This window comes from Megalobrama amblycephala, linkage group LG11 (genome assembly GCF_018812025.1).
Source record: "Megalobrama amblycephala isolate DHTTF-2021 linkage group LG11, ASM1881202v1, whole genome shotgun sequence".
In the NCBI taxonomy this organism is placed as follows: Eukaryota; Metazoa; Chordata; class Actinopteri; order Cypriniformes; family Xenocyprididae; genus Megalobrama; species Megalobrama amblycephala.
In genome coordinates this window covers 23,149,490-23,398,141 of record NC_063054.1, presented here as the reverse complement: position 1 = coordinate 23,398,141, position 248,652 = coordinate 23,149,490, and the positions used below count along the sequence as shown (strand labels likewise).

Below are 248,652 nucleotides of genomic sequence, written 5' to 3'. Positions count from 1 at the left end.
ATCATATTTCTACTCCAATTCGTTTTTCGAAATATAAACATTTAAATTATGGCTGTCATAAATGATTTATTCAAACATGCATTAAATACATAAATTAATTATAAATTAAATAAATATTTAAAATAAAATTATAATGAATATGTAACGTGGTGCATATATTTATCAGAATGCTCCTCTCTATAGCTGACTAAAGAGTTTGTGCTGAATTTGATTTTTCTGAAGTAAATGTGACATTACGTGACATTGTTTACAAGCTGTTTTATTGACGTCTTTCCACAGTTGAAACACTGATCTGAGCGATTAAATGTGACATGTTATGGATCAGTTGTACTGTATCTTGTAACATACCTTCAGATGTTCATTCATATTTATTTCACACTGTAACTGGTATTAAAGTGGAGGAGATGATCGTTACACAGTACACATCTTGACTTCAATCACTATCAGCAACTCTTTGCCTTTAGGAATACCAAATGTGTCTAGGAGGGTGGTGGAAAAGGACATCAAATGTCTTTGTTCATTTTTGATTATTTTCAAACCTACAAAGGTGTATATAAACTTTGGAGTGCAACTATATATCTATATCTATTGCTTTCATTCAATTGAGCCAATTATAATAATGGACTGACTCTGTTTACAAACAATTGTTTTCCTTCAAGGTATTTTTATTTTATTTTTTTTACTTTCCTGCCTCTTTGGAACATGTCCATTTACGCATACTGTGTAGAGATGGTGCGCAGCTTCATGGACATTTGAGGTTTTCTGCCGATGGAGAGCTTCTGGGACATTGACATAAACAGCGCTTTTTCCTACAACTTCAAAAAAGTTGGTGATAGACAATTTTGGTTTCTTGTTTTTGTGCCTTTGGAATTCGTCAAGTTTTTTTTTTTTTTTTTTTTCCAAAAGTACATTCACTATAATGCTGGAGAAAGATTTGAGAAGAAACCTTTTGGTCCTGTTTAATGTTTGTGCTAGTAAAGGTTTCAGAGCTTATAAGTAACTAGGTTCGATAACACTTTACAATAAGGTCTCATTTGTTAACATCAATTAATATATTAGACAGCATGATCTAACTATGTGCATTAACTTTTTTACAGTATTTATTCATCTTTTGTTAACATTAGGTAATAAAAAATATAGTTTCTTCAAGTTAGTTAATAAAATGTATAGTCATTGTTCATGTTAGTTTACAGTGCATTATCTATTAACATATGTAACTTTTGATTTTAATCATGCATAAGTAAATGTTAAAATGAATATTAACCAGGATTAATAAATGCTTTAAAGTATTTTTCATTCATAGTTCATGTTAACTAAAATAGTTAATAAAAAGTTATTGTAAAGTGTTACCCAAAGTTTTTAATCTTTTCTTTTCTTTACATTTTGTTTGTATACATTTTTGTTTGTATCTTATTTATCATCTTATAGATCATACCGAATGATTTTTTTCTGAAAATGTAAAAATGCAGAAATTGATGGGTAGGTTAAGCTTTAGGTACTTTGTATGTGAGGGAGAAAATGATAGTGCATATAAGCCTCTCTGTCCTCCAGACTCTTTCTAAATGAGAGTTAAAGTGTTGTAATTGTTTGTGTTTGTATAGTGTTTCTTGGGTTTTTCTTGTGCATCAACAAAAAGGTTTTTGTGTATTTGTTTTAGAGATTGTTTTGTCAATAAATATAGAGGGTTTCAATTTGCATTTGTGTTGATTGTAATATTTTGAAATATACTAAATTGTAACTTCATTATTATATGTAACTACAAATAATGTAATAACAAATGTATTAAATTAAATAAAAATGTATGTAAATAATGTAATTACAAATTTATTAAATGATATAACAGTGTACATGTAAATTACATTAAAGTATATTTTAGTTCACATTAATTGCTTGTCAGTACATTCGGAAGTACACTTTTACCATATTTCAAAGTACATAAAATTTTTTTATTAAAGTCGCATTTAAGTAGTTTAAAAAAATCACTCAGAAATTCAACTAATTGCATATAATATGAACTTAATCTGTGATATATTTAAAATTAATTACAAATAGAATGCACTTAAGCAGCTGAAAACATTACATTTAATTCACACTTAAGTGTATTAATAACTGATATTAAAATATATTTTATTTCACATTAATTGCTTGTCAGTACATTAAGCAGTGCACTTCAACTATATTTTAAAGATACTAGATGCAATTATGAAGGTTATCATAAAGTTGTATTAAAGTACCACTTAAGTCGTTCAAAAAAAATCACTCAAAAGTTCAACTTATTGCATTTAATATGAACTTAATCTGTGATACATTTGAAATTAATTGCAAATAGAATGCACTTAAGCGCTGAAAACATTACATTTAATTCACACTTAAGTGTATTTATAACTGATATTAAAATATATTTTAGTTCACATTAATTGCTTGTCAGTACATTGAACAGTGCACTTCAACTATATTTTAAACATACTAGACGTAATTATGAAGGTTATCATAAAGTTGTATTAAAGTACCACTTAAGTTGTTCAAAAACATCACTCAAAAGTTCAATTTATTGCATTTAATATGAACTTAATCTGTGATACATTTGAAATTAATTACAAATAGAATGCACTTAAACGATGAAAACATTACATTTAATTCACACTTAAGTGTGTTCTTTTTAAGTATATTATTTGTGCAATAAGTACACTTTATAAAAGTATACTAAAGTGCACTTTTTTTCACAAGGGTGGTCAAGCGGTCAAAAACCTGCTTACACAATGCAGGCTGCTTATATACACGTACACACATATACAATTCCTAATAATCACAGCGCCACTCAGTGGTCATAATGAGAATAACACATTTGGCTCCTACACTATGTGTTATTTTGATGTTTATATAAATCAAAACTAACCATTTCTCATTTGGAAAACCATTTGTCAAAAATATATCTGCTACAGACAGACAGACAGACGTTGTTCTGTTCCTAATAAATATTAAGCAGACTGTGCATGTATGCGACTAGTTTCAAGTTAATAATTGTTCTGATTCCCGTTTGAACTCTGTAGTGAACATGTGATGTTGCCCATGTTTTTGTATTATCACGTTCATATCTTTACATTTTTAACGTTTACTCTTGATAAATTTGTGTTCATAGGGTCTCATTTCCTGTTCTCCCATACGGAAATGTAATATATGTACATGTATGAAATTTACATATATATATATATATATATATATATATATATATAAAAACATATTGCTTACAATGCACATGGCCTTAAATGTTAAACGATGCAGTTAGGAAAAATAGAATACAGTAAAACAATTAAAACATTAAATCTTTATTAAAACATTAAATTATTAAAAAAAAAATAATAATAAATTGTGCAAAATTAGAAAACTAATGAACACACAACAAAACAAGCCCAGAACAGGAAAATCCACTAACAGGGGCCTGTACCATGAAGCTGGATTAGCTGGCTAAGTTTCAGATTAGTTTGCCCCAATTCTGAACTTCTGAACTTGCCCCAACTTTAAATATGATGTGACCTTACATGTTTGAGTTTCTGTCACTATTATCAACTATACAAACTAACTTCACAAGTTACTAATCCTATAACACTGAGTTTGTTAAACTTCCTTCATGATACAGGCCTCAGGTATATGATACATACTGTTCATTTTTTAAGTTTTAGAGTCTTTTTGGATGTCCGCAGCTCAGTGACCTTTTGATTAATAGCGACCCTTAGTTGGCCCCTGGTGGTTCCAGGAGATCTCTGGATCACTGCATCTGTAAAAAAGACAAAGAAATGTCTTTTAGTTTTACAACATTTATCTAAGGACATCCAAATTATAATCCCCTAAAACACATTAAATGAACACGGGCATACTTTGTTAGGTAGATAAACTAAATGTTGCTGAAATTTAGGCATTTTTCAGAACCAGGTGTATTCCCAATTCTATTTTATACCCCTTCACCCTTCCCCCTTGAAACAGAGTGGCAAGCTGTAGGGGTGAATATATTCCCCTAAGAAATGGGAAACCACTACTACATGTCATCATAGTTTCTTTTATTAGTGTCTTGTAACGTTTAACCAGTATGAACAGCAATGAAGTGCGCATATCAACAGAAATCAAGTTCAGAATCAGTTAGAAAACGTATGAGCCTTCGAGTTTCCCAAGACTGGTAAAGCTGCTTTTTCCATCGGGCTTTTCCATTAGTTATTGCCTTGGTAACGCAAGAGTTTACAGATGATACGAGATGTGTTCACATCATTCAAAGAGCACGTATAGCAAGCTACGGAGAAACTGGCAGCCAGGTTACACATAAGTGATCGATCCTGAGTGGAAATATCACTACATGCATTCTAGCAGCACAGTAGTCGGTGTATGCAGGGAAATTTCTCATATCCCTTCGTTTGAAGTGTGGTCCTCAAAAATCTTTGTTTGCAGGGCTATCTGGCCCTTTCCCTTACCTCTACCACTCCAGCCAAAAGAGAATCGAGACACCCCTACCCCTTCATGTGAACACACAAAATGAAGGGGTAGGGGTAGAAATGGGATTGGGCCTAAGTGTCATCACACTGATACACCAAGATGACACTGATAAATTCTCATGGTTTTACTGTCACATTTGGTTCAACAGTTTTAAAAAATGAGCCTAATTAAAAAAGTAATATACATACTCATTATTGCATCAATTTTTGTTTTGTCCAAGGCCTCTTTTGTTTCCCCAGGGCTTGCTTTTTTTAGACTTGCCACTTAAGAAAGAGCAACATAACAGTTTAGAACAAAATCAGAACTCACTCCACTCCTATCTAACTACTCAACCATAAAATAAATTTTTCAACTTAATTCTTGGACAGCCTGCTTAAGTGAAATGGTGACAATGTAAATAGTACAACTCAAATTATTTATAAATCATCATATTTTAGTGTACATATATCTGTAAATATGCCAGAATTACTATAATAGAACAGTTTTTTTTATTTTGACCCCTTACTCAAAGACTTCAGATATTAAGTTCAATCTAGATAATTACCAAAAAATAATAATAATTATACAGACACATGCACACACTATGACCAATTACATACCTCTAAGATTGCTCTTTAGCAAAAGTGTCAATTTCAAATACTCCAAGGAGAAGCATCCATGCCATAGCAGTGGGGCTGTTTGCATGACCACAACACAAACTCCTGAGCCCGGGTAAATTTCAAGCTGTGAGGAAAGGCAAACATGAATTAATATTAAAGATATATTAATAAATAGAACATTGCTTTAACAAAAAGTGTTTAGGGGGCCTGATACAATTTAGCTTTGCATCACATATTTTCTATACTATTACTACTCTTATTAATAAATAATAGTAATAATTATACTTAACAAGATATGAAGTTAAACATCCGCCTCCGCCAGAACAACTTCCATATTCTTAAAAAGCTTGGCCTGCATTTTCTTTTGCTCAGAAAGTTTTGGCCTGGACTGATGTTGTGTCCTTGTTGGTTTTTCTAGGGTGGACTGTCTCTGTGGCTACGTTTACATGCACAAATTTTCGTCAATCCGAATGAATCGAATTCGATTGCAGATCTGTTTACATGTACTGTAAACATTGTAATCTGATTCAAATATCCGTTTATATGCGTTTTATATACATTCCGATTAAAACTTTTGCGCACGCGCTCTGCGTGTGTGACGTCTTAACATTTGCGACAACCATGGACGTGACACCAACAGAGCTAATCATTATTTTTGCCCTGTTGGCATACATATTCATAAATCAGCAACGTTTTTTTGTGAACTTTTACTGTCTTTTCTCGGCCAACGAAGAAGAATACAAGCAGCTTTACAACATCCTGTGTGGCTTCATCACATTACTCTGATGCCCATTCCTCCCCCATTAACCCGCAGTCTCTGGATGAAGATACGGAGTCAAGATTGGTGGGAAAGAGTTGTTCTGAAGGAGTTTTCAGATTCGGAATGGAAACAAAATTTTCGAATGACACGGTGTTCATTTTTGGCTTTATGTTCTGTCATGAAAGAACACATGAGCCCCGCGGAGTGTACAGTGCGTGCCCCCATTCCTTTAATAATGCGTGTTGCCGTTGCCTTGTACAAACTAGGATCTTGCGCCGAGTATCGAGTGATTGCCAATCAGTTTGGAATCCATAAAAGCACAGTGAAAAAGTGTCTATCTTTTCTGCAAGGGAATGCTCAAATCTCCAATAAAAACTCTAATTAAAGTACCTAATGAAGATGAGGCATCAAAGTACGCCCAACGTTTTGAGAGGTACCACATTCCACAAATAATGGGGCTGATCGATGGAACTCATATTCCGATTCTACCTCCCTCTGATGGATATAAAGACTTCGTGAATAGGAAAGGGTGGCCCTCCTACGTGCTTCAAGCCGTTGTAGATGACCAAGGCCGGTGAGAATTTTTTTATATGTACATTACACGCATACACACACACACACCTCTGTCCTTGAGTGTTTTATGTATGTATATATATATATATATATATATATATATATATATATATATATATATATATATATATATATATATATATATTTTTTTTTTTTTTTTTTTAATTCTGTACAAACTATATATTCCTCAATAAAATGCAGAATACTTTCTGCATTATTACATTCTCAAATCATGTGCAATAACTGTTGTAACATTTCAAATTTCGCAATTATTCGTTGAAGTTATTGAATTTTTTTTAAAGGCAAGTGGTTGCAGTGCATTTATTGTAGCTACTTTTAAAGAAACGAGTTTAGTTGGCTAACTTTCAACATTTATTTTTTAATTATTTAAAAAGAAATGTGCCACATACCTTAAATTGAAATTTTTTTTCAGCGTTTAATTTAAAAATAAATAAATAATAATAATAATATATATTTATTAATAAAAGCTAAAATGGAAAAAAAAAAAAAAAAAAAAAAAAAGCAGCATTAACTAATGATGAATAAAAAAAAACAGTGCCTAACTTTCCACATTTTTTCCCCCAGCTTCTGGCACATAAGCTGCAAAATGCCAGGCAGCGCCCACGATGCAAGTGTGCTTAGACAATCAGAACTCTTCCAGAAAGCCCACCTGCTGCCCAAGGTAAACTAATCCATTTAGATTATTACATTTTCTCAAATTGTGATTTCGTATGGCAAACAACTATAATGATGACTTATTTTCTAGGCTGTGAAAAACGTAGAAGGACAAGACCTCAGGCTAATGGTTGTTGGAGATCCTGCTTATCCCTTACTTGACTGGTTGATCAAGGGGTACACAAATTCTCCCAATCTTACACCAGAGCAGGAATCATTCAGTGTCTACCTGAGTTCACTCAGGGTAGGTGTAGAGATGGCGTCCGGCAAGCTGAAATCAAGGTGGCGAGTGCTCCTTAAAAGAAGTGACTTTCACTTCTCCTTTGCACCGACGATGATCGCTACATGCTGTGCACTGCACAACTTTTGTGAGAAGCGAAATGATGGGGTGAATTTAAACTGGTTAAACGACATTTGTGAGACTGACCAACTCTACCCTCAGCCTACCCAACCTGTTCATGCTTCGGTCAGCACAAGCGGAAAGAATGCAAGAGAAGCACTGACCCAGTATTTGGCCCGTCATTTTCCCCTCCGTCAAGGTCACCTACACTGAAAACAGACACTTCCAAAAAGAGTACATTACTACATATTTACTATTTTTTACTTTTTAAAAAAAAAAAAAAAAAAAAAACATTCTCTGGTCATGAGTACTTATCAAAGCAATTAACAAAAACACCTTAAGAGTGAATAAACCATTTATTGTAAATTTTGTACAGTACTGCCCTGTATTTTCTTTTCACACACTTTAAAATAATCTTTTAGTAAATATAAACTGCAGTATGACATCACAAAAACAGAAACCACTGCGAACAGTACTGTTAACTTTTTCTTAACTACAGTCTATAATCTGCAGCATTTCAATAAAGCAAGCTTAAAGTGCTTATCAAAAAGATCTGTGTGACCTGTGTAAACATGTTTCAAATGTAAACTAAATGTGTTGAACAATAACTGTTGTGAAATAAACATTTTACAAAAGGAATGTCTGTTTCCTTAGGCTACAATTGAACACAGATTATCACAGATTCATAAATGTGTACATGCTAGTAGTGTCAGCGTTGTGTGGAGTATTTTTTGAAGAATGACCCCTTGTTTCTGCATATGAGTGCTGCGTTTGGGGATGGGGGCGGAACATCAGGATACGATTCGTCTGCATGTGTAGTGCTGATGTTTGGTGTAAGATGCCACTAAGACCTGAAAGCAGTTGTCCTACAAGCCGTTCATTTGATCTGGAATGTTCCTCAACTAGTGTCATGAGGAGCCTCTCTTCATGTTCCTGGTTTCTTTGCAGTTGCTGTTCCATCCACACATTTTGAGTCTCCTGCATCTTTTCCAGAAAGGTCTGCTGCTCAAATGACCACATCTTTATAGCTTTTTCATAGCGAGAAGTTATTCTTGATGTAGGTCCTACAAAGGAATTGCAGATTCGTATTATATTTCAGAAAATATTGCATTAGACTGCATACTTTTGAGTCAAATTGAAAGTCTGCAACTACAAATAATCAAATCTACTCCAATGTAAAAGGTAATTTGGTCATGCTTAAAAAGCTTTAAATTACAATAGACATGAAGGTGTTGATTTTGTCGGATCGTGCGGAATCTGTGCAAGTAAAAATATAATATATTCCTTAACGCAAACAATATATGAGATATAGATACACTTTTTTTTTTTACACTGCAAATACATACTTGATGTTAAATATCAGGTGATTATTAAGCCAGAATTTTATCAACAATTCTTAATAACCTTTCCTTTTCCCAATTTTACTTGTACTCTAGGTTACCTTGTATTGCCTAACATTTGGCAATACATACTGTTAAGTGTGTAAACTGTAATGACAAATTGTATGTCTGTCATTTTTAAGTCAATTTAGACAAAAGCATCTTCTAAATTAATAAATGAGGAGTTCAGATGAAAAGGCCTAAGTGTGAAATGTTCTTTAAAATTATTATTTTTTTAATCAGGGTCTTATGTTTATGTTCGGTTATTTCACTTTAATGGCAATGTAAAAATCCTATTCAATGCAATTAAGGTGAAATTACTAAACCTAAACACAGGAGCCTAATAAAAATAATAATTTTAGAAGAAAATTTCAGATGGCACTTAGAGGCTTCTGTAAATGTTGAATCATGCAAGTAAAAGTCTAATTAATATTATAATAATAAAAATATATACATACCTTTTCTCTTTCGTGGCCCCTGTGAAGAGGTCTCTTCATGTAAACCTGGGGTGATTTCACTACTGGAAGACGCCATAGAAGCTTCATCAAAAGGGCTGTCTATATTGTCCTCGGAGTATGAATCTTCTGAATGAAGAATACACAGTCAAATTTAATGTTTGTCTGATGTTTCTTATAGTACATTAGCTTGATACCACCAACATAGAAAAGCCCACTAGGTTAATTACATGGATTTACATGGTTTAAAATACAGGACACAACTGTCAAGGTAATCTCATAGGCCTACCTACATTGCGGACATTTGCATATCTCCACGAAATTACATTTCTGTCACTAATCACGAAGAAGTGTTCGCTAGATCACCTGAAGTAACTAATTTAAACAAGTTACATATAAAAGCAGTGTTAGTTAGTCTACCTTACCTGGACTGTTGGTCGTGTCTTCCGAGGGCAAGTCCTCGGAGAAGCGGACATCCACGCCGTTATCCTCAGGGTTTGCAATAGGACGCTCTCCCATAAATGAATCAATAATTTCGTAAAACGGAAAATCGGACGGGTCACTACCACTTTTACCATTCTGTGATTTAGCTTTGAAGAACGCCGTTTTTAGTAACTTCCATCTGTTTTTGATTTGCTCGATTGTTCGACTGAAACCTGCAATCTGCATTTCTTCAAACACCTCCTTAAACAGCTCGTTATTGCGGACCTTTCTTCTGTCCAGTCTCTCCACTATTTTTTCTCTTTTAATACGATTAGTAAATAGTTTGTTTCCTCCGTCGTCGAGTTTTTTCCACCCGCCGCCATCTTCCCAACTAAAGACGTGAACGTGAACGTGAGTTTGCGCGCTGCGTAATAAGTGTTACTGCGCATGTGCCCCAGACACTTCTGAATACGATTGAGAAAGTAGTCGGATTCAAGCGTTTACATGGTCATTTTTTGCTGTTGGATCGGATTAGAAAAGGAATAAAGCACCCCTTCCAATCCGATTGAAATTTCATTCGGATCGAGCTCAATCGGATCGATTAAGGTGTTTACATGAACGTTTTTCAATCCGATTGAGCCTTCAATCCGATTACAAGTTGGGTGCATGTAAACGTAGCCTATGGGGAAAAAAGGGGAATACAAAGTGTAGAATCTAAAGCAAAAGTTACAACTAGGGCTATATTTTTTAAACACCTCAAGGCTTAAGCTAGCCCTAGACTAAAATGCATGTTTGAGCTGTTTTAACTGAAAGAAACTTGTACTGATATATCTTAAATCATGTCTAAGCCATTGTTCCGTCACAAGATGCACACAAGTAATGGTTTTTTTCCCCCTCTCTCTAGTGTACGTTCATAAAAACTACTTAAATATTCATATTGAACTAAGGCCTAATCCTGGCTTAGGCCTGTCTGTGAAACACAGTGTAGTTAACAGTCATGCATTTTTATTTCTCCACTACATGTGTCTGGCCGCTAAAATATTACTTTTTAAAGATATTATTCTCACATAAACATTTAAAGATCATAGAATTATGCACTTCAGTCTAATAATCTACTCGTAGTTAACGTTAGCTGTTAAATATGAACATACAACGCACACAATTATGCAGTAATAGAGAAATTTAAAAAACGTAACACGGTTAATTTCTGCTCAACTAACCGATCTGTTCTTCTTACCGAGCTAGTAAGCTGGGCTAACGTTACCCTGACCAGTAGTTTGGTAAATCAATGGCTCATGCAGTTTGGCGATCATTTCAAATGTATTCTCCGTGCAATATCAATGTGTGAATTATACTTAAAAAAAATCAAAAATTACCTGCAACTTTATGCACCATTTTCTCGTACAAATGCCATCCGCTTTGAGGTTTTTTCTTCAGTCCACCTCTCCACTCAGTTAAATCAGATCTGTCATCCAGTCCATCCAAGAAATCATCATTGTCTAAGTTTTTTTTATGTGTGATGTTGGAACAATGCTCCAATTTTCATTCCATTCTTGTTTCCAGTCGACAAGTGCGAACAGCCGTGGACCGTTGGTCTCTATCCTGAATGCGCGTAATTTGGCGAAATTGGCGGTCTTTTGATTACGTTTGAATTTGGGCGCGCGCAATGACGTAACTGTGTAGCATCCTAAACGCAAGGCCTGAAATGCATACTGAAAGTGTTTCTAGCATTTTTGTTTGTTTGTTTGTCTCTTAGGTCAAATCTAAACGCTTTATTCAATAATCAGTAAGCATTAAGCATACTATTTTCATTATGTAACTCTTGGTTTAGATCACAGTAATGTCAAATAACAACAACAACAAAATTAATTTAAACCATACAAAATGATTAAATAAGTCATTTAATTAAAATAGTTTGAAGTTGGGTTAGATCTTTATTTTCATTTCATTTGTTTTTTTACAACAGTTTGTGTGAGCTATAAGATAAGGTAAAATAAATATGTAAAATAAATCAAGTTTTTAAAAAATTGTGCTAATTCTAAAATGGGATAGAAATTGAAATGAAATGTGGATTGTGTTGACTTGTTAAAAGTTCAGTCTGTACAAATAATGAAAACATAAGGAATTAATACGGCAAACAAGCATGTAAAATGTTTGTATGTATGTTGTTTAAATAAATTGGAATATATAAATTGAACATATTTGTGACATATATGGTCATAACATATAATATTATATAAACAAAATTCATATACATGGTATTAATATATGTCAATATATTTATTTAATATGGACATTTTATATATGTCATAAACATATATTGGCATATATAAATTAAACATATCTGTGACATATATGGTCATAACATAAAATTATATAAACAAATATCATATACTTGGTATTAATATATGTCAATATATTTATTTAATATGGACATTTTATATATGTTATAAACATATATCAACATATATCTGGAGATATGTATATATGTGATAGCAATATATTGTCATATATTTTGCATATATGACAGCGTCTCTTGCGATATAGGGCCATATATGTCAAATATTACATTAACGTATGGGCTTCCTGGAATCTGGAGTGCCTTGTGTAATATCCCTCTACTCCTCCCCTCCAGTCTTTACATTTTCCAGTCCTGTACAAAAGTACTTGTACCATAAGCATTTACAAACCACAGCGATCAGACAAGACAAAGGGAACCTGCCATTTCCCCTACCACCATGAACCTGCACTTCATATTTGACAGCTTTGATTTTAAAAGCTGGATCATTTTATTTTTTGTATTTCTGCTCATTGCTGATATGATCAAAAATAGGAATCCGCCCAATTTCCCCCCAGGACCCTGGCCTCTGCCATTCCTGGGAACTGTTTTCACTAAGATGGATTTTAGGACCATGCATAAGGTAGGAGCTTAAGTTTTTTAGTTTTTAACTTGTCTGACAATTTACATTCATTTTAGCATTCATTTATTGCCTTGTTACTGGACTTATAATAAAAGGTTTAACTATATAAATGTTTCTGATTGATATAAATAAAATAAAATAAATATTTTGAATTTCAGTTGGCTGAAGTCTACGGGAAGGTGTTCAGCCTAAGAGTGGGGAGTAAGAAACTGGTAATCATATCTGGATATAAAAATGTAAAGGAAGCCCTCATTACTCAGAACGACAGTTTCATTGAACGTCCAAATCTCCCACTGTTTCATAAAGTTTTTAAGGGAATTGGTAAGTAAACTGACCATAATGCTTAAAAAAAAAAAAACAATTTTTATTCTCAAATGGAGTTGATTTCTTAATGATAATCAATCTTTTATCTTTATGTGTCATTATGTAGGTTTAACAATGAGTAATGGATACGTGTGGCGGATGCATAGGAGGTTTGCTGCCTTCCATTTGCGGACCTTTGGAGAGGGGAAGAAAGTCCTTGAGCACAGCATCCAGCAAGAGTGTGTCTACCTTTGTGAAGCTTTTAGGGAAGAAAAGGGTATGGTCTCTAAATGTCTCATCAACTGGAGAATTTTAGTTCATTGGGGCAAAGAGGGATGAAATCAATTTGCCAGTTTGATTAATATCCATGCTTTCCCTCAAACAGGACCTTTCAACCCTATGGCCATCTTACATGGTGCCGTCTCAAATACCGTTGCATGTTTGACATTTGGACAACGCTTTGACTATCACGATGAATGTTACCAAAGAATTCTGCATCTTGACAATGAATGTGTTCAGTTACAAGGTTCTCCAAGAGCACAGGTTCATGATAGCATGTAGTTAATTCACTGTGAGTTAGAATATTAAAGTAGTGTAAAAATCTGTATTCATCATCTACTATATCATCTTTTACAGCTGTATAATGTGTGCCCTCGGCTCTTGGAATATTTACCTGGCCCCCACCAGACCATGTTTTCCAACTATATTAAGATAAAAGACTTCCTGAGAGGAGAAATCATTAAACACAGAGAGGACTGGGACCCTTCAAACCCTCGTGACCTTATAGACAGCTACCTGACTGAGATGGATAAGGTAACTAAAGTGTTGTTTTTTTTTGTTTTTGTTTTTTTTTTATTAAAATTTTGAATAATTCAATACTTTTTCCCCACAGAAAAAGAGTGACCCTGAGGCTGGTTTTAACATAGAAGGGTTAGTGATATCTTGCCTAGACATGATTGAGGCGGGGACAGAGACCAGTGCTACTACATTACGCTGGGGTCTGCTTTTTATGATCAAATTTCCAGAAATACAGGGTTAGTGTGGTTTTAGTTTTTATTTACTGGTTAAAGAATATTGCACATATAAATGTCCCCACTTTAAGACTAACTTGTATTTCCCTTTCAGAAAAGGTCCAGGCAGAGATAGACAAGGTGATTGGACAGTCGCGTCAACCCTGCTTGGCTGACAGAGTTAATATGCCCTACACTGATGCTGTTATCCATGAGATTCAAAGATTTGGGGATGTTGTTCCACTGGGAATCCCTAGACAAGCTGCTAAAGACACAACACTAGCAGGGTACTTCATTCCTAAGGTATGAATTCTGTTCTATTCTATTCTATTCTATTCTATTCTATTCTATTCTATTCGACACTAGCTCAAGTATAGTCTTGGTTGAAATATAGAGGTATTTTAATATATATAGAAAATGATCTGATGTTGGCAATTAGTTTTCATTCTCTCTTCATTAGGGCACCTTTATTACAACAACCTTATCTTCAGTCCTGCATGATCCAAATGAATGGAAAACCCCAGACACCTTTAACCCAGGACACTTCCTGGATGAAAATGGACAGTTTCGGAAGAGAGATGCCTTCATGCCATTTTCAGCAGGTAATGTTTTGTAATTGGTGTTAAATACACAAGTGCAAGACAAGCACACACTAATTAAACTTGAACACTGAAGTGAATTGAGAGGGCAATGTGCTTTTATAAATGAATAAATAAACTAACCCATGTTACGATGTATAATTTACTAAGTATTTTTTTCTGGCACAGTGAATTATTATTGATTATCGTGCACGATTATCGCCTATGTTTAATGCCTCATGATTAAACAATGGGCGCCAATGTGAGTGTACACACCGACGTGCAAAACGGCAGGTGTAAAAGCATAATTAAAAAAAAAAAAAAAGCCTTGTGTTCGTTTTTTTTTTTGGTTTGACGCGCTGTGTTTATAACTGGCCGACCAATGAGATTGGCACTTTTGTTCACATGCCTGAAGCTGCTGAAATTACAGTAAAACACAACATGGTGGTGCTGAAACCCAAAGGGTTTTGCCAAGCACACACTGATAAGAAGATGACAGCGACGAAGATGACCTCTACAAACTATGGGGGTTGTGTCTAAAAGGGATACAGCAACGGCCGGAAGTGAGGCAAAATTTCACAATAAAATAACAGTAAATTAATTTGCTACTTATCAGATTGTGTTTTATTAACAACTACACCTACCCCAACCCTAAACCTACCATTACAATAATGCAAATACAGTATTAAATGAACCAATATTGCTTTTGTCCATGCCCAGTGTCCGTAGCTGTATCCCTGCTCTGCCAGTTCTCGGCCACACCAGATGTGTATTATATACTATTTTATTTCTGTATTTTTATTGTTTTTTTTTTGTTTTTTTTACATTAAAGAAATATAGTTGAGAATGTTTATTTCATAAATATGTTTATTTGCACTACCATTCACTTGCACTACTGTCATTGTGACTTATTATCTCCTCATGTCTATGCAATTTTATATCTGTATTTTTATTGTTTTATTTACATTTAAGAAATATTATTTAGAATGTCTAATTCATAAATATATTTATTTGCACTACCCGTTCACTTGCACTAAGCACAAGCACCAGTGAAAATCGTTGGGTATGAACACAAAGATCTCGAAACATCTCGAAAAACGCTGGCGATAAGTGTGTGCAATAATCGTCCCGGTGTGTACAAGGGTTAAGGAATCGAACTGGTCAATTGTTTTTGTTGGATGTTACAACGCTACATGTGACAAGCTACAGTACTTTGAGAACAGCTGAACTGTCACACTGTTAGTGATCCTAGTGTTAATTTTTCCAAGTAGCATTGCAGTACTTCCAGTTTGTTTTTTTCTTGTAAATGCTACAATATTGAGTGTAACTTTGCCTTATGGCATTTGTTTACAGGCAAGAGAGCGTGTGTGGGAGAGCAACTGGCTCGTAATGTGCTCTTCCTGTTCTTCACCTCCATGCTGCAGCAATTCACCATCTCCAAATGTCCAGGAGAGGAACCCAGTTTGGAGGGCGAGATATGGTTCACATATGCTCCTGCTCCCTTCCGCATTTGTGTGTCCTTACGTTAGAACAAAACAATGTCATTAAAATCAGACATAAAGTATGTGTTTCTGGCTGAACATCAACCGTAATTATACAACTTAGTTATACTTTATGCTATAATCTCCAGATTTTATTTTTAGCGTAAACAGTAGAGAATTGTACTAGCAATGTCAAGGTCATGGGTTCCATTCCCAGGAAATGCATGAACTGATAACGTGTATACCTTAGTCTCTTTAGATGAAAGCATTTGCCAAATACATAAATGTCAAATGTTGTATAGTAGACTTGTTTTTGATGTATAAATGTTCATGTATCAATACATGTATTAATGCACTGTGTAAATGATTTACAGAAGTGTCATGTGAATAAACTGCACCTGAGTTGAACATGTCACAAAAAATATCTCTGTTTCATACAAAAAGACATATACGAATAGAATTGTTTCAGACAAAAAAAATATATTATTTGAGTTATACAGAGTGAAGGAATGTGTCACAGACTCATTACTAAACAACAGCTGAGGTATTATGTAACATTGGGGCCACAGACCCATGAGAGGCCTCTTCCTGTTGAACCCTAAAACACTTTGAGTGTACAGACTACACACAGCAGACAAAAACTCCCTTTCAGATTCAGTGTGTGTACTTGTTTTTTTCTTGGGATAAATGCCCCTCTCTGACTAGTGTGAGGAGGGTTCACATTCTTTTGTCCCATTTTTAATGGGTTTGTTTGTTCAATCAACTGTAAATTCTAAATTTAATGGATTGTATTAATTTTATGCAATGTTAAAAGTTAAAAACCGTCTCAGGTTACGCATGTAACCATGGTTCCCTGAGAACAGGGAACGAGACTCTGCGCTGATCGCGCTATGGGGAACGTCACTCGTGACTCGTGTTCGAAATGCCAAGAATAACAACACTCCAATCCTATTGGCCGGCGACAGCCTATCACGTCAAACGGCGTGAACCGTGACGTATAAAGGGAGCGCCTGGGGAAGCAGCCAACATCTTTTCGTCTTTGAGGGACTGTTCAGCAGGCATCCCGAAGCATGGCAGGAAAGTGCAGAGTCTCGTTCCCTGTTCTCAGGGAACCATGGTTACATGCGTAACCTGAGACGTTCCCTTTCGAAAGGGAACTTCAACTCTGCGCTGATCGCGCTATGGGGAACGATATACCCACGCCGCCATGCTAGAGGAGAATGCATGCCCAAAATGTCTGGACAAATGTTCTGCAGTTTCAGGGAAAAACCGGGAGCAATTCTCCAAGGCTGTCAGTGACAGCATTCCCTACAGCCAACAGCTCAAGTTGAGCCTAAAAAGAGACCCTCCAAAAAAGGAGGCTGTGCGCTAGAAAAAACCCTGGTACAGGGGAGCACAAACCAGCCTGGGGCCAGTCTGAACGGGAGACTTCACAGAAGTCTACAACCAATGACCAGCTTAGGGAGCTAAGCACAATTACACAGTCAACCCAAAAGGGAAGTACGAAGCTCAGCCTAACAGACAGACCGTACTGTGGGCACATAGCCATGGAGGCCGGAACAAAGGGCCTACAACATAACTAGAGTTCTTAATAATGAACTAAGCATTCCACAGAAACTCAACACATGAGGCGATATTCCAGGATGGCCCGTAAGGCCAAGCACCTGAAACATAGCATGCTGGAAGCATGACCACCAAGTAATTAAGTAGCTGTGAGTGCCCACGAAAACAGCCCATCCAACACAATCCAACGAGCAGTGTACTCGGAAAAAGCACCTTTCTACTCTTTAGCAAGAGGAGTACAGTGTACGCCATCACGCTGTCCAGTTTTTTAATAAGCTATCTGGTATAGCTCACTAAACTCCCCACTGGAAGGGTTTCAGGACAAGCACGGCGGATACAACTCGAGCTTTTATTGTGTACAAATGCACAATAATCATCCACAAGCTAGTTATGTGTGACGTTTTAGCTTGTCACTCAACTAATCAGTTAGTTCGACTGCTAGGTCGTAAACCTACAATGAAACACAAAAAACAAACATCAGAATTAAATAATGAAATTATACAATCATAAAATATTAATTCTTAATCTGAATTACTAGCAATGCCAGTTTACAGACACTCACCGGCAAGCGTACCAGTCCTGATCCAACAACAGAATGAAAATGAACATAGGCGGCGCCTGCGCACTGACTAACTACGCATATACATATACATAATCTGGTGACTAGGAAAGATAATAAAACATATCTGTAACCTAATAAGATTAACATATATGAAATATAACATAAATGTGCTCACATTTAGAATGAGATGGTAAATATACATACTTATTTCTTCAAATACCCCAGAACATAATAATAACATCTATCACTAATGATATGCATATGTAAAATAATAGCGACACCTGCTGGAAAGTTCTACACACGCACTAAAGAAGGCCCCATGGGCCTATAACCTCAGCAGACACGTGGCATCAGCTCGTGGCAGTGTTATCCTAAAGGAAGCAAAAGCACTCGAAATGTACTCAGTAAAAGCACCTTTTACTCTCTAAGTGAGAGGAGTACAAAGCCAAACTCCAGCATGATAGCAAAGGAGGCCTGTGAAAGCCTACGACTCATGAAACACGCGCCGTCAGCTAGTGCAATCACGATTCACCCATGGTGAAGAGACATACAAAAAACCCACACAAAGCTGTGCCAACACGCAGAACGAAAGGAGGCCCTGATGAGGGCCTACAACCTCCATGAACACATGGCAACAACCAGTGGTAACTTATGACAAACGGCAGCCAACAGGCCAGTACTCGAAAGACCCATAGGTAGGAGAAGTACACACTACGCCACAGAACTCAACGAAAAGCCTGAACTAAGGCTTATTCGTATGGAGGGGGCGTGGCCAATGGCGGCATGTGTCATAAGACATGACTCAACCATGGAAAGAATCTAGATATAACCAACCCAGCTGGGCCAACAGAGAGGCTACAAAGGAGGCCTGGTAAGGCCTACTACTTTTAAGCACCATGTGGTGCCAGCCCATGGACATAACAGGGCCAATGCTCAAAGGGGACCAGTTCTAGACCCTACACGATAACTGTGGGGAACTAGCTACACATCCTGAGCTTAAGCCTACACATTCCAACAGGCATTGTACATATAAATATGCTATCACGGTCTAAGGAAGGCCTATAAGGCCTAACACCTCAAATAACGTGAGCATAAGCCTGAGGCAGTGTTAAAAAGTGTGAGCAAACTAGCGATCGTAAACCAACAGCGCCCCAAAAACAAGCTGTAATAAAGAGAGGCTATAATAAAGAGCCAACAATCTAACAGCAAGTGTAAAACAGCTGCTGTGGTCATGATCGACTGGGCGGAAGTCGAGAATATACTATTCTAACCAGAATAGGACACTCTACACTCACCCCGAGTGGGCAATCCAACAGGTGATGCACTCAGTGAAACACAAACCCTAACCGGGGAGTACAATAAAATACCATGTTCATAGACAGAGGCTAGTCACAGCCTGCTATCACAGAAACAGGTGTTAACCTGTGGCAGCACTAGAGTAAGCTCACAAAAATATGAAGGGGAATATGGGCAAAAAACAGCCACCAACTCCCTCAGGAGGAGGCCAGAACTAGGAACTATACGACCACAAGGGGATAGTAAATAACAGGGGAATGTAAACAAACAAACAAACACCTAGCCTAGCTCTAGCCTAGCCGCTGGCTAAGGCCTACTGGGCCAAGCAAAGCTTGGGCTTCATCTTGAAACCTTCAAGTATGAGGAGAAAATGAAGCACTGCAAGCAAACAGTGCCAGGCGGCTGACAAGCTGTCCTGTACACAAATAACTGAAGCGACAAGTGCTAACTCAAACCAAACTAAAGTATTAGCTGAGAAGCTACTCTAACATAGGAGGCTACAAAATAGCGGCCATAAAGCGGCCTGCATGTTTTGAAAACTAGCCAACCTAATGCTACAGTTATTTTGCCCAAAAAAGCCCCTTCTAACTTTACTGACTACATGCTCAGGAAAGCTATACAGGAGAAACAAAGTCCACACTTTTTATAAACATAAAAAGGGAGGTGAAAGAAGAAGGAGAGGGTAGATATAAACAGGGACGGACTGGGACTAAAAAACGGCCCTGGACTTTGACTAGGCCCGGCCCAAAGCAATCGGCGTGCGGAAACTCGACAACAACAACAATAACGCCTGGCATGAGTGTCACAAGACTTTAATTGTGGCTCATGATACTATACCATCCAAATTATAGCAATAGCACTGATGTTGACTAGATGTTGTGTTAAAAGCATATTAGATTAACTTGAATACTCATATAGCAGGGGTCTCAAACTCAAATTGTCGGGGGGCCGTTTCTGTGATTGACACCTCATAGGAGGGCCATATTATCCTTCAAGCGCAAGAAAGCGCAACATTTCAGAAAATGTACTTTCCTTTGCATTATTTCTCATTTAGCCTACTTCAAATTTCATTAGGCCTACTAAAATATTTTTTATACCTATACTATAAATATCTTATTTACCATACTAAATGTAAACAGCAGTGTCTCTCTCATTGTTACAGAGTGTAATATAATTATATAATACTATTACTAATATAATACTATTAATTGAAATAGTCTGGTGCGACTTCTCACATCCAACAAGATATATGGAATAAAAAATCAGTAATTTAGGAACAAAACCAGCAACACTTGTGGCGTGGAGGGGGTCAGAAATAAACAAAAAAACTGGAGCTATATATCAACTTTATTTTGCCCAAAAAATAAAAATCTCTCATTGTTACATACATTATTAGCTTTTAACATCTAGTGGAAGTATTTTCCCTTACTTTATGTTAGCTTAAATAACATTAAAATCTTGCACTGAACAACAGTGTACTGAACAAATACAATCCCTGAATACATTTGTACCAGGGGCGGACTGGCCATCTGTGTGATCTGGAGAATCACAGAACGGCCGGCCCACCACCCGCCACGCACGCAGTCATCATCTGTTTTTTCCCCCCACTAATCTGTTTCACACTCCAGTACTGTAGGTGGCAGCAATGCACCTTTAAGTTGGATGCCAGCTGCACTGGCCATGGCCGCCAAGTAAGCAGCAAAGACGTTAGATCAGTGGTCTCAAACTGCCGACCCGCGGGCAATTTACGGCACGCCTACCACCTCTACCCGGCCCGCAACTGATCTCAAAAATAAAACATAATCCGGCCCGCTAAATTATTATTATTATTATTATTATTATTCTCTAGTTGCTACCTGTCTGATATGCAAAGAAAAAGTCGCCGTTCTAAGGGGTATTCACATATCGCGTCACATCAGCGGCCGCGCCGCATTCTCCTTTCCAATGCGCTTTCGCACCAGTGGCGTCTGTCGTTGCTATGCAACCATGAGCCGCGCTCTCAATCGCTTCTATTATGAGCACGCTTGCCTAAATTACAGTAAAAGCACTCGACTTTAAGTCATGAGCGCCGATTTAAACCACAGAAACGCGTCCGATGCAGCCATTAAACGTTACCGATGCTCAAACGGCATCTTGGACAAATGTGGCCCAGCTGTGTGAGCACAAGCGCTGCAGGTGTCTGTCAAGAAACAAAGTGTACAAATGTATTCAGGGATTGTATTTGTTCAGTACAGTGTTGTTCAGTGCAAGATTTTAATGTTATTTAAGCTAACATAAAGTAAGGGAAAATACTTCCACTAGATGTTAAAAGCTAATAATGTATGTAACAATGAGAGATTTTTATTTTTTGGGCAAAATAAAGTTGATATATAGCTCCAGTTTTTTTGTTTATTTCTGACCCCTCCACGCCACAAGTGTTGCTGGTTTTGTTCCTAAATTACTGATTTTTTATTCCATATATCTTGTTGGATGTGAGAAGTCGCACCAGACTATTTCAATTAATAGTATTATATTAGTAATAGTATTATATAATTATATTACACTCTGTAACAATGAGTATGGTAAATAAGATATTTATAGTATAGGTATAAAACATATTTTAGTAGGCCTAATGAAATTTGAAGTAGGCTAAATGAGAAATAATGCAAAGGAAAGTAAATTTTCTGAAATGTTGCGCTTTCTTGCGCTTGAAGGATAATATGGCCCTCCTATGAGGTGTCAATCACAGAAACGGCCCCCCGACAATTTGAGTTTGAGACCCCTGCTATATGAGTATTCAAGTTAATCTAATATGCTTTTAACACAACATCTAGTCAACATCAGTGCTATTGCTATAATTTGGATGGTATAGTATCATGAGCCACAATTAAAGTCTTGTGACACTCATGCCAGGCGTAATTGTTGGGCTGGGCCTAGTCAAAGTCTAGGGCCATTTTTTAGTCCCAGTCCGTCCCTGGTACATAGTGCATAAGTGCATAGTGTCTAGTAAGCTACTCTTTACACTGGGTGAGCCAAAGAGCAAATATAGATGAATGTGTGGGTGTGTGGAGGATTCAATCATTAGAACTATGGCAAAAGTCAACCTAGATTAAAAATGAACCTGCAAGGCATAAACTCCAATAGTCCTCCAATAGTCCATAAACCTCCAACCTCATTGCTCTTCTCACTCATGCTGCAGAAAATAATTCAATCTGAGACTTAATTCTCATTAACATGTATGAATTACAACAGGTGCGAATCTAATCCATCAAGATCTTGTATAACTTTGAGTGCGTTCTGTGTGCAAAACTTGTGAATGTGAATTACACTGAATTACATGTTTTAAGTTGCTGTAATCATTCGGTAAGTTCTATACAGGCACGTGTGGGGGGTGGGCTTTGGGGGCTCGAATGTGAGGGGAGTGGCAGGCTGAACAAATGGACAAAGACTGCCTGTTCAACATATTCTGCTAACCTCACATGTTCCTTCCTTGCTTGTCATGGCGGTAACTGCAATTCTCGAGATTCTTGATTTTAAGGCACTATTGCTCTTCGTAGTGGCTTTTCTTTTAGTGGCAGACTACCTGAAGAACAGAAACCCACCGAATTACCCACCAAGCCCTTTCTCTCTTCCACTTCTAGGAAACATCTTCAACATTGACTCCAAAGAGCCACATATATATCTGACACAGGTGAGTAGACAATATTTCCACTTCTGGGTTGATAACACAGGACAAAGTATTTATTCATTTTGAGAAACATAAAAAAACGTTTACTGCTGACACTTTGCATAATGGACTATGACCTGTTTGAAGATATGTTTTGATAGTGGATATCACTTAGCAAGAATTAATATTTGATAAGAAAATATAAAAATTAACTCATGCAAACAAGCCTCAGCAACAAACAACAACAACAAAAATACTCAAATTAGATGCAAATGAAATAAATGGTTTTATTAAAAAAGAGGTATAATTCTATAACACTGACATGTATCATGTCTTCTAGCTCATGCTTGCAGTTTGCTGACAAAAAACATTTATGGGCCAAATGATTTGCATTAGTTCCAGTCACATGTCTCAAGCCTCTGAAACGTTGTCTTACAGCTAGGCCATGCCTACAACAATATCTTCAGTCTGCGATTAGGAAGAGACAAAATGGTCTTTATTACTGGTTATAAAATGGTGAAGGAGGCCCTGATGACTCAAGCTGAAAACTTCGTGGACCGGCCCTACAGTCCATTGCTAGCACAAGTCTATTCAGGCAATGGTAGGTTAAATGGTTGTGACTTGTTGATTGAAAATGATTGTGAAACTGATTGGAGAGCGCGCGATTTAAAGGGGCTGCAGCATGAATCGGCGCATTTCTAATTATGCCTCAAAATAGGCAGTTAAAAAAATTAATTAAGTTTTAAATAAAATTATGGGGTATTTTGAGCTGAAACTTCACAGACACATTCAGGGGACACCTTAGACTTATATTACATCTTATAAAAAAAAACGTTCGATGGCACCTTTAAAACATTTTTTCTTGAATCTATAGGAAATAAAAGCTTTTCAGTAACTAAAACCAACATATGGTCCCAAAGCTAGATCCTAAATTTGCAACCATATAAGCCATTCTAGTGTAATTATTTAGTTTATTCATTTTTTTTTTATTACATAATTTTGTCTATTTAATTTTGATGTTATGTAATGTTTATTTCTATTATTCAAATAAGTATTTTAAGCAGCATTTACACATGTCCCAAAGCTTGGTAACAGGGTTTGAAAAAACTACTCACATAAAGTCAGAGAAAATGAATAGAAATCAACACAGCCTACATAAATAAATATTTTCTGGAGTTTATATACCTACTTTCACTGGTCATTTGTTGAGGAAAATAAAATTAGACCATAGTTTGTACCCTCACAATAATATGTAGATTATTTGCACCCCTGCAGCTGGACTCTTCCTCAGTAATGGTCAGATGTGGAAGAAGCAACGGCATTTTGCTCTGTCAACGCTGAGGAACTTTGGTTTGGGAAAGAAAACAATGGAGCTGGCCATCTGCGAAGAGAGTCGCTTCCTGCTGGATGAGATGGACAGACAGAAAGGTACACAATACCTAATATCATACATGTGTGTACATGGGTGATATTTGACTCTTGTGGTAGGGGGGCAAGAATTATTTTTTTTTTTTGCAGGTACAAAACGTTTTTTTTTTGTACCTGCATCAGCAAATTATTCGCAGAAATTTTAAGCAAACAAGTTTAAGTTTGCTTGTTGTTTATTTACTCACTTATTTAATAATTCACTAAATTTTATTATCACAGGAAATGACAATCAGTGTCCATCATTTTGCAAGCAACTGGTGATAAAGAAAAATGCCACGTCGCAATATTGAAAATATTTCCATGATAAACCATGAAGGCGAGCCAGTTGATATCACACAAAAAATGTGCAAACTTTGCATGAGAGTTATGCAGGTGAAGAAGTCTCAAACTCCAGTCAATTAGGCCTATTCACTACAAAAACTGAAAGTTAAAACTGACTGAGCATATAACAGCGCATATTCTCTTAGAGACAATGAGAGATGAATCTAATTTATTTTCTTAATATTTGTCTTGTGGCCCATAGTGAGGATTTTTTTTTATTTTTCGTGAAATGATATCGCGGGGCAAATGAATTGCAATATTAATTTAATAATAAAAGTAGCATGATAAGAAAATGTCTTTCCGCGCTCATGGGCAAAGGAGTAAGTTTGAAAGACTTGCGCGCTCAACTGTGCACAAGACGGAGGGGAACGTGGGAAATGAAGTATACCCGGGCCTTAAATACTCCAAATTAGTGGGCTGGAGCTCACCCCCACCCCCCCTAATGTCACCCATGCATACATATGTAAACAGTCTTGAATAAAGTAAGGTATGGTGAGTAAACGTTTGCAGCATTAGTTCAAGGTAAATAATGAGAACTCATTTCATATTCGTTATTCTCAGGAGCTGCCTTTGACCCAACAATCCTGTTCAACAATGCTGTTTCCAATATCATCTGTCAAATGGTTTTCGGTCAGAGATTTGATTATGCTGACCATCAATTCAGGACAATGCTAAAATATATTTCTAAAAACATTCAAATAGAGGGCTCCATTTGGGGGCAGGTAAATGAATTCTTTTTCTTTTCTGATAACTGTCCTTTATTCTTGGAAGCTGGTATCTCTCAATTTTGACCTTTTTCACAATTCACAATTCCGAGTTTAGATATAAACTCTACAGAGCCCGTAAAGGGACATGGTGATGGAAAAAATAGAGACGGGATGAAAATATTTTTCAATGCTTTTGCATTTTCTTGCAAACCCCTGCATTTAGTTTGCAGGGGAATGCAAAAATTTTGAGAGGGAGTGCCCTAGAAGGCCCTAAAACCCAACAAGATTGCCTTTGATAAATCTATCTATTCACCCATCATTAATTGTGGTCATGCAGCACTAGAATAGACCCTTGATAAAAAAAAAAAAAAAATTCTTTCAGCTCTATGAAGCATTTCCAGGCATTATGAAGCACCTTCCAGGTCCACACAATGAAATGTTCAGTAACTACAAGATATTACATGCCTTCATAAGAGAGTTTATCATCAAACACAAGGCTGAACTGGACCCCTCAGAGCCTCGGGACTACATCGACAGCTTCCTTATTGAAATGATGGAGGTAATACAACTATTAAAATGACAAGATGACTACAAACTAGCCTCTCTAACTCACATTTATTTGTATGAATACAGCAACTTATTTGACTTTTTCTATCCCTGACCAGAAGCCACATGAAACAGCAGACGGTTTTGACGAACAGAACCTTGTTCCATGTGTTCTAGACCTGTTTCTGGCCGGGACTGAAACTACATCCACCACATTATGTTGGGGTCTCATATACCTCATCACTTACCCAGAAGTACAAGGTAAAACAACAATTTATGCATATAAGTAGTAATATATATGGAACTGACATTTGAATATATGGTGTTATTTGTAGAAAATGTCCATGAGGAGATAGACAGAGTGATTGGACGCTCACGGGAGCCGAGTATAGCCGATAAGGCCAACATGCCCTTCACTGAGGCGGTCATCCATGAGATTCTGAGATTTGGAGATATTGTACCAATGAATGGCTTACGAGTGGCTGACAAAGACACAACCCTTGGAGAGTGCTTCATCCCAAAGGTGAGTGATCACCATAAAGTTATGCATATCTTCATATTGTAAATATTATATCACTTCCAAAAGAGATGAATGTGGCTGATTGATGTTTCACTTTGAAAGATCAATGATGTAATTTGTCACAATATGAAGTCTAACTCTTTCTGATTCATTGTTTAATCCAGGGTACAGCAATTATGACCATACTGCACTCTGTTCTCTTTGATGAGAATGAATGGGAGACACCCTATAAGTTTAATCCAGGGCACTTTTTAGACAAGGAAGGCAAGTTTGTGAGGCGGGATGCATTCATGCCATTTTCTGCAGGTAAAGTGAGAGAAGAAACAAGAAAAGGAAGTTTGGGGTCAGTAAGATTTCTTTTTTTTTTTTTTTTATTATTTTAAGTAATCGAGTGATAGTAAAGACTTTTATATTGTTACAAAAAGTATCTTTTCCAAATAAATGCTGTTTTTTTAAACTTTGTATTGTTCAAACAATCCTGATAAATAGCACTGAAGGATCATGTGACACTGAAGACTGGAGTAATGACTGCTGAAAATTCAGCTTGTCCGTCACAAGAATAAATTACATTTTTAAATATATTAAAATAGAAAATGGGTATTCTAATATTTCACAATATTACTGTTTTACTGTATTTTGAGCAAATAAATGCAGCCTTGGTGAGCATTAGAGACTTCTTTAAAAAAAATATTTACAAATCTTACAGACCCCAAACTTCTGAATGGTAGTGTAAATGAACTTATTAAAATGTTTATTTACATTAACGTCTTCACACTCTGTCTCTCTCTCAGGAAAGAGGGTCTGGGGTGAGTTTCCCGAAAGCATCGTTGGTGAACCATGGTCGCAAGTCCCATTGAACTCTATTGGTAACGACGGAACTTGCGACCATAGTTCGCTTTGGGAAACGCACCCCTGTTTGGGGGAGCAGCTTGCTAGAATTGAGCTCTTCTTATTCTTTGTCAGTTTGTTCCAAAAATTTCGATTTTCAGCCGCAGAGGGTGAAAAGCTCAACCTCGATGGAGTGATAGGAGTAACACGCACCCCGCACCCCTTCAAGATCCATGCAACGGCACGCTGAACAAATCATATTCACTTTGGAAATCAACAATATTATAATCAATTATATTTTACATGTTTTACTTAATATGACATTTGATCTGTTTAAATCTTTGAGAAAACAAATCACTGGAGGTTATGACCGTTTTTTCTGACTCACTTAAATACAAAAGTTCAGCAATTCATGTTTGATTAAAGGGTGCGTGAGAAAACAGCTTTAGTTCTCATATATCAAACATGCATAAATATGCTTAGTAATGCCTAGTATACAAAAACCAGTGTTGGATGAACATTGTCCTAGTTCCAGGTGAATAATAAAAAAAAAAAATAGAGAAAAGTTCAAGTTACACATCACAGAATCATCTACCATTTGGCACAGATTTCAGATTGTGGGGTCAGGTGATGAAGTTCATGTTTTAAAACTGATCATGCATAGAGAGAGGTATTAGACAGCAAATATAAGCAAGGTTTTGTCATTAGATTAAATAATTTGAAATCAATATTCTCATGTCACTATGTTTATGTGCTGAACTGTTTGTGTGCCCTCTCAAGGCTGAGGAAACATTTCCTCATCCACTTGTATTGGCTCTATTTTAGATCATTAAATACATAATATAATATAATACTTTTTAATTTTTGTCATTTCTATTCAAATTAGTTAAATCTGATATCTTTAAGAATTATGTGTAATTTCAGCACTACTAGTGTCACAAAGTGGGACTGCAAAAATAATTAGGAAATATTTCATTTGGGCGCCATCTAGAGGTGAGTAAAGACTTCAACATTAAAAATCATAAAATAGGCAAGAAAGTATTGCAAAAGAAACTTCAGTGTTTATTCATCACATGTAAATGAAGGCTGCAGTGCTTTTAACTCCAAATATTACTCTAATACCATATGAGTCAAATCTTATTCATAATCTCTCACAAACAATGACAGTGTTCATAAAATTGAGTTCACAAATTTAAGATTCTTCCTTGGAACACATCATACATAAATATTAGCATTTCAAAAAAAACATAATGCATTTACCCATCACAGGCCAAAAAAGCCTAGCTGAATAAAACACCGGAAAATACAAATCAGAATCGCAATGATTAACCTTACCATTTAAAACCAAATTAATAGTATGTACCAACATAAACAGAATGTGTCTTATTCAAATTGCAACAGCTATTTTATTAGCAGATAGCTCAGTCAAATCAACCTAAGCAGGGGCAGATTTTCACAATACAGCAAAAGCCATTTCACAATGCAGCTATGTTTCACAAGTCACGCATGTATTCTTAAAGAGTGGCGTACAACACATTCAAAGCCTTCACAGCAGTTTGCTATGGCCTGTTATAATTCTGTGCTGGTGTTCAAATCCTGATATTTGAGGTCTTCACACAGACAGGAAACATTAAGTGGATAAAAAAGGCCCTTATGCTTGTTAAAAGAGCATGCAAGAGTCCTATCACAGTCAACTGAATATAAAATACTAAAACCCACTGAATGAAGCACCTGGATTCAGATTTCATCAATTAGAGTGATTATATGCATGTCTTTTTTAATGTATATATTTATTGTAGTTTTAATGCTTGTTGTTGTTGTTTGAGAAGGTCATTGTAATAGGAAGAAACTGACTAAGGAATCTGGTGTCCAGCACCAAATACATCTTCCTCCTGATCTATGGATTTTGATTGGTTAGGGCAAAATGTGAAGTCTGCATATACTTTCAATGTTTTATATGTTGTACTTGCGCGATTACAAATATATTCCACGGCTGCATAGTGTATTATTGGAAGTCATTTCTAGCAAAAGCATGCATGCTACCATTACAGGACCTGTTGAATGCATTTCTTCCCACACAATCTAAGTGAGCCTGACAAAATATTGACCTGTGACCTTTAGTATTGATACTGGTTCAGAAGTGACCCTGCTGCAGACTGTTACAGGTGCTTATGTAGTACTGAACGTGAAAAAGGCTGCTACTATATATCATAGTGTGCTGATTGAGTAACCTTCATCAGAGTTCAACCCCTTATGTACATTATTATACATACATGTGTAACCGTAGAGAGTGAGGGGACATGCTATTGTTCATCATGGCATGCCTGTCCCCTTGTTCAGAAGTGTACTTAAGGTCACTTGAGTGTGCACGTGAGAGAAAGGAGGAGAAGAGCAGGAAGCTGGGAGGAACTGAGGACAAGGTTACTTGGAAGAAGTGGCAGGCACGTTCATGGGCATGGGGCGCCGGGCGTTGGTCACCTGACGTTGCTGAGCCAGGAAGGACTGGCCGGGCGGTACTAGAGAGTTGGATCGCCCGCTGAGCCGTGACTCGATTGCCATCTTCTGGAAGTTCAAACTCTGTATGTTTTTCCACAAGACAACAACAAAACAAGAAAAACAGTAAACACAAAGCTGTTGATTTTTCAACAAGATGACAATGTAAAAAACAAAATGCTTAAAAAGGTGTTCTGTACGATTTATAACCGTCCTTTAGGGTTGTTGCTTGTCAGACTTTAAGAACATGATCACAGCTGAAAGCCATGTCACACTGGGATATCAACTGTCGTTAATGTCAGACTATAACAGACTCATTAAAAATGGATGCACGCAAGAAGTTTCACATCATCAATCCGTTACACGTTCTGTGACGGTGAGCTGCATTTACATGTGGGATTGAAATGGTGGGTAGCAAACAAAGCGTTGATTTTAATCATGGCTTCTCTTGAAAAGAAAAATGGAAAAAACGAAGACGTGTGTAGAGCAACGTGTGGTTTGTTGTTGTCACACTAATTGCGTCATCAGGTTCTGCGCTCCTATTGGATTTTGATTTGATGGGGTCTTTGTAGGATTGTGCCTCAAAATTTCTGACTCTGGCAAAATTTCAGTGGAGGTAAAATTTAATCACAAGTTTACAGAAACTACAGCTGTCACAGAAATAGATATTTTAAGACACCTATTTCAGTTTTAAATATCAGGTAATTTTTCAGTCATATTTCTATTTATCTCACAGGAATGATGAATAAATAAATACCTTACAGCATTTAAAGCATTTAAAGCCCAAAAAAGTAGTAATCCATATGGCTTTAGGGGGTTAAAGGATTAGTTCACTGTCAAATTAAAATTTCCTGATAATTTACTCACCCCCATGTCATCCAAGATGTTCATGTCTTTCTTTAAGGTTTTTGATGAAAACATTCCAGGATTATTCTCCATATAGTGGACTTCAATGGCCTCCAAACGGCTGAAGGTCAAAATTACAGTTTCATTGCAGCTTCAAAGCCTTCTACGTGCTCCCAGACGAGAAATAAGGGTCTTATCTAGAGAAACTATCACTCATTTTCTAAAAAGAAATTAAAATTATATACATTTTAACCATAAACGCTTGTCTTGAACTAGCTCTCTTCTTCTTCTTCTCTATTAGAATTCCGGCAGTGTAGACACTGCTAAGTGTATTACTGCTCTGCTCAGGTCAAAGTTTGAACTAAATTGACCCTTCGCAAAGACCCGCCCCCCTTAGTTACTATTGCTTTGTCCGACAAGCCGTGGCGCTGTCACACCACACGCAGTGAAAAATACATCGCGGAGCAAAGAGGATACTGAAAACAAAGCAGGTTACTTATAATATTAAACAAATTCCCAGCTTTCAAACTGTGTAGTTATTAAAGAAATTCAAACAATAAAAACCGTTTTGTGGCTCTTTAATGTGTCGTGACCAGAGTCATGACAGATTGCTGTAGCGCCTCAGCTCAAGAGGCTTGTAAACCGATCATCTCTTCCTACTAGTCCATTTATAACATCAAATAAACATGAATAAACATGAGAATGAATGTTGTTTCAAACGCGTAGAGACGTCAATATACACAATTTTTCAAGTTTAACTCCACTGAGGTTAATCTTCTAACTACTGGCTGCTTTGTCGGACAAAATGGCGGATGCGGCGTTCTGATTGGTTAGATCGCTTGTCAATCAAACTCCCGGCGAAGGGTCAATTGTCATATACAATATGCTAGTGCAAGTATATAACAATTAGTTCAAACTTTCGAGTTCCGGTGGAAAAGTGAACTTTTCTTTAAAGAGAAATGTCGGAGGAGCTTGAGTTTGTTTCCCAGCCTTATTTGTTTGAATCGTGAGAGCTGTCTAAGCTTACGTTACTCCTACATCCTATGCCATATGCCTTAACTCGACTCTCTCGTGAACGCACGGACAGACGTTACCGGAGGCTAGTGATTACAGCTATGGATATTTTTCTTACAAAAATGCATCACTTCACTTTAGAAGGCCTTTAATAACCCCCTGGAGTCATATGAATTACTTTTATTTTATAATGGATGGATGTGGTTTTTTGGGCCTCAAAATCTCAGTTACAATTCACTCCCATTATAAAGCTGGGAAGAGCCAACTCTGATTGTGTTTGGTTGAAAGAAGAAAGTCATAAACACCTAGGATGGCTTTATGGGATAATTCTCAGTTTTGGGTGAACTAACCCTTTTTAATTGACAAATAAATAAATAGCTTACAGTGTTTTTAATTGACACTGTACATTATAAACATACCTTATTATACCAAGCTGTCACAATTAACTTCTCCTCATATTCCCTCAGTTTGGCTTGCTCACACTCCCGCTGAGGAAAAATTGCACAAGAACAGACATAAGTGAAGGAACAATAAACTGGAAAGAATGATAGTGTGAGTGAGAAACTAAATCTGAAATTGCTGGACATGAATAACATAATAAAGCAGTTTGTGAGAAGAGATGGCTGCTCTACCTCCAGAGCATTGATCCTCTTGTCTTTCTCAGAGAGCTGCACTTTCAGTGACTGGATCTCAGCTGAGGCTGGGTTTAGCTTGGGATCCAGAGCTCGAATCACCTTAAAAAATGCACAATATGTATAACTATTGGAAGATGGGGGTAATACCAGTCTCTTTTTTCAAAAAAGAAGAAAAAAAATTAACAGAGCTTAAAATTATGCAAGAAAGCATATATTGACAGATTAAAATTGTAGTTAATTGATATGCAGAAAATGAATTCAGTTTTATTCCTCCTAATTATACATAATTCAATAACATTAAAAAAATATTGAGGACTACAAAATGTCTGCAAATTTGTAACACACGCAAGAGCATAAATCATTCAGTAGCAAAATAGGCAGTGTATATAAGAGTTGAATTTAATGTAATTACATCACGCGCTTTCTCCAGGTACATCTTGTATCGTTCCTCCATCGCCTTCATGTCCTCATCTTTCTTCTTCAGCGCTGCAGTAAGCTCGTCCATCTTCACACCTGAAAGTGACATTTATCTCTAAAACTGAAAGGAATTTTCAAGTTGATAAGATTTTATATTTGACTCAAAGAGGATCATTTTTCGGTTTGCCACAAAGTTGATGGTTTGAGCGAGTGAGTGCAACTCATTCTTGTCTATGAAGTAGTGAAGGACAATTTAGGGTCAGATCAAAATTTGGAAGCTAACTGGTTTGAGTAGCATCTGGCTGAAGGTCCTCCAACAGCTCTTTCTTCTTCATGATTTCATCTTGTGCCTCATTCAGTTGCACCCTGGGGAAAAAAAACAACAACATTAGGACCATAAGCTTCAGAAGGTGCATTAGATGCTCAAATAAAGCTAAAACATCAAAGAAAAATCTACACTTACATATGAGCATCCAGCTTCCTCTTCAGATGAGACTGTATGAAAGGAATCAAGGAATGTGACTTTTAAATGAAAAGCCACTACTATCAGAAATGTAAAATCATGCTGTGCATAAATCAAATTAAAGACCAGGACTGCATTTCTCAAAAGCATTGTAAGCCTAAGAGGAATGAAAAACCAATGGTTTCTACAATCAACTTAGCTCACAATGCTTTTGAGAAATGCAGCCCAGATCATTTAGTAAAGGGCATGTTTATACATGTTTATGCCCAAAAATGTACCTAAACAGCACCACCAGGAGGCCTGAACACACACTTACATCGTCAGGTTTGGCTCCCTGTGTCTGCAAGGCCTTCTGCAGATCCTCTACCTGCTGCTGGAGCTCGCTGACTCTTTCTCTGTTTAACCTCAATACACATAAAACAACGCAAAAGGCTTTTACAGGTCTCCCAAGGGTTTTTACAAATGGACTGAAACTGACTAAAATGAAAATATACTCATTAAAATCAATACTATAAAATCATTTAAAGGGATAGTTCACCTAAAAATGAAAATTCTGTCATCATTTACTCCCCATGAAGTTGTTCCAAACCTGTATAGATTTCTTTGTTCTGCTGAACATAAAGGAAGATATTTTTTTTCCTACTATGGTAGTCAATGGGGGGTGAGATCTGCTTGGTTACAAACATTCTTCCAAATATCTTCCTTTCTGTATAGCAAAACAAAGAAATGTATACAGGTTTGGAACAACTTGATGTGGAGTAAATGATGACAGAGTTTTCATTTTTAGGTGAACTATCCCTTTAGGCATGTGATTTAAAACTATGGCACTCATTTTTAACACAAAATGTCAAGTTAAAAATAGTACAGCTTTTAAAAATGCATTCTAAATGTACCTGTTCTCAGTGTCCAAATGGCTACGTCCACGACGGGCCTCCTCCAGCTGTACTTGCAGCTCAGTTATGCGCTCGTTCTCCGACTCCTCCTGCTGCAGCCGTAACATCTTATTCTCATGCTGCAGACGGATGAATTTCTCCCTGGAGAAGCAGATACAGTATACACATCAACATATACAAAATATTTAGGTGTCCTAAATTTTTCATGCATAAAACATGCTTGTGAATGACAAAGACATTTGATAAGTTCAGAATGGCATACTACCATAATAGTTTTGATAATGACCTTCTGTTATAATTTTATATATATATACAGTACAGTCCAAAAGTTTGGAACCACTAAGATTTTTAATGTTTTTAAAAGAAGTTTCGTCTGCTCACCAAGGCTACATTTATTTAATTAAAAATACAGTAAAAAACAGTAATATTGTGAAATATTATTACAATTTAAAATAACTGTGTACTATTTAAATATATTTGACAAAGTAATTTATTCCTGTGATGCAAAGCTGAATTTTCAGCATCGTTACTCCAGTCTTCAGTGTCACATGATCCTTCAGAAATCATTCTAATATGCTGATTTGCTGCTCAATAAACATTTATGATTATTTTCAATGTTGAAAACAGTTGTGTACTTTTTTTTTTTTCAGGATTCCTTGACGAATAGAAAGTTTAAAAGAACAGCATTTATCTGAAATACAAAGCTTCTGCAGCATTATACACTACCGTTCAAAAGTTTGGGGTCAGTAAGAATTTTAATTTTTATTTTTTTGAAAAGAAATTAAAGAAATGAATACTTTTATTGAGCAAGGATGCATTAAATCAATCAAAAGTAAAGTAAAGTAAAGACATTTATAATGTTACAAAAGATTAGATTTCAGATAAACACTGTTCTTTTGAACTTTCTATTCATCAAATAATCCTGAAAAAAAATATTGTACACAAATATTTTGTACAATTGTACACATTAAATGTTTCTTGAGCAGCAGATCAGCATATTAGAATGATTTCTGAAGGATCATGTGACACTGAAGACTGGAGTAATGATGCTGAAAATTCAGCTTTGCCATCACAGGAATAAATTACTTTGTGAAATATATTCAAATAGAAAACAGTTATTTTAAATTGTAATAATATTTCACAATATTACTGTTTTCACTGTATTTTTAATTAAATAAATGTAGCCTTGGTGAGCAAACGAAACTTCTTTTAAAAACATTAAAAATCTTAGTGGTTCTTAGTGGTATATATATATATATACACACACACACACACACACACACACACACACACACACACACACACACACACACACACACACACACACACATTTTTTAAATTGTTTGTATGTATCTTTACATTTAAAGATTTATATTTCAAATAATTTATGCTTTTTTGCGCTTTCTAGTCATCAAAAACCCCCGAAAAACAATTCATAACGGTTTCCACAAAAATAGCGGTGCAACTGTTTTCAACACTTATAATAATAACAAATGTTTCTTAAAAGCACCAAATCAGCATATTAGAATGATTTCTGAAGGATCATGTGACACTGAAAACTGGAGTAATGATGCTGAAAATTCAGCTTTGCAATCACAGGAAAAAAATAAATTTTAATATATATTAAAATAGAAAACAGTTATGTGCGATGATTTAGCTCAAAAATACATCATACCTGTACTCAATGGGCAACAACTCAGCTGCCAGGTTATCATGGCTTGGACTTCCTGTTTGATACTTTTCTGTGAAGTGTGAAATAAGAACAAGTTCAAATTTTATACCATCTATCTTCTAAACTGAATTTTCAGTTTGTGTTTACTGAGCTGTGACCCAGACAGATCACAGTTCACGGCTGCAATGTGGTCAGAATATAAATGTAACAGGCTGTACTGCCTCTGAACTAACGGATTTTCTTGAATTTAAAATTGCCTATGCCAAACAAATCACTCCTTGAAGGAGTGGAGGAACCGTTATTGCACTTGGCAGAGCCTGTCTGTATTAATTCACGTCTGTGAGTGACCATCTTCATACAAATGCAATCTTTTCCTAGCAGGACACTGCAACATCTCCAGGTGTGGTATCTCCAGTCATACTGTACCTGCTAGTAATAGCTGGTCCTGTTGGGCCTGTGTGCATCGCAGTTCTTCATTGGTCTCTCTGAGAGAGTCCCGCTCAATGCTGATCCTCTGATAAAACAGTTATCACAGAGTTTGTATATCTGGTGCAACTAATTTCACAGAAATTACACACGTTAGCATTAAGTCATGTAATGTGTTAGTTGTCTGAGTATTTGCATGTGAATGTGTCTGTCTACCTCTTTCTCCTTCAGTACAGCATCATATTTCTCCTGAAATTTCTTCATTTCGAAGGCCAGGTTATCAGCCCTACGGGACTCATCAGATAGTTTCTTGTGGAGCTCCTGACCCTGAAGTTACAGAAACAATGTAATGTTGATATTTTACTTTCAAGTCTGAAGTTGTGTGTGAACCTTTATGTATATTCTCTAAAATACTCCAATATGAGGTCACCATTTAATATAAAAATATTAAATAGAACATATTTTGAAATGTAATTTATTCCTGTGATGGCAAAGCTAAATTTTCAGCATCATTACTACAGTCTTCAGTGTCACATGATCCTTCAGAAATCATTCTAATGCTGATTTGGTGCTCAGGAAACATTTCTTATTATCATCAGTGTTGAAAACTGTTGTGCTGCTTGATATTTTGTGGAAACTGTGACACTTTTTTCAGTATTCTTTTAATTCTGTCACTTTTGGTCAGTTAAATGCATCCTTGCTGATTAAAAGTTTTAATTTCTTTAAAAAAACAAAATAAAAACAACTTCTTGAACAGTAGCATACAGTATATCCAGACAACTATTTAATGTCTGAGTGGAAAAAACAAACACACAAACAACAACAACAAAAACAGTCAAATAAAACCAGTAACACGTTTATACAGTACCTGTCTCTTGTAAGTCTCTAACTGAGCTCTTGCAGCATTGGCCTTGCGCAACTCCTCTTCAAGGCTGACCGTGTTGTGCATGTAGGTCATATTCTTCTCTTCCAGAACTTTCACTTGCCGTCTGAGGTCACTTAGATCTTCTAACTTCTTCCTGTATGTCTCAACTGAGGCCTCTAGCTTCACTGCCCGGTCGGAGCAGCTCCTAAACAAACACAAATGAATCATAAAGACTTCCCAAAACACCCAGAGAGAATACTGCAAAAGACTACGTATTAAAACACGTATGACCCAGCACATACCTTAATATGTCTAATTCATCTTTAAGAGATCGTGACTCCTCAGCCAGGCTGGTCAGTTCATCATTACGATGCTGAAGCTCCACTAGTTGTTTCTCCAGCTCCTCACAGTGGATGCGGTAGTCATCTTTAGCTGCCTCCAGTCTGGATATTACACACATCCACACACATTCATTATTTACACTGAATGCTATTTCAAACTGAGACATTCTACCCACACTTGGTTCATTATTTCAATGTTTTACTACTTACGTGACAACGACTATATTCAGAACAACAGCGGGTTAATATCAAGTATGTTTCAGACAATATTTGGCCAGTTAGTGTGAGACTTGTAGTCAGATGAAGCTGTACCTGAAGTTCTCCTCCTGAAGCTGCTCGAACTGTATTTGTAGCTGGCTGTGCTTCTTCCCTGATGGAGTGCTGGGGTCATCAAAAGTATCAAGCTGATTGGCTCGATCAGTCAAGAGATCATTTTCAGCCAGGAGGCTGTTCCTTTCCTCCTGCAGCATTGTCACCTGATCAAGGGGGAAAAAGGTCAAACACCAGGGCTTTCTTGGAAACCTGATGTTTATTATGTCAAGGCATGTACGACCAACATACATGGCATATTTGAATTTAGGATTGTATTTAGAGTTGTACAGTATGATGTACACTACTGTTCAAAAGTTTGGGGTTGGTAAGATTTTTTAATGTTTTTGAAAGAAGTCTCTTATGCTCACCAAGGCTGCATTTATTTGATCAATACATAAAATACAGCGATACCAAAAAATATGATTACAATTTAAATAACTTTTCTATTCCTTCAATGGCAAAGCTGAATTTTCAGCATCATTACTCCACTCTTCAGTGTCACATGATCCTTCAGAAATCATTATAATATGCTGATTTGGTGCAAAATGTATTATTATTATCTTTTTTTTTTTTTTGTTGAAAACATTACACATTTTTACATTATAATGTATTTACTATCATTTTTGATCAATTTAATGCATCCTTGCTGAATAAAAGTATTACTTTGTTAAAAAACCCAAACTTTTAAATGGAAGTGTGTGTAATATATATATTTATTATATATATATATAAAAAATAAATATATATATATAAAAGGAATATATATATTATATTTATATAATATAGGATTATATATATTATTATTATAGTGTGAATTATCACAGATCAATTTTTCCTTTTACATAAACTCCACATTAATGTAGTTTCTAAATGAATTAGCAAAATAAATAATTCAGAGAGTAAAACAAACCCACCGTTAATGTTAGGTAATGTTAAATGGCTTTTATTCTTGTTTTAGAGTTCTCCAAATATAAAAACCACAGCAACCTGATAACCCAATACCTTCAGCACTGAACCCATGAGCTCTTTTTGCCACGTACGCACGCACGCACGCACGCACGCACGCACGCACGCACGCACGCGCACACACACGCACACACGCACACACACACACACACACACACACACACACACACACACACACACACACACACACACACACCATTATGCCAGTGGTTAGATTGGTTAGTGGCAACGTAGAGTTTTAGTTTTAGTTAGGCTAGGTTGCCATGCATTTGTTTAGTCTTACCTCTCATTGGTCATGGATACTTTTACTCAATCTGTCAAGAATCAGCAACACATGAATTTCTAACCCATTTATGGGTGTGGGAAAGTTAACATGGCAGTACAAATCCTGCAACAATACATACCTTTAAAAGTATATATATTTATATTTACTATTACATTACTTTTCCAAAAAGGAAATATATAGCTAAACATTTAATGAAAATTTTACAAAGAGGTAAAATAGTTTGTTTCATCTCTTTGCAAAAGCTAAAAACAGACTCTGCAGAGACAAACAAAAAATACTTGCACTCAAAGGCAAAATCTGTTCATCCATGAAGGTGAACAAACAGAACAGCAGATATCAGAAATGCTGTTCAGTGAGCTGACACTTACAGTCTGCAAACACAGACGCAAAAACACATGCTGTCAATGCCTTTTTGTATGCATTAGGCTTGCAAATATTTCTGTACCTGTGTACATTCATATAGATATGTATATGTAGATACAGTTTTAGTAATAATAATAAAACAATAATAATAAAAATAAAATAATCATTTTAGAATAATAATATTTACATACTGTTTGGATTCTGTGCAAGAACCATTTTTGTCACAATCTTAACATTTGTAGAGATGCTTTATAGCCGAATTAAGTTTGTTTCATTAAATCAACTATATTGAGCAGAATATTAGGGATGATTCTGCTTCAGATTCTGTTATGCAGTCTGTTTTGTTTAAAGCACAATACAAATAAATGTGACTTGACATTTAACATTCGTAATATTATTGTTTCTTTGTAGATGCAAATGCTTTGACAATAGTTTTACTGAAATCGGTATCTCACCTGCATGTCGAGCTCCTGACAGCGCTGTGCCAACTCTTCTTTCTCTGCTATGACCTCAGTCAGATCCTCCAAGGCTTTCTTTAACTACCAAGAAAACATCATTGAACAATATTTCAAGATACTACATTTAATAACAATATCAAAACAGTTCTCTGATGGCATGATGTTGTTATATGTCTGTATTTCTTACCTGATGTTCAACGTCTCCAAGAGGTTCTGTTCCTAACTGAGACATATTCTCCTTGCTCATAAGCTGTAATCAATAAAATTCCTTTTCATTCTTTATTAAAGAGAATATATGACCACATAAAAATATCTGAATAAAATGAATGGTCTCTGACCTCTTGAATCGCAGTCATCACCACATGCTGTACAGATTCCTCCAAGGTCATGATTATCTGGATATACTCTGGACAAACAACAATCTCACAGGGTTAAAAACCATGAAATATAGATGCATCACAAGAAAAATAGCAGCATATGGCATGAGGTAGAGTAAATAGTGACAAAATTTTAAATTGACCATGAAATCAAAATTGATAGTTCTTGTTTGTTTTTTGATTTTATGGAACATTGCAGTGCTTATTACAAACGATTTATCTGTGCACATCATTATTTTTATTTAAATTCATGTGCCCTTGTGATTTTTAATCAAAATAACTTCCTCTCCCTTTGCAACTACATCTCTTCTGTATTTTTCCGCATGGAAACAGGACAATCTGTCACTCAAATGAGATCACAGCAATAGCAAACAACAACGATCCAATGATCCAATCAATTCCCAATGGACAAAATCAAGTCACACCCTAAATTTTTTCTTGTTTGAGAAGCCATTTCACTCGGATATACATCACAATAGGGAAAAAAAGTTTATCACAACTTCCGTTTCATGCCGATCATGGCTGCGTATAAGTCCACTTTTCTAGGCCCTTCCAAGCCTTATAATGGCAGTGAATGGGGGGCTCCAATTTTGAAGCAAAAAAAAAAGTGCATCCATCCATTGTAAAAGTACTCCACTCGGCTCCGGGGGGTTAATAAAGGCCTTCTGAAGCGAAGCAATTGTTTTTTTAAGAAAAATATCTATATTTAAAACATTAATAACTACAATAAATAGCTTCTAACAGACGGCCGCACACATCGATTTGCGGCGGAAGAGTAACCTCTTACCTGATGTATGAGGTAACAATGAACGTGGAAGCACAGAGGATAGAGCAAAGCAATACACCGGTCACGAATTAGAAGTCTATAACTTTCGTCTAAAATTTTAGTCTAAATTCAAAAATTTTAAAGAATTCTAAAATTTTAAAGAGGAATGTCAAGGGATTTTGATATAAGAAAAGAGGAGCTTGGTTTGTTACACAGCCCTATTTGTTTAAATCACGAGAGGTGTCTTAAAGGTCCCGTTCTTCGTGATCCCATGTTTCAAACTTTAGTTAGTGTGTAATGTTGTTGTTAGAGTATAAATAAAATCTGTAAAATTTTAAAGCTCAAAGTTCAATGCCAAGCGAGATATTTTATTTAACAGAAGTCGCCTATATCGAACGGCCAGTTTGGACTACATCCCTCTACTTCCTTCTTTAATGACGTCACTAAAACAGTTTTTTGACTAACCTCCGCCCACAGGAATACACAAGAGTTGCGTTTGTAGAGTGTGTTTGTCGCCATGTCGTCGAAACGCTGTTATTTACACCGGGTCTGATTCCGGCTCAAATTGGTAAAATTAAAGACATGTTTACAATAACACTGAGCGCGTGCATCTCCACGTTATGGTAAGAGGCGTGACCTTTCCGGGCACGGTGCGCTCAGAGCTGTCGAATCACAACACAGGAACCACTGGCACAATCAGAACTCGTTACGTATTTCTGAAGGAGGGACTTCATAGAACAAGGAAGTCATCAGCCCGTTTTTATGACAGTGGAAACAGCGGTATACAGATAAGTAAATTATGTGAAAAATACTGTTTTTTTACACGCGAAACATGAACACATGTTATATTGCACTCTATAAACACAATCAAAGCTTCAAAAAACCACGAAAAACGGGACCTTTAAGCCTGGAACACACCAAGCTGACACAGACGAATTAGAGGCGATAAAAGCAGACTGCAGGGTTGGCTCACGTCAGCAGCGTCTGGGTCCAAAGTTGCCCTGACACACCAAACCGACGCTCGACACCCGACGGCCAAGTAGCACGTCCGTTCTGCGCAAGACAAAATGCCTTTCCGTACCAGCAGGTGGCATTAGCTGAACAATCGATCAGAATGATCAGAAGGCGCGACTGACAGACGACGAGCTCCGACGACGCTCCGAAAAAAGCAGATGAGGACCAACTTCAGCCGACGGTGCAGAACACAATGAGAAAACTTTGTCGTAGTGATGGCGAGATGAAGCCTCATGAAGCATTGAAGCTTTTCAGCCAAGTGGTTCACAAAAGGGTTCATTTCTCGAGACTTCATTTGCTCACAATACCACCTGGTGGTCAAAGAGTGTAAAACAAGTAGACACATTACAGATGACCTGATGTGATCTAATACACTTTATTTTGCGGCAGTTATGGCTTAGAAATTACAGTGAAGAAAAAAAAAAAACAAATTTCCACAAAGACTTAAATATTTATTTGAATGTAATGTGTATTTTCTGGTTGTATATAGTGACGATTGTATAACATAACTGTGTAATAAACGTATTGGCTTTAAATGAATGGGGCTATTAAATGTGTGTAATAAATTCTTTGGTCATTATATGCAGGAGGGGAGATATTATTCTAAAACCACACAATCTGTGGTGATCTCATGGGTTTATATATCTGTCAAAATATTGTGCCAAGATTTGAACCGCATCCAGTCGAACCAGTCAGGCAAAAGCGATGCTTCGAATGTCATCAATGACGTCACTGATCTAAAACGATACAAGCTTCGATACGCGCTTCACTGAAAGCTTTCGGGATTTCCCGACACACGCTCCGAAGCCTCGGCACAGACTGTAACATCACTACTTAGTCGTCCGACGAACAAAAACTGCCAGACGGCCGACTGTCGGCTCGATGTGTTCCGGGCTTAAGCTCATGCTACTCCTACATCCAGTGTCATACATCGCGTGACAGGTTACTCGTGACATGATTTGACTCGCGCAGTATGCGTATGGTTGTCTGCTGGAAGCTAGTTATTTTAGATTAGAACGTTTTAAATATGAATATTTTTCTTACAAAAACCCATCGCTTCTCTTTAGAAGGCCTTTATTAACCTCTGGGAGCTGTATGGATTACTTTTATGATGAATGGATGCACTTTTTTTAGCTTCAAAATCAGGCCCCCTTTCACTGCCATTATATAGCTTGGAAGACCCCAGGATGTTTACAATCTCCGATTGTATTCATCTCAAAGAAGAAAGTCATATTCACCTTGAATGGCTTGAGGGTGAGTAAATCATGAGATCATTTTCATTTTTGGGTGAACAATCCCGTTAAATGCGAGCACTGCGAGTTGCTGTTGTGATGTCACAATAGTGTTGCATTGCGGTCTAAAGAACTGCCTGAAGTGAACATATGAGTAGACTCACTCCCTCTGTCAAAATCAAGAGGTTGAGGGTCTGTCCAAATAAACTCCTCTCATCAACTTGATGAAGTTGAGCACAATTCAAAAAAGGTGGCGGGGAAATGGAAGTGCTTAGGGAAGTTTGCGAGTGTATGTCAAAAAGTGGAGTTAAATGAAGCCCTTAAGGTTTTTGGGTGAACTATCCCATTTACTACCTTGTTTCCTGTCACATTTGACTGCACACCCCAGGATGAGCTGTAGGAGGCGTCCCAGCTCTACTTGATCAGACTGCTCTATCACACGCACCAGGTCCGGCAGAGGAAAACCTGTGATCTGCTGAGCTAAAACCTGAACACAAAGTGATCATAACACATAAAGAATTACACATACAAGCATAGATTTTTATTAGAATGAATCCAATTGTATCGTGATTGTGCCTTTGTTAATATTGAAAAAATTGCAGGCATTAAAATATCTGTAGCTCATACAGACAGTGCTATAATTAAACCACCCAACAATTACACACTTATATGTGACTGTCAGCATGTGTAAATTGTTAGATGAAAGGTTAATTCCTTGTTGTCATTTCAGAGAATTAATGGCATGAAACAGCAGAAACGGTTCAAATGATGCAAGCATTTTAATGAACCAAAACTTGGTGTCATTTACCTCATTATAATAATCAACAATCATCTGCAGGATCTTTTTGAGGTTGTTCAGCTGTAAAAACGGAGTGAAACAAAGGCTTTAACTTTCACTAATACGTTATACTTGACTAGTATTAGAATTAGAATTAGATATAGCACAAAGGTCTGGAAGGAAAATAAATGTACCTTGAGTCTTACATTATCTCCAACATCCTCTTTAATGCGGGACAGCCAGCTCTCACTGAACCATGAAGGATCTCTGTAATTGAAACATATTGATCAGTGCAGTTCAGTTTTATCTAATTCAGATACTTTCAGATGCTTTCATTCAGATCAGTCGGTAAAATCAAATCAAATATGTCTTGTTCTCATCCCATTCTGCTTTAATGTAATCAGAATTTCATCACACTCTCAGACTCTCTAAGAACAATATATGCTAAATTTGACAACACTTAAATGTTTATTCAACAAAAAAACAAAAAATATATACATTAAAACTAAGGTAATATGACTCTGAGGACTACCAACAACTCAATACAAGTCATAAAATATTCAGACACTGACAAGCTGAGATATAAATCAGTAATGCTGACCTGGAAAGAACAAATTTGATTTAGTAGAGCAAGAAGGGAAAAGGAAGTGGGAGGCAACTGAAAAGTGTAAAACACAGTCAAGTATGAATAAATGAATGAGTCAAAAACACTGCAGCTCAACTGGTAGTACATGGCGCTAGCAACATCAAAGTCTTGGGTTCAATTACCAAGGAACACTCATGCCAATCAAATACACAGAATGAAAGCAATACAAGTTGCTTTGGATAAAAGCATCTGCCAATGAATAAATGTCAAATAAATGTAAACACACTCACATCTGATTCAGAGCCTGTGACATGGCTGCCCCAGAGGTCAGATCCTCCACCGTCTTACAGGGGGCTGCGGTTTTGAAGGTCTGCAGCTGAGGCCACACATACAAAGAAATGACACATATGGGTGTAACGATACCCTCATGTCATGATTCGATACATATCACGATACTGAACTCACAATATGATATTATTGTGATACTCCAAGACATTTGGTAAAAGGTTAACAAAAAAAATTCTGCTGATTAAAATGCTACATTTTGGTTTTACATTGGGGGTTGAAATGAATAGGCTTGGACTTGGTTCTGGTGACCCAATGCACAGGACAATGGTGAAACCAGAATAAAAATATTCATGATTCTGTAGCTGAACATACAGAATTATTTTAGATCAATATGCTTGCACTCTGTCACTGACTAGATATATTTAAAATAATGTAGACCACTTTTTACTGGTAACATAAGACATTTGGCATTATCAGGACCCACAAATATTCCCCCATTGCATTATTATATATTATATTCAACATTAAGTATATTAGTTTATAGTAGTTTAATGTAGTACTGACACTAAAACTCTGTAAACTTGAATTTTTTCCTCACACAGTAATTTTCATTTTGGGAGAACTATACACAATACAGATTGTCACTAGTCTATCCACGATACATATGTGACCCTGGACCCCAAAACCAGCCATAAGTCGCACCGGTATATTTGAAGCAATAGCCAACAATACATTGTATGGGTCAAAATTATTGATTTTTCTTTTATGCCAAAATTCATTAGGATTTAATATATAAGTAAAGATCATGTCCCATGAAGATATTTTGTAAATTTCCTACCGTAAATATATCAAAAATGTATTTTTGTGAGTGGATATGCATTGCTAAGTACTTCATTTGGACAACTTTAAAGGCGAATTTCTCAATATTTAGATTTTTTTGCACCCTCAGATTTCAGATTTTCAAATAGTTTTATGTATCTTGGCCAAATATCCTAACAAACCATACATCGATGGAAAGCTTAATTATTCAGCTTTCAGATCTCAAATCTCAATTTAAAAAAATTGACCTTTATGAGTGGTTTTGTGGTCCAGGGTCACATATTGTTGCATTTTTATGTTGCAACATATTGTGACACAATATATTATTACACCCCTAGTATATACTGTAGTACTAAAATAAACAATGATAAACTACAAGTACATATTACTACAGGGGTTTCCAAACTATTTTGACAGCAAAACCCCTTATATGTAAAATATTTACTTGTTGTACCCCCTGAGATTTTATGTTAATATTTCAATAATTTAATGACACATTAATAATAATGTATATTTTATTGTAATTATTATTATTATAACTCTATAAAAAGGATTTCAGTTTTATTTCAATTAATTGAGCAGCCCCATTTATTTATTTTCATGGTAACACTTTACAATAAGGTTTTGTTTGTTAACATTAGTTAACTACATTAGTTAAACAATACTTCTACAGCATTTATTAATATTAATGTTAATTTTTACATTTACTTATACATGTATAATGTACTATAATACATTCAAAATTGTATCTGTTAACATTAGTTAGCTAAAGCACTTGTGATCTAACATGAACAGTGAACAATTGTATTTTTATTAATTAATTACTATTAACAAAGGTTAATAAATGCCGCATATACTCTCATGCAGTGGTGTAAACGTTAACAAAATGCTCCATCATGTTGTTAATGTTTATATTTACTAAAGATCTAAATTTTTTTTATAATCTCCAGACTAGTGAATTTGATAGCCTATAATAACACATAAATTGTGCAAATTTGGGTGTTCAGTTCTGACTACACCATTAGAGATCACTATATAAATATCATTCTGGGATACTAGCAAACAAATATTGCGTTTAAAATGAGCCATACATTCAGATAATAACCATCATAAGCATGGGCATGCCATTCATTGCAGCAGAATGAAAGAATGCAAATATATGCAGACACCACATAGATTATTATCCAGGAAAGATAGTGGTCTTTTAAACCTTACAAGTCTTTTTGAGAACTATTCAGAAGGGCCCTGGTGCAAACGCAATGTAAACACAGCCATGGATCAGAGCCAAATACAGAGAATCGCAAGCACGCGCCGTACGCGATCACAAGCCGCAGTCAAAAATCAAAACGACATATCAAACTGAGACTGGGAATATCTGATTGCATAAGAGACATTCCACAAATACTCTAGCTAACCAGATTAGACACCTAAATCGGATGAGGAAGGGGCTGGCTGTGACTGTTTGTGTTGTTTACATGTCTAACCGCATTTTTGAGTCTAGTTTGTCGTTATTTTACATATTGGTGTCGCGTGCTGGACGGGTGCCGCGTGGAGAAATGAGCGCATTTGTTAATGTTGTAATGGTGCGCCGCAGACCCCGTTTGGTTTACATGAGCAAGTGCACATTTAAATGTCTTATTTCCGGTATTTTTGACCATGGCTCCAGAAGGAAACGACTACCTGCGACAGGTAACGCTATCGTCCCGGATCTGATCGCAGATAAATAAACGATTCCTGGTTCTGGTTATCTTTAGAGCTAAACTAAAAGACAAGATCTTACCCAAATAATCAGGCTCTCGCACAGCGTTTTATTTAAATCCATCTCTCCTCTGTGCTATCGGGCAAATATTTCCGTCCACCTGTCAACAATGCGCTTCCCTTTCCCACCTGCGAGTGTATTTGCCTAGCGCTACGTTCACGTCTATTGCGTCTACGCACAAATTGATACGTAAAGGCTTCGTGAATGCACGCCTCTGATACAGCGCGTGATGCGTTGATAAGGATTGGGGGATTGATGGGATCAAGAGCGCAACAGCAAGAAATGAAACACCAATGGTGTTTTGAGTTCAGGACAGCGAGCAGCCAATCAAAATAGAGATATGAGAAGACTGACAGACGGCTTATTTGGTGTAATAGGTTTGGTTTCCACACTATAGGAAAAGAATATGGGTAGGCTACCTAAGGGTAAATGTGAATAGTCAAATTTATCAACAAAAACTTAAAATGCCCCAGATTCACCTAAATAAGCATTTTTTTTTTTAACATAGGCTATTTAAATTTTAATATTTAGCTTATAATTAGGACGTTTCCCTCACATGACAGAAATATAGGGTAATAAACCATCTTGGTCAGTATTAGAGCTAGTAGATTGTCATCATCAGCTAATGACCATATTTCACTGTCATCTTTTTACCAATCTGTATCACGTTCTGACACAAATCCATCAGATTAACCTGGATTTATGGATTTAAATATTTATTAAACAATGCATGTAAAATATCAGATTCACTGATCAATGCTTCATGAGCCCAAGCTCACACAGTTTACAAAGACTGAGGACGTAGTCATAATTTTATTTTAGAGGCACTTATACAAATATGACAGGGCAGATAAGCTTCTAAACTAATGGTACATCATAAAGATAACTAGTCTAAACCTTTAAATGAACCTCACTCGCTCTGAATTTAGTAAAAGGAATCATATACAAAAAAATGAGTTGAAATAAGGAAGAATGATGTATCCTGATTTACATGGATTTGCGTTTTCTGTTGCTAAACATTAAACATTAATGTTTCTCAAATGTTACCTTTTTGTGATAAGATTGTGATGTAAAGTCACATGGGATGAGCTTACGTTTAGAAACAAATTAGTGCCTTTATTGCAAATTGCATATAAATTGCATTCTATTAAGTTTTTTAAATAACGCTTTCCTTTATCCTATTATTATTTTCACTTCAAAGCTGCATAATTTGGTCACATTATACTTGAGCTCAAGAAATAAGCCAAAAATACATTTTCTGTTTGAACTTAAACCTGCTAAACTTGATACGGACTTTAAACCATGACAGCCTTCGGATTCTTATTTGGGCCAGGGGCCTTTAACCCGCCCCTGCTATTTTCAGCCACTCTGACCTTGCAGTTTAGGCAAAAATGAGAAAGATAAATATTAGCTTGAGAAATTTTTAGCAAAAAGGTCCTGGGCAAATGAACTGATATGGTATGGAGCCAATGTGGAAGTGGGGTAACTAAGTCAATAAAGAATATCGAGTTAATTATTTAATACATTTATTAAATAGGGCCTATTTATATTTATAATATTTAAATATAAAATATTATAATATAAAAATGAAATTATATAATATATTATAATATTTAAATATTATAAATATATTATAATATAAATATGAAATAAATATTATAATATTTCAATAATTATTAAAAACTATACCCCATGCTTCAGCTACACGTACTGTACGTAGGCTAATATTATAAGCCAATGGGGTATAGTATTAAAGTAGGTTTAGCTTTATTTTAACCTGCTGGATTGCCCCGGTTATGAAAGTTCCAGGCATCCCATCCCAATGAAATGCCTTTCTTTGGTCATCCATATGGGACAGTGTTATTGTGTAAAACATTGACAGGTTAACCAGACACCTAACCTACTTAAAGTAGGAGGAGACAATCCATGTCTTTGAACCTGTGATAGTGGTCACATGACAAAAATAAAACACTGAAGACAGAGGAATGGCTTTGATCAGCACAAATAAGCTATTGCCAATAAATATTTTTTCACATTGATGAACATATTGCAGAGATCAGGAAGATTGCAAGAAACTTTCCTGAATTTCAGAAACCCAACAGGATATCAGTGTAGTTACCTAATCTCCAAAAAAGGCACTGAAGTGGGACTGAAAGCCCTGATTAATGATTAACCTGTCTGTCAAATTTACCGACAGTGAAGCTGCTGAGAGCATTCCAGTCTCTGCCTTCCATGAGAGAAAGCAACTGAATTACGAACAAGAAACATGCCCACCAGCCGTAGCTTCCACAACAGGTGAGAGAGTTGAACTGATATGGTAATCCTAAATTGAGTGTTTAAATGATGACTTTCATCTTGTATTAATTGTGTATATGAACAAAACAAATTATGGTTACACTTTATTTTAAGGTGTCCTTGTTACAGTGTAATTATACAGTAAAGTATAGGTTTAGGATTAGGGTTTGGTTAAGGGTTAGTGGCATGCAATTATGCATAATTTACTGTTATTACTATAATGTTATTAGTACACTGTAAAAAATGATTTTCATGACTTATCACAACATTTTTTCTTTTGTCAAATCAACTTGGATAATTAATGTGGTTCAGATAACATCATATTTTGAGTTTCTGTTGATTAAATCAATCGCCTTCATTGTATTAACTCAAATTTTTCATTTCAATGAACTCAAAATTTGAAGGCAACCAGGTAACTTAATACTTTTGAAGCTATACATGTATTATGATGAAGTGTTGTGTCCTGAGACTGCAGGTTAATTGTGTTATGGTATGTTGGGGCAATAAAAGGCTCCACACAGACACATTAAGCACTATGACATCAGATTTCAACATGTCAGTCAAACTTTTTTAAGTTCTAATTTGAACTCACAGTCCTACATTTCTCTTCCTATGGGATCATGTGCACATTGCTGTTGTTTTACAGACAATTTTGCTATATCTAGATACTATAACTGCAGGATATCAAGATATAATAACTACAAATAAAGTTATTTTCATATCAAAGGCAAATGTTTGTTCAGTACCGGCATATTTCAAAGCCTGATGTACCGTAAGGCTGCCTGATCTTGCGTTATCTGGTATGAGTAAACGCAGGTGTGTCAGACAGCTAAGTTTAGATTTTGTACGTGCTCCTCCGGACTTAGTCAGCCTATCCAGACTACTTATTGATAAAACGTTCAGTAAATTTTGTAAGACAAATCAGGTTTTATCTTGAGATTAATAAAGTTTTATTCTAATAAAGACTTCTGAATTTCAAAAGTAAATCAGCTGTAATGAACTGTAATTCAACTCATGATGCACATTTAATGATGATGATCTTTTAAACTCTATAGTCCTGCATTGTTATTTGAAGTCTTGAAAGAATGGGTGAACATAAACTCCACAGTATTGCACTTCAATAACTGCATCTCTTACTTTTGAAGGTTTTCTCTACTCTCAAAGATAAGGAGTCAAGGTCAGCCACACAATCCTCACGTGAACAACAGAGAGGTGAATACACACATGCACTAGGCGCCACAATCTGAGACCACTTGTAAAATTCCTATATTGTGTATTTTTCTAATTAAATGCAACATTTTCCATTAGAATTGTGTATTTCACCACAATACTACAAAATTAAACATAATAAATGACGTATTACTGCAATGCTTTTTTGAGTATTAATCTCTTAATTTCATACTTGCAGGATTTGCCTAAAATGTGGTTACCAGCAGGCAACAGGGACATCCACTGCCCTGTGTGTTTACAGATTGCCAGCTATCCTGTAGAGACAAACTGTGGGCATCTTTTCTGTGGTGCGTGTCAAAATACGTCATTGCACAAAAATATATGTGTGTGTGTATGTATGTGAATATATATTTGTATCTCAGATCTTAGTGATTTATGTTAATCATGCTGGTTCACTTAAGATAGACTAGAATAACTGGTCAACAGCGAGAGAGCAGATGGTGGTAGGCATTTACACTCCAAGTACTGAATACTTACCCAGTCATGTGACTCTGCAGTGTTGTGTATGGAGTTTAATATTATACTGTTACCATAGTTACGAAAGCCGTGCCCCTCTCCTGATCCAGATCACGTGAATACACACTCAGAGATGGAAAATTCGTAGATATACTTTAATAGCAAACTACAAGGTTTAATACAAAATTCAAAATGTAATACCATCACATTGTAATTCTTGCATCATTGGCACTTTAAATATAATCTCAATAAAGAGACTGAAATAAAGAGCAGCAAAGATAATACAAGCAATAAAAATTAGTAATAAAAATAAACAGATATATGGTGATTGCTCCAGTATCTATTGGTATTATTATTATTATTATTCTTTCTTCTATTTTATTAAATATATAAATAGTAGTGAACCTGACCACCTAATTTATGTTAAATTATTGCTTTGAGAGAGAGAAAAAATAACTTGGAAATGCCAGATTTATCTGAATCAAAAAAGCGATTGAATATAGCAACAAACCATATTTTTGTGTGATTTTATCATGTGAATAATGGAATCCCAATAACATTTCTGAATCACCAAAGTCAATGTATTTCAATGAAAAAGGAAATTTAAGGCATCTATTCGATAAAAAAAAGTTGTTGCAAATATTTCTGTCTGCCAAGAACACTTGGCACATGGTGCTATAGGCACATGGTAAAGGAAAGGCCAACGCTTATCTGTCATCTGTCTCTTTCCCTCTCTAGCATCATGTCTGATATCTTACTGGAAACATTGCTCCTGGTTAGATGCCATTAACTGTCCTTTGTGCAGACAGACGGTAAGAGATTTCTTAGCTCATGAAGTCTAATTAATATATATACAGTCAAACCAAAATGTATTCAAACACCCTGAACATTTCATTCATATACAGTTAATACTATATTCACTATAGTTAAAAAAAGAATAATAAAATATGATAAGATTTCAGAGTTAAACTGTATCAGAAAAAAATGACCTTAATTATGTCATATAACACTTAAGCAAATCATGGTCAATTCAAAGTGTCTAAATAATTTTTGGTTCCAAATTTTTTATCAATCTTACTGGTAGTCCACTGTATGAAGAATTTTTGGGTATAATATGTCACAGTTTACTTTATTTTGCTATCCTCACTTACATAAATGAACTATAGTGTCCTGCACTCACTAGTAAAAAAATATAAAAAATGTCTGAATAATTTTTGGCTTGACTGTATATCTATATCTTTGTGTATATATATATATATATATATATAGAAGGCAACAACTAAAATGAAAGGGTTGTCTTTTTGTGTACATATATACACATACAGACAAATCTCTCATTTTTTTTGGTCTTTTATTGTTTATACTCAGGTGAATAAGATGTGCCGTCTCTTCAGCGAGGACAGAGCTGACTGTAAAGAGAGAGAAGTGCTGAGGCATGTCAGAGACTATAACAAGCGCTACTCTGGAGCACCAAGACAGGTAAATAATACTTAGTCAGAGGAAGTTCCAGTTTACTCAGACTAAAACATTAATATAAATGTCATATAAGCGCTTTTCCAATCATACGCAATCTGATTTTTGCTAAGTCAGACTGAGACAATACGATTGTAGTAGCTCGGCATCATTCATCATGTAGTCAGCCTACAGTCAGCCTCGGCGTTGTGCCTAAAGCGCATGCTCCGAAAGACAGGTGACGGTTGACTTAAAGAACTTGATATATAACCTTTCTTTTTTTGTTGTCAAGCTCATGCCGCTCCCAGTAAATCAATGCAGTTACCATTATTACTTCTCAGCAAAGAGTTTATCATTTTATTTGCTCTGGACTATACCACATCACCACACCTATGTTGATTCCTGATGCCACAAAGGTTGTGAAACCACAGGCCAGGAATGGCATTGTTGCCTACAATTGGAAGACACCCACGAATATGTTTTTATTATTTAGACACGTCACACACTGATATCCCACGTGCTAGGCCATATGATGCAATTTTATTGTCGTCTTTTTCTCTCTAGGTAAAGGACTACCTGTGTGACACACCTCTCTTCCTGCTCTTGCTGGTGAGATGGCTGGGGAACATGAGCGGCCTGGTGTGGCTCTTTGTCTTGAGGGTGGCTGTTTGTGGATTAGGTGCTGCCATGTCCTTGGCCTCCCCATTGGAGACTCTTCCTGGGCCGTTGAGCAGTGTGCTGGGCATGCTGGATGATTTTGTAGTGGTCTTCCTTCTTCTCATCTGCATTATTAACATCAACCAACAGATGGGGCAACAGAGAACAGGAACACACACAGTCACACAAGGTGTGCTGACTGATACATTGTAGAAGAGTGATAATGTGCTTACTAGCATGTTGAAATTACACTAATCAACCTTGTTGGCAAAGGTTAACTGTGTTATGACCTGCTGCACTTTGGTCTTAGTGAACATGGAGTTCAGATGTTATAAAAACAGGCAATTTAAAGCGGTGTATTAAAGACAGATTGTACATAATAGATGTAAAGTTCTTTTGTAAATATTCAAGTTTCTAATAAATACTTATTTATATATCTATATTTTTGTTTAATCGCTTATCTTTCCCACAAAGGAAACCCAGACATGACACAGAAACATTTTATAATCAAGAATTTATTTAATGCTTTGAAAGGATTTTGTAGCGTTTCATCAGTATAACTTTTTTTTCAGTGGAATGTTAATCATTTCTGGAATGTATATTTTGTATTTTTAAAATAAAAAAAATGGTGACAATCAGCCATTACATTTTTATTATATCTCAATACAATTCAAATAGCCCATTATGTATTTAGACATGCATATGTTGAGGCATCAGTTTTCAGCAGGAATCTACATGTTAATTCTACCCGAGTACACACATACAACAAACCAGATCTAAATTATAAATATGTATGAATGTAAGATTTCCAAAGGTTAGTCCAAGAAAATTCAAAATGATCTAACAGCTCTCCAAGTCAAGAGAGAATAATAAGTTGGCTAGTCTGCCTATTTGTTTATCATCTATCACAAATGTACCGTAGCATATCTCTAGGAGTTCTGACACCATACTGCTGCATTACGGAACATGCTAAGCCACGGTGAGGGTTCCAGTGATCTGCTGAGGTGGCGAGGGGCCCAAGCCCACTGCCAGCCCAGCACGGCCCGCTCCGGATGAGGCATCATGGCCAGGTGGCGGCCATCTGCAGAGCAGATGCCTGCCACACCTTGTGCGGAACCGTTGGGGTTCATGGGATAGATTTCAGTAGGGGTGCCTGAGTCATCCACATAACGCAGAGGAGCTAAAGAGGCGCTAATCAGCTTCTGCTGAGCCTCAGGAGAACGAAACTGCATCAGACCTGTGGAACAAAAGAGAGGTGTTTTTAAACGTCACACAACAGGAACAACAAGTACTGCAGAATTTTTGCCATTGTTAATACTATTCAACATAGAGATCTAACTATATTATAAGAAGAAATGATGCCTCCCAAAAAGTAAACTAACACAAACAATAAGTTTTGGCATTAAAAAAGAAACTGTGAAATACAGACTGAACGTCAAAACATCCCAGGCTGTATGGCCTGATGATACGCAAACTACGTTTCTTGGCAGGATAAAGCAAACCAGCTTCTTGCTAGTAAAATGGATGCAAATTCTAATCAAGGTAAAGATTATTGCAGTGACATACAGGAGTCATACAATAAGCACGCTTGAGTCTGTTATATTGATGAGTAAACCATATATGTGCGCTCTCGATGCCCTGATCACGCATTATATTTATGCACAGACACATTTCAGTACATTCACGTTGTTTCCACACACATTCAGGAAGGATAATGTTTTTGTCATGTATACTGTATGTTGCTGTGTTTAGTAATTCTGAATGGATCAATGTACTGTAGTAGGTATATTCAGTCAGGTCAAGGCGGTTGGTTTAGTTTTTTTTTTTGGCATCTCCATGTGGTTTTTCTCAGTAGTGCAACTTGACATGTCTAAAATATAAACAAGTTCTAGAAAGCTCTAAACAAGTTTTTTTTGTTGTTGCACTGTATACATACTGTACACTAAAAAAGTTTGCTCTGTAATGTTTTTTTTTCATGTGTGCTTTGGTGTGCATAAATGTATGTATTATATGGAATTGGTTATTTGGTGTCCGTTTGGAGTCTTCATGTGTCCTTTTTTGGAAAGACACCTAAATTTACCTTGAAAAAAGCTTGCAGAATATACAATTTTGTGAGAATCACCCTTCAGTCTGATTTACCTTTTTTTCTAATTATACCTTGCTGAATATCGCAAATGATGACAAAATAAACGCGTTAAAGTTGCCATCGAATGTTTTTTTTACAAGAGGCAATATAAGTCTAAGGTGTCCCCTGAATGTGTCTGAAGTTTCAGCTCAAAATACCCCATAGATTTTTTTTAATTAATTTTTTTTAACTGCCAATTTTGGGGCATCATTAACCATGCACCGATTCAGGCTGCGGCCCCTTTAATTGCTCGCGCTCTCCGCCCCCTCCCGAGCTCTCGATTCTATCATTGCATAAACAAAGTTCATACAGCTAATATAACCCTCAAAATGGATCTTTACAAAGTGTTCGTCATGCAGCATGTCTAATCGCGTAAGTATGATATTTATTTGGATGTTTACATTTGATTCTGAATGAGTTTGATGGTGCTCCGTGGCTAAAGCTAACATTACACACTGTTGGAGAGATTTATAAAGAATGAAGCTGTGTTTATGAATTATACAGACTGCAAGTGTTTCAAAAATGAAAATAACGACAGTCTTGTCTCCGTGAATACAGTAAGAAACGATGGTAACTTTAACCACATTTAACAGTACATTAGCAACATGCTAACAAAACATTTAAAAAGGCTTCACAAATATCACTAAAAATATCATGATATCATGGATCATGTCAGTTACTTTTAAACAAATTAAATTCACTGTATGTCATTTCCATGTACTGAACTCTTGTTATTTCACTATGCCAAGGTAAATTCAATTTTTAATTCTAGGGCACCTTTAAGATAAAGTATGCTTAATTTCACAAAAAATATTTGAGATTAAATCGCGATTAATTGCACCCTTTTAGAGATTTTTTTTTTTTTATGTTGACAGCCCTAATTAATACTAATACAATTTAGAATTTTTTAAAATTAAAAATGCAAGTTTTCTCTTAAGTACAGTGTTATAGTGGATAGATTTCTAACCTTCTCCATGAGCGACCCAAACACCCAGAGCAGAGCCCTCCATTCCCTTAAGCATGATGGCCGGAGAGGGCAGGATGCCCACACTCACAAACCTCGATTCAAACCGACCAGACTTGTTATGGGTCAGAGTAACATCAGAACCTGCAATTGAAATGAATAAAAATAAATAAAACACAAAAATAAAATGAAACAATTTAATATAAAACAAACTAAAAATAATAATAAATAAAAAAAGATATATATATTATATATATATAATTTTGGAGCCTTGAGCCTTGGGGTTAAAGGTCACTGTTGCAGCCCATATATATATATATATATATATATATATATATATATATATACACAGTGAAAGTAGTTAGAGAAAAGGAAGTGAGGAAATTCTTGAGGCTGTGATTGCCATTTACACATAATACTGTATGGATGAGACTAAAAGTTTTATCTCTCACCTCCATCCTCTCTTTCACCCACCCAACCCAGCAAAGCCAGAAGCTGACATCCGTTACACACTCCTAGACTCAGCGTGTCTTTACGGTTGCGGAAGCGCTCAAACTCCTCACGAGCCTTGGGGTTAAAGGTCACTGTTGCAGCCCATCCTGATTAATAAGAAAAAGTCAAACCATCTGATCCTCAGCTGGAGAACAAATTCTAAGAAACACTCAATTTCAGTATGCAGAGTGGCAAGGCCAGTATGAAATAACCTATGAGTCATGTCACAAATCTAAGGTCATCAAAACATTCAATGTTGGGGATGATTGTTATTATATAACAGAACTATCATACAGTTCAGCAGTGATTTGTAAGAGTGCTGCAACATGCAATAGTGTGATTTTCACCTTTAGCTGACCCCAGCACATCTGCATAGCTGAAACCTCCCACAAACACCACGGCTCGGAAAGGGTCAAGGGTCGTGGAGCCTGAACACAGGTCCTGCATTGTGACATCCCACACCTACAGATCATACAGAAATAAGTCAAAATAAATCAAACTCAGTCTTGTTAACAGTTAAAATTAAACACTGTGCAAGCAAACATGCAGCATATGTGGTAATAATGAGCAAACATCCTAAAATCTTAATTTTATTGTAAAATCCAAGAAACAAGTGTTGTTTTTTAAGCATAGACTGTAACTTGTATAGGACTATGTTAATGTACTTACATACTTGAATGCTTACATTACGTTATTTTGTATTATTTTTATTTTTATAAATATTTTTACACACAAAAAAAATATATAAAAAAATAAAGTAAAAACAGTAATATTGTGTTTCATTGTATATTTTAAAATGTAATTCATTCCTGTGATTCAAAGCTGAATTTTCAGCATTATTACTCTAGACTTTAGTGTCACATGATCCTTCAGAAATCATTCTAATATGTTGATTTGGTGCTCAAGAAACATTTTTTTTATTATGATCAGTGTTCAAGTTATTCAACTACATGTATAATTTTTTGGTGTTTACCTCAAATCCAGCCATGAACAGAGAAGCGGACATCTCTCTGTCTCCATTACTGCCTTCCTCTCTCACAACAGCTACGCAAGGTTTCCCAGAACCTGAAGCACAATCAAAATATCTTAATATACAGGTCAAGTATGAATAAAGGAAAGATACATGATTGTGTAATGGGTCCATGGCCTCACCGAGCTCTTTAATGATGGGTGTTTGGGAGGGGTCAAAGGTGAGTTTGAGGTATGGCTGTGTGCGAGAAGCAAGTCCTTCTTCTTCCTCTTGGACACAGAGTGGATTAGCCTGCAGTCTCTCCAGCTGAAAACTAGTGCTTTCCCATATCGCCCTAAGTGTAGGTAGACACTCATTCAACACTTCCTGTCCACGCAGACTCACTCTGACCTACAACACAGTGTGGAAAAGTAATCAGCAGTTATTGAACACTTTTCCCTGCACATCACTTAATGATTGAGGTATAATAATATCCCACTGAACTCCATGAAAGTGTTAGTTGACCCAAAAATGAAACTTCTGTCATTAATTACTCACCCTCATGTCATTCCAAACCTGTAAGACCTTTGATCATCTTCGGAACACAATTTAAGATATTTTTGATGAAATCCAGGAGCTTTCTGATCCACCATAGACAGCAACTTCATAATCAATTTCAAGGCCCAGAAAGGGAGTAAAAACATTGTTAAAATGGTCCATATGACTACAGAGGTTCAACCTTAATGTTATGAAGCGACAAGAATACTTTTTATGCGCAAAAACAAAACAAAAATAACAACTTTATTCAACAATATCTTCTCTTCCCTGTCATTAGCTGTTGGCGTTGTAAACACAGTTCAGTGTTTCCGGGTTCTATATCAGAACGCCGACTTATTATTGGCCGGCTCCTGCTCACGTGAACAGCATTGGCCAATACTGAGCCGGCGTTTGGATGTAAACACAGAAGCGCTGAACTGTGTTTACTACGTCAATAGCGTTGAAGAATGGCAGGGAAGAGGAGAAATAGTTGAATAAAGTCGTTATTTTTATTTTGTTTTTGTGCACAAAAAGTATTCTTGTCCCATTAAGGTTGAACAACTGTAGTCACATGGACTTTACTACCTTTCTGGGCCTTGAAATTGGTCATGACATTGCTGTCTATAGTGAGGTCAGAAAGCTCTCGGATTTCATCAAAAATATATTCATTTGTGTTGTTGATACTGAGATCAACAAAAGGTTTTACATATTTGGAAGGCATGAGAGTGTGTAATTAATGACAGAAATTTCATTTTTGGGTGAACTAACTACAGTGGCCCAGTAGTGCACAACACAACGAAATTAAAAAAGCAAACATAAGTTCACAACACAACAAAATCGAGCCACAACACAATGAAATAAAGCCACAACACAACAAAATGGAGCCACAACACAACGAAATAGAGCCACAACACAACGAAATAAAGCCACAACACAACGGAAATGCTCCCTACCACTAGGGGGCTCTCAGAGCTCATTAATATTAGTATTCCTTGCCAATGTTCTATAAAGTCGACAGTCTTACAAAGATATCAATACCATGATTAGTTTTAAGTATGTAAACGTTGTATATCGACATGAAATATTAATTCAGAATCACTTGAGTGCACAATAGCTTCATATTTATACCTGTGAAGCACCGCACTATACCGCGCTACCACGGCAAATGATGAAGGGAACGTCTGACAATTCCACCAAGTGGTTAAAACGTATAATTTGTATTCATTAAAATTACTTTTAACATTTAAAAAGAGACATGTTCAAATTCCAAAGCTTGTTACTTCCTGTTGGTAAGACTGACAAGCTTTGTAATTTGAAAATGTCTGTTTTTAAATGTTAAAAGTAATTTTATTGAATACAAATTATACGTTTTAACCACTAGGTGGAATTGTCAGACGTTACCTTCATCATTCGCCGTGGTAGCGCGTCAAATCATTCACAGGTATAAATATGAAGCTATTGTGCACTCAAGTGATTTTGAATTAATATTTCATGTTGATATACAGTGGTTATATACTGTTGAAACTAATCGTGGTATTCATATCACTGCCGACTATATAAAACATTGGCAAGGAATACTAACAATACAGAGCTCTGAGAGCCCCCTAGTGGTCGGGAACATTTCCGTTGTGTTGTGGCTTTATTCCGTTGTGTTGTGGCTTTATTCCGTTGTGTTGTGGCTCGATTTCGTTGTGTTGTGGCTTTATTTCGTTGTGTTGTGGCTCGATTTCGTTGTGTTGTGGCTTTATTTTGTTGTGTTGTGGCTCGATTCCGTTGTGTTGTGGCTCGATTTCGTTGTGTTGTGAACTTATGTTTGCTTTTTTAATTTCATTGTGTTGTGCACTACTGGGCCACCGTAACTAACCCTTTGATCCATGCAAATAATTTTAGGTGAAAAGAGCTCAGCTCACCTTGGCATCAGGTCCAAAACCAGAAGATTTGCCAATTCTGTGACACAAGAGACCAGCATCTGTGTATCTCTGACAGACACTCAATGCATTGCTCTCACACACCTCCAAAACCAGACCAAGCTCCTCTGAAAAAAGAGCCTCCATCACTGAAAGAGAGGGATGGGGAGAGACATGAGAAAATGTCAATAGTCATGTTTCCATCCCAGCAGCAAATTTAATCTCGTGAAAAATCTGAATAATGCAAAAACAAATTGTGAATAAAGCAGCACTTCTCTGTGTGCTCAAGAGAAAAAAAAAAAAATCACTTTTGTTATTTACTAAAACTCTTAATAAAAATATTTTTTGCTAATTATAAAGCTGCAATAGAATAAAAAATAGATAAAACAAAAATGAGAAAATAAAAAGTATTTAATTGAAGTAATAAAGTGACTAAAACTGCAAGATATAAATTAAAGCTAAATAGAAATATTTAAAAAAGAAAAGTACAAATGACAAAAGTACATAAAATGACTAAAACAAACTAAAATAACAATAAAAATATTGATATAATTTATTTTTTATTTTTAATGCAATGCCTTACCTATGATTAGAATCATACAAATATGGATGTACATGTTTAAATGACTATCTCACTAGAAAAACACTGAATTATATAAAGGTATTTTTATCTCTAAAAATAAAAGCTTATTCAAAATGTTAAAGTCCGCGTGAACCGGAAGTTGCAAACAACTTTTCTCCGGTGTTGTTTTCCAGAGATTTACTTTAGCGCTCCTCCTCTCCATCTTTCGCTCATAGCAGACGAACGGTTGCAGAGGAGTGGTTTACGCATTTTCAACCCAAGCCGTTAAACTGACGCTATCAGAGAAGGAACGCCATTCCAGACCGGAAGTAACTTTTCAGATTTTGATTAAAGATTACCGCGACAAACAATTTTTTTCTGTGTTTTAACTTGCATGGATTAATTGTTCACCACAAGACTAGAAATATGCACTAACAAAGTAAATAGAGTCGATTTTGATTTCATGTGTACTTTAATGAATATTATAACAGTATATAAATAATACTAAAATAACAAGCGCAACAAATAAAAAACATCCACCTCAAATAAGTGTATTCATCTTACATTCCAATCTTGAAAGTTTTATTCACATTTTGGTATGTCCATGCAGACTGTAATGAAAACGTGGATGTAAACCAGCTCATGATGGATGGCACTAGTAGCTTTACTGAAAAAATTTTAGCCTTTTTTTTCAAAACATAAAATTATTACCAACCGTCAACTCCTTCTAAAGGCAAGTCCACTTCCATCCCATAATTCCCTGCAAAGGCCATCTCCAACAGACAGGAAATAAGCCCTCCATCACTGACATCATGTCCTGCAGTCAGCAGCTGATCTGCAATTTAAAGTTTAGAGATAATATGCTGCTGCACTTCAAGGGAATCAACAAATACAGGCAGCAGAGTTTGGGAGGAGTAAACACTGTTTCTAGATCAGGTTATGGATTTTTTTTAATAGCATAGCTGCTTCTATAGAAGAAAAATTGGTGCTATTAATGTATAAATATATAGGATGAAGTAAAATATCATCTTAAAAAGCACAAACTGACCCTGAATCAATGTCTGTGTGGTGTTGAAGCAAGCAGAGAGCTTGTCTGGCTGATCCAGATCAGGACTGCAGTCTCCGAGTTGCCCATAACACTGAGCTAAAGCAGAGCCGGCCAGTCTGTATTTACCTGAGCTCACAGGCACATACAGAAGCACACCTGAGAAAGGAAGAGAGAGCATGTGAGAAATGTACACAATCGTAATCTACTTTTGATATGAAAGGCAAAAAGTGCTAAAAAGTGGTAAAGATTCACAAAGTCCTGACCTTTGTCATCAGGGTTTTCCAGGTCAGGGGTCACAGTAGCTGTGATATCAGGACACACAGCATACACTGAGATAACCAAAGAGCCTAAAACACAAGGAGAGTAGTTTGTTGTGACATATAACACATACAGGCAATTAAAAACATTCAGATAGTGATCTGCACATGTAAATGTCTGGTTGAGTATTTAATATACACCAACGAGTGAACTCAGCTAGTAAAAACTACAGTAGCTATAAATTATGTAAATGTATTTGTAAATGTAAGCAATAATGAAATATGCTTTTCTCATTGAATCCCTCACCTAAATCATGCAGTTACAACTGAATGCAATAGGTGGCGCTGTGGATGTGTGACATCGATGTGATGAGAGATGACAGCATGTGCTCTCAGATGCATCCAAGTAAAACATATTAATTAAATATTTTTATTTCTTACTGGTATATTTGGTTATTTGAGTCAAACAAAATACAAAATATACTACATTATATTTATTATATAGACATATTACATTAATATATTACATATTTAATATATAGACAATACTTTTTAGAAGTTTGGGGTTGGTAAGAGTTTTTTTGTTGATGTTTTTAAAAGAAAACTCTAATGCTCACCAAGGAGGCAGCATTTGTAATTTATTTCCTGTGATGGCAAAGTTGAATTTGGTGTATAAAACTTTTGAATGGTGCATAAAAAATACATATGTGTCATACATGATCTATTTGCATTTTAATTTATGACTAATCACTTCCTCTTTTTTTATGTGTTAGAGGATTCGACTACAAAATAACTTGAAATGTCTCTTGCTCTGACATGTACAAGACAGATACCTGGAGCCTTAACCGTTTCTCCACTGACACGTGCAGCCATGCTAAGAGAATCTTTTCCCCCATCCACGGCCACTCCCAGCTGACCCATGACCTCACACATGGCCTGGCAGGCCTCCCACAGACACGCTCCCTCTCCTGGCAGCTTAGCAGCCCACATCCAGTTACCACTGCACTTTACATCCTGTGAAGATATGCACAAATATCTTTGGGTGACAAGTGTGTGTTCTCCCCCCCCCAAATTACATTCAGTCACTTAACATGTTTAAAATGCACAGGCAGAGTTTTTTCACCTTGAGAGCAGTCACTCTTGCAAACACCAAGTTAGTGAGAGCTTCTCCCACAGCCATTCGAGCCCCAGCTGCTGATGACACCAGCCCTTTGATTGGCTGCTCGCCTATCGCTGTGGCTGCACCCTGGAGGCTGAACGGAGACAGTGCAACAACAGCTACATCAGCGAGTGGAGTGTGAAGAGGACCAACACACTGCTGCTGAGCAACCAGACCAGTCACAGATCGATCAACCTGGAAGAGGAGATTTATTTCATTTTAATTCATGTTTGTCAATGAAAAAAATTCTGATATTAAATATTGACTAATAATTGATTAAATATCTCAATGGAATTATTTGAAAATATTTAAAGGTGCCGAAGAACATTTTCAAAAGATGTAATATAAGTCTTAAGTGTCCCCTGAATGTGTCTGTGAAGTTTCAGCTCAAAATACCCCATAGTTTTTTTTTAATAAATTTTTTAAACTGCCTATCATTATAAATGCGCCGATTCAGGGTACGCGGCCCCTTTAAATCTCATGCTCCACGCCCCAAGAGCTCGCGCTTGCCTTAAACACCATAAACAAAGTTCACACAGCTAATATAACCCTCAAAATGGACCTTTACAAAGTGTTCATCATGCAGCATGTCTAATCGCGTAAGTTTGGTATTTATTTGGATGTTTACATTTGATTCTGAATGAGTTTGATAGTGCTCCGTGGCTAAAGCTAACATTACACACTGTTGGAGAGATTTATAAAGAATGAAGTTGTGTTTATGAATTATACAGACTGCAAGTGTTTAATAATGAAAATAGCGACGGCTCTTGTCTTCGTGAATACAGTAAGAAATGATGGTAACTTTAACCACATTTAACAGTACATTAGCAACATACTAACGAAACATTTAGAAAGACAATTTACAAATATCACTAAAAATATCATGATATCATGGATCATGTCAGTTATTATTGCTCCATCTGCCATTTTTCGCTATTGTCCTTGCTTGCTTACCTAGTCTGTTGATTCAGCTGTGCACAGATCCAGACGTTAATACTGGTTGCCCTTGTGTAATGCATTGAACATGGGCTGGCATATGCAAATATTGGGGGCGTACACCCCGACTGTTACGTAACAGTCGGTGTTATGTTGAGATTCGCCTGTTCCTCAGAGGTCTTTTAAACAAATGAGATTTATATAAGGAGGAAACAACGGAGTTTGAGACTCACTGTATGTCATTTCCATGTACTGAACTCTTGTTATTCAACTATGCCAAGGTAAATTCAATTTTTGAATCTAGGGCACCTTTAAATGTAATTAATAAAAAATTAAATAAAATTAAAGATGGCAAGATAACAATAAATTCAAATGTCTGGATATACCAGGAAGTATATAAATACATGCCACTACAACAGACAACCTGGAAAAAGTCATGTATTATTGTGCATGTGCTAAAGAGGGAGTATTATACCTTGTTGGTGAGGTAGCGCTTGCTGGCCACTGCAGGCAGCCTCAAAACTCTCTCTAGAGCAGGAAGAACAGAGAGACCCACAGGAAGAGAGAGAGGCTGCAGAGTCACAGCCATGTGCTCCAATACAAACTCCTGAAAAGATCAAGTTGAAACTCTCATTGTCACATGTAGTACTGACTGAGCAGTGAGTGACGTTATGCATTTGCATACTTATGAGTAAAGGGATTAAACACGCTTAATGTGATAAACAAGGGAATCCCCAGATCTTTTTTTTTTACTAGGCCACGAGCCACAGTGAAATACTTCTGTGCCCTAGTTTAATTACTCAATTAATTACTTTAATTGTCTGTCGATGGAGATTACTGTATAACGACCTGAGAATCATTTTCCCTGACATTATTTCAGCAATCATGTCACGTGTTTTCAATGTGCTGTTAAGAATCGGATGATACCAGATTCCTGAATGAATCACTTTTGATGTAATCGGACAAACAGCTTTGCAAAAGGTCTGAATTTGTTTAGAATTCAGTTTGATTCAATCAGACAGTTCACTCCTTCAGTGAATAATTTCCAGCGGTTTCTGACATTGAATAAAAAAGGAAAACAAAAAGTGCCGGATGAGGTGAATATTTACCTACAATCTTGTATCATTTGTCAGCAATGAAGCATATCTTTATTGAGCATGCAGCTTGTGAATAGGTAAAGACAAGTTATAATCTATATCCAGAATCAAACTGTATCAAAATATAGGGGCATTTTATTGATAGGGGGCATCTGCCCCAGTATTGATGAAATGCTAGAAACAGTCCTGGTGATAAATAATGATTTAAATTTGGGTGTCTGGACACTGCATTTCAAAAATCAGCCAAGAGAGGGTGCACTCTACCACAATTTCTAATTTCTTCTTCAGCATAGTCGTTAATTAAAGGGGACCTACTGTGTCTTTTTCAAAGTCTCGATTTTGTTTTTTGGGTCTACTAGAACAGGTTTTCATGCTTGAATGTTATAAAACATATTTCACATATTTCACATTATTGCAGTCTTTCTGTAATGCTCTGTTTAGCACTGGTCTCTATGAAGCCCCTCCTTCCGAAAAAGGCAATGTGCTCTGATTGGTCAGCTGGACAAATGTGTCATTATTGGTCAAATGCTTCGAGAAATGTCATGCCCCCTACTACAAACTCAACTCAACCAGGCCTTCTTTTTATGAATATGCCTTGAGTGGGAATTATTTAAATGAGAAATATTGTGACATGTACGTTCAAGAAAGAAACTACAATTGATTACAATTGAGGCATTTCAGGGAGTTCAAAAACAGTGCTTACTGATATACTGTATATAGAGAATAACTTCCAATGGAGTGGACTTTGTGCTTTGTAACTTTGTGGACCATTTTCATGCTCAAACAGCAACATTACACACACACAAAAAAAAAGAATAATAGGACCTCTTGAACAGATTTAGAGTTTAATCAAATTTTAAAAAAAAAAATAAAAAATTAATTTAATCACCTTCTGTGGCATCTTTCCAAGGACCCAATCCAACTCCAAATCCACAGGACTCCGCTCACTATCAAGCCCATTGGTCTGTTTACACAGGTCGTCCACCAGCACAATCTATAGAGCAATATATGCGAAGAATCAGAAAGTGTCAAGAAGTCTCCCAAAATACACTTACAAAAAGGCACATACAGTGTTACTTACCTTGCCATCACCAGTTATCTTGCCTACAAAGTCAACAGGACATTTCTCCCTCTGACACACCTTCTCGAGGAAGCTCCGGTCAGAGGGACGGAGCAATAGAGCATTACTCTCCTGATACTCCGCCCCCCAAAGCTCCAAAACACTGAGGGTGGGGTCACCTCTCTGAGCATCAGGGTAAAATATGTATGACTGATATGAAACACCTTGACATTAAAATCAAGATACAGATGTTTTGATAAAATCTCACCCTAAACTTGCTAGTATAGATAACAGCACCGGCAGGCTCACTCAGCTCCTTTAACACGTTACCTGCACAAATAACATGGTGTTTTTTAACTCTAGGCTTCAGAACGAGAACACATTAGCACATCTTATTTTTGTGTTTCTGTTAATATGAAGGGAAATACCACATTTAAAAACACCCCTACCATTGCCTCCAGCACCCTGGTCATGAATGCTGCAGATGGGGTTTCCTTCCATTCGCTCCAGGCAGGCCCTGAGAGCCCGGTTCATTTTTTGTTCCATTTCAGCGTCTCCTCTCTGAACTGCTCCAAGATCCCTGGCACTGGAGTTATCACCTTGAACCTACAATAATACACATGCACACATTAAGTTGCATCACCGCACTCAATATAAATATTGATGCAATACACAAACATGCCCTGTAATCACAAAGAAAACACCTGCACTTTAGAGCAGCTTGTAAATTCATTTCATTTCAAAATTTTGGTGTACCTGTACAGAAGAGGCAGCGCCTCCACCAACACCGATCCTGTACACAGGACCTCCAATTTTCACCACCTCCATACCTGCCGAGGACAAGAGAAAAAAAGGCTATTTGTATTTTCTATTCAAAAGTTTGGGGTCAGTAAGACTTTTTGAAAGAAATTAATACTTCTATTCAGCTAGGATGCACTAAATTGACCAAAAGTAGCAATAAAAACATTCAACAAGTTTCAAAAGAATTCTATTTTAAATAAACAGTTATTTTGAATTTTCTTTTCATCAAACAATTAAAAAAAACTGTACGCACAACCGTTTTCAACATTGATAAAATTACAATGTTTCTTAAGCAGCAAATCAGCATATTATAATGATTTCTGAAGGATCATGTGACACTGAAGACTGGAGTAATGATGCTGAAAATTCAGCTTAGCCAACACAGGAATACATTTTAAAATATATTTATAAGTAAAACAGCTATTTTTCACAATATTACTGTTTTAATGAATAGTTCAGCCATGAAACTCTATTCGTGTTTGGATTGGTTCATTCAAATGTAATGCTCCCAGCCATTCGATTTCACATATTCATTACTATTTCAATATATAACCTAGAAGAGACTTCTTAAAAAAAGAAACTTATTAAAAAAAAACATTAAAAACACATACAGACCCCAACGTTTTAAACAGTAGTATATGTATCTAATTGTGTAATTTTTTTATAGAATAATTTTCTTTTAATCTTTAATACCATTATTATTTCTTTTTTATCACTTAAGTTTTTATTGATAAAAACATACATGTACAACACCTCAAATCCAATTACAATTGTTTATATTTTAATGGTTATATTTCTTTCCCATTTTGACACTACTTTTGTTGTGTGCATTGTTGCTTTGACAATAATTTAAGTTTAACAACCAATCCAATGAAATATGGGGAAAAAAAGAAAGATGCCAATGTAGGAGCATTTAAAACTATAATGGTGCATCAGGTGTATCTTTTTCCTCATGTACCTGGTGCAGCTTGTTCTTTCTCCACGTGCTGTTCCTCAATAGAGCCCAGCCCACCACTGAACATGATTGGCTTGATCCACTCCCGTCGTTCACCGTTAGCCAAACGCATTCCAAAGGAACGAGCAAAGCCTTAATGGGGAAGAAAATAACAAAAAAATAGCTATAGATCCAAGCTAATATCCACAAATTAACAGACATGGCTACTGTCCTGCTGGATTTCACCTGCTAGAACGGGTTCCCCAAACTTATTCCCATAGTCAGAGGCTCCATCACTGGCCTCTATGGCCACCTGCAGAGGAGGAGCAAAGCTGGATGGGTACTCCCACCCTTCCTCCTCCCATGGGAGCACAAAACCTGTCAAGATAGAAGATCCTGGTATGGGGAAGTGTGCTCAAAAAAACAAAATATGGCAAAGAATGGACTGTGAGTTTTAAAGGCACTATTCAACTAAGTGTTTGAGGTTCATCCTTGAAACAGAACAAATGGATTAATAGCTTACCTGGGATGTGCAGGTTACCAAAGCAGTACCCAGCAGTGCCTGCGATAACATGACCACCCTTTCCAGCACTCTGCACATCTCTGATTCGCCCACCAGTACCTGTTGTGGCTCCGCTGAATGGAGCAACACCTGGATGTAATAAAGATCATATTATACCTCAAATATGAAGCACACAGTATTGTTATTGCTAAACCACTGAAAATAATTTTCATAATAATGCTAAAATAAAATATAAATATGTGATAAAAAAACTTAAATTAAAGCTGCAAGTGCGATGAAAGGGCCCTTGCACCCATGCCACCACCATCCGGTGGCTTTAGGAAAACAGAGCACAGTGGGCAATAGGCATTTAAGTATATAAATATAGGAGGACTCAGCTAAGTGTTGCTAGCATGTTTTAGAATGTTTGTAGCATGTTTAGCACTCAATTGCATATTTTAGTATGTTGCTAGTAGTGCATCACAGTGTTAAACATCGCCAGTGGGTTGCCAGTGGGTGGCGCTATTACTATAACTGAATATTGTCATGTAGATGTATTCAGGGCAGGACTCTTATCAAATGTGTGAAGTTTCGGGCAGATTGGACATTGTATGCCAAAGTTACAACAACTTCCTGTTTCGTGGCGTTAATCGCATACATTAGCACTTAGCCAAGTGTTGCATGATTTAATGTGTTTCTAGTATGTTTGGTACTATATGGCATATTAAAATGTGTTTCTGGGAGTGAATTACAGTGTAAAGCATGCCATTTTCTGTTACCAACAGGTGGCGCAATGACTAACTGAATATTGGCATATAGATGTCTTTATGACAGCACTCTTATCACACATGTAAAGTTTGGGGGAGGTTGGACATTGTATGCTTGATTTACAACAGCTTCCTTTTTCATGGCGAAACATCAGATTTGTCAGGCCGCCACAGACACGCCCTTCAACAAAAACTCAAGATCTCTGCAATTTAACATCACAAAGGCCTTAAGATTATACTGCGTTCCAAATTAATATGCAAGAGACAAATCAGTAATATTTCTGTACAATAAACATTCAGATTTTAGTTTTTCTAAGAAAATGTTTGTTCGTTTATTTATCCATGTCTTTTTAGATAACTGGTATCAATCTCAGACAAAATAATTTGCCAGATCTATGGAAACCCTACTTAGAGGTTGTTCCACATTATTAAGCAAGTCACAGTTCTCATGCAATATGGGGAGGAAGAAAGATCTTTCTGAAGATGAAAGGCATGAAATGGTCCAATGTTGTGCAAAAGGCATGAAAACAACTAATATTGTGTGAAACTGAATGGAGATTATCAAATTATCATAAGATTTGTGAGTGATTTAGAGCACAGCAGAACTCGGTCAGATAAAGGCTTATTAATTAAAGTTCCTATCAAAAAAATTAATTGTATTAAAAGGGCAGCTATAAAAAAAGCCAGTGTTGAGCAGCAAACAGGTATTTGAAGCTGCTGGTGTCTCTGGAGTCTTGAGAGCCTCACCATGCAGGCTGGCAGTTGTGCGTAAAGATGCATTTCAGCCATCACTAACCAATCTGAATGTTTATTGTACTGAAATCTTACTGATATGTCAATTGCATAATAATTTGGAACGCAGTGTAGACCAAATATGATGTTGATCGGATTAAAGCTCTAGGAGGAGTTTGTTAAAGTACTACATCTGGAAATGGCAAAAACGGCAAAAATTTAGCAGAAAATTCAAAATATCTCACTTCCTGTCGGGTTTTCAGAGTTTGCACCCCGGGGCTTTTTTGTAGGTATTTGGCTGTTGCATGTGTCTACTGAATTTCATACTTGTACGTGAAACGTAGCGCTAATGGCGCTCAATTGAAATTTTGTAGGTGGCGCAAATCGAACCATTGTGCCACACCTAATTCTGAAACCCTTATCAGATGTACATTTTCACCACTTCTGACGCATGTGCAAAGTTTCATTCATTTTCCAGCATGTTTAGGCCCTCAAAAATGTGATTCATTTTGGAGAAGAAGAATCATTGACCGAGCAATTACAATAGGGTCCTCACACCATCGGTGCTCGGGCCCTAAAAATGTTGCCCTGTAGGGGTATGAATGACCAGAGGGCCCACGATACCATATTACAGCAATTCTTAAACCATGATACGATATTATTGTGATTTTAAACATTTTGTGATATGCTGAGTATTGCAATAACATATATTGTGATATATTACTTTTTCAACTGCAAATGTCCCCAAAGGAAAACATTTGTTGTGCTCCTTTTCAGCTCTGAAATGTAATTATGTGCAGACTCATATTATTTATATTGTTGTTTTACATAAATTTGCAATTATCAGATACTTAAATGAGTATAATTGGGATGCTAGATGGTGCTATGAGGTTATTTTCTTTGTGAAATAAGATACACAATAACACAAAAGAGTTTGATTTCAAAAGAGTATACTCAGCTATCAGGTAATAATGATGCAGGCTGTTTTAAGTATCCTTGTTCACTCTCTCATAGCATTAGACACATTTTACTGCTGCTGCGGTCTACTGTCTGTCAATCGTGTTGTATTATGAATGAGTGTACTGGCAGTGTAGATATGGCATAATGTAGATAGCTTCTTTGATTCCAATTGAGAACAAACGTTTTGTTGCATTGCAGCATGCAGCTGGCTTGTAATTCACACGTGAATTAACACCTCTGAGTCCAGACCTTAAATTCATTAACAGTCTTTGGGACATGTAGGAGTAGACTTTAGAGTGCTTGACTCTTGCATTGCCAATACAATATCTTGACCAAAAATTGATGGAAATAACATCACAACATTTGTTTACATCAAGAGGTGCATGCATTTTTGGTCAAGATCTTGGATTGGGAATGCAAGTGTTAAGGTCTGGACTCAGACGTGCCAATTTATGTATAACAATTTTTCTTCAAGCTCCCTCCCAACCATTCTTTCACAATTTGAGCCAGATGAATCTTGACACTGTCATCCTGGAATATGATGTGTCTTCCTACATCACACTCAATCAATTAGGGTTAAAAGAACTGTTGCCAAACATTGAACATGCTAGAAGCATAATAATCACTACAATAATGATCCAGTCATAAATTCTCATTCAAATTAATTTGGTTGGCCGCTACACGTGTGTGAAAAAGCGAGCAGATTCAGTGTATTTAGGATCAGACCGGTGGGGAAGTTGTGTGTCTCTGCAGTGAAGATGACGTGTCTAGTAGCATGTCGGGTTTCATATGGACTGGCCTGCGCAGGGTTTGTGGGATACATGCATTCCAGCTCCATGCCTTTAATACCACTACAAACACACAAGAACCACATATTGAGACTTCCTGCCAAAGTGCCATTCAAAAGGGTTGACAGTCATGTTGAAGCATCCAACCTGCTGTTGTCACAGAATTTGATGACATTGTTCTGGTTGCTATGGTGTTGAGTGCCCATAATGAGGCTGAAGAGCGTCTCCTTCTGCTCTGCTCCATCGATGATCATTCGCCCTCGGAAGAACCAATGGCGGCTGTGCTCACTGCAGGACAAACAGAGCATGAGGGTGTCATCGTTCATGTTATTGCAGATAAAAGATACTCTTTTCTTTGGGGTTTATTCTCTGGAGACCACACACCTGTTGGACTGAGCCAGATCAAAGCATTCTACACTGGTGGGATTCCTTTTCACTCTCTGGAAGAGTGCAGTGTAGTAGTCCAGATCCCAAGAGTCAAACGCCAAGCCTGTTCATACACGCAGAGAGACAAATGAACAGACAGCAACCAGATAAACATGAAATTAAGAAAAAGATGATCAGAAAGGCTGTGTTTATTTGATCAAAAATACAGTAAAAACAACTATTTTTATATATTTTAAAATGTAGTTTTTTATTCCTGTGATGGCAAAGCTGAATTGATCCACATGATTCTTCGGAAATCATTCTAATATGCTGATTTGGTGCTCAATAAATTCTTATTAATGTATACATTTCTTAATAATTTTGAAAACAGTTGTGCTGCTTCATATTTTTGTGGAAAGTGTCATACATTGTTAATAAAGATACATAAAGACTCAAATGACCGTGTAACCGTTAAGAATAATAATCAATTTCACCTGATTAATTTATTTCTAACCCCGTAGGCCTTCAATAATCTCTGATACAGACAGTGAGCTTTGTTGTAATCCACCGGCTCATTTTGTCTCTCATACAGTCATTCATTCTCTCCCTTCACACACCTCGTGACCTAATCAAATAGGCTCCCCTTATCTTGTGACATGTACTCTTCCTCTAATCATGTTAAGTGTCATGTGATCTTAAATATGTGCAGAAGAAAGAGTTGCTGATCTCATCACTGAGTACTGACAACACACACACTTTTTAGGCATTTGATTGAATCCCTGTTCAATTCAGTATCTTTACTCTTTTTGCATTATTTTCATTTTCATGTAATGATACCACAGTTAGTTTTATAAGTCTTGCATTCGTACTGTAATGATAAAATGGTAAGTAGGTGGCATTGGATGGTTATAGTAGCAGTTAACTGATATGTTAATTTTTTCTCTTATATTTTTCTCTTCTGTTATCTGGCCAATTTGATGATGCTGATAAAATGTCATATAGGCCAAATATAGACTGATTAATCTGCCTCTCACTATGTAATACCATGGGTACTCTAAGCTACTTCAAAGAATATAATGGTACATGCCAAAAAAACGGATATTATCATTATCAAGTTACTTTTTTGTTAGTGGAAACTCCAAACACGTCTCTTACCAAGTTCATCATTGGCATTCTCCAAGGCAGCACGACCTTTTCCCAGAATGTCCACCTCAAACACTTCCTGTGGGCAAATATCAACGGCGAATGATGCGATTGGCTGGGAGTAAACGCATTCGGTCATACTGTCATACAAGCAGCAAATCAGTCTCTCCATCTCTCCGTCCTTCATTACTCCAGTATGTCCTTCCTGGGGCTAGATGGGGACGAAAAAAGGGAGCTTTTAATCGAAATGGGTGGAAAACAACTCACTGAAACGCTATTTAAAGCTATTCTCCTGACCTTGATGAGATGCCTGCGGGAGAGCTCCACTCTCGTCACCTGGATCAGACCCGCGCTTCGGCAGATGGACACGGCATTGGTGGACCAAGCGGTGGAAAAGTTCAACCTACAATGGTCAAGATATAATTGAAAGATGTGAAGGAAGTTGTATTAAAGATTATAATACCATACCATCATGATAAGACAGTGGCAGAGGTTACCTGGGTCCAATCTCCACTAGTCTTGCCCCATCCGCTGGCTTTAGAGTGGACTCCTCTGACAGACTGACAGAATAAGGGGGACTAAACAACCAGCACAAAATAGCTTTCTGCTCCACGTTTAAAGAGTCAGAGCCTGAAAGAGACAGAGATGAAGATGAAGAGAGGACAAATATGAAGAGACACAGTTGGGATTCAGTTGGGGTTTAAAAGACACTTAATATTCAGTAATATTATCTAACAAAACTGAAAAATTGAGCTCGATAATGACTCTTCTGTAGAGCTGCTTTATAAGAATTTTTAATTGTTAGTTGATGTTAACTAATATAGTTAACTGATGTTAAAAAATGGAACCTTATTGTAAAGTGTTACCACTAATGAACTTTGCAACAGTGACACTGTAATTGAACTAAATTAAATCAACATTAAACTAAATTGAGCTGAAAAATGACACTTGTATTTTTAGAGCTGCTTTACAGCTGAAATTGTATGTTTCTTCATAACTGATGAAAAATAAAAAGCTACAAACTCATCAATATTTTATACTCTATTCTCTCACCATCCAGCTCTACATTGTAGCAAAGCTCTGTTGTTATAGTAACATCTGGATACAGTTGTGCAATCCTTCTTAGGACCCGGCCCTCACCGGTCTCTTCTCTCCTATAGAAGCGCACGACTGGCATGATCCTGAGAGAAAGAGAGAGAGCATCCATAATAATGTGCTGCAAACTTCTTTTTCTTCTTTTTTTTTATTCAAAGAACAATAACATACAGTATGTCATGAAACAATATCAAAAAAAAGAAGAGAGAGAGAGAGAGAGAAAAAAGAACAAATTACAAGAAATAAAACAGAGTGTCAGGGGGAAGTAAATATAAAAGTTCAAAACATAGATAGAAAATATACATACATACATACATATATTTTCTATATACACACATATACAGTACAGTCCAAAAGTTTGGAACCACTACGATTTTTAATGTTTTTAAAAGAAGTTTCGTCTGCTCACCAAGGATACATTTATTTAATTAAAAATACAGTAAAAAACAGTAATATTGTGAAATATTATTACAATTTAAAATAACTGTGTACTATTTAAATATATTTGACAAAGTAATTTATTCCTGTGATGCAAAGCTGAATTTTCAGCATCGTTACTCCAGTCTTCAGTGTCACATGATCCTTCAGAAATCATTCTAATATGCTGATTTGCTGCTCAATAAACATTTATGATTATTTTCAATGTTGAAAACAGTTGTGTACTTTTTTTTTCAGGATTCCTTGATGAATAGAAAGTTCAAAAGAACAGCATTTATCTGAAATACAAAGCTTCTGTAGCATTATACACTACTGTTCAAAAGTTTGGGGTCAGTAAGAATTTTTATTTTTATTTTTTTGAAAAGAAATTAAAGAAATGAATACTTTTATTCAGCAAGGATGCATTAAATCAATCAAAAGTGGCAGTAAAGACATTTATAATGTTACAAAAGATTAGATTTAAGATAAACACTGTTCTTTTGAACTTTCTATTCATCAAATAATCCTGAAAAAAAATATTGTACACAAATATTTTGTACAATTGTACACATTAAATGTTTCTTGAGCAGCAGATCAGCATATTAGAATGATTTCTGAAGGATCATGTGACACTGAAGACTGGAGTAATAATGCTGAAAATTCAGCTTTGCATCACAGGAATAAATTACTTTGTGAAAAATATTCAAATAGAAAACAGTTATTTTAAATTGTAATAATATTAAACAATATTACTGTTTTTTACTGTATTTTTAATTAAATAAATGTAGCCTTGGTGAGCAGACGAAACTTCTTTTAAAAACATTAAAAATCTTAGTGGTTCCAAACTTTTGGACTGTACTGTACATACATATATAAATCATATAAATTTATTATAAAGTTCACAAGCTTTCAAAGTTCTTAAAGCTTTCTTGTTCTCTGTCAACATATATAGATATTTCAGTCAACAAAATTATAAAGTTTGGTTTCTTATTGGTAAATTTTCACTTATGAATGTGAAATTTGGTTAACAATATAATTAAATTTATTAGGTAAAAGCACTGTTCTTCTTGATCAGAATAGTCAGTAAAGCCAAAGAGTACGTTTTCCCAGTGCTGCAAACTTCTTTCACTCTGCATACTGGGGCACAGTATGCACATTTCCTGACCTACCTTTACCTTTAATTGATCAGCAATTCAAAAAAATCTCTTTAGCTCGGTCAGAAATCAAAATCAGAAGATCAGAAAGAGCTTTATTGCCAAGAGTGCTTGCACAAAAGGATTTTTTCTTGGTAATGAAGCTTACAGTGCACACATATAAATACAACAAGACAACTAATAATAAAATTGAAGAATAAAAATTTGAAAAAGTATAAAGATGCAGGTTAAAGGTGCTAAAGAGGATGTTTTGTTTTATACATTTTTGCAATATTACTTGAAACTGTCTTTACTAACTGATAAAAGACTATTTATTAGGTGTACTGAAAGGAATAATATTAATATACATCATCTGTGCACGAGGTAGGGCCTTAAAAACATCAGCCAATCGTTTACGTGATGATTGGCCCTCTGGCTTGTCAATCACTGCCGTGACGTTCCTTGTGAGAGACGTGCGCGGATTGGCTCTCTGGCTTGTCAATCACTGCCATGACGTTCCTTGTGAGAGACGTGCGCGGCTGCACACTCCAGTAACTTTCCACACTCCACAGGCGCCGCATGCAATGTTTTTGTCAGGAGACAGGAGTAACAACTGCAGATTATGAGTTACATGCGATGAGTCCGACATAATGAATCCACTAACACGACACAGCGAATGCCGGTGGTAAACACTCGTGTTCCAATACTCGTGCACGAGTTTTGGGAGGCGTTCCCTCGAAATTCTTACGCATGCGCTCATTTCAAAAGACTGGTTTCTCAGTCAACGAAAAGATCCTCTTTAGCACCTTTAAGTTAGAATAGGTATTTATAGTATTATGGATAATATGAACAAATAGGACTGAATTGACAAAATATTACACATTTACTTATGAAAACATTTTTAAACTGCAAGTAATGTAGTAATGATCAGCTTTTATGGGGAAAGAGTATCAAGGGATGAAGTCAGGGGTCAAACTGATAATTTGGAGCTGCATCAACAAGGGAGACAATAACAACTTTGATAGGAGTCACCTATTTAGTTAAGAGAAAAGTGCTTTACATTTTAATGGGTTACATTTAAAAAGGCACCTTAATTTAAATTACAGGAATAACTGAATAATACTAAGACAAACACTCTTACTATGCATTGTTAACAATAAGCTGTCAAATTATTATTATTATTATTATTGTTTCATAAGTACTGACTCAACAGTGAGACAGTTGTTGCGATGTACTAACAGACTTGCGAATTATTTACAAACTTTTCGGTGCATATCATATCACAAACAGTTAAAATAAGTAACGTTATTGTAATTGTAACTTAGCAAAACAATGTGTTATTGTTATTACTTTTCTGTTTAAAAATGGTGAACAAGCATCTTACTAATCAGTTGCTCGAGTAGTCCGCTGGTAGACTCGTCAACGTTAGCCCACTCTGTGATGATGTTGACCACAGGAGAAGCACACAGATCCACGTGCGTCAGTGGGTTAAACACGAACCTTCCGCCACAAGGAGCAACCTCTATGCGCATGCGCAGTTCTATGAGTTTGATCAGGTTATGTACATAAAAATAGTACTGACAGTATGTCATCTGAATGAAAACAATAAATGAGCATATTGATATATGAACACTAAAATCTATGAGAGATTAACTTGCAGATGAAACCGCTGCAGATGAAAATACGGGGATCATAATTTGTCATATATGAGGGTGGGAAGTATGCACTTATGTTTAAACAAAGATTTAGCCAAACAAAGATGAACCATAGATTTAACAAAATAATTCATACTGTATATATTTCTTTTTAGTTTTCATATCATCAGCCAGTCAGAGTCATCGTTGTTGATGTTAGACAGCCAATCGGAATGCTTCTTGTAAACACTCCTCTCTCTGTCAGAGGTCAGACATGGCGGCGTGCACAAGGAGGGCGAGAGAAATGATGGGCTTGCTACGAATTTTAAGAAATATAGCTCATAACGAACGTATGTTACTATGTTTTATATTCCCCATTACCAAGTCAATGTTAGATGGTAATAATAGAAGAGAGTACTAATGAGACGATCTTTAAAAACATCTCCTGCTCAACTAAATAGTTTACAGTATTATTTAATGAATCAGATAGATAACTATTACTGACACCTAAAATTATTAGTACATATACACAATACATTTTTTATTCCTAGGGCTTCTGTCGACGTCTGTGATGAGGCATGCTGCGGCGTCTGATGGACCTCCAAAATTCACCCCTCCGACCAAACCTGTTATCATAGACAAAACACAGAAAGAAGCATCTCTGCGACGGTATGTACATTGTTGTTGAATAAGTGCATATGTTTATGTTTTGGTATTGCAGGTTAATTGGAAAAGGTTTATTGGAACCTGTCACTCAGTCAAGTCAAGTCACCTTTATTTATATAGCGCTTTATACAATAGAGATTGTTTCATAGCAGCTTTACAAAATGATGCATTTCAGCTGAAGTCAGTTAGCATGGTAACATGTACAAATGAGATCTAGTTGGCAACAATTGTAGATGTATACGAATTATTGTTCGTGTTTTTTTAACGGCTTTCTGTAAATGAACTATAATAATCTGACTGATTGTAATCAAATCGATTAATTGGCAGAAGTTATTAATCCAGCACCTGTTTGTGATGTCATTAACGACAGTCCATTAACCACGACCGACGGAGGTTTCCACCACGTCACTCTGCTTTTGGGAAACGGTTGTGAATAGTTAAAGGGTTAGTTCACCCAAAAATGAAAATTATGTCATGTATTACTCACCCTCATGTCGTTCTACACTCGTAAGATCTTCGTTCACCTTCAGAACACAAATTAAGATATTTTTGATAAAATCCGATGGCTCAGTGAAGGCCTGCATAGACAGCAATATCATTCAAACTCTCAAGGTCCATTAATGTACTAAAAACATATTTGAAACAGTTTATGTGAGTACAGTGGTTCAATCTTAATATTATAAAGCGACACAAATAATTTTTGTGCGCCAAAAAAACAAAATAACGACTTCTCAACAATATCTATATGGGCCGATTTCAAAACACTGCTTCATGAAGCTTCTGAGCTTTATGAATCTTTTGTTTCGAATTAGTGATTCGGATCTTCTATCAAACGGCTAAACTGCTGAAATCACATGACTTTGGTGCTCTGATTCACTGATTTGATTCATAAAGCTCTGAAGCAGTTTTTGAAATTGGCCCATATAGATATTGTTGAAAAGTCGTTATTTTGTTTTTTTGGTGCACAAAAATCATTCTTGTCGTTTTATAATATTAAGATAGAACCACTGTACTCACATGAACATTTTCAAATATGTTTTTAGTACCTTTATGGACCTTGAGAGTAGGGCTGCAACGATTAATCACGATTAATCGTTTGCAAAATAAAAGTCTGTGTTTATGTAATATATATGTGTGTGTTCTGTGTATAATAATTATGTATATATAAATACACACACATTCATGTATATATTTAAGAAAAATGTTATATTTATATATAAAATATTTGTTTATATGTAATATAAAATATATATAAATATATATATATTTATAATACATGCATATATTTCTAAACTTTATACCTGTATGTGTGTGTATTTATATATACATAATTATTATACACAGAACACACACATATATATTACGTAAACACAGACTTTTATTTTGCAAACGATTAATCGCGATTAATCGCGATTAATCGTTGCAGCCCTACTTGAGAGTTTGAATGGCATTGCTGTCTATGGAGGCCTCACTGAGCCATCGGATTTCATCAAAAATATCTTGACTGAGGGTGAGTAATAAATGACATTATTTTCATTTTTGGGTGAGCTAACCCTTTAATTTCTCCAATGATGCACCACAGTGCACTGGTTAAGCAGCAGTTCAATTGCTTTACATAATAAATGTCTCTGTAGGTTTTTGAGTCCAGAATTCATCCCTCCTCGTCAGCGTACAAACCCTGTGAAGTTTTCCGTGGAACGGAAAGACATGATACAGAGACGGAAAGTTCTCAACATTCCAGAGTTTTATGTTGGTAAGAAATGTTATGGTGATGTGTGCTTGATATCATCTACAGATGAAAAACATCCCTCTCTCTTCCTCCTATAAATATTCTCTTTACCCTTTCATGTAGGCAGCATTTTAGGAGTGACCATGTCTGATCCTCACGCGAGCGGGAACCTGAATCGCTTCGTTGGAATCTGCACTCAGCGCTCTGGAAAAGGATTGGGTGCTACTTTTGTACTTAGGAATGTGGTCGATGGCCAGGGTAAAAACAACCTGTAACAATTAATTTTACCACCCAACCACAATCAATGGTGTTCATATAGGGTTGTAGGGCTGCAAGAACTAATCAGTATAAGCAATAATGATAGTTTGATTAATTCGTCGGAAAATACACACCGGTCGCTTCGTTTTACATTATTAAATAATGCATTTCTATGGACAAAACACATCTGAAAAATATCGGAGAATACATAGTGAGCTCCTACGGGACCCAAGCTGTCCTAAACTTGAGAATGCTTTATATTAAGCTCTTTAAACACACTCATGAATATAGCCTGTGTATAACATGGCTTGGGATAGCATGTGCTGTTTAAAGCATTTAATACATTTTTTCTCCAGCACGTAACTTATTTCATTTATTTTTTTTACCGTTGTAACCTAAATTTTGCGGTTATATCCTTATCTGTAAATGTTTGAAAGTCACTGAAGCATTTACATTTTGCATAAAGGCTGATCCTGACAGAAAGCGAGACTCCTTTTTATACTTCAAAGATTTCACTGAACGAACTGCAGTAGAATTGGAGCGTGATAATTCTGACTTTGCAATGTTAAATATGCAGTTTGTTGGATATTAAATTTTAAAATTAAATAAATATTAAATATATGTTTTAAATGCTACATTTTAAATGCTACATGTTATACAAGTAGTTGTATTTTTATGAGAGCAGTAAATGTAAAACAATTGTTGTAAGGGTGTATAAATGTAGCATATATATATATATATATATATATATATATATATATATATATATATATATATATATATATATATCCAGAATGTGTGTTTAGTCTGTGCATTTGTTTTGCTTTATTAAGTTTAAGAAAGTAATGTTTATATTTTAACCCCTTATTTTTGCACATAATGTGGTTGAGCATATAGCCTGCATACTTCAGTTTGCACACTGTTTGGAGGACAACATGGACTGGATGCAATGTTTTAAAAAAAAAATAAAATACTGAAAATAAAATGTAGCTTTCAATTCAGATAAATCAATTAATCAAAGACATAATCAACAGATTAAGCGATTATCAAAACAATTGTTAGTAGAAGCCCTATCATTCTGATTTGTTCTGGTTTTAATCATGGTATCCACTATACATGAAATCAAATTCTTTTTGACTTTCATTGCCATTTTGTCATGAATTTAGTAGTAATAGGTTTTCATTCATTGTAGGAGTGGAGATATGCTACGAGTTGTACAGTCCACGTATACGTAAGATTGAAGTGTTGAAGCTGGAGAAGAGACTGGATGACAATCTCATGTACTTGAGAGACGCTCTATCTGAGTATAGCACCTTTGACTTCAACATGCAACCTGTACATTATGAACTTACTGGAGATGTCCCAGTCAATCCGGTGAGACATTCCAGTAAAACATTTTTTACCTGTAACGTTCTGTAATGTTAAATTGTACACCTGCTGAGATTTTCCATCTGTTTCTGTCTTTCTCTTTTAGTTAAAAGTAAAAATGAAGCCAAAGCCATGGTCTAAACGCTGGGAGCGTCCCAAGTTTAACATTCAGGGAATCCGCTTTGACCTATGTTTGACCCCAGAGATGATGGAGCATGCTCAGAAGTGGGGAGAACCGTGGAGAGAGTACGATATGCTAAAGGAGTATGACACATCCAGCCTAAAGGAGCAGATCTTCCAGGAGGTAGAGGAAAATCTCAGCAAATAAGCAGTGCATAGAGACCGCCTGCAGACTGGACAGAGACAATCCCTGTGAAGGGAGATAAGGCTGGGGATGCTGAACTTTTAAGATGCTGAAAGGATCTGACATTAGTGAGAAATTCAGATGTGGTTCTGGGGTGTCCCTCAAAATAGTTTCTGGAGATACATTTAGATGACTTGGGGAGGAAAAAAAGTCATTGGAACTTTTCATCTGTGTGTCTATTTTAACGGCGATCATTTCTTTGCTGTTGTTTGTCATCTTATCTGTGCCACCAGTCAGTGTCTGCTAATGCAGTTTTGTATACAGTGATCCTGCTGCCTCTGACCAATAGAGGGCAGCAGAGAACACTCGAAGAAATGTAAATTGATATCTGAATAGTAAATAAAAAAAAAAAATCATGAAAGATTATCCTTATTCCATACTTAAGTAATAAGATTGTGCAGAGTTGTTTCATGTAGTCTAATTTTGCATTTGCTCACAGTCGGAAAATAAGTTCCACTACCATTTAAATGTTTGGGGTCAGTAAGATTATAAAAAAAAAAAAAAAAAATGAACACTTTTATTCAACAAGGATTACATTGATCAGTTAATTTGAAAGTAAAATCATTTACACACAGATGTGTGTGTGTGTGTATGATGGATAGATATAGATAGATAGATAGATAGATAGATAGATAGATAGATAGATAGATAGATAGATAGAAGATAGATGCATACACATACTGTATGTATATTCACACATGCATAAATACACATATATACACACATACTGTATGTATATTCACACATATACATGCATAAATACACAAATATATGTATATGTGTTTGTTTGTTTATTTATTTATTTATGTGTATTGAATATGTACTGAATCGTGATGGCAAAGCTAAATTTTCAGCAGTCACATGATAACATACACCTTCAAAAATCATTCTTATATGTTGATTTGGTACTCAAGCAACATTTCCTCTTATTGTCAATGTTAAAAACAGTTGTTTAAATAATACTTAATATTTTGTGGATTTTTTTTTCAGTATTTGCTGAATAGAAAGGCCAAAAGAACAGAATTTGTTTTAAAGTGTTGGGGAAAGTTACTTTTAAAAGTAATGCATTACAATATTGCGTTACTTCCAAAAAAAGTAACGGTAACAGACCAATATAGGCTGGCTGGGTTAGTATGTTTTCCAGTTGGGCGTTTTAATACAAAATTCTCAGTCTTTTGAAACATGCTCAACGAACATCCCATTTCAACAAAGGAGTGCACAGATTTTCATATCAGTGACTTCTAATGTCCAGGCCTAGTATTTAAACTCTCTGCTAGATATGCATAATCCACAGCGTGAATTTGCCACATAATTTTAGTGACATGGTATTTTGTCCGAGCTCATCTGGAGCAGCTCGCGCTAATCCTCACGCACATCTGTGCAAGATGTAGTGCTACAGAGAGCGCGCGCCCGAAGCTCCGCCCATCCTGCTGTTGTCAGTGACGTCAGCCCTATCACTTGTGGATAGTGAAACGACGCCGCAGTCAGTCAGCGCTCTGCAGTGAGCAGGTACAGCCGATCCTTCACCTGGATACCAAAACCACACATCGCCCGTTATCCACGGATATTTCCGGTTACCCTGGCGCTGTTTTTATGAAATCAGAATAACACTGTGTCTTTCTCTTTCGCGATATTCACGGTAAGCATTTATACTTGGCAGTTCCCTGTAGGTTTACTCTATTGTGATGCTTGCAATAGGGTTGTCGTCTATTGTTAATGTTTAAAAATAGCTTTTCAATATATTCTATGTTTAATGAGCAAATTTTAAAAGCTTAACCATTTTATCTGTGAGAAAAAAAGCTCAGTTTCGGAACAAAAGCCCGGAACGTGCTGGAGAAAGAGCGGAATCGAAGCCATTGATTTCAATCACATAACGGACAAACTTGTTGTGCAGGTTGTGAACTTGTACAGCAACTCAATCCGTTTTAAGCTCCATAATAAGATGAAACATAAGAACTGGTTCATTGTAAGTGTTTCCCAGCGGGCCGCTGAAAGTGTCGTCAGAGAGGCAACATACCTGTCCCACTAGTGCACCTGCCTCCAGGATACCTGTGTACTTCTACAATGACCCTCATCATCCAGCCTCAGTGCATATAGGATAGGGAATGCACTTGTTTTAATAACAGCTGGCTCATTTGTGTAGTCAATTAGCACAAAGTTCTTGTTACATATATGCATGTATACATATGAAGTATGGATGACACATTAAGCCATTTTTATTCAGGATTAAAGTTACATTGTTCACTTATGCTTGGCACATGTTGTGGGGTTGGCTTGGAACAGTGTTAAAATATTGTAGCAGTGAAGCGCAACAAACAGAAAAGATTGATGATTTATTTTTTTGATGTTTAAATTAAATTGTATATGATAAAATAAGCCATTTCCACAATTGTTTTAACATTATTTATTGATTTATGCATGCTTTCAACTATTTTTATTGCCTTACCCATACAATCAGGACTAGCTTGGCCCTAAAATTTCAGAATCAGCCAGTGCCCCTTAAAGGGATAGTTCACCCAAAAATGAAAATTTGATGTTTATCTGCTTACCCCCAGCACATCCAAGATGTAGGTGACTTAGTTTCTTCAGTAGAACACAAATGATGATTTTTAACTCCAACCATTACAGTCTGTTAGTCGTATAATGCATGTCAATGGTAACAAAATCTATGAGAGTAAAAAAAAAACATGCACAGACAAATCCAAATTAAACCCTGCAGCTCGTGACGACACATTGATGTCCTAAGACACGAAACGATCAGTTTGTGCGAGAAACCAAATAGTATTTATATCATTTTTTACCTCTAATACACCACTATGTCCAACTGCCTGTTGGACAGAGCGAGCACGGCATCAGGTATGTGTGTGTTTCTGCTATTTAGAGTTCATTGTTTGAATCAGCTATTAATTATTCTTATTGTATACTACTGTACATACCCCAGCCAACCCTGAAACCAATGTGCCAACCACCCTCACTCTCACTTTACTTCAGGCATCATAATCCAAACTATAACTCCATGGTTTCATTCATGTACTTTAAAATGTATTTTGCTAAAACATTATTAGCTCGCGGTTATTTTTTGTTTTGACAGAAAAAAATAACACTAAAACATTAAAATGACCTTTTAATGTTCTTTTTTTGTGGGGAAACATTTTACAATAAGGTCCTATTACTTATTTGGTAATGCATTAACTAGCAATGAGTTATACATTCATTAATCTTTGTTAATGTTATCTTATGTCCATTAAATAATATTAACAGATATACTTTTGATTTTATGAGGTATTAGTAAATGTTGAAATTAAGCTAAATACATACTAGAAGTATTTTTCTCTGTTAGTTCATGTTAACTAATGTAAATAATTTTGGATTAAGAAGGCTAACACAACTTTGTGACACCTAATTATGACCCACAAAACAAGTGTGTAACAACCAACACTGGTTTCATCATGTTGTTCATTAATATTACTCCGAATTTACTCATAAAATTACACTGTAATGTGACGTGTGAGCCAGGCTATTTCCTTTGAAGTTTTTTAGATTCACAGACCGTTGTAGAAGTAGGTTATGTAGTGTGTGCCAACTGCCATATATTCTCATAACTCTCTCCCTCCAAGGCTAACGCTGTTAATCAAAGCACAGAGGCTACAATCTGTTTCGGTTCTTGCATCTTCTTCAGTATGTGGGGCACGGGCCAGTCGCAGTAGTAAATAACCTGAGTGATGAATGGATGAGTCTGATCAGGAGAAATATGCTGACCATCATTTCTTTTCTCTTATCGGCACAGTGATAAACACACTTCTGTTGTTAATTTGCTGAAATACACCACTGTAATGAACTTAGGCGGGATATTTTGTTTTTAAAGCATCAATGTTCTGGAATAATGTTGAGTTGTTTTAATGTTCGGTTAGATTCTCTATGTGGTCTTGAGTAGCCTAATCTTTGTGTAAATGTCAGTGGAATTTATACTTCATTGCAATTGTCTTTGGAAGATGTAAATCAAGTCATAAATTGTGCTAACATCACACTCATATGCAGGCAGGGTCTTTATCTAAAGAATATATGCAGATTACATAATTTCCAGGGAGGTTAGTAGGGGTAATATTCATGTATACAAGATGGAAAGTGTTGCTGTACACTACCATTTTGGGTCAGCAAGATTTTTTTTTTTTTTTAAATAAATGAATACTTCTATTCAGCAAGGATGCTGTTCTTTTGAACTTTCTAATCAAAAAATCCTGATAAAAATGTATGCTTGTTTCCACAAACAGCTCAATCTTATATTCATAATCACAAAATCAGTTTGAATGGCCGCTGAGGAAAGCAATATCTTTTTCTTTGTCCTTTTAACATTTAAGAGGATTTCCCATGACAGCGCTAGTCAATACATTTGTCAGTTGCATCTCGTAAGATGCTGTTTAAAGTAAAAACAACGTCCTTGTTTCAGTCCATTTCAATATGAAAGTCTTTGCGACTGACTGACTCACTCATAAAGACAGTCTTTGCCTCCATCTAATGGCATATTAACGGACTCTTTCTCAATACCAAAAATGACGACATGTTATTTATATAAACAGTTCAGTCAAGTGTACAAAAGCAGCGCTCTAGTTAGTAACGTTAGCGTTACAGTATGTCATTTCAATGTAAATATAAAGATATGAAACTTAATGTAGCTCTTAAGCCAAAGCTATTAGCTCTGTAACAAGAAATAGATTAATAAGACCAAAGATTGCCCATTTGATATACCGAATTATACCCCAAGTTTAAATGCTATCTACATAAGAGCCAGCGGTAAATTCCCAAAGGACTGGCCGAGATGAAGCTGTTCTCTGTGGGTACATGAGTGCTGACGGCCTGGAGCTCACATCTCAGAAAGCGTCTAAACAAGTTTTCAAATAAGCACTATGTTTTGCATATCTGAAGTCTAAACAACTAAATTCTCGATTACATTCCATTGCAAAATAACAGTAGTATCTATAAAAAATATGATGGGTTTGCTCATCCGCCATGACACTCGCTGTAAGAATGCTGAAAGCGGAGTGAAACGGTTCCTGTGGCGATACTGGTAGAATATTGCATGGCTGGAAAGGCCTCTCAGCCAATAAGATTAGAGAACCAGAACGAACTGTTGTATAAAATATAATATCCCAAAATGTACTAATGAATATGACTTTAAACAATGTGAATTGCTTGACTTGATAATGATTTGACATCAACTCTTGAGAGATGTCATTTGTGGACAGAGTGAAGTAAAAGTGCCTATATAAAGTGTGTGTGGTTGGCGTGACATGCTTTCTATTTGAGTTTCTTATCTCGTTCGCTAAATTTTCACTCCTGAATGCCAACCACCCATGTTCTGTGCGAGCACTGGTGTGTGTGTGTGTGAATCTCCCAGTGGGAACAGGGTGGAGTGCCCCAGAAATATGCCTTATATGTCACACACAGTGAGAGAGAGGATTGCTTCCTACTAGAGGATGTTGGCTGCCCTAAATATCAATAGTAGTGTGTGTGTTTGAGAGAGAGAGAGAGAGAGAGTTTACCAGTGAGAGAAGAGAAAGGCTGAAAATGAAATGGTGTTTGTGTCCTCAAAACACTCTTTAATAATATAATCAAATCTGCGAGTTCAATTCTCTTGCTGTATGTCATTCAGTACACAACAATATTGCACTGTGAATATCAATGGAGTTACTCTTACAAAACTTCACTGCTGTTCCTGTTCACCTTCAAATGTAAAAAGACAGAGAAAAGTTTCTCTAAGCTTCTCTGTTGAGGAGAAAAAGAGATTCCTCATGGAATTAGAATGATAGACGTGCCTCTCTGAACTTAAAAAAAAAAGACATTTCCAAGTTGGATGGTGGACCTGGCTGAAACTAAGTGCAGTAGAGAAGACAAGCGGTTCCTTGAACGTGCACTTTCAAGAGAACGTGGCCCCCGCCTTCAGTGCTACTGTTTATACATGCAAAAATGCTCTGAACTATGAGAAAAAAGCATGCTAAAGGGAACTGAAGCTTGAGCACCACTTGTGTAACTCTACTTTAGATAAGTACTTGCGTGTGGTGAAAAAAGGTGAGACTTAAAAGATCTGTTGCTGCAGTTCCTCCCTGTACTACAATTAATAAATTATGTACAGAAATGCAGGAGTACTTGCATCTCTCATTTTTAGCCAAAGTTCTTTAATTTCACCTGGCGTCCATCTTGGAAATGCTATTTGGCAGCTATTTTCTATGTAGATAATGGAGATTTGGAATTAGAGAATTAGCTTTTTGTGTGTGTGTACAAGAAAAATGTGCCTCTACCTACATTTTTGCAAAACTCCAAAAACATTCCTATATATACAATTCACTGCAGATTTCAACAGAAAAGACCACTAGAGGCAGTAAAATGTCAACAACTTTTTCATACCTTTTCATGTGAATTATTACAAGGCATAACTATATGTTATGACCTCAAAACATTCTTATAGTTTATGATTTGTAAACTAGTACATTTCGACATTTGCATCACATTAATGTATGCATCGTGCGTTTTTACCTCACGTCTGCTTTTGTTAACACTATCGGTTAGGCTTAGGGTAGGTTTTAGAGAGCAATGAGAGCAATGGTTAATGTTTCCAGTCTATGCCAGATTCACGTTCGTACGTTTCAGATAAAACTAAATTAGCTTTTAGTGCCACTGACTGGACATTTCGCTATTTCGATATACTGTAAGTGTCACGAAATTTGCAAGTCGTAACATAATATCATTTTGTTTTTTATTTATTTGAGTAAAATAAGGTCTGTGCCTTACTTAAAGAGACTTCAAGTAAATTTTGAAGCTGCTGTGTTGTTTACAAATGTAAGTTGCTAACAGTTTGCTAAATAGGGACAACTGCCACGACAATTTGAGCTTGATTGAATAATCACACTGTTGTCGCCCTTATGTAGCAACTTCTTAGCAACTTACACTTTTAAAGTACAGTATTTTCAAATTTCATGGGTATGAGTTGTATAACAAAATGTGAAAGTGTCTTGAAGAAGTATTAAAGGTGCCCTCGAATGAAAAATTGAATTTATCTTGGCATAGTTGAAGAACAAGAGTTCAGTACATGGAAAAGACATACATTGAGTTTCAAAAACCCATTGCTTCCTCTTTCTTATGTAAATCTAATTTGTTTAAAAGACTTCCGGAAAACACACGGATCTCAACATAACACCGACTGTTACGTAACAGTCGGGGTGTACGCCCCCAATATTTGCATATATGCCAGCCCATGTTCAAGCATTAGACAAGGAAAGGCAGTATTAACGTCTGGATCTGTGCACAGACAAGGTAAGCAAGCAAGAACAACAGCGAAAAATGGCAGATGGAGCAATAATAACTGACATGATCCATGATAACATGATATTTTTAGTGATATTTGTAAACTGTCTTTCTAAATGTTTCGTTAGCATGTTGCTAATGTACGTTACTGTTAAATGTGGTTAAAGTTACCATCGTTTATTACTGTATTCACGGAGACAAGAGAGCCGTCGCTATTTTCATTTTTAAACACTTGCAGTCTGTATAATTCATGAATACAATTTCATTCTTTATAAATCTCTCCAACAGTGTGTAATGTTAGCTTTAGCCACAGAGCATAGCCTCAAACTCATAGAGAATCAAATGTGAACATCAAAATAAATACTTTACTCACATAATTCGAAGCATGCATACAGCATGCATGACGAACATCTTGTAAAGATCCATTTGAGGGTTATATTAGCTGTGTGAACTAAATGCGCTGTAATATAGTCGAGAGCTCGTGAGGCAGGGGGCACGCGATTTAAAGGGGCGGCGACTGAAAAAATCAGTGTATAGTTAATGATGCCCCAAAATAGGCAGTTAAAAAAAAATAATTTAAAAAAATCTATGGGGTATTTTGAGCTTAAACTTCACAGACACGTTCAGGAGACACCTTAGACTTATATTACATCTTGTGAAAAAGCATTCTTGGGCACCTTTAAACACAGAGCTTATTTATTCTGTCCAAAACCGCAAGCTTGGCAAATTAGCCTCCCATTAACGAATTAGCTCCAAATCGACATTATGACTTAATAGTGAAGTACAAGTATGCAGCTCCTTTTATTAAATTTTGTTTTAATAATGGCAAATAAATCCAGCCAGAAAATCTGAAAAAAGTGGTAAAGTAAATGTTTGTAGAAAATAATGCTAAAAGCTTTAGCTTCTGTAGGTATGATAAAAGTCTAAATGATTTTCTGTGGTAATCGACAACACTTCATTTGTTTTTAACTCTCAATATTGCATTACGTTATGATCATTTAGCTGACTCACTTTTCATCTGTGGATATGCTGCTGTTTACTACCAGCATCTGGAGATTTGTATTCTATGAGTCTGCTAATCATACAGATACGATATAGAGAGTTGCCGCTCTCTTTAAATTTGTAGAGGTGTTTTATTGTTCACTTTCACCTCTGTACAACTCTCTGAATGGCTAGTGTGGTCTCTGCTGGCATGTTTCATATGCTTGTTTCCTGTGTGGACAGAGGAGCCCTTATTCCCCTTCCCTGCACAAAGCATGCTGGGTAGTGCACTCAGAACAGACATGTGCTGTGTGAGGAGAGTGACATGCTGATGAATGCTGATTTGCCAGTGCTGCAGGTGTCCATCACTAACAGTTCAAGGGGCATTTGTATGTGACTGTGTGAGATAAAGTAAAAGATTGATAGGGACGGGACAAACAAAGGCAAGCAGAATGAAAGGGAGAGCAAGGAACAAGAACCCATACTGGTAGAATTTAGCCTTACCTGTTGTTTTTCATGCGAGTTTTCTTGTATGTGAGGTTCTGACGGAAGGATTTTAGATAGGATAGCATGTTACTGTGTTTGTGTGTGTTTAAAGGAGAGCTTGTATATCGTGTTCCATGGCTTGAAGGCTCAGACTCTGTTTGCAGATCTAACACCAACTCTTGGCTTGCACATACACAAACACACATTCACACTACATGCATAATGGCGATATTGTCTGTATTGACACAAATGAGGAAGCACTCTAGATAACAAATGGCAATTAAAGGTTTTCTTGTACCCCACAGTCCCATCAGTAAGGTTCAATATTCAATACTCCTTTGGAGAACAAAGAAATTATAATTTTAACTCATTTTATACTGTATCTCATTTAGCATTTTTAAAGACATTATTACACTTCAAACAATTAATGCTGTGGGTGAAAAACAGACTCAGAAACCTAGCTTAATTTCTGAATTTGCCAAGCTATTAAAAAAAGGAAATATACTGGTGCATATCAAATATGAAATATTTATATATTACACTTGTAAACATTTATATGTTAGACCATAAATGACACTTGTACATATATATATGTATATATGAACTGTAAATATATTAGGCCACCATTAGATGTTTTTTAGCTATGGTATAATGACCACATATAATTATTGTCTCTTTATTAGAATATAACCAGAAAATATAGGAAATTTGTATGCAGTATTAAAAAACGACTTCTGTAGGCTAAAGTGGCAAGTATTTAGTTACCTCCCCTTACATTTGAGCAATAGCAGAACCTGGCTTTCTTAAACCTAAATGGAACAGTAAAGGACTGATGCCAAGAAACTTTCAAAATATGATGAGAAGTTTCACAGATTTTCTTCTTTGAGAAAATGGAAGAAGTCTAGGAGGTTACACTAAATACTGATTTTTGCTTAAAGAAGCCATTTTGTTCAGATTTTTTTTTTTTTTTTTTTTTTACATTTTGTGTACAGCAGGGAGAGAAAACTAAACAAAAATGCTTTTTTTGAAAAAGTAGTATTTTACTGAACAAATTGCGTCTCCGTCTTTAAATGAGTTCAGTAATAATTAAAAGTTTCTTAAGGATAAAAAAAAGATCTCTGCTAATGCTGTAAACTATATAGTGAGCCCTTACTTGCACATTTCTATAATATTAAAGGTGCCCTAGAATTAAAAATTGAATTTATATTGGCATAGTTAAATAAAAAGAGTTCAGTACATGGAAATGACATACAGTGAGTCTCAAACTCCATTGTTTCCTCCTTCTTATATAAATCTCATTTGTTTAACAGACCTCCGAAGAACAGGCGAATCTCAACATAACACCGACTGTTACGTAACAGTCGGGATCATTAATATGTATGCCCCCAATATTTGCATATGCCAGACCATGATCGAGGCATTACACAAGGGCAGGACATCTGGATGTGCACAGCTGAATCATCAGACTAGGTCAGCAAGCAAGAACAATTGCGGAAAATGGCAGATGGAGCAATAATAACTGACATGATCCATGATAACATGATATTTTTAGTGATATTTGTAAACTGTCTTTCTAAATGTTTCGTTAGCATGTTGCTAATGTACTGTTAAATGTGGTTAAAGTTACCATTGTTTCTTATTGTATTCACGGAGACAAGAGCCGTCGTTATTTTCATTATTAAACACTTGCAGTCTGTATAATTCATAAACACAACTTCATTCTTTATAAATCTCTCCAACAGTGTAGCATTAGCCGTTAGCCACGGAGCATATAGCCTCAAACTCATTCAGAATCAAATGTAAACATCCAAATAAATACAATACTCACATAATCCGACGCATACATGCAGTATGCATGACGAACACTTTGTAAAGATCCATTTTGAGGGTTATATTAGCTGTGTAAACTTTGTTTATGCACTGTTTAAGGCAAGCGCGAGCTCCATGGGCGGGAGCGCGCGATTTAAATGGGCCGCAGCATGAATCGGCGCATTTCTAATTATGCCCCAAAATAGGCAGTTAAAAAATGAATTAAAAAAATCTATGGGGTATTTTGAGCTGAAACTTCTCAGACACATTCAGGGGACACCTTAGACTTATATTACATCTTGTAAAAAAACGTTCGATGGCATCTTTAAAGGTAGAGCCCAAACTATTAGCCTAAATTCAGTTGCTATTTATTTTTTTAGATACAATCAACACTCTAATAACAAATTGTATGCAAACTTGTAAACTGCACATAAGGCAGTTTTTGCTTTAACTTCTAAATCTAATTATAAAATTATGTTTTTACTCCAATTTGTTGTTGAAATATAATCATTTACACAGTGGCTGTCATTTTCATGACAGATTTATTTAAACATAGCCTAAAATTATTAAATAATCAAGACATCACTAACAAATTAAATAAAATATAATGAATGTATAGGCTAATAGTACTGTATTTAGCGAAAGAGTTGACACAATGTTTACAAGCTGTTTTATTGATGTCTTTCCACCGTTGAAACACTGAGCAATTACACTAGATTATACGTTTCAGTAAGTTGTACTGTATCTTTCAACATACCTTCAGATGTTCATTCATGTTTATTCTGTAACTAGAATTAAAGAGGAAAAGATGATCGCATTCACTCGCGCTCAACGCTGCCGCCTGAACTGAGGTGCCTGTACAGTGATCTGTTACGCCACATTAAAGAGCATCAAATGGCATTTTTTTGTTTGAATTTCTTGATAAAATGGACAGAATTTGAAAGATTACACTTTGTTTATTATCGAAAGTAACAAAACACGTAACTTATTGCGATTATTTGTGGTTAGGCTACAACGCTTTATTTGTCGTGTAGATGCAATGGGCCAGGGACGGGCGCGTTCGGTACGCCATGAGAGTGTCGCGGTAAGTACCGTGGGCGGTGTGTTGCGTTTTTTTCAGTTCGGTTTGAATATCGTGCCTGTTTAATGAAAACCCATGGCTGATATAAAGTGCACTGAGACGTAATTCAGAGAAAGAGCGACTTTACTTACTTTACTGTATGTATCTCTGTCTGTCTTATAGTGTCTTAGTGAATATTTGTGTATCTATGCAGCTTGAATGTTTTTTGCCCATTTTTCCAAATTATCCTTCTGTGTGTACGGAATTCAAGAGTAACTCCCAATATTGTAATGACTGCAATATATATATATTTTTTTTACCAGTTTTAAACAATAGTAGTGACCAGAGCCTGGCCCATTTTTAGTATAGCTGCTGTCAAGAAAGGCATAAAACATGTATTACTTGTGGTAACATTTGATTGAACCTCACTGTTTAGGAGTGAATGCAGATATAGATTGTGGTTGTCAGTCACAGAATTAAGCATTTAGAAGAAGAGTGACAGTGTATTTAGCTGCAGTGTGTACGTGATAGCAAGAAAGGTGTTAGAGTTACTCTAATAAACATGGAACTGCAAGTCGTGCTGTAAGATCACTGATGTACGAAGTCCTCTCTTCTCTCTCGCATCATCTCTGCTGCATTAGACAGAGAGAGACGCAATTTAATATTCAATCTAGTTCAGTCTACATGAAAAAAGTGAAATTGAGAATGGAATTTAGAGAGCAGTGTTTAATAAGCAATTCATCCTGGGTCCATTACACCTCTGAACCTCTCATCCACATCCCGAGCCTCTCTAGAGCGCAAGTTGTTCTAGAAATCCTCCATGTGTAGCAGCAGAATTTCTAAATTAAAAAATAGAAATGACTCCTTTCCTGGTTCCCATAAACACTGAACAATGTGAATAAATGGACTGTGGATCACATTTAGTTGTCTCTGCGGCTTTATGCAAATTATGTGGTGGATTATATTAAGCTGTTTTAGAAATGAATCAGAATTTTCCCCCTGTTCAACTAGTAATGACATGCAAATGTCAGGTGTTTACTATGTGCATACAAATGAACTAAGAATTCTATTGTGTGAGAATAAAATGTGTTTTGTTTCTTTGACATTTAGTTTATTGCTTTGGGTCTGTGGATAGTTTTTGTACATATTTGATAGAAAAAGTTGAATGTTCACTTTAGGTTTAAACGTCATGTTCATATTTGAATGTGTCTTATACTCTCTCTAATACAGGAAGTTTTTCTGCAAATATTATCCAGAGGTTGGCATTATAAATTTAATTAAATTCTTTTTAATTCTTTTGTTACATAAAGATGTTTAACTTGAATGAAAAATGGAAATTGGAAATAGTTATATAGTTCATTTTAATTCTCTTATATTGTTCACTGGAAGAAAATCTCTGTTATATTTTGAGCCTGAATGAAATAATTGGGTTAAATTGAATAGGAAAAATGTTTGTTTGAGTATGGAAAGATGCTGATATGGTCTGTATAGATGTGTATGTGTATGTGTTTGTTTTCAAGGATTGAGATCAACTTCATCTAATCTTCACTCCACTAGCTTGATGCCTGTTAAACTGTGTGTGTGTGTGTGTGTGTGTGTGTGTGTGTGTGTATATATATATGTATACATTTAAAACATATATTTAGTGAGGTTTTTGGACAAAAGGTAAAATATGAAAGGCAAGTTAGGCAAAGTAAAATATTGAAGTGCATTCTTTTGTATTAAAACCAATCAAAGCAGCCTAAAGAGGTTTTGAGTTTCAGTGTGTGTGAATGTGTGAGAACCAACCCAGTCCAAACAACCACAGATCCTGTCTGTCTCAGCTTTCAGCTCTTTAATCTATACATCAGTCTATTAACCCTCCATTTATTGATCTGTAATGGACTCTTTATTTGCACATAGTAGATTAGTAGAGGACGAGAACCCTGGATCACATCTTCACTCTCATTATCTCCATCTCTCCTCTCTTCTGCCTCAAATGGCAATCTCAAGAGTGTCAGAACATATTAAGTTGAACACTATACAAAGAAGCTTTATAACTTAATGGGGTTTTAAGCATTTCCACAGTTTGAAGGAATCTTTACCCAACAAAATGAAATACTTTTATTACTTCTATTATTGCTAATTTTAAAAGTACTTTAAGTTTGGTATGTCATGAAACATTCATTTTACTATGAAAATTTTTCATAATGAGTGATAAGATTCTAGCAATCATAGCAAATATGATGAATAGATTTAAGGTTAAACATAAGCCTTTGGTTTGACTGCATGACATGAAACTGAGATGAAGGGAGGCCTTTATATCCAATCCTCTCAGTGTAGCAGTTACACTGTAATGATACTGTTAACCTCTGTAGTCTGCAGAAATGAATGATACTGTGCTGTTCATGAATCATATACGTGAGCGAGATATCTCTCTAAGCACATAAGCCTCAGTATTCCTTAATGCAAAACCGATGATGCCTCACTGCTTTAGCGTTATAAATTAGATAGGACAGTGAAATTTACACACAAGCTAATGGAAGAGAAGAAAAGGAAACGGGATTCGGAAAGGACTTGAACTCGGATCACTTGTTATTAAGGCAGTAGATCAGACATGTTTTGCACTGTAATGTTTTGCCTTGTTTGTCCTTTTTATACAGTTTGTTGACACTTCTGACTCAAGTAACTTGCTGTTATTGCATTGCAGCATGCTGGTGAAGAGGTAATAATACCATAAGATACTATTGTAACAGTGCAAAATCATGCGCTGTCTAAATGTAATTTACGCATAAAAGCATATAATCTAGCAGTCAGTGCTATTATAGAGCTCTGACTCTCCTGGGAGCCATAAAAGCAGCACAACATATTACAATGCAATAATGCAGTGCTATTTTGTAAGTGTGGCCTGGCTAAGCTGTTTGTGGCATTGTAACTGGACAAAACAAATCATAAAAAGCATTATGAAATGCGAAAGTCTTTGTTTTTGTCAATGATTAATGTTAAATGTGACTGAAATTCCTGTTGTGAAAGCAAGGAGCTTGTTGCAGAGTAAACTTTGTTTTGAAAAAAAGTTTTGACAACCTTTCTAACCAACAGGGTTATTAAAAGATTAGTTCACTTTCAAATTAAAATTTCCAGATAATTTACTCACCCCCATGTCACCCAAGATGTTCATGTCTTTCTTTCTTCAGTCGAAAAGAAATTAAGGTTTTTGATGAAAACATTCCAGGATTATTCTCCTTATAGTGGACTTCAATGGAGCCCAAACGGTTGAAGAACTTCAAAACATTCTACACGATCCCAGACGAGGGATAAGGGTCTTATCTAGAGAAAACATTGATCATTTTCTAAATATATATATATATAGTTTTATCAATAAAATCTTGAACTAGCTCTCTTCTTCTCTATTAGAATTCCAGCAGTGTAGACGCTACTAAGTGTATTACTGCCCTCCACAGGTTAAAGTTTGAACTAATTGTTATATACATGCACTAGCATATTGTATATGACAATTTAGTTCAAACTTTGACCTGCGGAGGGCAGTAATACACTTATCAGTGTCTACACTACTGGAATTCAAATAGAGAAGAAGAAGAAGAGAGCTAGTTCAAGATGAGCATTTATGGTTAAAATGGGCTCCATTGAAGTCCACTTCAGTGGAAAATAATCCTGGAATGTTTTCATCAAAAACCTTCATTTCTTTTCGACTGAAGAAAGAAAGACATGAACATCTTGGATGACATGGGGGTGAGTAAATTATCAGGAAATTTTAATTTGAAAGTGAACTAATCCTTTAATCTTAGAGTAAATATAAAGTTTACACTGCAAGGTAGGAATGAGAATTGATTGCGCAATTTGGGCCTGTAAACCTTTTCACATATTAGATGCATGGATGTTTTAAAAGGGACCGTTTAGGCAAAATTCACTTTTACACAGTGTTTAAACATAAATGTGTGTTGGCAGTGTGTGTAAACAACCAACATCAGAGCCACTGAGGACGCAGTGCATTTGTTTTATTTTTGAAGGGAATGCGCCCCCATATACCTAAATTCATTTATGTCTTCGCAAATCATTTTACACCAGATTGCTTTGTGAACGAGGGTCAATACAAAGGGACAATACAAAACAGGTTTTGCTAAAAGTTGTTACTCAAGGATGGATCAGTACCAACTAGGGCTGCACGATATATCGCATGAGATTGTCACGCGCATTTCGTCAGTAAAGCCGGTTCCCTGATTACCGCTAAATCGCCATCACCTGCTTTCAATTGAAACGGCATTTAATAGACAGAACCGTAGATCACTGAAGAGCCACGCAATATCGCGTTCATATTGCAGATGAATCGCCTTCGATAATGAACGCGATATTGCGTGGCTTTTCAGTGATCTACGGCTCTGTCTATTAAATGGCGCTCCATTTGAAAGCAGGTGATGGCGATTTAGCGGTAATCAGGGAACCGGCTTTACTGACGAAATGCGCGTGACAACCTCATGCGATATATCGTGCAGCCCTAGTACCAACTGTTTGTGATCCAGCTTATAGTCTCCGGAGCAATACTGGTTACGGTAATAATGAAGGGGAGAGCACTTTATTACAGTTCATCGGAGTTGTTTTACAGATATAAATTTACCAGTGTATTAAGCACCCCCTGAAAAGGCATAAGGTCTGTATATATTTGTTTACTGTTAGTTGTAATGAGCGATTTTGTTTAATTGGCTGTGTATTTTGATGAAAATGCAAGGGAAAGAGAGAGTTTATGGATAAAACTTTAATGCGCACTTCTTGTACTGTGTTTTGTTCAGTTCTTATGGTGATTTTCTGGAGTTAAAACAGACACTTCATCTTTTATGTAATGTACAGTAAACTTCATAAAACTCATCAGTAGTCTGCTACAACAGGGTTGTACTTATAGTGGATAAAAGCAAGATGACAACATAAGTTATAACCTTCATTAAACTAAACTATACCTGTATCTCCATACAGCATATATTCTCTATCTCAGGCATCATTGTCTGACTCCAGTTTGAACATATCAGGCTAAATACCACTACTGACAGTTTCTGACATTTTCAGTGCATGAGATTGTCCTGTTTTGTTGTTGCATGAGCTCTTGAAGCTCCGCCCTCTTCTTGAAAGGGGGCGGGAGCAGCAGCTCATTTGCATTTAAATGGACACACAAAAACGGCGTGGTTTTGCTCACCCCCAAAAAGTGGCAATTTTAACATGCTATAAAAATTATCTGTGGGGTGTTTTGAGCTAAAACTTCACACTCTGGGGACATCAGAGACTTATTTTACATATTGTAAAAAGGAGCATGATAGCTCCCCTTTAAGTTGACAAATTTTTATTAGAATGTCTGTAACAGTTAGTTACGGTCCTCAAATTTGTTTGGCTCAATGCCTTAGTAATCTGAGCTTTAGCAATAATACTTTACTAAATGCAGAGCTCTGTACACCAGAAGTGAGTATTTGTAGTGCATAGCATGTTCTCAATCAAATGATAATCTGATTTTTACTGTCTTAGATGCTAAAAGTATTAAAGAAAATGAGCAGTGGGAGGTTTGTGCACTACTGAGTCACTGGCAGTCTAATTAGTAGATTCAAATACTCCCAAAACTGCTGGAATATCTGCTGACAGCTAATTTGCAGAAAGGTGCTGATTTGTATACTAATGCACTCTAGCATAACGGAGCAGATATTGAAAGATGTAATGTTTTGTCTCTCACTTCTGAGAATAATATCCAAACTGCACCACTACTGCCTCCCCCATACCAGCAGTTCAGTTGAAACACTGCCAGATCATTTGAAAACATTTCATTTCCATTTAATAATGAAAGATAAGTTATGGAATTTAGACTTATATGTGAAAATTGATCTAATGTAATGACGTTGAACTGCTTAAATGTGTTTCTTTTCTTTGGGAATACCGTAAAAAAAAGTTATCATTAATAATTACTGTAACTGATGGATCATCTTTTCATAATAGATTTTTTTCATAATTCTTTATCTACATAAATATAAAAAGGTAAACTTGTTGAAAGTACTGAAATGCATTGCCCTAATCAGTGTTTAAAGCAATAATCAATTTGTTTCCATATCGAACGTGAAACTGCTATGTGACATGACACAATCACAGCCAATCAGAAGATTTAAGCTAGGACCTATAAGGCGTGTTTGTACACATGAAACTTTCTCACACTGGTTACAGTTCAACTAGGAAGAATCTGTGTCTATTCAGTTTCAGCAGGTTTACAGTTAAGCTTTGGCAAAATGAAGAAAATTGAATGTAGTACATACAATATAGGTCAGGAAATTATATAGGCTACATTCACTCAGTCAATGTTTGGGATTTACTGTTACTGGCTGTTTTGGGTCAGTATGATTTTTTTGAAAGACAATTCTTTTATTTAGCATGGATGCATTAAATTGATCAAAGTGACAGTAAAGCCATTTATCATGTTAGAAAAGTTTTCTATTTCAAATAAATGCTGTTCTTTTGAACTTTATTACTCATTAACTTTATTACTCATATTTAAGACTCATTAAATTGATCAAAGTGACAGTAAAGCCATTTATCATGTTAGAAAAGTTTTCTATTTCAGATAAATGCTGTTCTTTTGAACTTTCTGTTCATCAAAGCATCCTGAAAAGAATGTAACATGTGACACTGAAGACTGGAGTAATGGCACCTGAAAATTCAGCTTTGACATTACAAGAAAAAATTTATTATATGTTAAAATATAGGCTATTAAAAAATTTGAAATGGATAGTTCACCCAAAAACGAAAATTCTGTCATCATTTACTCACCCTCAAGTTGTTTCAAACCTGTATGAATTTCCTTCTTCTGTTGAACACAAAAGAAGATATTTTGAAGAAAGCTGGTAACCAAACAGTTGATGGACCCCATTGACTTCCATTAGTATGAAAAAAAAAATACTATGGAAGTTGATGGGTTCCATCAACTGTTCAAGGCATTCTTTAAAGGTGCCATCGAACATTTTTTTACAAGATGTAATATAAGTCTAAGGTGTCCCCTGAATGTGTCTGTGAAGTTGCAGCTCAAAATACCCCATAGATTTTTTTTTAATAAATTTTTTTAACTGCCTATTTTGAGGCAAAATTAGAAATGCGCCGATTCATGCTGCGGCCCCTTTAAATCGCACGCTCTATCACTGCATAAGCAAAGTTCACACAGCTAATATAACCCTCAAAATGGACCTTTACAAAGTGTTCGTCATGCAGCATGTCTAATCGCATAAGTATTGTATTTATTTGGATGTTTACATTTGATTCTGAACGCGTTTGATAGTGCTCTGTGGCTAACGGCTAATGCTACACTGTTGGAGAGATTTATAAAGAATGAAGTTGTGTTTATGAATTATACAGACTGCAAGTGTTTAATAATGAAAATAGCGACGGCTCTTGTCTCCGTGAATACAGTAAGAAACGATGGTAACTTTAACCACATTTAACAGTACATTAGCAACATGCTAACGAAACATTTAGAAAGACAATTTACAAATATCACTAAAAATATCATGTTATCATGGATCATGTCAGTTATTATCGCTCCATCTGCCATTTTTCGCTCTTGTTCTTGCTTGTTTACCTAGTCTGTTGATTCAGCTGTGCACAGCCCCAGACGTTAATACTGTCTGCCCTTGTGTAATGCCTCGATCATGGTCTGGCATATGCAAATATTGGGGGTGTACATATTAATAATCCCAACTGTTACGTAACAGTCAGTGTTATGTTGAGATTCGCCTGTTCTTTGGAGGTCTTTTAAACAAATGAGATTTATATAAGAAGGAGGAAACAATGGAGTTTGAGACTGTATGTCATTTCCATGTACTGAACTCTTGTTATTCAACTATGCAATTTTCAATTCGATGGCACCTTTAAAATATCTTCTTTTGTGTTCAACAGAAGAAAGAAATTCATACAGGTTTGAAGGTGAAAAAGAATCTTACACACCCCAAACTTTTTAAATTTATTAAAATTATTGTTAATGTCAAGTCATTGCATTGTATCAGATTGATTACTAAATTGTTTGTCATTTTCAAACACTCCTGCAGCTTTTATACTTTTAGATCTGTCAAAATGCTGTTTTGCCTCTTTTTACAATCCAGGAACTTTGAAAGCCCTTACATTGGTGATTAATTTTTTTCTTCAACAAAACACTTACAGATTGCTGTTCTGTGCACATGTTTGTCGTTCTGTAACCAGATTGTTTAGAAACAGCACCATATTTAAAACTCTGAACAGGACTGAAAATCTGCTGCTGTATGATTGTAGCCATAGGCCCTGTAACTCTCACCCTTACTGGACTTCTAGATTTTTCCTGCAAGTGTTTAAATGGGCTCAGAGATCCTCAGTTGTATAGGGAGTTTGTGTTTGTCTTGTGTGTTTGTTCAATCTGCCCATGGAGCACCAACTCGGATTCAGTTGTGAGATGCAGGGCTACTTTCCCAGAAAGAGCTTTAGAGAGAAGACAGAGACGAACAATCGCTTTGCATTAGGCGAAAATGCTCTGGCACAGTCAATATCCTGTTAGTGTGTGAGTGCGTGATGGTGCACAGGGATGTAGCTTGTGTTATGGCAAACAACATGATTAAGTGTAAGAAGAAAATGGATAGAAGCAAAGGACAAAATATTCAATAGCAGCTGAGAAGAGGTGCATCTGCCTCTATCCATTCTTTAAAAGCCCTCTTTTACATTCTCATTACTCTCTACTTGTTCTCTTCTTCCCATTTAATCCTTTTCACTTGTTCACAGTCTCTCTCTCTTGCTTCACCTCTTTCTCTTCCATCATAGTGTGTCCTCTGTTGCTCTTCTACATGTAAAATCCTCCTCACTCACTCACTCTCTCTCTTTCTGTTTCTCCAGATGAGTATTAGCCAGCCAGTCGAGTAGAGGATCCCTCACATCCCACCTGCAGTCATGAATGGTAAGAACACAGCTCTTTTGTATGTCAAGGGCATGAAATGTCTTTAAATCTATTAGCCCTTGTGTATTTTAAAACCCATTTGACTTTCTTCTGTGGAACACAAAAGGAGATGTTTAGCAGAATGCCCAAGCTGCTCTTTTCCATATAATTAAAGTGAATGGTGACCATGACTGACTTTCTATAACTTAAATTTCTTGTTTGTTCCTCATACAAAGCTATCATATTGCCTCATCTTGGAATATAATCATATGAGCCACTTTCATAATCCGTTTATTGTGCATTTTGTCTTTTTATTGGAGCTTGACTGCTGGCCCACATCCACTTTTATTATATAGAAGCAAGCAGTTCAGACACTCTACTAAATATCTTCTTTTGTGTTCTGCAAAAGAATGTTATACGGGTTTGGAATAACACAAGGGTGAGTAAATGGTGACAGCGTTTTCAATTTTGGCTGAACAATCCCTTTAAAAGGATGAAGAGGCTATGGAGAATAATTCAGACGCAGCTCATTTGGCTTGTGTGCTGAATCACTACAGCATACAACATTAGCTGCACTATGAGAAAAATATCAAAGGTTTTGGTGTTGTAGAATATTCTAAGAGTGAAGAGTCTTAGTGATGAAATCGTTACCAAAATGTTTTTCTCATAACAGAACATTTTTTAGATTCAGCACAGTGTTTGTATAGAACACACCCAGTTGCTAATGACTTCTTCCCTATTTATATAGGGATATGCTAATATTTGCTAAACTCCATGTAGGATTTTGACAGGTTTTTGAATATTTGCTACACTTTTGCTCATAAAAACACTTTAAAAAACACACTGTTTTACCCCTGAGGAGCTATTTCTGCCTATTCTCACCCTTAAAAGTTATTTTAATAGGCGTAACTTAACGTATATACATTTTAATTTAACGTATTAAAATGTAGTACAATTTTAAACAATTTTAAAATGTACTCTGGTGGCACCATGACACAGTGTTTTATACACATGGCACATTGATTTATACCATTGCCATGGTGCCTTGATTTATACCATCATATTAAATGATTCATATTCAGTGGTGTTTACATAGTACTTCATAGAATACCATAGTTTTACAAAGGTATATGCTTTTACCAGATAAAATTAGTTTGAAGGCACTATAAGACACTTTGAATTAAAGCATCAATCAAATTATGTACAGTAAATGTAAATGGTTATATGCCCCAAAACATGGTAGTACCATGTATATGGTAGAACATGTACCTTCCAGATATACTGATTGAAACACCAGTCTGCTATGGTTCAAGCCAGCTCTCGCTGATGCTTTAATGAAATATTTATCTTACAGTATAAGATAAGCTAGAGAAAGAGAGCAAGCAAAGTGAGTAAAGTATGTTTAATGTCTTGGGTGTGTTTTGTAATGTGACTTAAAGTAAGGCTTCACACAATTTAAGCATTTACATTTTAGCTACAATTTCAGTCCCCAGGAGGGATTTTCAGGTCTATTTGTTGAATGCCGCATCAGGGTGGTGGTAACAGTGGGGAAGCTGAGGCTGCAGGTTTGAACACTAGTTGGTTTCTGAGATCAGTTGTATTTGTGTACTGGCTGGTGTATATTTAATGCTAAATAGCTAAATCTTCTCAAATAAATACTAATGTCAGCACAGTGAGGAACATTTTAGCAATATGTTCTGTGTGTGTATGTGCCTGGGAGCTTATTTTGTACTCATTCATTTATTTATGTGTGTAGTGGCTAATCCTTTATAGCGCTTTTTGGAAAGAGTCACCTCTTAGAAGTGCACATATAAGAGAAACATGTATTGTTTGTTTATAATGTCTGGTATTTTTGGATGCAAGGACATTTTTTATGCTTCTGTAAATTAAATATGCGTCATTTGGTATCTCAAATTTGCATAGCTGTTTCTGTATTAGCGCTAATGCTAAATCAGCACAAAAGCAAACCTGCTACCTCTTCAAAACAGAGAAACACTTACCACTAATAGCTAGATGGGCCTGAATTAGTAATAAAGCTTGAGTACATGTTTCTCTGTGTGGCCTGGAGAGATTAAAATTTCCCAAAGGAGCAGCTGAATACACCATCTCACAGACTCCCTGATTCCCACACTGACACACTCCGTTGCCATGTTTCAATGTTAGGAGACCTGATTGTCTTTGAATATACTGTAAAAAGTAAAAATAAGTAGTAACAAGTTTTCAAAAATTCTTTTTGTTGATGTAAACTTATGTAGCCAGGTTATTTCAGCCATATTACATAGTTGTTGTTTTTTTACTCAGGACAGTCCCTGCTTCTTGAGCTGTGTCCCAACAATTTGATGTAAAAAAAAAATGTACATATGTCCCTGGTTCTGCTTTTAGACTCACTGACTTAAAATTAAGTATCCTCAGTGTCCTTGTAGTGACTGCCCATGCTTCACAATAGGATGACATTGCAGAGAAGGAAAGCTGTTGCTTTGCTATTGCAAATTGTTTTAGAAAATCAGCCTACAATAAGTCAGCCTGTTTTACAATGTAAAACCATTTTTGAATAGCTTTTCTGAAAACTTTCATTTCAGAAAACCATCAACACTGTCACCTGGTGACCCGCTTCATGTAAAATGAAATAAAACAGCTTTTATTAAACTACTGATATGACTGGAGTCATTCTAGTGAACATGATTTCAAACTTACGAAACTACTATTCATTTCTTTAGAAATGTATTTTTTTTTAAATTTACTTTGTTTAAGGTTGGACTAATTGTTTCTTTTTTGCCATAAAAAGCAGCTCTATTTTCCTGAAGAAAAGGCTGCTTATCTCAAATGTTCAAATCTTTTTTATCTTTTGGTGAATGGGATAAATTTCCATAAAGAAAGACATCACATGATTTCACAGACCTGCACTTAATTAATCATGATGGCCTTTTTCTGAATCTCAGCGCTGCTGACAATGCAGGAAACATGAGCTGAAAGTAGTGTTTGTCCTCCCCAGAGAGAAAGAAGGAAGAATGAATAAGATGGTGTGTTCACATTTGTCCCAGTACTTCATTAACTATAGGAAGACCTTAATTAGCATATAATTGTGACACAGTTACTATATGTACTTTCTTTGATTATATAAATGTGTATAAGTGCATAGGTATGAAAACAATGTTCTTTTTGAAGTCTGCTTGAAGCAAACAATGTCAGAGCTGCTATATAGCTGTATTTTTCAAACCAAGTACTGTCTGCACCTATTAAGAGCAGTGCCAAAAACACCAGCAGGTGATAAAAGGCTTGTCTTCAGTACTCTGTGTGAAAGCTGTGTTGAGATTGACCCACTTTGAGCATGTTAAGCGGCAGGCAGGTTGTTATTGGACACTGACATTTTTGATGGATCTTCGCCAGCTTCCTCTGAAAGACATCATGGTTTACATTAATAATACTAAATAATTAATAATGGGTGTATCAGTCTGTTAAAAACCTGTAAAATATGCCACCTCCCTCCAGCCAGACAGACTTCTCTAATGCCTGGATCACACAAACCAACAGCCCTTGTCAAAGCAACAGAGAACTGTTCTCGCAGAGAACTGGCAGGAACTTCAACACCCAGAAAGTAGAAAAACAACAGCTGATCTAGGAAGAGATTTGTGAGGACAGAACATAATAATAAAAAATGATCTTTCACTTTCTCTGTCCATCTCATTGTCACAGGTGGTTTTACTATTTGGGCTATAACTCCAGAAGAAAGGGGGAAACATGACAAACAGTTTGACTCTCTGGCTCCCACTCTGGGCTATTTGTCAGGTAAGACCACACACATACATACACTACTCAAAAGTTTTGTAAGTAAGATTTTTTTTTTTTAAAGAAATGTGTACTTTTATTCAACATGGATACATTAAATTGATCAAAAGTGACAGTAAAGCCATTTATAATGTTACAAAATATATATATATTTCAAATATGTACTGTTCTATTCATCACAGATTCATAAAAAAAAAAAAAGTTTGCATAAAAATATTAAACAACACAACTGTTTTCAACACTGATACTAATAAGAAATGCTTGAGCACCAAATCAGCATATTAGAATGAATTCTGACAGATCATGTGACAGTGAAGACTGGAGTAATGGCTGTTGAAAATTCAGATTTACATCATAGGATCACATTTAAAATATATTAAAATAGAAAACAGTTCTTTTAAATGGTAATATTTCACAATATTGCTGTTTTTACTGTAGTTTTTGTCAAATAAATGTAGCTTTTCTGAGCATATGAGACTTTCAAAAGAAAAAATTCTAGTGTATTCACATTTATATTCTGCTCTAATAGGGCCATATTTACTAAACGGGGTGAATTAGCGTGAGAGCACAATTCCACAAATGCACCAATGGGAGTGGCAAGTTTTGCGCATGATCTACTGCTGACACGCAAACAAAGTCCCTTTAAGACAAGTCATTTCACTCGGTGGCCATATTTGAAATGCCTCTCGGGCATGCAAGTGCAGCTCCTATCTCTTTGAATGGGGAAACATCAAATTCTCCAAAGCTTTGGATTAAATTTCATATTTAAAATCACCAATGAAATCTGACAACAACTGTCTCATAAATTTTGTTTCTAAACGCTCGAATCATGACAAAAAAATGATTTTTTTCATTCTGGATCAAGCTAATGTGCATGAGCAGTCCTAAGTGCGTGTTTCTATAGGAAGCGGGCTTTTGATTGTTTCTTTAGGAACCAGAGCTTCTAACTGCCGCTGCAGTGACATGATGACTTTACCAATCGGTGATTCGCTCTTATTTAGAAGGCGGGACTTATTCCGCCATATTGCATGTCGCACTTTCTCCCATTCAAAATAATACGAGTGACGTGTCTTGTGTTATTCTATTGTCTTTGACGCGAATTAAAGAAAACAGACGCAGTCAAATCATTTACATAATGACCAACGCAATCTTCCAAGAGCAGTGCAAATTAGTGTTGGGTCACAAATAAGCAGAGCTGATGCTCATCAGGTGCGGGTCGACACAGGCGCAACTTGTTACATGTAATCTGACAAACACGTACACATATACAGTGGCATGAAAAAGTATGTGAACCCCTTGCAGAATCTGTGAAAATGAGAATTATTTTAATAAAATAAGAGGGATAATAAAAAATGCATGTTATTTTTTGTTTAGTACTGTCCTGAGTAAGATATTTTACATAAAAGATGTTTGCATTTAGTTCACAAGACAAAACAATAGCTGAATTTATTAAAATAACCCCATTCATAAGTATGTGAACCATTGATTCTCAATACTGTGTGTGGTTACCTGATGATCCACGACTATTTTTATGTTTTGTGATGGTTGTTCATGAGTCTCTTGTTTGTCCTGAGCAGTTAAACTGAGCTCTGTTCTTCAGAAAAATCCTCCAGCTCCTGCAGATTCATCAGTTTTCAAGCATTTTTGCATATTTGAACCCTTTCCAGCAGTGGCTGTATGATTTTGAGATCCATCTTTTCACACTGAGGACAACTGAGGGACTCAAACACAACTATTAAAAAAGGTTCAAACATTCACTGATGCTTCAGAAGGAAACACGATGCATTAAGAGCCGAGGGGTGAAAACTTTTGAATTCAAATATCAAGGTAAATTGTACTTAATTTTTCTGCCGGGAAACATGCAAGTATCTTCTGTTGGTTCCGAAGGGCAGTACTAAATGAAAAACAATGATATTTAAACAAAATAAGAACAATTGTGACATCTTCATCCTGTTCAAAAGTTTTCACACCCCGACTCTTAATGCATCATGTTTCCTTCTGGAGCATCAGTGAATGTTTGAACCTTTTTTAATAGTTGTGTTTGAGTCCCTCAGTTGTCCTCAGTGTGAAAAGATGGATCTCAAAATCATACAGCCACTGCTGGAAAGGGTTCAAATATGCAAAAATGCTTGAAAACTGATGAATCTGCAGGACCTGGAGGATTTTTCTGAAGAACAGAGCTCAGTTTAACTGCTCAGAACAAACAAGAGACTCATGAACAACCATCACAAAACAAAAAAACAGTCGTAGATCATCAGGTAACCACACACAGTATTGAGAATCAATGGTTCCCATACTTATGAATGGGGTTATTTTAATAAATTCAGCTATTGTTTTGTCTTGTGAACTAAATGCAAACATCTTTTATGTAAAATATCTTACTCAGGACAGTACTAAACAAAATATAACATGCATTTTTTATTATCCCTCTTATTTTATTAAAATAATTCTCATTTTCACAGATTCTGCAAGGGGTTCACATACTTTTTCATGCCACTGTATAGGCCAACATGGCTTGGCAAACGATATGTTCGGATAACGTCTTACTCTGGCATTCTAAAGAAATTAATACGAGTGGAAAATATTTTCTACCACACGCTCTCTGTTACCTGTGGTGTCTCCTCCTAGCAGCAACTAATTGCAGCCATATTGCAAAATGGGTCAAGACATGCTTTTTTTGGCGTTAAATAATGTAAGTAAATATACTAGCTGAAACATTAGTAAATCACATTGCGTGATTCATTTAAATACTCTCCTCCCATGAATTTTGCGTCTGAAAGGGAAACTCCTACAAATGCATATGCAATAAGGTCAGCCGCAAAAACAACTCGGTCTGCAACTTTTCATGGCTAATTTTACACTGTGTGTCTTTAGTAAATCCTGACAGTAGTTTTTTAACTCCAAAAGAGGGTTTGTGCCGGCACAAGCTGTTAGTAAATCTGGTCCATACAGTGCACAGAATTTTATGTTTTATTTCTTTTTAGGAGATCAAGCACGAAAGTTCTTTCTGCAGTCTGGTCTTCCCACAGCAGTCCTGGCAGACATTTGGTAAGTGTACACACATGTACACACACCCTTAATGTACATACATTCTTAATCCGGTTCTTCTGTCTTGCCCTTTCCACTTCTCTCCCAAAAAATTTGTATTAAATATGAAGAGTGTGTATTACTTTTGACTCCACCATATATCTATGCACATACAAATAAATTGCACATGTATATGTGTCTGTATGGTTGTGTTTTCTTTGGCAGAGCTGGTTTTATCATAATGGTGTTGTGAAATGAATGTGTGTGGGACAATGTGATTTGTAGTCACATACCTCTCTGGAGGGTGGAGGTTCCCAAAAGTAACCTCTTCCTGTCTGTGGTTAGTCTACTGGTGTAAACACTGTCGCCCATCCACAAACAGGATGTAGATTTACTGATGCAGGACACAGAAACTTTGATTTGAGTTTATAGCAAGCATTTGCTTGTTCTAAAATGCTCTTGTACATAAATAAATATGGTAGCATAACAAAAATCTGAGCCAACAATAATGCTGCTCTGTCATCACACACCAACTGAGTTTCTCTTTTGGGATTGTAATAGCAATTAGTGCTCTGTAAGCCACTTTTGATGAGAATGGCTGCTTCCTTTCTTTCAGGGCACTGGCGGATATAGGAAAGGACGGAAAGATGGACAGATTGGAGTTCTCCATTGCAATGAAACTAATTAAACTGCAGCTGCAGGGTCAGCCCCTCCCATCCAGCCTGCCAATCATCATGAAGCAAACGCCTACCCCTGTTATGACATCATCATCACGGTTTGGTATGAGTTGATAGCTGGTTATGTAACGTTGGGATTGTTTGCTTTGTTGTCAAATCTCATACTACAGGTTATGACTAAGATTATGCTGAAATTAAGATATACAGTCAAACCAAAATGTATTAAGACACCTTGAACATTTCATTCATTAAAACAGTTTATTCACTGTAGTTTAAAAAAATGGTAATAAAATATGACAAGATCTCAGAGTTAAACTGTGTCAGAAAAAATGAATCTTAATTATGTCAGATAACACTTAAAGGATTAGTCCACTTTTAAATAAACTTTTCCTGATAATTTACTCACCCCCATATCATCCAAGATGTCCATGTCTTTCTTTCTTCAGTCGAAAAGAAATTAAGGTTTTTGAGGAAAACATTACAGGATTTTTCTCCTTATAGTAGACTTCAATGGGCACCAAACAGTTGAAGGTCAAAATTAGTTTCACTGCAGCTTCAAATTGTTCAACACGATCCCAGATGAGAAATAAGGGTCTCATCTAGTGAAACCATCGCTCATTTTCTGAAAAAAATTGAAAATTATATTTTATTATATAATTTTATTAACCAGAAATGCTCATCTTGAACTAGCTCTCTTCTTCTTCTCCTGTATTTCCAGCAGTGTAGACGCTGCTAAGCGTATTACTGCCCTCCACAGGTCAACTGAGGAACTAATTTTTATATGCAATATGCTAGTTCAATAGTATATAACAATTAGTTCAAACTTTGGCCTGTAGAGGGCAGTATTACGCTTAGCAGTGTCTACACTGCTGGAATTCTAATAGAGGAGAAGAAGAAGAGAGCTAGTTCAAGATGAGCATTTAAGGTTAAAACTTATATAATTTTTGATTTTTTTTTCAGAAAATGAGCGATGGTTTCACTAGATAAGACCCTTATTTCTCATCTGGGGTCGTGTTGAACAATTTGAAGCTGCACTGAAACTAATTTTGACCTTCAACTGTTTGGTGCCCATTGAAGTCTACTATAAGGAGAAAAATCCTGCAATGTTTTCATCAAAAACTTTAATTTCTTTTCGACTGAAGAAAGAAAGACATGGACATCTTGGATGACATGGGGGTGAGTAAATTATCAGGAAAAGTTTATTTAAAAGTGGACTACTCCTTTAAGCAAAACATGGTCAGGTCAAAGTGTCTGAATCATTTTTGGTTCCAATTTATCAATTTTACTGGTAGCCCACTGTATGAAGAATTTTGTCAGTTTACTTTATTTTGCTATCCTCACTTACATAAATGAACTATAGTGTACTGCACCCACTAGTAAAAATATATCAAAAATCTCTGAATAATTTTTGGTTTGACTGTATATGAATATTTTTCATATAAAATCTCTCTAAATGTGTAAATGGTACTTATTACATTTTACATTTAATAGTGTTATTAATCATTAGTGTTTTTAAAGATTAACTTGAGAGTGAGCATTAGATGACGGCAAATGTAAAAGAAATAAGCATGAACCGTTATGCAGTATAGTCCGATATTTACTCTATATGCAATATCTGTAATGTATATGGTACTGTACCAATAAATCTTGTAGAAATGATCTCAGACAATCTGTCTATGTTTTATTTCAGGTATGGGTTCCATGCCAAATCTCTCTGCCATGTCAGTGATGCCCATCCTGACATCCATCCCCCCAGTCCCTACCATGACCCCTTTGGTCCCTGTGCCCACTCTGATGTCAGGACAACTGCCTCAGATGCCCAACTCAATCAGTGTGCCAGCTTTACCTAACGGCAATGCAACTCTCTTCACACCAGCACCAGGTATTCTGAATTCATTCACATGCAGCATTTTACACAGTATTATGCAGTTACTATTAAATCTATATGCAGCGAGACTCAAGCATTGATTTATTGCATTATCTAAAACTCAGTTACAAAGTTTGTATGTGCTTTAAGTAATTGTTTTTTTTTTTCTTTTACTTTTCAAGCATTCCCAATCACCAGTGGTTTGAGTAAATCTCACTCGCTCTTGGACCTTGGCTCTAGCAGGTGTGAACCATAAGTGCAACGCCTATGTTTGTATTGGAATTGGGCGTAATATCTGTTGCATGCAAGCGTGTGTTTCAGTGAGAGCTAAAAAAGATGTGATTTTCTTAGAACTGGGCTTGTTTTGCCAGTACTAAAAGTTTATAGTAAATAAGAGTGTGTTTGCTGACAGAGTGCTTGAATAGCACAGCTGTCTCCTTGTATCTTAATAGGATCTTGTTAGAGTTCCTCCGAGAGCCATCCAATCTCCATGTGGTGGTACAGAAGCCTGTAATAAATGTACTAATACCTGCTTAGTGCCTGTTTAAAAATTAATTTAGGTCTACACAATGTATTTGGGATGATTATCCTGGTGATATAAAATTAAGGAACATCATATATATTGCAGTCATTGAATGCACTTTTTTAGGCATAAGGTTTCCTAAAGTTTCCATTTCCATTTCACTGGTGTCATTACATTCGTAGTATTTTAGTGAAAATATATTTTGATAAATATCGCTGTTTATTTTCATGCAGTGTTATAATGATGCATATAAATGACAATGATTAAATATTATTCTCTTTTTGTTTATGTAGTGAAAAACTTTAAACTAGATTTTTAACATTTTCAATGTACTAGGCTACAATGTTTTTTTTTGTAATTATGCTTCCTATGGAAAAGTTTTAAGCCATTTCAGGGCTAGTGTTGTCAAAAGTACCGAACGTGAGTTGGTATTGAAATTTTAAGAATGTGACGCTTTGAGCGCTGCTCAGGACACCTCTGATTGGCCTTTGTGTTCACGTGGTCATCAGATACAGTCAAACCAAAAATTATTCAGAAATTTTTGATATATTTTTTACTAGTGGGTGCAGGACACTATAGTTAATTTATGTAAGTGAGGATAGCAAAATAAAGTAAACTGTGACATATTATACCCAAAAATTCTTCATACAGTAGATTACCAGTAAAATTTATAAAAATTTGGAACCAAAAATTATTCAGACACTTTGACCTGACCATGTTTTGCTTAAGTGTTATCTGACATAATTAAGATTCATTTTTTCTGACACAGTTTAACTCTGAAATCTTGTCATATTTAATTACCATTTTTTAAACTATTATGAATAAACTGTATTAATGAATGAAATGTTCAAGGTGTCTGAATAAATTTTGGTTTGACTGTATGTCTGTGATTGGCTACAATGATCAATACACGGGAGCATTTGAAAGCACTCAGAAGTGTTTGAATTTGACAAAATACTGTGTGTTTCAGCAATATCATTCAGCCTTATTTTGCCTGTGTGCATCCTCCCAATGTGTTTGGGTTTGTTTATAGGTGTATTGGCCAGTTGTTAGGATCGTAATTTCACTCAGGTCACATAGCCTGAGTCTACATGTCATTTAAGTCAATCTCACACTCTGTCAACGTTATATCTATCATTCCAGCCCATGCCGAGCTGCAGAAGGCTGCAGAATTCTGTTAGTGTTATCTCAGAATATTTAAAAATATGTAAACTGACAGCAGTGAGTTGGAATACTGCGGAATTGCTCATAGTTATGAGTTTTAATTATGATTTTAATGGTCCCGGTAGTGGTAATTACTGCTCTAACAAGGATTCAGCAAACCTTCCTCAGACATATCAATTATTAAAAGTATGATGTCACAGCAGAATCTCACAGCACTGGAGGAAAAGCTGATCTTGCAGCTAGCTGGAGACCAGTTGTCTACTTTATCATGGTCTGGGATATTGGTTCATGAAAGGATTAGATTAGTGTTAATGAGCAGCTGCTAAATAGAGCTTATTTGAAAATAATTCGGCATGCAAATGCAATTTCTGAATTTAAGAGTGCTATACAAATAAAAACTGTCAGGAATTATCTGAACACATGCATGATTTGATGAATGAATATGATCTATATTTAGCATTAGTTAGCACATTCAAGGGTATCATACATTTATTAATTAGGTGCAATATACAGTAATATATTTAGAGTATTAATAAGTAATTTTATTTACTAGAGAAATAAAATACATGAAAGACATACTAACTTCTTTTCTAAATTCCCACAGTTCTAACTCTTCCTCCACCACCTCCCTTGCGAGTAACTCCCCTAAAATGAGTGCATCTGATTGGGCGGTGCCTCAGTCATCCCGTCTGAAATACCGGCAGCAGTTCAACAGCCTGGACAAGCTGATGAGCGGATACCTGTCAGGTGAGTGTGTGTTTGTAGATGTCAGGAAGCAGAGGGAATGGCAGTGTTTGCATATGATAGGGTGTAAGCATCTCCGCATGTGTGTTATGTGTTAACTCTTTGTATGTTTGAAGGTCCCCAGGTCAGAAATGCCCTCACAGCATCAAACCTCACGCAAACACAGCTTGCCACCATATGGTGAGTTCACAAAGCACTGCACTCACAATAAAAATCTCAAGAACATGCCTTGGTGATGTTATTTGCATGCACTCACTTCCTCCATATGCATTATTTATACATTAGTATTATTTTTACAACACAATTATTTTCATTTATGCTGATTTTAATAAAAAAAGAATAATAATAATATATATATAAAATAATAAATAAATAAAGACATAGCATGTTTGATTAGGATGCTTTGCATGAATTTATTACAATAATGATAATATATATATAAAAAATATAATATAATATAACATACTATATCCAAGTGCAAAAAAATCTAAGCCTAAAAATTGTCTTTATTTTATATTAACATTAGTGATATACAGAGTTGTCATAACACTTTGATTTTACTTAATACATGTTAATGTGAGTGGGAAAATTAAACATTTTATTTTTAACTTTAGTTTTGGTAAAAGATAACTTGTTATTGTATTTTTTGTTTTTCAAAAAATTCAATAAATAAATGCCAGAAACTTGTTGAAGACCCCTGCATTAATCACTTGGACACGTTAAACTCTGGCTCACACTGTGTTGCTCTAAGCAGTGTGTTAAACACCTACTTCCACAGTGTTGCGTCTGCTGTTTAGGTGCCAGTTGGATGATTAGCAATTATAATTCTTCTATTTAACATCTGAAATGCTTCCAGGTTAATCACAAAAGTGTGTGCTTGCGCATGGCTATATGTATGTATATATATCTATCTGCAGGAGTCTTGCTGATGTAGATCGTGATGGGCAGTTGAGAGCAGAAGAGTTTATTCTAGCAATGCACCTGGTTGATATGGCCAAGACTGGGCGGCCTTTACCTCTGACTCTACCTCCTGACCTTGTGCCACCTTCGCTGAGGTAAAACACACACAGACCCGCCCACACTGAAATGAGCAGGTTATGGAGGAGACCGTGTTTAATTCTGTGAGTGTGTGTTTGTTTTTCAGAACAGCGAAGTCATGTGATCTGCTGAACGGACCTGTTCCTCTGATTAACACAGAGCTGATTGAGCCAGAAAATACACAGAAAAGCAAGAGCAACGGTATTATGGGTGATTATGATTATTATTAACCCATATTGCCTCTCTATGTATATCTACAGTATATATATGAGCAATATCACACAAGTAGCCGTGCGATATGGCTGTATATCAGCACGGCTGTGATTCGTCCGTAGTGTGGTAAATAAAGATTTGATGTTTGAAAAAGAAAAAAAAAATTTGTCAAAACTTTAACTTTAAAATTTACTCAAAACAACACTATGTCTATAAAGGGTAATGTTTTATGTATTTGAAGAGCGCAGAACAGCCTTGCTATATAACGTTAATGGATGTAAGTTAATTATAATCATATTTAACATAGCACAATTCGACTTGCTCTGGAAAAAATAATAAATTAATAAGACCAAAGATTGCCTGTTTTATGTACTAAAATTGAATTATGTCTCATGTTTAACCACTATAAGATCCAGCGGTAAATCTCCGAAGCACTGGCCGAGATGAAGCTGTTCTTGGCGCGTGCACGACCAGCGAACGGCCGTTGACGACCTGTAGCTCGCATCCGAAAATGTCAAAATAAATTGTAAAATAGGCACTATGATTAAATACGAGTCACATATTTCAGGTCTAAACAACTACATTCTCGCCTAAAAAACTCTTAAAACTACAGTTCGTGGTACAACAAATGTAGTATTAGCGAAAATTATGTTGGATTTGCTCGTCCGTCATTTCTAGCGGAGTGATACAAACGGTGAAAAGGTAGGAGTGCTGTTATCACTGAAATATCGCACGGCTATCAGCCAATCAGATTCGAGAATCAGACAGAACTGTTGTGTGTGTGTGTGTGTATGTATGTATATATATATATATACTTATTTATATATTTATATATACAATTTATATATTTATATATACAATTTAATATAAGATATATACACAGAATTGCTGAAATGAAAGATTTAAAATTACAAAATTGTGTGTTGCATTTTAAACTTGGTCTATGATAACATGCATTTAGTATCATATTAATGTATTTATTGAATTCATGATGCTCACATTCAAAGTTAATAATAAGTTATAAGCTTTTAATTTATAATTTTAATACAGGTGGGACAGTACAATATTAGCTGATTTCTCCCTTTTAAACATTTGCTTTTGTCAAAATTATTTCTGTTTTATGCATATATATATATATATATATATATATACATAAAATACAGATAATACAAATACAGTAAAAACACTAACATTGTGAAATATTACATGATTAAATACAATTTAAAAGAATGGTTTTCTATATTAATATATTTAAAAATGTTTTGTATACCTGTGATGGCAAAGCTGAATTTTCAGCAGCCATTACTCCAGTCTTCAGTGTCACATGATCCTTCAGAAATCATTCTAATATGCTGATTTTCTTGAGAACTAAATCAGCATATTAGAATGATTTCAGACAGATCATGTAATATTTCACGATATTACTGTTTTTACTGTATTTTTGATCAAATAAAAGCAGCCTTTGTGAGCATAAGTATTTATTTCTTAAAAAAAAAAAAAATCTTACTGACCTCAAACCTTTGAATGGTAGTATATGCTAATATATACAAGCACACTTATGCAAATACATACTCACATTATAAACACACACTGTCCTTATTTATACACAGTATTGTAAATGATCCTTCTAAATATAGCTGATTCAGCTGAACAAACAGCTTAAACAGCTTTATATTTCCCTCATGATATAGTCTTTTTATTGAATATACAGTTTTCTGTGATGTATATTTCTATATTTTATTGTGTTGACTTAGATGCTTCTTAACTCACTTTCTGTCTCCCTCTCTCAGTGTCATTTGAGGATAAACTGAGAGAGAATTTCCAGAGAGGAAATGCAGAGCTGGAAAAAAGACGTTTGGCTCTGCTGGAGGAACAAAAGAAAGAGGAGGAGAGGAGGAGAGAAGAGGAGAGGCGAGAGGAGGAGAAGAGACAGCAGAAGGAGAGGGAAGAGAGAGAACGGAAGGAGAGAGAGACCCGGGAGATGGAGCTGAGGAGACAGAGGGAAGAGGAGAGGAGGATAGAGAGACAGAGAGAGCTAGAACGACAGAGAGAAGAAGAAAGACTGAAAGAATTAGAGCGACGTGAGGCAAGTAGAGCACACAAGGGCAGACAGAGGTTGAACGACCACTAGGATATTACAGAAAAGCCGTACATTTTTTCCACATGTGTACGTTTTTATGAATAAATTATATATACACACTCGGGCTGTCAAAAAAAAAGAAACATCATAGTTATCTATCTATCTATCTATCTATCTATCTATTGATATAAATTGTTGTCTACATATAGATAGATAGATAGATAGATAGATAGATAGATAGATAGATAGATAGATTATCTATCTATCTATATGTAGACAACAATTTATATCAAATATATATTATACAAATATAGTATAGAAATTAAATGTTTGTACAGCTGTCTAAACACCATAAATCAGCTTTTACATCAACTATGGATGTATTGCATTTGCATAAAAAATGTAGTGACATTATTGTTACACTAGTAATATAGTGGTTAAATAATACATAAATTAAATAATTTAAAAAAAAATGAAAATATGAAATTATTATTACAAATCTTAAAGCTTGCAATTATTAATTATCAATTACTCTACTGTATGTACTATTTTATGACAGTTTAATGCTTCTTTAATGCTGTTTCATTAATTAATTAATTAATTAATTGACTAATTTCATTACACAGCAAAATAGAGTAATTGTGTTAAATAATTGCGATGTTTATGTATATGTTTAATTAAGTCATTATACACTGTTCCAGTCGAGTGGTTCCCAATTCTCGTCCTAGGAAAGCGATGGGAGCATAATTGCGTAGTATATTCATAGTAGTATAGTCTCCTCTTTTTGTCTCTTTCAGGAAGCAGAGCGACAGAGGCGAATGGAATGGGAGAAGAGCAAACGAGTGGAACTTCAGACACAGAGAGAAAAAGAGCAGAGCGACATACAGAGACTTAAGGACAGGAAGAGGAGTCTCGAGATGGAGCTGGAGGCGGTGGTCAGATTGCTGTTTCTTCTTTCTATTTTTTTTATATACTTATTCTCCACGCAATCTCATAAACCCTGCGGCATTGATGGTTATATTATATTACAATTTAAAAACATTTTAGTCTTTTCTTCTCCTAGGGTAACAAGCATAAGCAGATCTCCGATCGCCTCCGGGACGCCAAGAGTAAGAGGCAGGTCCAGAGGGCCGAGCTAGACCTGATCAATCAGAAGAGAGATAGTCGTATTACGGATATCAACTCCCTGCAGCTGCAGTTTGAGGTATGTTTTGTTTTTGTTGCATGAATAGCATTGTATTAGGTCATACTGTACATGCATTGCAAGGATGTCCATCTGGGAAAAACTCTTTTCTTGTTGTTCTGTACTGTTCAAAAGATTTTTTATTTTTGACATTAATAATTTTCTTCAGCAAGGATGCATTAAATTGATCAAAAGTGACAGTAAAGACATTTAGAATGTTACAAAAGATTTCTATTTCAAATAAATGCTGTTATTTTGAATCTGGAAAAGAAAAGTATCACGATTTCCACAAAAATATTAAGTAGCACAATATTTTTTAACATTGATAATAATAATAAATGTTTTGTAAGCATCAAATCAGCATATTAGAATGATTTCTGAATGATCACGTGACACTGAAGACTGAAGTAATAGCTGCTGAAAATGTTTCTTTTTGTTACCACAAGAATAAATTACATTTTAAAGGTGCCCAAGAATGCTTTTTCACAAGATGTAATATAAGTCTGAGGTTTCCCCTGAATGTGTCTGTGAAGTTTCAGCTCAAAATACCCCATAGATTTTTTTTAAATTAATTTTTTTAACTGCCTATTTTGGGGCATCATTAACTATGCACTGATTTTTTTCAGCGCGCCGCCCCTTTAATTCGCGTGCTCCCTGCCACACGAGCTCTCGATTATATTACAGCACATTTACAAAGTTCACACAGCTAATATAAGCCTCAAATGGATCGTTACAAGATGTTTGTCATGCATGCTGTATGCATGCTTCGAATTATGTGAGTAAAGTATTTATTTTGATGTTTATATTTGATTCTCTTTGAGTTTGAGGCTGTGCTCCGTGGTTAACGGCTAATGCTACACTGTTGGAGAGATTTATAAAGAATGAAGTTGTGTTTATGAATTATACAGACTGCAAGTGTTTAAAAATGAAAATAGCGACGGCTCTTGTCTCCGTGAATTCAGTAAGAAACGATGGTAACTTTAACCTCATTTAACAGTACATTAGCAACATGCTAACGAAACATTTAGATAGACAATTTACAAAATATCACTAAAAATATCATGCTATCATGGATTATGTCAGTTATTATTGCTCCATCTGCCATTTTCGCTGTTGTTCTTGCTTACCTAGTCTGTTGATTCACCTGTGCAGATCCAGACGTTACTGGCTGCCCTTGTCTAATGCCTTTCATAATGTTGGGAACATGGGCTGGCATATGCAAATATTGGGGCGTACACCCCGACTGTTACGTAACAGTCGGTGTTATGTTGAGATCCGCGTGTTTTCCGGAAGTCTTTTAAACAAATGAGATTTACATAAGAAAGAGAAAGCAATGGAGTTTGAAACTCAGTGTATGTCTTTTCCATGTACTGAACTCTTGTTATTCAACTATGGCAAGGTAAATTCAAATTTTGAATCTAGGGCACCTTTAAAATTGATTCAAATAGGAAATAATTTCACAATATTACTGTGTTTACTGTATTTTTTGATCAAATAAATGCAGAGTGAACATAAGAGACTTCTTTCTAAACATTAAAAAATCTTACTGACCTCACCCTGACAGCAACATAGTGTCGGGCCAGATCTGGCCCACATCTGGTCCGTGTGTAATCCACATGTACCTGATGTGGGCCAGATCTGGGCCACACTATGTTGCTGTCTGGGCACAATTTTGAGTAGTAGTCTATATGAATGTGTTTTTACAGGAAATTCAAAGGCAGCTGATTCGTTTTGGTCCTGAGAAGCAGCGACTGACAGACAGACTTCAACATCTAACCCAAAACAACTCAAGTGAGCACTCACATAGACCCGAAGCAATCAATGAATAGACGCGCGGATGGCTAATTTCATTTGTGTCCATTTCATCCCTCTTGAACTCATTGATGTTTTTAATGTCCTTCTTTCTCTCTTTCTTTTCCCCCTATCAGGTCCTTTGATAAATGACGTGATACAGAGTGTGTGCGAGAAAGATCTGAGCTGTCGGAAGCTGAAGGAGCAGCTGGATGTTTTGGAGAGAGAGACCACTGCTAAACTCTCACAAATGGAGCAGTACAACAGAGAAATCAAGGTCAGCGGCTTCTCTTACATTCCCAGTGTAAACCTCAACAACATTTAAAGTGCCGTGTTTTGATTAAAGCTAATTTGGGCTTTGGTTTGGGACTTACTGTTTTCAAATTTATTTTAAACCTTAATGTCCCTGTGAGGGACTCAATAGTTCACTGTTCTCCATGTTCCTGTGATTAAAACCTACAGCTCGACTCCCAGCCCTGAAGGCAAAGGATTGAGCCGTTCATTACACACTAACATTCACACAGCTCATACTACTAAAGAAAACTCAACACACAAACACTATCACTAACACACTTCCTGCACCGGTTGTTCAGATCGGAAACCTGAGCATTATACATGTGGCACTCAGCTATTGTTCAGTATACGTCTAATGTTTTCTGCTCCAAGCCTTTCTTTTTTTCTTTCTTTGTGCCCATTTTTATCATTTTCTTCCTCCCCGCTGTATCTCTTCTCTTTCTTCTCTTCCTCTTTACTCCGGCTGTCTACATAGTTTGTAGAAATGGATGACTGTGTGCTTCAAGGACTTCTCTCTTTGCTGGGCTGCTTAACCAATCTCTTCCTTCTAATAAAGGTTGACCTCTCTTTATCGTTTCTTTACTCACTCATCTCATGGCTGCCTTTCTTTCATTGATTTCACCTTTTGCTCTAGTTATTCCCCATCAAAGAAGTCTCACTTTACCCATTTTGTACTGAAATGAGCTCTAATGTCTGACCTCGTGACTTCATAACATCTTTGTGTCTGTCTGTGCCATTTTCATCACTTCATAAAAGTGTCATAAATAATATTTTCTACTCACTGCCTAAAAACTAACAAACAACAGTAAAAGTAATTGGGATTTTTATTTTTAATGTTTGAAACCTTTATTTTTCTATACGCAGCAGTTTGTGCTACAGTACGTAGAACAGTTGTCCAAAATGTCACTCGACCAAAAAAATTGGGCATTAAACACCATTAAAAATACTCATTGCTATTTGTTGCTAATAACCAGGGCTTAAAAATGTGGAGAATCAGTATTTTAACCTTTCTGTTCACGCTTTCCTTCTAACATTACCGTTCCGAAAATAACGGTTAATGTTATTTTTAATTAATATCTTTTTGCCTATACTTTATACAAGAGCTTGTGACTGAACCTCGTAACTCCAGTGGATCCTCAAACTGTCAGCAAAACCTCATACAGTAGCTCTACCTGCCTCAATTGTGAATGAAGTGAAATTTTCGAGTCTTTCTCTGCTTGTTTGCAGTGCAATGGTAAAAATAAAGAACTGGTTCTTTGAATAAGATTTTTATTTTCTTAACTCAAAAAGACACAAACGCTGCATCCGAAATTGAATACTTCTCTACTATATAGTACGCGAAAAACAGTATGCGAACAGAGTAGTATGTCCCAATTCATAGTATTCGAAAAACAGTAGGTGAAAAGTACCCGGATGACTTAATACTTCCAGTGAGATTCTGAAGTGCGCATATGATGGACACTTTACTATCCCATGAGGCCACGGGAGAGGATTTGTGAATGGAGTTGAAGGGACGTAACTGATGCTGGTAGGTCATGTGACAGCAACAACATGGCGGATGTAGTACGTCTGGATTTCATTCATACTACACGCATCTGTACTATATAGAACATACTTTTTCAACGTTTGTGAAGTAAATTTAAATTCAAATGGGGTACCTACTCGGTACGTGATTTCGGATGCAGCTTGTAAAGGCTAATGATTTATGTATTTGAGGAGCGGAGAAAAGTGTCTTAGTCTGATATTTGGCATCTAGTCATAGCCAATGCAGCATGTGCATAGCATTTCATGTTTTATAACACAAAATTCTGGCCAAATGTATTAAATGAAAAGAAAAACTAAGCGGATCTGAAACTATTGGTTTAGCCACTTATAATAGCGCCGTACCACTCAATAGTGGCAATTTCATTATGTTAGTTTGGGCAGTCAGTAAAGCTGAGCACAATTCAATACCATATACTGTATATTTGAAACCATACCATATTATTTTAAGTTTTGTTATAAGCATGATCCAAATGTTGAAGGTTTGTGTGGGTAACGTTGCAGGAGTTGAGACAGAGGCAGAGCCAGCAGCAGGACGTCCTAGAGCAGCTCAGGAGGGTAAGATCTGAGAAACTCAAAGAGCTACAAAAACACAGGAAAGAGGAGGAGGAGAGGAAGAGGAGGAAAGAGGAGGAAGCTGCCAGGTAAAATCGTGCTTTCAGACAAACATACATTTATTTATCTTTAGTGTATACCATCCACATAAAAGAAAAACCTGCAAATATGAAGGCGTTTTATAATTTATAGGCTTGAAAAAAGTCATAGAAATGTATATATGTGTGTGTGTGTGTGTGTGTGTGTGTGTGTATATATATATATATATATATATATATATATATATTATCTAAAATATCTAAAATAAATGTATATGTAAAATTTTGCATTTCTCTTGTGACATTTTTCAGGAAATATGCCGCGCAAAATGGCTAGGTTAAACACAGATTCTCTTACCCACACATGAATGCTGACACTTGTTCATGTGCCTATAGACAGGCAAAGCTGGAGCAGGAACGTCTGGAGCACGAGGAAGCAGAGCGTCAGAAGAAGCTTGCCCAGGAGCGAGAGGCTAAACTCAGGGAAGAACAGCAGCGGCAGGCCCAAGCCCGACTCAAGGAGGCCCAGGAGCAGGCACGAGAGAAAGAGGAGAAGAGAAGGGCAGAGGAGAGAGAGAGGGAGGAGAGAGAAAGGAATGAACTGGCGCTACACACTCAGCCCTCCATGTCATACAATAGCACGGAGAACAAAAGTGAGTGTGTTCAAGTGTGTGTTTGTGTATGTGTGTGGGTGAGTACTGCATTCATCCACTTGGCCATGAATATGATGTTTTCATTCTATTCATTGTAATGGGTGTCATTACTCTCACGGTTTCATGATTCACTTTAATTACCTCCCATTAATTATCTGAGTTACTATAACAGACTCCACTAGAATGTGAGTGTTTTGAGAGAATAAAGGTAATAGACTACTTACAGGTTTGGAATGACATGAGGGTGAGTAATTAATGACAGAATTTAAATTTTTGTGTGAACTAACCCCTAACCCTTAATGATTCATTCATTTTCGGAGCACAAATTAAGAATTTTTGATGAAATCCGAGAGGTTTTTGAACCACCCATAGGCAGCAATGTCATTGCAACTTTCAAGGCCTAGAAAAGGACCTTGTGATGTAGAACCCAGAAACACTGCACTGTGACACTGTGACTGTGAGACTGGCACAGAAGAAAAGAAATTGTTGAATAGTCATTGTATTTTTTAAAAATAAAGTCATTTTTTATTTTTTACAAAACAGTATTTTTGTCGTTTCATAACATTAAGGTTGAACCACTGTCATCACATGATCTATTTTAACGATTTCTTTACAACCTTTCTGCGCCTTGAAAGTTGCAATGACGTTGCTGCCTATGTGTGCTTCAGAAACCTCACGGATTTCATCAAAAATATCTTAATTTGTGTTCCGAAAATGAACGAAGATCTTACGGGTTTGTAATGACATGAGGGTGAGTAATAAATGACAGAATTGTTATTTTTGGCTGAACTAACCCTTTAAATTAAAGATGTTAACCAGAGGTGTAAAGTATTTGAGTAGAAGTAATTAGTTACTGTACTTGAGTATCGTTTTGGCTACTCTATAGTTTTGAAGATATTAGCAACTTTTACTCTTTACTTGACTACATTTTTGAATAATTGTATGTAGGGCTGGGCGATATATCGCATGCGATTGTCACGCGCATTTCGTCAGTAAAGCCGGTTCCCTGATTACCGCTAAATCGCCATCACCTGCTTTCAAATGTAGCGGCATTTAATAGACAGAACCGTAGTTCACTGACAAGCCACGCAATATCGCGTTCATATCGCAGATGAATCGCCTTCGATAATGAACGCGATATTGTGTGGCTTGTCAGTGAACTACGGCTCTGTCTATTAAATGCCGCTCCATTTGACAATCACATGCGCTATATCGCCCAGCCCTAATTGTATGTACTCTTTACTCCACAACATTTGTAATGAGCAATGCAATTGCATGGCACCTAACTTTTTCTGCAGCAGTTTATTTCTGCTACAAAAGAAGAAATATTGCCATCTACAGGGCACTGCAAGTACTACATCTTGAGTGTTTTGCCTTTACTCACCGACATTTTTCAACAAGGCTACTTTATACGTGAATGCGAGTGCATTAGCAAGTAGTTTCGCTTTGGAAGTGGTGACTTTTAACTGTTAACTCTGATGTTAACAGCTGCAACTATATTGAATCAATGAGTTGAACTTGAGAACCGAATCAGTCCAATATGGGAATGAATCATTCAGACCAGTTTGTGAACTGGTTCAATCTACTGTAACTCACAAGAATGATTCGCTCATGAATCGGACATTGTACATATGTCTGGACCACTTTTATAATACTTTTATGATGCTTTTGCATCCTTTTTGAAAACCACTTGAAAACCTGAAAATTAGGGGTGAGCATGCATTTATAGATTTGCTGCCTTTGCTGAATAGTTGTGAGATGTGTGTTATATATATATTTTGCAGGTTTGCAGCCAGTGGTGACCACTGAAGACACATGTACTCCCCTCACCACCTACAGAGCTCTCTACCCCTTCACAGCACGCAACTCTGACGAGCTCACACTAGAGGCAGACTGTCTGATCCAGGTACTTATGTCAACACACATTCCCTCATGCAGTTTTAAATGTACTTATTCAAGTACACATATAATTTGGCTTCCTGTGGATCCACAGGTAGATGAATCAACAGTTAGGGAGACCGGCTGGCTGTATGGGAGTTACCGTGGTAACAGCGGCTGGTTTCCAGAGAGTTATGCTGAGAGATGCAGTAAAGACAGTCAGACTGAACTGACTGCACCTATTACGCACTCCACAGCGCCCTCTACCAACTACCCTGGGTTTGGCACTAAAACTACTCTATTGCTAACTAGGCTTTGCAATTTAGCTTAAAAACTACACTTTTCAACCTTTTAATTATATTATTAGTATGTCAATATAAATGTTTTTTTTTTTTTTTTTTTTATTCAGCCGTTGTAACAGCCATTGTAACTTTTAATAAATATTAATATTAATAAAATAATGTTACACACAGTCAGAATAAAGTTAAAAATAATCAAGGCATGTTTTTCATAATAAATGAAGGAAAGGAAGAATAATATTTATTAATTTTCAGTGATATACACAAATAAACAGCAATATATTTTTATTAAAATGTTTTCACTAATACATTAAAAAAGTCACAGAGACTTATGTGAATATTTTTGAGTAATAATAAAAATTAATCATACAATATGAGATTTGATTCACTGAAACAGTTTGAACTGAAATACACATACTCACAAGGGTTGCTATACAAAATAAGGATATAGCTAAAAAGTGTGATATTACTTGCAAAATCACTATATTCACAGTTTTGATTAATTTTATATAATGACAAAAATCCACACAAATATACTGTGAATTTTTTATTTATCAGGCAGCGCTATGACTAACACATGTACTGTTTTGTTGAGCTTCACATATATAAGCTGCCAAAATGTGGCGTTCCGGTATGTGTCAAACATTCAGGAAGAAAAGTCAGATGCAGTCGTTTAGTCTGTCACCCTCTTCTATTCTTAATCAGTGAGTGTGATTGAGCTGGCAGGACATGACTGTTTTTAAATTTTGACATTTAAATTTGTTGTCTTATTAGTTTATAAAAAAAATATTTAATCCTTTTTTTAGATAAATAAATGAATGCAAAATTATTTGAAATCCTTTTTTCTCATTAACTTTCCTAGAATTCCTCGGGTTGACATAGAAGGACCAACACCAACACACACACCAGTGTCTACTAACACACAGCACTCACAGGTTGGCATGTGTGAATATACACACACCATCTATCTTACATAGAACATTGGTTTTTGACCATTGAGGGAAATATTATTCTGATCATTGCAATTAAACATTTTTAGAATATATATGTGTGTGTGTGTTTTGTGCTATAGGCTGTAGCTCTTTGTGAGTGGAGCGCTAAGACTGACAGTCACCTGGGCTTCACTAAAGATGACATCATCACGATTCTAGAGAAGCAGGAGAACTGGTGGTACGGAGAGCTCAACGAGAGCCGGGGCTGGTTCCCTTGCTCATATGTCTCCATGGTTATCACCAATAACACACAGACTGAGTAAGGGATGAGATACCTCTCACTTTACCTCATATACATGGTTAATTAAATAATAGTTGAAGTGTCTATTTTAAAACAAATGATTATTTATTATTTTATTTTTATATTTTATTTAAAGTTTGTGATCTTAAACTTATATCTAAGTGAAACAAGAACAAGAAAAAATGTAGGGCTGGACTTCTCTTTTTGTCCATCGGGAATTGATTGGATCGTTTTCTATTGCTGTGATCTCATGTGATTGACAGGTTTTCCTTACACCAGTAAACACCATCTGAGAAGAGAAGAAATGTATTTGCATGTGGGAGGGGAAGTTATTTTGATTAAAGATTACGAGGGCACATGGATTTAAAAGAAATTATAATGTGCACAGATAAATCATTTATAATAATTATTGCAATATTCCATAACAAATAAGAATTTTCAGTTTTGAGTTTGTTTCCTTTTAATATTTTGTTAAACAGCATTTTACCCATTTTAGATATTTATAATGTAGTAGGTCAGACTTTACTGGTTCCTGACAGCTAAATATAAATTTTCCCTTTCTTCATTTTTTTTAATGTTATCAGTCATTTTGGAATAAATTTACTGCATTTATTTAGTAGCCAATAAATATACAGTAGTCGCAATTTAGCAATTTGATGTCAAGCTAAATGTTTTGTGTTTTTTTTTTTTTTTTTTTTGTACGTGTGTCTCTTCTAGGCCATTATATTCTACTGTGGATGAGATTGAAGTCTCAGATTCTGGTCTGCTTGAGGGTGAGGAGTCTGTTTATGTTTTCATAGAACCATCTCTGGTCATTCAGGTGAGATATTATGACATTAAATTGAATTGTCATTACAGAAGTTTTTTTGTGGTTTGTGTTTGGTTTCACCTTATTAGAGTATGTGGCTCTGTACACATATGAGAGTCCGGAGTCAGGTGACCTGACGTTCTGTGCGGAGGATGTTGTTCTGGTAACAGAGAGGGAAGGAGAATGGTGGAGAGGGTGCATCGGTGACCAGTCTGGCCTCTTCCCTTCCAACTATGTTAAACCCAAAGAGTCTGATGTATGCATATTCAGATATTTGTATATATTATGTATTCATATTTACCATTATGAATATTAATGATTTATTCATTTACTGACACCAAATGCGGATGATTTATTTAATACAAAAAATTATAATGTTATGTATTTGATACTTTTAATGATCATCTTAATAATTTTAATACTATGTTCTTTTGAAGAGAACATTTTTAAATGAAGTTGCTGTTTTAAATGAAGCATTCATAGACATTCAAGTTGTATGTATTGTGATAATGTGCTCACTGTATTATTTTTTTAGACTGCCAATTCTGGAGTTTCCAGTAAAAAGCCAGGTGAGATTTGAGAGCACAGTACCATTACAAAGAAGCAAAAATTAAGGCTGTATGTTTCACATTTTAAACATTATTAAATTGTATTCTTTATTGGTCTTCAGAGATTGCTCAGGTGACTACAGCCAATGTTGCCACAACACCAGAGCAATTGAGTCTGACACCTGGTCAGCTGATCGTGGTGCTGCATAAGAACTCAAACAGCTGGTGGTTGGGAGAACTACAGGTTAATATATCACAAAACAACACTTCACCGAACCAAAGGACAGCATTTGCTTATAGTGCAATATAGTGTTCCTGTTCATATAGTATGACTACTGCTGTAAGGCTAAAAAATTATATACATTTAGACATATAAATGTTTATATATGTATATATATATATAAATGTATGTATATATATATATACTGTGTATATATATATATATATATATATATATATATATATATATATATATATATAATCACTTTAAATTTAACATTGGGTCAGTTTTACATTGTGGGGTCTAAGTCCAAGTCCTAATTTTCAACTAAAACCTAGTTTTCTTTAACAAAAGGGCGTAATAAACTTAATATCTTAATGAAAACACGGATTTATGTGAGGGCTAGGTTTACAGGGATGTTTAGGTGACAGAAAATATCAATACCATTTAGTATAAAAACAATAGAAGTCAATGGAAAGTCACCAGCTTTTATTATAACAAAACAACAAATATGTTTCTGTTTGTAGGCACGGGGTAAGAAGCGTAAAAAGGGCTGGTTCCACTCTTCTAATGTCAGATTGCTGGAGGCCAACAGCGGCAAAATAACTCCTGCACCTCAACCATGTGAGACACACGCACACTTTTTCATCATACGCTTTCATTCATGTGCTTTTGTATGTGGTGCTGTCTGTGTGTTGTTTTCCCTCCTCTGTCCCATTCTGCTCCATCCATCCATTCTCTCTGTCTTTCTCCCCTTCCCCCTGTAGTGTGTCAGGTTATTGCAATGTATGACTACAAAGCAGCCAGTAAGGATGAGATGAGCTTCCAAAAAGGTCAGCTGATCACCGTACTCAACAAGGACAACCCTGACTGGTGGAAAGGAGAGGTCGCTGGGGTCATGGGGCTGTTTCCAACTAATTATGTGAAGATGACCACAGAATGTGATCCCAGCCAGCAATGTGAGTACTATGAGTGTTACTTTATCAGTTCCTCTTTCCACATCAGAGCTCAGAGATGTTTATTTTTAGGGCAAGGGTGGAGAAAATATAAATTGAAATAGATAACTGATTGGATTTGAAATAACCTTTTAAAAAGCGTGTTAGTGAGATGTTCACGCACACAAACACATTTACCCAACTATGTTCTTTACTTTTTAAGTACAGAAAAGGGCAGTAAGAACGATTTTTTGGCCATAGCCTTTCTTTCTTTCTTTCTTTCTTTCTTTCTTTCTTTCTTTCTTTCTTTCTTTCTTTCTTTCTTTCTTTCTTTTATCAACATGTTCTAATATATACTTTCTATTCATCTCTTCATTATTCATTCTCTCATCTACCCTTATCTCCTCTCTTCCACTCTTTTCCACATCATTTGCCTCATATGTGTTTTATTGTAGGACGATAGCTCTGGCCCCTCCTTCCTCTTCCTCCTCTCTTTTCTGGGCCAATCAGAACTGCTCTGGTCCAGGAAGCAGCCTCAAGCAAGCCTCCAGGATTTAACAGTTCCCATTCAACTATTTCTGTTTAAACTTTGCTTAAATCGCAAATGAACACATCAGTTTATCCCCACTGTCTTTAGGACATTTTTCTTTCTGTTTAATTGGGAAATGTTAGATATCACTCGCTTCTTTTCTCTTTTCTTTTAAGAAGTGTTAATGGGGCCGTATCTTGAGTCATTGAATTTTCCTTTATCTTTTTGAAATAAAATGTAAAAAAAAAACATTTTGTAAATCTCACAACTCTAAACTTTCCAGTCATCATTCACAGGGTCCTTTAAAGGAACTAAGCTGCAAAAATGGCTCATTATGAAATCATTGGACTTCTGACATAATTAAAACCTGAAAACATTAACCTAGTACCCACATTTCCCTATTCAGTAACTTGATCAGCCCAGTCCTGGTGAGGTAATAAAGAGGATGTAGGATAGATATTACTATTCTTAACACCAGAAAAACCAACAGTCAGAATAAATTGTGAAAAAAATAGAACATAGATAAAATAACAGATGTTTAAATGGAGAAATTGTACACTTTTATCCACTAAATAAGCTCATTTCAAATTTGATGCCTGCTACAGTCTCAACAAAGTTAGCATGGGGGCAACAAATGGCTGAAAAAGCAAGAAATTTTGACATTTTTGAACATCTAGCAACTAATTAAGTTAATCGATATCAGGTCTGTAACATAATTAGCTATATAAAGGATGTCTTAGAGAGGCAGAGTCTCTCAGAAGTAAAGATGGGCAGAGCTGTGAAAGACTGTAAAAAGATTGTGAAATACTTTAAAAACAATGTTCATCAACGTCAAATTGCAAAGGCTTTGCAAATTTCATCATCTACAATGCATAACATCAAAAGATTCAGAGAAACTGGAGAAATCTCTGTACGTTAGGGACAAGGCAGACACTGGCCCCTTATCGGCATGATTGTGTCAATGACATTACTAAATGGGCCCTGGGATACTTCCAGAAACCACTGTCGGTAAACACAATCCGCCGCGCCATCTGCAGATGCCAACTAAAACTCTATCATGCAAAAAGGAAGCCATATGTGAACATGGTCCAGAAGCACGGCCGTTTTCTGTGAGGCTCATTTAAAATGGACTGTTTCAAAGTGGAAAAGTGTTCTATCGTAAGACGAGTCCAAATTTGTCATTCTTGTTGGAAATCACGGACGCTGTGTCCTCCGGGCTAAAGAGGAGGGAGATCTTCCAGCGTGTTATCAGCGTTCAGTTCAAAAGCCAGCATCTCTGATGGTATGGGGGTGCATAAGTGCATACGGTATGGGCAGCTTGCATGTTTTGGAAGGCACTATGAATGCTGAAAGGTATGTAAAGGTTTTAGAGCAACATTAAAAGAAAATTACATCAGAGACAACCATGAACTCTTCAGCAGCTGTAAACCTATATCGGGCAAGAATGTGACCAAATTCCAACACCAAAACTCCAGAAACTCATAACCTCGATGCCCAGATGTCTTCAAACTGTTTTGAAAAGAAGAAATGCTACACCATGGTAAACATATCCCCGTCCCAACTATTTTGAGACCTGTAGCAGGCATCAAATTTGAAATGAGCTCATTTTGTGCATAAAATTGTAGAATTTCTCTGTTTAAACATTTTTTATGTTATCTATGTTCTATTGTGAATAAAATATTGGCTCATGTGACTTGAAAGTCTTTTAGTTTTCATTATATTCAAATTTAAAAAACATCCCAACTTTTCCGGAATTCGGGTTGTGTGTGTGTATATATATATATTAGTATATATATGCATTTTTACTCAGGTCCTTTTTCATTTAATTATCAAGTTTTTTTTTTTTTCATTATTAGTATTATTTTTTTTAATTTTACTGAGCCCAACATCAAATGTGTTTCCAGTGTGCCAGAGAACTATTTCTTGTATCAACATTTGAAGACACTAAAACAGCATGTTTATTTTTAAAATGAGGAACATGGCTATGAAAAAAGGGTACAATTACCTTGACTAACATTATAAATGGACCACAGGGTAAAAATTTAAACATTAAAAAAAATGTATGACATGGCCCCTTTAAAGTGAACTAACCTTTAAGTCAAAAGTGAACTACCCTTTCTCACAAGCAAGTACTGTTCATCAGCACAATCATATATTTGTAGATCACAGGTTTGTTAGTCTGCCTCTGCGTGCTTAATTGTAGTTAAAGGAACTGATGACCAGCAACATGCGTTGCCCTCATACTTGACCAGCTATGCAGCCAGCTAACAGTTGTGGACTTAGAGACCATTAGACTTCACTCTGAATGTCACTGTAACCTTTGCTCTTGATGCATTTTTGTATGGAAAGTATTCACAATTATATGAAGCTGAATTTCACAAATAAAGTTTTCAATTGTGACATGCTGTTGTGATGTGGTCACTGATGCATGCATGTGCGTGCATGTCTGTGTGTAGGGTGTGCTGATCTGCTCAGTTTAGACTCTATGTGCACTGAGGAGAGAAAGAGGCAAGGCTACATCCATGAGCTTATTCAGACGGAGGAGTCCTACCTGGAGGACCTGGAACTGGCAGTGGAGGTGAACCAACAGCCATTTCAGTAGTCAATATTTATAACGTATCTATGCAATTATGCTCTTTGTTTGGAGTTATATAAATATGTTTATTTCTTTCCTGTGTGTATTCAGGTGTTCTATAAGCCAATGGCAGAATCAGGGCGGCTGACGGAGGCTGAGATGAGCCTGATCTTTGTTAACTGGCGGGAACTGATCATGTGCAGCACCAAACTCCTAAAGTGAGTCAACAGTGACTGCTAGAGACAGTTTGGGAAATTGCAAGTGTGTGTGGTGGATGCTCAATGCATGGTTTGTTTTTGTTTAGTCCAATATCAGTTCATTTTCCATTTCTTTATGATGTTTACAGAACATGGTTAGTGGGTCAAAGGCTTTGTAGAAAACCTTACTCTATTTTCTTTTCTTTTATTTATTTATTTATTTATTTTTTACTATTTTTACCTTACTCTTGGGACTATCAAATAGCAACTAGTGGATGCAAATGTAAAATAATTAAATAAATAAAATAGAGAAATTATATATTTAATATAATTTAACATAAAATAACTGAATGTTTTAAGTCTTCAATATTTTTATGAATGGTTTATACATTTTATTTTATATCATTTATTTTATTCCATGTTTTCTGAAATCTAGTCAGTACTATAATTATGTATTCATTTATATAATTTTAAATATTATTTCATTAAAATCTTTTAATAAAAATAAAAAAACGTATCACAGTTTATATATTTTTTAAAAAGTTTTAAAACTTTTTATATAAATTTATATTTACAGTTTTATATTAAAAATAACTACAACAGAGTAAAAATATGTTAAAAATAACTACAATAGAGTAAATTATTACATAAAACTAACAACAATAGAGTAAACATTAAAAAACTACAATAAACATATTACATTAAAAATAACTGATAAAGTAAAATACATTACAAATAACTACAATAGAGTAAAAATATACATTAAAAATAACAACAAAGTAAAAATATATTAAAAATAATTACAAAAGAGTAAATTATTACATAAAACTAACAACAATAGAGGAAACATTAAAAAACTACAATAAACATATTACATTAAAAACAACTGATAAAGTAAAATACATTACAAATAACTACAATAGAGTAAAAATATACATTTAAAATAACTACAACAAAGTAAAAATATATTAAAAATAACTACAATAGAGTAAATTATTACATAAAACTAACAACAATAGAGTAAACATTAAAAAACTACAATAAACATATTACATTAAAAATAACCGATAAAGTAAAATACATTACAAATAACTACAATAGAGTAAAAATACATTAAAAATAACTACAATAGAGTAAACTTATTAAATTAAAAATAACTACAATCGAGTAAACATATTACATTAAAAATAACCGATAAAGTAAAATACATTAAAAATAATTACAATAAAGTAAAAGATAATTACATTAAAAATAACTACAACAATACAGTAGAAAGTATATTTAGTGTATCATTTTTATTTGTTGCTACACCTTTAAACAAGCAGAGCGGTCACTAAAAATGGCTCAAGTACAGTTTGATTCATAGACAAACAAAAGAAAATGGATTTAATGTATAATATACTGTGTGTGTGTGTGTGTGTGTGTGTGTGTGTGTGTGTGTGTGTGTGTGTGTGTGTGTGTGTGTGTGTATTTCAGAGCATTGCGTGTCCGTAAGAAGATGGCTGGAGAGAGGATGCCAGTGCAGGTGGTGGGTGATATCCTGTCCTCAGAGCTGTCTCACATGCAGGCCTACATTCGCTTCTGCAGCTGCCAGCTCAATGCTGCAGCCCTGCTGCAACAGAAAACAGACAAATCACCTGACTTCAAACTCTTCCTGAAGGTAAATGGAGTACTTTCTAATACAGAAAAAACAGTTGTGTTGTCCATTTTCCACAGTAGTACACAAGATGGCGCTGTAAATACTACTCTCTCGTGGCCTACTCTGGATGACTTCACTGTAGCAATGATAAGATGTTAATTAGGCTCTTATCCTTCTTTTCCTTAATCTTCTTTGTAGAAAATTGCCAGCAATTACCGCTGTAAAGGAATGCCACTTTCCAGCTTCCTCCTGAAACCCATGCAGAGAATCACACGCTACCCACTGCTGATCAAGAACGTACGTCAATCAACATTAACATGCAGTAATATTAAAGCTGCAGTCCGTAACTTTTTTTGGTTAAAAATGATCCAAAATCAATTTTTGAGCAGGTACATAACCAGCCAGTGTTCAAAACTAACTCCTTACCTTAGCCCAATTCACAACGGAAAGTTTGTAATAAAGTTTTCTAATAAGAGCGGTACTGGTGGGTTTCCACGGGAAATTCGAGCATGTCAGCGTTCAACTTTGCGTCATTACGTCAAGTCTGTTTACATAAAGAAGGAGTCCCAACTAGTAGGCTATATGGCAGTGGTTCTCAAACTTTTTAGCATGGAGTACCCCCTGAAGGGATTCCCATCCTTCTGCATACCCCCTCTCTACCACTTCGACTGCAGTCACACCTTTTCCATTAAGGGACAATATTTGCCCCCTAAATTGATTTTCCAGTGCATATTTTTACGTTTATGAATAACTTTATAAAATAAATAATGTTTTAAATAAAAATGTTTAAAAGAGAAATATGCAATGATGGTAAAACGAAGTGATACTTTTAAATATTAAACTATAACTGCCAGTAGGTGGCAGCAAGTCACTGTTTTTATGAGTGAGTCATCGAGTCATTCATTCAGTAACAAAGCAAGTGGCTGTGAATGAATCATTGAATCATTGACTCTCACAATTCGTTCAAAGCCGCATTCGTGTGTTGTAGTTCTGCTCTGGTTTTCGTTAGAAATATTTTTTCGTTGCAAAATAGAGTAAATACTGACAGTATTGCGTTTAGAATGTACGTTTTGTTTTTTGACCTGTTGTATAATAATGCACGTTTGCAGTCATGTGGATATTTGGGTACAATTGCATTCTTCCTTGTTATCAACATTAAATACAAGAACTCATGCAAGGTATGTTTTTGTATCGAAGAAAGTTTGAGTCTTAAACTCATATAAATCCACTATCTGTGTCTATATTTGTTCTTCATGCAAGTGCTAAATCCCCACTTTTACAAAGGTGCATTGTCGAGAACGGCAGTAATTTAGCGCAATTTAAGGCAGCAGACTGCACGCAATCTATCATATGCATGCTGCTTGTGTGGATGCAGTCATTTTAGACTGCAAAACATGAGGTAATTTGATTAAACGTAATGGATTTACGGCATTTTGCCAGTTGGAAATACATGCTCGGTTTTAATATTATTTTAAGGTATGGTAGAGTTAAATGAACTACTCCGCATTTTGTTCGCGTACCCCCTTTTATCACCTCACGTACCCCCAGGGGTACGCATACCCCAGTTTGAGAAACACTGCTATATGGCATGTGAGAATGCTGCTGGTAGTGAATATTTATAGCCTTTTCTCACAGCAGCTGAATTAATTAAACATATCATTTTGATGGCGGATTGTAATCCTGAAAGGTCCAAATAACAATCATCAGTGACAACTGGAGATCCACCCGTAGTCAAAAGCAAAAGACTTCGTACTGCGGAGTGGCTACAGAAATTGGAATCTACAGGTAATGCTATTACACGCTAAATATGCAGTCAAGCAATGCTGAAGTTGTAAATATTAACAATTTGAGAACAATGTATAACAGTAATAATAATTTGCATGGTTTGATGTGATATGAGCTAAGCGATCGTTAGATTTAATCACCATTGGCAGCACGATTTATTGTAATGCTTTTTTTCTCAGTTGGTCAGAACAAAAGTGGCGGATTTGTTACTTACTTGTTCAGATGACTTTTTCTGGTGAAAATTCTTAGTTTGGTCATAGTCCCAAAATGTAGAATCTGTGTTTCCGAAGTACAGTATCCACACCGGTGTGGTGACTGACAGCAAAACATTAGATTCATTCGTGCCGAGAAGCCGTGCCGGTGCACAATCCACGTAAAGATGATAATTCCACAGCATTTGCAGGTTTCTACGGAGCCCCTAAAGGGACATGGTGGTAGAAAAAAAATGGGAAGGAAGGAAATTTTACGTGGTGGTGGAAAAAAATTTGGGATGGGAGGAATTTTTTTTTTTCAAATCTTTTGCGTTCCCTCGCAAAGATGTTTTGCGTTCCCTCGCAAAGATTGCATTCCCTCGCAAAGATGTTTTGCGTTCCCACGCAAAACTTTTGCGTTCCCACACAAAGATGTTTGCGTTCCCTCGCAAAGTTATAATCGTTCCCTTGCTGTGAGCTCGGACAAACACTTCCTCTTTAATGTCCCGATGGCTGGCAGTAGTGTTTCAGTTAGTAACATACGTTAATAATGCACACAAATAATGCGCGGCTCATAGAGTTTGAACTTGTTGGACTCAAAAATGAAACGCAAAACATCTTTGCGAGGGAACGCAAAACATCTTTGCGAGGGAACGCAATCTTTGCGAGGGAACGCAAAACATCTTTGCGAGGGAACGCAAAACATCTTTGCGAGGGAACGCAAAACATCTTTGCGAGGGAACGCAAAACATCTTTGCGAGGGAACTCAAAACATCTTTGCGTGGGAACGCAAAACATCTTTGCGAGGGAACGCAAAACATCTTTGCGAGGGAACGCAAAACATCTTTGCGAGGGAACGCAAAACATCTTTGCGAGGGAACGCAAAACATCTTTGCGTGGGAACGCAAAACATCTTTGCGAGGGAACGCAAAACATCTTTGCGAGGGAACGCAAAACATCTTTGCGTGGGAACGCAAAACATCTTTGCGAGGGAACGCAAAACATCTTTGCGAGGGAACGCAATCTTTGCGAGGGAACGCAAAACATCTTTGCGAGGGAACGCAAAACATCTTTGCGAGGGAACTCAATCTTTGCGAGGGAACGCAAAACATCTTTGCGAGGGAACGCAAAACATCTTTGCGAGGGAACGCAATCTTTGCGAGGGAACGCAAAACATCTTTGCGAGGGAACGCAATCTTTGCAAGGGAACGCAAAAGATTTGAAAAAAAAAATTCCTCCCATCCCAAATTTTTTTTCCACCACCAAGTAAAATTTCCTTCCTTCCCATTTTTTTTTTCTACCACCATGTCCCTTTAGGGGCTCCGTAAGTTTCAAACAGAGATGGCGACAAAGAAGCAAAACTTTCAGACTGCAGCTTTAAAATAATATTATTATTAATATGACTAACATAAGAAATTAAAATAAAAAACATTTTCAATTTAGTCAATTTATTCAATTCTGCAGCATTTTTATGACTTTTAAGCCAGTCATTGTTTGTTGTGTCTGAAATATGGTTGAGTAGATTCTGGAGAACACCCCTCCAGCTCACGCAGATCACGCACAACTGCAGGCGGCTCTTGAGCAGGCCGAGGAGTTGTGCTCACAGGTCAACGAGGGCGTGAGAGAAAAGGAAAACTCTGATCGGCTGGAATGGATCCAGAACCATGTACTGTGTGATGGAGTCATTGAGGTGAGACCACTGAAGGAGAGCTGCTTTTGACCTTTTTGTGCAACATGATGACCTCAAAGTGTAAAACAGCATCTTTTATTATGTGTTATGGTATTTATGAAAATGTTTTTTTGTTACATTCTTGTTTTAGCACCTCGTTTTTAACTCTCTGACGAACTGCCTGGGCCCTCGAAAACTGCTGCATAGCGGCAAACTACACAAGACCAAGAGCAGCAAGGAGCTCTGGGCCTTCCTGTTTAATGACTTCCTGCTCCTCACTTACACCTCCAAACAGTTCTCATCTGGGACAGAAAAACTCTTCAATCCCAACTCAAGTGCACAATACAAGATGTATAAAACGGTAAATCAACATGATTGGTTAGATTTCCCTTAGAGCTTGTACTTGTTTTGTGTTAAACACTATTGTGATATTTGTAAAATGTCCTTCTCTAAGATAATCTCTCTTATTCTAGCCAGTGTTTCTGAATGAGGTATTGGTCAAAATGCCTTCTGACCCTTCTAGTGATGATCCGGTTTTTCACATCTCGCACATTGACCGTGTGTACACACTCAAGACTGACACCATTAATGAGAGGTACGCATACTAACTGTTAAACTTAAATGCTCAGATAAATCCCAGTTCACATCAAGAACGAAACGATAACGATTACTATATCAGCGTCCACACCAACGGACAATAATGTTGTTTTATTATAAGCGCGCTGCAGTTATGTCATCTGCTGCTTTAAATGCTCAATCTCTTTAAATCCTGATTCTGAAAGTTATTCCAGCGATATTGTTCCTCTGTGTCATTATTGTTATATTCATGGATATTCTCATAGAATAAGAATGATTATTAAAATATTTATCAGCCTAGATGTGAATAGGTCTTAAAACTGCAATCATACACACACTTAAAGTGATACACTGAACTAAAGTCCATAAAGCATTCAGTATTATTTACTTCTGTAGTAAAGCAAAAATACTTATTATAGTAAGTGTTGTGCAGTATATCAATACAGATCCTAATGTTATTGATCACTTTTATTTTAAAATCAGAACAACATGGGTGCAGAAGATCAAAGCAGCTTCTGACCACTTCATTGAGACTGAGAAGCTCAAAAGAGAGAAGGCATACCAAGGTTGGGATTCAGTGATGTATATTATTAAGAGTCAAAGTCAGTGTGATTGAATGCAGCATTACTGATAAAAGTCTGTGTATGTTGTTCAGCTCGCTCTCAAAAGAACAGTGGAATCGGGAGACTGTTAGTAACGGTCCTGGAGGCAATAGAGCTGAAGCCCTGCAAACCCAATGGTTCGAATGAACACACACACACATATATATACTGTAACAACATATGCATGGATCAAAATTAAAATAGTAATATTGCACTAATATTATTATTCATATATATGAATGGCACAATAGAAGATTAAATTAAAAAGCATTAAAAATACTTTTAAAATGTAAAAATGTAGTTAAACGAATGTATCTTCAGTTTGTTTCACTGGAATGAGATGTACAGTACAGTCCAAAAGTTTGGAACCACTAAGATTTTTAATGTTTTTAAAAGAAGTTTCGTCTGCTCACCAAGGCTACATTTATTTGATTAAAAATACAGTAAAAAACAGTAATATTGTGAAATATTATTACAATTTAAAATAACTGTGTACTATTTAAATATATGACAAAGTAATTTATTCCTGTGATGCAAAGCTGAATTTTCAGCATCAAATCATTTCATGCATTAAATCAATCAAAAGTGGCAGTAAAGACATTTATAATGTTACAAAAGATTAGATTTCAGATAAACACTGTTCTTTTGAACTTTCTATTCATCAAATAATCCTGAAAAATTTTGTTGTACACAATAACACAATTTTGTTGTGTACAAATATTGTACACAAATATTTTGTACAATTGTACACATTAAATGTTTCTTGAGCAGCAGATCAGCATATTAGAATGATTTCTGAAGGATCATGTGACACTGAAGACTGGAGTAATGATGCTGAAAATTCAGCTTTGCCATCACAGGAATAAATTACTTTGTGAAATATATTCAAATAGAAAACAGTTATTTTAAATTGTAATAATATTTCACAATATTACTGTTTTTTACTGTACTTTTAATTAAATAAATGTAGCCTTGGTGAGCAGACGAAACTTCTTTTAAAAACATTAAAAATCTTAGTGGTCCCAAACTTTTGGACTGTATTGTATATCGAAATGAATATTTTCATTATTTTAAGTATAACATTTACTATGTCTTTTCTGAAAACAAAATGTAATATCTTACATTTCTAAATTTTGGCATATACATCTCTTACAAAATTTCTTACATTGCATTTAAGGTATATATTTGATAATTTCCTCCATTCCTTTGGAATCGAACCCATGAATTTGGGATTATCTTGACTGGTTGCTTTTTGTACAATGACTTTGTTTTGCTCCTCTACTAAATTAAAGGCACAATATGTAAGATTTTTTGCAGTAAAATATCCAAAACCCGCTAGACCAGTGTTAAATATTTTGTTCAGTTGAGTACTTACAATATCCCAAATGTTTCCAACTATTTGTAAATCGTGAGAAAAATCACAATTTTAACAAAGGATAAGGAATGTGTCTGGGAGTCGCCTGTCAATGGCGTCATATCTGCGTTACCCTCGGTTTCCGGTTTTATTTTGTAGAAACCATGAAAACACTAAAGACGCTTTAATATATTACATGTTTTGTTACACAAGGGAACAACTGTTTGGTTACATTTATAGACAGAAAATGAATTATTGTTATATAGCTCAACAACTTTAGTCTTATTGTTTAAATCTAGTTTTTTTGATTTTCCGAGAGTACCATGCTTTTACCACAACTTAGAGAAAAACACTATTTTGTCAAGCAGCTAATACAGCATTTTCTCCATCATACAATACGTTTTAAACTATATTGCATGCCAGTTATCATTTATCGTCTCTCATTAGCACTCGGTCCTGCTTTATACTACAGTAACGTTAATAATCTCATCCATGAACGTGATTTCTGCCCATCCCGATTCTTTTCCACCGGCTGTGAGGTGAAGACGACATCTCCCAAGATTCCGTGCTCAAACTCGGCGTCATCAAGCTACGCCTTTTTTTTGAATAGGCGACCTCTAGCGGTGAAAAATCTACATATTGTAGCTTTAATCTAGTTTAAAGAATGATTAAATATTAAGGGATTAGATCACTTCAGAATTTAAATTTCCTGATAATTAACTAACTAAATTCTGAGGTGAACTATTCCTTTAAGACAAAAATACTGAATAGGAAATGATTTTTGCAGTGTGTGATGTGTATTTATAGGGAAGAGTAACCCATACTGTGAGCTAACAATGGGCGCTCAGTGCTACACATCCCGCCATCAGCCCGACACGCTCAACCCCAAATGGAACTTCAATTGCCACTTCTTCATCAAAGACCTGTATCAGGACGTCCTCTGTCTCACTGTCTTTGAGAGGGACCAGTTTTCTCCTGACGGTGGGATTCTACACAGCAGCACACACACAAACAAAATATACATACAAAAAAACATATTCATTTTTAACTGATTGTGATTTCAAAACAGATTTTCTAGGTCGTACTGAAATTCCTGTAGCAACAATAAAGAAGGATCAAGATGGTAAAGGTCCGTTGGAACGGCGTCTGCTGCTTCATGAAGTTCCAACTGGAGAGGTCAAAGTGCGGCTTGACTTGCAGCTGTATGAGCAAACACCTCACCTGTGAACGCCACATCTGCTTCATTAGCGACATTAAATAAAGATTCAAAGTTTGTTAATTGGTGTTCATTTTTAAAATTGAACATTATTGATATGGAAAAGGTGAACCACTTAGATGTTTACATGCTGTAAAATAAAGGCTGGTAGTGTCATATTTACTCTCACACTTGCTAGTGATGTACTGTATGATGGGCAATATTAGGTAATAATGTGATGATTTGGTTGGGATAGGAACTGGTTTGTATTTTGAAGTTTTTAAATTGGCTTGTTATAGTGCCTTTTTTTCTCTTTTATTCTTTAAAAGCCAAAGATTTCTATCTCAGCTAACAAAAATAACTAAAGCATTTCAGAACAAAATGTTGTGCTATGCTAGCATGTTTGTGCTAATGTTTTGGGAACACAATTAAAGACCAGATAGCTTTCTTTTAAGATTACTGGAAGAATGTTTGTTAATTACTTTGAGAGAACCTTTTCCAGAACGTTAACCAAAGTTCTGAGAATGTTCCCTGCATGTTAGCTGGGATAAAAGAGTGAAAAACACTGCTCTGCATTACCAGCCACTGGCAGCCTTTAACTGATTTTATTTTATCACCATGTAGTGCAGCTTCTAATGTATAAAGAGCTGAAAAGGATGTCACTGTTTGTTCAGCTGAAATTGCTTGTACTCAGGAAATGCCAATCATTAAGTAATTTGTAGAATCCATGAAGGCAAGCACACATATGCTACCCCAGTGCATGTTTAATCACTTCATTATTAAAAAGTGTATTTAATTATATAAAAATGCTTAAATGCTTATGCTGATAATAAAAATATTATCTGAATATGTGTGACGGAACACAAATTATACTTTAAATCCCTAATTGTATAAATTTAGGAGATTTATTTATAAATGCTTCAAGAATGTATAATATGATTCTTATGATTTTCCAGTGATTATGCCTAAGCCTAATTGTAAAACAGCATTAGGTTTTATGAACAGACTGGATCTGGATGTTTTACATTTGGGTTGATGCTGGATGTCAGAAGTTTGTGTGTGTGTTTTCTTTTCATTGAATGCATAATTGTATAAACATCTATAGGAATAGATTATAGATTTGGGTACAATTATTCATATACGCCAAAGACAAAAATAAAAACCTAAAATGTTAACAGTGCTTATCATGTTTTACTATTTTCTCTCTAAATGTATTTATTATTTAAAATATTAAATGGAAAAATAAATTCACAGGCAAAAAAAAAAAAAAAAAAAAGTGGAATGGTGGTTCAGTATATATTTTAATACATGTTCTTCAGTTTCTTCTGTTAAAGCTACACCATGTAAATTTGTCCCTCTAGGTTAAAAAACAAAACCGTGTATTTTGCGGAAGAACATAGTATTGGTTGTGCTTCGGCTCTGCGTGATTGTGTGAATGAATATTGTTATCTCACTGCTCATAAATCAATACTTTTATTAACAAAAAAATTTAACCAGTTTAGATAGAAAAGGACTTTACTCTAGCTATACTTATTAAAGGGTTAGTTCACCCAAAAATGAAAATTCTGCCATTAATTACTCACCCCTTAATGTCGTTTCAAACCTCAAGTCCTTCGTTCATCTTCAGAACACAAATTAAGATATTTTTGATGAAATCTGAGAGCTGACTCCTCCAATTTAATTACTACTTTCAAGGCCCAGAAGGGTAGTAAAGACAAGTCAAGCAGTGTTGTGAAGTCCACGGTTTTCTTGCAGAATTGGGCCTCCTACGCTGTTTATGTTGTAGAAACGGTGCTTCCATGGTTCTAACGTCAGAATTATTGCACACAGATTTCATGACCTTGTATTAATTTGAAGTCTACATGGAATACTTGTTCTTTTAAAAATTAATCTGTCACATCAGTGGAATAAATATTAACTGATTACTATACCAAAAAACATTTCACTTTACACATTCATTCAAATTTTATCAAATATAACATTTTATTTATCTTAAAAGAATATAATAAAAGGAATATAATAAAATAAATTTCTATAATCCTTTCAAAACAATCATAATGGATGGTATCTTATTTGATAAGAATCTTACTGATTCCAAAAGACTTACAATAATAATAATATTTATTTGTATGTATAGATAGACACAGACAGACAGATCTGAAACGTCATTCTATTAATCACCACCAGATGGCAGCATTTCATCAGTTGTTAGCAAGTCTGAATATATACTTAAAATCTTTAAAACTTTCATTAGTAGAAAGATCAGACTAATTTGTTTGAACTAAAGTCATTTGACTTGCGATATTGTCTCTACTAATTTACCAGTAGTCAGAAATAAAAAAGTGAATGAAAAGTTACTTTAATAAGTTAAACAGATAAAAAAAAAAAAAAACAATCCATGCATTTCTTATATATATATTTTTTAAAATAATTTTTTATTAAACTCAGATTTCTTAAAAACTCGTTTATAGGCTTTTTAACTAATTTGTAGGCCTATGTTGGATTTGACATAGAATCTAGTTATCAACAATTAATTTTAATTTAACTTTGAAAAAAAATTTAATTTGTCACAAGTATGCTCAACTGGTATAGCAGTTAAATCATTTAAAGTATCATCAACACCACCATTTTTATTCTTTATAATAGTTGTTATTCTTCTCTTATTATTATTATTGTTGTTGTTGCCATTTTATTATTTTTATTGTTATTTTTTGTTAATAATTTTGTATTTTTGCATTGTTTTTTGTTATCATTATTGCTGTAATTACTTTTAAGTTGTTTTTGTTGTTATTACCTTTTATTTTTTATTTTTGCAGGATCCAAACTTTATCGATTCACTCCTAACCTACCCCCCCACAGCACCAAACTTTATTGATTCACTCCTGCCTACCCCCCCCCCACACTGCACCAAACTTTATCGATTCACTCCTAACCTACCCCCACCTACCCCCCACACTGCACCAAACTTTATTGATTCACTCCTGCCTACCCCCCCCACACTGCACCAAACTTTATTGATTCACTCCTGCCTACCCCCCCCACACTGCACCAAACTTTATTGATTCACTCCTAGCCTACCCCCCCCCACACTGCACCAAACTTTATTGATTCACTCCTGCCTACCCCCCCCCCACACTGCACCAAACTTTATCGATTAACTCCTAACCTACCCCCCCCCACACTGCACCAAACTTTATTGATTCACTCCTGCCTACCCCCCCCACACTGCACCAAACTTTATTGATTCACTCCTGCCTACCCCCCCCACACTGCACCAAACTTTATTGATTCACTCCTAGCCTACCCCCCCACACTGCACCAAACTTTATTGATTCACTCCTGACTACCCCCCCCCCACACTGCACCAAACTTTATCGATTCACTCCTAACCTACCCCCCCCACACTGCACCAAACTTTATTGATTCACTCCTGCCTACCCCCCCACACTGCACCAAACTTTATTGATTCACTCCTAACCTACCCCCCCACACTGCACCAAACTTTATTGATTCACTCCTGCCTACCCCCCCCCCCACAGCACCAAACTTTATTGATTCACTCCTGCCTACCCCCCCCCCCCACACTGCACCAAACTTTATCTTTATTGATTCACTCCTAACCTACCCCCCCACACTGCACCAAACTTTATTGATTCACTCCTAACCTACCCCCCCACACTAGCACCAAACTTTATTGATTCACTCCTGCCTACCCCCCCCCCCCCACACTGCACCAAACTTTACTTTATTGATTCATTCACTGCACCCTAACTCCTGCCTACCCCCCCACCCCCTTTATTGATTCACTCCTTGCACACTGCACCAAACTTTATTGATTCACTCCTGCCTACCCCCCCCCCCCCCCACACTGCACCAAACTTTATCAAACTTTATTGATTCACTCCTGATTCCTACCCTGCCTACCACCCCCACACTGCACCAAACTTTATTGATTCACTCCTGCCTACCCCCCCCCACCCCCACAGCACCAAACTTTATTGATTCACTTTATTGATTCACTCCTGCCTACCCCCACCCCCACACTGCACCAAACTTTATTGATTCACTCCTGCCTACCCCCCCCACCCCACAGCACCAAACTTTATTGATTCACTCCTAACCTACCCCCCCACCCCCACAGCACCAAACTTTATTGATTCACTTTATTGATTCACTCCTGCCTACCCCCCCACCCCCCCCACACTGCACCAAACTTTATTGATTCACTCCTGCCTACCCCCCCACACTGCACCAAACTTTATTGATTCACTCCTGCCTACCCCCCCACTGCACCAAACTTTATTGATTCACTCCTGCCTACCCCTCCCCACACTGCACCAAACTTTATTGATTCACTCCTGCCTACCCCCCCCACACTGCACCAAACTTTATTGATTCACTCCTGCCTACCCCCCCACCCCCACAGCACCAAACTTTATTGATTCACTTTATTGATTCACTCCTGCCTACCCCCCCACCCCCACACTGCACCAAACTTTATTGATTCACTCCTGCCTACCCCCCACCCCCACAGCACCAAACTTTATTGATTCACTCCTAACCTACCCCCCACCCCCACAGCACCAAACTTTATTGATTCACTTTATTGATTCACTCCTGCCTACCCCCCCCCACACTGCACCAAACTTTATTGCCTACCCTCCCACCCCCACACTGCACCAAACTTTATTGATTCACTCCTGCCTACCCCCCCACTGCACCAAACTTTATTGATTCACTCCTGCCTACCCCCCCCCACACTGCACCAAACTTTATTGATTCACTCCTGCCTACCCCCCCCACACTGCACCAAACTTTATTGATTCACTCCTGCCTACCCTCCCACCCCCACACTGCACCAAACTTTATTGATTCACTCCTGCCTACCCACACCCCCACAGCAAACTTTATTGATTCACTTTATTGATTCACTCCTGCCTACCCCCCCCACACTGCACCAAACTTTATTGATTCACTGCTGCCTACCCCCCCACTGCACCAAACTTTATTGATTCACTCCTGCCTACCCCCCCCCCACACTGCACCATACTTTATTGATTCACTCCTGCCTACCCCCCCACCCCCACAGCACCAAACTTTATTGATTCACTTTATTGATTCACTCCTGCCTACCCCCCCCCACACTGCACCAAACTTTATTGATTCACTCCTGCCTACCCCCCCCACACTGCACCAAACTTTATTGATTTACTCCTGCCTACCCCCCCACACAGCACCAAACTTTATTGATTCACTCCTACCCACCCCCCCCCCACCCCCACAGCACCAAACTTTATTGATTCACTCCTGCCTACCCCCCCCTCACCCCCACACTGCACCAAATTTTATTGATTCACTCCTGCCTACCCCCCCACACTGCACCAAATTTTATTGATTCACTCCTGCCTACCCCCCCCCCACACTGCACCAAACTTTATTGATTCACTCCTGCCTACCCCCCCACCCCCACAGCACCAAACTTTATTGATTCACTCCTGCCTACCCCCTACCCCCCCACACTGCACCAAACTTTATTGATTCACTCCTGCCTACTCCCCCCACCCCCACAGCACCAAACTTTATTGATTCACTCCTGCCTACCCCCTACCCCCCCACACTGCACCAAACTTTATTGATTCACTCCTGCCTACCCCCTACCCCCACACAGCACCAAACTTTATTGATTCACTCCTACCTACCCCCCCACCCCCACAGCACCAAACTTTGATTCACTTTATTGATTCACTCCTGCCTACCCCCCCCCACCCCCACACTGCACCAAACTTTATTGATTCACTCCTGCCTACCCCCCCCACTGCACCAAACTTTATTGATTCACTCCTGCCTACCCCCCACCCCCACACTGCACCAAACTTTATTGATTCACTCCTGCCTACCTCCCCACCCCCACAGCACCAAACTTTATTGATTCACTCCTAACCTACCCCCCCCACCCCCACAGCACCAAACTTTATTGATTCACTTTATTGATTCACTCCTGCCTACCCCCCCACCCCACACTGCACCAAATTTTATTGATTCACTCCTGCCTACCCCTCCCCACACTGCACCAAACTTTATTGATTCACTCCTGCCTACCCCCCCCACACTGCACCAAACTTTATTGATTCACTCCTAACCCCCCACCCCCCCACACTGCACCAAACTTTATTGATTCACTCCTGCTACCCCCCTACACTGCACCAATCTTTATTGATTCACTCCTGCCTACCCCCCCCACCCCCCCACACTGCACCAATCTTTATTGATTCACTCCTGCCTACCCCCCCACCCCCACACAGCACCAAACTTTATTGATTCACTCCTACCTACCCCCCCACCCCACAGCACCAAACTTTATTGATTCACTCCTACCTACCCCCCCCACAGCACCAAACTTTATTGATTCACTCCTGCTACCCCCCCACACTGCACCAATCTTTATTGATTCACTCCTGCCTACCCCCCCACACTGCACCAAACTTTATTGATTCACTCCTGCTACCCCCCCACACTGCACCAATCTTTATTGATTCACTCCTGCCTACCCCCCCACCCCCCCACACTGCACCAATCTTTATTGATTCACTCCTGCCTACCCCCCCCACCCCCCACACTGCACCAAACTTTATTGATTCACTCCTAACCCCCCACCCCCCCACACTGCACCAAACTTTATTGATTCACTCCTGCCTACCCCCCCCACTGCACCAAACTTTATTGATTCACTCCTGCCTACCTCCCCCCCTCCACACTGCACCAATCTTTATTGATTCACTCCTGCCTACCCCCCCCCACACTGCACCAATCTTTATTGATTCACTCCTGCCTACCACCCCCCCCCACACTGCACCAAACTTTATTGATTCACTCCTGCCTACCCCCCCCCACCCCCACAGCACCAAACTTTACTCATTCACTCCTGCCTCACATTTGGCTCCAACTCACCACAGCCAGGGAGGATCTTGGCCTGGACTCGCGTCTCTACAACTCACGAGAAGCAGCAGTGGACCCCATCTGACACCCTCCTAGCGAAGCTGATCTTCTTCACTGCTGTGAGAGATATAAAGCAGGGTTTGCAAGAGTGCTTCACCTGATCAAAGTTGCTGAGGGAGTGAAAGTGCCGCACAACTTTATAGCATCACACCTGACGCTGTGGGTCATTCCCATAGATATGGCGTGGAAGGACAGCTCCTACCAACACCCAGCACCGTCCAAAACAGCTATCCCGTGAGAAAGCATAACACAGAGACCTCTGAGCAGGAGAGGGAGTTTCTGACACTTTTATACAGAACTTCTGCTTATGACGCTATGACGTGGAATTTAGAACGTTCGTGACACAAAGATGATCTAGCTCGCGATGTGATTGGTTGTTGGCGAAGCCATTTGCGTGAATGATAACCGGCAACGCATAGCCATCTCTATGGCTCTGCGGTAACGTTAACTTTTATTAAATTATATGGACGGAAAACACACACACACACACACACACACACACGCAAGCACACACCCACACACACAGATTGGCGCCTGCAGCCGTACGCATGAGAGGGCGCTAATTAATGCCGTTTTTATTTTTTACATAATTTTTTAAAATTGATTATTAAAATTTTAGCTGCATACACTCATGACATGGCAGGAGAAAGCAAGAGAAAACGAGAATAAATAAAGGTGTGCATTTGTGTGTTGTAAAGTCAAATGTGTGTATGTGTGCGTGCAAGGGTGATAGGGGATATGGGTTAACAGAAATCTGATTGGCTAGTTTAGTTTCGTCTCTTTTGTCCCACACATGAAAAATGACATTACAAATAGCTCATGTTTAAAAACAGGATCAAAATGAGTAGATGCTCTCTAAAACAGCTAAATTCGATTGAAACATTTGCAAAAACGTCTAAAACTATTGAGTAGGGATGAAGAAATGAAGCCTCTTAAATCTTTGAAGCTTTTCTCTAAATGCGGGAAGTTTCAAAGCATCAAGAGTGTCGAAAACAGTAATTAAATTGCTGTTACTAGTGCCATCTTGTGGCAGGTAAAATTTACAGCAGCCATAAACCTGATGGGGCAGCTCCGCTGTTTCATTCACAAATAAAAGCCTGACAATGCTAAATGTGTTTAGTTTTCTGATAATATAATTCACATAAAGTGTGGCAATAAATTAAATGTAACAACAAAAACAATCGTTTTAATAACACCTACTGAATTGTTCGTGACAAGTAAATGATGCTGTTATTTTATTGTTTTTATACTGTTTATATGACAGTATGACAGAATCATAACACACACACACACACACACACACACACCACTCTGTTTTTCTGTCAAACCGGAACCTTCATTCTGCACATACATTTATGGAGAACAAGTCATATACACATGAGATGATTAGTATGAGGGCACACATTACAAAAGCTAACAGCGAGCAAGCAGCAGAGAGCTAGATTTGTTCTAATTCTCCAGGGAAGTTTTATGAGTTGTAAGGTTGTAATTACTGTGTCAACTGCATACCTGTTGGTGTACCCTAAAATGTTAGGGTGATACAAAATGGCATTTCATCTGTTCAATAAAATACTCAGCTGATGAGTAATTAAACATTTGGATGAAAGAATGAACAAAAAAAGTCATAATGCATTTTGTTTAGTTGTGTAACTATTAACAAAAAAGAAGATGATACGACTCACTTTGCGATAACGTGTGTTGAAATGGTGCAGGAAAGGGTTGTACTCTAGCGGATCGTAACTCTCTAGAAACACAAAACCCTAAAACACAGTACACATTTTAGTTTTTAGGGTGATTTTGGAAATCATTATTGCGTTTTTTCCCTCATAATTTTCATGTTTTTTTTGTTGTAATTTTAAAAACTAATTTTAAAAGACAACAAAGAGAAAGTGTCATCATTTAGGTTTTAAATCTTTTTTTTTAAGTATTAAATTACCTTTTTTTAAAGTTTTTTTTTATTAGCATAACATATCTGGCCTTCAACGATAAAATAGAGAGAAAAAAACAGTATTTATTTTCTTTTTCTACTAAAACAGTAGCATCATTGACATCATTGATTCATTTTGTTAACTGCATTTCTGTTTTACCTTTAAAAGGTAAAATTTTAAATTCCCCTGATTAAGGATTACTATGAAAGGGTACTGTAATGTGACTGCTGAAATGGCTATTATAACTTACAGAGTGCATCTTAAAGTGCATTGTTATGCTAATTTATGTAAGAGCATATACTGTTATTCTGTAACTGTTTAATGGCTCATTTCTACTGAGCGGTACAGTTCAGTTCAGTACAGTACAGTATGATTCGGGATGGTAAACCCTGATCCGGTTCAAGTTTCCACTACCAACAGTACCCTTTTTTGATAGGCGTGGTGTATGGCAGAAAGTAGCAATCGAAGTCATTCTCGCATAAAGAAGAAAGTGACAGTAAACAACAATTGAAGATATACAGCAGTCCCACATTAAAATCACGTTCCGGGGGTAAAATCCACGTTTATGGTGGGGCTCCCATGATAAAATTTGTATTCCCGGGGCTATATATCATGTTATTTGGGGCTGCGAACATGAAAAACAACACACGGCAACGGTTTAAAAGTAGCCCGATTCCACATGAAAACTGCAGATTTGGCAACACCGCTCCCCTAAGCATGTGCAAGTGACAATTGTCTGTCAACCAATCAACATTCTGCAGTAAGTGTAGCTCTACCCTTTTGGTACCGGAACTATTAGTATGATTGTGCAAGGTATCCCAACAAAAGGGTCCCAAAAAAGTGGTACTATATGGTATTTTGGTACCATTCACAACTTCTGACAATGAAAACAGAATTAACTGCATACCGAACTGTATCGTGGAAACAAGCCATAAGCGTATACCTTAGCATTACAGTAGTTGATGTAGTGTGCATGCATGCTCCTCATCTTCTGTGTCTCACTGTAGCCATGCTGTGTAAAGTGTTGCTCCATACTCCTCTGTATCGGCAGCCACACACTCTGTGTCCAGCGCTTATAGAGCAATTTACTTTTCCTCAATTCCAGTGTGTCTCTTTGAGTGAGGTAGTGATCCAGATTCTGTACCAACACACACAAACACAAATGATTCTGAAGTAAATGGAAAAAAATCAAGGTTGAAAGGTCACTTAAAATATTACCTTTATGAATACAGCCTCAGTCTCCAGCAGTGGCTGCGTAATGGCATTAACTTCTTGCTGTTCAGAGTTTAATTGTTCCTGCAGGTGAACAGACAGTGTAGGTGGATGACTGTGCACCATTTTATAAAACAGTATGGAGTGTGTTTGTATGCAAATGTGGGTGTACCAGTAGTTGTTTTCTGGAGCTGAGAGAGAGGGTGTGTTGCATGTCATCTGCAGTCTTTGTATGTGTCATTGTGCTGGTTGGTCAGAACTTCATTTGCTTTGTAAATTAATTTCTTGTCTGACAAGATCACTGATGATGTGTGAAGACACTACGGGCACAAGAACAACATCACAGACAGATATGCACAAGTCTATGGCATTTTTCACTGTATCATATGAGCCATAAAAGCCTGATGTATAAAATACTCAACAAAAAATTGATTTTTGCTTTTTTTAATTTTAAATACATTGTCTAAAGGTTCGATAAACTGTATTGTCAGCATTGTCTTTTTATACTATGAAATATAATATGGCTGTGACATCACAGGACGAGTCTTACTGCAGTCCAGTCTGTAACCTGAAGTGCAGCATCTAATTCCCCAGGGTTTTCAACACAGAACACTCTGACACCACTCTGTACATGCAGGGAAGAAAGAAAAGGTATCCATGCATGAAGTCCTGAACTGTACAGTGCTGAAAGACTTTACCTGGCAGCTGAAAAATAAACAACATTCCAGTGTAATTTCATTAAAAAATGCCTGTATATATCCCTAAGACAGTGGCAAAGTAAGGAATGATCAACACCATAAAAAGGAACTTGTAATAACTTTGGCAGTAGTAGAGCTGAAGAATGATAAATAATTACTAAGCAGCAGTTTCATGACTTCAAAGCTCTGGAGTGCATTCAGTAAGAACTAAACACACCAATGCTGGTAGATGCATTATGTGAATGTAATAATCTAATCTACTAACATTCTATCAATCGGTTGAGATAAAAATGAGATTCAAAAAGAGTTAAAAATTGTGAACATATGTGAAAACAATAAAATAATTAGCTTCAAGAAGGTTTAATATGGCTTCCAAGTTCCAACTGTATTGAAACGTTTTTATTTACATATGTTTTCTCTCAAAATATACAGTATATGCAGTAAATATAAGAAAATTGACATAAAAATGAAAACTATGCAAGCAAGCTAATTTGTGAACCTCACCCTATTAGTCCATCGAGTAATTGAACTGAAACATGAATCGGAACATATGTAAAGTTTACACTCACGGCGTTGTCGAAATTATGCAAGAAACAGCAGCCAACAAGCAGCGACTCTGTCTGCTTTTCTGCGCGGCGTGCGCGTCCCCTTGTGTTGCTATAGTGACGTCTCTCATACCCAAAAGAATCGTGAGCGCGCTCCTTCAGACATGTGCAGACATAGGGGTGTTCGATTCCAGGTTTTTTGGAGTTGACTCCGACTCCCACTGTTGGAGTCGTTGGAATCGACTCCTCGACTCCATTTACTGTACATCAAAACGGTCATAAATAAGCAGAGATGGCAGTCCTTACACACTTAATTTATTTTTCCCCGACGCGAAGCCTTAAAATCCCCTCATTAAAACAACACACGTTTAGCGAGACTGTCTAAATTAGTCCAATTTAGAGATGACTTGATGAGTAGCATATCAACATTGCTAATTGCCGATACCTAATTTTACCGAGAGAAAAGTCACGAAAAACATCTGTGGTCGAATATTATGTCAGAATTAAATAAACGAGAAAGCAGGGATTCTTTAATGAATTAATCTCATTATGGTCGGGGGATGGCGCTAAACGCACATGATCATTGTCTTAAAAGTGCTTGGACATTAGAGTTAAAGATGCTAAAATTAATACTATACATAAAAAAATGCATACAATAATGTACACTTATTAAAGTGTTTATTATTGATGTGATTTTTTTAAATTATTTTTATGTAGGCTATGGTTAGGCTAGTTTAATGAACACGGTTAACTATGGAAAATCAAATCTATATTTATTGCAATAATATAAGCTACCATCAATAAGCCTACTAAAGCTGACACGGAGGTATGTATAATTACAAACTCACTATGACTGTTATCTATTTCTAAAGTAAGCTACATAAATGTATGTGACAAAGTTTCTGCGACAGCTTTCTGACGCGATTCGTCAGTGTCCGAATTCCTCGCTTCATTTCGTTCACTCCTTGCTTAGTGCACTTAACAATAGACATTATACATTTCACTGCCATGCATTATGTAGGCTATGGATTCGAGAATCAGTAAACAAGTGAGCGATTCCGGACACAGCAACAGAGTCGACGACACCGAGAGTCGATTCCTGTGCTGGAGTCGACCCCGACTCTGGGGCTATTCAGAGTCGAGGAATCGACTCTTTTAGAGTCGACTCCCCATCACTACAGACATGTTTAAAGCGTGTCTTTCAAACCATTTAAGGTTTATCCTCAGTCAGTTTTCGAATCAAAATTTTCCCCAGAGCCTTTGTTATTCATTTCATTAGGCTACAAAAAAATAAAGAAAAAATCCAAATAATACGAATTCATAGGTTAGCTACTCTTCATTTGATTGTTGATGGATTAGCCTACAATATGTAAATGGCCTTTTTTGTTGTTGCATATTTTATATGTGCATTTGTCTCATAGTCTACTACACACCCATAGTTTTCATATTAATTTGGACAATTTATTTGATAATTCTGCTTTCTGTTTCTAAGAATAAGAATCAATTTGTTTAACATTGTTGTACTGATAACTGCAGAACTCTACTTCATACAGGCAAAAATGATTTAAAGGGGTTATCCATCATGGCACAGAAAACTGAGGCACAGTGAAATATGTATAGAAGTGGTATTTATACATCTAGGCCTATATTTGACCACTGTATATTGTATATTTCAACTTAGGCGAACTATAAAAGTATGTACACTGATCAGGCATAACATTATGACCACTGACAGGTGAAGTGAATAACACTGATTATGGGGTGTTCCCGGTCTGCAGTGGTCAGTATCTATCAAAAGTGGTCCAAGGAAGGAACAGTGCTGAACTGGTGACAGGGTTATGGGCGGCCAAGTCTCATTGATGCACATGGGGAGTGAAGGCTGGTTCTAAAGGCGTCAGAATACACAGTGCATCGCAGTTTGTTGCGTATGGAGCTGCATAGCCACAGACCAGTCAGGGTGCCCATGCTGATCCCCGTCCACCACCAAAAGCACCAACAGTTCTTTTACATCACGTGGATGGCCGGGTGTGTGTGCGTCGCTTACCTGGGGAACACATGGCACCAGGATGCACTATGGGAAGAAGGCAAGCCGGCGGAGGCAGTGTGATTCTTTGGGCAATGTTCTGCTGGGAAAACTTGGGTCCTGCCATCCATGTGGATGTTACTTTGACACGTACCACCTACCTAAGCATTGTTGCAGACCATGTACACCCTTTCATGGAAACGGTATTCCATGGTGGCTGTGGCCTTTTTCAGCAGGATAATGCTCCCTGCCACAAAGCAAAAATGGTTCAGGAATGGTTTGAGGTGTTGACTTGGCCTCCAAATTTCCCAGATCTCAGTCCAGTCGAACATCTGTGGGATGTGCTGAACAAACAAGTCTGATCCGTGGAGGCCCCATCCGCAACTTAAAGGACATAAAAGATCTGCTGCTAACATCTTGGTGCCAGATACCACAGCACACCTTCAGGGGTCTAGTGGAGTCCATGCCTTGACGAGTCAGGGCTGTTTTAACAGCAAAAGGGATACCAACACAGTATTAGGAAGGCGGTCATAATGTTATGCCTAATGAGTGTATATATTTACACAATCCAGATAGTGGGTGAGGCACACCAGATCTAAAAATGTCATTCTCATTGTTTGTATTCACCTTAGACATGTGAAGCTTTTAGGCACTGATTGCATAATATTGGCTACCCTCATTATGGTGGATGTTAAAAAACAGATAAAAGAGGTTCCTCAATTCAAAATGCAAAATTAATTATATTATTCAGGTGCTTATAATATATTGTAAAATGCAAAACATAATGAAAAACAAATAAACAAATCAGTGACTTTATTGGTGAATTATGTCAAGAGTGTATAATTATCTCTAAGAGTGGTTAGCTGAGGCCCCCTATGAACTTGTAATGCTCAAAGGAAATGTCTATATCTGTAGCTTCCTGCAATCTGCATAGCTTCAATACGGAAACAAAAACAACCGAGCGACCTAACAGGACAATGAACAGCTGAGCACACACAATATGAAAATATACAAAATAGATTATGAACGTAAAACTTGTGTTGGCTATTGTGATGTTACTGGTATGCGTCATACCAAGCGTCATATCTGCCACGTCATTAAAGGGAATCCTCAAGAGCAACTTCCTTGTCTGTGGTTTGCCATTTTACAAACCTCTGCAAAGCGATGGGAACCCAGCTACTGAGGTAAATGAACATTACATTTCTGAAAAGTCAAAGTAACAATAGATCCTTATAATATATCCTATATCATTATGCTAGAGCTGTATTGTTAGAAAGTTTACACATTTGCTTAGAGCCTACTAAACAATGTGTGTTCAGCATGCTTATCGTTCAGAGAGCATCGATTCCTGATCAAACAGGGGAAAGTTTGTGTGTAAAACAAATGTAATTTCTACCTAAACAAGTTAGCTCAGTGATTCATCTTGAAGACTTTCAAAATGTGCCTCTAAGCATTGTCCCTCCTTTTTTAAAGCTTTGATTTGTATTTGTGGCTACCAAAAGAATACAACAAACTCTTGAGAAGAGGTATGAAATGACACCAGTCACATCAAATAAGTATTTGAACTAGTCAATAAACACTACATTAAATATTAACTTATGCTTTATTTCTAACACAGCTGAAGAACTGACAAGGAACATACTGTCAAGGTTAGAGTTATAAGTTAATTATAAAGAGTTATCCTTCTGTTAGTAAAAATTCTTACCTCATTATGCTAAAATACCTTCTTTTTTTTTTTTCTTCTAGGCCTAACGATTGGCCCATGGACTCTATCTACACCCTCAGTTTAAAAGCTAGTGGTCAATTTGGCCCAATCAAGTTTATTAACACGTGTGTCCCTGACTCATATTTGGTTGCCTTATATAATTGCTATATTAAATATGACTATATTGCATCTCTTTTCAACTTTTTTGAAAAGCTGAGGGCACCTATGGTCTTTTTACGAGCTGAAATGTATAATGAGGCCAAAGCGTCTTGGTTATTTTGGTCTCAATTCAACATCACTAAAGATGCATCTGAAAAAGACAAGTATGTAACAGATGCTTGGAGCGAGCCAGAAGACCATTTACACATGTTTAATGACCTTCTAGTGAGCAACGACAAACTGAGGTAAATGCATTTCCTACTTTGTCCGTTCTAAACTAGAAATGAAATCAGCGTCTGGATGTAAATGTACATATGATTTGTATTTCGGTGGCTTTTCATTTTCATATTTTACTGTTAATTTCATTTTCACAAATTAACAGTAAAATATCCAAAAACCACAAGGCCAGTGTTATATATTTTGTTCACTTGAGTATTTACAATATCCCAAATGTTTCCAACTATTTGTAAAGCGTGAGAAAATTGCAATTTTAACCAAGCCTCCGGGACGTGTGAGGAGTCGCCTGTCAATTGCGTCATACCCGCGTTGACAGGCCCAGACATGTTCAGACTCACATCGTTTAACATTATTATTTTCTCTACCCCAGCAAATTTCAACATCTTGGCAATGTGCATGCCCTGGGACTTGAGAATCTGCATCCTTTGCTCATTCTAGTGGACATACATCAGGGAATGGATACAGCACCACTCCTACATATTGAAGATGATTATTACAGGTAAAAACTTTTTTGGACATAGTACCATTGCCACCTCAAGTATTACAATTATCAGTCATTTGGTCAAGTTTCAAGGTCAAGCTGTTTTGCTATTTTCTTTGGGCCCAATTGCTTTAGCTGCTAATGAGCAGGCTAGCAATTTTAGGGTGCTTTCACATCTGACTCATTTAGATCGGTTGAATCGTACTAGAGTTCGTTTCCCCCTTTGGTGCGGTTCGTTTGGGCAGGTGTGAAAGCGGGAACTGCACTTTTTATTGTGGCCTTGCTTGCTCTGAAAAATATCAATTGGCTTGTATTTAAAGGGTTAGTTCAGCCAAAAATGAAAATTATGTCATTAATTACTCACCCTCAGTGAGGCCTCTATTGCAATTTCAAAACACCGCTTTGAAGCTTTACGAATCTTTACAAATCTTTACGAATATTTTGTTTCGAATCAGTGGTTCGGAGTGCCAAAGTCTTGTGATTTCAGTAAACGAACCACTGGTTCGAAACAAAAAAAGAGCTTCAAAGCAGTGTTTTGAAATCAGCCGTAACTAGATATTGTTGATCGTTTTATATATATATATATATATATATATATATATATATATATATAGGGAAAGTGAGGTGAGTTGTGCCAGTTTTTACTCAAAGTGACTTTAAAGTGAGGCCATGGCAGTAATGCAAAAACTTAAGAATGTACATATATTTCAGGATGTGGTGCATGCCTGAGCACAATAACTTTGGATCTGAAATAAATTGTTTCAGAAATATAGCTTTTGGAAAAAAAGTGGTCTTGTGGCACAACTTGCCCCTTGTGCGGGGTAAGTTGTGCCTTTGGGGAGAATACGTAGGTGTAATTTGTGCCAGTCATTTCTGAAGTAAAACAGAACATTTTAATGTTATGAACAGTAATGCTATATGAAAGCAAGACAAATTCAATACAAAATTACTCATTTAAGGTTTATTTAGATATTGTCACCCTATTAAACTGTTGGAATAGGCTAAGTCATATTTTGTAGTTTTTGGGAAAACACAGAAAACTTAAATACACAATATATGATATTTGTGAATCATTTCAGGCAAAAAGGCTTCGGCAATAGATGCCTGTTGACATACATAGAACGCTGTCTCTCAATTATAAGAATAACATATAAGAATACGCCATGTTCCAAATTATTATGCAAGTGACATATCAGTAAGATTTCAGTAGAATAAACATTCAGATTTTAGTTTTTCTAAGAAAATGTTTGTTTGTTTATTTATCCATGTCTTATAACTGGTATCAGTCTCAGACAAAATAATTTGCCAGGTCTACCCTACTTAGAAAACCTACTACCTAGAAACCCTACTTAGAGGTTGTTCCACATTATTAAGCAAGTCACAGTTTTCAAAATGGGGAGGAAGAAAGATCTTTCTGAAGATGAAAATACCTGTTTGCTGCTAAACACTGGCTTTTTTTTTATAGCTGCCCTTTTAATACAATTAATTTTTTTTGACAGGAACTTTCATTAATAAGCCTTTATCTGACCAAGTTCTGCTGTGCTCTAAATCACTCACAAATCTTATGATAATTTGATAATATCCATTCAGTTTTCACACAATATTAGTTGTTTTCATACCTTTTGCACAACATTGGACCATTTCATGCTTTTCATCTTCAGAAAGTGCGTTTTATAAGTGTGTGGCATGATGGGTTTTGGTCTAAAATCAAGAATGTCACATAGTTTAACTGCTAAATTGTAAGAGTACAATGTACAGTTACAAATTAATAATATGTTGAAAATAATCATATGTGGGGGTGAGTTGTGCCACTGGCACAACTTAACCCAGGCCCTCTGGCACAAATCACCCCGGACCCACAAGTTTGAAAAACTACCATGATCCAGCAGTTAAGAGCTAACATCATGCTAACTGTATAGACTCATTGTGTAGCCTGCTAAAGCACTTAAACATGTGTGAAATGTTTACAAACTTGTCTATAATTGTTAATAATTGACACTACCATCAAAAAACCTTGATCATAGAAATTTTACTTTGAAAGGGAAAAAACAGTTCTTTTAGCTAAAATGTGCTTTCCTCTCATGCCATGTATCTCTCTTCTTTGGAGGATGAGTAAAATTGATGGCTTTTCAAAATTATGTGGTCACATGACCAATTTCTTCTATGGTTTTCCAGAAACAATGGGTGGAACTACTTCCCCCCTGGCACAAATCACCCCACTCTCCCCTATATATATATATATATATATATATATATATATATATATATATATATATATATATATATATTTTTTTTTTATGTTATTAATATTATTATTATTATTATTATTATTATTTATTTTTTTTGGCGCACAAAAAGTATTCTTGTCATTTTATATTAAGGTAGAACCACTACTCACATGAACTGTTTTAAATATGTCTTTAGTACTTTTCTGGATCTTGAGAGGTTCATTTGACATTGCTGGCAATAGAAGCCTCTCTGAGCCATTGGATTTCATCAAAAATATCTTAATTTGTGTTCTGAAGATGAACAAAGGTCTTACGGGTGTAGAACGACAAGAGGGTGAGTAATAAATTACATTATTTATTGGGTGAACAAACCCTTTAAGGTTGCATCACAAATGTACTGGCTTCATACTCATATTTTTTACTGTACATTACCAAAGTTGTGTTGTACCTCCATTGAAACTTTTTAATTGATTTTTTTTTTTTTTTTTTTAAGGACCTATGAACTCCAGTTTTTACTGATGTCAAGGACATCCTTCTCTACTCACATGATTGTTGGTTTAAACCTCTTTGATCGATGGGTTTTCTATGATAATGAGGATCCATCCTATGAGGATTTTAACCTGGACTTTAATGGAGACTTCATTATCCATTTTGCTGGCTATGTTAGAACACAGAATGGTATGTTTATTTACCATTTCACTCTATGTGTGCAATAGTGCAATAGTGTCCATACTTTCCTCAAGCCCATATTTTCCCTATTTTCACATTTTATTATTACAATTTTTCATTGAATAGTTTTAAAATATTTCTTTAAATTATGGAATAAACAGAATGACTGTCTTAACGTTTGACTTTATCGTTTTACCAGTGCAATTCGGAGTAGCTGAAGAGGGATGCTATGGAGCTGTTCCTTTTAATCATTCCTTTGGCTTTCAAAAGGAACACATCGACTGAGTTGTGATCAATCACATCAGCATTAAACACCGAGTCTCTGTCAGCTCACTAGTTCGGTAGTTAGGGCACTGATCAGGACTGTCTCAGTCGCAAAAATCTCAATCTCAGAGCTGATCTGATTTGATCTGCTGCACAACACTTATCTCTCATGTTTCCCCAAAGACAGTATACAGAACATTCAATGAAACAGTGTCATATCTATATGCAAACCTGAAGCTTTCAGCTGTATGGGCAGACAGAGATGATTTGCACAGAAATATGTCTCCTTTGTTTAATACCAAGCAGCAGAGATTATTGACTGTTTTGAGATTTTCACAGAGAAACCATACAATCTGACAGCAATCTTTTGTAGAATTGTAGTGTAGAAATGTGCTGATGTATTGCACCTAGAATACTATATATAATTTTATAATGTAATTTTGTGCTGATGCTTTATCCAGTCTTGCATGAACAATAAAGCATGCATAATTAAATTTTTCAAAATGTTGTTTATTGTCTTCTTGTAATCAACATTTCAACAGCCAAATGAAGTATGCAAACCAAATGTTGTACACACAGGATGATTTGTAGATTTATTTTATTTTATGTAATCACAGGTATATGCACTTATAGCGTTAGCAAGATAATTAATAATATCCATGATCTGTAAACCAGATATTTAACTTATCCATGAATGAGGATGGATGCAGTGATGTTATAATGCCAGAATAAAACAATAAATACATTTATTACATTTTAAGATATTTTAATCACAAGTGAAATGGCTGTATTGGACTTTGGACAGTCAAACTGAATGAACTTTTGACACTTCAAAATCTTTAAAATACCGTTATTTGTAGCAAAATATAATTAAACCCTTTTGGATTCAATAAAATAGATCTAGTTCCTTGCATACTTTGGATGTCATATCTTTGTTTTTATTATTATTATTAAGACCTTTGGACAAAAAGTAACGTCATTGAACCAGACAATACAGAGGTAGATGGAGGACAATAATTTACAAATTATTTTGGCTCTAAAGGTATAATATACCAGAATGTACTATAATAAATTACACTATTAAACTATCTACACTATACACATACATTTCTGATGTTGACTTGTCTTAATCTATTTACTTTTTAATAAGGGAAATCAATGTATAATTAATGTAATTAGTTTTTTTTAAAAAAGATTTTATGAACTGTAAAACTATTTAGCTAAAACTTTGTTTTCAGTCAATATTATCCCAAAAAGCAAATGTAAACATCTCAATTGCATTGTCTGTAAATATGCAACAAACAAATGTACAGATGTCCTATTCTTGATTACAAGCCTAGAGAACATTTTTCAACTCAGCCTCGTTAAACAGTGCTTATTTAAAAAAAAAAAAGTTGTTCCATATGGCATTACCATAATCCACATCCACATTTTTCAACGAAAAATACAATTTTTAAAAATGTATAAGAACTTTGTAAACCTGAATAAGTGGGGCTAACTCAAAAGATTTGAGGTAGTTACATCAATTTTTTTGAGTTAAGATGTTCCCAATTTTAAGTAAGCAGAACTATCCAGTTTTGAGTACTCATGCATGTTAATTGCTCTTAACTTTAAGTACTGAGTATATTTAATTTCATGGATGTGAAAAAAATCACTACTACAGACAGTCGACAGATGGCGCTCATTTGACATAACTTCAGTAGTTTGCACAGATCAAATCCAGTATCTGATCTAACTTACTGTAAAGGGATAGTTCATCCAAAAATGAAAATTCTGTCATCGTTTACTGACCCTCAAGTTATGAATTTCTTCTTCTGAACACAAATGAAGATATTTTGATGAATGATGGGTTACCAAGCAGTAGGGCCCTTTAACTGTTTAGTTACTGACATTCTTCAAAATATCTTCTTTTAAGTTTGTTTATTTATTTATTATTCTGAAAATGACAAAATATGTGTATATTCAATGGGGCATATCCAGCACTCGTGGCCAACAGAGACAACATTGTTTTTATCAACATCATATTTTTGATCAAGTAACTGCTGCACTGGTGAGCATAAGAGACTTTAAAAAATCTTACCCCAAACTTTGAGCAGTAGTGTATATCAGTTGTAAATGTTTATGTTTTGAGAGTGCAAATGAGAGTGTCTATTCACTAGTGTCTTTATACATTATCTATGTATGTGTATGTACATGTTTCAGGACCATGTGTGGTCTTGAGCTTGATGGACCGCACACAATGCAGCTGCGTGGTCCGCAGTATGGCAGTGAAGTAAGTGTGAACATGAGAGGCCTTTGTGAAAACACTGTGTTGCTCATGTGTGGTTAACATCAGGTGTACTGTATGAAGTTGATCTGTATACTAGTTATGTGAGGGTAAAAATGACTCAAAAGTTGGCAATTTATATAAAAAATATAACATTTTATTTAAAACTACCAAAGTGAAAACATGTAACTTTTTGGTCACACTTCTCAATAAAATATTGGACAAGCTGTACCAAGAACAGTCAAGTCAGCACATGAAACCATCATTAAACATGGTGAAGCAAGAGAAGAAAAAAAAAAAGACAAATGCTTTGAATTTAAATTAACTTAAGCTGTACAAAATATGTACATTATTTACAGCTTTCAAAAAATAGATACTGTAATTAAAAAAGAATGAAGCTACAATTCATCCAGTCTTTTTGACAGGGGTACTGACTCTCTCCCAGCAGGAGGAGCCAGATAGTCGAAGTCAAACACTCAGTGCTATATTACCCTTCATAGTTCTTGGCCTAACTTCATGTCTTAGTTCAGCTCAATCAAACTCTGAGCCAACAAATTCAACTAAACGTAAGAGCACATCATTTTTTCTGTCTCCTTCTTCCACCTTCTCTCAGCTTGATGAGGAGATTAGCTTCTGGGGTTAAAAGCTGCCATCTGTTTCTTACTATTTTTGCTCTCAGAATCTGAATCTGCCCACCACAGTTTAGGGGAGGGGCTTGGCGTCATCTGCCAATCAGTGACATTGGGCGTCACAGAGTCGGACTATAGTGCAGTATTGTTTTTTAGGGGGCGTCCGAACTGAGCCCGGTCATTTTACAATCCCCACCCCCTAGCTTCAGACATCCACCATGACAAATGAATATACACATACAGCATATAAATCCAGAGCCCATGTACAAGATACAAACACATACACGCAAAAAGACGTAAAATGAAAGCAACGAATCATAAAAAACAAACAAGTACTTTGTGCTGAGATATGAGATGGATATCTGTTCAGTTCAAGTGGACAGTCACTGCATGGAACTCCTTGTTGCAGTCGTCTCCTCACGCCATGTCACCAACCATTTTCTTGTAGTACATGGACTCAAAGATGTCGTTCTCACCGGGGCAGTTGTAGTGGCATGCGCAGGTCTTGATAAACATCATCTGCTTCTTCATGACTTGGCCGTCGGGACACTTGAACTCCATGGGCAAGGTAGCGGTTCTGTGAGGGGTGCAGCAGCGACCGTCCGTGCACACACCGCAGAACTTGGGGCGGTAAGACTTGGTAGTGGTGCAGCCAGAAACCTCAAACTTCATGGGTTTAGAGACACGTGGCGTACGGATGCACTTCTTCCCTTTCTGTAAAGACAGAATGAAAAATTAGCCATCAAGTTTTTTGATGCCGTCATCATCATTATGTGTCAGTGCCAAAGAGTAAGCTGTGCGATTGGTTGCTGCTTACCCTGATTTTCTCCTCCAGGTGTGACTCACAAGGGCGGACCATGCAGAGGCGGGACTGCTTCTCCAGACGGCACTCAAGGTTGTCATTGGTAACACGGGTAGAAATTCCCAATCCGCAGGTCTTTGAGCATGCGCTCCATTCTGTGGTTTGAACTAGGCAGTTCTCTCTCATCATGGAGGGATCTGGCCCGTATGTCTCCTCCTCTCTGTAAGCTACAAAACAAGACAAGACGTTACTCAACACATTCCATCCTGCAGCATGATGTCATCCTACTGTTCATGCCATTACATCATTGCGTCAGTATTCATTCCAACCTCCTTAATGGAGACTATTACTGTGTCAGTTCTGACTCAGTGGACAGTCAAGATCAAGGAATGCTCACCTGCCAAAGCTGATCCCACAAAGGTGGTCTGGTGAGGGGAGTCACACACCCACTCCTCGCAGCATTTCCCTGGCACTTTCACCCTGCGGGGCATTGGGCAGTCGGGGCTGGGAAGCCTGATGTCCATTCCACAGAGGGGCACGCAACCTACGGCACCGTCCAGACACGTGCACTGGTATTTACAACTGCTCTGGAAGGACTCTCCGCTGCGGTATACCATCCCACCGAACACGCAAGTGGCACCATCTCTGGCTATGGGACGCAGATGGAAGGTGGTTTACAATTCTGACTCAACTCAACAACAATAGACTCAGCATCTGTATGTCAAAAGCCAAGATCCTCACCTGTGCAGACTCCGATGCGACGGTTGCTTGGGGAGCCGTATTCACAGTAAAGGCCTTTGTGGGGGTCGCAAACATCTCGCTCTGTGCACAGCTCGCCCAGTTGCTTGGCACACACTCGGCAACACCCACAGGTGTCCGGCACCAGGCTTACGCCGGGCGAACACTGGGGTGGCACATCAGGGCATAGGCATTGTCCACTGCACTCCTGAGCCACTGCCTGAGGAATAAGACATAGTGTTCTAGTGAGAGTTTGAACATTTGCTCAACATTGACCTTAAAGGAAATCTCTGATGGGTTGTTCAAGAAATACACATTTTGAGGAATTTCATACTGGCAAAAATGTAAAGATATAGCCTGATCACACTAATTTTCTAGATCTCCACATGCATGTCTTGTTCTCATAATAGTGCATTAAAAGGACTTACCCATCTTAAGAAAGTCAGGCAAAGCAGAGCAATCAGATTCATTCCAGAAAACATGATGACCTCTTCTTTACAATCTGTATCAAGAAAATCTTCTTTTGTGATCCTTCAATATCTTGCCGCTGTACTGCAGTCTACTCTTCAGATTTGATCAAGCCGATCTCGTTGCGCAGTCTTTGAATCCAGTTCCTCCTGATCTTGTCGAGTGAAAGCTAGAGTTTAGCTTCGGTACGAAGTTTAGGCAGAGCCGAGATGAGCTACTGTTGCTTCTCTCTGGAGGACTTGGAGTGTTCTGATTCTCCAGCAGCAGCTGAGCTACCTTTATACACGCTGCGCTGCGGTGGACTGCCTCCACCTCAATGGAACGCTGGATAAACATGGGCATTCCTGGCATTCTTTCCAAGTTTCCTGCCCCCCTCCGCTCTCCACTCCCCTCTCCCCCTCCACTGGACCTGCACCCGCTGCCATCCTACATTCCTGGGCTGTCACATAGCAAAATAAAAGTGCAGTCTTGGCATTACATTGCAGTACTTGGTTGTAGATGGGTGCATGTTTTTCGGATTTATTGACAGTTCAGGATGATGGTGTTAGATTTTCAGTGGCCAATAAGCATCAGTTAAAGGACAGTTCATCTATAAATTAAAATTCTGTCATTATTTATAAAATGAAGACATTTGGAAATGTTGTCCATACATTGAAAGTCAGTGGAATCCATTGTTTTATTTAAACCTCACTGACATTCATTATATGGGCAACAATAGTTGAAACATTCTTCAAAATATCTACGGGAAAGTAAATAATGACAGAATTTCAATTTCTGAGTGGACATAACTTGTCATAGCTTTTTAAAACAACAATACAGGCATCTTGAAAATATTTATTCATAATTCTGCGTGGTGTATTACTATTTTTAGACTTGCATTATGTACTTTTTGCACATCTTACATAAGTTTTCTTGTGACACTGCAACTGGATTCTGACTGATTGCTTTAATCTTGATGTTTTTCTGTAATTGTATACTTTCACCTGGCTAATAACATTTAGTCAGCTGTGTGTTTTACAGTGCAGGTGCCGTACGATTCTATTTTACTCCTTCAGACAGCAGACAGAAGGGCAGCAGGAAAGTGGCTAGACTTTAGCGTTTGTATATTTTTTTTAAAAACAAAAAAAGAAGGATCCCCAGACTCCCCTCCTCACTCTTATGAAAGGGAGCACTGCCTCTTACCAGCCGGCGAATCGGAAATGAAAAACTCCCAGAGAAGAAACGGGAGGTGAAGGAATGTTATCCCCCTGCCAGCAGACGTACTGTTACTACATGCACACAGTCTCAGAGGAAGACTTGCCTTATATGGGAATCTTCACTCTAGTCTAGGCTCTCTTGTTGCCACCCCCCCACCTCATTCTCTTGTCCACACTCTTTTACTCTGGTCTGAAAACAGTGTTGCTGGTGTTGAGGATTGTAATGTGCCTGTCTGTCAACAACCTCTCATTCCAGCTCAGATCTCAAATCTGCCCCCCCCCCTTTACAGCCAAGATTAGGCTCATCATGATGCTGAGTACAACAAAATGCTGATAACTCTAAAAAGTTTTTTTTTAAATAATTTACCTGTCAGTCATTAACAATGTGTTGTGCGTGTGTTAGTCCGTGCAAGTTTTTCTGTGGCCAAGCAGGATAGACCGTGCCCACAGTCTGGTGGCTAAATAAACATAACTGTGTGTGGCGCAATTCAGGTGTGTGTAAAAATCGTGTTCTTACCTTCGTACTCTGTGCTAAGCTCTTTTAGTGCCTGCAGCTACATTCCTGCCTCAATGAAGCAAAGATAAATACTTTCAGCTCTGCTAAACTTTAATGTCATGCATACTACCTCCCTAGGAGGATGAAGAAGGTCTGAAACTTTACCACCAACAGAATATTTCAGAAACAGCTTTCTGCCAGGTCTTTGAACAGAAGCATTTCTGTAACCCCCATCACAGAGTTTATTCAAGCTGGCACACTGCTCTAAAAGAGGATGATGGAAAAGCTGACGATGTCGTAAAACAGTTGAGAAGGAAAAAAGGCAACTGTTTAATAACTGACTTTAAAAAGGTGGTTGTAAATGATGACCCGATTCTAAAACTGGTGGGAGTGACGTGGACTGCAAACAGGACTAAATTTGGTGAGCTAAGACAGTATTCATGTATCAGTTGCTGAGAGAGGTCAAAGGTCACTGTCTAATGATGTAATGGAAAAGACTCCAGGCATTAGGGAAATGAAAACCTGTTGACAGAAGTCACTGGGGTATGTGGTCACATGACTGCATTTCACTTTCCTTCCCAAGCGGGGTAGGGTCATGGTTAGGCAGGTGGGTGTTCTGCACATAATTTGGAGGCTGTTTATTGTTCTCTAGACAAACGTGAACAAAGCTTGAATACTTTGGAGCCATGTTCTGGCTGCCAGAAGCAATTTTCCATAGCTGCACAATTCCAGCATCCCATTTTCATTCTGTCTGGACAGCTCCCAGACCAGTTAATTTGAGCGCTCAGGTTACCAATGTTCAACCAAAATATGCTGTCTGTATCGTATTGGTATTTTTTTTTTTTTTCTTACCCAAACCAAGTATTTGTTTTGGACTGGCTCTTTGTCTAGTCTAATGTGATTGGTGAAAAGTGATTGGACTTGTCCAAAGAACAAACAAGGATGCTTGAATATACATGAATAGAGATCATTTATCAGATAATTGAGCAGGAGGCTGACATGATGGAAAACAGGCCTGCTATGACTGCTGTCTGTAGTACTTCACAAATAATAAGTTTTGATCTATCTATCTATCTATCTATCTATCTATCTATCTATCTATCTATCTATCTATCTATCTATCTGTCTGTCTGTCTGTCTGTCTGTCTGTCTGTCTGTGTTTTGACAAATATTGTATTTCTAGGTAAAAAATTAAGGTGCAGCAACATTTACCATTGCTCCGTGAAATTTTGTGGAAAAAATCCAGTCATTATAGTCATAGGAATCTGGGCTTTTCAAAGTTTCACATGAGGGTGAAAATATTTCCCACGCAGATTTCACTCATGTTCAAGTTGGTCATGTACTGTAAATTTGCCAGTGTCGACCTATGCAATTGACAATGGACCTTTTTTGTCCAAGAAATTTAGTTGAAATATCACTATTGTGACCACACCTTTACAATTATATGAATTTCAATTCATTTTACAGTTTTTCTCAGTCGCTTTGGTGCATTTCTCACATCACTATTTACATTTACACAACAGTTAATGCAGTTCTCAAAACAATTAGAACAAACTGCAAAACCTAGTTGATAAGCTGCAAAAGCATGTCACTTGCTCAAAATGGATAGGTCATTCCTCAAAAGCAAGTATTCATGTCAGTGTCATCAAGATGAAAAGTCCTGACACCATTGTTTATGAACAAGATAGTCAAATGGCTTTGTCATGTTTTCATTATGACAGTTTACTCTGTCAATGTTTTCCAATGCAAAAAAGTCAGATCTTGGTGACACTACCTGAAAATGTTCAAGACAGCACTATATACTATTTGCACAGACATTTGAAAAATACAGTAAAGTTACACATTACTGTATTTAGTAAGGTAACTGAGTACAAGACACTGAATATGTATGTTTCACATTTTTACTGCATATGCTCTTTGCAATTCTAATTTGTTCACAGCATTTGTGCAAAAGAAAAAATACACCTTTATTTACAACAAACATAAACTCCCTTTGGGTAGAGCTGCGCACAACTGTAAACAATATTGCAGTACATATGGCAAATCTTTACTGTACACTACAATACACTAAATGTGTGATGCAGTAAAGCTGTACGTCTAAATGTAAAATGTACAGTGACGAGATCTTGTCCCACTGCAATGTGTATGACATTGACATGACATGACATGTATGACACAATGAGAGTAGTGCAGTGCAGATTGTTTAGTGCTGAATTACTGTCCATTTATACACACCTGTTCTCCCAACGAAATGTTTGAATAATTGAATTTACAGTGGTTCTCCCAACATTTGGCTGCACCCTTCGACCAGCCTCAGCCATTGTGAGGCCGTGATTGACAACATGATCCACAATTGTAGCCCTGATTTCATCAGGGATCTGCCTATGTACTTGGCCTCTTCTTCCTCTTCCCCTGTTTTGTCCCCTTCCCCTTCTTCCCCGCACCCTAACCCCTCTTCCATGAGGCTGACCTTCCATTTCTGCGTCACAGTATTGTAGAAATGGAACACAATATGTCCTGCTAGGTTCATATATGCTTGTAAAGTGGGGGTTTATGGGATTCAGCTCTGACAGTGATTGTAGAGAAGTGGCTTATCATTGGTTGCAACTAATGCTTCACACACCCCTTCTCATCAGTGAAAGTTGAGATTCACCTGAGAGAAATTTAGTTGACATTTTCAGGAAAAAAAAGACTTAAAAAAATGTGTAAAATTTCCTTGACAGATTTTGACAACTAGTTCAACATTTTTGTATGTAATGACTCAAGCAATGAAATGAGGACTATTAGTTTTATATGGAATGACTATTCAGCATTCACAAGTATAGTTAATTTTGACTGACATGACATAAGCAAATGATAATGTTATAAAACAGCAGAGTTGTATGAAAGCAATTGATGCATGTCCAAAAGCATTTGCAATTTGTTCGAAGGAATGAGAAACTGCTACTATGATGTGCACAAATGACTAAATGTTGTGGAGGTTGAACTAACTGTTGTGCAAATGTAAATAGTGATGTGAGAAATGCACCAAAGTGACTGAGAAAAACTGTAATTGACTTACATTCTAATTACAATTCCGCATCCTGTTTTCTACCTCAAATGCAGAAATTGAATTGTAACTTCAAACACATTCTAAATTCATTTCTCAATTTTTTCTGTCTGGTAAATTTGCTTCTGCAAAGCAAATTTGTAGTTGCACTCATTATTATTTCCTCGTGTAAAAAAAGACAAAAATATGGCACCATGGATAAGAAGACTCACAAATAAACAGCTTCTATACTCAAGTGCTTCAATCCCATTTAACAGAAACAATTCGGTCATAGATGTCCTCGGGTTTGTGGCTTTGGAAGTTTAAGCAAGGATCAGTGAAAAAAAGACGTAATGCTGTTTGTATGGGTAAACACTTGAAATGAAGCAGTTGGAAATCCTGTGTTATGGTTTTTTAAGTCACTTCCTGTGCAGGGTTTCCTCTGTCTGGCTGGTGAGGTGGTGGTTGTGGTAGAGGGATGCCCTCATTTGCTTGGTTGTTGTGCAGCAGAGGTTTTTGCGGCCACATTCCTGTGGGATTCAGTGGAGCATTCCTCATGGGATTTGCCTGACGTTCCTCACGCCCATGCATCTCTCACTTCTCCTCTAGTTACATCATCAGTTCCCATCCTATTTGTGATGATGCCATAGTTGATCCCTTGTGGTCAGTCAGCAAATACGATGGTAAGTTGAGTATTTTTTTAATTATATTTAATGGGACTTTATAAAATATACCCATTTGACTATTACAGGTTCAACAGGTTCACATGTGTTGAAGATTCAGGCCTCAGTGACGTACGCTAACATTATGTTGATAGAAACGCCAAAAATTATCCATATTTTTCCACCCTGCCTCACGGTATGTGAACCACCTCGATTCACAAATGCTTCTGTGGAATTGGCCATATGGAAGGCATAAAATCCACACTTAACACCTCTGCTGCACAAACATTTTCCAGCGTATTAATCATAATTCAGAGGACAAGCATATTTTTGTCAACAGAGTGGGGTGACTGTAACTGTAATGATTTGAATATTGCAAATATCAGCAGAAGACATAATCAAGCATCATAAATTAGGATTAATGATTATTACATGGTTTTCGTCTTCACTTCTGCTTGATCAAGCTATACTGCTGAGAGTTTAATGTAATGACATAAATTAGAGTGGCTGCATCATATATTTCAGCGTATAAAGCCTCATCATCAAAAAGCTCAAGCAGCAATAAGTGCTGAACCATAAAATAAACTCTAAGAAAGATTATTTACCCCTCAATCCGCCACCTCATCTAAAGCTGCTGCCTCTATAATTGGCTTCTGGCTGGCCGTTAAAAGAATGTTCCGCACTTTGAAACTTCAAACTGACCCTCCCTCAGCCTCAGTTTAAATACCACATGTGGCAGACACGGCAAATGGAGTTAATGGTGGTTACGGGCTGTAGTTTTGGCCCTTTGAAATGGTGCGGCTAGGTCAGACTGTACTGATTCAAAGTCCAGACTGGCCCAAGCCCACCGTATACAACATCACATGTCTCGAAACAAAAAACCACACCACTCATTAGATCATTTAGGGTAGTCTGAGAGCAAAAAATGTGGAAATTGGGTCCCTCAGAAAGGTTTGGTTGATTTATGAGACAAGAAAAGGGGCATGATGGGGTGGGTGGGTTGAGCGAGTTTGTGGAAAAGGCTATCAAGGATTGAGTGTTGTTTTGTTTGAAATGTAAAGGATGGAATGTGGTGGGAAACAGTGGTTGATTTGTTGAAAGGTTTGATCTGAGAGGAAGCTGGGTTATGTGCAGACCAGTTAAGTTTCATCCGCGCCACAAGCTCACTATTGAAGGTGTCTAATGTTACCAGCAACTAAATGAAGACAAAAATTCTAAGATTCTCTGAGAAAAACTTGGATTCTCTGAGATTTTTTTTTTTTTTGTTTGTTTTGTTTTGTTTTCTAGCCTTGCTGACAGTAACCAATACACTTAACACTGGCCAATAAGCTCTTGTTTCTAGAGGACTATAGTAACCATCTGTTTGTATTTAGATACTGTTGCTGAGCAGTGTAGAGAATAACTCACTAAAAGTAGGGACACTAGATCACTGTGAACTTAACTACATTTGTCAGTATCATGAGTGGTTCAGCTGTTTTCAAAATGTTGTAACTTTTTCAGTAACAAGCCATTTTGCAGTAAGTCAATGCTACATTGAATATATATGCAGCATTGGAAAGTGAATTTATTCATCCAAACGGTCCCCTTTGGAATAATTCATGAAGCGCTGGACAGTCCGATTCATTTTAATCAATCGGTTCATCCTAAATGGTTCTCTCTTGTTGGAAAGTCAAATTCATTCTAGTGATTCAGTTTGTTTGGATGATTTGTTTTAAACAAACAGATTAAAAACAGACCTGCGCATCATTTTATGTTTTTATAGTGGAATGTTAAGTGTTTTTGTTCATTATTTTGTTTATGTAATTGTTTTTGTGCCAAAAATAGGCTGATTAAAGGATTTGATATTTATGTTTAATAAGTCAGTAATTATATACTGCTTATATAGCTTCTGACTAGTTAGTTTTCATTAGTAACTGTTAGTATCATGTATCCAACTTCTATTTTAAAAGGGTCTCTTGACTGTAGCTTAACATGTATCTTGGCAAACACTGATGTCAAAACACTTTAACTTTTTGTATGGTGATAAAATGTGAGTTCTTGGAAGAAATAGCATGATGGTCAGTAAATATTTAAGGTATTCTTCAGACTAGAACAGAAAATCAAAGAAAAGCGCTGTGGTCTTATGTGTCTCGTTGTACGATTTACAACAGAGAGAAAGTCTCAACAGTAACAATACTAAACCAGTGCAATTTTGTTCTGTTCACCAATCACACTGAGTGATATTCCATATGGCCGCCTGACTGACTTTACTCAATTTATTGAGTCCTCTCTTCTCCTGGAATTCAGATTGTGGTTTGAACGCTGTCACGACAAAGAACAAAGATCCAAATATAGGCCCCTGAACAGCCCATTCCCCTAGACATACACCAACATTACTGTTTTACCAGACAACGCCAAGGTATGCATCTCCTCCTGCCCCCACAGAGCAGTTACTAGAACCTTCTATAGATGTGGCTCCATATTTTCAATCTCTCAGAGAGATCGGCTGTTTGCAGAAGCCTCGCCAAACCTCACACAAATAAGATAGCTTTGTCTCTATGTGGCATCTGAAGCCGTGTGTATTTAGACACCCGTAATGAGACTAAAAAGGTCATAACAGACTGAGATCTGTGAGTGACAGATGCTCTGACAACAAGAGGAATTTGTACCAGTAAACTCTTTACATTTATAGGCTATTTCCCGGTCTTCGGTCTTCTAAATTGGACCTGAGAGCAAAGATGGACTGTTTATGGAAAGTAAGACTTAAAGGGGACCTATTATGCCCCCTTTTACAAGATGTGAAATAAGTCTCTGATGTCCCCAGAGTGTGTATGTGAAGTTTTAGCTCAAAATAACCTACAGATAATTTTTTTATACTATGTTAAAATTGCCACTTTTTGGGGTTGAGCAAAAATGCGCAGTTTCAGTGTGTGCCCTTTAAATGCAAATGAGCTGCTGTGCTCGACCTAAGAGGGCGGAGCTTCAAGAGCTCATTCTCCGGTGTCAGGAGTCAGTCAGGACGCACTATAATGTCAGAAACTGCGAATATATGCTGCATGGAGATAGAACAGTAGTTTAGTTCAATTACAGTTATAACTTATATTGTCTTCTTGTTTTCATGCACTATATTAGTACAAGCCAGTTTACCGATGAGTTTTATAACGTTTATTGTACTTCACACAAAATATGAAGCATCTGTTTTCACTCTAGAAAATCTCTGTAAAAGCTTAATAAAACAGTGCATTATCATCAACATACACAGCGAAGTACACAGAAACACTCGTTACAACTAACAGTAAACAAATATACAAAGAACTTATGCATTTTCGGGTGGTGCTTAATAAATTGGTAAACTTTATATCCTTAAATCAACTCCGATGAACTGTGATAAAGTGCTCTCACCTTCATTACTGCTGTATCCAGTATCACTCTGGAGGCTGTAAGCTGGATCATGAACAGTTTACTGATCTATCCTTGAGTAACACATTTTTAGCACAACCTCTGTTTTGTATTGTCCCTTTGTATTGACATTCTTTCACAAAGTCCGGTGTGAAATGATTCACGCAGACATAAACGAATTTTGGTAGAGTTGAGGGAGCATTTTCTTCGCAAACAAAATGAATCCACCTCATCTTCAGCGGCTCAGATTTAGGGAGTAAATGGAGAGAGCTATGTGGATTAATCCATCCAGCCACAGAACACCTAAAACGCTTTGGGAGACATTCTCGTCAGTGCAGTAATGGCGGACTGTAAACTTGCTGTGAACTCGCTCAGGGTGTTAATGTTAAAACGGCAGTGTCTGTCAACATTCGTGGGCGGGGCCTATGGCTAATGTAACGTCACACTGCCAGGGATCTGGAAACGGCTTTTTCTGAGACACTGCTTATGATTTCTGAGGATTAAAAAAAGGAGTGGTTGGATTTTTATCACTGTAAGGTGGTTGTGTACACACACTGCCAATACACATTTATGTCCAAATACCATGCAAAAGTGAATTTTGCAATAATAGGTCCCCTTTAAAGACTCACTGTATAAACAGGCAAAATAAATGTAAAATAATTAATTTGTATGTAAAACTTCAGACTTTAGTGTTCTTGATTTAAATATAGTGGCCCCAAAAACGTGTACCCACACTTGAAGGGATAGTTCACTCACTATCTTCTTTCAGATGAACACAATCAGAGATATATTTAAAAATATCCTTAGTCCTCCAAGGTTTATAATGGTTATGAATGGTGGGCCGCATTTTAAAGTAAAAAATAATGCATCCATCCATAAAAATAAGTAATCCATATGACTCCAGTGGCTTAATAAAGGCCTTCTGAAGTGAAGCGATGTGTTTTTGTAATAAAAATATGCATATTTAAAACTTTATAAATTCAAATAATTAGCTTCCGGCGGGCAACCATATGCAGAATGCGCAAAATGAGTAAATACTCTGACGCGATGTATGACGCAGGATTTAGGAGTATTGTAAGCTTAGACGCCTCCTGCGGTTCAAACAAATAGGGCTGTGCAACAAATTTAAGCTCCTCATATCGAAATCCTCTGAAATTTATTTTTAAAAATGATCATTTTAGACTTAGACTTTTAGACTAATCCGTGATCGGGGTTTTGTTTTGCTTTATCCTCTGCACCTCCGCGTTCGTCATTACGTTGTGCATCAGGTCAAAGGATACCCTTCCAACACAAATCGACTTACTCATTCTATGTACAGTCGTCCACCGGAAGCTAGTTATGTGAATTTATAAAGTTTTAAATATGGATATTTTTCTTAAAAAAACGCATCGCTTTGCTTCAGAAGGCCTTTATTAACCCCCCTTACTTTTTTATGGATGGATGCATTATTTTTGACTTCAAAATGCAGCCCCCCCATTCACAACCATTATAAACCTTGGAGGACTAAGGACTTTTTTAAATATATCTCTGATTGTGTTCGTCTAAAAGAAGATAGTCATATACACCTAAGGCTTGAAGGTCAGTAAATCATGGGATCATTTTCATTTTTGGGTGAACTATCCCTTTAAATTTCAGATATTTGAATATATTTTAAAATGTAATTTATTCCTGTGATGGCAAAGAATTTCCAGCAGACATTACTTCAGACTTACTTTCTGATCCTTCAGAAATCGGTGCTCAGAAATATTTCTTATTATTATTAATGTTGAAAACAGTTGTGCTGCTTAAAATTCTTTAGTAAAGCATGACACATTTTTTCAGGATTCTTTGATGGATAGAAAGTTCAAAAGAACAGCATTTATTTGAATTGAAATATAATGCTGAATAAATTCTGAATGAAAGGATTCATTTCTTTTCAAAAAAATGCTTACTGCTATTTTGATGTTTTGTATTTTGTGCAGTGATACTGGTAAGTCATTTAAAGTTGATTAAAGTACAGTACACACAGTATATGGCTTCCATTTCTCTCTCTTAGCTGTTATATAATTGCTCTTTGTGGATCTTCACTTAGATGTGTAATGTTGGCCTTGTAGAGTGCGTTCAGAGAGCGAAGGGTGGATGTCTGCGGCAGCGGCCATGAAAAGCTCTGATTCATGTGACCAGTACAGGACAGAGCTAGTGCCAACACAAGCAGTACAGGAATGTTACCCAAAAACAGGGCGAAAATAGCAGACTGGTGACACACAACACACACAAAAACACACAGCTCTCCACCACAATCTCAGGTCTGATGCATCCGTACCTGACATTTAAAACAACAAACAATGAAGGTCAACTCCATGGAATAACACCACCTCATCCAAAAAGAACAAGCGAAACAGCTAAGTTAGCAACATATCACACCCTGTTGAACACAGCATATATAAACACACACATTTGTTGTCTTTTAAAGTCTCTTTGCCCAAAAAGGAGATTAGCAAAACAGCACAGTTATACAGGTAACAGTAACATGGATGAGGATGAGGAGTGTTTTCCAGTATTTTCCTATTCATTATCCAGTAGAAAGTTTGAATAACAGACATGTTATGAGTCAGAGCAGTGCAGAGGTGAGGTTAGGAAAGAGTGAAAGTGTCTGCTCATTCGGTGAGGAATCTATCACTGCTAGCTTACCGTCCGCTACTGTGCACACGCTTACTAATCCTCACAAACATGACTGCTCAAATGCGCTACGCCCTGCCGTTCAACACCCGGGCCCTGTCTTTTTCTGATGATTCATGGCTCAACTGCATCATTCATTAGTTTGTGTAAAGGAATGTTCTGGGTTCAGCACAAGTTAATGTCTATCCACACATGCTAAATGCTAATATGCTTAATATTTTTCACACAAACATACATGTTAAGCCAAGCGCAAATGTAAAAAAAAGTCCCAAAGCAAAGCTTGTGCCAGATGTTGGTCACATTTTTTATTTAAATATGGTCCCAGAAAATAATGTTTTTTTTTAGTAGTTATTTTTTTATAAAGTAAAAATATAATTTTTATAAATAAAACCACCCCAATAGAGTGCCCCAGGGATGACGCGTTTTTGTAGGCCAACCCGAAAGTTAGCGGCGCACGGGTTCCCTCGGTTGAAAGCCTATTCATTTTTCCCATAGACTTTTGGAAAATAGCAGAAAATAAGCTCTGTGTTAACAAAGGGTTACGACACTTACACGTTGAGTTAACACAACATTTATAGATTTTGAAGCCTAAATAAAGTCGTCAGATATAAAAGGCTAACAGTAGGCTATAAACGGACTACAGCACACCATGGTCGCGGATCAACGTCGTCACCACCAAGCTTCCTCAAACTTTATTTAAAAAACAACTTTATTTAAAAACATGCTCGCTGATTATGATCTGTGCTATTATGAATACTTTTCCACTTTTTCATGAGAAATGCTGTCCAAATGTCCCGTTTTTAATGATGACGTCTAAAGTCCCCACCAAAGGAAGTAGTCCCTTTTAGCAACTTGTTAGCAACCGCCGATTTTAAGACACAGTAAAAGTTTAAAAAATCACAAGTGGGTTATAACTGGTGTGTTTTATGTCATAGATCAAAACGTGAAAGTATTTAGAAGCTTTGTTAAGCACAGACCTTATTTCAGGCGATTTAGCAAAAACCCATTAAAAAAACCCATTGACTTTACGGCGTTGGAACCGGAAGTCCTAAAATGCTAACTCGCTTCCAGGTTTTGCCTACAAAAATGCGTCATCCCTGGGGCACTCTATATCTCCCCAAAACGTGTCTATTTTTAAAAATTCTTTGGCTTTTTCTTGTTTGTTTTTTCCATATGTAGTCATTTATTACTCACCCTCGTGTCATTCCACATCTGTAAGACCTTCGCTCATCTTCAGAACATGAATTAAAATCTTTTTGATGAAGTCTGAGAGGTTTCTGTCTCTCCACAGAGATCCAACGCAACTACCACTCCAAGGTCCAGAAAGGTAGGAAAAATACATAATAGTACTCCATGTGACTCCAGTGGCTTATACTTAATTTTATGAAGCAACGTGAGTGTTTTGTTTGTGCAAAAAAACACCACTTCACTTACAAAAATATACATCTGCAATGCGCGTTCACGAGAGTTTCACGACGCATGGGTGTTGTGTTCAGACTCACGCGTCTACTCAACGCTCATGCGCGAGTGTTCACGAGAGCATCATGACGCATGCGTTTTGTGTTCACGTGAGAGCTGGCATTGTTGCGTGAACACACTTTGGATAATATTATTTTGTAAATAAAGTGGTAAGTTATGTTTTTTTTTTTTTGCACAAACAAAGCATTCATGTCGCTGAGTTTAAGACACTGGAGTCACATGGAGTACTTTAATGATGTCTTTCCTACCTTTCTGGACCTTGGAGTGGTAGTTGCGTTGGATATGGAGAGACAAACTTCTCAGACTTCATCAAAAAGATCTTAATTTGTGTTCTGAAGATGAACGAAGGTCTTATGGATGTGTCAACTTACGGAACGAACGCGGCGTCAGTTCCGTTTTTTTCCATAAGTAGAATAGGGAAGGCGTAGGACATACAGCGTAAGCTTTTTGAAGAATACGGAAAGCGGAAGCACGGCGATCATTTGTGTTTACAAAGCATATACAGTTGTATTTTTTTCTGAAAATGACAGATTGTTTCTCTTATTCCTCGTCTGGTATCGTTTAAAGCCCTTTGAAGCCGCACTGAAACTGTAATTTTGACCTTCAACTGTTTGGAGGCCATTGAAGTCCACTATAAGGAGAATAATCCTGGAATGTTTTGATCAAAAACCTTAATTTCTTTTCGAATGAAGAAAGAAAGACATGAACATCTTGGATGACATGGGGGTGAGTAAATTATCAGGATCATTTTATTCGAAAGTGAACTGATCCTTTAAGTGTGTGAAAGGCAATAATGATATTTAAATCATCTTTTTAGTGGTTGTACTGTACTGAACCAACAACAACATGATTCTATGTAAATAGCACTTTTTTTTTGCAGATAATTACATCAAGTCCCTTTTTGGTTTTGTATTATATGAAAGTTAGCGGGTTTACTGGCTTTACGTGGTCATGGCATAAGTTGAAAGATTGGATGGATACAACTTTCACACACAATCTGACTATATTTTCGAAACATTGTGTAAAGTAAATATACACGATATATGTATATAAATATAATCAGTTCCACATAATTATTCACTTGGGCTTTACATGCTTGCGCACTTGATTATTAATTTTGAGCCAGGTTTGTTCCATCCTGTTTAATCGAGATAGACATAATAAAATGCCTAAAGGCTCTGTGGTCAACTTTATACACAATCAAACCAGACTTTGTGTGTTACAGAATGGGTTTGCTTTGAAATTCCAAGTTATGAAAATACAGGATGTGCACAAAAAAGCTTTGTCTTTATTTTAGCAGTATTGCTTGCTTGTGGTGAATCCCTCATTGGAAAGGCATCTTATTCAGCTTGGGCCGTCTTTGTGCTTAACTTTCCCTTAAAAGGCAATTCATGTGGGTTCATGGGCAGGATTCTTAAGAAACATGCTCCCATGGCAAAGATCACTGTACTGTACAAAAGAAGACACAGTGTTATCCGCACACGAGATCATCGGACAAAAACGGAACGTACAGTAGGTGACATCAGTAAACAACATGAATACGACAGTTTCTTGTCTTTGTGATGGCTTAGACTTAGATCATTATTCTTGCTGCTATAGCTTACAAATCATGTTAGAGGAAAAAAAATATTAAAGCAGGCCACAGAGGTGCCCAAAAAAAGAGACGTTTTCCAGACAACTGTCGAGTCTTGACCTACTAACAACACGTCCAATCTAGTACACTACTCTGCCAGATGTCGACCCTACAGTCTGTGTTTTTCTTCTGTTTTCTTTCAATGTCTTCAGTCATCTATAACTGCTCGCATGCTACCTTCAGACATTGAGTTGCAGAGTAGGTCATGATCACTCAGTCCTGTATGCTCCAAAAAGTAACCTTTTTCTTCTTCCTTTCTTTTAAGTTCTCCAATTTGCCCAGGTGTTAGCTTCATTTGGCATTCAGTCGACTGTATGAAAATAAGAGAGACGGAAACTTGACTTCCTTTAATTTATTTGTCTAAGTTGCCTCGTTCATTGAGCTAGCCGTTCATGAAGCTGTATACCCAAACAGTCATTATCCGTCTTTCATAAGCCGACATTGGATGTTTGCTTTTGGGTGATTTAACAGGAATACAATTTTCTCTCTCTTTCTCTTTGTAATTTGGCAGGCACTCCTAACTGGTTTCCTGAAAACGCTTTGAGTGCTGTTGGTCAAATCTACCTTTTTTGTTTCATTATATGCCAAGGTAAATGTTTCATTCATAGGGAGTGTGACTTAACTGTTTTTCTTTACCATTTTTTTCAAAACAGGTGTTTCATAGCGTGATACGCCGCAATCCTTCCCAATTTTACAGCGCATGATCCAAAGATATCAAAGGAACCTGGTATGTTGTTTTTTTCCTCCAATGAATATTTAGTTCAAAATATTGCATTCACCCTGTAAATTCATGTGGCTTTGCCTTTCCTGAAGGAGCTGTCAAGAGTCTGAAAGCCTAAAAAGACCTACAGGTGTTACGGCTTATTTACTTAATGGTCACAGACAGACTCTGAATAACATTCACTTCTCACTTCAAATGTTTGCAGGTATTTAAACGGTAAAGGAATTTGTTTTTTGTGTGCTCTTTTTAAAAACACATTAATAATAATAATATCAATAAATATTATACAATTTCATCATCATTATTATTAAAAAGTAAAATAATAATAATTTATTATTAATAATACTAACAATAAATAATATACAATTTGATCATTATTATTGAAAATTAAAATAACAATGATTTATTTATAACAATAATAATCATCATAATACTGAATATTATTTATAAATGGGTCATTGATGAATAAGGATTATAAAAGTGTAAAAAAACATAATGGAGATATAATTAATTTTGAAGTTTTATTAAGTGTTAACAATGAGATTATGTGTTTTTTTTATAATCAATAAACACTGCTTTTGTCATTTTTTACAAAAAAAAAAGTCATTCGGTTCAACCAAAATTTCGGTTTTACCGAATGACACTTTTGGTTATACCGAATGACGATATTTTCAAGCAATGCTAACAGGCTGATATCTAGCTAGCTAGCTAGCAAAAGGACAACCAGACATTTTATATTTAGTACAAGTTTTTAAAATATTACATTTTCCATGTTTTATAGCGGTTGTACCGAATGACCTGATGTTTTGAGACATGCATATGAGCAAGTGAAAACATGAATTTTTCAAATAGTTAAGAGAAAGTTAGTTACTTCACGACCATGTGGTCCTTTGCAGGTGTCTAATGATGTCACATCCTGTCACATGATATTGGCCTCATGACTTGGTCCCTTTATATTAATTACTCTGAATGACATCAATGAAATTCATTATCCAAACATTCTCTCTCATAACAAAGCGACGACTTATGTTGATATATAATGTTATAAAATCAAGCCAGAATAAAAAATATATACATTTATTACATTTTAAGATATTTTAATCACAAATGAAATGACTGTATTGGCCTTTGGACGGTTAAACCGAATGACCTTTTGACAAATCTTTAAAATACCTTTATATGTAGCAAAATATAATTAAAACCATTTGGATTCAATAAAAGTGATCTAGTTGTACTACCTTACATACTTTGGATGTCATATCTTTGTTTTTTTATTATTATTAAAGGGATAGTTCACCCAAAAGTGAAAATTTGATGTTTATCTGCTTACCCCCAGAGCATCCAAGATGTAGGTGACTTTGTTTCTTCAGTAAAACACAAATGATGATTTTTAACTGCAACCGCTGCCGTCTGTCAGTGGTATAATGCAAGTCAGCGGGAACTTGGACTATAAGAGTAAATAAAACACGACAGACAAATCCAAATTAAACCCTGCGGCTCGTGACGACACATTGATGTCTTAAGACACGAAACGATCGGTTTGTGCGAGAAACTGAACAGTATTTATATCATTTTTTACCTCTAATACACCACTATGTCACGAGCCGCAGGGCTTAATTTGGATTTGTCTGTCGTGTTTTATTTACTCTTATAGTCCAAGTTCCCGCTGACTTGCATTATACCACTGACAGACGGCAGCGGTTGCAGTTAAAAATCATCAATTGTGTTCTACTGAAGAAACAAAGTCACCTACATCTTGGATGCGCTGGGGGTAAGCATATAAACATCAAATTTTAATTTTTGGGTGAACTATCCCTTTAAGGCCTTTGGACAAAAAAAAAAAAAAAAAAAAAAAAAAAAGACCCGCTACATCATTGACCCAAATGCTATTTATTATTATTCTTTTTTTTATTATTACTGACTCCTCACTGAGCCCCTTCAGTATGCAGTGCACCTTGACCATTTTTACACAACGTCCACTAATCTCTTTGTCCAAAGTACCTTCCTTTGTGTGAATGTTGTTGCCAAAACCTGAAAAAAGGCCCTTCAAAGATGACCACTCTGTCTGGAAGCTGTTTATAAATGCATCTTGTAGTGACTTGCTAGACAGTTTTAGTACCACCAGCCAAATGGTTTGTAAAGTTTAACCCTGGGAATTTCTCATAAACAAAATACATTACTAAAGGCACGTCATCATCTGACCTTCAAATATATATAATTTCATTTTTCATTGCTTAAAATATTTCTGCTAATGTTTGAATAATGTAAAGAATAAATTGAAGAAAAAAAAAAGGAAGGGAAAAAGAATTGATATTCCCAATTCAGAATCAACCGTCTCCATAAGATCAGCTCTCTTTTGGGCTTAAAGGATGTGTGTGCCCATATCAGTCAGCTACACTCTGTTATTGAAGCGTTGTCTTTTATTAGGAAGTGTAACTGTGTTGTAAAGATACTGTCACTTATAGATGATAAAACACAGTAAATGAGAGTGGCTGTGTAAACAACACTTATTGTCGTTGTTCATGAAACATATCATGTTTATTTTTCAGTAATGAAAGTACTGGCATTATGCCTTATAAAGCTTTAAAATGTACTGTTCGGAGTAAAGGGTTTCATAGCCATTGAGAGAAAAAGCACACATGATAAATTGCATATGACATCTCCAGTACACAGAACACTCACTTTAGTGACATCATGCAATTGCAATGGCTTTCTATTTAGATCATGCATAGTTATGACAATACAACAAAAACTCAGTTATATAACGCAATTAATGATGTTAAATAATGACATCATGCTCTAACAGTGATGTCAGCATTATACATCTGAAATGTTGTACTCCCACACTCAGAGGAACCCTGGACACCTCCCAAATCTTTCTCAGACTGAAAATCATCAGAGCAAGAAAAGCCGACACCTGTTTAGTCTATGCAGCTGACCCAAATCTGATGCAGATGCTGGTTCAGATGTTGAAATTTATTAGCTGATGCCGCACATTTGGCCTGCTGAAGTCCGACCGCTCTAATCTGAGCTCCACCTCCACTTCTGCTGAATCAGATGAGATGTGATAGGCCGAAATTCCAGTCCTGTAGAAAGAGAAGACAGGCTCGGTTGTGTGTCTTAAGGGTGTAACCGGGTGAAAGTCTTTAGTGTGGTCTCTTAGCCTTGACTGATCATAAGCATTTTGAAAAACAGTATTGCAGAGCACATGTTCTGCAAAATAACAAACACCCAGAGACCGGCCCTAAACCTTGAGTTTTCTGAGTCATTCGTCCAAGTATGCTGGAAAATTTTTTTTCATAGTCTTTTTAATATTTTTGTTTTGAACACCCCTCATTCCAGTGGTAATATCACCTCTCAGATCTTCCTGGCAACATCTGATTAACTCCAGCTCATTCTGACCCTCAAAATACTTTGAGGAATTCTAAATGCAAAACAGGAAAGATGAGATTTGAAAGAACATATAATTTAGCCCCTGGTATCGAAACACTTTAGGTGTGGTCACATTAGGTCCCTTTTTCTATGTAGAAATGTACTAAGCACAGCTCACACAGAAGTTACTTTCAAACCAGGCAGCTTTCTGTAGGTCATCACTGGGAATTCGTGTCACTAAAACGAAAAACGACGCAAAATCTGAGTGGAGAAATGTTTAGCCCAATTCCCAATCACATGGACTTTCTATTTAAATTTTGCACATGCAACAGTTGCCAGATAACAGTAAATGTGACTGCACCTCTTAAAGTTACATTACTGCGTGTTTTAGATAAGCTCTTGTTCTACTATGAACATTTGGGGTTTGTACTTGTGTTTGTTGGTGTTACTTTACAAATAACTTTCAAATGAAATGAAATGTGAGATGTCATTATGGGGCTCTATAATTGAGTAATTGTAGATAATTATAGATATAGATGCTAAATCTAGAATTAACTCCCCCATCATCTCTAAATGTGTGACATAAATGATAGGTTTTATGTCTTAACTTAGTTCTGGAGGCTGCATTTTTACTATAAAATAGATATATGGACAATACATGTTCCAGATCTTCATGAGATGCTTTTCCACCTTCGGGCTAAACCGTTCTCGTTGCTTAACCGTTCCATTCCGTGCTGATCCGGCCAATACAGATATGGTTTAATTTTCCACTGTGGCATAACAGAGCTGTTTGGAATGTAATGCAAATGCGTCAGTCATTGCCTTGGTAACGCAAGAGTTTACAGACGATATGAGAAGTAAATACTGACCTCATCATGGAGGATGATCAGATATTTTATTATTAATTTGTGTTTACGTTGCGAAAATAGCACACTTAGCCGGCTAGAGAGAAACTGGTAGCCAGGCAACAGACAAGTGACCAATCCTGAGTGGCGACGTCACTACATGCATTCTACCAGCACAGTTTAGCACAGTTAGCCAACCATGCTGAGAATTCCGGGCCAAGAGCGGTTGGTTATAGTGCCGTACCAGGCTCAAGTGGAAACACAATAGGAACCGTTCCTTACCTTTCTTAAAGGTGCTGTAGAACGTCTTTTTAAAAGATGTAATATAAGTCTAAGGTGTCCCCTGAATGTGTCTGTGAAGTTGCAGCTCAAAATACCCCATAGATTTTTTTTTTATTAATTTTTTTAACTGCCTATTTTGGGGCATCATTAAATATGAGCCGATTTAGGCTGCTGCCCCTTTAAATGCTCACGCTCCCTGCCCCCGGAGCTCGCGCTTGCCTTTAACAGCATAAACAAAGTTCACACAGCTAATATAACCCTCAAATTGATCTTTACAAGATGTTCATCATGCATGCTGCATGATTCGGATCATGTGAGTATAGTATTTATTTGGATGTTTACATTTGATTCTGAATGAGTTTGATAGTATGCTCCGTGGCTAAAGCTAACATTACACACTGTTGGAGAGATTTATAAAGAATAAAGTTGTGTTTATGAATTATACAGACTGCAAGTGTTTCAAAAATGAAAATAACGACAGTCTTGTCTCCGTGAATACAGTAAGAAACGATGGTAACTTTAACCACATTTAACAGTACATTAGCAACATGCTAACTAAACATTTAGAAAGACAATTTACAAATATCACTAAAAATATCATGTAATCATGGATCATGTCAGTTATTATTGCTCCATCTGCCATTTTTCGCTATTGTCCTTGCTTGCTTACCTAGTCTGATGATTCAGCTGTGCACATCCAGACGTTTTGCCCTTGTCTAACGCTTGAACATGGGCTGGCATATGCAAATATTGGGGGCGTACATAGTAATGATCCCGACTGTTGCGTAACAGTCAGTGTTATGTTGAGATTCGCCTGTTCGTCGGAGGTCTTTTAAACAAATGAGATTTATATAAGAAGGAGGAAACAACAGTGTTTGAGACTCACTGTATGTCATTTCCATGTACTGAACTCTTGTTATTTAACTATGCCAAGATAAATTCAATTTTTAATTCTAGGGCACCTTTAAAACCATTCGGCCTGAGGGTGGAAAAGCGGCTATGGTTTCTTATTAGTTACACACCTGTTTCCTGTTCCTTTGATTATCATCCTCAGTGTATTTAAGCCCTCAGTTCTCCTCTGTTCATTGTCTCTTGTTAACAATATGTTGTTATATGTTTGTTATCGCTCTTTGTGTTTATTAAAAGCCTATTATTATCATTCATTCTGCATCACACATTTTTCTCGGGATCTTTACTACAAGCAATCCCTGACAACATGGCTATTTGAATAGAAAACGGAAAAGTTTCTCATATAGCAGTAAAGTCAGATGATTTTAAGAAGAATAAGGGATAATGGGATAACAATGATTTTAGATAGATAACAGTGAAAAAAGTAGTTTTCTGACTGAAGCATTAGTTTTCCACTGCTCTTTGTATTTTTTTTTTCTTCTTCCTGGAAAAGAAAAGTTCTAAATATATTGTGCCTCAAGGGAGTCAAACTTTCCACCTAATGAGTGATGAAGTGTCATCACATTCAGTTAGATGAGGAAGTAGCGAGACGTCTTGGACACATTGCATTTGACCCCGGGGTTTTGGAGGGCAGTTATGTTCGGTCACAGGTGTGTTTCCCTCTCACAGTCAAACAAAGCTGATTAATTATGTGCACATTCCACTGACACATTGCTGTGAGTTTAGACCTCAAACAAACTGATCGATTCCATATTGTAAATGTTTGTTAAAACCCAGCAGAAGTGTCATGCTTATTTGATCTGATTTCTACAATGTGAAAAACAATTATCTTTCTGATTATGTAAAAAACTTTTTTTGGTCACACTTTATATTAGGTGTCCTTAACTACTATGTACTTGCATCAAAACATAAGTACAATTATCCTTCATATTGTATTGACAAATTCACAGATTTTTATTTATCATCTCGTGAGAATGCCAAATAAGTAAACCTGTCATTTATACAGTTTGGTTATGATTACTTGCATTGCTTATCCAGCAAAAGCCAGAGACAAAGGAAAGGATTATATAAATGGGGTGGATTACATGGCCTGTTTGGAATCTGGATCTCTCTGGCTGATGTGTCTGGCAGACACCCATTTGGACCCAAAGTCATATTGTCTGTGTCAGTGAAGGAGCCCCTGAGAGCAGCACTGTCTGTCTGGGCATGACTCATATTAAACAGTGAGTTTGAACCTTCACTAAACCTACGCCATGGGCTAGTCAATGGTCTGCAATCTCCAAACTCCCTGAGTTCCCCCTACAGCCTCAACAAAATCTGTCATTGTGCTTTAGTACTATATGTAGCTCCTCTTTTTCTCACTGAGACTGTAAAATGAATCACTTGTGAAGGTCTCAGAGAGAAAGTAATGTGAATGTGGATGTCACAACACATCCTGCTGAGCTCTAGAGCTGTGGTAATATATGACCCTACAATTTAAAAGCAACTTATAAAACCAACATGTTTTTTTCATCTAAGGGCCTCACGATAGAATTTTTGACCTATGGCACTTAGGTGAGAGTTACGTAAAAATGTGCGTGTACTGGGAGCTTGTGAAAAGCAGGTCTGTTTCTATTTAGGATCTCCCATGGTTCAGTCAAAATATCTGTGTGCTTGCGTGCCTGCATGTGTAATGCTGCTAAAAGTCTGAGATTTATATTCTGGAAATAGCACAAAATGACTTGAATTTGTCCTGTTCTTGATAGCTGGTTGCAGCTTGTTCAGCAGATTTGCCATTACTGGAGAATCATAATGAAAAAATCATTATGTGTTAAAAAACAGGTAGCAAATGAGAAATATATCAGTTAATGACTTCCTGTTTAATATCAAATCATTGATTTGTTCATTGCTTTGCTCCTTGTTCTGTTTGGGTAATTGTATTTGTATTCTAGAAAGTGGCATATTTAGTTTGATTTGCTTGTAACAAGATTGGAAGTGTGTACAGATGAAGGGTTTACAGATGGTTCATTTTAAAAAATGAAAAGTTGAGAAAACTTAAAAGTTTAAGGCAACAAACTTCAGCAGATTTTTCAGTTTTCTCAACTTGTTTTTGAAGGAAATTTTTGAGTTTTCTCAACTTTTTGTTGTATAAACTGAATACAACAAGTTGAGAAAACAAAAATCTGCTGAAGTTTGTTGCCTTAAAGTTTGTTGCCTTAAAGGTGCCCTAGAATTGAAAATTGAATTTATCTCGGCATAGTTAAATAATTCGAGTTCAGTACATGGAAATGACATACAGTGAGTCTCAAACACCATTGTTTCCTCTTTCTTATATAAATTTGATTTGTGCAAAAGACCTCTGAAGAACAGGTGAATCTCAACATAACACAGACTGTGACGCAACAGTCGGGATCATTAATATGTACGCCCCCAACTTTTGCATATACAGTACCAGCCCATGTTCAAGGCATTAGACAAGCCAGTATTAACGTCTGGAGCTGCACAGCGAAACAACAGACTTTATGCAGGCAAGCAAGCAAGGACAATAGCGAAAATGGCAGATGGAGCAATTATTGACATGATCCATGATATCACAATATTTTTAGTGATATTTGTAAATTGTCTTTCTAAATGTTTCGTTAGCATGTTGCTAATGTACTTATAAATGTGGTTGAAGTTACCATTGTTTCTTACTGTATTCACGGAGACTAGAGCCATGTCGTTATTTTCAATATTAAACACTTGCAGTTTGTATAATTCATAAACACAACTTCATTCTTTATAAATTTCTCCAACAGTGTGTAATTTTAGCTTTAGCTCATTAGCCACGGAGCATAGCCTCAAACTCATTCAGAATCAAATGAAAACATCCAAAAACCATACTTACATGATCTGATAAGCTGCATGATGAACACTTTGTAAAGATCCATTTTGAGGGTTATATTAGCTGTGTGAACTTTGTTTATGCAATGAATTATAGAGTTGCGAGCTTGGGGGCGGGGAACGCGAGCATTTAAAGGGGACGCGCACTAATCGGCGCATATTTAATGATGCCCCAAAATAGGCAGTTAAAAAAATGTAATAATAAAAAATCTATGGGGTATTTTGAGCTGAAACTTCACAGACACATTCAGGGGACACCTTAGACTTATATTACATCTTGTGAAAAAGGGTTCTAGGGCAGCTTTAAAGTTTTCTCAACTTTTTTTTTTTTTTTTTACTGTGTATAAGCTAGTTTTTTAAAGGATGGAAAATATGATCCTATGTTTTTCCTTGATCCCCCAGGTCCGTTTCAGAGTGGTGTTCCCATATGATCGCCATGTGATTGCTAGGTATATCATCAAGGATGATCAGAATGAAGTAAGATTTATCAGTGCTGTAGATTATTAAAAATGTACATGCACAATATTCTGTTTAATTCATCAGATTGAAAGGATAGTTCACCCAAAAATGAAAATTCATCATTTACTCACCCTCAGGTTGTTTCAAATCTATATAAAATTCTTTGTTCTTTGAACACAAAGGAAGATACAGTTCTGGGGCACCATTGACTTCCATAGTGTTTTTTCCCTACTATGGAAGTCAATGGTGCCTCAAAGCTGCCTGGTTACAAACTTTCTTCAAAATATCTTCCTTTGTTTTCAGCAGAACAAAGAAATTTATACAGGTTTGGAACAACTCGAGGGTGAGTAAATTATGGTGAATTTTCATATTTGGGTGAACCCCTTTTAATCACAATTAAGTGCTTTTCATATTGAACACATTCATTAGGGCACCATCATATATTTATCAGACCATTTAGTTTTGACATTTAGGTGAGATGGGTTTTACACTTTCTCATGTTTGGTCCTGATGACGTCAAAAGTGATGTTAGTACGCTGCATGTGTGTTTGCTCTACACTCATTCTCACAGCTCCCTGTTGACTTCTCTCACCATAAACTCACACACTGTCACACTCATACAGCCCTCCATCCATAGGCCAGATTCAGAAAGAGAACGACAGACAAAGAGTGTGAAGGATTATTAGTAAAAGACTTAAGCCTGATTTCCGATACAAATAATGCTCTTAAGAACATCTTAACTTACGTTGTACATTACTTAACTATGAAGCAATGCATGTAGAGCTGCACGATTCTGGACAGACTGAGAATTGTGATTTTTTTTTTCTTCTTTTTTTCAAATAGAGATCACAATTCTGAACAGACAACTAAACAAAATAACAGGTAATTTATAGGTTCTGAAAAAAATTTAACATTTAATTTGAATGAATTATTTAATAAAATCAGTTTGGATGAATGATTCAATCATAAATACTTCACTTGTTTCATTACTGGATGAATCAGCATTTTTGAATGAATCTCTTGACTGAATGATTCAATGATAAATACATTTTTTTAACAGTATTGTCTTAAACGCTATAATAAAGCACTAAATTACTTTTTAAAAGGTGATTTGCTCTATTATGATCACTTAGACATCAGTGTTTATATCCGAACTATAAACTTTTCTGAATCTGAATATTTGTTACAGAAATAACGATATACTGTGTGTGGTTGAAAAGGCTGTTTGTCTTTGTCTACTTTAACTGCTTTCTCTGGGGTAGTGGTAACACAGATTTGAATGTTCCATTGTGATTTTGTCAAAATGTGGTGAATCGTACTCATTTAGAAATGAAATCACATGGGTGTTTGAAACAAGATCGCAATCTTTTAACATTTAATCATGCATCTCTAAATGCTTGTTTCCCAAGCAAGCATGTAGATCACTATTGCAGGAATTAGGAATTTGGTGCTGTACTACTGTATTTACTTTTGTTCATGTAATGGCGGTCCACCTTGGGTTAGTTCCATACTGTAGCATCTCCTGATCTTTAGACACGTCTGGAATTCCTTTATCCGTTCCATCCCACTATGTCTGGTACCTCAGGGTCTCTTTTTCTGAGTAAGCACTGGGCCGTGGCCTTCGCTCATGTCAGAAGGAAGCAGAGGAACTGGTCGGTGAGAGCTGGCAGCTTGTCAGGTGGCACTGTTTCCAGCTGCTGTTGCTGAAGAAAAACGAGACTCTGGAAATAAAACCAGACAGACCCAAGTGCCTTAATAACTCACAGCAGGGCCTACTGGGAAAAATAATAATAATAATAATAAAAAAAGATATAGAAGGGAGATGGAGACTGGCCTGATAGCAAATTATATGATGGAAAATAGCAAGCAGTGTTTATGTTTCAGAATTTGAAAACATTTTGCAGGATCTTGGTGTGTTATAGCCTTTTAATTTTACCAGCCAACAAATTCATTTCAACATTTGACATGATGTAAAGACAACAATGTCATGGCTTGATTGAGTCAAGTTTTTAAAAAATAATAATAAAATAAAAAACCCTTTGGGTGTGCCGCTCTGCCAGTTGCCTCTAATTTGCACAGGTACTGTACCTTTTTTTCCTATGTATGTCATTTCTTTAATTGTACATGCAAACAGAAGGAATTTTGCTCATGGGCAGCTATATTACATGAATACTGTAAGTTAAAGGCATAGTTCACCCAGAAATTAAAATTTTGTCATCATTTATTCAGTCTCATTTTGTTCCAAATTTATGACTTTCTTTTTTGTGTTGGACCCAAATAAAGATATTTTGAAGAATGTGCTGGTTGTTTTTTCTGTGCAAATACAATGAATATGCACTGGAGCTTTCAAGATTTACAAAGGACATAATAGCACATACAAGCAGCATAAAAGTAGTCCATACTACTTGTCCACTGTATTCCAAGACTTGTACACTGAAGTCCAACGATAGCTTTGTGAGAAATGGACCAGATCACCAAGTCAGTAAGTCCAATCTAATTTATGTATGAATCATTGCACGTCCTGATATTGCTGAGTTAGATGCGTTCAACATATTTTGTTGATCCTGGAACAACATTCTAGTCTTAACCCTATTCCTACCCCTAAACCTAACCCTAAGTTATCCCCAAAATCAGAGGGAAATGATAGATGAATAACACTGATGTAGAAGCACCAATTCATGATTTTAAGCCTAAACTTGACATAATCTGTAAACTTGTCCCTCAAATCTGATTGTTTGATTTGAATGTTGTTCCAGGATCAACAAAAAAGTTGACCCAGGAACATGTTGAACTCAGCAATATCAGGTTATGCATGAATCATTCAGACTGTTTCTGTTGACTGAATCAACTAATTAATTGAAACAATCTTCAAAAGAATGATCTGTTCAGGAATCAGACATCACTATTTCTCACATGGACTCACCAGGGAGAGCTAGATTTCAGGAAACTTGAAATACAGTGCAATGGCCATATTAGCCACTGTTATGATAGTTTTATGGTTCTTTTTTTATTTTGGAGCTTGACAGCTCCAGTTCTCATTCACTTTTATTACAGTGAAAAGAGTGACCAGGATATTCTTCAAAGTTTTATGTTCCATGGAACAAAGGAAGTCATACAGCTTTGGAACGACAGGGTGAATTTTAAAGGCTTAGATCTGTCAGGACCATTATCGTCAAAGATGACTGACAATTAGCATACAGTTTGGATTGGCAGAAGAGCAATCCAAAGAGCAGGAAGAGCAGTGGTAACCCCCTAGGGTAAACAGAATAGAACCAGCATAAATGTATTGAAGATATCATTAATGTTCAATAATTTAATGTACAATGTAGTTCAAGAATTAGTCTGATTTGAAGGGGAATCAGAAGGCCAAGTCTTTGAGCTTGCACCAGCGCAAACCCAACTGTCAGGATTTACAAAAGACACGCAGTGAAAAATTAGAGATATTTTTGTGGATAAGAGACGCAAAATTTATGGGAGGAGAGTATTTAAATGAATCATGAAAGGTGATTTAGTAAGGTTTGCGTTAGTCAATTTACTGGTATTTGCGCCCAAAAAAGCATGTCTTAAACAGACACGAATTTGCCCTGCTATTGGTAGATTGCGTTGGTCAATATGGAAATGATCCAACTGCGTCTGTGTTCTTTAATTTGCACGTCGTTAGTAGATCACGTGCAGAACTTTACACTTCCATCATCGCTTTTTTTTTTTTTTTTTGGAATTACACTGTCTTTTTATGAGCTTTTTGAAGAGTCAAAGTGGTAGTTCACTGTAAACCCTAATTCTCAAAATACTTAATTGTTTTGAGTAGGACAAACTTAAATTGAACAAATTAGTTCAGTTAAATGAACTGTTATGAGTATTTAGAACTTTCTTTTTCTTTTGAGTTCACAGCACTACATATTTCAAGTAAACTGAACTGTTTTATTCTTTTGAGTTGTATGAACTCATTTTTTTTAAATTTAGACTAACTTAAGTTTAACTGAAACTGGGCTGGGATTTCTATTTCCCAGCATGCTTTGCCCATGGCACTCGAAAGGGAGAGTAAATGCTAAAATTATTAAGTGTTATATAATGTTTTTTGTGCAAGATTAATGGTAAGGGAGATTTAGTAGTGATTGATGTTTAGTTATGCTAATTTAGAAGAGTTTCTGTTAATGTGGGTTTTTGGAGAGTTACCATCATGGTGACAAGTGGTGCATGCGGCTTGGTTTGAGAGCAGGTAAGTTACATGTTTTAAGTTGCTGACATGTTAACAAATTAACAAGTTGGCATTTTCTGAATTTTCTTTTTAGGGTTTACAGTGAAGTAAACAACTCATTTGATTTGGAAGAACTCAAAATAAAGAAGTGAATTAACTAAATAATAGCTATCAAAGTGTATGAGTTAGCTAACTCACTACTTCAAGTTAGGAGCACTTATCATGCATGAGTACTACAAACTCAAAACTTGATAGTTCTGCTTACTTAAAATTCGGAACATCATAACTCAAAAAATTTGATGTGACTAATTACCTCAAATTTTTCGAGTTAGCCCAACTTATTCAGGTTTACAGTATACTATCAATGGAGGGACAGAAATCTCTCAGATTTCATTAAATCTTCATTTGTGTTCTGAAGATGAGTGAAAGTCTTACAGGTTTGGAACAATATGAGGGTCAGTAAATGATGACAGAAGTTTAATTTTTAGATGAACTAACACTTTTTCTTGCATTTAATCATTGCAAATTACATAGACTTATAGCCTTTATAGTATTTACTTTATACAGTAAAAGCAAAGAATAGTAATGTAAGATGTTTTAATTCTCTCTTAGAACCTTAAAAACCATTGTGTGTGTTTACATGAGGAAAATGTGCAGGCATATCTTAGATCTAGTCTGTGTGGTTTGCATGACCTGTTTGGGTGTCAGTAGTAGAGTTTCGCTTCTGCTACGGCACGATATGTTTGTGCAGGTGTGGAACGGCCCATAGGAGGAATTTCCTGCCTTATGGGAAGCTCAGAGCTGTGTGCCGTATGGCTAGACTGCTTTAACGACCCAGCACTCCTCACACACCCCTCACTGAGCACCTCCACACCATTCACTCAACACTTCCTCACCTTCAACACAGGCTAAAGGTCACTGATGAAACTTTTAGACTACCTCTGTGATCTGTAAACACCTGACTAGATCATATACACACTCTCTCGCACAAGGATTGCTAGGATAGATGTGTGTCTATCTATCTATCTATCTATCTATCTATCTATCTATCTATCTATCTATCTATCTATCTATCTATCTATCTATCTATCTATCTATCTATCTATCTATCTATCTATCTATCTATCTATCTATCTATCTATCTATCTATCTATCTATCTATCTATCTATCTAATCTATCTATCTATCTATCAAAAATACACAAAAATCTTTTTTTTAAATGAATGCACAACAGTGTTTTATCTTCAGGTGGACATCCACAGCCTTAGAAACAGATGAGAGCAAGAACGGAAGACAAGAGAGTGAACTCGGCAGGGGAGGTCGAAACAGACTAATAAAAATAAAGAAGAGATTCCTCAGTCAGTCAGCTGAATCTAAACAGCTATTTTTAGAGTCCCAAGACCCAGAGGCATCAGCTGTCTATGAATGAACAGTTCTTGCTCACATCCGTTACATCACTAACCAGACCCGAAACCATCGGCCCACACAGGAGATGCACAACAGATGTCTGCTTCTGTCTGCTCCTGTTTCAGTTGCCTCCAGCAAAATCACCATAGAATGATTAATATATCTTTGCTGGTGGTAAGTAGGTCACTATTTTACACATGACTTACTGAATAATAACAGAGAAATTTTGCTTTGGTTTTATCTTGGAACCACTTTGGGTAAAAATCATATGTCCTAACATTGCTGGCGGAAGTACTAATGCGTTTTGCGTGTACGACTGCGTCAGTTGGTCACTTGGCCTAGTAGCAGTATGTGTTTTAATATGTATGTAAACCTGTGTGTGGTATGATGATGCAGAGGAAAGATCGAAAGTGAGCATATATAGTGAGGCTATATGATGTGTGTGTGTGTGTGTTTTTCTATGGTTTATCAATATGCCAACAAGAGAAATGGCACAGTTACTTTATATAAAACAGTGCAGGCCGAACCACTGTTGTTTTTTTTTACCACTGTACTGCACTTTTAGTTACTTATTTCCTCTAAGCATTTCACAAGTTACTAAGCAACATTTCCAAGAACATGCTGGAGGTCTTGAGGCCTCTTCAGCCACACACGATGGCGGTGGGTGGCGGAAATAACCACCGAAGTAGTCGCCTCGCTCACACACTTGCAAAGGCAAGGACAAGGGCAGTCCGCAGTGCAGATGTTGGGTCTTCTTGAACTGTCTGTATACTGGTACATTTCCGCTGTGCTGTTATTAGCAACGAGGCCATTACAAAGACACAGTTTGTGTGGGTTGCGTCATGGTTATTCTGCTCTGTGTCAAAAGTTCACGCCAGGCCTTAAGGTCACTTTAAACACATTTAGATTCTCATGACGCAATGACACATGCATTTTTGTGAGCTCAAGTAGGTCAGATTCAGAGGGTGACCAGATAGCACTCTGAACTTATGCCCCTAGCTGTTGTAATATGATGATGTTATTCTCTTGCTTTGTGACGGTTCATATATCAGCCACTATCTGGGGCTTAAGAAAGATTTTGCTAGAAGAACACAAATAGCTTTGAAAGCACAGGGGCAGAGTTTTGCCCACAGAATTAGGGCAAGACTGCAAAAATTCAAGACTGCATTTGCAGATTGAGATACCCACAGCAAATTGAGGCGTAGTATATGTCTATATATATATACACACACACATACAGTATATACAGTGCTCAGCGTAAATGAGTCCACCCCCTTTGAAAAGTAACATTTTAAACAATATCTCAATGAACACAAAAACAATTTCCAAAATGTTGGCAAGATTAAGTTTTATATAACATCTGTTTAACTTATAACATGAAAGTAAGGTTAATAATATAACTTAGAGAACAAAATTTTGAGAGTACACCCTACTGAAAGTCTCTGGAGCAAAGCTAAATTTTAGACTACAAATGTCTAATTTAACAAGAATTCAACCACAGGTGAGTCTAATTACACTCAAAAAAATAACTCTTTGAACGAACATAAAAAAATCATGGAAAGGATTTCCACATGATTAAGTTGCTTTATTTCAGCATTATGCAATTCTGTTATTCCAATTTAATGTACGTTGGGTCAACTTAATGTATTAAGGTTGATTCAACTTATTTACTATGGTTGAGCACAGCTTAATTTAATAGTGTCAGCCCAACTAATTTGCAATGTTTTGGACCAACTCATTTACTTAAGTTGATCCAATCTATGCAATTTAAGTTAGCCTAACAAAAGTGCTTAATGCTGAAAGAAAGCCATTTAATCGCAGAAATCCTTTCCATGATTTAATTACATTAATTCAAAGAATAGCTTTTGAGTGTTAATAAATTAAAACCTTTTTACCATATTCTTTACACAGGTGTCCAGCAGACAGTTGACTATAAAAGGGTATTAAAACCCCTTCTCATTTCATGCTGTCAGCAATGGCACCACATGGAAGAGAAATGTCACAAGACCTGTGAAAGAAAATAATTTCTTTACACCAGAAAGGTGAAGGCTACAAGAAGATCAGCAAAGCTTTACTTATCAGTCAGAATACTGTAGCAAAAGTGGTACAAAAATTGAAAAAAGATGGAACTGCAACCATCTCACAGAGATAGTCCAGGTCGTCAACGGAAGTTAACACCTCGACAGGAACGTCTTCTGATGAGAAGGGTTGAAGAAAATTGGCATGCAAGTTCACTGCAGTTACCTAAAGATGTAGAAAGCCAAACTGGGGTGACTATTTCCCGTGGCACAATACGGCGTACACTGCAGAGGAATGGCATGCATGGGTGCAGTCCACGAGAGAAGACTTACCTAAAGCCCAGGCACAAAAAAGCAATATACTGATGTGCCTAAGACTTTTGCACTGTATATATACACAATTGTGCTTAAAATTATTCATATCCTTGGTAAATATGACCAAAGGAGGCTGTGAAAATAAATCTGCATTGTGAATCTTTTTGAATTTACAACAATCTAACCTTTTGGAGAATAAGAATATTAAATGGGGGGAAACTCTCATTATGAAACAAATGTTTTTCTCTAATACACAATGATCACAATTAATCATACCTTTTTATTCAATACTTTTTGCAACCTTTTGCCATGATAACAGCTCTGAGTCTTCACCTATAATGCCTGATGAGTTTGGAGAACACCTGAGAAGAGATCAGAGACCCTTCATACAGAATCACTCCAGACCCTTCAGATTCACAGCTCAATGCTTCTCATCTTCAGTTCACCACACTCATTTTCTATAGGGTTCAGGTCAAGGAATTGAGATGGTCATGGCAGAAGCTTGGTTTCGTGCTCAGTGACCCATTTTTGTGTTGATTTTGATATTTGTTTTTGTATCTTTGTCCTGTTGCCTTTAACTTAGAGTTCAAGTATTAGGTTCACTTATTATATGTAAGTGTCTAGTATGTAAGTGTGTTTCGCTTAATATATAATATAAAAGTGTGCATATTTGGAATAGAAAATGTGCATCATACCGTCCCCGAGTCCACACCCACCACCCATAATCTCCGTGGCTTTGGGTAAAATCTCTGTAAAGCTGCTGACCTGATGTTTTTTGTTTTTCCACAGCTACTTTGTGTGTGTGTCTGTATCCACCTCCATGTTGAAGTCATTGTTTCAGAGGTGCACTCCTAGGATAGAGGTCAGCAGAAAACTTGGGAAATACCCTCTCTGCTTCCTCTGAGGCTTGTGCATTTCAGATTTATATCTCAGTACCAGGGGATCAAGATAAAAAGGCGGCTAGAAGTCAGGTCTGGGTCTCATTCGTTTTGAGTTTAATAACTGGAGCCCTGGGAAGTATAAAAACAGTTATGGCATTAGTTCACCACTCATTTGCCCAGCCTATAGTCTGATCCCTGAGCTCATAAACCACAGTACATTACTGAAGCACACAACTTTCATCGGGGAACTCCTGGAGCTCTCACCTCATTCAGCCATGTTACAGAATCTCTGTTTTCTTCAGTTTCTCACATGCTGTGACAAAATCCTCTTCAGAACAAATCAAGATGCTTAAGTTTATAGTTTAGAGCCAAACCGCTCAGCTAACCATTCAAAAAAACTCCAAGGCCTGGCTAAGTCTGACAAACAACATACAGACAAGGTCAGAGCTTCTGCTGCCAGGTCAAATAACTTGTGTATTCATGTCAGTCATTTCACACAGGTTTTGAATGACCAGCAGTCTTCCAGAATTGCAAACCTCAGTATACTGTTATTGTTAGTCTAACATGTAAAGGCCTGTTCACACCAAATCCGAGACAAATCACATGGGAAAGGTCCATTCACATCAGGAATAAATATTGTTTTGGACCAAATTAAAAAGTAAGTTCACTATAATATGAATTTTATCCGGACATACTACATCTGCCATGTTGTCATGTGACTGTGAGCGTCAGTTGTGTCACTTCAATGTCATTCAACTCTTCCCATTGCCTTATGGGATAATAAAGTGTCCATCGAATGTGCACTTTAGAATCTCACCAGAAGCAGTAGGTCATACAGTACTTTAGGCGTACTGTTTTATGAATACTGTGAAATCAGATTCATATCACTCATATTACTCTTGTTCCAGTGTTATTTTAGTCATTGGGATAATATTTTGAATTCAATATTTTTTTATTTTTTTTATTTTGTATAGTTAAAGTTTTTGTTGTTTTTATTTTTTATTAAAATCTGTATAGTTTTTATACATTTTTATTTCAGTTGTAGTTATTTTAGTACATCAAGTTAAACTAATTGAAAATGACAAATGTTGCTTAAGTTTTTAATTAAAAACATATTTTTTTATATTTATTTTATTTCAATATTTTTAGTTGTTGTTAACTATAATAATGTTGGATAAACTCTGACCCAATCTGATAGCGCTCAGAGAGGACCTGCCTGCGAACTTGAGTGTGCAAACATAAGCATGCAGGGCTGGAGGATGTTTTTGACATGATAAATTCCACTTTTTTTGGCATTTTGGCAGAATAGGGTAAAAATTTTCTCAGTAAATGCCAGGACTGTTTGCACTACAGCGGGTGCTGTTTGCCCTGAAAGCGGACATTCCGATTATGGGAGTGTGATTTACGGCCTCCTTGTGTGGACACTTTACCTCTGCTCTCTCTGATAGGAAGAAACAAAAAAAACAATCTTTTATGCACCATTTTAATCTCTCAAAAACATGTTTTCTCCCACACTTTCATTTCCAAAGATAACCATGAGCTCCATAACTGTGCGACCTCTTGACCCAGAGTTTCTGAAAAATCTGACTAAAATGGATGAGAGTACATTACATAGCCAGATGAAAACAAGTAGCTAAGACATTTTTGTATAGTTTTTCTTCATAAATCAAGTAGCTTAATTGATCATTCTCTTTGTGGAATGAAACCCAGCCAAGGCTATCCCTTGATTAGTGTACGTGCTGTTTCAAACGTCTTTGGCGCGGTGCTGAATGGAAAGCTTGGGAAATAGGATAATTCTTCTCAGCACACACAGTAACAAACGAGGACAAAAAAGCCCTGCATTCTTTAATCATAGATCGGTTAGTGTCCGTTCCAAGTATTAGACCCACTTAATGCAGTTCAAATAACGCAAACAGACCGCTTCCAGGACGCACAGACACACACACCCTGCTATTATTGCGGCAGAACTCAAGAGGTGGTGAAGTCATTGTAATTGTTTAGGCTGCCAAAGATGAACTGAGGAAGAGAGGTATGTGACGTTAAGGCATATATCATGGGTGAAGTTTAAAACAGGCCTTGCATCAGAGCAACTCTGTTTAGATATCATCTAATAGCTATTCACTGCTCCAGACACCTCGAATAGCAACAGTTCCATCGCCAGATGACTGGGTTTATTTCAAAGGCGCAGAGAAGCAATACATCTTACATGTGATTTGAAGTCATTTACAGAAAATAAACTAGGAAGTCATACTCCATAAGTAATCAGGATTAGGAAAGATTTAACATTCCAGAATACACACGCACATTGGGTTTCCATGCTTTATGGGGATTTTCTATAGACATAATGATTTTTATACTGTACGAACTGTATATTCTATTCTCTAACCCTAAACCTAACTGACACAGAAAACTTTTAGCATTTTTACATTTTCAAAAAACATCACTTAGTATGATTTATAAGCTGTTTTGCTCATGGGGAACACAAGGACAAGGATTTTGGATATTACCATCTTTGTGGGGACATTTTTCACACACATTTGTTACATTGCTTGCCATGGATTTTTCTTTACAATTTATGAATTTTCAGAAATACAGTCTTAAAGGGTTAGTTCACCTGTCATTAATTACTCACCCTCATGTTGTTCCACACCCATAAGACCTTTGTTCATCTTCGAAACACAAATTAAGATATTTTTTGATAAAATCCGATGGTTCAGTGAGGCCTCCATTGCCAGCAAGATAATTAACACTTTCAAACACCCAGAAAGCTACTAAAGACGTATTTAAAACAGTTCATGTGACTACAGTGGTTCAACCTTAATATTATAAAGCGACAAGAATACTTTTTGTGCACCAAAAAAACAAAATAATGACTTTATTCAACAATATCTAGTGATGGGCGATTTCAAAACACTGCTTCATGAAGCTTCGAAGCTTTACGAATCTTTTGTTTCAAATCAGTGGTTTGGATCGCATATCAAACTGCAAAAGTCACGTGAACCACTGAAATTTCAAAACACTTATGACGTAACGAAGGCTTGTTCACGCTCCGAATCACTTATTCAAAACAAAAGATTCATATTGCTTCATAACATTAAGGTTGATCCATTGTAGTCACATGAACTGTTTTAAATATGTTTTATTACCTTTCTGGGTGTTTGAAAGTGTAAATTAACTTGTGGTCAATGCAGGCCTCACTGAGCTATTTTATCAAAAATATCTTAATTTGTATTCCAAAGATGAACGGCTGTGGAACGACATGTGAGTAATTAATGACTGAATTTTCATTTTTGGGTGAACTAACCTTTTCATAAACATTAAGCAGCATGCCAGAAACACCCACAGATAAGCTGAATGTTTTATCAGTGAAAGGGTGAGAGATTAATACTAGATATTCAGAAAAACATGTTTTTTTCATCCTACTTTTTATGCCAAGGTGTATGAATTATATGTTCACCTTGGGTAACTCTTGGTTTCTCTCCAGCTTCCGTAGTCTATCCATCAGTGAATGACCCGCATTAGGCCCTTCAAGGGGCCCTCTAATCATTTTCTCGTGTCCGAGATTTAAAGGAGATTTTATTCAAAATATGAGCTCATTAGAGGTTAGAAAACACTGAGAACCCACTTTTGCTGTAAAATGTTGACTGTTTTATTTTTTTTACTCGCACTGCTTCGTTGTTTCAGAGAAATGTAAAGTAATAATACCGAAATGTTACCCATAAACACACTCTGAAACGTTAAACTGGTCACTACCACACACAGACTTCACCTTTGGAGCTGTTAAAAGCAGGCCGCCATATTCACTGAAGCTAAACTTGAACTTCTAAATTAAAGGCAAACATTTTCCTAACTAACTTCAGAAACTCACTAAAGTCCATTTCTAATTTTACTTCATAAGGTTCACAGGATTAACCGTGACAGCTAGACAAACTCCTATAGTACATACTGTATTGAAAAATGTCAAAGAAAATAAACAAGTCCTGCACGCTGCAGGACAAACAACCCCAGAATTCCAGAGCGATCTGGTGTACTGTGTGGTCAGTGAACAGTTACAAAGAGCCCCTGTGTCTGTGAGGGTGGTGAAACGGGGCCTTACGAACATTCCAGCGGACATAAGAAGGCTTCTCTCTCTACGGCCGTTCGAGCGGCTGTTTTCGTAAGCTACTTTAGAATGTTTGCGCAACTGCTGTTGACCACTTTATTAAAAATATCTTTTGATGCTGAAGCTATGTCCAGCAGTGGGGTCGGCTCAAACTGGTTTGCGAGGAGAAACAACGTTTTGTGGCGAATGAACGAAGCGTCTGTCAATAGGCCCAGCTCGCAACTACGGTTTAAGCTCAGGGAGCACTTTTGCAATCCGTCCCTGTTTGCCCAGGATGTATGCGAGACGTACAGCGTTCGCACACACTCACCTGTCGAATTCAGGCTTTATGCCACCTCACTTCCTCAAACACGCATTTGTGATCTCTCTAGCCTGCCTGAATTTCTGTTAATCTGTCTGGACAGAGGTAAGACAGACGGAAAAAAAACACAAAACGGAAACGGAGTAGCCTGCGTGAGATTGTGACGAAAGTAACAGTATGCTGTGAGTCAATAAATGCTTTGCTGTGGGGGAATCTGTGAGCGAGTGAGTGTAAGAGAGTTTGTCTATCTGGGAATATGTGTTATTAGAACAGGGCTCTATGGAAAGCGTAGGGGTCACAAAGCAGCTTTAAGGTCTGTTTTTATTGACTTTATCTTCATTTTTATAGTAAATCTAATTATATATGTAATGATGATTATTATTATAAGAAGAATGGCAACAGTACACCCTACAAAATTAAGTTGTAAATTCAATTTAATTCAATGTAAGGATAAAAGCCTCTTCTAAATATATAAATGTAAGGGAATATAAATGAAATGTACTTATTTTTATGGGATTATATTCTTTTTTTTTAATTGGAACTTGATGGATAGAAACCACAGGGGATTTCTACCAGACGTGCCACAAAAAAATGACACAAAAAAATGACATGCACTGAACAGTGCTGCATTCATGTCTTTTTGTTTGGAATAATGTGTTGTGCTTGATAAAGGGTGTCTAATATGTGTGAGAGGGACAGAACAACTTCCTTCTGTCTGGCTTCAGTGTAGTCAGGTATTTGACCCTTGACCTCTAATCCCTTAGTCTGTCTGTTGAACTACCTATAATAACCTACACTGATTCATATTACTATCTCTACAGGCCTAGAAGACACAGGACATGATCAAATGCATAGAATAGAATAGAAAGGAATGTCAAAATGTTTTTACATGAGCTTGTTTGTGTCTAACTGTATTTACATGTTTTCCTTCCAAAGGAAACCATCTGAAGCTTTAGAGCTTGAGCTGCAACCCATAATGTGTTACTTATGTAACATGAAGAATGTAAAGGCTGGAATGTGCTACACGACTCAAAATCTGAAGAGATTTTAAAATATTAAACATTAAGACTTTGTAAATTGTAACAACTGACTGAGGATATCACACTTTAAAAAACAACAAACTCATACATAAACCTTCAGTCCTCTTTGCCAGGAGACTCATGGCAAATGAAAATATGTGTTCTAAAATTGGCTCCAACTGTCAAACATGTTTGATATCCTCCAACTGCATGGAATCATAGTCTAAAGATTAAAATAAATCTGTTCCCATCATACACAACAAAATTTCTGCCAGTCTGCAGATTTTAGGAGGTCAGAGTTGAAAGATTTAACAGATTAAGTCTTTCAAATCTGACGTCCCAAAATCTACAGACTGGCTCTGCCTTTAAGCAACTCGTGTTGACAAGTGCAAACTGCAAATTAGGGCAAAAATTTTGGGAAAATCATGTACTGTATTACAGCCATAATGAATAGTTTACATAAAATTATAATAAAAAAAGCCATTGAAAATATATATATATATATATATATATATATATATTTTTTTTTTTTTTTTTTTTTTTTTTTTCAAAAGATAATTACTTAAAGGGTTAGTTCACCCAAACATGAAATTTCTGTCATAGGGGAGAGCGGGGCACAACCTAACGCTTTTTGACTTTCTCAGTTTGTGTAAATGTACTTAGGGTTCAGAGAATTTCTTTTGTTCCACATTAATTTCACACATGTCTGGTAGAAATATGTGGCTTTGTTTCATTAATACAGTGTATACTTTTTTCTTTATTTACCCCGAAAGAAGGGAAGTGAAATATGACAACATGCCCCATAGGTGACCATATGGCAGCTAAAAATGTTATCTGATTTAATTAAAAAAATATACATGAGAAACTAAAATATTTTGTCAATAAAAGACTTTTTTATATAATATATATATATAAATAATAATAATATATAAAAACTGGACTTTAAACCCGGTTGAACCACTGTAGTCACAGTAGTGACTATTTTAACAATGTCTTTACTACTTTTCTGGACCTTGAATGACAGTAATTTCGTTGCTTTCAATGGGGGATAAAAAAATTAAATTTCATAAAAATATCTTAATTTGTGCTCCGAAGACGAACAAAGGTCTTACAGGTGTGGAACAGCATGAAGGTGAGTAATTAATGACAGAATTTTCATTTTTGGGTGAACTTACCCTTTAAATTTCAGTCTTTTTCACAGAAAGCTGTATGGCTTCAAAAGACAAAGAATATAATCAGTGCATATGAACTATTTTTACGATGCTTTTATGATGGCCCTTTTTGGAGCTTGACAGCCTCTGGTCCCCATCCACTTATATTGTATGGAAGAGAGTGGAACAGACCGTTAACAAAACTTCTACACTTGTGTTCCATTGATGAAATAAAGTATGTGGAATGACATCAGTGTGAATAAATGATGACAACATTTTAATTTTTGGGTGAACTGTCTCTTTAAAGCATATTCTTCACAGCAGTACTGTGTCTATGTTAGTTAGTGGAAGCTCCAGATAGAGGCAGTTCTTACCATGATGGAAAACAGGAAAAGGAAAAGTGGTATTTGTAGGCGCTGAACTCAGGGCAGTTGAGTCTGAAAGTGATATTGTCTGGAAATGGAAAGAAAGCTGGTTTTGCACGGACAACAGCTCAGCAGCACTCTGTTTTGAATTTCCACCATGCGATTTTAACAACAAACAGTGTCTGCTGACATGGTAACATGGGGCGTAATGGTTTACTCTGGCAAAGCTGATGTCACTCACTTGGCAGGGTGGATCCTATTTACATCACTCATTTCTATCCATTTTTCTGTTTGCTTTGACGCAATTTGCCATGATTTCTTGAGGCACTATGTGGCACCATCCAGCCAGTCGGACGCGAAATACACAAGTCATTTAACTCCATAATCCAAGACAAATTTCAACGCTGAGTCCTCCAAATAAGATTCAATGAAACAATGCCATCCAACGTGTTTTTTCTGGACAGGACTCCAGCCAGAAGGGAAAAGGACAGGTGGAAGGAAATGTTTGCCGTCAGTCGTGTGCGTCACTAGCATTGGCACCTCAAATGTTCCACATTCCTTGCAGACCTGAGAGGAATCCTGAACATCCCAAGGCCTTGTTGCCATACTCAAAAACACTGCGGAGCGGACTAACCCTCATCGTAAACTTAACTCAAAGCTCATGCATCAGGACTTGAGGCCTGGGGCAAGATGTGAACTGTATTTTTACAGTGCTCAAATATGCTCTTTCATGGGCAAACACACAACATCTGCACACATGGAGCCGCTACAGCATGGACGACGCGAACGCTCCAAAGTAAAGTTTGCATTCCGTGGAGGTTTTGATGAATTTGACAGAATGTGTTGTGGAAGAGCCCCTTGAATCCGCCCGTAAGCAAATCCTAGCTGGAACCGTTTTATTGGGCAGGGGAGGAATGTACGTTTCGAACAAGAGTTGTAGCTTTTTGGTTTGCAGTTATTTCCTTTCCCTCCGGATAAAGATAAATACAGAAATGTATTTCCCGTGGGCTGGCACAGTGTCTAAAAATATGGCTGGCAGAACACTCTGGTACATTTGGCGGGAATCAAAGACAAATGAACCTGGGCTTGAGTTCTACTCTGAAGTACAAAAAAATCTAAATTATTTATATTGTATATTATTTTTATTGTATTTTTTTTGTACTTAGTGTTATTTTAGTATTATTAATATACTATTATAGTGTTAAATTAACTTTAATTTTTATGTTTTAAGTTTTCATTTTAATTTTAGTTTAGGTTTTAGTCATTTTGTTATTTGCTTTTGTTGTTTATTTTATATTTAGCTTTAATTTAGTTTTAGTCATTTTTTGCTTTATTTCAATCAACAAAAAATATTTTCTATAGTTTTAGTTAACAATAACAACACTGACTGTATTGCATTAAAATAATAATAAATATATTGATAATAATGTAATATATTTATGCAGTACAGAAATTAGTGCATTGCAGTAATATATTACTAGTTAATTCACCCAAAAATGAACATTATGTCAGAATACGAAAATACATTTTGTGCGGCCAAAAAACTAAATTAGTGATGGCCGATTTCTAAACACTGCTTCGAAGCTTTATGAATCTTTTGTTTCGAATCAGTGGTTTTGATCACCAAAGTCACATGATTTCAGCAGTTTGGCAGTTTGATACGCCATCCGAACCACTGATTCGAAACAAAAGATTCGTAAAGCTTCAAAGCTTCATGAAGCAGTGTTTTGAAATCGTCCATCACTAGATATTGTTGAAAAGTCATTATTTTGTGTTTTTGACACACTAAAAGTATTCTGGTCGCTTTATAATATTAAGGTAGAACCACTGTACTCACATGAACTGTTTTAAATATGTTTTGAGTACCTGAGGTTCAGTGACATTGCTGGCAATAGAGGCCTCACTGAGCCATCGGATTTCATCAAAAATATCTTAATTTGTGTTCTGAAGATGAACGAAGGTCTTACGGGTGTAGAACTACATGAGGGTTAGTAATTAATGCAATTATTTTCATTTTTGGGTGAACTAACTCTTTAATGCAGTACAGAAAAAAAAAGAAGCTTAAACACACCTAAATGGTTTGGAAACATTTCATCTAGCGAGACTGGCTGAGAAACCAGCTAAACAGATTGTTTTTTTGTTTTGTTTTTCAGCAGAGCCCTTTATCGGAAAACAGTTTGGTTTTAGGCCTATTGAAGGATATTTAGGTCATTCATGGTCCCAGACTACAGTACTCTGGTTACATTCAAAGTCCTAATGAGGAAACCAAGATTGGGAGACCAACAGTGGGTTTTACCTCAGCAACAGCAGTTTGGACCATGTGCTATGCCTCAAAGCTCCTCATTCCAAAGTCATATAATATTTAGATACATCTAATCATGTGTTATGAGCTTCCCAGGATGTATGGATGTCACATCTATTTTAAGCATATAGTCTTAGTCAGTTGTCCTTCAGGGATGAATTCCAGTAATGCTTTGACTATTTTGTAACATAGTTGATCCTTAAAGTGACATACTGTATGGAATATTTTTATCTGGTTATTCTGAGTTTCAGTGCCATTATGAATTACTGTCAGAATAAAAAGTACATAAGCGAGGACAGAATGTACTAAAGGAGCAGATGGGTTTTGTCATTTACAAGCATAAAAAAGCAAAGGGTTTTAAATGGAACAAAAACTTGAAATGATACTTGAAAAAGATGTTACAAGCCAACTAATAAAAGGACTTATTGAGTGTGTCTGTCACTTCAGAAAAACTGATGTTGAACAATCTGACGTTTAAATCAACTCACTAGTACTGCCATGGGGGATTTTTTTGGACATGTGCCATGTAGGTACCATGGTCTTCTTGGAAGTATCTTATAAATACAATGGTACATTAATTTCAGTACTATAGTATACGTCAGAGTACAATAGTATTGCCTTCTGATAGTAGGCTACTGTCACAAAAGTCTTTTGTAACATAATTTTTTTAATATAATTAAAAAAAAAAAAAAATAGAATGGTATAATATTTATATACCATTGTATTCACATGGTAAAAAAATGTGTGGAAACACTGTAGAACTTTTTTGTAAGTTTTACAATAAATTAAAAAAGTATGTTTCATAATACTTTTATAAAACTTACTTGAAAATTCCAGGGAAAAAATATATATAAAATATATATATATAAAATATATTCTCTATTCTCTTCTAATATTCTCCAAATCAGACCAAAGAACATCTCTGTTTAAACATTCCCAATGGACAACAAGTAATTTCCATCCCTGGCAAACACCGCCCTCTGCTGGCTCCTACTGGAATTAACATAATCTGAAATAGTGTGACGCTACACAGAATGTCTACACAAGTAAGGTTTTCGCTCTCTTATATAAATTAATGATAATAATAATTTATCATTAATAACGTCAACAACATAAATGTTACAAAATGTATAATACAAAATGAAATTTATATAAAGCCTACAACTCTGACTTAGTCAAAATGGAAACAAAATCAACAGGAAGTTGCCTTGGCACTACAGGATGTGTTAGCTTTCTCATTACCCTGCCATATTCTCAACTCTCTGTGATGTTCCATTACAAGAATCTAAACCTCAGTTAAAGTTTAGCTCAGACTGGAAGACTACAAGACTCCCAAACATGACTTTTTCAACCAAGTCTCTCTACTTTATATAACCCATTTCAAGCCACAATATAAACAATAACTCGACCACAAATACATGTTTAAAATTACATGTCTTTTAATCCTTGTTTCTTTACATTAGTTGAGATTTTAGACACCATCTAAACATCCGTGGTTCCTGTGATGTGGCTAAACTGATGAAGGTCTGTGTTCCCACACCAAAGCCTGGAAATTCTCAGTCACAAAACCTCTTTTCACGGCTCCAGCTGACAAGAAGACGTGTAGCCTCAAACCAAAGGCTATTGTCCTTGCATTACATCAGTGACTTCCTCTCCTAACCTCTACTATGACCGCAACCTCCAATAGCGGCCTGTTAACTAATAAGACTCATAATGCCTGACTGCTGTTTTCCATATGCCAATTATAATAGGACTAAATATACCAACATAAAAGACTTTTGAAGAAAAAGAAAAAGTGAGATCATAATTCCTCTTTCACTCTTAAGTTGACATTTGTGGTACAAGTTTTAACACAACTAGCACTTCATTAGTGCCGTCTTGGGCTAAGCATTTTCTGAAACAGTAAACAAGTAACAAATCTTACCGCTCTTGAAGAACATCTTGGGGCCGGGTCAGAAAGAGTTAGGAATGAGAGATTGAGGGAAGAAAACCGTTCTGTGGCATTCTCGAGCACACATTGGCACATTTTTGCCGTATTGGTGTGTGTGTGAGTGAGAGAGCCTGGAGGCCTTAACAAGAGATGTTCCGTGCTGTACCAGGGACTCCCAGGCAGTAACAGTGGGCTTACAGCACCCTGCTGTAACAGTGGATAAATCTACTGCGAGCCTTCAGAACAATCACATCCCTTCAGATTCAAACTTAAAGACTGTAAAATACATCCTGACTAGTTTGAGTCCTGAAGACGAGTCCGTTTCTGATCCTATTTTTGTACCAGTTCGAATTATGCTACATAAAAGTCACAATTGTTACTTTTTTCCCTTAAAAGACTTAAATTTAGGCCTGTGCAGCAAGCAAAGATGTCCTTTTTAAAAGTTCATCCAAAAACATTTACTAACTATGTCATTCCAAACCTGTTTGACTTTCTTTGATCTGCAGAAAAAAAGAAGATATTTTGAAAAATTTGTGGGGTCTAAACAATTCTGAACCCCATTTAATTTCATTGTCCATGGAAAAAAAAAAATCCTGAAAATATCTCCTTTTATGTTTCACAGAAGATAGAAAGTCTTACATGTGGGTGCATACATGATGAATATAAGTGTAAGTGCGTGTGTGTGTGTGTATTTATAGGACATTCATCAAATTATCATACTTTTGTTTTATATGGAGGAATAATTTTCATTTTCAGATGAACTAAACCTTAAAAGCAAGCAAACTAAATTGAATAAAGCAAACAGAATAATAAAAAAAAACAGTAAACATGTAAAAATGGCCAAGAGTCTGTGTCATTTCATTGAAAACTCCAGCTACAAATACTCTAAATATTACAAGAATATATACAAGAAATAAACATTTATTGCTTCAAAGACATAGACAGCGTATAAAAATGTAATGGTTTTGAATATAATGCCAGCATTCATTTATGAAACACACATTTAGCTTATAATGAGAGGAACACAGTTCGCAGAGCTCTGGACTGAATGCTTTTGCACATGTTATTTTTAAGGCAGTTTTCACTTTTAATAAAACTACCAGTATGAATGAGAGACATGTACTATATTAAAAAATATACACCACTTCTGTGGAGTTCTGCATGACAGTGCTTGAAGTAGTTTTAACTGTTTTTGTCCATACAGTGAAGTCATTGGGGTCCAAAACAACATTAGACCTCACTGACTTTCATTTTACACCGCATTCCAAATTATTATGCAAGTGACATATCAGTAAGATTTCAGTAGAATAAACATTCAGATTTTAGTTTTTATAAGAAAATGTATGTTTGTTTATTTATCCATGTCTTTTTAGATAACTGGTATCAATCTCAGACAAAATAATTTACCAGGTCTATGGAAACCCTACTTAGAGGTTGTTCCACATTATTAAGCAAGTCACAGTTCTCATGCAATATGGAGAGGAAGAAAGATCTTTCTGAAGATGAAAAGTATGAAATGGTCCAATGTTGTGCAAAAGGCATGAAAACAACTAATATTTTGTGAAACTGAATGGAGATTATCAAATTATCATAAGATTTGTGAGTGATTTAGAGCACAGCAGAACTCGGTCAGATAAAGGCTTATTAATGAAAGTTCCTATCAAAAAAATTAATTGTATTAAAAGGGCAGCTATAAAAAGCCAGTGTTGAGCAGCAAACAGGTATTTGAAGCTGCTGGTGTCTCTGGAGTCTCAAGAAGCTCTCCATGCAGGCTGGCAGTTGTGCGTAAAGATGCATTTCAGCCACTTCAAACCACACCTCACAAAGAGAAACATTTACAGTGGGTGTAGAAATACATTTTCAAACAGTTTTATTGCTGTGGTGTTTTTTGCAGCATGGGATAGTGCATAGTGCGTTGTATTTCAGAAGGCACTATCCTCCTTTTTATACCATAGCTGAAAATGGCCAGTTATGAACTCCACATCTTGCAAAAGTCATTTTAATACCCTCAGAGACCCTAAAGGGACCTTCCATCTCACTTCTCAATGTTCCAGCCCAAATCACCGCTAGTTCCCTGCTGATGTCACAGCCTTGTTGGAATGTGGACCATCCAGAAATCCATCTATTTAGACCATCTATTGTAGTACAGCATTAGTCAGTGAATAAAACTATTTAAAAAATGAGTCTTCATGTATTTCTAGACCCACTGTAAATGTTTCTCTTTGTGAGGTTTGGTTAGTGGTGTCTAAAATGCATCTTTACGCACAACTGCCAGCCTGCATGGAGAGCTTCTTGAGACTCCAGAAGCTTCAAATACTTGCTGCCCAACACTGGCTTTTTTATAGCTGCCCTTTTAATACGATTAATTTTTTTGACAGGAACTTTTATTAATAAGCCTTTATCTGACCAAGTTCTGCTGTGCTCTAAATCACTCACAAATCTTATGATAATTTGATAATCTCCATTCAGTTTCACAAAATATTTGTTGTTTTCATGCCTTTTGCACAACATTGCACCATTTCATGCTTTTCATCTTCAGAAAGATCTTTCTTCCTCTTCCTCCACATTTTCTTAGAAAAACTAAAATCTAAATGTTTATTCTACTGAAATCTTACTGATATGTCACTTGCATAATAATTTGGAACGCAGTATATGGACCGAAAACAAAACACATTTTTCTAAATATCTTCTTTTGTGTTCCACAGAAGAAAGTTGAGGAGTTGGAACGGTGTGAGAGTGAGTAAATGACAGAATTTTTCATTTTTGTTCTCTTTAACTCACTAGACAAAGGATGTGGTGAGATTATGAAGATTTACAGCTATGCAAGGCGTTTGTTAGAAAGGCTTTCAACACCGCAGTGTACTAACCAAAGGATATTCCATGAGAAGCATGTATGATGCCAACATGAATACAGCACAGTTGTGATCAGTGTTAGTGATAAACTTGATTTAGGTTAAGTAAGAGTGTGTCACACAGTGCAATTACTTTATACTGTCTGCAAGGTGTAAATCTTGAGCTTCACTGTTGCTGGAAAACACTAGACCCAATTGAACCTGCTGTAATTGTGTATGTTTATGAGTACAGGGGATGAGATGACAGCAGACATTAGAGGTGTAAGCAGGTCTGCAGTATGAGCAAGAGACTAGCAATGAGGAGCAGAGCGAGGGAACTTTCACAGTGAATTTCTGAGACATTCCTACAGGTCACGACAGCAGCAGATGTCTGCTCTGACTTTAGATCCGGAGGAGAGACGATCATCCCTTGAATCTGACAGAGACAGAGAAAAGAACTTTTAGAAACCACTTGAAAATACTGACCACTTAATAACCACTCGAAAAAACACTTTGACAAGGATACTACTGTTCAAATTTTTGGGGTCGGAAAGATTTTTAAAAATGTTTTTATGTTGACCAAGGTTGTTTTTTTTGTGTGTTTTTTTGTCAAAAATAATTTTCCTCAAAATATTTTAAAATGTAATGTATTCCTATGATGGAAAAGCTGAATTTTCAGCATCATTACTCCAGTCTTCAGCATCACATGATCCTTCAGAAATCATTCTAATATGCTGATCTGATTTTCAGGATTCTTTGATGATAGAAAGTTCAAGAGAACAACATTTATTTTTATTTATTTTTACATATATTATTTGTATCAATGTAATTTTTTTTACTGTCACTTTTGATCAATTTACTGTCTTAAAATATACTGAACCTAAACTTTTGAAGAGTATTTCAGTGCGTTTGTGCCCTCAGTATTTGTTTCCACATTAAAAAGTTCTTCCCATACAAATAGGACATTTGAGATCACATGACCAGCCAAATAATAGTATTATCTGAATATCTTCCATTGTGAACAGCATATTTAATTTGCATTCAGTATCTAAAAATGGCTTCTTTTTTATTATTCTGCATCCACATCACTAGGTGTCAGGTCAGTATACGTCCAAGGCGCCTTATTGGCCACATATACAAAAAATGACTGACAGCAATGAAAGAATATAAAAGAACACACAGGCCCAGCGTAACCAAAATCACTCACCGACCACTCATCCTGGCCGATCTTGGAGCAGCGAACGTTCATGGGGAGTTTCCGTACAATGTCGTTGAACGCTTTCCCTCTCTTCCTTGTCCACTTATATTTGTCCATGGCCTCCGTGAAGGATAGGTTGCTGTACTTCTTAGGACTCTTAATCACAAATGGCCAAGTTCTTCAAAAAGCAAAAGAGATTGGTGTTTGGTGTAGTGCATTTACTTAATATCATAACAATACTTAAAGGGTTAGTTCATCCGAAAATGAAATGTCTGTCATTAAGTACTCACCACCATGTCGTCTCAAACCCGTAAGGCCTTCGTTCATCTTCGGAACACAAATTAAGATATTTTTGCTGAAATCCGAGGGTTTCTGAAGCACACATAGGGAGCAACGTCATTGTACCTTTTGAGGTCCAGAAAGGTAGTAAAGACATCGTTAAAATAGTCAACGTGACTACAGTGGTTCAACGAGAATACTTTTTGGGCGCAAAAACAAAACAAAAATAACAACTTTATTTAACAATTTGAACCGCTGTCAAACGCAGTTGATGTAGTGAACACAGTTCAGCGCTTCCGTGTTCTACGCCAGAACGCCGACTCATTATTGGCTGGCTCCTGCGTTAGCATCATACTCATGCATCGTGCTGCTCATGTGTACAGCGTCGGCCAATACTGAGCCGGTGTTCCGACGTAAACACGGAAGTGCTTAACTGTGTTCACTACGTCAACTGTGTATGACAAAAGTTCAAGTTGTTAAATAAAGTTGTTATTTTTGTTTTGTTTTTGGCGCACAAAAAGTATTCTCATCACTTCATAACATTGAAGTCACATGGACTATTTTAACGATGTTTTAATACCTTTCTGGACCTCAAAAGGTGCAATGACGTTGCTGCCTGGTTCAGAAACCCTCGGATTTCATCAAAAATATCTTAATTTGTGTTCCGAATATGAGCGAAAGCCTTAAGGGTTTAGGATGACATGAGGGTGAATACTCAATGACAGAAATTTCATTTTTGGGTGAACTAACCCTCTAAGTCTCTAAGTACAGTTTTCTATACAGTTATAAGAAATGGGAACTGGAGCTGTCAAGCTTACAAGAGGACGCCAAAGCACCTAAAGAGTCCATATGACTCTTTTGAACTAAATGGCACGTCTTGTCCATATTACTTTTTTGAATTCAAATTTAGATTATATAAAGTAACTGATTTTTACTTAAAGGGATAGTTCACCCAAAAATGAAAATTTGATGTTTATCTGCTTACCCCCAGCGCATCCAAGATATAGGTGACTTTATTTCTTCAGTAGAACACAAATGATGATTTTTAACTCCAACCGTTGCCGTCTGTCAGTCAAATAATGCTAGTGGATGGGAACTTCTACTATAAGAGTAAATAAAACTTGCATAGACAAGTCCAAATTAAACCCTGCGGCTCGTGACGACACTTTGATGTCCTAAGACACGAAACGATCGGTTTGTGCGATAAACCGAACAGTATTTATATCATTTTTTAACTCTAATACACCACTATGTCCAACCGCGTGCAGCACTCGTTAGTAAGGTCTGATTGCGCTCTGACAGCGGCAGTGATGTCTGGCTCTCAGTGAAGTATATGCGTGAGACATCACTGCCGTTGTCAGAGCGCGATCAGACCAAATGAATCGAGTGATGAATGCAGTTGGACATAGTGGTGTATTAGAGGTAAAAAATGATATAAATACTGTTCGGTTTCTCGCACAAACCGATCGTTTCGTGTCTTAGGACATCAATGTGTCGTCACGAGCCGCAGGGTTTAATTTGGACTTGTCTATGCAAGTTTTATTTACTCTTATAGTAGAAGTTCCCATCCACTAGCATTATTTGACTGACAGACGGCAACGGTTGGAGTTAAAAATCATCATTTGTGTTCTACTGAAGAAACAAAGTCACCTACATCTTGGATGCGCTGGGGGTAAGCAGATAAACATCAAATTTTCATTTTTGGGTGAACTATCCCTTTAAGACATCCCTAGGTTTCTTGGTGCGTTCATAGGAGAAATAGTGATGTCTGATATATATATATATATTTTTTAATTATCTTTTAATACAGTTTTTTTTCAACTGCTTACACACATTTTTGCAAAACTTTGCCTCCTTTTTTCAAAACTTTACACACAAATCCAAGAATCGCACACACAAAATGCAAAATGCCTCACATCTCTTGCAAATTGAAGCACTGCATTCAAAATATCACAAACACATCTAAAAAACAAACATCGGTCTTACGTTGCAAACAGCTTTGGCATAATATTCTATTTTTGGATATATCATATACATACAGCTATTAAAAAACCAAAGCTCTTTTTTCATGAGCTCCTATGTACATTTCTGTACAATATCGAAAGTAATCGGCAAAGAAATGTTGAAAAATTCACAGTAAACACGAAAGCAAGATTAAAGCCAAACTATTTATTTTTTTACTGTAAGCATTTGTGGTTGTGAATACAGTATTACACAGTACGAAAGAAAAGAAATCAACCGTGTGTAGTTGGACAGAAACAATGGTTCTGTTTGAAAAAGGAAATCAAGATACTTCCTGTTAGATTTTTGTGTGTTACATAGAGAATTGTGTGTATTTTGAAAAAAAGTGTTTTATGAAATTGAAAACTGAGTTGAAGGCCGAGAATAAGTGTATGGTTTTGCAGATTTGGTGTGTGGTTTTGGTGTTTGAGAGTCAGGTTTCAGAAATTGTGTGACAAGTAAGGATTTTGTGTGAAAAAAACTGTAAATCGATTGTTTTGTTTTACAAAACTGAATGATTTGTTCAGATTTTTGATATTGTACAGTAATTGCATGGAATCAGAAACCAGCACAATTCTTTTAAAGGTGCCCTAGATTATGTTTTTAAAAGATGTAATATAAGTCTAAGGTGTCCCCTGAATGTGTCTGTGAAGTTTCAGCTCAAAATACCCCATAGATTTTTTTTAATTAATTTTTTTAACTGCCTATTTTGGGGCATCATTATAAACGCGCCGATTTATGCTGTGGCCCCTTTAAACCCCGTGCTCTCCGCCCACAGAGCTCGCGCTTGCCTTAAACAGTGCCTTAACAAAGTTTACACAGCTAATATAACCCTCAAAATGGATCTTTACAAAGTGTTCGTCATGCATGCGGCATGCATGCATCAGATTATGTGAGTATTGTATACTGTTATATTGTTTACATTGATTCTGAATGAGTTTGAGGCTATGCTGCGTGGCTAAAGCTAACATTACACACTGTTGGAGAGATTTATAAAGAATGAAGTTGTGTTTATGAATTATACAGACTGCAAGTGTTTAAAAATGAAAATAGTGACGGCTCTTGTCTCCGTGAATACAGTAAGAAATGATGGTAACTTTAACCACATTTAACAGTACATTAGCAACATGCTAACGAAACATTTAGAAAGACAATTTACAAATATCACTAAAAATATCATGCTATCATGGATCATGCCAGTTATTATTGCTCCATCTGCCATTTTTCGCTGTTGTTCTTGCTTGCTTACCTAGTTTGTTGATTCAGCTATGCACATCCAGACGTTCTGCCCTTGTCTAATGCCTTTCATAATGATAATGTTGGGAACGTGGGCTGGCATATGCAAATATTGGGGGCGTACACCCCGACTGTTACGTAACAGTCGGTGTTATGTTGAGATTCGCCTGTTTTCCGGAGGTCTTTTTAAACAAATGAGATTTATATAAGAAGGAGGAAACAATGGAGTTTGAGACTCACTGTATGTCATTTCCATGTACTGAACTCTTGTTATTTAACTATGCCAAGATAAATTCAATTTTTCAATCGAGGGCACCTTTAAATTTATGCATTTGTGTTTCAGAGAAGAAACTTTTTTTCATTTTTTCAGTCAACTACTCCTTTAATATTAAACACTTTACGCTTTGCTATACATATCAATGCAAATATCATAGTTTATACATTTAATTACCTATATTTCAACTCCTCTTAGCAGTAATGAACTTTTAAAAATGATTTTTAAGGTAATAATTAATGTTTCTAACTTCTGTGCTACTTGAATAAAGACTTCATGTGAAAATACAGATATGAATTTTTAACATATTAATTATGGTACTGTTAAACATATTCCCCATGATGGTTTGAGTGCCATAAATATACTGATCAAAGATTCTCCTGAGGGTCCATATCTCCTCAGTGAGCTAAATAGGGGTGTGTGAGTGTGTGGTGATCGAAAGACAGAGGGCGCTTGGGGCAGAGCTTTGAAACTAAATCTGTTTAGAGTTGCCAGGTCTTTTCCCTTACAATCCCCCTAATTCCAGCATCTGAGCACAATACTGTTCTGAGCCTCAGGGGGTCGAATAAACACACTCCACCAGCAGGGTCCTTCAGATGTTCCTCATTTTAGACGTACACACACACACCCACGTCCATCCAAAACACACATTCGCCTGCTCACATGCGAAATCACAAACAAACATGTGTGGACATAACAAACCACACACATCTCTTTCTCTCTCTCTATACAAACTAGTGAAAGGAATCTATACAAATTATCAGCAGCTCAGCAGACGCCCACAGAACCTGGGAGTTGAAAACACGCAGCTGCTCTGAGATGTAGACCTCCTTTAAAACTCATATGCTATATTATGTGTTTAGATTTATACCATGGTTGCGATAACACCTAAAATTAGACAAGAACTGCTTGACTTTCTAGATGAGTTCTGGAGAGTCACCATGTTTGAATGTGTTACTAAACTGATACAACAGTGATGTTATGATACCCAGAGATGATGCTTTGTATTTGTATAAACATGTATTTTTTTAATCTCAGCAACGAAATCGCAAGAGCGGCAAACTAGATTTGATAACATCTGTCAGATGGCTTGTGGTTTCAAAGTGTCTTTCTTTTTTAGCTCTCTTAGAATCAGACAAACACATTTTATAATGACCATTCCAGATGTTCCAGTGGGGCGGACAAACAATTTGTACTTTCTGATGGGAGCAAGATGGCATGTCTTCTGGTAAAGCTCTTGTGCTGACATGACAGCAAGAACATTTGGATAAGTGAAAACATTTATCCTCACTTGATCATTTACCTACTCGGCAGGCCATCAATTAACCGCCGTTAATCTATTACGGGTCTGTGATAGGGACACCAGTCTTATGTGAACCAAGTTGTCATTGGAAAGTCTTCCATTTCACACTATTGTCTCAAGTTTGTTCCATTTAACTAAACCTTTTGTCCTTGAACTTTCTTTCCATTGTTTTCCTCCCATTGTTTCTCTCTGTTTTCTTCTTCTTAAGTTTCATAACCTACTCATTCTGCTTAGTACTTGCTTTTGTTATTGCAAATTTCAAGGAGCTGTAAGTGATGTAAGCTGTTTTGGAACATAAACCAGACTAAAACCCAAAGTATTCACCTTATTTTTAACGTAACAGCTGGTCTCATCTGCTTCCAGTTATTTTAGCTGTAAAAAAACAGCTATGCTGCTTGATATTGTAAACTGATATTTGTTATCATATTATTTTAATTTCTTATTGTAATCATAAACTGTTTTTTTTTACTTTTTTTTTTAATGTTTACTGCACTTTGTTTGTTCTAGTTATTAGTGACTAATGAATCTGAAATCTCTCACATTCACAGAAAATTGTTTACTTCCACGTTGTAAAATAAGGTTTTTGCACGCACACTGTTAAGCTGGGCACACATTTAACGACTAGCTGAAACATTCTAAGACTGTGCTGAACATACACGCGATTGTTTCCTGCGACTGAAGCAGATTTAAATACTTACACATGGAATTTAAACACCGACTGTAATCGCAGACTGAACGCAACTGGCTCTGACTGGACGCGTTTGAGCACGATCAGTCATAAGTATCAATTTACATTCATAATCGGCCTTACAATCGTTAAGTGTGTGCGCGGCTTTATGTGTGTGATGTAAATTTTGGTATTAGCCAACTGTATGCTCACACCCCAATTTTTCTAAAGCCCAAAGTATACATCAGTTTTGATGAGAAGTTGACAGTGTGTGTGAACACAGGTGTTCATCCATTATCTGTGCTATTTCTCTCCAGAAGTTATGACCGATAACTTTGTACTTTTTAAAACTAGTTGCGTGTATCTCTTAACTCTTTCACACAAGTGCTTGTTAATGTTTACACTAGTGCGTTTTCATTTTAAAACGGCGTTTTGAAACGAAAACGATCCTCGTCTACACTGCCGTTTTCACAGCGTTTCATAAACGATCTGCGTCTACACTACACAACCGAAAATGCATGTCACATGACCGTTCATGCACACTGGGCATGCGCGTACAAGTTTAAACAGTAGCCTCTTGCGCATGTAGGTAGCTGCAGTATTTAAAGGTGCCATCGAACGTTTTTTTACAAGATGTAATATAAGTCTAAGGTGTCCCCTGAATGTGTTTGTGAAGTTGCAGCTCAAAATACCCCATATTTGTTTTTATTAATTTTTTTAACTGCCTATTTTGAGGCATAATTAGAAATGCGCCGATTCAGGCTGCGGCCCCTTTAATTGCTCGTGCTCTCCGCCCCCTCCCGAACTCTCGACTCTATCACTGCATAAACAAAGTTCACACAGCTAATATAACCCTCAAATGGATCTTTACAAAGTGTTCGTCATGCAGCATGTCTAACCGCGTAAGTATTGTATTTATTTGTATGTTTACATTTGATTCTGAATGAGTTTGATAGTGCTCCGTGACTAACGGCTAATGCTACACTGTTGGAGAGATTTATAAAGAATGAAGTTGTGTTTATGAATTATACAGACTGAATGAAAATAGCGACGGCTCTTGTCTCCGTGAATACAGTAAGAAATGATGGTAACTTTAACCACATTTAACAGTACATTAGCAACATGCTAACGAAACATTTAGAAAGACAATTTACAAATATCACTAAAAATATCATGTTATCATGGATCATGTCAGTTATTATCGCTCCATCTGCCATTTTTCGCTGTTGTCCTTGCTTGCTTACCTAGTCTGATGATTTAGCTGTGCACATCCAGACGTTAATACTGGCTGCCCTTGTGTAATGCCTCGATCATGGGCTGGCATATGCAAATATTGGGGGCGTACACCCCGACTGTTACGTAACAGTCGGTGTTATGTTGAGATTCGCCTGTTCTTCGGAGGTCTTTTAAAAAAATTAGATTTATATAAGAAGGAGGAAACAATGGAGTTTGAGACTCACTGTATGTCATTTACATGTACTGAACTCTTGTTATTCAACTATGCCGAGATAAATTCAATTTTCAATTCGATGGCACCTTTAAAAAATGCAGAGTTTAACAAAGCCAGCAAAGATTGCAGTTCAGTCCCCATGTTATTGTTTATATGGTCGTCAAGGATACGCAGAGCGAACGTGGGCAGCCAAGCCATCATTTTCAAAAATCTCTGTTTTGGTCCGTTTACAGTGAAATGCAACCCTGGCGTTTTCTAACTAAAACAGGCTCTGCAGCGTTTTCGAAAGTCTCTGTTTTCTTGTGTCGAAAACACCAGAGTAGTGTAAGCGACAGGCGTAACCATAGCAAAAGTTATGCGTTTTTAAGCGAAAACGCGCTAGTGTAAACGGGGACTCAGCCATCTTTTTTGTTCCGTCTCATCTGTTTCTTTTTCAGGACACATGCAACTCTAGTTTAAAGGATGTCTCTTGAGCACACTATCAAATGTAGTTTACATTAATAGGCTATGTGTTCGGATGTACGCATACGCTAAGTATTTATGTCAAAACTGAAGTATACTTTAGCCACCGAATTAGACTATCCAAAACCCCACCTTCAAAGATGCCATTGTATTTGAAGCATGTGAGTAGTAGCATCATAGTGCTGTCAAAGTTGACAAAAACAAGAACAACAAACAGCAATAGCGCTTTCGAATAATAAAGTAACAATTGACAATTGCTAAATAAGGCTGGATATAGCAAAATGACTGACTGATTGGCTAAACAAAAAATCTACAGTCTAGTCTCAGGCTGTCACAGATATTTCAGGATGGTTAATACAGTCATTTCTTTCAGGTAAATGAGATGTTTTTGTACTGCTGCTGCATACTTCAGTGCCATTTACGATAAATGTGCTTATTCATTGTTATGAACTTAAGAAGCCCTTCTCTGAGGCGTTTTTTCAGACTTACGTAACAGGCTCCTGAATCTCTTTGACCCCAATGAATCTGAGCTGGCCGGTGATTTCTGGTAAACTCTCACACCTGGCAAGGTTAACCCTGGGGTAGTACAGCAGATATGACAAACACATCTCATCCCGTGTACTAAGACCTCCCTGTAGAAAAAAAAAAAAGATTCCACATTACTAGGGTCAAGACCTTGAAATACTACACTGACATAATGCATTTGAATCACTGTTACAGCCAAAGGCCTGTGACAAATTATGCCCATTACTGAGCAAAGCTGAACTGACATGTACAGAGCAGCAAATATATCTTGATCTCTCTAATATGAATCCAAAACACCAGTGATTTGGCTCTGATGTTTATGGATTGTGGACTGTCTACAGAGAAAAAGCAGCTCGGCTCAGCCTATCAGCTCACTGGCTTCATGTGTACGGGCAAACGTCAGCAGCTGGATCCATCTCCACAGACTTGCAGCTGTTTGCAGACACATTGTTTAGCCAAGAGCATGCAGACTTTCACAGACCAGCTGGAAAAAAACCCTGTTGTTGAGATTTAAAGACGTGTTTCTAATAGAGCTGTTCAGTTTGTAGTGCTAAAGTCTATAGTTTTAGTCTATTGTCATACAGTTTTTTAGAATTTTATATTTGAAATTAAATTTTAGTTTTTTTGTTTGTTTGTTTTTTTGTATATGTTAGGGTACTTAAAAGTTGCTAACAAGTTGATACATTAGGACTACCGTGGTTGTGTACCTTACAACATGTAAAAGGTTGTAAAAGGAATAGTTCACCCAAAAAAGAAAATTCTCTAATCATTTGCACCCAAATGAAAGAAAAAGTATACTTCAATGCAACTAAAAAAATATTTTATAATAAATACCACTAATACTTAAATTGATTTTTAGTGCATTGAAATAAAGAATACTACCGCAAAAATATACAGGTGCTGGTCATTTAATTAGAATATCATCAAAAAGTTGATTTATTTCTCTAATTCCATTCAAAAAGTGAAACTTGTATATTATATTCATTCATTACACACAGACTGATATATTTCAAATGTTTATTTCTTTTAATTTTGATGATTATAACTGACAACTAAGGAAAATCCCAAATTCAGTATCTCAGAAAATTTGAATATTTTGAAAAGGTTCAATATTGAAGACACCTGGTGCCACACTCTAATCAGCTAAATAGCTCAAAACACCTGCAAAGGCCTTTAAATGGTCTCTCAGTCTAGTTCTGTAGGCTACACAATCATGGGGAAGACTGCTGACTTGACAGTTGTCCAAAAGACAACCATTGACACCTTGCACAAGGAGGGCAAGACACAAAAGGTTATTGCAAAAGAGGCTGGCTATTCACAGAGCTCTGTGTCCAAGCACATTAATAGAGAGGTGAAGGGAAGGAAAAGATGTGGTAGAAAAAAGTGTACAAGCAATAGGGATAACCGCACCCTGGAGAGGATTGTGAAACAAATCCCATTTAAAAATGTGGGGGAGATTCACAAAGAGTGGACTGCAGCCGGAGTCAGTGCTTCAAGAACCACTACGCACAGACGTATGCAAGACATGGGTTTCAGCTGTCGCATTCCTTGTGTCAAGCCACTCTTGAACAACAGACAGCGTCAGAAGCGTCTCACCTGGACTAAAGACAAAAAGGACTGGACTGCTGCTGAGTGGTCCAAAGTTATGTTCTCTGATGAAAGTAAATTTTGCATTTCCTTTGAAAATCAGGGTCCTAGAGTCTGGAGGAAGAGAGGAGAGGCACACAATCCACGTTGCTTGAGGTCCAGTGTAAAGTTTCCACAGTCAGTGATGGTTTGGGGTGCCATGTCATCTGCTGGTGTTGGTCCACTGTGTTTTCTGAGGTCCAAGGTCAACGCAGCCGTATACCAGGAAGTTTTAGAGTACTTCATGCTTCCTGCTGCTGACCAACTTTATGGAAATGCAGATTTCATTTTCCAACAGGACTTGGCACCTGCACACAGTGCCAAAGCTACCAGTACCTGGTTTAAGGACCATGGTATACCTGTTCTTAATTGGCCAAAAAAATCTATGGGGTATTGTGAAGAGGAAGATATGCCAGACCCAACAATGCAGAAGAGCTGAAGGCCACTATCAGAGCAACCTGGGCTCTCATAACACCTGAGCAGTGCCACAGACTGATCGACTCCATGACACGCCACATTGCTGCAGTAATTCAGGCAAAAGGAGCCCCAACTAAGTATTGAGCGCTGTACATGCTCATACTTTTCATGTTTATACTTTTCAGTTGGCCAAGATTTCTAAAAATCCTTTCTTTGTATTGGTCTTCAGTAATATTCTAATTTTCTTAGATAATGAATTTGGGATTTTCCTTAGTTGTCAGTTATAATCATCAAAATGAAAAGAAATAAACATTTGAAATATATCAGTCTGTGTGTAGTGAATGAATATAATATACAAGTTTCACTTTTTGAATGGAATTAGTGAAATAAATCAACTTTTTGATGATATTCTAATTATATGACCAGCACCTGTACATAGGAGTTTTATTAGCGTATTTCTTAAAAGTGTGCTTTAAATGCTTTAAAAATGAGTTCAATCTTAGGAGACTTTTATATAGTAATCCTAAGTTTAAATAACATTGATTTAAATAAAAATATATTACTAATGTACTGGTTATAAGTGTACTTAAGTACATTTAATATAAATGCACTAATTAGCACTAACACTTAAATTGATTTTAAGTGTAGTCACATAAAATAAACCAAATATACAGAAGTGTTTTATAAATGCATTACTTAAAAAAGGAAGTACTAAAGAAGAATTTTTAGTATATTAAGTGCAAAATTAGTGCACAAAAACAGCACGTTTAGTACATTATGAAAGTGTACTAAGTGTATTAAAATAAAATGTATTTTAGTGCACTTTTTTTTTTTTTTCTTCACCTGGAGACCTTCATGTTAGTCCAAAACTGTCTGGTATAACTGTCTTTCTTCTGTGAAGCACAAAATAAGATAATTTAAATAAAGTATCTTTTATGTTCCATAGAAGAAAGAAAGAAAGTCATAGTTTTGGAACAACATGATGACAGATGTTGACATAATTTTCATTTTTGGATGAACTATCCCTTTATGTTGGAGAACAAAATGATAAAGTTTCAAGAAATATTCACCACAGACCTTTCTTACTCATAAATCAAGAAATGCTATTTTAATATCCCATTAGAAATTCCCAAAGGAAGCCATGGGAAATTACCGCTCGGGGTGGCCTACAAATCAGACAACTTGCCTGAACAGCTCTATTACAGTTAACTAAGGTTTGCTATTATCCAGGATTAATATTATAAATAATTCTGTATACAGTATGACACACATCTGTACAATTGTTGTTAAAAAACAAACAAACAAGACTTCACAAGCTTTAATCTTACCCAGGTCATGTTCATTCTGCCTTTAGTATTGTATCTACATTCAGTGATTAGAGAATCCCCCTGGTGACAGAACAACAGGTCTGTTAACACACGGATAATAAAAGGGAATTACAAAAAAAAAAAAAAAACATTTGCTTGTCTATTATGCTCACTGTTGTGTGCTGGCCAAAATGAATATATCATTGAAACTTATTTGAGTATATACCGTTAAAACCTCACTGATTGTTATCACAGAACAGAACAGGATAACAAGTCACAACTCACATATGAGTCACCTCTTGCCTGTGGGCCCTTTTAAATAAATAGACACCAGTCTTACAGATGCACGGTGCGCACTCTTTACATGTTGAATTTATTACACCACTCTTAGGTAATACAAAGTGCTCGGATATGGCTGAGACACTTGAGCGGATAATGATAATTGCTTTATTCTTTACTACTAAAATACTACTAATCCCTCAGATATAAACTATAAACCCTGAGAACAGTGTAAAGACTTTAGTTGGTGTAAATGCCATATTTAATTTGACCCAAATGAGACTTTGAGGGATAAAAGCACAGTCTGTTCACTATATCAGAAAATTAGTAAAGCAAACTGTGAGGTTCACTGTATCTGGTGATTAATGCAACACATCAATTTCACCCTCAGATGGAGCAATGAAGATTATGAAACTGAAATGGATTCTGACTGACCGGCAGGATGATCCTCTCCTGGCTGAGCGGCTGGAACTCCTGGAAGTTGAAATCAAACTGATCATCTGAGGCAAGTGGCTGAAGCTCGACCTGCTGGCGGAAGTGTCTGGTTCTGATAGCCCGTCCTGCCAGGTGAGCATGGAGCAGAACTGCAAACACATGAACTCCACTGGGCATCTCACTGTCTAATGACTTACAGGAAGAGAGACACATGTTATACTCCTTTTTTTGTGGTCTGGGTTTTGAGAAACTTTAAAAAGTTTGGAACTAATAAGACATTTTTATGTTTTTAAAGCAAACTAATACTTCTGTTCAGCAATGTAGCATTTCATTTGGTAAAAAAAAAAAAAAATGTTGGAAATAATTGTTTTTATGCACTACTGTTCAAAAGTTTGGAATCAATACAATTTTTTAAAATAAATTAATACTTTTATTCAGCAAGAATGCATTAAATTGATCAAAAGTGACAGTAAAGATTTTTTATAGTGATACAAAAGATTTGTACTTTAAATCAGTTCTGTTCTTGTTCTTGTCCTTGAAAAATGCATCACAGTTTCCACAGAAATATTAAAGGATTAGTTCAATTTAAAATGAAAATTAGCCCAAGCTTTACTCACCCTAAAGCCAGCCTATGTGGATATGACTTTCTTCTTTCTGATGAACACAATCAGAGTTATATTAATAAATATCCTGACGCGTCCAAGCTTTATAATGGCAGTGAACAGGACCAACGAGTATGAAGCTGAAGAAAGTGCATCCATCCATCATAAATGTACTCCACACGGCTCTGGGGGGTTAATAAAAGCCTTCTGAAATGAAGTGATGCATTTGTGTAAGAAAAATACCCATATTTAACAAGTTATAAAGTTAAAAACAGACCGCTTTCCGCATTCAACTTACAAATTTTTTTTTCTCCGTAATTTGAATACGGAAGGCGTAGGACGTAGCGTATGCATTTTGAAATGCGAGTTTTACACTTTCTTTGTAAGATGAATATTATATAATATTTTTCTTACACAAACGCATCGCTTCACTTTAGAAGGCCTTTATTAACCCTCCAGAGCCATGTTGAGTACGTTTATAATGGATGGATGCACTTTCTTGAGCTTCATACTCGCTGGTCCCGTTCACTGCCATTATAAGGCTTGGATACGTCAGGATATTTATTAATATAACTCAGATTGTGTTCATCAGAAAGAAGAAACTCATATACATCTAGGATGGCTTGACGGTGAGTAAAGCTTGGGGTAATTTTCATTTTAAAGTGAACTAATCCTTTAAGCAGCTGTTTTCAACATTGAAAATAAAAAGAAATGTTACTTGAGCAGCAAATCAGCATACTAGAATGATTTCTGAAGGACCAAGTGACACAGAAGACTGGAATAATGGCTTCTGAAAAGTTATTTTAAATTGTATTAATATTTCACAATATTACTATTTTTTTTTACCATATTTCATTGCATAAATGCAGCCTTGGTATGCATAAAATACATTTACAACAGCATTTATTCATATAAGTAGTCATTTGTAATAATATAAGTCTTTACTGTAATTTAATGCATCCTGGTGAACAAGAGTATTGATTTCTTTCAAAAACACTCTTTCATATTGATTCCAATTGTCTGAATGGTAGTGTAGCTATCAAATATCATATTATAAAGAGTAAATGGAGTGTAACCACAATAATTCCTGTGTTTTTGCAGTCCCACCTCCTGGAGACACTCCTGTGTGCAGTGTCCTTCTGTAATATAATCCTGCATGCCTGGGGGCAGCATGTGGTAGAGACTGACCCACACTCCTGTCTCGATGACCCCAGCATCATAGCGCCTCAGGCTGGGGCTGTAGTACAAACGCAGGCCTGAACTGTCCACTATCCCTGTGATGAGATCAAAACTCAATGACAACTTAAACTATGTTACTAGGTGGCGATTTCGTATGAATTTGTGAATTAAACAAAAACATGATTTTTCGAAAAAAAAAAAGCAAGCATGAAGCCCACCCCTAAACATACCCGTCACCGGGACGAGAGCAGATCATATTAAAATATATGAATAAGAATGTAGGAATTCATATGCCACCAGTTCACCAAAACTTAAAATAGATTGTGTTGGCTCAATCATTACATAAAAACTCATTATTGATTGGCTGAAAATCATTTAGTATTACCATGGAGACTATATTGATTATTATATGCACTAAGTAAGGTCACTAAGTATGGCATCACTAAGGTTTGGCCTTAAACTGTTAAAGTGTTACATAAAAACAGATATAACATATGGTACCTCTTTGTAAAGATGGGTTATCAAAGTGAATCTCCATCTGCACATAGACTGGATCTATTGAGGTTCCTATAGACATTCCAGCATGTGGAGGATAGGTGAAGCCCTGCAATATATAAAATAATTTCCATTCAATATCTGAAACTATCATTTATTTCAAATTAATATGAACTTATGAAATGACCACCTCTCCCCCAATAGCCCAGGCGAACAGGACGGTTTCGCAGGTGAAGAAGGAGTCCGGCATATTTGGATGGTAGCATTCATGTCCTCTGTTGATCTCACTCTTGTTCAGATTGCTGTCGCATTGGTAGAGCAGAATGTGATGAACCAGATTCTCATGACCCTTCTGAATCAATGGCTCTATCTGAAAACACCAAACGTAATATGAAAAGCAGGATCGTGCGCCACTCAGAATTGAATTGAGAATACTTTTGAATTTTGTTCATTTCTGAGTTTAAACTGAGGTAGCAAATGGTGCAGAATAGTTTGAATCGAAGGAATTAAAATAATATTAAATTCAAATAGGTTCCCTTAACAGTACAGAAAAACCTTAAGAAGGACTAATGTACTATAAAATATATTTATTTCTTTATTATTAGTGCATTTATATCATTATAGATTGAACCTGAAAATTATATTATAAATGTCAATATTTATGTCAAACAATGTGGTGGACATTTTTTGCTACTGTTTGGTTTCTTTTGATGGCTATGTTAAAGATTTGACAACTTGTAAACTACTTATCAGAGAATGAACAGACATAATTAGCCCAAATTATTGATGTTAATATTTATATTTTATCTCAAAATTTAGTACATTTGTTACACCAATTCAAGTTCCAGTTCAACAATCCTGTTTATGGGTGTGGCAAATTCTTACATAAATTTTGAAATTAACCCAACCACTTAATATTTATTATTGTACACTACCATACCAAGTTTGGGGTCTCATATGCTCAACCACACTGCATTTACAGTAAAAACAGTACTATTGTGAAATATTATTGCAATTTAAAATAATTGTTTATTTTACAGTTTTTCTCAGTCGCTTTGGTGCATTTCTCACATCACTATTTACATTTGCACAACAGTTAGTTCAACCTCCACAACATTTAGTCATTTGTGCACATCATAGTAGCAGTTTCTCATTCCTTCGAACAAATTGCAAATGCTTTTGGACATGCATCAATTGCTTTCATACAACTCTCTGCTGTTTTATAACATTATCATTTGCTTATGTCATGTCAGTCAAAATTAACTATACTTGTGAATGCTGAATAGTCATTCCATATAAAACTAATAGTCCTCATTTCATTGCCTGAGTCATTACATACAAAAATGTTGAACTAGTTGTCAAAATCTATCAAGCAAATTTTACACATTTTTTAAAATCTTTTTTTCCTGAAAATGTCTCCTAAATTGAAAAATTTCTCTCAAGTGAATCTCAACTTTCACTGATGAGAAGAGGTGTGTGAAGCATTAGTTGCAACAAATGATAAGCCACTTCTCTACAATCACTGTCAGAGCTGAATCCCATAAACCCCCATTTTACAAGCATATACGAACCAAGCAGGTGTACCATTTCTACAATACTGTGACACAGAAATGGAAGGTCAGCCTCGTGGAAGAGGGGTGAGGGTGCGGGGAAGAAGGGGAAGGGGACAAAACAGGGGAAGAGGAAGAAGAGGCCAAGTACATAGGCAGATCCCTGATGAAATCAGGGCTACAATTGTGGATCATGTTGTCAATCACGGCCTCACAATGGCTGAGGCTGGTCGAAGGGTGCAGCCAAATGTTGGGAGAACCACTGTAAATTCAATTATTCAAACATTTTGTCGGGAGAACAGGTGTGTATAAATGGACAGTAATTCAGCACTAAACAATCTGCACTGCTCTACTGTCATTGTGTCATACATGAAGCTTGCAGTGGGACAAGAACTTGTCACTGTACATTTTACATTTAGACGTACAGCTTTACTGCATCACACATTTAGTGTATTGTAGTGTACAGTAGTTTTACAGTAAAGATTTGCCATATGTACTGCAATATTGTTTACAGTTGTGCACAGCTCTACCCAAAGGGAGTTTATGTTTGTTGCAAATAAGGGTGTAATTTTTCTTTTGCACAATGCTGTGAACAGAATTGCAAAGAGCATATGCAGTAAAAATGTGAAACATACATACTCAATACAGTAATGTGTAACTTTACTGTATTTTTCAAATGGCTGTGCAAATAGTATATAGTGCTGTCTTGAGCATTTTCAGGTAGCGTCACCAAGATCTGACTTTTTTGCATTGGAAAACATTGACAGAGTAAACTGTCATAATGAAAACATGACAAAGCCATTTGACTATCTTGTTCATAAACAATGGTGTCAGGACTTTTCATCTTGATGACACTGACACTTTCATTGACACGAATACTTGCTTTTGAGGAATAACCTATCCATTTTGAGCAAGTGACACGCTTTTGCAGGTTATCAACTAGGTTTTGCAGTTTGCACTAATTGTTTTGAGAACTGCATTAACTGTTGTGCAAATGTAAATAGTGATGTGAGAAATGCACCAAAGCGACTGAGAAAAACTGTAACATATTTTAAAATGTAATTAATTCCTTTGATGTAAAAGCTGAATTTATTTCCAGAATTTTGTCATCTTTAATTTAATATGTCCTTGTGAATAAAATGAGTAAATTCTTAAAAAAAAAAAAAAAAAAAAAAATAGTAGGTATTATTTTAATTTTAAATTAAATGCAATGAAATGGATTTGAAATGTTATACAATTTTTTTTATATATATAATCCAAAACAAGAACACTTTCCACTACACATGCTGTTCTGAGCTTTGATAAAGGGATCAGTCATAAAGATTTGTTAAAAGTAGGTTATCTTTTTCGCTCTCTCTCTCTCTCTCTCTCTCTCTCTCTCTCTCTCTCTCTCTGTGTGTGTGTGTGTGTGTCTGTGTGTGTGGATTCTTGAGCTAAAACTAGCTTGGATATCTTTGGAGTAGGAAGTGGGGGAATTTAGAATTATTTTTCTCCTCACAGTGGGCTTCTTCTGTCGGAACTGGAATTCTAAATAAAAGCAGTTCCAACAGAGTGAACTGTGTCCTCTCTTCCAGGGGCATCTGCCTGAAGCAGTGGGACCCAGGGCCAAACAGTGGCTGAATAAATATTCAAACATTCCTTTATTTCCCTTCCACCTCCTCTTTTTTACCCATGGGGAACCATTTTGTTTGAGACCCCAAAATCTAATGAACATGTTAGTAGTAGTATTCTAACTGATAACAGCATGTCTGATCCATCCATCTACTGTAAATCCATCACATATTCAGCTCCCACCATCCATATAATGCTATGTTGTCATTATATTGAACAGTATGATTTAACGGACATGGCTGCATTGATATTAATCAAAACGTTGCTATGAAAGATGCACTTTTTGTTTAAGTAACAAAATTGTGTGTTATGTCATTGAGAAGACACTAACATCACTTTACAATCATTCAAAAATGTTGCGCCACACTGTAAACCCGAATAAGTAGGAAAACTATCAGTTGCCTCAAATTTTTTAAGTTGAGAAATTCAAAGTTTAAGTAAGCAGAACTGGCAGATTTTTATTTTCTATTTTAATTGTTCTTAACTTGAAATGTTCGAGTACATATTCATACATTTAACTTCAAATTATCATGTATCCTCAATGTAAACATTTTTATTAATGTAAACTTAGTGTGCTAACTTGCTCATTTGCTAACATTTTAACATTAACTCTCCCTTTCGAGTACCATGGGCAAAGCATGCTGGGAAATAGAAATCTCAGCCCAGTTTCAGTTAAAATTAAGTTTGTCTAAATTAAAAGAAATAAGTTAATAAAACTCAAAACAATGAAACATTTCAGTTTACTTGAAATATATCAGTTCTGTGAACGTGAAAGCAAAAGAAAGTGCTAAATACTCATAAAAGTTAATTTAACTGAACTAATTTGTTTAATTTAAGTTTGTCCAACTCAAACCAACTAATTATTTTGAGCATTAGGGTTTACAGTGGGTATTCTGATAAAATGCTCATCACAGAGCCCAGAAAATTAGCTAGATGACAAACATTTGTGACAATTACTACAAGCACATTCCTAATTTAAATATGGGTTTGTATATTTTGCACGAGGCCAGTTATGCATTTATTGTTAGTATCATCAGCAATGTGCATAAAGTGTGCGTGCAATCTGTTAGAGCAAATGAACTACCTTTTATTTGGGATCTTACTGTACAAAGTACACCCAGACAGCCTCTTCTAGCATCACAGAGTATGAGGTTTAGCCTGAATAAGGACAGTGACAATATAGCCTGAATATAGACAGTGAGAGCATATGTCTGGAAAATCTGCTCCTGTTTGACAGTTCAACATCTGCTCCATGAAACTGAGCAGGAACAGAGCAGGAAACATCCAGACACTGCTGTGGTTATGGGGTAGCTGCTGGCATCACAGCCTGGAGCTTCACAAATACCAGACTATATGTAGAGAGGACAGGAAAAGAGGGTGAAGAGGGGTCAGCAATAACTATTGACTTGTTGGTTTTTACTGATTTGTGTTCAGTTGGTGTTAATGAGAGGTTAAATTGAGACTAAATATAATATCTAACTCAAACATGGTCCATTTACAGTACATGTACCCAAGTGATATGACAAACTTTATTTTACAATATGCTCCAGCAGTATTTTGGTCATTTAGAACTGCTTGATTTAGGCCATGACTAAAGGCTGCATGCCACTGGCTAGTGAATGCAAGCAAGTGTATGTGTGCATTTGTCTGTATGATTCATCATCCTGTAAAACATGGACTACTCAAGTCTATTCACTGTAGAGTCTTTGTATCTAGCACACTACATGCTGAACATTGCAGCAAACTACAGTAAATGGCTTGCATTCATACTGCAAGCTGCTCATTTCTGCTTATGTTTTCGCTAAAAACGTGGAGCTGTAGCCATAGTGATGAATTCATGGAGATGAATGCATGCCTGTGTTTCCACAGCTGAATTTTACATAGACACGAACTGGTGACTACAACAATTAAATAAAATTAAAGGTTAGTGCATCTGAAAAATTAGCCTGAAAGGACGAAGCTTAATTGTAGTATTTTATCATATGATTAAAGTACCTATTCTGCCTTTAATTAAGTAAAACTTGAAAAGCTTAGTTATGGGAAGACTCTTTCATCTGGTCAGAGAGTATAATTTCAGTAACGTGTCTGATCTACAAATAGCAGCTGCAAAAGACATTAATAAGCAGGTGAGACATAAAATAGAAGCGAGGGAGACAGAGAGACAGAAAGAGATGGCAACCGGCGTAGGTGACAACAGCAAAAATAAACTGATGTAAAAACAACCAATATGAGGTAAAACATACCATGTTTTGAAACATGCATGTGGAATCTAATTTATGTTTTGAATATTTTCAAGAAAAAAAATTGTATCTCACTAAGTAACTAACTACAAATGTAGCGTGACAGTAGTTGTCATGAAAACTGTCAGAGTGTTTGGCATGGTAATGGATATGACAATGTTAATATGTTTGGATGGAATAGATCTGCTACACTGCTGCTGCTCTTATTGCTGTTGCTGCAGAGCAAGTACAGGACTTGCTACTGCCAATACGTACACAGACATGCTGCTGTGAGCAAGTAAGACATGCTGCTGCACAATATAACACATAAATTACCTGTAGCAGATCTACACAGGTGGAGCTGGGGAAGGTGGAGGGTTTCTGGAAATGCACTGCAAACTGCTACAGCAAACACTGACCAAATATTTGAAAGCTGAGCTCATTTGCTGCTGATGCAACAGCTGTGCTCCATAGAGAATGATGTGGTTGCTAACAGATTGAGTTAAGGACCTATCGGCCTACGCCATCTGGAGTTTCACGACAGAACTTTGTATTTCAGTTATTTTCATAATAATAGCTTTTTCTATAGCAATGGGGGAATAATCAACGCTTAGCAAAGCTGCATTCAGTATTTATACTGACAGCGATTAAATCAGTAAAGATTTTCGAGTCTGATCCTCTCTGTACAGTGCTGGAATGTCCGATTCAGCCTAGTGAATCAGTTCATCCTAAATGTAGCATTTTCATGTTATGAAAAATCATTCTAGTGTACCTGATCATTTACGTAAATAAACAGATTCACAAAAGTGATTCACCTATTTGAGTCCTTGTATTATATTTTGACTCAGTTATGTAAATTAGAATGATTTTGTCATATTTAGTGTAAATTTATCGCTTCAAGTTTGATACTGTCAACATAAAACTCATCAGAGTTGGGGAATATATATTAACTCAAGTAACCTGAGTTACGTAATCAGATTACTTTTTCAAGTGACTAGTAAAGTAATGCATCACTTTTTGAATTTAGAACAAAATATCTAAGTTACTTTTTCAAATAAGTAACACAAGTTACTTTTTCACATTTACTGACTGACAGCTCTCCTGTCCCCATGTTGAGAGAAATAGGGTAAGTGCAGAGGTGTTGTGTGCGCTGTGTGAACATGATGGCTATTGTAGTTCTAGACTAAATGTGAACATGCATTTACTCATCTCACTAGCACAAAAACATACAGTATTCCTCAAAATGAATAGAAACAGTGAAATGTAATCTCAGAATTTTACGCAAACCTGTAATAATTAAATATATTAAATTACACAAATATACTTTATGTATTTAATCTCACTTTATTAACCAATGTCTTTGATGCTGACCTTAAATGATCCAATTCAACCAAACATGTACTAATAATCAAAAATTACTTTATATTAGATTTAGAAATAAGAGTGTTGAACTTCCTTCTCCTGCATCCTATTCTTCTTTAATCTAGAATGGCAGCACAGCTGAAAAATTAGTTTGAGCTGCGCCCTCTACTGTACAGGCGTAAATATGTATTTCCTTCCACTTCAGGCTTACTCAATTCACTTTTGTTGTGAAAGGGTCTTAACATTTACCAAAAATAGAACTTTTTTTGTTGCTATTAAAAAAAACAAGCAAGCCCAGCCCAGGTGAGAAAAAGTAACCCAAAAGTAATGTAACACATTACTTTTCATAAAAAGTAACTAAGTAGCGCAATTAGTTACTTGGATTTTTTTTTAAACCGCAGCCAGAAGAAAATGCACAAGCTTCATTAAAGCCCATAAATGTAGGTACAGTAGAAGTTAACTGAGAACGTAAAAGGTACATCACAACAGGGAGGATTTAATTGGTAAGCCTATAATTTCCTAAGCATGCATCCCTGGAATAGTTATCTCATCTATGGTTTAAAACATAACTTAAATGAATGTAAGTGTTTTAAACATTATGATTTCATTAAGATGGGCATGCTTTATGCTTTAGTTTTATTACTCACTCTGATTACATGATGCTTCTTCTTCAGTTCTGGAAATCTATAGATCTGACACCAGTATGTTGTATCCTTATGAGGCACAAGAACCTGAACAAAAAATGTTTACAAAATTGTAGGTTTGCACAAGTCACAAAACAGTTAAACATAGCAGTTAGATGGCAACAACCAGCAATATTCCATTGTGGACTGGATAGTGTGGACTTCCAGCTTTTTATTAATCCCATTTCCTGTTTTTTCCCTATTCAATGCGGAGTATTTGTTATGAGGTTGTAAATATGTACACTCTTATAAAATCTAGTGTTTGGCAGTATCCCACAGGCATAAAAGGGGCCTTGTTTTCATAGAAAATACCCAATCAGCAGGCAAAGAGTCTGTATTTTAAAAGGATTCATATGTAACCACAAATCCTTGACATTAAGGACCTTGATTTTTAAGCATGCACACAAACAGACAAAACGGTAGGCATAACACTGCCTAAGGCTAAGCCGATCTATGTCACTCTTAACTCATCAAACGCTCCAGCAGCCTGCTGCATGCACTTTCCTCACCTCCTCGTTTTGAAGGTCAAAGAAAGCTGTTCCTGCTGGGATGCTGGAGCTGCTTCCAGGGTTGAGTAATCGCAGACTCTTTCTGCCTCTGTTCATCCCATGGTAGACTGGTCCTGACACTCCCACGTCCTCCGCATGGAATGCCCAGATCACTCTCACTGTACTGCCCTGGTCAGTGACAAATTATGGGTAATTGTACACTTACTGGAAGTGCAAGAGACTTCTTATATAAGTAATAATTGAGTTTATTGAACTCCTCAATGAAAACCACACTATAGTTTTCCCCTGAACAAAAGGCAATTTGCTGACATTATAATTACAACCCGAGATCACAGCTTTGGTTTTGGTGCACGCTCCAAAAATTGGATAAAGAGACCCTGCCACTGAAAGCTGTTTCTTTTAGACTTATGGAGCCAGATGTAATGATGCATGTAGTTGTCAAACCTACCGTAATGACTTTGTCATTGTCATCACAGGTCTGGAGGTTTCTGCTGAAAGCCAGGACAGTATGTGTGCCATTCTCTCTGCCGTACAGCAGCTTGTAGCTCTGCAGTGGATCTTTGTGGACCTTTCTGTTTGAGTCTGTAAAGTAGTCCTGAGTACAGTGAGGAGGAACCAAAGTTAGACCATCTCAGGTTTGCATCTTTTAGGTTTTGATGTAGTATTGAGATCATGTGAGTAATTCCTATTGGTTTTGGTCTGCTCACATGTGATAACCTGTTATCAAAATGTTTGGTCAGCTGCACTCACAAATGTCCTATTTTTGTCCAATACATTCAGACAGAACTATGACTAAGTTTTGGAACAAAAGCAGTCATGACTCACGCTTACAAAACTAAAACTAAAATGTATAGGTATAAAAGAGCCTACATTAAACAATGCTGTTGAATAGCCCTGTGCTGAACACTAATCATAAACATCTAGGACTATTGTATACGAGTGAATAAGGTTTTTAAAAGTGCAAAAAACCTAATAGAGATATAATTAATTTTTAAGTTTTATTAAGTGTTAACACTGAGATTATGTTGTTTTTATAATCAATTAACACTGCTTTTGTCATTTTTCACAAGACGGACAAAATTTGTCACCAAAAATGTAATTCGGTTAAACCAAAATTTCAGTTTTACCAAAAGACACTTTTGGTTATACCGAATGACAATATTTTTTTAAGCAATGCTAACAGGCTGATATCTAGCTAGCTAGCAAAAGGACACTCAAACGTATTATTTAGTACAAGTTTTTAAAATATTACAACATTTTCCATGTTTTATAGCGGTTGTACCGAATGACGTGACGTTTCGGGACATGCGTATGAGCAAATGAAAACATGAATTTTCAAATAGTTAAGAGAGAGTTAGTTACTTTGCTTCACAACCATGTGGTCCTTTGCAGGTGTTTGAAAGATGTCACATCCTGTCACATGATATTGAATGCATGACTTGATCCAAAATGATTCCTTTATTTTGGTTACTCCGAATGACATCCATGAAATTATTTTTTCTAGACATTCTTTCTCATAACAAAGCAATGACTTCTACACATAATTTTAATACCATTTTACACTATGTTGATATATAATGTTATAAAATCATGCCAAAATAAAAAAAAATATACATTTATTACATTTTAAGATATTTTAATCACAAATGAATTGGCCGTATTGGCTTCAATAAAAGCGATCTCATTGTACTACCTTACATATTTTAGATGTAATATCTTTGTTTTTTATTATTATTAAGGCCTTTGGACAAAAAAATGACCTGTCACGCCATTGACAGCATACAGTTAGACACAGCTGGATTGGGATTATAATGTGCAGAGAATATGGACAGCTGGTGTGGATGTATTCAAATACAGCCCTGCTTGCATTTTTGAAACTGTGTGAATTTGAAACAGTAGTGTCTGTGCAAGCACTGTCTGATTAAAAACCAGGTCAAAATAGGGCAGCTGATTATAGTCAGGTCAGTGGGTTACTGTTGATGATCTCATCGCAATAGATTTCAGTACACAAAAAACTATATCACTGCAGACAGTGGTCTTTAATGTTGCACACACTCTTGATAATTATGTAGGGGTAATTTTAAATCTAAGAAACATGCATAGAGTTTGTAAGATTCCCATTTACTGTATAAAAAAAAAAAAAAAAAAAAAAAAAAATACAGAAACTGTAACAATATATAATCTATATTGTTTTTACAGCCACTACCAATACAGATGATTTTACAACGAAATGCAGAACAGTTTATTAATTTTAGCTATATTTCTTCTTTATTGACACAAATACTATGTCTATAACTATTAATTTAAAATGTCCATATGAGAACAAATGGCTGTAAATATGCAAAAATTATAGCTACATTAAATTAGTTACATTGCCTTTGAAATGTGACCGGTGTTGTTACATTCACAGTGGCATTATGGCATAGTAAAAGAAATGAAAGTAAAAATAAAATCAAACTGATTTGACTGTTTTTTAAAACTTTTTTTTTTTACTTTATTTTTTATTTTTACATAAGGTAAACGGATGGAAGCAAATATGCTAATTAATCAATCCAGCACAGCATTTACAGTGGCCAAAATGCAGCAGGCTAATTTTAAACTGTGAGTCAGTCTTCTTTAACTGTATAATCAGAGATGCATTCTCACCCAAAGGTGCGTGCACACTTACCAGCAGATATGGACTTCCGTTGAGCACACCACCTATCACGATATCTGACGAAGACATCGCACCGGTCGGTGACAAACCGAATCCTATATATCCTGTCGTTTCCACTTCTACTTCAAAAGTTATCGTGGACTCGTCAAATCCCCACTTAATGTTGTATCTCCCATCCGCAACTAGGGCAGCTGAATGAACGAATCGTGTCCCCTGTGAGCATGTCGAGCAGAAGAGTGAAGTTAGGAAAACTAGAGCGCAAAGATGCTGATTTTCAGACATATCGAGTTAAATCGCAGACAACACTGACGGCACTCAAGGACGCTTTTTATCCATAGAGCAGTTTATGGAAATATGTAACTTCCGAGGGCAAGAGTGTTTGTTTGCTTTGGTGCATTGGAGGCGAACGATCCTTTCAAGCGCTGGCAGCCTCCCACCGCTGAACTGTTGGAACTTGTGTGATTTGATTTCTCTTTGATGTGGAAAGACGTGTAGAGCTGAACACCGTGACTATGAGAGCGCGACGCGACAAAAGTCAAGCAGCTACAGCCATACAGCCATTATAATCAATACACTATTAAACTAGTGTAATGCTTCATTTCTGAAGTTCAAGTACCAAGTGAAGAATCACTTGAATGTTGATGACTTTGGGTTCATATAAAATCCTACTTCGTTAAGCAATTTGATTTTTCTCTGCTATATCTTCAAATGTAATTATAACAATTAATAACCTAAATAATTTCTTCATCAGTAAGTGGAAAAAGAGCCTTGAGCCCATCTACACTTCAGAATATGGACACTTGCCTAATATATTTAGTATATAAAAGTAGTAGCTATTTAACCAAGGGGCCAGGTCGGGGCCTAAACAAACTTAGGTGTGTGTGTGTGTATTATATATATATATATAATCAGTGGCGTGCAGTGGTGTTCTGAAATGAGGCACATTTTTTATTTATTTATGAATCAATGTAAATTCATGCATTACTCTATACGTTTAACACATCTTCCTTGTTAAATGAACATTACTTTACATTACATCAAAAAAGAAAAAAAAGAAACCAAAGACAATTCTATTTTGTAATTTTACATTAACACAGTTCTATTTATCAAAACCAAGTCAATCACATCAAGTTAGTGTTTTAAGCATTTCTACATTCATTCCAAAATAATAACTAAAGGCAATAATAATTTAAACAATATATTTTATTTGTGTATTGATGTTTTTCTTTTTAATAGTCAACTTAGGCTATTTTGGATCATCAGTCATGCTCCGTAAACACCGTCTGTCACAGACACGAATTGTATTTTTAATTTCACCAAGCTGATTGCACTAAAATCCCCGCAGTCATCATGTTTTCAGTCCATTTCAAGTTTGATTTTGACGTGACATAAAGGGGCGATATCTAACTGGGTGATCTGTTTACTTACTTTTCAATTAATCTTTCCATTGACGCCATCATTTGTTCAGTCAAACTGACGCGTGGAACGTGCACATAAACAAGAAGCGGGATTTATCACACAAACCAATCATATCCAATTACATACAATCATAGCGCGATGGAGACATTGCCTCCTCTCTCGTGACTTTCCCCCATTCATTCTCAATTACCCCCCACAAAACCCACCGCACACCAGGGGTCTAATGATTTTCTATGGTTTCCTATGAGAGCAAAGGGAGGCATGTCTCCTGCTGTAAATTTACCTGTGGGTGTCGCTGTTGGCCAGTGTTCCTTTAGAAATACGCGTGACTTGCGCTCTTTTTAATGTCATAATTTTTAATATTTGTGTTGTTTTATATGTAATATGGATTATTTTCTTATCCTATTTTTTTGAGGAGGCATATATAGCCTATATATATATATATATATATTTTGAGGAACCAGGGGCCAATTTCAGAAATTGGCAAACAAACAAACAAACAAACAAACAAACAAACAAAAAACTTATATGACTTTTAGGACTAATCTAAGCAGTTTATGCAACCTGCCACAGGATTGTTTAGAAAAAATATGAGAAAGCCTCATATTAAACTAGAAAAGTCTTGGGTCTTTCGAACATTGTTGTCGGCAATGGCAAAAAGGTTGAGAACCACTGCTCTACGCATCCTACACACTTCAGAACACACTTTTGTAAAGTCTCCTTTACAAAATTAAGCGATATCACACAAATGTTATTGTTCTGAATATCAGCACTGTTGTGATCAGCCGTAGACACGACTGATATTTAGCATTACAGCACAATATAAAAACAGTGTGTATAACTGTTTTTATATGTGTCACTGTGGTACATGTTGGTTGTCCATAATAAATATTTATGTTTGAAGACAACTGGGATCTTTGAATAACTGATTGAAATTCATTTACAACCGAGCAAGTGAAAACATATTTATGCAGATATCTCTTACTCTGAGAATAAAAGTGGCTCCCAGTGACTCATCTTAATTACTCTAGTTTAATTACTGTATGTGTTTTGTGCTACAGTAGAAGGTACAAGCAGATCAAGTTAGGCAACTATGAGTTTGGCAGTTTTTCATATATGTGTCTGAGAGACACGAGAGACCTAATCTTTGTTTGGAAGATGAAAAGACGTGTTCTTAAAGACCTCTGCATCTCTGGAGGTATGAAGTTAAAATAAGCCTTTTTATTGATTTGACTCTAAAGGATTTGGAGATCTTTGTTAATTTAGCCTACCTATGAAAGTTCCAATCATTTTAATAATACAATTTCATCTGGCATTGGTTGTGTGGCAACAAAAGTCTACTATTCTATTCTATTCTATTCTATTCTATTCTATTCTATTCTATTCTATTCTATTCTATTCTAGGGTTATGCATTTGTGACGGATGACTGCCATCTAGTGGTGACAATGCATACGAGTACACTTGTAACAAGAATGTCAGTCATATATTCATCCGTCCATCAAATCCTATTCAGAGTGATGACAAAATCCATTTGTGCTGTTTTAGACAAATGATTGAGATCTGAATCTTAGAAAGACAAAGTACAAAAGTATGGATGATTTCATTAAATAGATTCATTGGCTGGGCTGTTTAGGGCATTTTAATAGATGTAAATTGCCTTTGACATCAATTTATGGACAGAAAAATGGTAAGTGTAGCCTATGTTAGCTCAGTGGCTTACTTTGGATGTTTAAGAATGCTGTCTTTTAAACAGATCGAGATGGTGGAAAAACGAATGATTTTTCTATAGTGGCTTACTTTGGATGTTTAAGAATGTTGTCTAGGAAACAGATCGAGATGGTCGATTGGATGATTTTTCTATCGGTACACACTATTTTTTGTTTCACATTTTTTTTTTTTTTTTTTTTTTGAAACACCTGAGGCTTGTTTGTTATACCACTCTGATTAATGCCATACATCCACAACATTACGACCATCTATTTTCGCAGACATTTCCATTATCTGTTTTGTAGTTTCTTCTGTCGACACTAGAGGACAGTAGAGTACAACGATTAACTGAGTGGCATTAGTCACATCAAAGTTCCAAAATATCAAAATATAGAGCGTTTTTTTTTTTAAACACAGTGGTAACCTGTACTTTCTTCCCAGTGGCATGAGTTCAGCTCCCAATGAAGGACGTGTGTGTTCAGGATCTGACACAATTTTCCTACCTGCTGTGTCACATCTTCCTTAAATATATTTTGCAGAGACCTTTTTTTTTTTTTTTTAAATCAGAATTTGAGATTTAAGCATTGCTGACTAGTTAGCTTACCAACCATATTGAGATCCCATAAAGAGTTTGGATTTAATATTTACTCTATGAAACAGTATTATTTACTTTTTAATGCTGCTCAAGTATATAATTTTGTCAGCACAGTTTCCTGAATTCACACCAAAATCCAAATAAAGCCCTAAGTACTTCAATGTATTTATAAATTAAAGAGTTGAAATTGTTGTTTTTGAGGGCAATTTAGGATTCAAAAGGTATTTGGTGATGCTATTAATGATATTATCATGGGAGGTTTTGTTAACAAGATGTGTTATACTGATAATTAAGTGGTATTAATGTGCTAACAAAGTGTTCGAGTCTTGGTGTGTAAGAGTTTTAATTCCAATAAGGTAGTGTTTGGATCTTGGAATGAAGCGTGAAATTGCTTTTCTTTTGGAAATTTGGAACACTTCTCCACTAAAGTTTCAAAGTTGTTAAAAAAACAACTTTCCTTAATTTCCTCACCAAGAAGCCTTGATGCAGTGTAGTGTTAGAAAAACCCTTTTAAAAAAGTTACTCATCTCTTCAGGTGATGCAACTTTCCCTTCTGAAGGCCTCCAACAGCGTTTTGAGAGCTTCTTCATTGTGATTGACTCATATTCCTATATATTAGGCCAAAGGACATTACTGTATTTGCACAGCTATTTTATAGACACTGTAAGTACTTTATGTCAAATGGGTGCTTTCAGTCGCATATAATATGCAGCATAATTGACTTCAGAAGCCTGTGCGGAGTTAAACTGCTGATAATGGCTTCTGACTACTCAGCTGAACTTTCAATATATATCAAATTGAAGATATTTAGCCTTCACTAGAAGCAGCTGCCCAGACTGAGATTAGCACACTGTCATAAGCACATGGATGCAAGCTGACCCATCCTTGTAAAATGAGCATATGGACTGCATATTTTCAAACTGAGGAAAATAATGAAAGGAAAATATGACATTTTGTAGATTTGCGAATAATTCAAAAGCTTTTTAAGCTTTTCTATCTATCTCTTTCACATTTTAGAAAACTCATTTTGGAGAATAAATGTAAATATATAATTTTTATAGCATTTATAATATTATTTTAAATGTTATAAAAAATGTATTCTCTCAGAAAAAGAATATATATAATTACAGGCATAACATTATGACCACTGAGAGCTGAAGTGAATAACACTGATTATCTCTTCATCACGGCACCTGTTAGTGGGTGGGATATATTAGGCAGCAAGTGAACATTTTGGCTGCATCTGAAAACTGGAAAATATTGCCTTCGGAGGACACATTTCAAGGTAGAAACAAAGGCATCATGGCACGTCCGAATCCAATGTTAGCTTCACTTCCTGTCTCCTGAGATACCTTCATCTGATCGACTTTTGAAGGCAGCATAGATGAATCCTTCGCTTCCCACAATCCTATGCTTACCATTCTGTGACAGTTGAGCTAGAAAAATAAAGATGGCGCCCGAAAGTTGCGTTTGCTGGTCATTTTGTGTGTAAATGTACGTTTTTGACCAGCATTTTCCACTTTTGATGTCATTTCTAGCGACAAATTACTAGTGTAGTTATTAAATATTTGTTTAGTTCTCAACAAAGCTTGTGCTATTTTGCTGTAGATCTTTAAACTGTTACGCTGCCTCAGAAGTCTTCGTGAGGTACCTTCATGCACAAACGCTGCCTTATAAGTCATTGTCTGAGAAGGTAGTGAGGCAACAAGTCAGCTGCCTAGGTTTTCGGATGCAGCCTTTGTCCTCAAAGTTAATGTGTTAGAAGCAGGAAAAATGGGCAAGCGTAAGGATTTAAGCAAGTTTGACAAGAGCCAAATTGTGATGGCTAGACGACTGGGTCAGAGCATCTCCAAAACTGCAGCTCTTGTGGGGTGTTCCTGGTCTGCAGTGGTCAGTATCTATCAAAAGTGGTCCAAGGAAGGAAAGGCATCGACAGGGTCATGGGTCATTGATGCACATGGGGAGCGAAGGCTGGCCCGTGTGGTCCGATCCAACAGACGAGCTACTGTAGCTCAAATTGCTCAAGAAGTTAATGCTGGTTCTGATAGAAAGGTGTCAGAATACACAGTGCATCACAGTTTGTTGCGTATGGGGCTGCATAGCCGCAGACCAGTCAGGGTGCCCATGCTGACCCCTGTCCACTCCCAAAAGCGCCACGTGAGCATCAGTGCAATGGAAGAAGGTGGCCTGGTCTGATGAATCACGTTTTCTTTTACATCACGTGGATGGCCGGGTCCGTATGTGTCGCTTACCTGGGGAACACATTGCACCAGGATGCACTATGGGAAGAAGGCAAGCCGACGGAGGCAGAGTGATGCTTTGGGCAATGTTCTGCTGGGAAACCTTGGGTCCTGCCATCCATGTGGATGTTACTTTGACACATACCACCTACCTAAGCATTGTTGCAGACCATGTACAACCTTTCATGGAAACCTCATGTGGCCTCTTCCAGCAGGATAATGCTCCTTGCCACAAAGCAAAAATGGTTCAGGAATGGTTTGAGGAGCACAACAACATGTTTGAGGTGTTGACTTAGCCTCAAAATTCCCCAGATCTCAATCCAATCGAGCATCTGTGGGATGTGCTGAACAAACAAGTCCGATCCATGGAGGCCCCACCTCGCAACTTACAGGACTTAAAGGATCTGCTGCTAACATCTTGGTGCCAGAAACCACAGCACACCTTCAGGGATCTAATGGAGTCCATGCCTCGATCATGTATTAAATAAGCTGTAGGCCAAAAAAGACCCTTCAACTATACAATTAAATAAGATTTCAAATATTTGAATTTAGATTTAAATTTCAAGTATATTGCTATACCTATGGTGAGGTTCAATAGAGACTGAGATTGAAAAAGTTCCTCCCCTCAACACACACCTGCGCTTTCACTGATGCACATCACACACATACAGCACCTCATGTAGTGCTGACTCACAGACGGACCCGCTGCGGAAGGTTCAAAAGGTCTCTGAGGGCAGCCGAGCCTCTCTAAACATGCCTCCTGTCCCTGTGTCTTTCCATTCTGATGAATCTTTCTGTCTGGTTTTGACTGTGTCTCACACTCGCTGCTCTCTTAGTCTCTCCTCTTGCTCTGTTTCTGTCTCTCTGATGCTTTCCAGTCTGTCTGCATTACTGTCGTCCTCTCTCTCTCTCTCTTTCTCTCTTTCTCACCCCCTCTGATTAACCCTAGGCCCCCGCTGAGCTGACTGCCAGACGGAGCCATTTAATTTTCACTCGGATCCTTTTCATTTCTCTCCTCCAGGCATATCCCTCCATCACCTCAGAGTGGATAAAATACGAGCAGCTTTCAGGGGACACTCTCTCTGCGAGAGGAGACTCGGTCGTACAGCTTTTGTACATGAGATGTGAGTTATGTATGAACTTTTTTAATTTTTGTTGTCTTTTATATGGCGTCACCATGAGCTACTGTTGTTTTAATGTTCAATCAACTTCATTTACCATCTGTTTCTCCACGTATAATTGGAAATACCTGTGCATGTATTTCAAACTCTCCTGCCCCATGAGACTGCCTTAAAAGTATGTGATGTGAACAAAAGAAGAGGGATAAAAGAAATAAACTCTTGTTTCTGTTATGCTAAAGAAACATTTGGTGATAAAAAAAAATCCATTTTCCATCTGTGTGTTGTTTCATTTGGGCCGCTCACACACTGAAACATCTAAACAATGGCTTTCTGGCAGGTTAGATTGGGCTGCTCAGTGAGTGTGTTTAAATGTTTAGTATAGTACATCTTATGCGATGAAGTTTTATTGCTGTGTTCACCTAGCAAGATTAGCCAGGCCTAAAATAATGGGGTTTGCATTTCACACAGTGTTAAAGTGCTGCACATAGCCAGTGCGGTTATGTTTTAAGAATGAGAAAAACACTGTTATTTGATTATATTGTGGCATTGAAAAGTAAATGTTTATGTGCATTAGATACAAATATGCTTTTGGCCATTGGACTGAAAGCACAAGCAAAGTCCTGCATGTCCTTCAAGTAGCACACAGAGGAGGTCACAGTCAGCTACTGTGCATCACTCCAGTGGTGGAGTTAAGTACCTTGTTCAAGCACAACACTAGCAGACAGACCGCAATATGCTTCTGTCTGTTTGTTTACTCCCATCACCTGAAAACCAACAATTTTCTGTTGATTTTCCCACCTAGAGATCCATTAACCACTTAGCGCATCAACATCTTACCACAACAACTATAAAAATCTATTGAAGCTTATTTCGCTACGGTAATTTGCGACTTTTTATCTTACAATTCTGACTTTTTTCTCTCAATTGTGAGTTTATATCTCAAAATCCTTAGAAAAAAAGTCAGAATTGCGAGTTTATATCTCGCATTTCTGCCTTTTTCTGCAATTGTGAGTTTATATCATGAAATTCTGACCGTATTTCTCACAATTCCGAGTTTGTGAGATATAAACTTGCAATTTCAAGAAAATAAGTCAAAGCTGTCAGATACAAAGTCACATTTATGTTTTTTTTTTTTTTTTTATTATTCTGTGGCAGAAACAAGCTTCCATAAAAATCAGTTAAATCTCAAAAGAAATTCAAACAATGGATCGTTTCTACATTTAGCCTCAGTGGCCACCACAACTTTGCTGTTTGTGGAAACTATGAGAAAATTAAAGGGTTGATTCAACCAAAAATGAAAATTCTGTCTTTCCAGAATTGTCGTTCCACACCCGTAAGATCTTCGTTCACCTTCGGAACACAAATTAAGATATTTTTGATGAAACCCGTTGGCTCAGTGAGGCCTCCATTGACAGCAAGAAAATCAACACTTTCAGATGCCCAGAAAGCTACTAAAGACATATTTAAAACAGTTCACGTGACTACAGTGGTTCAACCTTAATGTTATGAAGTGACTTTACTTTTTGTGCGCCAACAAAATAATGACTTTATTGTACAATATCTAGTGATGGGCGATTTACTTCATGAAGCTTCAAAGCTTTACGAATCTTTTGTTTCGAATCAATGGTTCGGAGTGAAAAAAATCACGTGATTTCGGCAAACAAGGCTTTGTTATGTCATAAGTGGTTCAGAGCATGCATCAGACTACCAAAGTGTAATATTAAGCTATGTGACCTCAAGATTTCTGTACAATAAAAATGTAAAATGAAAAACTTTACGTTTAATGAGGAAAAAACAGTGTACCTTTGAAGTTTTAAAGGTGCCCTAGAATTAAAAATTGAATTTATCTTGGCATAGTTAAATAACAAGAGTTCAGTACTTGGAAATGACATACAGTGAGTCTCAAACACTGTTGTTTCCTCCTTTAAAAGACCTCCGAAGAACAGGCGAATCTCATCATAACACCGACTGTTACGTAACAGTCGGGATCATTAAGATGTACGCCCCCAATATTTGCATATGCCAGCTCATGTTCAAGCATTAGACAAGGGCAAAACGTCTGGATGTGCACAGCTGAATCATCAGACTAGGTAAGCAAGCAAGGACAACAGCAAAAGATGGCAGATGGAGCAATAATAAC

The 248,652-nt window shown here is 36.5% G+C and overlaps 13 protein-coding genes and 2 long non-coding RNA genes across 30 annotated transcripts; 7 read left to right on the top strand and 8 right to left on the bottom strand.

Moving 5' to 3' along the window:
• The first annotated feature begins 5,216 nt into the window (after positions 1–5,216).
• LOC125278055 (protein ALP1-like) lies at positions 5,217–7,651 on the top strand. The gene is made up of 3 exons (XM_048206795.1): positions 5,217–6,415; positions 7,000–7,096; positions 7,181–7,651. Exons 1-3 carry the CDS (start codon positions 6,195–6,197, stop codon positions 7,640–7,642), a joined length of 780 nt encoding a protein of 259 aa, XP_048062752.1. The 5' UTR covers positions 5,217–6,194; the 3' UTR covers positions 7,643–7,651.
• A 121-nt stretch (positions 7,652–7,772) lies between these two features.
• Positions 7,773–11,901, bottom strand: LOC125278056. Of its 3 annotated transcripts, none has more exons than XM_048206797.1 (3): positions 9,689–11,901; positions 9,267–9,389; positions 7,773–8,493 (listed from the first exon to the last, which is right to left on the bottom strand). In XM_048206797.1, exons 1-3 carry the CDS (start codon positions 9,930–9,932, stop codon positions 8,105–8,107), a joined length of 756 nt encoding a protein of 251 aa, XP_048062754.1. In that variant the 5' UTR covers positions 9,933–11,901; the 3' UTR covers positions 7,773–8,104. The 3 variants fall into 3 exon arrangements, with proteins under 3 accessions (XP_048062754.1, XP_048062753.1, XP_048062755.1); XM_048206796.1 differs by having other exon boundaries at positions 9,267–9,392; positions 9,689–11,894; XM_048206798.1 differs by having other exon boundaries at positions 9,267–9,392; positions 11,063–11,893.
• A 349-nt stretch (positions 11,902–12,250) lies between these two features.
• On the top strand, positions 12,251–16,387 carry LOC125278054 (cytochrome P450 2J2-like). Its single transcript, XM_048206794.1, has 9 exons — positions 12,251–12,607; positions 12,766–12,928; positions 13,038–13,187; positions 13,296–13,453; positions 13,547–13,723; positions 13,803–13,944; positions 14,036–14,223; positions 14,381–14,522; positions 15,852–16,387. The coding sequence occupies exons 1-9, from the start codon at positions 12,425–12,427 to the stop codon at positions 16,025–16,027; spliced, it is 1,479 nt and encodes a 492-aa protein (XP_048062751.1). The 5' UTR covers positions 12,251–12,424; the 3' UTR covers positions 16,028–16,387.
• Positions 16,388–22,763: 6,376 nt separating this feature from the next.
• LOC125278051 (cytochrome P450 2J5) lies at positions 22,764–28,247 on the top strand. Of its 3 annotated transcripts, XM_048206787.1 has the most exons (10): positions 22,789–23,070; positions 23,485–23,647; positions 24,322–24,474; positions 25,357–25,517; positions 25,885–26,061; positions 26,168–26,309; positions 26,384–26,571; positions 26,733–26,874; positions 27,360–27,369; positions 27,481–28,247. In XM_048206787.1, exons 1-10 carry the CDS (start codon positions 22,879–22,881, stop codon positions 27,644–27,646), a joined length of 1,494 nt encoding a protein of 497 aa, XP_048062744.1. In that variant the 5' UTR covers positions 22,789–22,878; the 3' UTR covers positions 27,647–28,247. The 3 variants fall into 3 exon arrangements, with proteins under 3 accessions (XP_048062746.1, XP_048062744.1, XP_048062745.1); XM_048206788.1 differs by lacking the exon at positions 27,360–27,369 and having other exon boundaries at positions 27,558–28,247; XM_048206789.1 differs by lacking the exons at positions 26,384–26,571; positions 26,733–26,874; positions 27,360–27,369; positions 27,481–28,247 and adding an exon at positions 26,897–27,179 and having other exon boundaries at positions 22,764–23,070; positions 26,168–26,290.
• A 188-nt stretch (positions 28,248–28,435) lies between these two features.
• Positions 28,436–47,721, bottom strand: hook1 (hook microtubule-tethering protein 1). 3 transcript variants are annotated; one of them, XM_048206785.1, is made up of 22 exons: positions 47,487–47,721; positions 44,890–44,975; positions 44,220–44,280; positions 44,044–44,094; positions 43,590–43,722; positions 40,185–40,252; positions 40,034–40,096; positions 39,844–39,927; positions 37,774–37,937; positions 37,423–37,563; positions 37,124–37,325; positions 36,472–36,582; positions 36,256–36,343; positions 35,833–35,899; positions 34,158–34,298; positions 33,581–33,668; positions 33,265–33,296; positions 33,085–33,167; positions 32,797–32,897; positions 32,382–32,483; positions 32,169–32,237; positions 28,436–29,973 (listed from the first exon to the last, which is right to left on the bottom strand). In XM_048206785.1, the coding sequence occupies exons 1-22, from the start codon at positions 47,526–47,528 to the stop codon at positions 29,818–29,820; spliced, it is 2,133 nt and encodes a 710-aa protein (XP_048062742.1). In that variant the 5' UTR covers positions 47,529–47,721; the 3' UTR covers positions 28,436–29,817. The 3 variants fall into 3 exon arrangements, with proteins under 3 accessions (XP_048062742.1, XP_048062741.1, XP_048062743.1); XM_048206784.1 differs by having other exon boundaries at positions 44,208–44,280; positions 47,487–47,720; XM_048206786.1 differs by lacking the exon at positions 47,487–47,721 and adding an exon at positions 46,922–47,052 and having other exon boundaries at positions 44,208–44,280.
• On the top strand, positions 42,211–54,051 carry si:dkey-183n20.15 (RING-HC_RNF170 domain-containing protein). Of its 2 annotated transcripts, none has more exons than XM_048206792.1 (7): positions 42,211–43,257; positions 49,663–49,760; positions 50,906–50,972; positions 51,169–51,277; positions 52,185–52,258; positions 52,815–52,925; positions 53,463–54,051. In XM_048206792.1, exons 2-7 carry the CDS (start codon positions 49,732–49,734, stop codon positions 53,766–53,768), a joined length of 696 nt encoding a protein of 231 aa, XP_048062749.1. In that variant the 5' UTR covers positions 42,211–43,257; positions 49,663–49,731; the 3' UTR covers positions 53,769–54,051. The 2 variants fall into 2 exon arrangements, with proteins under 2 accessions (XP_048062749.1, XP_048062750.1); XM_048206793.1 differs by lacking the exon at positions 42,211–43,257 and adding an exon at positions 47,267–47,395.
• A 1-nt stretch (position 54,052) lies between these two features.
• Positions 54,053–77,825, bottom strand: pfas (phosphoribosylformylglycinamidine synthase). Its single transcript, XM_048206783.1, has 29 exons — positions 77,671–77,825; positions 74,695–74,822; positions 74,139–74,271; positions 73,939–74,044; positions 73,654–73,852; positions 72,517–72,622; positions 72,280–72,420; positions 72,071–72,195; positions 68,907–69,035; positions 68,630–68,761; positions 68,408–68,536; positions 67,405–67,478; positions 67,098–67,254; positions 66,917–66,978; positions 66,670–66,831; positions 66,478–66,582; positions 64,967–65,098; positions 63,520–63,750; positions 63,230–63,410; positions 62,403–62,486; positions 62,140–62,295; positions 61,807–61,926; positions 60,533–60,678; positions 58,289–58,496; positions 58,110–58,201; positions 57,484–57,598; positions 57,097–57,243; positions 56,648–56,788; positions 54,053–54,792 (listed from the first exon to the last, which is right to left on the bottom strand). The coding sequence occupies exons 2-29, from the start codon at positions 74,816–74,818 to the stop codon at positions 54,485–54,487; spliced, it is 3,945 nt and encodes a 1,314-aa protein (XP_048062740.1). The 5' UTR covers positions 74,819–74,822; positions 77,671–77,825; the 3' UTR covers positions 54,053–54,484.
• A 284-nt stretch (positions 77,826–78,109) lies between these two features.
• mrpl19 (mitochondrial ribosomal protein L19) lies at positions 78,110–82,666 on the top strand. Its single transcript, XM_048206790.1, has 6 exons — positions 78,110–78,270; positions 78,472–78,589; positions 80,221–80,339; positions 80,439–80,573; positions 81,766–81,947; positions 82,048–82,666. Exons 1-6 carry the CDS (start codon positions 78,195–78,197, stop codon positions 82,267–82,269), a joined length of 852 nt encoding a protein of 283 aa, XP_048062747.1. The 5' UTR covers positions 78,110–78,194; the 3' UTR covers positions 82,270–82,666.
• Positions 82,667–83,767: 1,101 nt separating this feature from the next.
• itsn2a (intersectin 2a) lies at positions 83,768–143,431 on the top strand. Of its 5 annotated transcripts, none has more exons than XM_048206772.1 (40): positions 83,769–83,944; positions 102,809–102,869; positions 106,542–106,634; positions 109,619–109,682; positions 110,278–110,441; positions 112,029–112,220; positions 112,388–112,448; positions 114,497–114,639; positions 114,753–114,816; positions 115,554–115,691; positions 115,781–115,875; positions 117,678–117,973; positions 118,765–118,902; positions 119,031–119,171; positions 120,857–120,941; positions 121,079–121,218; positions 121,711–121,791; positions 123,282–123,421; positions 123,767–124,023; positions 125,808–125,929; positions 126,017–126,180; positions 127,063–127,135; positions 127,273–127,451; positions 128,151–128,206; positions 128,331–128,497; positions 128,777–128,810; positions 128,912–129,033; positions 129,537–129,633; positions 129,777–129,968; positions 132,930–133,051; positions 133,160–133,266; positions 134,722–134,905; positions 135,083–135,181; positions 138,383–138,550; positions 138,681–138,890; positions 139,003–139,124; positions 139,589–139,671; positions 139,761–139,844; positions 141,869–142,042; positions 142,131–143,431. In XM_048206772.1, exons 2-40 carry the CDS (start codon positions 102,863–102,865, stop codon positions 142,286–142,288), a joined length of 5,016 nt encoding a protein of 1,671 aa, XP_048062729.1. In that variant the 5' UTR covers positions 83,769–83,944; positions 102,809–102,862; the 3' UTR covers positions 142,289–143,431. The 5 variants fall into 5 exon arrangements, with proteins under 5 accessions (XP_048062732.1, XP_048062729.1, XP_048062728.1 ...); XM_048206771.1 differs by having other exon boundaries at positions 115,781–115,884; XM_048206775.1 differs by lacking the exon at positions 142,131–143,431 and having other exon boundaries at positions 83,768–83,944; positions 115,781–115,884; positions 141,849–141,977.
• LOC125278048 lies at positions 141,940–150,297 on the bottom strand. The gene is made up of 3 exons (XR_007187041.1): positions 149,404–150,297; positions 149,205–149,309; positions 141,940–142,050 (listed from the first exon to the last, which is right to left on the bottom strand). It is a non-coding gene; the product is annotated as an uncharacterized LOC125278048 (long non-coding RNA).
• Positions 150,298–150,468: 171 nt separating this feature from the next.
• On the bottom strand, positions 150,469–154,148 carry fam228a (family with sequence similarity 228 member A). Of its 5 annotated transcripts, XM_048206781.1 has the most exons (7): positions 153,660–153,741; positions 153,091–153,097; positions 152,943–153,017; positions 152,565–152,712; positions 152,399–152,476; positions 152,124–152,318; positions 150,469–151,012 (listed from the first exon to the last, which is right to left on the bottom strand). In XM_048206781.1, exons 4-7 carry the CDS (start codon positions 152,631–152,633, stop codon positions 150,875–150,877), a joined length of 480 nt encoding a protein of 159 aa, XP_048062738.1. In that variant the 5' UTR covers positions 152,634–152,712; positions 152,943–153,017; positions 153,091–153,097; positions 153,660–153,741; the 3' UTR covers positions 150,469–150,874. The 5 variants fall into 5 exon arrangements, with proteins under 5 accessions (XP_048062738.1, XP_048062734.1, XP_048062736.1 ...); XM_048206777.1 differs by having other exon boundaries at positions 152,943–153,097; positions 153,660–154,148; XM_048206779.1 differs by lacking the exon at positions 153,091–153,097 and having other exon boundaries at positions 153,660–153,771.
• Positions 154,149–156,614: 2,466 nt separating this feature from the next.
• Positions 156,615–162,024, top strand: LOC125278045. Its single transcript, XM_048206770.1, has 7 exons — positions 156,615–156,842; positions 157,132–157,184; positions 157,277–157,307; positions 157,405–157,767; positions 158,130–158,258; positions 160,962–161,146; positions 161,337–162,024. The coding sequence occupies exons 1-7, from the start codon at positions 156,823–156,825 to the stop codon at positions 161,420–161,422; spliced, it is 867 nt and encodes a 288-aa protein (XP_048062727.1). The 5' UTR covers positions 156,615–156,822; the 3' UTR covers positions 161,423–162,024.
• A 1,778-nt stretch (positions 162,025–163,802) lies between these two features.
• Positions 163,803–166,596, bottom strand: ccn2a (cellular communication network factor 2a). Its single transcript, XM_048206769.1, has 5 exons — positions 166,265–166,596; positions 165,840–166,056; positions 165,496–165,747; positions 165,114–165,325; positions 163,803–165,010 (listed from the first exon to the last, which is right to left on the bottom strand). The coding sequence occupies exons 1-5, from the start codon at positions 166,316–166,318 to the stop codon at positions 164,714–164,716; spliced, it is 1,032 nt and encodes a 343-aa protein (XP_048062726.1). The 5' UTR covers positions 166,319–166,596; the 3' UTR covers positions 163,803–164,713.
• A 16,874-nt stretch (positions 166,597–183,470) lies between these two features.
• Positions 183,471–211,637, bottom strand: LOC125278043. Its single transcript, XR_007187040.1, has 3 exons — positions 210,268–211,637; positions 191,753–192,005; positions 183,471–184,641 (listed from the first exon to the last, which is right to left on the bottom strand). It is a non-coding gene; the product is annotated as an uncharacterized LOC125278043 (long non-coding RNA).
• A 1,282-nt stretch (positions 211,638–212,919) lies between these two features.
• Positions 212,920–239,960, bottom strand: moxd1 (monooxygenase, DBH-like 1). Its single transcript, XM_048206768.1, has 12 exons — positions 239,442–239,960; positions 237,222–237,368; positions 236,774–236,941; positions 236,229–236,312; positions 229,030–229,209; positions 228,846–228,948; positions 228,273–228,439; positions 226,564–226,755; positions 225,871–225,930; positions 222,464–222,606; positions 214,312–214,480; positions 212,920–213,540 (listed from the first exon to the last, which is right to left on the bottom strand). Exons 1-12 carry the CDS (start codon positions 239,709–239,711, stop codon positions 213,379–213,381), a joined length of 1,845 nt encoding a protein of 614 aa, XP_048062725.1. The 5' UTR covers positions 239,712–239,960; the 3' UTR covers positions 212,920–213,378.
• Positions 239,961–248,652: the final 8,692 nt, after the last annotated feature.

What these genes read in the sequence shown, in the direction of transcription:
- fam228a (XM_048206777.1), bottom strand. Translation starts at nt 152,633, where the DNA reads ATGACACATACAAAGACTGCAGATGACATGCAACACACCCTCTCTCTC. An exon ending in GCTCCAGAAAACAACTACTG is followed by an intron (nt 152,477 to 152,564) that starts GTACACCCACAT and finishes GTTCACCTGCAG; the next exon opens with GAACAATTAAACTCTGAACA. An exon ending in TCAACTACTGTAATGCTAAG is followed by an intron (nt 151,013 to 152,123) that starts GTATACGCTTAT and finishes ACTGTGTTTTAG; the next exon opens with GGTTTTGTGTTTCTAGAGAG.
- LOC125278054 (XM_048206794.1), top strand. Translation starts at nt 12,425, where the DNA reads ATGAACCTGCACTTCATATTTGACAGCTTTGATTTTAAAAGCTGGATC. An exon ending in CAAATTTCCAGAAATACAGG is followed by an intron (nt 13,945 to 14,035) that starts GTTAGTGTGGTT and finishes TTTCCCTTTCAG; the next exon opens with AAAAGGTCCAGGCAGAGATA. An exon ending in CTTCATGCCATTTTCAGCAG is followed by an intron (nt 14,523 to 15,851) that starts GTAATGTTTTGT and finishes ATTTGTTTACAG; the next exon opens with GCAAGAGAGCGTGTGTGGGA.
- LOC125278045 (XM_048206770.1), top strand. Translation starts at nt 156,823, where the DNA reads ATGGGAACCCAGCTACTGAG. An exon ending in CAACAAACTCTTGAGAAGAG is followed by an intron (nt 157,185 to 157,276) that starts GTATGAAATGAC and finishes TTTCTAACACAG; the next exon opens with CTGAAGAACTGACAAGGAAC. An exon ending in GTGAGCAACGACAAACTGAG is followed by an intron (nt 157,768 to 158,129) that starts GTAAATGCATTT and finishes TCTCTACCCCAG; the next exon opens with CAAATTTCAACATCTTGGCA.
- LOC125278056 (XM_048206796.1), bottom strand. Translation starts at nt 9,932, where the DNA reads ATGCAGATTGCAGGTTTCAGTCGAACAATCGAGCAAATCAAAAACAGA. An exon ending in AGACACGACCAACAGTCCAG is followed by an intron (nt 9,393 to 9,688) that starts GTAAGGTAGACT and finishes TTCTTCATTCAG; the next exon opens with AAGATTCATACTCCGAGGAC. An exon ending in GGGGCCACGAAAGAGAAAAG is followed by an intron (nt 8,494 to 9,266) that starts GTATGTATATAT and finishes ATTCCTTTGTAG; the next exon opens with GACCTACATCAAGAATAACT.
- mrpl19 (XM_048206790.1), top strand. Translation starts at nt 78,195, where the DNA reads ATGGCGGCGTGCACAAGGAGGGCGAGAGAAATGATGGGCTTGCTACGA. An exon ending in GAATGTGGTCGATGGCCAGG is followed by an intron (nt 80,574 to 81,765) that starts GTAAAAACAACC and finishes CATTCATTGTAG; the next exon opens with GAGTGGAGATATGCTACGAG. An exon ending in GAGATGTCCCAGTCAATCCG is followed by an intron (nt 81,948 to 82,047) that starts GTGAGACATTCC and finishes TTTCTCTTTTAG; the next exon opens with TTAAAAGTAAAAATGAAGCC.
- LOC125278051 (XM_048206787.1), top strand. Translation starts at nt 22,879, where the DNA reads ATGGCGGTAACTGCAATTCTCGAGATTCTTGATTTTAAGGCACTATTG. An exon ending in TCCTTATTGAAATGATGGAG is followed by an intron (nt 26,062 to 26,167) that starts GTAATACAACTA and finishes ATCCCTGACCAG; the next exon opens with AAGCCACATGAAACAGCAGA. An exon ending in GAGAGTGCTTCATCCCAAAG is followed by an intron (nt 26,572 to 26,732) that starts GTGAGTGATCAC and finishes TGTTTAATCCAG; the next exon opens with GGTACAGCAATTATGACCAT.
- LOC125278055 (XM_048206795.1), top strand. Translation starts at nt 6,195, where the DNA reads ATGCTCAAATCTCCAATAAAAACTCTAATTAAAGTACCTAATGAAGAT. An exon ending in GTTGTAGATGACCAAGGCCG is followed by an intron (nt 6,416 to 6,999) that starts GTGAGAATTTTT and finishes TTTTTCCCCCAG; the next exon opens with CTTCTGGCACATAAGCTGCA. An exon ending in AAGCCCACCTGCTGCCCAAG is followed by an intron (nt 7,097 to 7,180) that starts GTAAACTAATCC and finishes CTTATTTTCTAG; the next exon opens with GCTGTGAAAAACGTAGAAGG.
- pfas (XM_048206783.1), bottom strand. Translation starts at nt 74,818, where the DNA reads ATGCCAGTCGTGCGCTTCTATAGGAGAGAAGAGACCGGTGAGGGCCGG. An exon ending in TGTTCATGGCTGGATTTGAG is followed by an intron (nt 57,599 to 58,109) that starts GTAAACACCAAA and finishes TATGATCTGTAG; the next exon opens with GTGTGGGATGTCACAATGCA. An exon ending in TGTGCTGGGGTCAGCTAAAG is followed by an intron (nt 57,244 to 57,483) that starts GTGAAAATCACA and finishes CTTATTAATCAG; the next exon opens with GATGGGCTGCAACAGTGACC.
- moxd1 (XM_048206768.1), bottom strand. Translation starts at nt 239,711, where the DNA reads ATGTCTGAAAATCAGCATCTTTGCGCTCTAGTTTTCCTAACTTCACTC. An exon ending in ACAATGACAAAGTCATTACG is followed by an intron (nt 236,942 to 237,221) that starts GTAGGTTTGACA and finishes GTCACTGACCAG; the next exon opens with GGCAGTACAGTGAGAGTGAT. An exon ending in CCTGGGCTATTGGGGGAGAG is followed by an intron (nt 228,949 to 229,029) that starts GTGGTCATTTCA and finishes TATATATTGCAG; the next exon opens with GGCTTCACCTATCCTCCACA.
- hook1 (XM_048206784.1), bottom strand. Translation starts at nt 47,528, where the DNA reads ATGGATTTAAATAAAACGCTGTGCGAGAGCCTGATTATTTGG. An exon ending in CTGTACTGAAGGAGAAAGAG is followed by an intron (nt 36,344 to 36,471) that starts GTAGACAGACAC and finishes CTGTTTTATCAG; the next exon opens with AGGATCAGCATTGAGCGGGA. An exon ending in TTGTTGCCCATTGAGTACAG is followed by an intron (nt 34,299 to 35,832) that starts GTATGATGTATT and finishes CTGCTTCTCCAG; the next exon opens with GGAGAAATTCATCCGTCTGC.
- ccn2a (XM_048206769.1), bottom strand. Translation starts at nt 166,318, where the DNA reads ATGTTTTCTGGAATGAATCTGATTGCTCTGCTTTGCCTGACTTTCTTA. An exon ending in TCGCATCGGAGTCTGCACAG is followed by an intron (nt 165,748 to 165,839) that starts GTGAGGATCTTG and finishes TGCGTCCCATAG; the next exon opens with CCAGAGATGGTGCCACTTGC. An exon ending in ACCTGGAGGAGAAAATCAGG is followed by an intron (nt 165,011 to 165,113) that starts GTAAGCAGCAAC and finishes CTGTCTTTACAG; the next exon opens with AAAGGGAAGAAGTGCATCCG.
- itsn2a (XM_048206771.1), top strand. An exon ending in GGTGGTTGGGAGAACTACAG is followed by an intron (nt 129,034 to 129,536) that starts GTTAATATATCA and finishes TTCTGTTTGTAG; the next exon opens with GCACGGGGTAAGAAGCGTAA. An exon ending in ACCTGGAACTGGCAGTGGAG is followed by an intron (nt 133,052 to 133,159) that starts GTGAACCAACAG and finishes GTGTGTATTCAG; the next exon opens with GTGTTCTATAAGCCAATGGC.
- si:dkey-183n20.15 (XM_048206792.1), top strand. Translation starts at nt 49,732, where the DNA reads ATGCCCACCAGCCGTAGCTTCCACAACAG. An exon ending in AGCCGTAGCTTCCACAACAG is followed by an intron (nt 49,761 to 50,905) that starts GTGAGAGAGTTG and finishes TTACTTTTGAAG; the next exon opens with GTTTTCTCTACTCTCAAAGA. An exon ending in CTGTGGGCATCTTTTCTGTG is followed by an intron (nt 51,278 to 52,184) that starts GTGCGTGTCAAA and finishes TTCCCTCTCTAG; the next exon opens with CATCATGTCTGATATCTTAC.